Below are 288358 nucleotides of genomic sequence, written 5' to 3'. Positions count from 1 at the left end.
CCTTGAAAAATGCTCGAGTCTCCCATTGACTTCAATGGGGCTCGTTATTCGAACCAATTTTGTCATACAAAGCTTCTTTATATGTCAAAAATAAAAATTCTATAAAATTACATAGTTCAATTAATCTTTGGACACTGTAAATTGTTTAAAATAAAAGAGTTATAATAATAAATCATGGGGCACATATAGAAATAGAAAAAACAATATAGTGTAATAACGTTGTCTTAACTCCACGAAGATATTCTATATAACAGTGTATACCTTGTGCTACTTCCTATGCATAGCACCATAAGATTTGAGTTTTTATTAGGTCATCTACTTTTTTTTACTCTTTTTGAAACAACACTTTAGACAGCTAATTGTAATAAATAGATAATTCACCAGCAGTACTGCATTATTTAAGAAGTCACAGTTAACAGTGTTACTAAGCATACGTTTTTTTCTGTTACAATCCAAACAAGTCAGCGAAGACATGGGTCCTCAAGCTATGAAAGGAATGAATTATTCAACCTGTTTCTTTTTCTCTGCTGGCAAGGTTTATAAATAGTTCAATAACAGATTTCCAAATATGATAAAAGCTGTTCAGAATGTTACCAGCGCTATAGTTTGATGTAATTCTGCAGATACTGTATGACAAGTTGGAGTCCATTAAAGGCAATTATATTAACTATATGTGTTCTATATACTTTAGAATACAATGGGGGATATGTATCTTTATTTCTGCTGGTTTCTTTCTATAAATGTTAAGTCTTTTTGTTTTGTGACTTTTCATTGAAACTTTTGCTGTCCTTTTCCAAGTACATCTTGGTTTGAACTTTTTTTATCCTGATGTTCCGTGTGACATTTGCCTTATGTATAATTTTTTTTCTTTATTTTTGCAACTTTTCAGGCCCAAATCTCCACCTGGTCCAGGGCAGATGCAGAGAAAGGATTGTGTCCACTATTGCAATACAGCTACACAGCTACTTGCCACGCAGGGGCATTATACTGCGTATGGAAGGATATGGATATGGATGGTAGCTGTGTCCTGGTAGGAAGCTTCAGCTTGTCCTGTAGGGCTTCAGGTATCACCTTTAAAGGTAAGATGATACCCCTTTCCTCACTATACTAACTCTAGTCTAGTACTCCACTCTTCAGAGGCAGGGACTAGGCTCTTCCTGCCCTGGTATGGGCTAGACTGAGATTACTCACTCACTCACTGATCTCTAGGATTCTCCTACACTGGAATCTCTCTGAGTGTTCTGAGACCTAGAATCCCCCAGAACATTCCTGGCCAGGGGGTTTTATTACCTTCCTTAGGTCAGGTGGTGGCTGCTCCTCCAATTACATCTCAGCTTACAAAGGGACAGGATGTAACACAAGACATTGGACAATAGCATCTTGCATCATACAAAACACTTAACTCCTGCCTTGCCAGGCAGGATTCACCACTGCAATACCCCTATGTCCTATCAGGACCATGTAGTGTAATGTGATTACATGCAGGTGGGACATATTCGCAAACACTCCCTCGCCATTGCATCGGCGAGGGTGTTGCACATGTATATTGCAATATTCTTGTGCTTTAAATGTTTAAAATTTTTCACATAAACCTGCCGGGCAAAGAACATTTGGGCTATACCTTTATTAATTTTTTTGCATTCAGTTTACTGAAATTTATTGGATACTTCTAAATTCAGCTTGTTTCAAGCAACAAGCATAGTGGGGTTCCGCGGCCGCACTTTTGTTGGGCTTCCCGACTTTTTACGTTTGCGCCGAATTCGGTGTAATCACCACGGCTTTCACGCGACAGAAACCGGAGGGCGTGGCCATCAGAAAACCCTCCAGATTCGGAAAAACCGTGGAATTTAAAAAACAAAGTGTGTCGCAAAATCAAGCACTTACATGCACCGGGGAGAAGATGGTGAACTCTGGCAGACCTCGACGCAGCATTGACACCTGCAGGAAGTTGGACACACGACCTTTGTGAATCACTGGAAGACCCGAATCCGCTGGATCGCGACAGGACCGGGTAAGTAAATGTGTCCCATTGAGTTTTGTGGCCCAACTACATGGGTTTATGTAAATTGTAATTTCCAAGCTTCTAATCACATTGCAGAAACTCATGGGTTTTACATGTTAAGCAGCTGTTGCACCAGAACAAGAAAAACTAAACATGTAACACAAGAAAAAATACATGAACATACACAGGGCACAAAAAAGACCTACCAAAAGTCTCAATTATACCACACAAAAAAACTAACTACAATAGATTTTCCAATAGCCACCGTTATTGATGGGGTTAATATCCAGACTTTTGCAAATGATTGTAATTTCTAAAAGAAGCGCTATAGATCATCATCACAAATATAGTGTTGATTACTTTTCAGCTCTGTTTAATTAACATGGTATCACTTACGTCAAGTGAGAGAATTCAAGCTTCACATACCATCTTAAAATAGTACGACCCATTAATGCTATGGGAAAGTACTTTGCCTTTAGGCAACTTGTCACCCCACACTGGGTGAGAGTTACGTACGCTGATCAAATGTGCTGCTTATTGAATTTGGTTTCCAAATAATGTATATCACATGCAATTTTTTTCCTAAAATGGTGAAAGCCATAAGGTATTTCACCCTTCGATTGGTCTGCAAAAATTTAGTTTAGATAAATATAACTAAGGGAGACAAATAAAAATGTTGTCCTGGTTAATTAATCATTATAATTTCTTTATTTATATAGCACACACAGATTATGCAGCGCTACAGAGAGCGTGCCAGATCGGTTGCTGGAGTTTTCATCATGATTCTGGGTATTTTTGAGCTGCTGGTTTCGAAAATATGTTCCATTTCTCTCTAGCTGCTCTAGTTTATTAGATCAATTTCCATAAAGAAATAAATACAATGGAAGAATGGAATACACATATGATGGTTGATTACTGTTAGAGCATCCAGCGTGAATGTCCAAGAACACTTTCAAGGGTAAATTAGGACTAGTTGAATATAATATTTCATCCACACATCAAACATTGCATATAGTATAGAAAACAAAAGAGATGTGTATCGGAGACAACTAAATTTTATTGAATAATGCTACATTTAAAAACAGTTTTAAAAGCCAGAAAGATTGGACACAATGACACAAAATCCACTCTCAGGATGCAATCAGTGTATATCCGTACAGCAGTGTACAGCAGAGTATAATTTTGAGCAAAAATGTATTACAGACGCTTATTTGACAAATGGCACAATATAATGTGATAACAGCAAGTATTGGGTTACATTACTGTATTAGTGTTAGTCTCAGCCAAACTGAGAGGGACTGAAAAGACCCCACTGATATCGCCTGGTGTGCAGGCTTCCTAAGGGGATCACCTGAGTCTACTAGTGACTAATTTGAGCAGCGTATAATTCATAAGGGGTAATGCCAGATCTCAGTGTAATTTCCAGAATCAGGGACCTAAACATAATTAAAGACAGCTCCAACTTTTAAGGCACCTAAATGATTGTATCCTGCATGTATGCCTGTATCTGTCTTCTTGTAATCTCCAAAAGCAGAAGCATAAGTTACCACCAGACATGGCTGCCCGTGTCCTGGTGGCACACTTTACATATGCAGTGCCCGGGTTAGGGGCAGCCCCAAAAGTAAGCTGGGTCCACCAGGCACCGTCGAGGTGTCACCATGTGTTGCTGGAAGGGATGGTAAGGCGTGCTGCACCCCAATGCTAAATAAATCCAAGGAGTCAGGGTCAATGGCGGATTAAGTGTCCCATGGGGCCCAGCCTGTTCACATGGCTAGGGCCCCCAGCGTCCAAACGAACAAGTGTCCAGTTGTTAGGACTTAAGTGCTACTCTATATCCTTCATCATGTACTGTTCAGATAGAATATATATATATTATTAAATAGAAATTTAATAATGAACTTCAAATGTGCTCTTATAAACCATCTATTTAGGAAAGCCAATCACATTTCGTAACTGCATGAAACTCTCCCCACCCAACTACTGTCCAGACCAGATCTACCAGACAGTGTAGGAGATGTGGAAGTTGCCCCTGACCCGGCAGCTGAACTTCCCCTCATACCGTAAATACTAGCATATAAGCTGAGGCTCCTAATTTTTACGACAAAAACAAACAAACGTTATTGACTGGAGTATAAGCCCTAGGGGAAGGTTCTTCTCCCCGACCCCGCGGTTCTGTCTTCTTCATCTTCTCCTTCCGCCCCACGTGCAGCACTATGACGCGGCGGTGTCACGGCTGAATGACGTCTTAGTGTAAGGGCCAGCACAACGCTCAGCATGATGTCACCCAGCCACAACACTGCCTCTTCATTATGATGCACCCAGGCCGGAAGAGCAGAAGGCGCAGCTGTGGTGCTGGGAGAAGAAGCCATAAGGTGACTATGGATTTTATTTTATTTTTAAGACTGATGGCAGGTGGTCGGTGGGTGTTTTCGGTTCAATGGTCAGCAGCAGTCAGGAGACGGCCACCAGACAAATTATTATTTGTTAATGATGTGCCCCTGGGCCAGACCCACTACCTCCCCTGACGTGTAGGCCGCAGCATATGAGGCGGTGGGATGGGACACTCTGGCTTCAGGGTTCTGGTTTCCTGGCAGATGTCCGTCCGTCATGGGCCCCCCATGCTCCCAGGCCCCGTAGCAGCCACTACGGCTGCAACGGCGATTGTTATGCCACTGGTGCCCAGGGCTAGGAACTGAACTGCATTGTGAATGCATGTGCAATATTTGGACCACCAAAAGAGAGGAGGAGAAACAAAGAGCTGAGCTGAGGTAATACAATAGTAGATATAATGACATGATGACTTATGAAACACCCACATGACTCTTTAATGCTACTCGTCTACACTGCTACTCATTTTTCAGAGACAGATACTGCTTAGGCCCCATGTGTGCTGTTTCCCTTTATTATATATGTTTACTTTTGTTATATGTGTTGTTATACTGCATTCTGTTCTGCCTCCATTCTTGTTATATGTGACATATATTGGTGCTATGCTACTATCTGCTGGTCAGGATGTACATGCGCTCCCTCTGCTTGTTTTGATAAAGTTGTTTTCTAAGTGGGTGTGGTTTTGGAGCCCTGTTCCCTGGTTATTTCCCTCGACAGCCATTTTAGGTATTCTGTAACTGGGAACACACATATTTTGGGCTTCTGAAGCATCAATTTCTTACCAGCAGCAACAGGTGTCAGTAGTTTCATAATCTATAAGTGTCAAAACCTTCATCAAGAGCATCAACTACAGCATCAACAATCTCAGAGCAAGCATCAGTATCAGTGACTATAGATGTATCTGAGGTAAATAAACCAGGTCTTGCTTCACATCACTGAGTTCCTGCATCTTATCTACTGCATCTGAGCTCTGGTCCTCTCTGCTCCACATTCTGGATACAAAGATAGGAAAGTTTCCCAGTTACTATCTACCAGCCAGTTACACCTTCAATTGCATTTTGTGGAGACAGAACACCATGCACGCGACTGTTTTGGGGCCGTGACTATGCTTTAAATGTCTGAAATTAAATTTCTGCTCTATGTGCGGAGATCTTTTAGTGAAATAAATTCCATCTTTGACTTCCAACCCAAGGAACTAAATTACATTGGTCTACAAATGCATTTGGTCAAGAAATGTACAAAAATTGTAAGACAGAACAGATTCGGTAAAGTATAGGAAAAATAAACTAAGTGTCAGCACCCGTCCAGCAAACGCGCAACCACAACCAGACTTGGTGCTAGCTGTCAGACTACGTAAGTGATGGCGAACTCACCCTGCGACGTCCCTGCGGGCTAAGGCCCTGCCTAAAGCAGATAAACCGCCCTGATAAGGGCGAACCCACTATCAAGAACCTAACTGACGGTCCCTGAGTGACCCTACAACAGGACAGGGGACACTTACTTTGTCTGGCAGCTGCTGGATGGTGAAGCGGACAGGTAAAGGAAATACAGGTAAAGGCCAGTGAACATACTGGTACACAGAATACAAACGCAGGACTGAACAGGAAACCTGAATACAGGAATAGACCAGTGTTCACACTGGTGCACAAAATACAAACACAGGACTGAGACAGGGACAGATAAATACAGGACTTCAGGCAGATAATCACAGGTCAGATCCAGGTACAGGTACAGGCAGGATATACACAGGTCAGGTCAAGCAGATATTCACAGGTCAGATCCAGGTACAGGTACAGGCAGGATATACACAGGTCAGGTCAAGATCAAACGGGTAATATACAGGTCAGGTCAAGCAGATATACACGGGTCAGGTACAGATACAGGTACAGGCAGGATATACACAGGTCAGGTCAAGATCAAACGGGTAATATACAGGTCAGGTCAAGATCAAGCAGATATACACAGGTCAGGTACAGACAGGGTCGGTCTGGCCCGCCGGGGGGCCGGTGAATCCCCCGGAGGGTCCCGACTCCTGTCACTGTAGCATGGGCCTTTAATCGAGGCTGCTCCTCTACTACTAACAATAGTATTTGCATCATTCAGATGCAAGTACTATTTCTTACAGCACCGCGCAGGACCTCCTGTGCGGCGCTGCTGTGACACAGGAAGCACTTGCTAGCGCTTCCTGTGTCACTACCACAGAAGCAGCCAGAGGAGCGAACAGGAGGAGGAGCGAGGGGGAGGAAGCGCTGGAGCAGCACATTCAAATCTGTGGCTGGTCTCCCTGGAGGTGCAGCCCGGGCAGAGCTGACAGGAGAAGCCCCGCCCACCAGCCCAGGCCTGCTGCACAGAGGAGACAGCTCCATCCACTGCCTGACCTGGACCTGCTGCTGGATATGAGGTAAGTGTAATGTGTATATGTGTGTGTCTTCCCTGTGTATGTGTGTTTTGTCATGTGTATATATGTATGTACAACATGTCCTGTGCTTGTATATAGACTGATAACATGTAATAGCTGTATATATAGGTGTAATGTGTTCTATATGTGTGTGTATATAATGGTATAACATGTATTAGGTGTGTATATATAGGTGTCATGTATGTGTATATACAGGTTTTACATGTGATATATGTGTGTATATGCAGGTATACCATGTAAAGGGTGAAGATATAGGTGTAATGTGTGTGTATATACAGGTATAACATGAAATAGGTTTATATATAGGTGTAATATGTAATGTGTGTGTATATTTATATATAGTGATTGCTGGGGGAGCTGTATATAGTGATTGCTGGGGGAGCTGTATATAGTGATTGCTGGGGGAGCTGTATATAGTGATTGCTGGGGGAGCTGTATACAGTGATTGCTGGGGGAGCTGTATACAGTGATTGCTGGGGGAGCTGTATACAGTGATTGCTGGGGGAGCTGTATACAGTGATTGCTGGGGGAGCTGTATACAGTGATTGCTGGGGGAGCTGTATACAGTGATTGCTGGGGGAGCTGTATATAGTGGTTGCTGGGGGAGCTTTATTTAGTGATTGCTGGGGGAGCTGTATACAGTGATTGCTGGGGGCTGTATATAGTGATTGCTGGGGGAGCTGTATACAGTGATTGCTGGTGGAGCCGTATACAGTGATTGCTGGGGGAGCCGTATACAGTGATTGCTGGGGGAGCTGTATATAGTGATTACTGTACGTTGTATATATTTTGTACTACATGGCGGTACGCTGTAATTATTTTGTACTACATATTACATATATGGGGGGGTGGTATCTCTATGGCTCGCCTCGGGCAGCATAAAGGCTTAAATTCTTCACCCCTGTATTGGAGGCCCCTGCCAATGGCTGCAGTAGTACTCAATGCGGCCGGAAGCGGACGCTTGGGTACTGTCACTGAGTGCGTGCACCGCACTCAAACCTTAGATGCTGGAGTGAATGGCAGCATGTATGGGGCGGGGCCTTAATAAAATATGGAGGGGGGATAGCAGTTTGCATGGGGGGCATTAATAAAATATGGAGGGGGGGGGGTGGCAGTGTGTCCGATCAGTATTGTAGTCCCTGACTTACTTTCTAGTGTGAGACTGCTCTCAGCTTATATACTGTTATATCTATAGGGTCAGAGAGCCAGGTATAACTTGTCTATGTGGTGCGGGCACCAGAGTAGGGTTATTGTCATCAGTTCTTATAAAGGTTTTCAGCATTTCCTTATTGGAAGGTTGGTGCAGTGCGAACACTTACATCCCTAACCACAGCCCAGCCACCAGGAGAAGCCCAGGAAACCAGGGGTAACTCTTATACTATCCCTAACCACAGCCCAGCCACCAGCAGAAAGCCCTGGAAACCAGGGGTAACTCTTATACTATCCCTAACCACAGCCCAGTCACCAGCAGAAAGCCCTGGAAACCAGGGGTAACTCTTATACTATCCCTAACCACAGCCCAGCCACCAGCAGAAGCCCAGGACACCAGGGGTAACTCTTATACTATCCCTAACCACAGCCCAGCCACCAGCAGAAAGCCCGGGAAACCAGGGGTAACTCTTATACTATCCCTAACCACAGCCCAGCGACCAGCAGAAAGCCCGGGACACCAGGGGTAACTCTTATACTATCCCTAACCACAGCCCAGCGACCAGCAGAAAGCCCGGGACACCAGGGGTAACTCTTATACTATCCCTAACCACAGCCCAGCCACCAGCAGAAGCCCGGGACACCAGGGGTAACTCTTATACTATCCCTAGCATTAATGCCCTGAGGTGATATCACCACTGCAGCCCCTGTACACAAAGCAAGAGCCGAGCACTAGCAGAAAAGGTGGGAGAAAGGGCTTAGCTTATCCTCTGCATCACTGCCCCCGCTAGTGCTTACAAATTCCCTCATCCCAGAATATTTATATGCAGTAGTAGGTGGCCCCCAAAATCAATTTCACTGGTGGGCCCCAAGCACCCCAGTCCGACCCTGGGTACAGATACAGGCAGACAAACAGAGACAAGTAAAACGGAACTAGAAACACAAGGAAGACAAGACTCAAAATAACCAGCAACGTATGATGGGAATGGGCAGGTATTTAAAGCCGATCCCGGACACGCCTCCAGCAGCACACTGGAGGAACTGTCCATCAGGTTAGTAACTCTTGCTGGGCAGGACAGAAATGCAAGGAGCAGGGTGTGGCACAGTTAATCCAAACACAAGAATTAAGCCACAGTTCACACACAAATACGCCATGTATTCCGCCAACTGCGGATAGAGGGACATTCAGGCACGGACGTTACAGTACCCCCCTTTTATGAGGAGCCACCGGACCCTCACTATTCCTATAGAGGTTGGGAGGAGGACTTCCACGAAGAAGTGACATGATGCCTACCCTCTGGGCATCATTACCAGAAGACTGGGACCTAAGGCGGAAATACAGCTTGCAACTCTCCCTGAAGGGAAAAATGTCTCCAGCAAAGAGATAAGAAAGCTGTACCTTAGGCTCATACACAGGCTGACCAGAAATCAAAGGGAGGCGCTGTTCATGCTGCTGCACACATTCAGACAGATTCTGCACCATGTGAGCCAGACTCTGTACCTGAGCAACAACAGCTTCCATGGCCTCCATAGTGTAGGTAAGGCTGGTTATTATGTCAGCACCCGTCCAGCAAACGCGCAACCACAACCAGACTTGGCGCTAGCTGTCAGACTACGTAAGTGATGGCGAACTCACCCTGCGACGTCCCTGCAGGCTAAGGCCCTGCCTAAAACAGATAAACCGCCCTGATAAGGGCGAACCCACTATCAGGAACCTAACTGACGGTCCCTGAGTGACCCTACAACAGGACAGGGGACACTTACTTCGTCTGGCAGCTGCTGGATGGTGAAGCGGACAGGTAACGGAAATACAGGTAAAGGCCAGTGAACATACTGGTACACAGAATACAAACGCAGGACTGAACAGGAAACCGGAATACAGGAATAGACCAGTGTTCACACTGGTGCACAAAATACAAACACAGGACTGAGACAGGGACAGATAAATACAGGACTTCAGGCAGATAATCACAGGTCAGATCCAGGTACAGGTACAGGCAGGATATACACAGGTCAGGTCAAGATCAAACGGGTAATATACAGGTCAGGTCAAGCAGATATACACAGGTCAGGTACAGATACAGGTACAGGCAGGATATACACAGGTCAGGTCAAGATCAAACGGGTAATATACAGGTCAGGTCAAGATCAAGCAGATATACACAGGTCAGGTACAGATACAGGCAGACAAACAGAACTGAACTAGAAACACAGGGAAGACAAGACTAAAAATAACCAGCAACGTATAATGGGAAATATAATGGGAAGAAGTGACATGATGCCTACCCTCTGGGCATCATTACCAGAAGACTGGGACCTAAGGCGGAAATACAGCTTGCAACTCTCCCTGAAGGGAAAAATGTCTCCAGCAAAGAGATAAGAAAGCTGTACCTTAGGCTCATACACAGGCTGACCAGAAATCAAAGGGAGGCGCTGTTCATGCTGCTGCACACATTCAGACAGATTCTGCACCATGTGAGCCAGACTCTGTACCTGAGCAACAACAGCTTCCATGGCCTCCATAGTGTAGGTAAGGCTGGTTATTATGTCAGCACCCGTCCAGCAAACGCGCAACCACAACCAGACTTGGCGCTAGCTGTCAGACTACGTAAGTGATGGCGAACTCACCCTGCGACGTCCCTGCAGGCTAAGGCCCTGCCTAAAACAGATAAACCGCCCTGATAAGGGCGAACCCACTATCAGGAACCTAACTGACGGTCCCTGAGTGACCCTACAACAGGACAGGGGACACTTACTTCGTCTGGCAGCTGCTGGATGGTGAAGCGGACAGGTAACGGAAATACAGGTAAAGGCCAGTGAACATACTGGTACACAGAATACAAACGCAGGACTGAACAGGAAACCGGAATACAGGAATAGACCAGTGTTCACACTGGTGCACAAAATACAAACACAGGACTGAGACAGGGACAGATAAATACAGGACTTCAGGCAGATAATCACAGGTCAGATCCAGGTACAGGTACAGGCAGGATATACACAGGTCAGGTCAAGATCAAACGGGTAATATACAGGTCAGGTCAAGCAGATATACACAGGTCAGGTACAGATACAGGTACAGGCAGGATATACACAGGTCAGGTCAAGATCAAACGGGTAATATACAGGTCAGGTCAAGATCAAGCAGATATACACAGGTCAGGTACAGATACAGGCAGACAAACAGAACTGAACTAGAAACACAGGGAAGACAAGACTAAAAATAACCAGCAACGTATAATGGGAATGGGCAGGTATTTAAAGCCGATCCCGGACACGCCTCCAGCAGCACACTGGAGGAACTGTCCATCAGGCTAGTAACCCTTGCTGGGCAGGACAGAAATGCAAGGAGCAGGGTGTGGCACAGTTAATCCAAACACAAGAGTGTAGTGCAGTCAATGTAATGTGCTAGGCTATAATGGTATAGGGCCCACTCCGCCTCAAGGGCCCTCTCCTCTCACCCTGGTTGTCCATTATGAACTGGCATTTGTAAAAATTGCTAACTTTATCAAAGTTGCATCTAACTGGATCCAAGTTTTTGGAAACTTGTACAGACAGACATACGGACTGTACAACTCCATATCAACATCTTCATATGTTACACTACTGCCCAATTATCTAAATGGTCAGCAGTTTTCCCTACTCATAACAGTTGATAATCAATAGGTTTTGTCAAATTAGTGAATTCATTATATATGTTTCTAGTTTTCAAAAACTAATGCAACACATATTTTTTTAAAAAACCCACATATATATACCTTTTCCACTGAGATATATATCTTGCTTCTGCAGGAAAACCAGCAAAAATATCTCTGGAAATGGAAGAGATTAAATATCACAGCCTGCTGCCTCAGTTTTCATCATCATGAAATTGCCTTGCGGTCTAGAGGATTATTTAAAAACCGCTCACACAGTCAGTAACCTAGGACTAGATATGTTCTGTGTATTTATTATATCTTCCAGCTGTTTACCTAGGGGAATCCCACAAATATGATCTTGCTACTGAAAAGGTTGTAGAGTTGAACACTAACTGAAACTGACTAAATAGATGTAATATACACAAAGCAATGGTAAAATATAAAAAATCTGCAGTATTATTATCTACAATCTTTTAGGTTTAACAGCCAATATAATTTTGTGACATTCCAATCATTTTTATTTATTATCTTATACTTGGTTGCATGTTCACACAATTTCATACACATATAATACTAAAACTGCAAAAAATTAGCTTTAAAGATTTCCCAACAGTAATATTTTGCTTGGACATGTCTGTTACAAAAAAGCACCATGAAAGTAAATCAGGAAAGAAGGAGATGTAAGAGATAGAATTGTAGATATCTGAATAAAGATGTTATAGCGAAAAAGTGCATGTTTAAAGAAAATCTACTATCAAAATCAAGCATGATAAACAAGGGGCACTTACTCTAAAATGAACTTTACCCCTTAAGGACGCAGCCATTTTATAGCTTAAGGTTCAGCCCCATTTTTTTCTATTCTGACATGCGTCACTTTATATGGTTATAACTTTTGAACACTGTTACTTATCAATGCGATAATGAGATTGTTTTTTCCCCACATGTTGTACTTCATTTTAGTGGTAAATGTTGGCTGTTGGCTGTTGGCAAAAGTTTTGCATTTATTTACATAAAAAAGAAAAAAATATGAATTTTTTGAAAAATGTGCCATTTTCTAAATTCGAAATCATCGCATTTTCAGGTAGATAGATTTACCACCTAAATAAGTTGCTGAATAACATTTCCCATATGTCTACTTTATATTTTCATAATTTTTGAAATGTCTGTTTTGAATGATATTTTTTATATTTAACTTAAAAAAAAACCTATATAATCAACCCATTTTCAAATCTGCAACCCCAAACTATCAGAAACTGCTTTTAGGAAGATTGTTAAACCTTTGAGATCTTCATAGTAATAGAAACAAAATGGAGGTGAAATTTTGAATGGTCAAATTTTGTCAGTTATAAGTTCATTTAGCCCTAAAGTTTACACATTTCCAAAAGATAAAAAGAGAAAACCCACCTTACAATTTGTTATGCAATTTCCCCCGAGTACAGAGACCTGCCACATGTGGCCGCTACTTGTTTAATGGGTGCACAACGAGGCGCAGAAGGGAAGGAGCGCCCTGCAGCTGCCAGGATTTTAGTTTCCTCATTGGCCCCTTTTGCACGCTATAAAATTTTAGCTTTTTCGTTATTGGGGCCATGTGATGGCATTTTTTTCGGTGGAAGAGATTATTTTTCCAGTGTTACCATTTTGGGGTTGGTATCCCCTATTGTTGAAAATTTAGGGGTTTTTTTTCAGGGCAGGAGTAGAAATGCATCAATTCTGTACTGGATTTTTTACTTTTTTAATCATGTTATTTTTATTCTATGATTCGATACGATTACGGGGATACCAGACTTGAATATATTTTCTTAGGTTTTACTGAATTTGGCAACTAAAACCCTAATGTGGGGAAAAAAAAAATCGATCAATTTTGCTTCGCCGTCTTCTGAGTCGCATAACATTTTAACTTTTTTGGCTATGGAGCTGGTTGATGGCTTGTTTTTTTGTGGGACTTGTTGGACTTTGCAACAGTTTCATTCTGGAGTACACATGCTTTTTTTCACTTTTTATAGCATTTTTTTTGTGGGATTCAATAGGTAAAAATCATAATTTTTGACAGTTTTTTATACGGACGCGGTGATACTATATATTTGGGGTGTGTGTTATGATTTAGACTTTTTTGTGTTATATGTCTCTTTATATGTTATAGGGTTTATGGGCATTTATATATTATTTACTGTTTCCACCATGGGACATGAACAAGCAATCATCCTATTGCTTGTTCATGATAATATCCTGCAATACTGAAACACCCCCCAAAGGCAGGTTAAATGCAGCGATTGCGCTGCCCGCAGCATTTAACGGATTAAAAACCCATAATTGGAGCCCACTCCGACCGCGGATGTTACACTGGGGTGTCAGCTATTAGTTCCAGATGGCACCCCGTGTATCCCGATGCCGGTTCAGCTCAGATCTTGAACTGAACCGGCATCAGCTCTGCATCCGATATATCAGACGCTGAAGTCACCACATTCAGTGTCTGATATATTGGACACAGAGCACTAAGGGGTTAAAAGAATGCTAATTAGATTTACATGCTGTTACAGTCTGCAGGAGTACTTCCCCTCTCCCACTGTGTTGGGAATTAGGCAGAGGGAGGGAGGAAGTGCTGGAGGAGGATTTTAGCTGGAAACATAGCCTATTCTATGGTGAATTTAACCCCTTACTGAACACTGAAAACCGTAAAATCCAAGCCCACAAGAAAATGGCGCAAATGCGGCATTTTCACTGCATTCGGAATTATTTCCCGCTTTCCAGTACATGGCATGGAATGTTAAATACTGTCACTATGAAGTGCAATTTGTTACACAGAAAACAAGCCCTTATACAGCTCTTTAAAATGTAAAAATAAAAAAGTAATAGATTTTTAAAGATGGGGAGGAAAAAATGGAAACGCAAAAAATGAAAAAGGGCCTCAAGAATTAAGGGGTTAAAATATCTTTATCATCATTCTGAATCATTTCATCAATTTATAACAGTTTATTTTACATTACCTTGCTCTCTGCTAGCAGCGTGTGGTGAGTCCTGGGGAAAGGGGCAGCTGTAGCCTGTAAGCGCCTGTGTCTCCTCATACATTCTTTTTCTACACCATCTCCCTCCCTTCCCAGCCTGCTCAATGCACATGACTGGAAGTGGGGTGGAACCTGAGTGAAGAAGAGAGGAGACCGACACAGGCACACACTTGCTGCAGTTGATCCTCCCCAGGGACTCATCACATAATGCTGGCAGGAAATCAGGTAATGTAGAATATACTATTATAAACTATTAAAATTATTCAGAATGCTAACAAAGGCATTTTTAAAATCAGCATGGCATAAGCTTATGGAACCTGTCACCATTGACATTCCTAGGGACAGTTTTGCTATAAGACCAAGTTGTTGAGACTTACATCTCCATTCTCCCTTTACTATAGAGTGTAAATATAAACTGACATAACCAATAAGTTGCAATGAGAAATTCAGCTGATAAGTAAATTAGTACATTTTTTACTAATTAGTAAAAATCTAATTAAAGAGAAAGTTGGGAAGGTGGTAAAACATAGAAACACTTTGCTCTGAAACCGTGTTACAGGTCTCTTCCCAGAATGTGTAGCCCACCCCCACAGCAGCACAGTTAGAATTCATGTGAAACACTAAATTAATATTTATTACGGTCTATATTATTAGTGTGCAAAATATAGTAATTTAAAAATGTATGTATGTAATAAAAATTTTTGTTTTGGCACCCAATATTGTAACTTTACTATGAGATGGGACAGTCCTGGGCTGGATAAGACATCCACATGATACAAGATAGTCCAATTAGCATATTGGGTACAGAATCTAACCTTACTGGTGTCCAGGAATGGCGGTAGGTGGATTATTCGTCAATTGGGTGGTGGACGGGTCAAGAGAATGAGTTGGAAGAGGAAGTAAAATGTCCTCTTTATCTATAGATGAACGCTGCAAGGAAACCCATAACAATACTCTTGTTTTATGTTCCCCTAAAAGGTTAAGAAGTAAAATAATTTTGTTGCAAATAATAGTAACATCGATAAGAAGCCTGACAATTGGTATTAGCATAGAAGTAAACATGCCATAATTTACCTGTCACTTAACATTATGTCATCTAACCTATAGAAGTATTCAAGATTGTTACCATGCTGTGTAATGTACCCTTATACGTTTAATTTCTTTCCATTATGTTTTAATGGCACATCCTGCAGTGTGTTCTAAGTGTATCTTAAATACTCTCCCGAACACTCAGAACCCCTTATAATTACTAGTTCATTCAAACCCTGGAAAAACAACAATGTCTTATATAAACCTTGTATGAACAACAATGTCGCAAAATAAGTGCGCTTTTAGAAAAAGACATTTTGTTAGAGTAATATTTGGCAACTGAATAGTTGGAAATGAAAGTATTCAGCCAAGTAATATTGTTAGAAAATGACTACTTTCATGGCATTCTCATTAATTCAGGCTTTAAGATTTTGACAGTGCACTCAATGCAGCTTTTCTCAACTGTAAATGTATGCATGGAAGTTTGCTCTTAAGGTGTGATGATTAACTTAAGAAAAGTTTTTAAGGATCAGTATAGGATTTCTACTCATTTTCCAATTCATTATTGTTATTAGAATTAAAAGCAGTGGTAACGCAAGGGCCCAAAGCTACCATGTGCCATTTATAATACTGCTGTCTTCTAACGTGACCTCTTCAAGCTTGAGGGGTTCTATACAGGACTAATGTATATATAGTATATATATACACAAGCATGGAAGACAGTGGGGGTCATTTACTAAGGGCCCGATACGCATTTTTCCCGACGTGTTACCCGCATATTTCCGATTTGCACCGATTGTACCTGAATTGCCCCGGGTTTTTGGCGCATGCGATCGAATTGTGGCGCATCGGCGCCGGCATGCGCGCGACAGAAATCGGGGGGCGTGGCCGAACGAAAACCCGACGGATTCGGACAAACCACCGCATTTAAAAAAAAAATTGTGTCGCGAAAATTTCACTCACCTTCATCCTGGATAGGCCGGTGTATTTCGAGGCATTCCAGCGGATTTCAGCGCAGCAGCGCCACCTGGTGGACGGCGGAGGAACTGCTTTGATGAATCCCGGCAGGACCCGAATCCAGTGCAGAGAACGCGCCGCTGGATCGCGAACGGACCGGGTAAGTAAATCTGCCCCAGTATCTCCCATACCAGCATCAGATGTGAAGAAAAGTGGTAAATATGGCTTATTTTGTTATCTTAGACTAGTCCCTGTGTTTGAGTATTTTTTAAATGCTATATTCAACCCCTTTAAACATATCCAAATAATCTATTAACCACAAAAGAGCAAAGCAGTGTTTATGAGAGTGCCTGCTTTGTTTGTATACTGTGCGTAGTAATAATCTTTATTTATGTAGCGCCATCATATTCCATAGAACTTTGCAAATTATGGGGGCCACATACAAATAAAATAAGACATTGCAGTTTGAAAACATAGTCATATGGAACAATGGGAGTGAGGGCCCTGCTCATAAGAGCTTACAGTCTAAGAGGAAGAAGGGGTGACTCAAGAGGTATAAGAGCTTGTATATTGGCCTAGTTATTCTTTATAAGGGAACAGAATAAATATAATAGTAAATAATGCTGCTGCTTGAACCAGTCATCAGCCGCCATCATATATATATAAAGTCTAAAGTCAATGGGACTACAGAGAAGCCTGGAGCTTGGTATTTTGTGTCTACAAGTTAAAAGGTGGGAGAAGTACACAGGGTGTGTTAGTTAAAAGAGAGTTAGAGTTTCATGCAGTTAAGGAATGTGATATGTTTACTTAACGATATGGGTTATAACAGCACTTTTGAAGCTTTAAGGGTTGGGTATTAGTCTGGGGTTGGGTATTCAAGAGAATTGGTGCAGCTCATGAGAAGTCCTGGAGGCGTGAGTGGGAAGTAAGGAATTAAGGAAGACAATAATCTAAGATTGATGGCAGATTGAAGAGCAGAGGTAGAGGTAAGCAGGTGCAGCATTGTGCAGAGCTTTGTGGATGAGGGTGATTATTTTAAACTACATTTGGAAGGAGATTGAAGTGGCTGACACAGACTGAAGGCATCCATGTAACGCTTGGTCTGAAAGACAAGAGGAAGAGTTTAGTGAGTGGAAGATTGATTACTAGGGAATTACAGTAGTCTAGACGAAAGTGAATCAATGTGACATGGCATCTTAGAGGTAAGAAATAGGGAGATTCTAAAGATGTTTTAAGGAGCATGTGGAAAGTGCGTACAGTGAGCAGGAAGATACCTGCAGGGTGAAACGTACAAAAGCATCAGGGGTAGATTTTTTTTATTATGTTTCATACTGGTTAGAACTTGGCCACAGAACAATAAATACATCAGTCAGATTTGCTGTAATTCTTGCGATACAATTGGAAAAGTGTGCTTAAATCAATTAACTGGCCCAGATTTGTTATTGTCTCTGCACCTTTTTTCAGGTGCAGTTTGCACAAAAATGCGTGTGCAAACTGCTTGCGCATGTATTTATGAATCTTTTGTGCCAATTTCGTGTCGCGGCTGCACTGTGTGTGCCACAAAACAGAATTGTGCACCTAAAGGGGCGTCACATTTATGTCACATTTATGTTGGAAGGCCAAACATAATTGTAGCACATACCTGTTAAACTGAGTGCACCAGAAAAAAATGATGCATTCAGTTTAAGCGCGTTTGATGCATGCAGGGTGCACCAGTTTGCCTCATTAAGATAAACCTGGGCCACTCCTTGGGCATGGATGAATAGATCTCCATGCTGGAAGGTTTTGTACAGTCCTCATCAACCAAACCAGTTACTATATATGTGATAAACCCTCTGGTGCGTCCTATACACAAATCTTATAAACTCTACTAATCTATGAAGGCTAAACACGTCACAGTTTGGGGAGAACCTGGCAAGGTTTCATATGTATTGCCATATTGAATATAGCAGGAGTTTGTGCAATTACTACAGTTCTAATTTTTTTTTTAACAAGGACTTACTTATTTTATTATTAAAAGACAAATTTTAATTTCTAATCACATACTGTACAATAAAGGGGTTGTCCCATGAATGCAAGATCTCACTTAAAAATTAGTTACAGTTAATAATTTTTCTAAGTAGTAGCTTTTAAAAATCATGCTGCAATCTCCAGAAACAGCAAGTACAAGCTGTGTTTGGCACCCCTGCTGTCACCACACACTGGGTCTTAGCATGTCACTACAGAGCATGATCTCCCCTGACATAGTGGAACACATTGGGGCACATTTACTTACCTGTCCGAGGAGGTCACCTGAAGTGCATTGTTCTGACGATAATGCACTCTGGCGCGAATCACTAAGATTGTGGGCCCGATATCCTGCATGTGTCGCTTCTCCTCCCAGGTCCGCTGGAGTTCACCTTCTTCTTCCCGGTGTATGTAAGTGCATGTCTTGCATGTAATCCCATGCTGAGTATGAATCCATCGGATCGTCTGATGTCCTGCCCCCTGGTTTCTGTTGCATCAAAGCCGGCGTCAAAATCCAATCACGTGCGACACAATCACCTTCTAAATACCTGTCCCAGCCATGCAATCCCTGAAAACGCCGGGAAGTCCGACGGAAATGCGATCCGCGGACCCTTAGTAAATAAGCTGCATTGTTGTGAAATGGTCTGTTCTAATAGGTTTTGCAACTGACCAGTTAACATTTTCCAATACTTTTTCCTTTTATGAAGCTAGAAGAAGCTGAGAGTGCTGTCCTGACAGAAAACAGCCAAATATTTCATTCACCAGGGCAGGTAGGACATTCCTATTAGTATCTAACCCCTGTGGAGCATTCACATAGAGATACCAAAGCCATACAACTCCAAAAGGAAAGGGGGAGCATCACTGTGCTATACAGGCTGTGAGGAGGCCAAGACTGATTTTAGACAAAATGATTTGACACGCGAAATGCGCGTTGGGGTTCAGTGGTCCATCACCATTTTATCTGAAGAGGATGGTCGTTATATATGAATTTCTTTGCACTATGCACTTTATGCCTTGGTCCTTGATCTGAAGTTGACCTCCTACCAGGATCCATGTTATACTGCCAGGATATGTATTGGGTACTAATGTCAACATCATTTATGAAATTGTACTTTGTTTTATTCTAAATATATGTTTATTGGCATTTTGCCTTGTGGCTTTAAAAATGCTAATAATATGCCCATTTTAATTTGCTTGTATGTATTGTTGTTTGTAGTACCCTCTCGGCTACTTATCCATCATTATATGTGTTACTACTGTTTCAGGAATGGTTTTGCACCTTTATGTCCACCACAGACTGTTCTTATGGGTTGGTTTTAGTCGTGGTGATTATACATTTGTCACTTTTTTGTATCATTAATAAAATTTATTGGCTTTGCATAACTTGTTGTCTAATGTTTTTTGGATAGTTTTCATGAGGTCTGTATATAGGTATTTATATCTTCTTAGTAGCAGACTTTATTTTTTGTAATCCGCCTGGATAATTGGTATTTATGGATTGTCATAAGACCCAGCCAAGTAATAGCTTCTTGCAGGTGATCTATTTGGACCAGGTTCTGAGAAAGCGCTGTCTCTCAACCAGTCTCCAGTGCACCAACTCCTCTAATCTATAAATCTTATGGACCTTGGCTCTCCACTGAGCCACCATTGGAGGAGAATTCTGTCCCCAGGACCTGATAAGCAATTTAGCTGCCATCAACAAGTGTGTAGGTAGGTCATACTTCCTAGGTTGAAATGTATCAGTTGGGGCGCCATAGCAGAATTAACCCCGGGTCTCTCGGAATATATACACCACAAATCTTATCTATTTCTGCCAACACCCCAGACCAGAATGACTTAATACCCGAGAATGCCCACCATATATGAAGTAAGAACCCCTCTTCTCCATTACATTGCCAGCACAGGGGTGAGAGCTCAGGGTTAATCAAGTGCAAGAACAGGAGTTTTATACCAGCGTAATAGCAATTTAAATTCTCCTGTGTTCTTATGCATCTGGAGAAATCCAGCAAATTTTGCAAACCCTGTCCCATGGCCTTCTCAGGATTACAGTATTCACCATGATATTATTCCTAAACTGACTGCTATGTTGAATAGGGCAGAATAAAAGGGATGGAAAAAAGAAAAACATATTCCTAGAAGAAAAAGACAATCACTTGTTATATCTAGTTCAGGACCTAACAAGAGTGCGGGAGACTCCTAGACCTAATGCTAACCAACAGACCGGAGAGGATATCAAAACAAGCTGCGGTTCACCTAGGTAATAGTGCCTTCAAAATCATAAATTTCAACCTGATCCCCTGGTAAAAAAAAACATCATTGGATGTGAGGCCCAAGTGTGCAGCAACATCTTTCTTAGTTAATGCTAAGAAAATAGAATTTACCAGAAAGGTACCATCTTACATAGGTGGGCTGGGTATTCTACACTCACCGGCCACTTTATTAGGTACACCAAGCTAGTAACGGGTTGGACCCCCTTTTGCCTTCAGAACTGCCTCAATTATTCGTGGCATAGATTCAACAAGGTGCTGGAAGCATTCCTCAGAGATTTTGCTCCATATTGACATGATGGCATCACACAGTTGCTGCAGATTTGTCGGCTGCACATCCATGATGCGAATCTCCCGTTCCACCACATCCCATAGATGCTCTATTGGATTGAGATCTGGTGACTGTGCAGGCCATTTGAGTACAGTGACCTCATTGTCATGTTCAAGAAACCAGTCTGAGATGATTCCAGCTTTATGACATGGCACATTATCCTGCTGAAAGTAGCCATCAGATGTTGGGTACATTGTGGTCATAAAGGGATGGACATGGTCAGCAACAATAATCAGGTAGGCTGTGGCGTTGCAACGATGCTCAATTGGTACCAAGGGGCCCAAAGAGTGCCAAGAAAATATTCCCCACACCATGACACCACCACCACCAGCCTGAACCGTTGATACAAGGCAGGATGGATCCATGCTTTCATGTTGTTGACGCCAAATTCTGACCCTACCATCCGAATGTCACAGCAGAAATCGAGACTCATCAGACCAGGCAACGTTTTTCCAATCTTCTACTGTCCAATTTCGATGAGCTTGTGCAAATTGTAGCCTCAGTTTCCTGTTCTTAGCTGAAAGGAGTGGCACCCGGTGTGGTCTTCTGCTGCTGTAGCCCATCTACCTGAAAGTTCGACGTACTGTGCGTTCAGAGATGCTCTTCTGCCTACCTTGGTTGTAACGGGTGGCGATTTGAGTCACTGTTGCCTTTCTATCAGCTCGAACCAGTCTGCCCATTCTCCTCTGACCTCTGGCATCAACAAGGCATTTCCGCCCACCGAACTGCCGCTCACTGGATGTTTTTTCTTTTTCGGACCATTCTCTGTAAACCCTAGAGATGGTTGTGCGTGAAAATCCCAGTAGATCAGCAGTTTCTGAAATACTCAGACCAGCCCTTCTGACACCAACAACCATGCCACGTTCAAAGGCCTCAAATCACCTTTCTTCCCCATACTGATGCTCGGTTTGAACTGCAGGAGATTGTCTTGACCATGTCTACATGCCTAAATGCACTGAGTTGCCGCCATGTGATTGGCTGATTAGAAATTAAGTGTTAACGAGCAATTGGACAGGTGTACCTAATAAAGTGGCCGGTGAGTGTATTTTAAATTGCAAGGTTCTCTAGCGGAAGTGCACCCTATGGTGACACCTGAGAATAGAGGTTTGTCACAAGTCCTTTAACATTTTTTATTTGTAGCTATCTGTATGTTTTGTGAAAAATAGTGGTACAAGCATTGCACAAAAAAATTATAGCCATCAGACCAAGTATGAAAATTCCCTAAAATTGCTCTGGTCATTTAAAACTTTTAAGACATATCTGAAAAGGGTTAAACTTTTATAACATGTTTAGTAGAGGAGCTACAAAAACTTCTGTAGGGCATATTTTCAGAAGGATCCAGTGTCGACTGGGGTACCCTAGGCCCATCAGAGACATAGATTCATAGGCCCCACCATTTCCCTTGTGATCCTTTTATATTTCATTTTCATCAAACGAGGAGCTAACTTAGTAACCAGTCAAAGTCTTGTCCTCTGGTGGGCTTTGAAAATATATCTTTAATATGACACCAAAAACATGTTTCTAGGCACTATAGAACTGAAGATAGAGGTATCTGAAGTGACGCTCCCCTGCTGCCTCTAAACTTGATTTATCTCAAGGAAAATTAACTGTTTTTCACAGGACTTTGGAGGAGATCTTTTTTAAAAAAAGACATTTCATACCCTACCTGAGGAAGCTAGTAGATTAATTGGGTGAAGTCAGTGTCCTTTAAAGATTATATATCATCAGACGAGTACTCAATCTCTAATCAGCTCACTTCTTTCCACTGAAATGTCTGTAGGTTATTCTCCTCCCTGCTGTAAGCACAGTGACAAGATAGTAGGGGATAGGGATAGGAGATGTGAAGGGTAAGGGTGTGGTGGAAAGTGAATAAGGGGACCATTGGTTAAATGTAAGAGCAATATATAGAGGGATGTCGGTGGAGAAATGCAGGGGGAAGGATTTTGGAGAGATGCACAAGCATATGTGGAGAGATGCAAGGGAGTGTGTGGAGAAATGCATAGAGGGTCCAAAGAAGAGATAGGGGACAAGGAAGACAAAATTGTACCCAGCATTAGGAAGCAGCTGTTTAATAATACATACACTCTCCCTTGACTCTGGGCGACTCCTGTAGGAGGCTTCACATCAGAAGGGAGATGCACAAACGTATGTCTCAAGGAATCAAGTCCGGCTACAATCCTCCTGCTACAATTAACAAATGAAAGTATAATTACACAGATCTCCAGCGCTGCTACCTGTCTGCAGTTCTGTGTGGTTAAAACAGCTGATCAATACCCTTCGAGTTAATGTAAATGCTCCAACTTTGATGGGCAAAAAGAGTCTTAGCAGCAGAAAAAAAATCTCATTTCATTGTGATCATTGGGTTTTTCAGCTAGAGATTTTGTTGCAAAGAAAGGAGCAACTTATTTACCACATAAACCTTAAAAAACTAAACAGAAAAGTGAGTGTGGGGGTGTTTGCGAGTGTGCATTGATCCAAGTGTGAATGTGTGCAGTGTCCAAAGTGAGACCTAGGAATATGGATTTAAATTGTCGGATTTAAGGAGATAACAGCTTTATTTTGCGGTACTGTTTCTGTGGATTTGTACTTTCCTAAATCTTTTTTTTTCTTGTAATCCCCATTAGTGCAATGGACTTCATAAGTGCCAATGCTACACAGTGTACATGTATGCCATCCAATACCATTTATGTTTCTTTGAGCATCTGTACAGAGGGGCATACTGCTGTGTGGGATGGGGAACACTGCTCATCTGGAAGCCCAGATTCTGGATCTAAATGAGCAAGTTTCAAGGCTGCGGGCAATTAACAATATGAAGTGGAGTTTGCTGCTCCTTGAGCAGGGGGTTTGGGGCTGGAATTAGGGAGGTTCAGAGTGAGGGGTTAACATGTAGAAGACAAGATAGAGGGAAGAGTTGCAAGAAGCATGGTCTTGATCTGGTGCAGCCCAATAATTTTGCCAAGCTGGTGGATAAGGGGAATATCAGCACATGGAAATCAACCTGGCAACGAGGGGACGGTCTACTACAGTAAGAAGGCAAATTGGAGCACAGGAAAGTTCACACAGGTGCTTGTAGTGGGAGATTTTTTATTAGGGGAACGGACAGGGCAATCTGTCGTAATGACCATGCATACCATACATGTATTGTCCAATTGCAACCATGGCTAGTAGCTAGGGGAGTAAGTTTGCCAGATTGTCTGGCAATATGCAATATGCCCTGGTCGCGCAGGGTGCACCTGAACATTTTATAAATCTCTTTTACATCATTGATGGGTTATAGTCCATATGTTTTGTATAGATTGACAATTGGCCCTGTGCCTCAATTCCGGTTGTGGTCCAGTACAATACATGCAAACCCAGATTAATATAAGAAAACAAATTCCAGAATGTTTTTAAACTGAAATAACCCAGAGCCCATAAAACCATGTTAGATATACAAGACATTAAAAAGGCTAGTGTGAACACTGGTCTACCTCAGTATTCTTGTTACCTGTCTACTCCACCATCCAGCAGCTGCCAGACAAAGTCTTCCCTGTCACCTTGTAAGGTCACTCAGGGACCGTTCGTTAGGTTCCTGATTGCGGTTTCGCCCTTGTCAGGGTGGTCTTATCTGCTGAAGGCAGGACCATAGCTCGCAGTGACGTCACAGGGTGAGTTCCCCACCACTTACCCACCACCACCACTCTAGACGCTGGAAAGGTTTGTTTCCTGGGGTTGTAATAAAAAAGAATGACCTAGTGACACGATTTGCCAAGCTTAGTGCCAGCATTCTGATCTCTGAGTACATATTTATACCTCTGTTGAAATTTTGAACATAATTGGGGTGCAGGTCAAATAGAACTGGATATAGCTCAATATCTTTTAATTGATCTTTTATCTTTTGTAATGGATCTTTTAATATTTAGATGTGCAACTGAAGCTGAAGATCAACGCCAATGTGAAAGAGCCCTTAACCCGCATTAAGATTGTGATTGGTGATTGTGTGATTGGTCGTAAAAGCCCCATGACCTTTGACACCTTCAGCCCAGCTGGGAGTGTTAACCAACTCTTTTGGGATTGGTGAGGTGGAACAAAGAGCAACCTGTTTTTTATTACCCCTACATTACATTACCTACAAGTTTTTTTCCAAATGGATTACCACTGGAACTTGGCTAATAACTAAGCTATGGTACCAGAAGTAAAGTTACTGCATAAAAACTGTTAGCACTGGGAGGTGCATTCTCTCAGCAGCTTTCAGTCAGCCAGCCATTATTTGCAAGGCCACTGTATTTTATACAGATATGGTACATACGGTCATGTGCATGAGGCTTTAGAGTGCATTCACACTAACATGTAACACACTGCTCATCCCTCCCCTCTCTATAGGAAATAGCGCTGCACAGTCGTCTTTACGGCCAAAGATAGAGCAAGTTCAAACTTTTTTTGCTGCAGCGACACCGTACTGCGTGTATCTGGCTGCAAACTTGCAGACATATATACGTACCCACATGGACCGTGTGAATGGGGCCTTATAATTTATTTGTTACCTGCAGTGGTATCCTACTACACAATCATGCAGGTGTCATATGAATAACACTTATCCATCAGTGATTTCACTAGTTTTTATTATTCACCCTTCAGACATGGTGATGTTATGTTTGTTTACAGGTCACCGCTAAGCCATGAGCTGTAACTCTCTGGAATGAGGATGCCATTGCTGGAGCAGGGAACATGTGAAAGGTGAGATTTTGCATGTTCATTTATAGGAAGGTTACTTCCCACCCATAGTAGCCACTACTGACCCACTTCTACCACCTCAGGCCAGTCTCTGGCATGAATTGAGCTCTGCGCAAGCGCAGCAGCTAGCCGGTGGCAGACGAATGGGAGCTACTGTGCATGACGCATGTCCGGCAGAAAGCTACTGCACTTGTGCCGGAGACAGGCCCTAGCAGGTAGTGGCGGGTCATTAGTGGCTACTTGGGGCGTGGGGTAGCCTTTGCCCCCGGAGCTGTCTTAGGCTACTCCATGCCGCCAGTAGCCTTAGAAGTTAATTTGCATATTTAAGCATTAAACGTTATTTCTGCAGCAGCATGAGTTAATTAAAAAATGGGATGCAGCTGCTGCCTTGACGTGGACTCTATAATGGGAAATCTCTCCAAATACTTAATATACATTATTGAAGGTTTTGAGAGCGCATCTATGTTGTAGATGTATTGTAGATTGGACATGAACTATTCTGAGAACCATAGAACAGAACAGAATTTTGAATTGCAGAAATGAATTGGCAACATACTGCGGTTCTTTTACCCTGTACTCTTTAAAACTTTTATTCAGGTTGATCCAGAAAATCTGTGACAAGCATGTCCTACTGACCACCTTCTGTAAATTAGACATAACATAAGGCTGATGGTACAATACTCATGTGTATACCCTTAATGGCCTTTTTTAACATAATTTGTTTCACATGATTAAACCTTGATGCTCACCAAGCACTTTGCACCAAGTGAACTACAACTCCCAGCAGACAAGAATAATATGATAAAAAATGTAATCTATCAATTGCTAAGCAGCCCCAATTCGCCACTGCAAGCATACGGGATGGGGGCATTCCATGCAGATAGAGAGCACTTCCATTTCATGGTGTTTTACTAATGACTACATATTAAGAAAATGTTAAGCCAAAATGAATCCTTTGGGCTTTCTCCGTCTAAGCTATCGACCAGATCATCTTAGTTTTTTTAATTACAACAATCTTTACAACATCATTAGTGTTTCCCTGAAATTGCACTGCTCATTTCCCTCATTTGGTACATCATGGAGAGTTTATAATGAGAAATCTGAGCAGATACTGGCAGACTTGCAAGTCATTTTTATTACACTCTCAGAATAACTTTATAGTTTTAACCCTTTTGCTACTGGATACTTGTTTCTTCTGTGAAAATATTTCTATATATTATAATATTGTATAAGCCACAGTTTGGTTGCATAGCGGTTAACATTGCCTAAATTTGTTTTATCACATGCCATACAGGTTCTGTTAATGCCACATTGTAAAATACAATACATTGCTCCATATAATTGTGCACCATGAAGAAATTAGGCCATCTGCCATCAATGCTTTATATATTTATTTTTTTTTTTTGCAATTTTAAATAATCTTTACTTATACTTTTTTATTGCAGTTTTTTTTAAACATAACTTTGCTTTTTCCCATGAATAAATACCAAACACAATAAAAGTGTCCAAATTGTCTTGCTTGGAGTGCATGCAGTTAACATAAGTGCTGTGACCTACTCTTGGGTGGATGGGGATTTCCAAGGCTTGAGTTTACAAATTAGGTCAAAACACCTTGCTTTACTGAGTATGCAGTGTTTGAAAAGCCTATGCACATTGTAGAGAGCATTCCTGACTCTAGCTTACCAGGTGTCATACACATGCACTGAAGGACTGAAACAACTCTAGAATGTAGATTCCCAGCAGCTTTCATGTCGCATTTGTATTATGTTTTAAAACACAAGGCAAACCCCCATGGACAGCGCTCAGCCCAATCACATATGCGTTTAAATAATAATAATTCCTTTATTTATATAGAGCACACAGATTACGCAGCGCTGCACAGAACTTGCCAGATCAGTCCCTGTTCCTATGGGGATCACAATCTAATCAACCTACCAGTATGTTTTTGGAATGTGGGAGGAAACCGGAGGAAACCCACGCAAACACGGAGAGAATATACATACTCTTTGCAGTTTCTATAGAAATGCATGCAATTGGGAATCAGCACCCGTAGTTTGCATTTAATCAAAGTTGTGGATAACCGTTTCCTATAATTTCTTAGCTAGGGGAAGGGCAACTAGGTGTTGTGTGCTCCAGGGGCTACCATGCATCACTTCTATTGTGAATTAAGGTAGGGGAAGCAAACTAAACTTATGCCACAAGTGAAGCTGGTGACACAAGTGGCGGCTAGGTGGCGTTCTTGAACACATGCGTTGTATAAAGGAAACCTACCATTTGTTTTCATGCATTATGAACCAAACATACCTTGAGAATAATGTAGCTACACTGATGCAGGCACGTATCTTGTTTAATCGCTGAGCTGAGTGGTTTTTCTGGAAAAATAATTATTCAGTACCTTGGGAAAGCTGGATTGCTTCAACCTGCTATTGATAAACAAATTACACGGAACTTTCTGAACATTCAAGACAGGAATAATCAACCTGAGCTGGATCACTCATAAACAGCAGCTGGAGGATGATGCAACGATTGGTTACTTCTGCCTGTCAGGCACAACACAGTGATTACATCATTCTCACTGTCTATGTGTGAGGGAAGTCATCAAGCAGTAGGTGGCCCCGTGGGAGGAGTTAACATGTACTTCATTTCAGCTTCTGACTGTACTCACCCTCTTTCTATGAATTTTTGTATATAATATTGTCTGGCGGTCCTTTTATAGGGCTTGTGACTTACCTGCCCTTTAATTTGGCAGGCATACATGTGCCCATCGTTGTATATTAAAATTCTGAAGTTACTGCTCTGTCAGTAGAAGTTAAGGTTAAAAGTAAATTTAATAAAGCTGTAGCTGACTCCCATATTGTCATACCACAGAGGTAAAATTATTATATATTGTGTATTATTGTGGGCAGTTAAAGGGGAGGTTTTGAGTTAAGCAGATGGTGGTATGCCGTTTAAGTATGTGGGCAGCCTAAATATTCTTATTCAAATGTGCATTGCAAAGGGTGAGCCCCACCCCTCTGAAAGCTGTTGGAAATTACATATAGCCCTACAGGCAATAGGCCAAAGGGCATATCCACATGAAGTGTCTGGAGGGAGTGCAGTTCCGTAACACTTGTAGACAATGGAGTAAAGCTGAAACACTAGGAAGAATAGGCATACATAGACATCATCCAATGGCTAGGACCAGATTTCAGCAACCTGGGAGCAGGGAAATTGTAGGAAGAAGGGATAAAACTACAGATTGCCCAGCAAACAATCCCATGTCAACAATAACAGTTAAAGGGATATTCCCATCTGGGCATTCACATTTAATTAAATTCATTTACCATATGTAAACATTTCTTCAATTGGATGTTATTAAAAAAATGTTCCTGTGTGAAGATAATTATTTGTCAGATAAATTTTGTCATGTTGTCCCTTAGAAACAAGATAGCTTCCTCGGATACGACCACCTAACATTTTGGCAGCGGTGGCACTGTTGAGCCCTGTCTGACCACCATCAGGATGGCTGTGTGAACTGCAGTAACTCCCGGACATTTCATAGACAAAAACCTTTCGCTTCTTTATGTAATCCCTCCAGCAGAGGTGGCCGTATCCAAGGACACAGTCTTGTTTCTAAGGGACCATATGACTACATTTATGAGAAATTATCTTCACACAGGAACATATTTTTAAGAACATCTAATTGAAGAAATGTTTATATATGGCAGATTAATGAAACTGAATGTGAATACCCCTTTAACCATGACAGAATAAAGAGCACTGGGCAGTGTTGGAGATGGCATGAGTAAATAAATGCACTGGATAAAATAAATTTAAAAAAAACTTTTAAAAATGATTTAAATCTAGACACAATATAAGGACCATATTATTTATTAATATATTAAATGTATTCAATGCTCTGTCAGTGATTTCATTAGTTGGGTGTCTTCAGTTTTGTCCCTCAGTTCTGGGCTTGCATTTGTGCTAGGAAATTATAGTGATCAGGATGGCATCTTAATTACAGCCTACAGCTGAGGGAAGCAATTGCTTAGTCATTTGATTACTTTGGGTTTTTTGGTAATTATTAATTAAGTCAATTATTGTTATTTACTTTATCTGCTTATTTGAGTGTCTTTCTACATGCAGGTTTTTGGATACAGATTTTGAATGCCAAAACCAAGAATACATAAGTCATTTAGAACAGAACATAAAAGAGGACACTTTAACACAACCACATAGCGTATTTAAAGCGGAATTTCCATGTGGAAAATCTGCAGTGTAACACAGTAGCAGTATCCAAACCCCATACATACATTTCAGAAAAACCCACAGCAGAAGAGGTGCTACAATATGTCACCTAACTGTTGCTGATATCAGTACAGAATCCAACCCTTGCCAAATTTTCAACATAAAAATGCGGAATGGGTGTAAAATTACTGCTAGGTACCTATAAAAAAGCAACCACTAAAGATCCTCAGAGGCAGGGCCAACTTTCTTAGACTGGTGACCTTCTATAGGGATCGGTCATCAAAATGAAAGAAACTTATGAATTGGTACTAATAAATAAATAAAAAGAAAATAAAGACAACAAGAGGATGGCACTTTGTGTAATATTATTAGGGCAGATAAATAGTGAAGAAGGGGTAATAATGGGGTCGGTAACACTTCCCCTAAAGAAAAATGTATTAGAACCGTATGGCAAATATAAGGAGATAGAAGCGGCCCTTCAGCTTTCTATTGTCGTCCTCATAATAGAATCCGACATTGGTGAAAATAGTTGTGGGTGTGGTTAAAAACCTTAAAAATAGCTGTAACGGCACTACTAGGACATCACTCCATGGGTTAAAGAACAATGCTTTAATTTCCAAAATGGTAAACGCGTTTCAGGCTAGAACAGCCCTTCTTCAACGACAATTGGAATGAAGGTAAGGAAACAGGACGTCTGCTTCTCACGTACAAAGATAATGGACGCCATGCCGAAATATCTTTGAGCAGTATGTGAGAACCAAATCTCCTGTTTCCTTATCGTCATAACAATTGTACTTGAAGAAGGTATGTTCTAGCATGAAGCAAGTTTACTCTTTTGGAAATTAAAGCATTCTTCCTTAACCTGTGGAGTGATGTCCTAGTAGCGCTGTACAAGCTATTTTTAAGGTTTTTAACTGCACCCACAACAGCAGCTTATGAATGTAAATGTTACAAATCATTTTACAATGCAAGTTTAATAGAAAATTGGGACAGATACATTGAGCTTGTATGAGAGCATGTGCAAGAGACCTAACATGGGATAACGGCATTTAGATGCAGCAGAAATGGATAACGGCATGCAGAGGCAGCAGAAACTTAACCCGGAATGGCTGGCTGTATGGTGACTAGGCCACAGGTGTCACAGAAGTCTGGGTTCCTCATTCATTCCTGTCTGTGCACCAGGTCAGAAAATTGGTGACAAGATTTCCCCAGGGGCACTCCTGATGTATGTGACAAGTCCCCTGTAGATGTTATGATGGAGGCCCATGATGGTAGGCCAGGGACACACAGAGCGAAGAAGGGATTCTTAAACTACTTGCTCCTTTATTTGCAGGCTTACAACAGCAGACTGCTAGTAAACTCCTTCCTTTGGAGGGCTAGCAAGACTGTAGATTGGCTTGCTACAACAGTAGGAATAATCTTTGGCTAGCAGGAACCCCAGCCTGGACCAGTAGTCAACTGGGCTGGTAAGTGTCTCCTATGAGTTGGGCTCGCTCAGCAGCACTAAATAACAGCATGGAGTCTCAAGACAGAGACAAATCTAAAAGGACCTAGAGCTCTAGACAACGAGGGTAAATGTATAGCCTTGTTCTGTCTTGACTGGAATATTTCGAGTTTGTCATCCAATTATAGCTTTGCCTACTCCAGGAGAAGCCACAAAATTACATTACTTCATACATAAGAAAAACAAACTGTTAACCTATGCTCTTTTTGGTCAGAAGATGACAGTAATGTATTAACATGAAATAGCTGGGCAGGGCATCAATGAGAGAATGGGAGGGTGACCCAGCCTCAAAGGTGCTATCAGCCCGAAGGTGGCATGGGTGAGGTTGCCAAACTCGCTCCAGTCAGCACCAGGAAGCTAACTGGGTTCAACTTTAGTAAAGGCCCGTCCAAAGGGACATTACACATGGAAGCTGAACAACTCCTTACACCCCAATGTAAATGTTGACAGCTTTGTCAGGATATATACAGTACCAGAGGCCTCAAGCTCCAATATGGTAGCTTCATCTATGTAAAAAGACAGGGTCATAATATAGCCTCTGAGAGACTCAAGTATATTTCAACATCTTTGTAAAACATTGCTTTATTTGAGAAAAATCTTCCCTGAAATTACTACATTTTTGCATTTCATCACATAAAGAAGAGCAATTGAATAGCATTTTATAGCTTGTTTTACTAAATAAGCGGTGTATTGCTGCCTTACACTTTATCTTATAAAAACTTTAAATAGTGTAGTAATTCAGCAGTTGTCATGGTGATAGCAAGAATGTCATTAGAACTTCTTACATGTAAACTGAACTTTATCACAGTCACAAAGGTAAAGCATTTGAAAGCAGCTCAACTATTCCAGAGAACAAATGGATAAAATATGTTTCTATGTGAATCCATGTACGAGTGTTATTCCAGGGTCATTAATAAAACCTTTTAGAAATATTGTCACTAAATATTCAAATGTGTCAGAAACAGGCAGAGGAACAGTTATAAGCATGAGGAGGAATCAGAAGTTCTTCAGAAGTTTGGGATAGGGTCCAGCTCAACCAATTGCCAGTAATGCTGGTAACATAATAGCACGAGCGCAGCCATTAACTGTTTGAATGCCGCTGGCAAAACAATTTGTTGTTTTGGGTGCTGGAACCTATACCACGAATGGAGGCAGAAGCAGTAAACTCTGTCTATCTCAGCTCCTATGACCTTAAACGGGAGTTTCACTTCTCTGAGCTGGCTCTGTCAACTGTGTGGTGACCAGTGACCGATTAAGGCTATCATGAAATTCAAAGTATAGAAACCCACTGGTCTTATGTTTTACATACATAGATACCACCCTAATCTCCTGTTATATCGTGTCCATGAAATTTAACATGCAAATCTTAAAAAGTGTTCCTTCCCCAATGTGAAGATTCTGCCTTACTTACAATTGATGACATCCCCACACAGCACCGTGACTGACTCTACACATGCTGAGAGCTGTCTTACACACTAGAAGGTTAGTCACTTGATCAGACACAGACATCTGTAACATCTAGTAACTCACAAGTTATAATCTGCTACATCTTCATTAAGATATCTTCCGGCTATGACATATCTCTGAAGACTTTGCTGCTAAGATGTCTTCATTTCTTTGCAGCATATGTCGACACTGTGATTACAGTCAGCCCAGGTTCTGCATGAACTATGTACCGTGATAGACAGACCATTATTTTTAATATTTGAAGATTCCTGGTTCTTTTCCACGGTACTGGTGCAAAGCAAATGTGGTGCCAATATACAAAATGGGTCAGAAAGCAATCATGGAGACTACAGACCTGTGAGTCTAACTTCTGTTGTGGGGAAAATATTTTGTTGGGGTCAGGGCCGTAACTACTGTGGTAGCAGCCATAGCAGCTGCTATGGGGTCCACAGTGTCAGGGGGCCCCATCCTCCGACCTGACCCTAAAGAATGGAGGATGTGCACCATTATATACATATCATTCTGCACATGGTACAGTATATGTATATAACATATATATGTGTGTGTATATATGCTGTATATGTCCATGATGTAAGGTGTGTATATACTGTATGTGAGTATATATGCTGTAGGTCTGTATAAAGCACTGTATGTGAGTATATATGCTGTATGTCTGTATAAAGCACTGTATGTGAGTATATATGCTGTATGTCTGTATAAAGCACTGTAAGTGTGTATATATGCTGTACGTCTGTATATAGCACTGTATGTGTGTATATGTGATGTTCGTATGCTCTATATGTGTGTAAGAGTGAAGAACTGTATGTTTCTGTATATAGGTATATCAATGTGTGTCTATCTATGAGTGCAATATGCATATTTTAAAGCAGGAAGGGGACCCCATTCAGAAGTCTGCTATGGGGCCCTGCTTCTCCTAGTTACGCTTCTGGTTGGGGTTTTGTTAGAGATGCTATCCTCACTGTACATAATCTAAGCATCAGCATGGGTTTATGAGAGATTGGACCTATCAGACTAATCTGATTGGCTTCTATGAGTAGGTGAGGTCCAGACTGGACCTGGGGGAGGCTGTGGATGTTGTATATCTGAACCAAAGCATTTGATACAGTGCCACATAAAAGGTTGTTACATAAAATAAGACTGCTGGGAATAGGTTTAAATCTGTGTACTTGGGTTAGCAATTGGCTTAGTGATAGAAAACAGAGGGTTGTCATTAATAGCACATTCTCAAATTGGGTTGACGTTACAGTGAAGTGCCACAGGGGTCAGTATTGGGGACACTTCTTTTTAATATTTTTATTAATGACCTTGTAGTGGGTTTTCCATAGACATAGATTCTTTGCTGTAAAAGCAGTGAGACTATGGAACTCTCTGCCGCAGGAGGCTGTTATGGTCGACTCTGTGTACATGTTCAAGAAAAAAAAACATTTGTTTAATTCTTAAAGGTTGGACTTGATGGACTTGCATCTTTTTCCAGCCTTATATACTATGATACTTACAGTATAGCATTCTCTGATAAAAATACACACCACTGACACTGGTAGCCTAGCCCCATTGCACCTTTTACTTTTGGTGTTGCCTTCCTACATGATTTGGGGTTAGGGCTCTTGCACATGAACATGTGCAGCCCGTGTAATCATGCCATGTGATGACACAATCCCACAGGCTTCACACATAGAAATATGGCCCGTTTATATGGGCTGTACTCGTTCATGCGCAAGAGCCCTTAGGCTTGTGCACAATTTTTTTACCCTGTTCCATGCATGCTGCTTCCATAGTCCAAATAGGGATTGGTGAACTGGGTAGCAATGGATTCATCCCAGGATCACTAATAGCCTAAATCTTATGCTACCTTTTAACACTTTTTAGGCTCTGGCACAATAAATAGGATCTGAATGGCAGAAAAGTGTTAGGAACCAGGTACAGGCAGTTCCCCCGGGTTACATACAAGATAGGTTCCATAGTTTTGTTCTTAAGTTCAATTTGTATTTAAGTCTGTATATTTTATAATTGTTGATCCAGACAAAAAAATTTTTTTGCCCCAGTGACAATTGGAGTTTTCAAAATTTTTTGCTGTAATGGGACCAAGGGTTATCAATAAAACTTCATTACAGAGAGCTTCACCAAAGGTCACAGTAAGCAGAGGGGTCTGTCTTTAACTAGGGTCCGTCTATAAGTTGGGTGTTATTAAGTAGGGGAGCACCTGTAATGTCATACACACTGCTCCAAAATATAAAGGGAACACTTAAACAACACAATATGACTCCAAGTGAATTAAACTTCCACTTAGGAAGCCACACTTATTAACAATCCATTTCACAGGCAATTAGCAAGACACACCTGGTTGTGCACGTGGGGACCACAGACTAATTTTCAGTACCAATGCTTTCTGGCTGATGTTTTGGTCAATTTTGAATGTTGGTGGTGCTTTCACTCATGGTAGCATGAGACAGGTAGTGCAGCTCATCCAGGATGGCACATTAATGTGAGGAGACAGGCCAGTACACAATGAGACATGGAGGGGTCCTTAGGAGGACAACAACCAAGCAGCAGGACTGCTACCTCTGCCTTTGTGGAAGGAGGAACAGGAGGAGTACTACCAGAGCCCTGCAAAATGATCTCCAGCAGACCACAAATATACATGTGTCTGCTCAAACGGTTAGAAACCAAATCCATGAGGATGGTACGAGGGGATTGTTCTCACAGACCATCATGTGCATGACGCTTTGCATTTGCCAGAGAACACCAGGATTGGCAAATTTACCACTGGTACCCTGTGCTCTTCACAGATGAAAGTAGGTGCACACTGAGTGCATGTGACAGACATGACAGAGTCTGTAGACATTGTGGGGTCTGTAGACATTGTGGAGATCAATCTGCTGCCATCAACATACTTCAGCGTGACTGGTTTGGCAGTGCGTCAGTAATGGTATGGGGTGGCATTTTGTTGGAGGGCTGCACTGCCCGGCATGCACCCACCAAAGAAAGCCTGCCATTAGGTACCGAGATGAGATCCTCAGACCCCTTGTGTGACCATATACTGGTGCGGTTGGCCCTAGGTTCCTCCCAATGCAGGACAATGCTAGATCTCATGTGGTTGGTGTGTGTCAGCAGTTCCTGCAAGATGAAGGGATTGAGGCTATGGATTGATTCCAGACCTGAATCCGATTGAGCACATCCAACAACGTCACGTTGCACCACAAACTGTCGAGGTGTTTACAGATGCTTTAGTCCAGGTCTGGGAGGAGATCCATCAGCAGACCATCCGCAATCATCAGGAGCATGCCAAGGCGTTGTACTGAGCCTCATTTTGACTTGTTTTAAGGACATTACAACAAAGTTTAATCAGCCCGTAGTCCAAATCCAGGCCCCAGTTGGTTAATAAATTTCATTTCCATTGATGATTTTTTGTGATTTTTTTTTTCAGTACATTCAACTTTGTACAGAACAAAGTATTCAATGACAATATTTCATTAATTCAGATGTAGAATGTGTTATTTGAGTGTTCCCTTTAATATTTTTAAGCGGTGTAATTATCGTGTGCAGACAAAACATGTTGACATACAAGAAACAAGAATCAATAATATGGATACATTAAAAGTAGCATGAAGTTAAAGGAAACCTACCATTTCAAATGGTAGGTTTAAGCTGTAAACACCGAGCACCAGCTCAGGGTGAGCTGGTGCCGGTGCTTAGTTTCGTTAGTGTTAAAACCGCGGTATCGCGGTTTTAACACTTTTTAAACTTTATAGCATAAACTGCTTCGGCGCTGCGTGCGCACGATCATGCGCGCGCCTACATAGGAAATGCCGCAGGCGTTGCGCGCGCGATACCGCGGTTTTAACACTAACGAAACTAAGCACCGGCACCAGCTCACCCTGAGCTGGTGCTCGGTGTTTACAGCTTAAACCTACCATTTGAAATGGTAGGTTTCCTTTAAGCTATTTTTTGGAAAGTCTGCCTGGTTCCATTAAACACTAATGCTACTCAACAGCTAATCTTCTTATAAGATTTGCATCAAATGTGAAAGGCAGTGAAAAAAATCACATATTATATTATGGTACAGTATAAATACTTTGGAAGAGATTATCATAAATGCTGAAACTATATAAAATTATATAATGTGGATTGAGTTAATGCATCCGTTCATTAGCTGTCTGAGTAGAGGCTTGGTGTATAGAATATTACATTTTTATTACTGGATCTTGGCCACATAAACTGATGAAATATAAGCCTTCAGAAAATAGAAGTTTTAAATTTGGGATATTAGAAAATTTCCAGGAATTAATGTAGCATTTTTAACAGCCCTGGAGCATCCCTCACTTGCATTATCATCATAGCAAGGTCAGTCCAGGCCCATGGATATTTCAAGAAAATACTGCATCTCATTTACTTGCTGCAGTGCACCATGTGTCGTTCCAGAAATACAGGGTAATCCTATTAGCCAAATGTTCACAGTGAGACACAATTATTATCCAGATTTTCTTCTTCTTATACTATATGCACACTGCCGTGTGCCCGCCGCACCATAGCACGGCGGGCACACGGCAGCGCGGGGAGAGGAGGAGGAGGTGAGCGCCGCTCACCCCCGCCCCTCTCCGTAGAAACATATGGGGCACGGCGCCGTAATACAGGAAAAGATAGGACATGTCCTATCTTTTCCCGGGCTACGGAGCGGTACGGTGCCGCACGTGTGCTGCGCTGTACCGCTCCCGTACCATGCCGTGAGCCCATACATCGGCCGTACATACGTCCCCCATACATGTGTGTGAATGTAGCCTTGTGCTGGAGAGGAGGAGGAAGTGACCCCTCCTCCCTCCATAGAGAATAGCGGCGCACGGCCGCACACACGCCAAAAGATAGAGCATGCTCTATCTTTTTGCGGTGTGCGGCCCTGATCGGTGCCACACATGTGTGGCACCGTATCTGCGCCGCGCCGCTGTTGCCATCTATGGGAGCCGCATGTACATCCCCGCAGACGGCCATGTGAATAAACCCTTAGTTGTATGTCAGCTCAAAGAGTGCGGACGATTTTTTAAGATTCATGTTTTTGTTGAACTAATCTTAATCATTGGAAGAAATGGTAGGAGATGCAGTAATAAGAGGCAGGTGCAATATTTTACTGTAAAACATGCTAGTCAAAAGATAACATATTATAAGGATAAAATTTAAAAAAAATTGTATAAGGTTAAAATGGACGCTGTCCCCAGCAGCTGATTGGGTTGACCATCCATCACTAAAGCCACAGCTGAACACAAAGGCAGCTGTCAATCAAAAGCAGTCCTCGGTGTGGTTTTCAAGCATAGAAACCTGAACTCAGATCTAATTCAGAGGGTTTAGACTACTATTAGATTACTATTATTTTCTTTGTGCTAGGGTAGGATGATTTATTTTGGATCTACACTGAACTCCCACTGCAGAGGGAGAGAGAAAGAGTGAGTATCACAGGTCATGACAACATTCTGTAATATTTATTTAGATTAATGGCATCAGAAGAAGTGGTGTGGTTAAATCTTTAGTGCACCCAATGGTGTAACTAGGAGAGGCTGGGCTTCATTGCAGGCTTGCGCATGGGGCCTTCCTTCCCACTTGAAAAATATACATATTTGTATGCTCACACATGCAAGTTACAAACACATTTATACACTCATGTGCACACATATAGAGCATATACACACAAACACAACCATACATCATATATACACACATGCAGTATGTATAGACATCATACACCATATACACATACTGCATATACATCTCACAGACACAGCACATATGCATCACATGTATGTTATATACTTATTATGTTGTAGAATGTGCAGCATTTTATGTATACAATGGTGCACATCATCCATCCATTCTTTAGTGTGTCAGGTTGGATGACAGGGCCCCCTGGCATTGTGGGCCCCATCAAGGCTGCTATGGCTGCTACCACTGTAGTTGCGTCCCTGGGTGCACCTGTCTTATTTCTATGATCCCCATGCTCTGCACATCCCCCTTACACAATGATTGAAATCCCCTATATAGAGTCATAGAAAATAGAAATGATAGAAAAGGGGAGCATCAGCAGTTGTACATATGCCTCTGGTGTACCAACAGTGACAGATCACACGAAAACTGAAAATTTATGTAAGCAACGCTTATGAAATTCTTTACATAATGGAGTTTTATCCATAGACCGACTTGGGAGTTGAAAGACTCCCTCTAAACTATGTATATGTGTAAAGATAGATTGCTCAGATGGATCACTATGATACATTTGATCCGTACCATATATTGGAGAATGTTGCTCAGACACTTCTACAATACCACTGATTATGTGCATTGGCAAGAGTTCTCCTTTAATTAAAGCTGTGAGTGTTGGTAAATTCCAAAATCAATAAAATGTTATCTTATCATCTGTGCTTCAGCTGTGGCAGCCTTTTATTATTTACTGCAGTCATATACAATCCCAGCCATTCTGTACATGCTATTGAATATGAACAGCTGCATGGAAGAAAGTGTACAAATCCATCAGCCATGATTCATATCACCTGGGGCAATCCTGTTCAAACTGGAACCCGGACCAACATTGTTCATTTAGTATTCTTAGTACGCTGAATACTTACAAACAGAAAAATAATAAATGGAGAACAAAATGAGATTTTCATTATTGATGTGGCTGATATGCGTTTCTAAACCATTGAAATATTTCAGTTTGATAAGTCATAATACAGGGAGAGACAATATTTAAGAACTTCATACTTTATGCATTTCCTTTTCTAATATATATAAACATAATTTAAGCCATATAATATACCAGAATTGGTATTTAATGCAATGTTTAACCCCATAGTGATGCGGCCTGAAAAGGTTCTAGTGACAGGGCATTTTTAGTGAATTATTGTAAGCGCAGGTTTAAGGGACATAACTTTTCTTTTTGGTGCGCTACCTTAAAATTTTTTGTGGCGTTTTTTTCGGGACACATAGAGCTAGATAAAAAGGTCATAAAAGTTGAAACATTTTTTTGCCTTTATTCAGTGAAAATCATAGGACACGGAGGAATTGCGAGGCATAACCGCAGGTGACGAATGCTAAAACTAGATTTGTCACAAGAAGTCATGAGTGGCTTATCTTAAACGTTGACATCAACTACAATAGCGGTGATAAATGAATAATACAAACAATTGTAGTACCGTAATTATAATTGTTATATTATATTGCAGTTATGATAACAGACAAAATCTTGAGATAGATTGCAGTAGATGCATTGGTGATTAGTAGAGATGAGCGAACACTAAAATGCTCGGGTACTCGTTATTCGAGACGAACTTTTCCCGATGCTCGAGTGCTCGTCTCGAATAACGAACCCCATTGAAGTCAATGGGAGACTCGAGCATTTTTCAAGGGGACCAAGGCTCTGCACAGGGAAGCTTGGCCAAACACCTGGGAACCTCAGAAAAGGATGGAAACACCACGGAAATGGACAGGAAACAGCAGGGGCAGCATGCATGGATGCCTCTGAGGCTGCATAATCGCACCATTATGCCAAAATTATGGGCAACAGCATGGCCATGACAGAGTGACAGAATGAAGCTAGATAGCATCTAAAACATCCAATAATTGACCCTGACACTATAGGGGACGGCATGCAGAGGCAGCGGCAGCAGGCTAGAGAGTGTCATGGCGACATACCCTAAATGGACTCAGGATTCAAACCAATGGGTGGCAGAGAGGAACCAAAGGAGGTGAGCAAGAAGCGCTCAAATAATATCGGTACATGATAAAAGTTTGCCAGTATATTTTGTGGATTACACAGCAGGGTGGCGACAAAGTTAACATGGAAGCCATGAAAACAACCCAAAATTCTGCCTGACACAGCTCGTTTGATAAGGGGACCATGTATGGAGGCAGTGAACTAGTAGTAGATTAAAGGTGCTGCAGTTAAAACTATGTTAGTTGGATCTTGGCATGGAGCTGGCGCTCCGCTGCCAGGCGAGCTTTCGCCAATCCAAGCCCCTGTCTCTAGGCTACTCCCCAAACAGCACTTCTAAGAACCTTTTGTATAAGATCAAGTGTAGTAGCGTTCTTATAAGTTTAGGATATGCCGGGTGAGGGGAATGTAAACAGATGCGCAAGAAGCGCTGAAATAATATCCCTAAATGGTAAAAGTTTGCAAGTATATTTTGGGGATTACACAGCAGGGTGGCGACAAAGTTAACAACTTTGATGTGGAATGCCCTGTAATAGCTCTTGGGCGGTGTGCCTTTTATCGCCTAGGCTCAGCAGTTTCAGCACCGCCTGCTGTCGCTTAGCGACGGCACTGCTGCTGTGCCTAGAGCTACCGACTGATGGCGCCATGCCCACGGATGGTAATTCGGAGGAGGAGGAGGTGGAGGAGGGGTGGGAGGAGGTATAGTAGGCCTTTGAGACCTGGACCGAGGTAGGCCCCGCAATTCTCTGCGTCGGCAGTATATGACCAGCCCCAGGGTCAGACTCGGTCCCAGCCTGCACCAAGTTAAGTGTAGTAGCGTTCTCATAAGTTTGGGATATGGCGGGTGAGGGGAATGTAAACAGATGCGCAAGAAGCGCATGATGCGCATGGAGCTGGCGTTCCGCTGCCAGGCGAGCTTTCGCCAATCCAAGCCCCTGTCTCTAGGCTACTCCCCAAACAGCACTTCTAAGAACCTTTTGTATAAGATCAAGTGTAGTAGCGTTCTTATAAGTTTAGGATATGCCGGGTGAGGGGAATGTAAACAGATGCGCAAGAAGCGCTGAAATAATATCCCTAAATGGTAAAAGTTTGCCAGTATATTTTGTGGATAACACAGCAGGGTGGCGACAAAGTTAACAACTTTGATGTGGAATCCATGAAAACAACCCAAATTTCTGCCTGACACACCTCGTTTGATAAAGGGACGATGTATGGAGGCAGCTATATGGACGACTTTTGGAGGTAGCAATGGAGACAACGTGTGGAGGCTGCTATGGAGACAATTTAATTTGGATAGTGCCTGTATGTGGCAGTCCCAAACATTTTTCAAACCAGAGGAGCAGGTAGGTGGCCCTCCAGTAAAATGGGATAGATTGAGTGCCTGTATGTGGCAGTCCCAAAAATGTTTCAAACCAGAGGAGCAGGTAGGTGGCCCTGCAGTAAAATGGAATAGATTGAGTGCCTGTATGTGGCAGTCCCAAAAATGTTTCAAACCAGAGGAGCAGGTAGGTGGCCCTGCAGTAAAATGGAATAGATTGAGTGCCTGTATGTGGCAGTCCCAAAAATTGTTCAAACCAGAGGAGCAGGTAGGTGGCCCTGCAGTAAAATGGAATAGATTGAGTGCCTGTATGTGGCAGTCCCAAAAATTGTTCAAACCAGAGGAGCAGGTAGGTGGCCCTGCAGTAAAATGGAATAGATTGAGTGCCTGTATGTGGCAGTCCCAAAAATGTTTCAAACCAGAGGAGCAGGTAGGTGGCCCTCCAGTAAAATGGAATAGATTGAGTGCCTGTATGTGGCAGTCCCAAAAATTGTTCAAACCAGAGGAGCAGGTAGGTGGCCCTCCAGTAAAATGGAATAGATTGAGTGCCTGTATGTGGCAGTCCCAAAAATTGTTCAAACCAGAGGAGCAGGTAGGTGGCCCTCCAGTAAAATGGAATAGATTGAGTGCCTGTATGTGGCAGTCCCAAAAATTGTTCAAACCAGAGGAGCAGGTAGGTGGCCCTGCAGTAAAATGGAATAGATTGAGTGCCTGTATGTGGCAGTCCCAAAAATTGTTCAAACCAGAGGAGCAGGTAGGTGGCCCTGCAGTAAAATGGAATAGATTGAGTGCCTGTATGTGGCAGTCCCAAAAATTGTTCAAACCAGAGGAGCAGGTAGGTGGCCCTGCAGTAAAATGGAATAGATTGAGTGCCTGTATGTGGCAGTCCCAAAAATGTTTCAAACCAGAGGAGCAGGTAGGTGGCCCTCCAGTAAAATGGAATAGATTGAGTGCCTGTATGTGGCAGTCCCAAAAATTGTTCAAACCAGAGGAGCAGGTAGGTGGCCCTCCAGTAAAATGGAATAGATTGAGTGCCTGTATGTGGCAGTCCCAAAAATTGTTCAAACCAGAGGAGCAGGTAGGTGGCCCTGCAGTAAAATGGAATAGATTGAGTGCCTGTATGTGGCAGTCCCAAAAATGTTTCAAACCAGAGGAGCAGGTAGGTGGCCCTCCAGTAAAATGGAATAGATTGAGTGCCTGTATGTGGCAGTCCCAAAAATTGTTCAAACCAGAGGAGCAGGTAGGTGGCCCTGCAGTAAAATGGAATAGATTGAGTGCCTGTATGTGGCACTCACAAAAATTGTTTCAAACAGAGGACCGGGTAGGTGGCCCTCCAGAAAAATTAAATGCATGAAGTACTATAGCAAGAGCCAGTGGGCCCTGTCAAAAAATAGCCAGTTTCCTCTGCTTTACTGTACAAAGAGGAGGAGAAGGAGGAAAATGAGGAGGAGGAGGAGGAGTGGATCAATTATTCAGGTTGAGCTTCCTTCACCTGGTGGAGATTGGAAATTCTGAGAAATCCAGCCTTTATTCATTTTAATAAGCGTCAGCCTGTCAGCGCTGTCAGTCGACAGGCGTGTACGCTTATCGGTGATGATGCCACCAGCTGCACTGAAAACCCGCTCGGACAAGACGCTAGCGGCAGGGCAGGCAAGAACCTCCAAGGCGTACAGCGCCAGTTCGTGCCACATGTCCAGCTTTGAAACCCAGTAGTTGTAGGGAGCTGTGTGATCATTTAGGACGATGGTATGGTCAGCTACGTACTCCCTCACCATCTTTCTGTAAAGATCAGCCCTACTCTGCCGAGACTGGGGACAGGTGACAGTGTCTTGCTGGGGTGACATAAAGCTGGCAAAAGCCTTGTAAAGCGTACCCTTGCCAGTGCTGGACAAGCTGCCTGCTCGCCTACTCTCCCTCGCTACTTGTCCCGCAGAACTACGCACTCTGCCGCTAGCGCTGTCAGAAGGGAAATACTGTTTCAGCTTGTGCACCAGGGCCTGCTGGTATTCATGCATTCTCACACTCCTTTCCTCTCCAGGGATGAGAGTGGGAAGATTTTGCTTGTACCGTGGGTCCAGGAGAGTGAACACCCAGTAATCGGTGCTGGAATAAATTCTTTGAACGCGAGGGTCACGGGATAGGCAGCCTAGCATGAAATCTGCCATATGCGCCAGAGTACCAACGCGTAAGAATTCACTCCCCTCACTGGCCTGACTGTCCATTTCCTCCTCCTCCAACTCCTCCAACTCCTCTTCTTCTGCCCATACACGCTGAACAGTGAAGGACTCAACAATGGTCCCCTCTTGTGTCTCGCCAACATTCTCCTCCTCTTCCTCCTCATCCTCCTCCACCTCCACCTCCTCCGATATGCGCTGAGAAACAGACCTCAGGGTGCTTTGGCTATCAACAAGGGAATATTCTTCCCCCGTCTCTTGTGACGAGCGCAAAGCTTCCGACTTCATGCTGACCAGAGAGTTTTTCAACAGGCCAAGCAGCGGGATGGTGAGGCTGATGATGGCGGCATCGCCACTGACCATCTGTGTTGACTCCTCAAAGTTACTCAGCACCTGACAGATATCAGACATCCACGTCCACTCCTCATTGTAGACTTGAGGAAGCTGACTGACCTGACTACCAGTTCTGGTGGAAGTTGACATCTGGCAGTCTACAATCGCTCTGCGCTGCTGGTAAACTCTGGATAACATGGTCAGTGTTGAATTCCACCTCGTGGGCACGTCGCACAACAGTCGGTGAGCGGGCAGTTGGAGGCGGCGCTGCGCTGCCCTGAGAGTGGCAGCATCTGGGCTGGACTTCCTGAAATGCGCACAGATGCGGCGCACCTTCGTGAGCAAATCAGACAGATTGGGGTATGTCTTGAGGAAACGCTGCACTATCAGATTTAACACATGGGCCAGGCATGGCACATGTGTCAGTCTGCCGAGTTGCAGAGCCGCCACCAGGTTACGGCCGTTGTCACACACAACCATTCCCGGCTTGAGGTTCAGCGGTGCCAGCCACAGATCAATCTGCGCCGTGATGCCCTGTAATAGCTCTTGGGCGGTGTGCCTTTTGTCGCCTAGGCTCAGCAGTTTGAGCACCGCCTGCTGTCGCTTAGCGACGGCACTGCTGCTGTGCCTAGAGCTACCGACTGATGGCGCCGTGCCCACCGATGGTAGTTCGGAGGAGGAGGTGGAGGAGGGGTGGGAGGAGGAGGAGGCATAGTAGGCCTGAAACACCTGGACCGAGGTAGGCCCCGCAATCCTCGGCGTCGGCAGTATATGAGCAGCCCCAGGGTCAGACTCGGTCCCAGCCTCCACCAAGTTAACCCAATGTGCCGTCAGCGATATATAGTGGCCCTGCCCGGCAGCACTCGTCCACGTGTCCGTGGTCAGGTGGACCTTGTCAGAAACGGCGTTGGTCAGGGCACGGATGATGTTGTCTGACACGTGCTGGTGCAGGGCTGGGACGGCACATCGGGAAAAGTAGTGGCGGCTGGGGACCGAATACCGAGGGGCGGCCGCCGCCATGAGGTTGCGAAAGGCCTCGGTCTCTACTAGCCTATAGGGCAGCATCTCCAGGCTAAGCAATCTGGAGATGTGCACATTAAGGGCTTGGGCGTGCGGGTGGGTTGCACTATATTTGCGTTTCCGCTCCAGCGTCTGGGGTATGGAGAGCTGAACGCTGGTGGATGCTGTGGAGGATCGTGGAGGCGACGATGGGGTTTTTGTGGCAGGGTCCTGGGCAGGGGGCTGACTAGCAGCTGACACAGGGGAAGGAGCAGTGGTGTGCACGGCCGGAGGTGAACGGGCTTGTTGCCACTGAGTGGGGTGCTTAGCATTCATATGCCTGCGCATACTGGTGGTAGTTAAGCTAGTAGTGGTGGAACCCCTGCTGAGCCTGGTTTGGCAAATGTGGCACACCACAGTCCGTCGGTCATCCGGTGTTTCCTTAAAGAACCTCCACACTTCTGAAGATCTAGCCCTCGCCGCAAGAGCCCTCACCACGGGAGCTTCACTAGTTGACAGTGGCGCTGATGCACCAGCTCTGGCCCTGCCTCTCCGTCTGGCCCCACCACTGCCTCTTCCAACCTGTTCTGGTCGAGGACTCTCCTCCGTCTCAGAAGCACTGTGTTCACCCGGCCTCTCAACCCAGCTTGGGTCTGTCACCTCATCATCCTCCGATCCCTCAGTCTGCTCCCCCCTCGGACTTCCTGCCCTGACAACAACTTCCCCACTGTCTGACAACCGTGTCTCCTCATCGTCGGACACCTCTTTACACACTTCCACTACGTCAAGAAGGTCATCATCACCCACAGACTGTGACTGGTGGAAAACCTGGGCATCGGAAAATTGCTCAGCAGCAACCGGACAAGTGGTTTGTGACTGTGGGAAGGGTCCAGAAAACAGTTCCTCAGAGTATGCCGGTTCAAATGCCAAATTTTCCTGGGAGGGGGCAGACTGGGGGGGAGGAGGCTGAGGTGCAGGAGCTGGAGGAGTGGCGATTTCGGTGACATGGGTGGACTGCGTGGAAGACTGACTGGTGGTGGACAAATTGCTCGAAGCATTGTCAGCAATCCACGACATCACCTGTTCGCACTGTTCTGGCCTCAACAGTGCTCTACCACGAGTCCCAGTAACTTCAGACATGAACCTAGGGAGTGTAGCTCTGCGGCGTTCCCCTGCTCCCTCATCAGCAGGTGGTGTCTCACCCCGCCCAGGACCACGGCCTCTGACCCCTGCAGTAGTTGGACGCCCACGTCCCCGCCCTCGTCCTCTACCCCTAGCCCTCGGGTTAAACATTTTTAAAATGAGAGTTATAACTTTATTTTTTTTTTTACTTTTTTTTGTGTTTTTTTTTTTTTTTGTGTTTTTTGTTTTTTTTTGAGTTTTTAAAACCAAACAATGCTATCCTATTGCTATGGCTATTTTCTAGCCAAGTATCAAAGGAAGCACAGTACTATGCCAGATGAGATGACACTGAGTTATTGCCTAATAGAAATCCAACCCCTACTGAATTTTGCCACTTCGGCCTTTGCTATGGATATGTGCGCCACTAAGCGCAGAACACAGCGGTCGCAAGTCCCACTACAAATTGCTCAGAATTGGCAAGTACATGCACTGCAGAAACTACAGCCACCAGCAGATCAACCAGAAATCAAATATATAGAACGCTACTGTAGGCTTCAAGATCAAGAAGCTGTTTGTATTCTCCTATGGCTATTTTCTAGCCAAGTATCAAAGGAAGCACAGTACTATGCCGGATGAGATGACACTGAGTTATTGCCTAATAGAAATCCAACCCCTACTGAATTTTGCCACTTCGGCCTTTGCTATGGATATGTGCGCCACTAAGCGCAGAACACAGCGGTCGCAAGTCCCACTACAAATTGCTCAGAATTGGCAAGTACATGCACTGCAGAAACTACAGCCACCAGCAGATCAACCAGAAATCAAATATATAGAACGCTACTGTAGGCTTCAAGAAGCTGTTTGTATTCTCCTATGGCTATTTTCTAGCCAAGTATCAAAGGAAGCACAGTACTATGCCAGATGAGATGACACTGAGTTATTGCCTAATAGAAATCCAACCCCTACTGAATTTTGCCACTTCGGCCTTTGCTATGGATATGTGCGCCACTAAGCGCAGAACACAGCGGTCGCAAGTCTCACTACAAATTGCTCAGAATTGGCAAGTACATGCACTGCAGAAACTACAGCCACCAGCAGATCAACCAGAAATCAAATATATAGAACGCTACTGTAGGCTTCAAGAAGCTGTTTGTATTCTCCTATGGCTATTTTCTAGCCAAGTATCAAAGGAAGCACAGTACTATGCCAGATGAGATGACACTGAGTTATTGCCTAATAGAAATCCAACCCCTACTGAATTTTGCCACTTCAGCCTTTGCTATGGATATGTGCGCCACTAAGCGCAGAACACAGCGGTCGCAAGTCTCACTACAAATTGCTCAGAATTGGCAAGTACATGCACTGCAGAAACTACAGCCACCAGCAGATCAACCAGAAATCAAATATATAGAACGCTACTGTAGGCTTCAAGAAGCTGTTTGTATTCTCCTATGGCTATTTTCTAGCCAAGTATCAAAGGAAGCACACTACTATGCCAGATGAGATGACACTGAGTTATTGCCTAATAGAAATCCAACCCCTACTGAATTTTCCCACTTCGGTCTTTGCTATGGATATGTGTGCCACTAAGAGCTAAACACAACGGTAGCAAGTCCCCCTGCTAATTCCTCACAAAATGGTAAAAGATGCAAATTAAAATAAAAAAAGTAGAACGTTATTGTAGCCCTAAGAAGGGCTGTTGGGTTCTTTGAGAATCACTCCTGCCTAACAGTAAGCTAATAGAACACCCTAACGCTTTCCCTGAGCAGCAGCAGCTCTCTCCCTAGCGGCATCCAGAGACAGAATGATCCGAGCAGCGCGGCCAGCGGCTAGTCTATCCCAGGGTCACCTGATCTGGCCAGCCAACCACTGCTATCGACGTGTAAGGGTACCACGTCATGCTGGGTGGAGTGCAGAGTCTCCTGGCTTGTGATTGGCTCTGTTTCTGGCCGCCAAAAAGCAAAACGGCGGGAGCTGCCATTTTCTCGAGCGGGCGAAGTATTCGTCCGAGTAACGAGCAGTTTCGAGTACCCTAATGCTCGACCGAGCATCAAGCTCGGACGAGCATGTTCGCTCATCTCTAGTGATTAGCCTTTTCACATTGCACTATTGTACTATTTCCAATCAAATTGTAGACTGTGGGAATAAATACATTTCATTTTGTGGCCTCTTTTATTACTGCATGTCATGAAAGATATTTGTGCTATAAAATACATCCCTTCAGCTTGAGGGAAGCTGCTAAGAAGTTTTAAGAACTCAGTAAATCAGAATAATTCTGTCTAAAATATAACTATCCTCTTGGGGGGATGCGATTTCTGCTCAAAATATTCTTTGTAACTTTTTGTTCTTTGCTCTACAGATTTTATAACTGTAAAAACCCTTAAGGAATTACAGCTAAAAGTAATATTGTAAATCTCTTCTTTACCTCAGAAAATTGACAATGTCATGCTGTTTATAGGAATTAAAATTTAAGTTTTTATCTACTTCATGACAGTGTTTTAACTCTCGGTGTCATAGAAGATATACAGTATAGACTATTTTTAAAGGATTATACTGCGATACAATGATTATATCTATAATACTGCATATAATATCTAGAATCTGTTTATATATAAGTGATACTGTAGCCAAAAACGTAACAATGTTATGCCACTTGGAAGACGGCGATGCAAAAATGATAGATTTTTCTCCACATTAGGGTTTTATTTGGCAAATTTAGTAAAACATAAGAAAAAATATTCATGTCTGGTATCCCCGTAATCGCATCGACCCATAGAATAAAGATAACAGGATTATTAGGATATATGGTGAACACGAAAAAAAAAAAAAGTAAAAAATCCAGTACAGAATTGATGCTTTTCTACTCATGACCTCAAAAAAAGTTTTCAACAATAGGTGATACCAACCCCAAAATGGTAACACTGGAAAAAGCATCTCATCGCGCAAAAAAAATGCCTTCTTTTTCGTCCGTTTGGCAGCACACATATGGGATTTATCCCCTAGGTACAACTCAGAAGAGAACAGGTTAACAAGCAGTAGTAGACAATTAACAATTAGTGTCTTGGCTGACTCCACCTATATAAGGCCGGAGCACACACACAACCCTTGTATTTCTTTTTCTCTTAGGTATAACAGAAAAGTTCAGGTCCTGTGTGTCTACACAGAAAGATAAAAAAAAAAAAACTATCCAGATAGTAAGTTTTCTAGGTCCTCTGTGTCTTTACACAGAACACTTGGATGGACCGGCCCGGGCTGTATACGCTGCATGCGGTCCCTCGTCCTGGAGGAGCCTGTACAGCTATCCTGTCTTTACACGGGCAATAGCTGAGGCTGTGGTGTGTATCTACCACCATGTACCCGGCACATGAGATCACTCCTGCATCTCCTACCTGCTAGGTCTTGTGGTTCATCACCCTGCGTGCCTCACCAGCAGACGCCTGGATCCCCTCCTGCATAGGCCGCAGCCCAGGCTGTATACCATACCACAGCTGGTCTCTTATCCTCCTGTGATATATGTTATACAGTTTTTTTAACCTGTTTTCTCCTGCTGGAGATCTCTGAATATTGTACAGTATTTACACGGTTACCACATGTTGTACAGATATTTCCGCATGTCCTGATATCACTTGCAGTACAGGGAGCATTACATGTCAGCTCCTGGGATATAGATTGTCCTGTCCTGGACATTCTGGTGTTTCTTGTGCACATGTGTCAGCCATTGCTATGTATTGGTGCATTTTCAATTTGCATTCACCTGTTGCAGTCATATCATGCAACCTCACAGCAGGTCTCAGCTGCCAGATAACCACTGCCCTCTGCAAGACAAGGTAAGAGGAATGCTCCTATGTATTGCTGCTGAATGCATTGGCTCAGGTCTCCTATGTATCCCTGCTAAATGCATTGGTATAATGTCTACCTGCTCAATGCTCAGGTCTAATGTCTCCTATGTATCCCTGCTAAATGCATTGGTATAATGTCTACCTGCTCAATGCTCAGGTCTAATGTCTCCTATGTATCCCTGCTAAATGCATTGGTATAATATCTACCTGCTCAATGCTCAGGTCTAATGTCTCCTATGTATCCCTGCTAAATGCATTGGTATAATATCTACCTGCTCAATGCTCAGGTCTAATGTCTCCTATGCTACCTTGCTAAATGCATACATCTTTATTGCATTTCTAGTCACTCCTGCGCCCTGACTCCAGGGTTTATATGCAGAGTCTGTGAGCTCTGCTTGACTTAGAATTATCTTACCGGTATTTCATGTGTATAATCTGTGATCTTTACACTGAATGTACTAACCATTTTCTCTGGACTAGACCTCCAGTATGTAATGAGCCTCTGGTATGTGATGAGCATGTACTCGGCCTCCGGTAAGTAATGAGCATGTACTCGGCCTCTGGTATGTGATGAGTATGTACTCGGCCTCTGGTATGTGATGAGCATGTACTCGGCCTCTGGTATGTGATGAGCGTGTACTCGGCCTCTGGTATGTGATGAGCATGGCCTGTGTGTTATACACTGTACCCACATCCTCCGTCTGGTGAGATGTGCAGGTATCTATGATCTGTATACATAGTGACATACTGTAATAATGATACACAGCAGACTGATACCAGAATCTCTAAGTTCTGCTTCTATGTATGTTCTCCATAGTCTGCTCTACATGAATGGCATTGGAGAGTGATCGTCTCATATCCCGGCAGCAGAACTCCTCATACAGTGATGTCGGCTGCATATAGCTTGTCTGTACACATCTTTACCTCATACTAATGTGTCCTTTGTGTTTTCACTAGACGTCCTCTCCTGAGCGGCTGTCACAGACCCTTATGAGAGGTGGAAAGAGGAGGAAAACTAGGCAGAGGTTATGTCCTAACCCATTGCCTATTGAGAATGAGTCTTGTATCTATTCTCCTGTGTTACCACAGGATACAGATCCAGAGATCCACAGATCCACAGATCCCAGGCCCAAGCCTTCTTATCATGGATCATCTCCTTTTCTTCTGGATCTCCAGACATCATTCTCTATTGCAGATTCTTGTTTATAGGAATATTAAATCTCAGAGATGAAATCTGATGCCCCAGACCAGATCTTCCTTCTGAGGAAGGAGTATGTAACCACCAGATGAATCCACTAAAGATCCTGAAGGGAAACGACAGGGAAAGGATGATTCTACTCTCCAGTCACTGATGATGACGTCTTCCCTACTCACCCAGTCCTATCTATATATCTCCAGCGTGGATGGACCACACCTGATAACGGCATTAGAGGTTCAGTGACCAAGGGATGAAATCCTACTCTGTGCCACCACTGGCCATGTGACCTGTCACAATAGCTATCTGATGCTTCTATTACCAGCATTAAGCATTCCTCTGAAGTCCTGGTTGCTTTGGTCGTGGCAAGAAGAGCTGTATGGACAAAGCTCTGGAGTAAGGACGCTCCACCAAAAGGATTATTTGAATTTTCAGGATCTAAAGACTCAAAAATCCAGGAAGAGCAGGATGAGTTTATCATTCCATCACATCGACTTGTTACACAGGGTCGGTTCAGACACAGGCAACACCTTCCATGAGTAGGTAAAAAGCCACTTAACTCAAAACCATGGTAGTTAGTGCATCTGGCCTGGTGGAATATTAACAATAAGAAGGCCAAAGTCTTTATCAGACGCCTAGTGTCTTCTACAATACATCAAGTATAGACTCTGTAACCTTCCCACCTGACAGATCCTGACCAGCAATCTGCTAGTTGTATATCTCTGCCTCAGAGGTATCACTGCGCGGCTCATCTGTCCTATCAGATCTTCATATTCCCATCCAGCCTCCACATTGGGAGAACATCGGGATAGCGCTTTAGACTCCTGCCCACTGCATTGCCAGTCACGTCCTTAAAGGTTCCATACCTGGAGGACTGGTTATTTCCATGGAACTTCTGAATCTTCAACTTCAAATTTGAAGAAGAGTAATGCAAGTCTAGAAATGTATTTTTGGAAATATTTCCCCTGATATCAGCTAACAAAAGTTAGTGAGTGACAAGAGCACTGGCCAAATGCCTGGCACCATAGATGTAGTGCAATGAGCAAAGCCCATATCTGAAGTGAAGGAACCAGTCGCAATAATTTATGGCAAGAAAATTCTGGATTCTTCATCCTCGCACATTAGCCAGAGGGATACGTCTTTCTGGGGTCCCATGTAGGAGATGATGAGGATCATAAGTCATGGAACACTCAAGAGAAGATATTGCCCTCTATTCATCGGGAGCTGTGAACCAATCAGACCAGCGTTACAATACTTCTATGTTATTATTCTAACCCATCTATCACAATGTGCTGCTGCCTACATAAGTCATTACTATAAAAAGGTTCCTGAAGTCTCCAACTTGCAAGAGAATGCAAAACCCTGCACTAAGCAGAGGCAAATCTTCAGCTGTTGACACTTGATATCCTTAGTCATATTATTGATATCCAGAATACTCGCTATCAGTGGTGTTACTATCGCTGTACCAACCGTAGCAGGGATGCTAATGGCCAGCCCAGGACACACGACCGAATTATAAATTATGCATGTCGTGTACCTAGGTGGGCCTGGCCCTATTGCCCATAGCTGCTGCAGCCGCAATGCTGAGAGGGCTGCCCGTCCCTAAGCCTGTGGCTCCCGGCTCCACCTGTGTGTCCAGGCAGCGGGCTGTCCTATCTTCTTCCTGCATGAAGACATGTGACGTCACATGACACATCCCGGCCGGTGCTGGGTGGAGGTCCAGGGCGCCTACTCACAAAGGATGTATCTTCTGGCTGCACTAAAAGCCTAAGGCCAGAAGAATCCTCAAAAGCCGCCGATCATGATCATGTTTGATGGCCAAGACATCGTCCAGGAGGACTGCAGAACTCCAAGCAATGTCCTTCAAGGATTCCTTCCAGAAAGCATCATGTTACTTTCCTGCTCAGCCTTCATCCAACCATTTCTACAGTCTTCAGAACAATTCTTTTAAACAATACATTTTCAAAGAACTTTTATAAGGGGGCAAATTGTCCACATGGATCATGGACTCCATGAGATGCTCTCTGGTCATGAAGCTCCAGACCAGCTGAGAGCCGACTCTACATCAGCTTCTGTAGCTGAGCTCTGCCACGTCTATCAGTCCTACAGAGCAGCCACGTGGTCCTCTCCATCCTCGTCTATAGATCTCTGCAGGATGGACTTCTCTGCCTCCTAAGGTTTCAGCCTTACACAAGGCGGTGCTTCAGCAGGCGACTAAGATCCCTCCCCATAAGTACTGCTTGCTACGTCCCATATGTGTGCTGCCGAACGGACGAAAAAGAAGGGGGAAATTTGCTTACCGAAATTTCCATTTCTTTTAGTCCGTGAGGCAGCACAGCTTTCCCGCCCTTAAATGATGAAACGTTATTGCTATATACCATACAAGGGTTGTGTGTGTGCTCCGGCCTTATATAGGTGGAGTCAGCCAAGACACTAATTGTTAATTGTCTACTACTGCTTGTTAACCTGTTCTCTTCTGAGTTGTACCTAGGGGATAAATCCCATATGTGTGCTGCCTCACGGACTAAAAGAAATGGAAATTTCGGTAAGCAAATTTCCCCCATAACATGGCCCAAATAACGGAAAAGCGAAAATTTTATAGCCTTCAAAAGGGGGCAACGAGAAAACTAAAATCCTGGCAGCTACAGGGTGCTCCTTCCCTTCTGCGCCTCGCTGTGCCCCCATAACACAAGTAATGTCCACATGTGGGGGGTCGCTGCACTCATGAGAAATCGTAGAACAAATTTTAAGGTGGGTTTTCTCTTTTTATCTTTTGGAAATGTGTAAATTTTAGGGCTAAATGAACGTATAACCGACAAAATTTGACCATTCTAAATCTCACCGCCATTTTGATTCAATTACTATGAAGATCTCAAGGGGTTAACAATCTTTGTAAATGCTGTTTCTGATAGTTTGTGGGGTGCAGATTTGAAAATGGGTTGGTTATATAGGGGGTTTTTGATGCTAAATATGTAAAATTTAATTTCAAACAGTATTTATCCCCAAAATAGTCAATTCTGAAAATACGTAAAATCGCTATTCGATTTGTAGGCCGCGTGACATCAAAATAAATTATCCAAACATTTCAAAAATTATGAAAATGTAAAGTAGACAAATGGGAAATGTTATTCGGCAAGTTATTTAGGTGGTAAATCGATCTGCCTGAAAACGCGGTGATTTTTTCATTTCGAAAATGGCAAATTTTTCTAAAAATTCAACATTTTTTTTCTTTTTTTTGTAAATGAATGCAAAACTTATCAGCCAAAATTTACCACTAAAATGAAGTACATAATGTGGGGAAAAAACAATCTCAGAATCGCTTTGATAAGTAAAATTGTTCAAAAGTTATAACCATATAAAGAGACGCAGGTCAGAATCCAAAAAAATGGGACTGAGCCTTAAGCTGTAAAATGGCTGCGTCCTTAAGGGGTTAATAATAGTAAAAATAATAATAATCATCTCAATAATAATAATAATAATAATCTCCATAATAATAATAATCTCAATAATTACAATAATCTCTGAGAAGATCCCTCCCTATATACCAAGGCATTAAATCTGTGTCACAGTGTAACAGTAGTCATAGGTTTCCTCTCAAAAATTTGTACCATTTCTACAAACTTTAGTTTAATGTGTTCCTCGTGTAGTTAGGTAAAATCTATTTATGAACTTTTGGTGGCTCGTTGGATACTGGAGTGAAAAAAAAAAAGTAACAATGAAGCCACTTTTTAATTACCATATCTGTGTAAAAGTGAGAGGTTCTCTTTCGCTTTATTATGGAAATTTTCTCTTAACAATAATCCCCTAAAGTAATCCATCATATCAAGGGATTTAAAAGGACAGAATGAGCACCTTACAAGGAACACAATTGGTTCCCGTTTGCTGGGTTTAGGTGATGAGACATTGTTGACACAGTTTTTGTATACTGATATTGTGTTCAATGTCCTCCAAGTCAATAAAAGTGATGCCTTATGATGTGATACATTATGCCTATGGTTACTGAATATTGTATACAAAGTGCAGACAGTCCCTTAGTTAAGGACCCCCGACTTACAGACAACCCCTTGTTAAAGATGGACCCCTCTGCCCACTGTGACCTCTGGTGAAGCTCTCTGGATGCTTTACTATAGTCCCAGGCTGCAATGGTCAACTGTAAGGTGTCTGTAATGAAGTTTTATTGATGATCCTTGGTCCCATTATTGCAAAAAATTTTGAATCTCCAATTCTCACAGGGACAAATATATTATGTCTGGAACTACAATTATAAAATATATAATTTCTACTTACATACAGATTTAACTTAAGAACAAACCTATGGAACCTATCTTGTACATAACTTGGGGGCTGCCTGTAGTGGTAAACCACAGTGATTGTCTCTTACCTTCTGCTGTAAATGTGTTTTTTGCTCATTACATGGATCCTACTCATTAACTAATACTACAATAGTCCAATAGTATAAAAGACCAGAATACATAAGACCTCTTAAATTTAGTAACTATATCTTTTGATAGATTAAACGTTTTTAAGCGTACAATTTAATTGAATACCAAAAAAATAAGAAATAATAGCCTATCACCAAAAATAAAATAATCATAAGCAATTATCTTTATAACTGTATACATAAAAACAAAAATCCTTAAATAAGGGGCCTTATTCTGAGGGATGGTGTCATCCCTAAACAACCAGCTATTTAACCAACAACCCAGCAACCATGCCAGTCAATTACCACCAAGGGTCTCCTTACAAGATAGTAGCTCATGAATATTTGTGGTACATCATATTATTGAAACCCCAAGATGTTAAAGCTGCTCCACTGTAGTTTTTAGGCAATAGGTTATGAGAGGAGACCTCACCACATAATGCCGCTAAGGTGCATCACTAAAAACAAGTGTCAAATGACTGTGGGCCTAGTCATTACAAAACAGATGTCACATGACATAATGAAGCATCAAATGGAATAATGTGCATGTAAAAATGGTAAACCTCATCAGTAAAAAAAACATGCATAACTATCCAATCAGTAGGTTATGTCACAGGGTAAAAGTATACCACAATTTAGCTTATCAGCAAGCTTTATTTCAGCCAACACATAGTTGAAGGCAAATGAGGACAACAAACAAATAAATTGAATTCTTTTAAATAACTGGCAGTCGCGTTGTGCAGTATGTGGCCGAGCTAAGTCTTGTTACAGGTATCATAGAATATGAAACACATGCCCAGATACAGTATATGAGCTTTTGATCCCAACACAGGGAAGAATTAAAAAAACACACATGGTTTTAAAAAAAACACATGGATTAACATGGGTAAAAAGCTGATGTGTAACATAGAATGGACACATTTTACGTCTTTAATAATATCCTCAAATATTTTAGAGAGTATTCTCTGCACTAAATTTTAATTAGTGTAACCATTATCCAGACTTGATTTCCCAGATGTCACCTGATAGTTATCTGCAAATGTTGGCTAGGATGTACTCATATGTGTCACTTCTAGATTACTTCCCTGTATGAATAAACATTGTAAGGACATCATGACTTAATTTGAACACACAGCACAAAAGTAAGTAGAAATTGCTTCTACTAATGAAGGTTATGCGCTTTAAAGTTTAAATAAACTTTCTTTAAAGTTTAAATAAACTTTACACAAAATTATATAACAATAGTGCAGATGATAATAGTAAACTTTATAATATACTGGGACACATTTACTAAGGGTCCGCGGACCGCGATTCTGTTGGGCTTCCCAACTATTTCCGATTTGCACTGAATTGCCCCAGATTTTTAATGCATCGGCGCCGGCTTTCATGCGACACAAATCGGGGGTGCGTGGCCGTCGGACAACCCAACTGATTCGGACAAACCGCGGAATTTAAAATTCAAATTGTGTCTCAAGATCAGCACTCATATGCACCGGGAAGAAGAAGGTGAACTCCGGCGGACCTCAGCGGGGAAGCAACACATGCAGGAAATTGGACGCACTATCTTACAATCTTAGTGGATCACGGTAGCTCCGAATTCTCGTGGGACATTACAGAACGGCGTTGTCAACGGGACAAGTAAGTAAATGTGCCCCACTGTGTTAAAAAAATATGTTCCCTGGTCCTTCTTCTTCCCTGCCATTCTTTCATGCTAAAGCAGTCTGTGTATAAAAGCTTTCTCTTTTGGACCTTACATCGCATAATAAGGAACTTGATAAAATTTCAATAAATTAACATTCTACAGAAAGTCTGAATCATCATGGGGAATCTTCAGATATGTAAGAAGGAGAAAAAAGAGCAGAAAATAAGGCACAGAGAGGCTTATTTAAATTTTATTACAAAGTTTATTACTGCTACCTACACTGTTTCTACAATAAATATATTATTTTCAGTGTCTTAAGTTTATTTAAAAAGGCTAATGGTTGCTTTCCTAACCCATCTAGGATAAGAAAACAAAGCATTATGAATGATAAATGTGTCCCTCAAAACAGAGCATCCATGTATATTGTATGTCATGGAGGCTCTGAAGGGAGATATATGGCTTGTTCCTGTGGAATATGAAGGAGAACGCAATTGTTATTTTTTTTCAATGTATTAGTATGGAATTCAGCTTAAGAACCATCTATATTTCTCCGCCAAGGTATAGTCAAGACTTTGTTTTTATTTTTGAGGGGCTAGACAAAATGCGTATATTAACCCTGCATTAACCACAAAAAAATTTATAAAAATGAGTCTACACTCATCTATACATAAAATGCAAACTTGATAACAAGTCATAGGATTCCATACATAAAAACATATATACATAGAAGATTCCTCAACAATTTAGTATATCACTGAAAAGCCACAGATATTCACATAATCCCCAACAGGTATACATTTAAATTACACAAATGCAAGGCCCAAATATTTCGAATTATGTTTTTTAAATACTAAAAATCAGGATGGTAAAATAGTGTTTTCATTATTTTTAACTTTAAATATATTTCACAACTAAATTAAAATGAAATGCTAACATATCTGTAACTGAAAATGTGCAACAGGTCCGGTAATAAACTAGATATAAAATGTATAGTTTCCAGAAATATAGTTAAAGGGATTATCTGAGATTAATAAATAATTTAGGGGCGGGCTTTTTAAAAATAATAAATGTGTACTCACCTCCTCAGGCGCTGCTGATGTCCCGCCCCTTGGTCCATCTTATCCATGCCCCTGCTTGTACAGGGGCACAGAAGCCACACACAGGGAGCTTCCGGTTGGCCACTCCCATTTCACAGCATTGTAGGGCACTGGGAGATGGGTGGGAGACGGGTGGGAGCTCCTGGCAGGCCGGAAGCTCCCTGTGTGCGGCTTCCATGCACCTGTAAAAGTGAGTACACATTTATTATTTTTAAAAAGCCCACTACAGCCTGGCCCTAATTTTATTATTAATCTTGGATATCCCCTTTAAGGATTAACTAATCTCTACCCTATGACATACATCTAGTACCACTATAAGTACCATTATCAAAAAAGATACATCTTAATATACAATCAAACTATGTCCATCTGACCATAACTACTAGAGGATCTGAGCCATTTGACCCCCATAACACTTGCATGTCTGAAGTCTAAATTGTATTCATATTTTTCATAATTGTTCTGTTTTTCTTGATGAAATGTGAGAAATTATGCAAGTTTTACCACAATGTTATTAAACTGCACTGTTCTGCTCCAAAAAAAGATTTCATGAAATATTAATTTTAAACTGGAATTATTCTTCAAGTACATTACCTAATATAAATTGTAAAAGATGAAATTTGTGAATAAAATGTTATATAACCTCCTTTTGTAGCATTTCCATGAATTCAGCTGCTTATGGATTTGTTTTAGAAATGGCTGATTAGATTTTTATGCTTTAGCTTTGTGATTGAGATTAGCAGATAGAAATATTATACGTGTTGTTGAAAAGCTAATGGATGAATCATTGTCAAAGCAGATTAGCAGACTTCCAGTGTCCTTCACGCAGTTTTAGAAACAAAGTATTTTCCTGTACACGCACTTCTCTGGCTGCATGATTTACTTTTCATGGCTATAAAAAAGATTTATTAAGTATCTGTCTTAGCTGCTAACATGGGGAAGAACAGGAAAAATGGCATCAACTTCTTAAGGCTGTTAAAACACCTGCTACCTGTAAAACAGATTAGTGTATTTGCAGTGTGTGTGCTGTTCATATATACACTCACCGGCCACTTTATTAGGTACACCTGTCCAACTGCTCGTTAACATTTAATTTCTAATCAGCCAATCACATGGCGGCAACTCAGTGCATTAAGGCATGTAGACATGGTCAAGACAATCTCCTGCAGTTCAAACCGAGCATCAGTATGGGGAAGAAAGGTGATTTGAGTGCCTTTGAACGTGGCATGGTTGTTGGTGCCAGAAGGGCTGGTCTGAGTATTTCAGAAACTGCTGATCTACTGGGATTTTAACGCACAACCATCTCTAGGGTTTACAGAGAATGGTCCGAAAAAGAAAAAACATCCAGTGAGCGGCATTTCTTTGGGTGGAAATGCCTTGTTGATGCCAGAGGACAGAGGAGAATGGGCAGACTGGTTTGAGCTGATAGAAAGGCAACAGTGACTCAAATCGCCACCCATTACAACTAAGGTAGGCAGAAGAGCATCTCTGAACGCACAGTACGTCGAACTTTGAGGCAGATGGGCTACAGCAGCAGAAGACCACACCGGGTGCCACTCCTTTCAGCTAAGAACAGGAAACTGAGGCTATAATTTGCACAAGCTCATTGAAATTGGACAGTAGAAGATTGGAAAAAACGTTGCCTGGTCTGATGAGTCTCAATTTCTGCTGCGACATTCGGATGGTAGGGTCAGAATTTGGCGTCAACAACATGAAAGAATGGATCCATCCTGCCTTGTGTCAACGGTTCAGGCTGGTGGTGGTGGTGTCATGGTGTGGGGAATATTTTCTTGGCACTCTTTGGGCCCCTTGGTACCAATTAAGCATTGTTGCAACGCCACAGCCTACCTGAGTATTGTTGTTGACCATGTCCATCCCTTTATGACCACAATGTACCCAACATCTGATGGCTACTTTCAGCAGGATAATGCGCCATGTCATAAAGCTGGAATCATCTCAGACTGGTTTCTTGAACATGACAATGAGTTCACTGTACTCAAATGGCCTCCACAGTCACCAGATCTCAATCCAATAGAGCATCTTTGGGATGTGGTGGAACGGGAGATTCGCATCATGGATGTGCAGCCGACAAATCTGCGGCAACTGTGTGATGCCATCATGTCAATATGGACCAAAATCTCTGAGGAATGCTTCCAGCACCTTGTTGAATCTATGCCACGAAAAATTGAGGCAGTTCTGAAGGCAAAAGTGGGTCCAACCTGTTACTAGCATGGTGTACCTAATAAAGTGGCCGGTGAGTGTATATATATATATATATATATATATATATATATATATTACATGAAAAAGGAAACCTGCACAACTCAATGCATACAAATACTATCCATGATGTAAAGAGGCCCACACACAAAATTAACTACTGATCCATTCGAAAGAAGACAAAAGAAAGTGTGTATAAGGGCCAAAACTATGTACAAAGTATATCTTTATTTATTTCATGATATAGTGCCAAACAAAAAAAATTTAAAAACATCTAAAAAGTACACCAGTACATATCACAAAGACCACTGTATCAAACCCTGATATCTGATACATAACATTGCATGTTTTTACATTTTTGTTTGGTACTATATTATGAAATAAAGATATACTTTGTACATAGTTTTGGCCCTTATACACACTTTCTTTTGTCTTCTTTCTAATGGATATATATATATATATATATATATATATATATATATATATATATACACTCACCGGCCACTTTATTAGGTACACCATGCTAGTAACGGGTTGGACCCACTTTTGCCTTCTGAACTGCCTCAATTCTTCGTGGCATAGATTCAACAAGGAAGCATGGCTGCACATCCATGATGCGAATCTCCCGTTCCACCACATCCCAAAGATGCTCTATTGGATTGAGATCTGGTGTCTGTGGAGGCCATTTGAGTACAGTGAACTCATTGTCATGTTCAAGAAACCAGTCTGAGATGATTCCAGCTTTATGACATGGCGCATTATCCTGCTGAAAGTAGCCATCAGATGTTGGGTACATTGTGGTCATAAAGGGATGGACATGGTCAGCAACAATACTCAGGTAGGCTGTGGTGTTGCAATGATGCTCAATTGGTACAAAGGGGCCCAAAGAGTGCCAAGAAAATATTCCCCACACCATGACACCACCACCACCAGCCTGAACCGTTGATACAATCCGAATGTCGCAGCAGAAATTGAGACTCATCAGACCAGGCAACGTTTTTCCAATCTTCTACTGTCCAATTTCGATGAGCTTGTGCAAATTGTAGCCTCAGTTTCCTGTTCTTAGCTGAAAGGAGTGGCACCCGGTGTGGTCTTCTGCTGCTGTAGCCCATCTGCCTCAAAGTTCGACGTACTGTGCGTTCAGAGATGCTCTTCTGCCTACCTTGGTTGTAACGGGTGGCGATTTGAGTCACTGTTGCCTTTCTATCAGCTCGAACCAGTCTGCCCATTCTCCTCTGACCTCTGTCATCAACAACACTGGATGTTTTTTCTTTTTCGGACCATTCTCTGTAAACCCTAGAGATGGTTGTGCAAGAAAATCCCAGTAGATCAGCAGTTTCTGAAATACTCAGACCAGCCCTTCTGGCACCAACAACCATGCCACGTTCAAAGGCACTCAAATCACCTTTCTTCCCCATACTGATGCTCGGTTTGAACTGCAGGAGATTGTCTTGACCATGTCTACATGCCTAAATGCACTGAGTTGCCGCCTTTTGATTGGCTGATTAGTGTTAACGAGCAGTTGGACAGGTGTACCTAATAAAGTGGCCGGTGAGTGTATATATATATATATATATATATATGTATATATATATATATATATATATATATCATATGCGTGTTAGATGTAAGTTATGTCTATATCAAACAGTAGGATGTGGAAGAGTTTTACTTATTACTAATCCCAAGGATGTTATCCAAGTGACCCTTTTCTTTTTCACAATTTGCAACCTGGACTCAGCAACCTCTCTGATTGGTCCTGGTAGAGGTGGCAGCATCGCCCAGGCAAGTCACAGGACGCCAGAGGATAGCCCCAGGAAAACAGAAAGAAAACAACAGAAAGAAGACAGGTCAGGTTGAGAAAAGGCAGCACACACCAAGGCTGCTTTAGGCGTAGTGTCCGACACTCCATTAAATCCCAACTGTGTCCTTATTCCCTGCCTGTAATTGTCTATCTTGGCTCACCTACGTACATTCTTCTATAATACTTCTGATAATGCTGATATTTTCTTGTACCTTTGGCCATTCTTTTGCCTCTTGATTTTGTACTTTGCCACCCTCTATGTTTTGACCTGATTTGTTCTGACCTGGTTTAGGTGTAGCTTGTCATTCATCCCTTTTATTTAGTGTTGAGATTGTCACCCAGTTGTCACTAGCAAGTAGAGAGTTCAGGGCCCTGTCTTCACCTCTGATGTGACAACAATGCATTTCTATTATAAAATCTGCAGGGAGTTTTTAAAAAGTATTTTTTGATGGAGAGAAAGAAAAAAATCCATTATGAATTAATCTATCAATATATATTCTTTAAAAAAGACAGTAATGTCAACATTTAATAATCCATAAGACACAGAACTAAAACGTGAAAATGTGTTGTTTGTGACTGGTAGTCCACATTAGAATATAAAAAGTGATTTTTGGTATTTACTTCCCTCACAAACACAGATGACAAATGTTATTATAGGATGGCATCAAATTAGTATTCTAATTGAATGCACAACAGCTCTGATATTTACTGAATGCATCACACACCTACTGTTACAATGAATTATTCATTATACACAAAAGAAACTGCCAAAACACAATCAAAGGAATCTGAAGAAACAATGAGTAACCTTTGAGTGAGTGGTAGGAGATTTTAATCACTCTAAATGGTTCCTTTTAGGAAAACAAGCATTTTACCCCTGGAAATCGCTATGAACCCTGCAGAATCATTGGCTTAAAATGTTAAAGCAGCTTGAGTGCCTATAATTTGCTTGTACAATTGACATGTAGGCTGCTTTGTGTTACAGCCCTTGCTTTATTTCCTGACTACTGTTGAATGTTTTTCTTACATGATGTGTGATTGTGATGTGATGTGATTGGTCAAACCAAGCTAAAATTAAATTAATTAGAAGCTTTATATTGTATTAATACGTTGGTATACAGTATATAAGACATTCACCACAACACTTGAAGCTTATCTTTTTAGAAACTGTTACAATTTTAGCAGTTAGTCAGCACAATAGGGGTGATCTATCACCACTTGGGCTTCATTTACTACTTTTTGCAACTTATTTGTCTCAGTTAAGACTGGAACAAATAAGACTCATCTCGGATAAACAGGCCTCAACTAGGACAAATACATCTTAACTGGGACAAATAAGTCTCAACTAAGACTAATCAGTCTCAAAATTTAGTAAAAAAACTGACAATGGATACATAGGGGCTCATTTACTAAGGGCCTTGCGGACCGCACTTTCGTCGGACATCCCGACAATTTCTACTTTGCGCCACTGGGACAGGGATTTAAAAGGGGTTTTTGGTGCACACGATTGAATTTTGGCGCAATCACGTCGGCTTTCATGCAACACAAATCGAGGGGGGGGGCGAACCGTTGGATAATCAGACGGATTCGGACAAACCACAGGATTTAACTTAAAAATTGTGTCGCAAGCCCAAAGAACTTACATGCACCGGGTAGAAGAAGGTGAACCCTGGCGGACCTGAGTAGGGAAGTGACACGTGAAGGATATCGGGCACATGATCTTAGTGAATTGCGGCAGAGTTCATCCTCATTGTATCTTCTGGATCGGGGATCGCGCAGGGACTGGGAAAGTAAATGTACCCCATATACTTTTATTCCGCATCTTTTTTTGCACCTTTTTTTTCACCAACCCCAGGGTATTAAATAGTAATATTATGCAACACCAAAAATCCTTTTTATGGAGAGGAAATAGTAATTTTAGTAAAGAATTGGGTAGCATTATTATAATCAAGAAGATTAGAAACACATTAGGGGTCATTTACTAAGGGCCCGATTCGCGTTTTTGCGACGTGTTCCCCAAATATTTCCGATTTGCGTCGGTTTTCCCTGTATTGCGACGCACGTGATCGGATTGTGGCGCATCGGCGACGGAAATGGGGGTGCGTGGCCGTAAAAAAACCCGACAGATTCGGAAAAACCGCCGCATTTAAAAAAAAAAAGTGTCGGAGGAACTACCTTAGTGAATCCCGGCCGTTCCCGAATCCACCGCAGAGAACGCGCCGCTGGATCGGGAATGGACCGGGTAAGTAAATCTGCCCCACTCTCTTTCACAAGTATTGGGAAGAAAAACACTTATGCCAGGGTATTAAGAATTACACCAGTGTGTGCGTCTGTTGCAGTGTTCCTAATTTATCTTTGCAAGACAGATGTTTTCCGAGATTTATGCCTTCTCCAACCTCTATTTTTGAGAAAATTAGAGACTTTTTAGGCACAAATCAAAATACAAAAAGATTTTTATACTTATTTCGATACATGCAGCTAAAAAGTCACAAAAATTTTTTAAAAATGTGCAAACTCACACCACCAAAAAAAACCCACATGTTTTTATTTATATCAGACTGACATATATAAGAACACAAAAGTGTGTCGACAGGAGACAACTTTGAAAAAAGGCAGCAGAAATATGATGATACATGTGCCCCAATGTGGTGATAAGTCCCTACATAACTTGTAATAAAATGTATAATGAGCTGTGTTTTTCTACATAGAAGTTGAAGGTGCATCCTAGTGTATCATACATGGGCTCAGATGTGAAGCTGAAACCAGCAGTAACCAAAAAATATCTAACTTTAACATTACACCTAAGTTGTAGGTCCGAATATTAAAAAATATTTCAAGAGGATTAATAAAGATTTTACATGTATACTGTTTAATAAATACCTATATGAGAAATTACAATTGTACGCATATAACTGTATGTTATTCAAGGTTATGAAATGAAGGATAGTATGAAGCAATAATCCCGCCTAGTAAAAAATTAGTTTCCTTAGACAGTATGTGGCCATCTGTCAAACCAGATGTTATGATAGCAACTCTGAAGTACCACACATGTTGGTATATTTTATGCTCTAGAAACAGAACCTTCAACAAGCTGATATATTTTTACAAATGGTGTACAGTAAGTTTGGATTCTGAAGCTTGATCACAGGCCGATTTTGCAAGTTTTCCCACCTAATTTTTATTGTAGGTACACTTTATCTGTGGGAGAAAAAAAATCCACATTGTATGATTTTTAAATTATTAATTGGAAGTGAAATAAGTATTTGATATTATAGAAAAACAGAACGTAATATTTGACACAGAAGTCAGACATTTCCTGTATTCCTTGACAAAGTTTACACATGTTGCAGCAGATTTTGGCCCAGATCTTCTCCAGATTCTTCAGGTTTAGAGGCGGTGGCTTGGTTACATTAAGTTTAAGCTTCTACCAAAGATTTTCGATTGGGTTCAGGTCTGGAGACTGGCTAGACTCCAGGATCTTGAACTGCTTCATACAGAGCTGCTCCTTAGTTGCCCTGGCTTTGTGTTTTGGGTCATTGTCATAGTGGAAGACCCAACCAATCTTCAATGCTCTTACTGAGAGAAGGAGTTTTTTTTCCAAAATCTTGCAATACATGGTCCCATCCATCCTCCTTTCAGTATGTTGCAGTTGTCATGTCTGTTTAGCAAAAAACCACCCCCATAGTATTTTATTTCCACCCCCATGATTCACATTAGGGACAGTGTTCTTAGGGTTGTACTCAACCTTCTACTTCCAAACCCATCAAGTGGAATTAATAATGAAAAGTTCTATCTTGGTCTCTTCTGGGCAAATTATCTTCTCCCATACCTCCTCTAGATCATCCAGATGGTTAGAAGGTAACTTCAAACATGCCTGGATATGTGCTTGCATGAGCAGGGGTCCCTTGAAAGCCCTGCATGATTTTTATTCATGACAGAGTAGTGTATTACCAACAATAAATCTTTAAGGCTGGGTTCCCAGGTGGCTTCAGGTTATTGACAAAGTCCTTCTGTGAAGTTATGGCTGATTCACAACCTTTCTCAGAATCATCCTTACCCCACAAGTCGAGGTCTTACATGGAGCCCCAGACCAAGGAAGATTGATGCTCATTTGGTGTTTCTTCCATTTTTTAATAATTGTGCCAACAGTTGTTTTCTTCTCACTAAGCTTCTTGCCTATTGTCCTGTAGCCCATTCAAGCCTTGTGCTGGTCTACAATTTTGTCCCTGGTGTCCTTAGGCAGCTCTTTGGTCTTGATCCAAATATTACTCCTACCATATGTAGATACAAAATCCTTTTTATATATATACATTCAAAAAACATAAGGCATGAGCTATAGCCTGCCGTAGTCTATAAATAAAAGTGCACACTTAGACCTCCATGGCTTCCACTGAGACGTCTAACACCCAGTTTGTCTTGTGACGTTTGTGTCTGAGAAAGGAAGAACCTCCTCCGAAACATCACAAGACAAACCGGCGTTTGGCGTCTCAGTGGAAGCCATGGAGGTCTAAGTGTGGACTTTTATATATGGACTATGGCATGCTATACCCAAAGATTGGTGAAGTACTCATGCCTTATGTCTTTTTGAATGTATATATATAAAAAGGATTTTGTATCTACGTGTAGTCTGAGTAATATTTAGATTGCCATTTTGTTAAGGGCTTGAAATGCTCTGAATACTAGACCAGTGTTCACACTTAATATATATTACGGAGCGTCTCTTAATATATTTCTGGACAGCTCTTTGGTCTTGCCCATGGTGGAGAGGTTCGAGTGTGATTACTCGAGTCTGTGGAAAGATAATTTTTACACAGGAAAGGAAACAGGACATTTCAAACTGGTGCAATTTATACATGTAATTACTGCAGAGTAGGAGGAGCTTCTTAAATAAAAACTAACAGCACTGAAAGAGCCAGAATTCTTGCTTGTTGGCAGGGGGTCAAGTACTCATTTCATATAATTACTTGCTAATTAATTATGTAAAAATCATACAAATGATTTTCTGGATTTTTTTTTTAGATTTTCTCTTTCACATTTGAAGTGTACCTACAATAAAAATGTCAGACCTACACTGATTTCTTGATATGTAAAGTGAGCCTTCTGTCTTTTACCTCATCAGCCAGACATTCCTGTCCATAAAATGTCCACATATGGAGGATCATGTGATCTCTAACTGTCCATGAACAATCTCGATGCCAGGTCTTTAATCTTATATTCACGAATACTATCGTAAGGTCCAGGTCTTTGGCTTTGGTTATGGACAGTTAGAGATCACATGATCCTCAATCTGAAGCCATTTTATGGTCAGGAATGTCTGGCTGATGAAGTAAATGATAGAAGGTTTCATTTTACATATCAAGAAAGTAGTGCATAGCTTTAAATAGATGTATATGTAAATTACCTATACACACATTACAAAAAACATGAGTTAAAGTGGCCAACCCCCTTAATAATTAGAATGTCTAGCACATGATAGGGTAAACTGTCTGGAGCTGTAAATGGAAGCTGCTGGTATGTGGCAATATTTGAAGAGGTAACTTTTCTGGTACTTATTTTTAGTGAAGGCCACGTGGCATAATTTATTGAGCACCCATCACCAATCTTTAGATGAATCTTGTACATAAGTTAATTGCTGCTGCACTGAATACAAAATCCCTCTCAAGAATATTAAGTCCATTTTCTAATAAGATAATATATAAATATATATGCAAAAAAAATTTACAGATGTGTCTACCATCACGAGCATCAAAGAGTGAAAAAGAACAAGCGACACTCACTGTTCTTAATAAATAAAGTTTATTGTTCCACCATTTAAAGCAGATAAGTAGACGGAGAGATGCCTGTAAAATTGAACTTCAGCACCATGACTAGGATTTTGTGCTTAGATTTCATTCTGTTAAACTTTGGTCTGGGTTACTGACATTTACGCTAGCTGTGTTGGACAAATGCCTTCTCCACTTACATTTCTCCCCTGCTAGTCTGGTTTGTCTGCATGTCAGGGGACCAATCACCTTTTGGACCAGGACTCTGGAATCTAATAAGAGGGTTGTTTGCTCACTTTCCAGTGGTTGCTATTGGTTTTCTATGGACCGTTCTATCATTTTCTGGACTTCCTTATTCTTTGGTCTTTTTACTCTTGCTTGTCTTCAGACCATTCTCTACAGGACAAAGTGTTAATGAGAGGGAGAGTCCAAGAATATTCAAACAGTATCTCTGTTTCCAGGTCAGGAGGCAGGGATGGAGGCAGGTGTAGAGAAGAGGTGACCAAATGTCTTTTGAAGTCATGACAGAACATTCTTCAGGTCAAAGTTTATCAGGCTGTAAAGATCTCCAGGATGTTGTAAAAGCTTCCTGGATGCTTCAATAGATGCCAATTGTCATGTAGTTCAACAAAGTTAGTAATTGCCCTATAGTTAGACAAATCTTACACATTCAAGATTTATATTTCCTTGACAGTTGTATAAGGTCAAGGAGGTGGAGACTTTGACACTGAAGTCAAAGTGGGGGGCTCAGAACGCCTTCTCCTCTGTGATTGACATCATGCATCAGACTTCAGGAGATCTGGTTAGTGCTGTCTCTGGATGCAGAACCATCAATTACAGTGAAGGGGGTTTACTGAAAAAGGGAGAGCTTGACTTCAAGGTTAAAATCTCTGCCTCATTGACTTTATGCAACCAGTTTATATCTCACTATGAAATTAGATTTTCTTGATGATGCCAACACACTGGGTCAAAGAAAGAAACACAAGATGTTCCAATAGTTGGCAACATATTGGTAGTGGTTTATGAGGTAATTTTCTGCTGGCAGGTTGCCTTTAAGGGGCTGTATGCATTAGTTGCCACTTTAACCTGAACTCTGAATCCTTTTCTTTTTTCTGGAAAGGACCACTGCCATAAGAGACCATTTCTCTGTTTGTATTTAGCTGGTCAACTCAAAGAGTGTTCACTGTATGTATATACACATATCTAATTGTTTGTTATAAACACGCCATGCAAACACATTAAGCCCAGCATTCATTACTAACCAAAGCTTGCATTCAATAGAATTGACATTTATGCAATCCACGCAATATGGTGGATTCTTTCCTTTGTTATTCCTGCAGTGTGGAGGGAAAACAAACAGTACACCCATTATGCTTTGAAACAAATTTGAGTTTAATAGGATGTCTGCAGTCGGCTCATTTTTCCTGACTGCCAGTGAAAGAGATAGCAGAGACCTGAAAGGTAATCCTGGGCCAGACGCACATTATTTTTTCTTTGCTGATGATGAATCCAAGCATAGAAAATAGAATGAGTCACAGACTTTCCTGCCCACAGTATTATCTCTATGGAAACCACTGTTGCCAGGTGAGGAATTTTATCATAGTTCATTTCAATCACGTTGTCCAATTTAAGCCGTTAAATTGAAAAATGTATATTGATGAACTAAAGATTACTATTGTATTACTAAATTATTTATAGTCTGGCTTTATATGACTTAGGGAGTTGTAAGTTGTATTTTGACCTAGCATAATGTTGCCTATAAAAAAAAATAATCTTTTTAAAATCATCAATGGTCACAGCTATGGGTGTAATTACCCAGATACCAAATGCTCTAGGACGCAATTGCCCAATTGTAAAATTCACTAAAGAACCTCAAGGTTTTTGCCATCTGCATTGTCACTTCTTTGCATCATTACATAGCATTAATCATGTCAATGCTATCATTGTGTTATGTGCTAGGGTGGCTAGAGCATTGATCCCACCAAATTTTTGTTCTGGATTTTAGTTTACGGGTGCTGTGATTAATAAGGGGGTGATGATGATTGAATACCCCGGCACATTACCAGTTTATTTGTAGTAGATAATCTCCTGCCATGGAGGTGATGAATTGGGGTACCATTGATGCTAAGAAATAAAGACCTAGAGAAGCAGGAGGATCAATCCAAAGGCAAGACAAAGGAGGATTAATCCAAAGGCAAGACGCATATGAAGTATATTGTAAATTCAGTTTACTAAAAGCTTGAAGGTTGCATATGTATACAATTGGGACACTTGTCTAGTCCAGTCTCTTTGCATATGGTGTCATAGTTGTCATGCTGTCAAAGTTAGCGCACCCCTCCAAGTTTCCTGTTATAGTAGGCTTCAAGCCCTTCTCTATGATCAAAATTAATATTTGTGTCTGATGCTAGATGATTAATCTGGTGCAGTATAAGATGGGGCAGTCGTACTTTGTGCCTCCTATTAGTTGTTCCAGTTTGCTGTGCCAGAATACTGATTTTTCTGGTTGAGCAGACTGAGTTTTCAGATTGAAAACCTGCCTAAAATGGTGTAAAACTAGGTAAGAGCTAAGAGCACCAATCATTAAGTTCAGGTCCGGAGTTCAGGTGCAACCCATGTGACCTGACCAGGATACCCATGGCCAATCACACCAATGGCTAGTAGCTAGGGGCGTCGATTTGCAAGATTGGTTGCACACCTGCAAATCTGGTAATATGTCCAGGTGGCATAGGGCACATCTGAACTCCGCTCCTCTCTGCTAACCTTTATACATGCATATTACTCAAATATTCTGGCGCAGACCAACTGATACATCACCTCCAATGTTGTGGAAACATCTGTATGGGTGATGATCAGCTGGATGGCTGTTTGATTACTCTGAGCTTTATCTTCAACTTCCAACTCTCACACCAGGGTCTCTTGTACAACTTTTTCCCTACTCACTACCAGAACCCTCTGCACAACCAATGCATGTAGAGGTGCCATGGGAATTATACCCTTTCTTTTACCATATACATTTATGAACCTTGTGGACCCTTAAACACAACAATATAAGCAGTTACTTTTTGTCAACTTTTTGCTCCCTGCTCTGCTACATCATTCAACAGTTTCAGTGTCCTCTAACAGAAGGGTGGAAATTCAAATTATCATTGTAGCTTCCCTCTGGGGCTCAGGAAACAGGAAACTATACTGGACCCAAAGCAGGATCTCCAATGATAAGCCAATCCTGTTCCTACATTCCAATGCAGTTTGATTACAGGAGGAAAGCATTGATAAAATGCAAAAGTGTCTAATACAACAGCCAAAAAGGATGAGAACAAAGAAAATTTTGTGTGGTCACCACCTACAGAATAACTCCTTTACAGGGGTATCTTGTTAATTTCCTATCATTTCTACCTGTTATGTGTTCCATTTGTCAGCATTGATCCATAACCTGACAGGTTAATTTAATAGAACTGTGATTGACTTGGAGTCACATTGTGTCAATTAAGTGTATCCCCTTCATTTTTTGAGCAGTGTATGTATGCGTAGATTATGTAACAAAATTCCCAGGTTATTTTTTCAAACTGTAGATGACTGAGATGACACCTAGATGCAATATTTAGCCGGTGAACATCTTGACTTTTGGATATGGGATGGACCCTCACTTCGTCATAACAGCTCAAAAGAAAAGGGGAACACTGTGTCGGGTATAAATAAACACAAAACACTTCATTGTATGGTGTCAAATAGGCCACAGCTTTATTTAAATCACAAGACTAAAACAGTTAAAGGAGGAGTTGGGTGAATTGCTAGGAATGGGATTCACCTATACTGTGAGATCCCCAGCTGCCTGACATACAGCCCACCGGCCAGGCAGCAATAAAGGGGCGGCACGCTCTGGCTTGCCATTCTAGCAGAGCCAGTTCACTTTAAGGGCACCAATGACCCTTGTGAAGATCCTCACTCCTGTGCTTCACCACCGTGCCCGCCCCTGGATGACATTACCATTAAGACATCCTTCAGGCTGGCCACTTCCAAAGCTTAGCCTGTTCACCACCATGAGGTTTAACATCCTCTATGAGTTAAAATTAAGTCCACCTGCAACTTCCACCCAACTCCTCCACCGCCATTTTCAAAGCTGTGACAGATAGCAAAACCTGCTAATCTTTATTACTTAAAATTGACTCCTATTTTTTTTTTTTTTTTATAAATATGTTTCCATTTGTATGTTTCTTTTTTAAACTAAAGCCATGAACATATACATTAAGAATTAATGTCCAGGCAACCATAAAAACTGGCTAACCTCCGACTCACAAAGAGTCATCCCACAGCACTCAGGAGAGGAAAAACCCCCTGTGGAGGAAACCTCTAGGGAACCCATGGCTGAAGGATCGCCCTTCCTCTGGGCTTAGAAGGATAAAACCAACTTTATCTCATCATTATGCAGTACAAAGCAATATTACATGGTACAAAATACACAATGTCACGATCCAGCAAATAATGTACAATAAAGTTTTCTTAATTACACATAAAGTAGGTAAACAGTTGTAGAGTAGTAATGGTACAGGGCGGGTGGGAGGGACATGTTTCTCCATGGTCTTCTGGTGAGAGAAAGAGGAAGAGAGACCCAGGACAGGAAGTGATATCTACTGCTGGGTCCCACCCCTCTCATAGTACCACCCTACCCTACACTCTGCCCTCTCAAAGCAGAACCCACCTATATTAAATGAATACAACTACATAAAAACTTCCAGCGTTCTAGGTCCCCCCATGCCAAAGTCATGTCCCCCTTTGCTTATGGCTCCGGGGGTTTCTTTCCACACATTGTTTTATGGGCACTTATAACTGGCTCATAGCTGAGTTTAAATTCAAGGCAAGAGCCATTCAGCAGGTTCTGACAGGATTCCTGGGAATTTGAAAGTCTAAAACAAAAAATGATGGATTTGTAATATAATCATATACACTCACCGGCCACTTTATCAGGTACACCTGTCCAACTGCTCGTTAACCCTTAATTTCTAATCAGCCAATCACATGGCGGCAACTCAGTGCATTTAGGCATGTAGACATGGTCAAGACAATCTCCTGCAGTTCAAACCGAGCATCAGTATGGGGAAGAAAGGTGATCTGAGTGCCTTTGAACGTGGCATGGTTGTTGGTGCCAGAAGGGTTGGTCTGAGTATTTCAGAAACTGCTGATGTACTGGGATTTTCAGGTGGTGGCTGATCCTCCACTTACATCTCAGCTTACATTAGACAGAATGCAATACAAGTGATTGGACGACAGATCTTGAATCATACAAAACACTTAACTCCTGCCTTGCCAGGCAGGAACTACCACTGCAATGTCCCCTGTGTGATGTGATGACATGCTGTGGGGCGTATTCGCAAGCACTCCTTCGCCATTGCATCAGCGAGGGTGTTGCACATGGTTGTTGGTGCCAGAAGGGCTGGTCTGAGTATTTCAGAAACTGCTGATCTACTGGGATTTTAACGCATAACCATCTCTAGGGTTTACAGAGAATGGTCCGAAAAAGAAAAAACATCCAGTGAGCGGCAGTTCTGTGGGCAGAAATGCCTTGTTGATGCCAGAGGTCAGAGGAGAATGGGCAGACTGGTTCGAGCTGATAGAAAGGCAACAGTGACTCAAATCGCCACCCGTTACAACCAAGGTAGGCAGAAAAGCATCTCTGAACGCACAGTACGTCGAACTTTGAGGCAGATGGGCTACAGCAGCAGAAGACCACACCGGGTGCCACTCCTTTCAGCTAAGAACAGGAAACTGGGGCTAAAATTTGCACAAGCTCATCGAAATTGGACAGTAGAAGATTGGAAAAACGTTGCCTGGTCTGATGAGTCTCGATTTCTGCTGTGGCATTGGGATGGTAGGGTCAGAATTTGGCATCAACAACATGAAAGCATGGATCCATCCTGCCTTGTATTAATGGTTCAGGCTGGTGGTGATGGTGTCATGGTGTGGGGAATATTTTCTTGGCACTCTTTGGGGCCCTTGGTACCAATTGAGCATCTTTGCAATGCCACAGCCTACCTGAGTATTGTTGCTGACCATGTCCATCCCTTTATGACCACAATGTACCCAACATCTGATGGCTACTTTCAGCAGGATAATGCGCCATGTCATAAAGCTGGAATCATCTCAGACTGGTTTCTTGAACATGGCAATGAGTTCACTGTACTCAAATGGCCTCCACAGTCACCAGATCTCAATCCAATAGAGCATCTTTGGGATGTGGTGGAACGGGAGATTCACATCATGGATGTGCAGCCGACAAATCTGTGGCAACTGTGTGATGCCATCATGTCAATATGGACCAAAATCTCTGAGGAATGCTTCCAGCACCTTGTTGAATCTATGCCACGAAGAATTGAGGCAGTTCTGAAGGCAAAAGGGGGTCCAACCCGTTACTAGCATGGTGTACCTAATAAAGTGGCCGGTGAGTGTACATATAATAGTATTTCACATTTTAGGGTTTAATTTCATCAATATGTTAAACAAAGGAAAATATTATATAAATATTATATATTTATATTTCAATATAAATACAATGTCTGTGGTAAATTAGCATTTGATCCATGATTTTATTGACATACAGGGGGGGACTGTGAAGAATAGGGCCCACCAGTGAAAATGATTCTGGGGGCCAACCTACAGCTACATGGAAAGGCACTGCAAATGCATCAGGCAAAATACATCAGTATTTAGATGTATTTCGAGTTGCATTCTTCCTGTAGTTTGGTACCCCGACCATGGCTGCGTTCACAATATGTAATTGAATTGCAATTTAAAATACATTTCAAGCAAAAATGGAGTATCTCCTCCCTAAATGCAGATGTATCTAGAACTAGCCACTTGCATTTGATAAGTAACAACATGTTTTTGCCATTAAAAAAATATATATATTGTGGCCCACTCTCATCTTCCTCTTATATTATGGCCCCCTCATCTCCCCTTCACATTGCCTGTCACCTCCCACTCATCCTGTGGGACTCTTACTATCTCTCCCTCATATCATTGCCCTCTCTCACCTCCTCCTCATATTGTGGTCCTTTATATCCCTGGTCCCTCTCATATTGTGTCACCCTCACAACCCCCTACCTATATTGTGTCTCCCTCTCATCTCTTTCTTCATATTGTGGCCCACCTTATATTGTGTCTCCCTCTCATCTCTTTCTTCATATTGTGGTCCACCTTATATTGTGGCTCCATCTCATCTCTTCCATTATACTGTGGCCCACTCTCACCTCCCCAACATATTGAGGCCCTCATCTTTCCCTCATGAGCCCTCCTCATCTTGTGGGCCGCTTGTCCTCCTACTTTCCTTGTTTAAACTTAATTTAAAATGATAAATGCCACGTATTCACCTGTCCCTCAGCAGTTCTCATTTCCCTCTGCTGCTATTTGCTGTGATGCCAGAAGACGGGATGACATCATCACATGGCATCTGCTGGTGTCTGCTGCACAGCTGCTGCTGGGGAACAGTGATGATGCAGAGAGCTGATGTGTCTGGAGGACGAAGATAGAGTTGAATTCATATTCTGTCTCTGATGGTTCTCTACATTGCTGTTTATTGCACAATGCACTTCAGATTAATTTTCTGTCACCCCATTACCTACCTGGTATGTCATAACCTAATTTTTGCCATATATCTATCTGAATAAGTTTTCATCTACCCATGTGTAACCAGGTTTATCTTAGACTACATGCACACAAACCTGCTTTTAGAACATGTCCATGTGAGTAAATGTTCCCATTTCTTTCTATGAGCCTGTAGTTTCTGAGGCCCTGCATGTGAGCCAATGGACTGAGTCACAAATTATGAAACATGTCCTATTCATGCCTATGTTTGTGGCTCAGGCAATCTTTTTCTCTTGTCATCGGCGGGTGAGCGAAACGGCAAACATCAGACCAAGGGATCAGTGTTTCAGCCTGTGAAAAGCCAATGTTCATGTGAAAGGTACAATAGGCTTACCCAGATCTTCTGCCTGCTTAACTACACTAATGTCTTCAGATTCTAAATTCCTGTCAGCTGTGGTTGTTGGGAGCTGCTTTATTCTGAAATTTTGGCATTCACTCTACAAAAATTCAAAACATTATGATACGGTTAAGTTAAATACCTGTGCAAGCAGTTTGCACTAAAAAGAATGTGCAAAGTCCGACAGACAACGGGCGCAAAACCCTTAGTAAATGTGCCCCATAAGGTTTTTAGACTAAAATCCTTTTCTGTACACTGGAGTGGGAACCACGCTGAAAATTAGATTATTTTCTCTATTTTTACATGCACACTGTATGAAATGTAAATAGCTTCAATTTTAAGAATATTCTCGAAAACAGTTCTTCATACATAAAACTTTATTTCCTTATGATTCTTTATATTCATAACAGCACTGGAAACATAGAAACATGTAGGCACAGATGAATTCTCTATCTGTATATTGAGTAAAGTAGATGAAGATTTAACAATAAATACAGCCTGAATGCTACACTGTGTAATATAATAAATATCATGCCGCTGTGTTCAAATAAGCCATTCATCTTACATGTTCAATATATCCAATGGATTATGTACATATCAAAGAATTTGTGTCCATTTGCATACATTCAAAAGAAACCAAACTTATTAAAGCTGTATATTGTTTTATATTTCTACAAATGTATTTATTTTTTTACTACCAAAATAAGCATTTCGTACCAATTATAGCATAACAATCATTTTAACCAGCATACTCTATCCAAAAGTTACTGGAAAACTACAATAACCATACAAGGGTAAATAAAAATCAGAAAGGAACTACTGGTTTGTATATAATATTGCTTACTGGCCTTGCCTAAATACATGCAAGACTCTGACATACATCATGGCTTTACTATTTGGAGAATGTAAATGAATAGTATTCCAAGCAGCTTTAACAGCGACTTTGAAAGGTATAAGAATTATAAAACAATAAATAAAATGTATAAAAATATATAGAACAGTTTCTTTTTGCTAAAATGCTTTGATGATTTTTTTTTTTGCTTTTGAAGTTCCGCTCCTCATCCTTCATTTACATACTCAGTGCTTTATGCTGATAATACATACAGTAGCTCATGTAAACACTGGATTTGCTAAAGAGAAACAATACTAGCAATAAACAAACAGCAAATGTTAATAGCTTTCCATCAAAACACAAAAATACTACAGCAAATAGAAAATATATTTCCATGCCAATCTAGAATAAAAGAACGTCAAGATAAATATAGTGTAACCATTGTGTAACATTTATGTGTCCTGGGTACAGTGCTTCAAAACCTTATAAGTATAAAAGAGAAGTGGCAACAAGTATTTACAGATGAAAAGTGCCATATAGATATTGATATGTGAACATGGACCTATTATTCTTTGCTAGGGGTGTCAGGCTGGTGACATGAACACAGGTGTAGCCATTCAAAGCCGTCTCACTCTTTGGAGGCCTCAAAGGTTTAGAATTGTGGGGCCTCAAGAACATATCTAAACTATAAATATGGCCTGCATGCAGATTTTAGCAGCATATTTGTAGTTTTTTCCATATGTGTTCAATATTTTTTACTGTTGATGCAAAAAATGTAGTACAGGCAGTCCCCAGATAACATACAAGATAGATTCTGTAAGTTTGTACTTAAGTTGAATTTATATGCAAGTTAGAACTGTATATTTTATTATTGTAACCCCAGACAAGTGTTTTTTGGTCTCTGTGACAATTGAATTTTAATAATGTTGAATTATCATAAGAACCAGGATTAACACTAAAGCTTAATTGCAGACAACTTTGGTAACTGTTATAGCTGTTTATTGTAACCTAGGGCTAAAGCACAGTAAATTATCAAAACCCAGAGGTCCGTTTGTAACAAGGGGTCGTCTGTAAGTCGGGTGTTCTTAAGTAGGGGACCACTTGCATATAAGTAAGACTATGTTCACATCTGTGTTGGAGGCTTCATCACAGTCTATTAAAACTTACAACTAACAAAAATTATGGAAAGTTGCTTGACCATGTTATAGTCAATGGGTCGATTAGGACATATGTGTTAGCCACATGACAAATCTTTCCCCGTCTCGTTTGCTGATTTTCCGTTCCTATAAGAGAAGAGAAATGAGGAAAGCCCAATAGACATGTGAGTCTGACATAAATAATACTATGTTTAATCCACAATGCAGTTTTTGTGCTTTAAAAGAGTGCCCTATTTGCTTTCCAGTTAGGTTTGCTGACTATATTATTAAGTACAGTGTCTAGTGTTACACGGAATCCAGTAAATGTGTCTGACATGCTGATATTAAATGTCCCACTTGTGCTTAGATATATTAGCATACATTTGTTTCGTATTTGTTATATATTGTGCCTAATGTAACACCTTAACTTAAAGAATTGTGGTTAGGGTTAGACTTATCGTAAAGCAAGGCATAGACTTCTTATCATAAAGTAATATATACAAAACCTTGTGTGCTATATTACATATAGAGATTATTAGCTCAGTGAACAACTATTACTTCAGAGGGGATGGCTCTGCTTCCAAATAAGTATGTCTATTGAAACCTGGGCCGAGCAGTGTTCCCTCTGGATAAGCCCAATAATGCCTCTAACCACTACAGGACTCGGGAATTTTAATTATTATTTCCAGAGAGCACAGATTTCTTAGTCAATAGGGACAACGTCTGAAACTGGGATGTAGTGTGGATGTCCCACAAGACCCTCTCTCCCTGCTCACAGTTTTGTTTGGGAGGTTTTCCAGGGTGGGCATAATAAAACTATGCATCTAGTGTTGCTGGATGGATGCTCAGATCCACACACTACTCACTACACACAGGCCTTTCAAGCCCAATTGAAACATAGTTATTTATATACCGTACATTTCACTTCTGGCTGTATTATGATATGCGTAATAAAGCATTGCCACAACCTATTACTGCATTGGATATGTTGGGAATGTGCACTCCATGGATATCTGGTGTCTTTTGTGGGTATGTTACCTAATAACAGCCATAACCCTATCATTCTTGACGGGTATCTGCCACTTTAGTATATCATGTCATTATCTGGAATAAATTTGTAATGCCACTTTACCATGTGGAATATCAATACTTGTTGGTACAACTGCCTAGCTATTTAAAGACAGCAGGGGAGATTTATCAGAAGTGTTTGAGGCAACTAGAACAGTTTTGCTCTCAGACACATCTGTTAAATCTCCGCCATCAAGTGAATATTGATGCCTTTCATGATGCTGTATATGCTCTATATAACAAAGTTGGTTCTCCCGATTGAAGAACACATTTTAGAGAAAAGAAACACAATGGTGAAGACGATTGCTAAGTTAGGTAGTTACTTAAAAGGAAGGTGAAGAGCAGACATGTTGACCTAATATGCTTACTGTATGTGTGGGCTGCTTTTATGCTATAAAGATGAAAGAATAAAGTTAATATAGTCATACTGGGGACAAAGCCTATCAATCGTGTAGGCACAGGGCCAATTTCTAGTGACCACTTGATTACAATGATGTGGAGCTGAAGGGCATATGATATAATCATAATATGATCATTTTATTATATAGGCCCCATAAATTTAGGAGTATGCTGTAAATGATACCATGATGAATGTATTTATTTGACATTAGGATGTAAAATTGCATATTTGGCATGTAGGGCCATGTTAGGGGTAGGCCTACTTATCGAAGCCATAAATACATAATGTCAAGATTTGTTCTGCAACTATAACACGCAGATCTCCATGTCATAAAGTCAACTGGTAATGGGACCAACAGATTGAATTCTTAGCAACAACCTTACTTTGGGTGATGTAGAGTCTGAAAATGCAATATGTTGAGTACATGCTTGTCCTTTCCTACAAGAGTTGAAGGGTGAACAAATCAGTGAGACCTGTATTAGTGTGGACAGTTATATGAATTGTCAAAAAAGGTGGTAAAGCTAATGTTACTTTAGGCTTTGGACTTTAAATTTGTTGTTGTTGTTAAAGGGAACTTGTCACTTGTCATCAGGCATTGTGTTATAAATAAGGGGCTGATAATAGACTGTGTGAAAATATATCAGACTGTGTCATTTATTAATTGGAACCTCCACTCATTCTGAACTCAGGAGTCCAGTGGATGGTGTTTTCAGTGCGTGACAGGTGTGATATAGAATTAGCTTAAAGTAATAGAACTATAGGACAAGAGAATTTGATTGGTCACAAGGTATACTGAATGTTATCAGATAAAGCTTTGGCCCACATTTATCACAAAGGTACAAACTGCACTACTTCTGACTACCATGGTCCGACTCTGCGGCAGAATGCCCCTTTATGTGCAGCAGCCGGCATAGTGCAGTAGCAATTCAAATGTGTTGCGAACACTTCTTAATCACACATGCAAGAAGTTTGCATGCTCTTTCTAGTGCAAAGTCCATTAAAGTGGTGGAAAGTCTTTAATAAATGTGGACCTATGTTTCAATCCTAGCAAATTCTGCCTCACAACGTCTTGGCTGCAGATCAGACTGGATTTTTATGGAGACTGAAGTGCATTTGCTGAGGTGTATTGCTAATGAAAGATTGCATGTGACAAGATGCAAGATGTATTCAATGGGGAAATTGAATGTACATTGTTTGTTTTATTCACTAAAACTTAATGCAAAAGAATAGCATACTGTCTGTCTATCTACAGTTGCTTCTATATTTGCTTCTTATGCTGTGTACTGTAAACCTGTCATACAATAAACTGTATAAAGAAATGTGTTATATGGAAATATAAATATAAAAGTCTTCTTATTTTATTGTCTTAGATCTTTCTTTAATGGCTTTGTATCCTGCAATATTGCAAATGCGATGGGGGAGGTTCTTATATTGCAGAATTTGCAACAATCTAATGTCTGGTACTATGATATCATCTTACTATTAAAATAGTACAGGGAGAGGATTGCTGATGGCCTCTGTGTGCAGTAAAAGGCAGTATTCTGGAAAGCAGCCATCTACTTAGCTGAAATATATAATTTGGCCCATCTAGGTTCTCTTCACACTTGAGTTTCCAAATTAAACGAGATCCCAGAATTGATCTGACTGGGTGGGCACCATGTAAACCGTCGCGTACCACCAAATGGTTACTTAAACATGTCTTGCTAATATTAAGGTTCACCTTGGAAAAACATTTGACATTTTCCTTTACGTAAAATCTACATGTAATATTCAATCAATATATACCTATTTTGCTATACTTATTTTAATGATCTTGATGATAGGCATAAATCATTTCCATTTGGCCCACTGCTGCATGGAAAATTTGGATGGATTGGTCTTTTAACATGGACTAAACTGACAACTTAGTCAAGGATCTGCTAAGTGCTCAACAGTCCACCAAAGTTAATGGTGGAGACATAACGGATAGGACATATAGAACTCATTCACTGCTGAAGTTGTCTGGCAACTGCTTACTCCATTCTCCCCAATCAAAACACCAATAGGTTTCAGCTTAGCTAATAGGAAAGTGGTAGGTTCAAGAAAACAACTCAACCCAAGATCATTACAAAGAAGTAAAGCAAAATAGATAAACAGTGACATGATGTTCCCAGGTGAACACACGCTTAGAACATATGGCCGTGGAATACATAGGTGTGAAGGCTGGCTTAACATTAGCAAAGAGTCCAATCCCCATAAAAAATGTAATTGAAAAGAGTATGATTTTTTTTCTGTTAAGGCAACAAACATTAAGAAAAAATACACAATTAAAACATGTCTGGCTATGTGTAATATATTCTTTATAAAAGATGCTCTAAATGAATACAGCTGTATTAAGGACATGTCCTATCATGCATGAAAGGAACATAGTCATTTGCGCTTAATATTTTCTCGGGTAACAAACCCCAAATATACGAGTTGTAAAAGCTGAGGTCCTGCGCTATAGCAATACACAGGAATTTCTACCATTACCTTATTATTAATTGTATATGCATGGTAATCACATGCAATTTCATATTTTCAGTCTCTATGTAGAAATACATTTAAAAAAAATTGAAATTTTCCTTGAAAGCATTTCTAGCGAGTTGCATGCTGGAAATGACTATTTAGTCCTATTCAATGAGATTGAACAATATGACATTGACACTAAATGATTTTTCAAGTCTAGTTATTTCTACCTCAAACATTTCTTGAGGTAAAACAGGTAACTTATGTGCCATTTATTTCCGGATGATAAAATAGTGCATTGCCAAGTGTTGTGCATGCAGTTTCCCTATCATCTCCAGCGCTGCAAGGTTAGAGGAGCACAAAATAGACTTTTACATGACAACACATTTGCCTTTCAGTTTTTCTTTTCTTTTCTGCTGCTTGCTCTTCTTTCCATCTATCTGAAGGCTCACAGTCCTGCGCTTCTCAAGGTTCAGAAGCTCTTGAAACAGCTCCTTCACATTGTGGTTCATCTTGGCAGATGTCTCCATGAAGGCACATTTCCATTTTTTTGCTATTGCTTCTCCATCCGAGCTATCCACTTCTCGATTTTGGCTTTCATCGCTTTTATTTCCAACCAACATAATAGGAATGCTCTCTACATCCCCTTTAATCTGGCAAATCTGTTCATAAATAGGCTTCAGCTCTTCCAGGGATTGCTTGCTGGTGACGGAGTAAACCAAAATGAAGGCATGTCCTTTTGATATAGACAGGCGCTGCATAGCAGGAAATTGGTGGCTTCCGGTGGTGTCAGTAATTTGCAAAGTACATATACTTTTGTCACAACTGATCACTTGCCTGTAGGTGTCTTCAATAGTTGGTATGTAGCTTTCTCGAAATGTACCTTTTACAAAGCGTAGAACAAGGGAGCTTTTACCCACACCTCCAGCTCCAAATACTACAACTCTGTAATCATTACTTTGCTCAGGCATTTTCACAGATGGATCAGATGCTTTTCTTGAATAAACACCTAATGAAGATACATATAAAACATATTATTTTTAAAATTATTATCTTAATTGCCACACACTTATTATTATACTAAACATACTGTATATACAAAATATAAACAGAACTTTACAATGTAATATATCATTTACAAGCATCAAGTGGAGGTTCTCTATAAAAAGGATCATAAATTAGAAAAACAAAGACATGCACACGTGTTTTTTAAAATATTTTTCTCAGCTTCAAATCTGCTGTTCATCTATAAACTCATAGGGGCACATGTTTCCTAGTTTTTCGGCTGCCACTTTTTCAAGTTTCCTGACCTACTTAATCATTGCAATGTATCTTAAGTTTTTACCCTTGTGATACATGGGATGAGTTGCCTGTTTAGTCTAACTTTTGGGACTTTTTGTGGTGTAAGTCTGGGTCTAGCATGCTCTGCTTTATTAGGCACAAGAATTGGACAATTCCAAGACCAAAAGTTGCACAAGTTATACAAACATCTCTGCTTACACGTGTTTTAGTAATTAAACATTTCCTATAATTCTGGAAATGTATGCCTTTCCACTGTCAATCCTACTGGAAATGTCTGAAAACAGAGTGTTACAAGTTAGTGATGTGCTTGAGGTTGCCCTGTCATTGCTGCCCATGTCAGACTGTATAGTAACATATTCCAAGACAATACAGTAGGGTATTTATTCATACATTTCTAGAAGTTATTCTCCTATTGGTCATAAATTGTAAACATGACATATTAGAGCTCATTTACTAAGGGTCCGAATGCCACACTTTCACCGGGTTTCCCGAAAATTTCCCTTTTGCCCTGAATTGCCCCGGGTTTTTGGCGCACGCGATCGGATTGTGGCAGACTTACATGCGACACAAATCAGGGGGCGTGGCCGTCGAAGAAGCCCGACAGATTCGGACAAACCGCGGAATTTAAAAAAGGAAATGTGTCACAAGATCAAGCACTCACATGCACCAGGAAGAAGCAGGTGAACGCAGGAACTTGGACACACGATATTAGTGAATCGCACCAGACCCGAATTCTCATCGGACAACGCTCCACGGGATCGCGACGGGACCGGGTAAGTAAATCTGCCCCATTGTGTAGTGAAAGGCTACCTGCACATGAACATGGCCAAATTGGTTGTAAAATTATATATTGCATGGAACTTTTAATGGTGACACTAGGAAGAACAATTTGTCCTCCAGATAAAAAAAAAACCCTTACATGGCTCTGAAAACAGAAAAATTAAAAAGTGAGACAAGTGAAAACAGCAATGCAATGCAATAATCAAAATGGGCCTGGCCCATAAGGAGTTAAAGACAGCAGCCAGACAATGTAGTGTGGCTTTAATAATGTAATAGTATGCTGGTCACAGACCACAGTTTATATAAAAAGCATTCTGTACAATAAATGTTGTGATTGCAAGAAAAGTCTCACTATCCGACTGGAATTATTGCAATTCTCTGCAATCAAAGTAAAACGAAGCTGCTATGATTGAAATGTCACTTAAATTTTGTTGCAGAAAATAACATGACTGTGTTACTGGCAAAATTACAGCCAATGTTAAAAGTACTGGAGACAGGAGAACATTAGGAATCAAATATCCACTTTGAAAATGTACTAAGTATGAAAGTAAAGTATAAAAATAATACAATCCTATAGGTAACATGTACCTGTTATAGCACAATATGTAACGAATGTATAAGTACTCACATAGGTAATAGAATTTTTTTAAATTTTTATATTTTTTTTAATAAAAAAATATGTGTCCGATGTGGCGCATGAGTGCTCCCCGTGCAATACTTCAATGAAGTCGGAGCTGAACACCCCGGCTTTATTGCGCAAGCAAAGTAAACAAAGCCAGGATGTAATACACTGGCTTCACTGCTCGACTGCACAGGCGCACCAAAACCACGTAAGGGTCTGTGGGCAGTTTAGTGTCCCAAATAGTCCTGACAACTCCTCTTTAAATGATTTGGCAGAGAATAATTTGCAGTATCATTTAACGGGTATAGTAATAACATTACTGCAATTCTGATACCTACAGAGTGTGGAAAAGCTTGGGTAATGTTGGTAACAACACAATGGGGCACATTTACTGAGGGCCGTGCACCGGTTCTCTGTCGGATTTTGTATGTTCTTTTTAGTGCAAACTACTTGCACATGTATCTAAGAAAAGCCTGTGCCATATTTGCGTTGCCCGCGACCCTGTGGCACAGCTGCGCACATGCAACACAAATAAGGGGGCGTTCTGATGCTCAGTCGGACCTGCACACTACACAGGCAAACTGCATTTAGTGCAGTTTGCACTGTTGTTAGTAAATGTGCCCCATTATGTGAATAGATAGGAAACATTTGGTATTATTTCCCTGTTAAATGCAAAAGCTGAGTACAAAAGCTGAGTACCACACAACGCAGCCCTCAAGAATTTAACACTGCCATATGTTAAAAACTTCCTAATTATAAGAAAATGTACCCGTCTGGATTCATCACTTAAAGAGCATCTGTCACCTAAATGCATGTTTATAATCATTTTTTAGAACAATACATTATATATATATATCTTCCAATAGTACTTGGAAATTGTTTCTTAATCATAAATTATATATAGATTCAGCTAGGTTTCCTCAATGGGGGTCATTTATCTTTCTTCCTGTTTTTTCTGTCTTCTTTTATCCTGAGTGCATAAATTGCGAGGCTATAAAAAAAATCATATAGCTGTTACTAGTCTTAAATGGTCAAGAATATATAATTGTAGCATCCTAGCAGCAGATGGATACTGGGTGTACATGGATCCTTCATTATTTTAATGAAATTAAATTATGAAAGTTGAGCTGTGTTTCTAGGGCTGAGTTTACAGCAGATGCCTATACCTTAATGCCAAGTCACAGGCGCTGGTATCTTTTTATAGCTATATACATGCCAGTGTGTCAGGAAGCGGGCTGTAAATATACTGTTGTCACAAAACAAGTGCAACATATGTTCCACATTTATAGCCAGGAGCTCATTTGCACTGTAACTAAGCAGCGAGAATGTAATTGACCACAACTGCGTGTCATGTACTTTGTGTGGGTACATGACATTATTGAATATGTAGCTTTTACTAAATAAACAATGCTTCTTTATTGATATGTGGCTGGCAGAAGGTACAGCAGGTTTAAGAGGGAATAAACCATGACACACAATGCAGTCTGCATACTATCAACAATGTCATAACCTGAGCACTTCTGCTTCTGCCCTTATTAGTACTCAGCAGATGACAGTACTTAATAGAAAATAGGAAAGCTTTTCATACACAAAATATCCATTACAACATAGAGTATGTGATATTACATATAATGACAGTAATACTTGATCCAAAAGTGTTATTAAACACTTAGGGGTTTGCCTAAGAAAGAAAATTCTCAAATTTCAATCCCCTAGTGATGTTAACACAATAAAGATTTTAACCCTTTACTTTTACAATTTTACTCAGTTTTATTGCTTTTTTAGCTCTTATCACTCAGTGATGGTCAGTGTAAAATCCCAGAGTGGGGACGGGTACTCTCTAAACAGACACATTATCCATCTAGTTCTGTGTGCTTAAAATGTGGTTAGATTATCAGGGCACAAGGTTTATATACACTTTCATTTACCTTCAGAACATTGTACTGGTATCTGACACATGGAAAGAGAGATGAGGCTGATCAGAGATGATGAGATCCATGAGATGCTTATTACACACAATGATACTCTCCAGAACTGCTACATGTCAGCTACACACACACTTAGATTTGATGTGCCTCCCTTCCCCTAGATACAGAACTTATCTGTCTGTAGCCTGTAGCTCACAATGTGATGTGTTGTTATTTGCTGGCAGAAAGTCAGTGTGTGTTAGGTCGTCCTGGAATGCAGGAGGTGTGGCTAGAGGCAGAGAATAGTTCAGTTCCACAGACAGAAAAGCATTGATATGTGGCTGGCAGAAGGTACAGCAGGTTTAAGAGGGAATAAACCATGACACACAATGCAGTCTGCATACTATCAACAATGTCATAACCTGAGCACTTCTGCTTCTGCCCTTATTAGTACTCAGCAGATGATAGTACTTAATAGAAAATAGGAAAGCTTTTCATACACAAAATATCCATTACAACATAGAGTATGTGATATTACATATAATGACAGTAATACTTGATCCAAAAGTGTTATTAAACACTTAGGGGTTTGCCTAAGAAAGAAAATTCTCAAATTTCAATCCCCTAGTGATGTTAACACAATAAAGATTTTAACCCTTTACTTTTACAATTTTACTCAGTTTTATTGCTTTTTTAGCTCTTATCACTCAGTGATGGTCAGTGTAAAATCCCAGAGTGGGGACGGGTACTCTCTAAACAGACACATTATCCATCTAGTTCTGTGTGCTTAAAATGTGGTTAGATTATCAGGGCACAAGGTTTATATACACTTTCATTTACCTTCAGAACATTGTACTGGTATCTGACACATGGAAAGAGAGATGAGGCTGATCAGAGATGATGAGATCCATGAGATGCTTATTACACACAATGATACTCTCCAGAACTGCTACATGTCAGCTACACACACACTTAGATTTGATGTGCCTCCCTTCCCCTAGATACAGAACTTATCTGTCTGTAGCCTGTAGCTCACAATGTGATGTGTTGTTATTTGCTGGCAGAAAGTCAGTGTGTGTTAGGTCGTCCTGGAATGCAGGAGGTGTGGCTAGAGGCAGAGAATAGTTCAGTTCCACAGACAGAAAAGCAAGATGGCTGCTGACCCTAAAGTCAGAAGATACAGGGTCAGGAAACCATGGGCAACTAAAATTGTATACATCAGGTCTGATAGAGACAGGTTGGAATTATATGTGTAAAATGCTGTATTTTTCTTAATAACAGTGAAATTGGAGAATGTGCTATTTTGTTATCCTGAGTGAATATAAGAAACTTGTCTTATTGGGAATACTGCTTCAAGGTGTGTCTTTAAAAATTAATGGAAACTGAATTCTATAGCTATTACACAGTCTAGGAATACTAACTCTGAAAATCTTTGTAATATATGTAATATATCTTATCAGAGCAGAGTGTCTTCTCAGCTCTCTTTGAATGTTTCCTCTTTCCATTCAAATCTGTCTTTCACTCTAAAATGTCTGCTGAATTATGGTAAGATGGACATATTTTCACTGAGAAGCTGGTAAATCCCTTTAACCGCTTTTAAAACTTAGCCCTTTTTCATCTTTGTGTTTCTGTTTTTTTGCTCCCACTCCTCAAAAATACATAATTTTTAAAATTTTTCCATGTACAGAGCTGTATGAGGGCTTATTTTCCACATAACAAATTGTACTTTCCAGTGACAATATGTAATATCCCATGCTGTTTACCAGGAAGTGGAAAAAAATGTGGTGAAATTGGTGAAAAAAAATTGCATTTACGCCATTTTATTTTGGGCTGTGTATTTACGCCTTTCACTTTTCAATCCAAATGACACCTCCTCTTTCTTTCTTGGGTTGGTATGATTACAGGGATACCAAATTTATATAGGTATTAATATGTTTTAACATAATTTAAAAAATAAAACCTTTTATACGAAAAAAAAATGTCTTCATTTCGCCATGTTCTGAATTTGGAATGGAGAAATGGAGAAAAAAGGTGGTTCAGACATTTGGGTGCTATTTTCAGTTACATGGATCACTGCTCAGAATAGCTGTTTTTATATTTTGATCAATAAGGACTTTTGGGACATGGTGATACCTAACATGTATCGGGCAGATGCTTAACATGCATAGGGCAGATGCTTAGAAATCAGGCTGAATGCCATTCTAGCTGCCATAGCATCTGATTGCCGACCTGTAATGACCAATATGATTTAAATGCCTCCAGCAGCCTTGCCGGGTGCAATTAAATGTTTAACATCAGTGATCGGTGCCAGCACCGACTGCGGGTGTTACCAGTGTGTCCAGGGTGTCACCCTATATAGAGAGGTCTCTTCCCGTAAGCCCTCTTCATACATGAGCAACAATAGGACCTGCTCTATCTTTTGTGTCTCGGGCAGTAGACTCATGCACAGGGCTGTGGAATCCATGGACTTGTGTATGAGCCTATAGAGGACATATCAGTAGCTATCAAAAATAAGGGTAACACAAGTCAAAAATTCCTAGTCATATGCAAGAGACTTTATTGTTTTGCTTTTAGGCTTGTACCGTCTCTTACTTTAAGCACAGATCCCCTATTGGGTTGCTTTTAGTGAAAAAAAAGCCTTAAATTTTCAAGTATATATCAACACATGTCAAAAAATATTTGAAGTATTGATTTTTAGTACTGAAGTCACCTTCATTAGCGTGTAGCTATCTATAGAATTAGTATGCATATTAAACTTTATACAAAGGACGTGGTGTTAACTTTAACAGCATTACATATTAAAGATGATCTGTTATCATTCCTTACATGTCAGTTTCAAAAAACAATTGTGAATTTAATTTTAAAAATTCCAAAAATAATTGTATAGCAATTTACTACAGCAGAAATAGACCCATGTTTAATTTCCCTTTGAATTACACTGATCCTGGATAATCCCACTAGTGGATACTGAGTAACCAGGTTATTGTTGGGAAGGAGAGTCTAACAATAAAGGGTTGTAGAAAACATAAAATTCTTTACAGATAACTTGCACTCACAATGTGTTATAGATTTTGTATTGCTTGTTTCCATCACTCTACTCCTCTATATGTTAAATATATTAAATGTGTCAGCATTGGTTATGATGCTCTGCCTCTATCTCCTCAGGGGATGATAGAATAAACATATTTCAATTATGATATAAGATTTTATTTTTATATAGTCATGCAATGTGATACTAGCCCTTACCTGAAATTCAAGACTGTTTCCTTCTCTGGCAGGGAAATATGTTGGCGCAGAAGCTTATAATTTCCTTCCCCCCATAAATCCAGGACATAGACTAATCTGTTTTTTTACTTTTAAGTAGACAAAGTCTAATTGTGTTAGAGACACCAGCTGCTATTTTGTCTTGTGTGCAAATCAGATCCATTACCTCATGGTGGCTGCTATGCTGCATACCTGACAACCGTGCTGTTATTTGCAACCATTGTTAATGTGAATTTACATGGAAATTGCCTAGAATCTTTTTAATCATAAAACAGACATAAGAGTTTCAAAAAGTATCACACCAGAAGATGTAATAATGCTCTCTCTATAAAAATATGATTAGATCTGCTGTGCCTTCAATAAAAAACAGTCAAAGGATAATAGAATGGCACATACCATGCGTCTAAGAGAACGAAAGGTCAAACTACTTTTAGAAAGATCATCTAAGTCGCAATGAGTTTTCACTCACCGCTGTGTAGCATTATAATCAACCAAGACCACCGATGGGCCCTGGTAAATAGTTACACGTATCTGGGAAATAGGAAAATATAAGAGTTATATTAACCTTTCCAACCCATCATTTTTGTTTTCTCTTGTTCGTCAACATGAGATTTTGACTTTGTGAAAATGGGGCCTGTTCTTAAATTTCAGTTTTAAACTGCTTACAAAATTATGGCATTATTATTCTTATTGCAGCTCGTTACCTCTTATGTGAAACCTATTTTTGGCATCATTAGCAAAAACACCACCTGAGTGGATACCAAGCATGTATAGTATCTGTAATATGTAAAGTAAACATAAACATAAACATTCACCACACATGTGATCATTTTGACACAAATTAAAGGGAACCTGTTGCCAGGGACATCATTTTCACTAAAGACAGGTTACAGAAGCCCATCAGACCTGCAGTGCAAACAGGCTCGGACTGGCCCGCCAGAGTACTGGTGAATCCTCCGGTGGGCCCCCGATACCTCGGCTACAGCAGGGACCTCCATCCCCATAGGAGGCCCCTGCCAGTGACATCATTGGTACTCGATGCGGCCATAAGCGGCCGCTCGAGTCCTATTGCTGATGTTACACAGCGGTCTGCCATTGACCCTGTGCGTGCGACGCGGCCGGGAACTTTCTCCAGCGCGCGTCGCACTGTATCATAGTATATAAGGCTGGAAGGAGACGCAAGTCCAACCTTCAAGAATTAAATAAATGTTTTATCCCCATAACCCGTGATATTTTTTCTCTCCAGAAAGTCATCCAGGCCTCTCTTGAACATGTACATAGAGTCCGCCATAACAACCTCCTGCGGCATAGAGTTCCATAGTCTCACTGCTCTTACAGTAAAGAACCTTTGTCTATGGTGATGGTAGAATCGCCTCTCCTCTAGGCGTAGAGGATGCCCCCTTGTCCTGGTCACAGGCCTAGGTATAAAAAGATCTTTGGAGAGATCCTTGTACTGTCCGTTCAGGTATTTGTACATTGTAATGAGGTCTCCCCTCAGTCGTCTTTTTTCTAAACTGAATAATCCCAAATTTTGTAATCTGTCATTGTATTCTAGTCCCCCCATTCCCCTAATAATCCTGGTTGCTCTCCTCTGCACCCGTTCCAGCTCTACTATATCCTTTTTATACACTGGTGCCCAAAACTGTACACAATATTCCATGTGTGGTCTGACCAGGGATTTGTATAAGGGCAGCACTATGTCTTTATCATGAGAATCTATTCCTCTCTTGATACATCCCATTAACGTGCTTAGTAAAGCGTAATACAAAATCAATGATATTATGATCACTATTCCCCAGGTTCCCCCCAACCTGTAGTTTTGATACCCTATCAGGTCTGTTGGTAAGGATAAGGTCCAGCAGTGCCCCCCCTCTTGTTGGCTCCAGGACTAGTTGCGACAGGTAATTGTCTTTTGTTGTTGACAAGAACCTGCTACCTTTGAAGGACCTGCAGGTTTCTGCACCCCAGTCAATATCTGGGTAATTGAAGTCCCCCATGATAAGTACTTCACCATGCTTTGAAGCCGCATCCATTTCACTTATCAGCATTTCCTCTGCTGCCTCCATTATATTTGGAGCCTTATAACAAACCCCTAGTAATATTTTATTATTCTTTTTCCCTCCTCTTATCTCCACCCTTAGGGACTCCACATTTGCGTTACTGATGTCATCTCGCAAGACGGGCTTGAGGCAAGAATTCACATATAAACAAACCCCTCCCCCTTTTTTATTTATACGATCCTTTCTAAAAAGACTATAACCATCTATAGTAACAGCCCAGTCATAGCTACTGTCCAGCCATGTCTCGCTGATACCCACTATATCATATTTCCGTTCCAACATCAAGAGTTCCAGTTCCTCCATTTTGTTTGTGAGGCTTCTGGCATTTGTGTACATACACTTTATATGGTTTTCCGTATTCCTTTTGTCCTTATTCCCCAATCTCATTCCAGCCCCCCTTCCTACCCCATGGACTATGACTCTTCCCAGCTCTCTATGTACACCGTCTATTTGCCCTGCACAAGTGTAGTTGCCCTCCCCCCAGGTCTCTAGTTTAAACACTCCTCCAACCTTCTAGCCATTTTTTCCCCTAAAACAGCGGCCCCCTCCCCATTGAGGTGCAGCCCATCCCTACTGTAGAGCCTGTAGCCGACAGAAAAGTCAGCCCAGTTCTCCATGAACCCAAACCCCTCCTTCCTACACCAACTTTTGAGCCACTTATTTACCTCCTTGATCTCCCGCTGCCTTTCTGGTGTGGCACGTGGTACAGGCAGTATTTCGGAGAAAATTACCTTTGAGGTCCTTGCCCTGAGCTTATGGCCTAAATCTCTGAAATCATTTTTAAGGATTCCTCACCAGCCCCTCCCAGTAATCCGTCAACCCGATCCGCAACATGCCGAACCCGAGCACCCGGCAAACAACACACTGTTCGGTATGCACGGTCTTTGTGACAGATTGCCCTGTGTGTTCCCCTAATAATGGAATCTCCCACTACCAGCACCTGTCTGACCTTGCCTGTGCTCCCATTACCCTTCTTACTGGAGCAGACAGTCCCCTGGTTACTAGCGGCCACGTCTTGCTGCAGCATTGCTACCCCAGAGCTGATATCCCCCTCATCCGCCAGCCTGGCAAACTTATTGGGGTGCACCAGATCAGGACTAGACTCTCTACAACTCTTCCCTCTACCCCGCCTTCTACATGTTACCCAACTAGCTGCCCCCTCATTCTGCACCTCCATACTTCCCTCCCCACAACCATCTTCCCCAGAGAGTTTGTGCTCCAGGAGCAGCAAACTTCGTTCCATATTATCAATTGCCCGCAGCCTTGAAACTTGCTCATTTAGATCCAGAATCTGGGCTTCCAGATGAGCAATTTTCACACACCCCACACAGCAGTATTCCCCCTCGAACGGCTGTTCAAGGAAAGCATACATGGCACAGGATGTACACTGTGTAGCAATGCCACTTATGGAGTCCATTATTCTAATGGGGATTACAATAGAAATATGCACAGAAAGAAGAATTTACAGTCAAAGTAACACAAAACACAGAAGTTACCTGCTAAAGCCCCTCAAACTTAAGTCCCTTAAACCTAAGTCACACTTAAGACACTGCACACACTTAAGTTCAATGCACACTCGCCGCCAAGCTCACACACTCGCTTTGCTAATGCTTTTTTTAAAGTTATCTGCCACAAAAATCTGCAGAGCTCACTGCACAAGATCTGGCTGCAAACCACCCAAACCACTGTAACCCCTGATGCACGGCAGCGTGATGATGTGCTCACGCTGCCGTGCGTCTTGTTCCTGTGCAGTCCCAGCGTAGCGGGGAGAAGAGAGACGGAGGACGCGGGAGCACTGCTATAGGTAAGTGAGTTTTATTTTATTTTTTTGACTAGTCACAGTCCGGTACAAAAATAAGTATTATGGTTGAGGGGCTTTTGTAAATGTACAAATATGTGGGGCCATTGTATGAGGACTACAAATTTAAATATGGGTGCAATATATAATATTGTATATAGAGTAGTAAAGGGTCAGAGGAGTTCCTTATGTAATGAGGGTGGTCATTACAGGACTACCACAATAGTCCATATATAAAGTACTGGGTCCATATATGCAGGATAGGCGTAGTAGTACTGTGTCCATATATACGTGATAGGAGTAATAGTACTGTAACCATATATACAGGATTGGAGTAGTAGTACTGTGCTGTGCCCATACATACAGGATAGGAGTAGTAGTACTGTGCCCATATATACAGGATAGGAGTAGTAGTGCTGTGTCCATATATACAGGATAGGTGTAGTAGTACTGTGCCCATATATACAGGATAGGAGTAGTAGCACTGTGTCCATATATACATGAAAGGAGTAGTAGTACTGTACCCATATATACAGGATAGGATTAGTAGTACTGTGCTGTGCCCATATATACAGGATAGGAGTACTGTGCTGTGCCCATATATACAGGAAAGGGGTAGTAGTACTGTACTGTGCCCATACATACAGGATAGGAGTAGTAGTACTCTGCTGTTTGCATATTTACAGGATAGAAGTAGTAGTACTGTGCTGTGCCCATATATACAGGATAGGAGTAGTAGTACTATGCTGTGCCCATACATACAGGATAGGAGTTGTAGTACTGTTATGTGCCCTATATATACAGGATAGGAGAAGTAGTACTGTACTGTGCCCATATATATACAGGATAGGATAAGTAGTACTGTGCCATGCCCATATATACAAGATAGGAGTAGTAGTACTGTTCCCATATATACAGGATAGGAGTAGTAGTACTGTGATCATATATTCAGGATAGGAGTAGTAGTACTGTGCCCATATATACAGGATAGGAGTAGTAGTACTGTAATCATATATTCGGGATAGTAGTGGTAGTGCTGTGCTGTCTCTATATACAAGATAATAGGAGTAGTACTGTGCTGAGCCCATACATACAGGATAGGAGTAGTAGTACTGTGCCCATATATACAGGATGGGAATAGTAGTAATGTGCCGTGACCATATATACAGGATAGGGGTAGTAGGACTGTGCTGTGACCATATATACAGGATAGGAGTAGTAGTAGTGTACTGTAGCAATATATACAGGATGGGAGTAGTAGTACTGTGATGTGACCATATATACAGGATAGGAGTAGTAGTACTGTAATCATATATTCGGGATAGTAGTGGTAGTGCTGTGCTGTCTCTATATACAAGATAATAGGAGTAGTACTGTGCTGAGCCCATACATACAGGATAGGAGTAGTAGTACTGTGCCCATATATACAGGATGGGAATAGTAGTAATGTGCCGTGACCATATATACAGGATAGGGGTAGTAGGACTGTGCTGTGACCATATATACAGGATGGGAGTAGTAGTAGTGTACTGTAGCAATATATACAGGATGGGAGTAGTAGTACTGTGATGTGACCATATATACAGGATAGGAGTAGTAGTAGTGTACTGTAGCAATATACACTCACCGGCCACTTTATTAGGTACACCATGCTAGTAACGGGTTGGACCCCCTTTTGCCTTCAGAACCGCCTCAATTCTTCGTGGCATAGATTCAACAAGGTGCTGGAAGCATTCCTCAGAGACTTTGGTCCATATTGACATGATGGCATCACACAGTTGCCGCAGATTTGTCGGCTGCACATCCATGATGCGAATCTCCCGTTCCACCACATCCCAAAGATGCTCTATTGGATTGAGATCTGGTGACTGTGGAGGCCATTTGAGTACAGTGAACTCATTGTCATGTTCAAGAAACCAGTCTGTGATGATTCCAGCTTTATGACATGGCGCATTATCCTGCTGAAAGTAGCCATCAGATGTTGGGTACATTGTGGTCATAAAGGGATGGACATGGTCAGCAACAATACTCAGGTAGGCTGTGGCGTTGCAACGATGCTCAATTGGTACCAAGGGGCCCAAAGAGTGCCAAGAAAATATTCCCCACACCATGACACCACCACCACCAGCCTGAACTGTTGATACAAGGCAGGATGGATCCATGCTTTCATGTTGTGGACGCCAAATTCTGACCCTACCATCCGAATGTCGCAGCAGAAATCGAGACTCATCAGACCAGGAAACTTTTTCCAATTTTCTACTGTCCAATTTCGATGAGCTTGTGCAAATTGTAGCCTCAGTTTCCTGTTCTTAGCTGATAGGAGTGGCACCCGGTGTGGTCTTCTTCTGCTGTAGCCCATCTGCCTCAAAGTTCGACGTACTGTGCGTTCAGAGATGCTCTTCTGCCTACCTTGGTTGTAACGGGTGGCGATTTGAGTCACTGTTGCCTTTCTATCAGCTCAAACCAGTCTGCCCATTCTCCTCTGACCTCTGGCATCAACAAGGCATTTCCGCCCACAGAACTGCCGCTCACTGGATGTTTTTTCTTTTTCGGACCATTCTCTGTAAACCCTAGAGATGGTTGTGCGTTAAAATCCCAGTAGATCAGCAGTTTCTGAAATACTCAGACCAGCCCTTTTGGCAGCAACAACCATGCCACGTTCAAAGGCACTCATACCAGTTTTATGGAGTACAAGCACTGATTTAATTGCAATTTCTTGCGCAATGCAGGAAATTGTGATTATTACTGCAACTACTTCACCTTCACGCCATGGGTGGATTGAAGAGGTGCAGCCGCCGTAGTTGTTTCCGCCATCCAGAACAGCTAGTGGATACATCATGAGGTCTAACCCCCATACTGTGGATAGGAAATTTATTTTACAAGTGTGTTGTGATTTCAGGTTTTCTATTCTGTCAAAATATTAGAAAACCAGAAAAAATGGATCAGTTATAACAGCTATTGATTTCACATGTGTGTTCACATGTGGAGTTTTTGGATGCGTTTTTACTTGTTACCTTGCGTTTTTCTGCTTTGAAAGCATGTTACTTCATTGCTGGAAGAGTATGCAGCTGTGTTAAAGGAAATCAACCACTGGAAAAACATTTAAAAAACTATAAATACTCTCCTCCGCTTCTCTTCATCTAGATCCTGGCACTGTCTGTCGCTAGTCTTGACACATCATAATCACCTAGAAAAGAAAGTTATACTTAGCAGCACGGTGCGCAGGGACAAGATGTCCTCCACTCAAGGCTGCTAATTATGCATGCTCTGGCACCTCCCTCTGCAGTACCAAAAATGCTAATTAGATACTCTAGTTGGTTCTTCAATTGACCAGGCAGTCTGGCTCTACCCATCTTACAGTACAGTTACAGTATTACTCGGCATTGGTCGAGACTAGAAAGAAAATCCCCACTATGCCAGAACCACTTGAGTATCATCTATTAAATGACTTATATACCATGTTTCGCTGAAAATAAGGGTCTTATATTAATTTTTGCTCCTATAGAGCCACTGGGTCTTATTTTAGAGGATGTCATATTTTTCCATGAGCAATGTTACGGGTGCTTCCACGATCCCTGTCTCGGATCGCGGGCGCACCCGTGCCCCTCAGCGTCCCTCCAGAGCTCCGCTCATCTTACCTCCCCTGGCTCCAGCGATGTCCTCTCCTGCTCCCGCGGCTTGGCGCGCGCGTTCCCGTCTCCTAGGGTGCATGCACGCCAGCTCGATCAGATTTAAAGGGGAAGCACGCCAGTAATTGGCACTGGCCGTCTATAAGTTTCTGCCTCTTCCTGTGACCCTTGCCGGATCTTCAAGTCTTCCCCATGAAGTGAATGCTTTCCTGTGTTTCCTGTGATTCCTGCGTTCCTGTGATTCCTGTGCTCCTGTGATTCCTGCATTCCTGTGATTCCATCGTTCCTTTGATTTCTGTTTGCCAGTCCGTTCCTGTTATCCTGCGTTCCTGTGTTCCAGTCCGTTCCTGTGTGCCAGTCCGTTCTTGTGATCCTGCTTTCCTGTGTTCCAGTCTGTTCCTGTGTGCCAGCTCCTGCGATTCCTGACGTGAGTCCTAGTGTGTCTTCCACTGCTATTCTCCTGCCGCCACTCCGGGTACAGACTGTCTCCTGTGTTACTTCCTTGGCAGCCATTGCGGGCTAGTCGCACCTGTGGAACGACCTGGTGGTATCCCGCTGCAGCAAGTCCATCCTGCTTTGCGGCGGGCTCTGGTGAAAAGTCTAAGTGCCACTTAGACTCTGGTCCCAGGTCGGCTAGTACCATCTCCCGCGGTGGTCCAGAGGGTTCACAGACTCCCAGCCCTGACAAGCAAGAATTCACATTCATTGTTAAACAAAAAATCTACTTCTCTTCCATCTCCTATAACTCTACAAACTCTGAATGCTGCTAGGTCTTATTTTTAGGGGAGGCCTTATATTTCTAAGCTTGAACAAAATTGGACTAGGTCTTATTTTCGGAGGGTGTCCTATTTTGGGGGGAAAAGGGTAGCTTGATTTGATGGAGGTAGTAAAAGGCTCCCTTTTACCCCTTACCACACTAATACATCTAAAGAGTCCTACTCATACACACTGGGTGATTGCGGCATAATGCAGCAAATATCGACAACCCGCCATTGTTGCTAGCAGTGATCTGGGGTCTGTGGCGAGTACATCTTCTGTTTGGTATGGTATCTTTTCAATCCAATTTAGGCTCTCCATTTGGCAGTGCGAGTATGGTCTTCTTGCCTTCATCTCCCCTTTAAGCCTTATAATTACTCCTATTAGGGATTGTTTTACCTACCCCCTTTGGGTCTCTCAGGGATCATATATCTCCTCCTGGCCATCACTAATTTTGTACCGCCACTTTTATTCATTTTTGTGGTCTATCTATTATTGCCTGTAATTGTATTTATTATTCTTTGTAACTAATAAAATCTCAACTTTTTTGTTATACTAATCCTTTGCATGTTTTTTGGTTCAAATTTTTGGTGTTTATATATTGTGCCAGTGGTATGTGGTCCCCCACTGGCCTTCTCGCTTTTTGTGTATAGCAGTGATCACTGGTGTTAACTATTTAAATGCCGCCGGAAAATATGTGAGATATTAAGTATATGTGAGACTTCCATGCTTGTCACTTAACCAAATCTATAACACACACAGATAAGTAGGAAATCAATATGAAACTTTAATAAAAACCTAAAAGCTTTCCCCCTTTCCTTATAACTAATAAATAAATACTAACAAATAAAATCATAAACATGTTAGGTAACATCACATCCCATAAAGATGGATCTATTAAAATATAAAAACAGTTATTCACAGGTGAGCCTTGTAACGGAAAATAGCGCTCAATTGTCTGCATTGCCACATTTTACCATTTTACCACACATAAAATGTTTATAAATAGTCATCAAAAGGTTGTATATTTCACAAATGGGTAGCAATGAAAACATCCCACAAAAAATGGTGTCTTACACAGCTATGTGCATTGAAGCATGAAGTTATTGGCTTCAGAATATTGCAAAATTAAGATTTTTTTTGTTGTACAAAATATTGAATTGTTTAAATCTACCAAAACATAATAAAACCTATTTAAATTTGGTATCTTCATGATAGTACTGACCCACAGAATAAAGTGGAGGTGTAAATTGGAATGACAGAATTAAAGAATGAAAGAATTGAAAAGAATTAAAGAATAAAAGAATTAAAAACAGGGCCCAAAGCAAATGTGCAAATGTGTCTTTTTGTTAATTTCACATTACATTTGTAATTATTTTCAGTTTTCTGGTATCATGGAATATTAAATACCATCCTGCCTTGTATCAACGATTCAGGCTGGTGGTGTCATGGTGTGGGGAATATTTTCTTGGCACTCTTTGGGCCCCTTGGTACCAATTGAGCATCGTTGCAACGCCACAGCCTACCTGAGTATTGTTGCTGACCATGTCCATCCCTTTATGACCACAATGTACCCAACATCTGATGGCTACTTTCAGCAGGATAATGCACCATGTCATAAAGCTGGAATCATCTCAGACTGGTTTCTTGTACATGACAATGAGTTCACTGTACTCAAATGGCCTCCACAGTCACCAGATCTCAATCCAATAGAGCATCTTTGGGATGTGGTGGAATGGGAGATTCGCATCATGGATGTGCAGCCGACAAATCTGCGGCAACTGTGTGATGCCATCATGTCAATATGGACCAAAATCTCTGAGGAATGCTTCCAGCACCTTGTTGAATCTATGCCACAAAGAATTGAGGCATTTCTGAGGGCAAAAGGGGGTCCAACCCGTTACTAGCATGGTGTACCTAATAAAGTGGCCGGTGAGTGTATCTTTGTACATGAAAAAAAATATTATGGAATATTGAAAGTGGGGAGTGGAAAATAAAAAAAAATAAATAAAAAGCGCTGTTTTCTTAAGGGGTTAAAAAGGAACTGTAATAAGGCATTTAACATAATGAACATTTAACAAAACATTAATGCAGACAAAAAAATAAGCCTGGACAATTATTTAATTTTTTGCTCACTCCACACGCAGATACTGGATACTGATGGCTGTTTCCAGTTGTCACTGGAACTTTAAAGTACTATGCATTTTTCAGTAGTTCATCATTGTGAGTTGCTCTCTGCAGAATATTCATTTGTAAACCGCAGAGATCAACATGCTGCGTCACTGAAATACTCCTAACATTAGTTTTATACAGTAGACAGTGCAATTATGAGAAACAGAATAGGAATATAAATAGAATATGCATACATTAATGAGTATTGTGTCAAAACATATAACATACAATATTAGATCATAAAAAAGAAATTTGGAAGTTTATGATGGTTAAAAAAACATCCTCATCTGAAAAACTGGTATGTTTGCTCAGAATTCTTATTGGAGCATGGCTAACCAAAATTTTTCAATGACTTCAAATAACTTTACCTTTGTCATGGGGCTGTATTCAACATAAACGGTGCTGGGTGGCTCACAGAAGGGGGAATAGAGCCTGATGCTTATTATGTAATAATTAATATTAACATTTATTTCTGACATCACCAGAGCCATTCCGATCTCTGGATTCCTGGAACATAGAGATTAGGGCTCACAACGGGTGGGGGGGGGAGCGCACAGGGAGCATGGAGGCGAGTGAGAAATGCTCCAGGGGAAGTGTAAGAGCTGAGGCACTAAGCATTGAAGTAAACTAAATAAATACAAGTATGGGATGAAATCAGATAATAAATATAGAAAAGTTGATGTTACCCAGCAGCATTCATGGTGAATACAGGCCTATCCTGGTAGATTCTATTACGTTTAGATGTTTTTGATGTTTTAATAATTTTATACTTTGATTGGGTTGCTTATAATTTTTCTATACTATTTTTTCACCCTGCCTCCAGAAAGCTGTAATACACTTTGTTGAATCACAACCATTGGAGAGGCTCCTGGTTGTCATAGCCACCAATCAACACCCCAAATAATTGGGTGGTAATCATATCCAATATGGCATCAAACGTCCACCACCAATATTTCAGTTGCATATTTGACCACAGTACCTGAAAGGTGCCAAACACTAATCAGGGATATTAACAGCGGGTAAAAGCTGTATAAAATAGCCATAAACCACACTGTGAGTATAATACAGCAGACCTCCATCCAATATATATAATAAAGAAGACAATCGACCTGTATGTATAATAAAAAAGACAACTACCCTGTATGTATAATACTGGGGCATTCCCCAGTATGTGCAATACAGCAGACAACCACCCTGTATGATGAGGACTCAGAAAATGAGTTCTCTCCTTACAACCCTAACAACGCTTGGCCTACTTGTACAGCGTTTACCTTTCACATGTTAAATCACATTTCCAATCAAGTCACTGCCTCTCCTAAAGATAATGATTCTGATACCATAAATAGGTTATTGCTGCAACACCCACAATTACAGGTGCAAGTTCACCTAAGGTGAATCATATAAAGCTTCATTTTAATTGATGAAACCCTACCTACCAGCTTCACATCAGAGACAACTTCTTAGCATTTAACATTTCGAATTCATCAGGAGGGAGAAAAATAAAGTGTGTATAGAGCCGTCTCAGTGTGTGAAAGTGATGATTTGTAATATTAATCAGATTTCCCTTATTCCTAACAGCAGCTAAGTAACGGAGTATTTCTACCCTGAGTACAAGTAGGACAGATGGGATTGAATAAATTACCAAGAGCCTCCTGACCCTATAAAGGGATGTCTAGCACGTCCCACCATGTGTTTATTAAAAAGAAAAGAAATTACTAACAGAAAGAGAATTCTCCTTACATCCAAACACTTATAAATGATCCCAGCACCAAAAATGCTAATGAAAATATGATCAAGTGAGGTGTAATGATATATGGAAAGGTCTCACTGGCTGAGACGGTGGGTTTCAGTTGTATTAACAAACCGTGGTACCTAACAGCACTGATTATGGATACTGCTACCTTTAAATGCCAATCAAAACAACACCCCCATCCTGTGAGGTCTTTGAAGGGCAATGACAGCCTGGAACCTGTTAGAGGTTCCTATAGCTGTCATTAAGAAATATGTAGTTGTACTGCTGTAACACAAATAATAGTTTCAGATGCCTCCTCTGGATTTGGATTATGGGCGCTGTTGGATATATATAACTGTAGGAGTAATCCAAACACATCAATTTACCTGAATGCAGCTTTATAGCGACAGATTCACACTTGAAATTTTGATGTTTTGACTGTCCTATGGTCTTTATCAAAAACAGTGGCCACTGGAATGGAGAAGAAGGTAGATGTATTGCACACCATTCCAACGACAACAATATTTGATAAAGCCCTATGTAAATTTCATGTTTGAAACTTCCGCAATGTTCCCCCTTCAAGTAAATTGTTGTGCTTGGATTACTCCTAACAGAATTATTGCAGTATGGAACACATATAAAAAATACGGCAAAAAAAATCATAAACATATTAGTTATCCTTGTGTCCCAAAATGTCCTATCAAAATATAAAAATAATTTATACACGACCCAATAAGTGTCCAAAAGCATCCAAATGTTCGAATTTTCTACTTTTCGACCTTTTTCCAAACAACTAAAAAAATGAAATAATTAAAAGCTTTTACGGTTGTCATAATGGTATCAATGAAGACATCCTGCAAACAATGACAACTGACAAAATCTTGCATTTCATATTATGTTGACATAATATGGTTTTTTGTATATTTTTGAAGGTATAGGACAACACCAAATTATATAAATGTGGCATCTCTGCAATCATACGGACCCAAAAAAAGTGAAAGCCATAAGAAAAGAAACCATCAGAATATGGCTCAATTCCATTTTGTGGCCATTTTGGCATGGCACAGAATATTAAACGGTGCCACTAGAAAGTACAATTTTGTCTCATGGATAAGGAACCCTCATATAGCTTTGTAAATGGAAAAATCTAAAAGGTTCTTCAAAAGGTTAAGCAAATCTAATAGTTTCATTAGATTTGCCTAGCCCCTTGAAGTCCACGTTTTACTGTTTTTTCCGTTTCCATTTTAGATAACCAAACATGTTTTTTTCTGTTTCCATTTTAGATAACCAAACATTAATAAAAGTAGAATGCATATGAAAAGGGGTAGGTTGCACCAACTTTAGGCACTAAAATAATTTCCAATTCTGAATAAAGTTTAAAAATGGATGTATTACTCTACAACTACATTAAAATAGAAAATGCACACTGAACGTTTATTGATAGTGCTCACTTTTACTTTTTCTCTCTTTGACTTCCTTATTGATTTACAAAGAGTATGCCAAGATTTGGAGTGAAATGCAATACTATTAAACACTGCGGCAACTGTAGGAAGAGCACGATCAGCAGCCACCTTAAGTACAGTTGAAATAAAAAAAAACACAACGAAGGCTTTTCAAGAGGGCACATCAATTAAGTTTTACGAAGTCCAATAAAGTTCAAAGAAAGCTTATTGACACTCTATAATATTTCATTTAGGCCATACATATGTACTCTGCAAACCTAGGAGCCAGTGGTTTCTCGCACCTTTGGATTCTGCTTGTAATAGGAAGCTTTCTCAACTTACTGTTTCTCCCCTGCACTGATCATAGACATTATCGCAGGTTAGAGAAAACTGTGCAGTTGTTCCTGTATTGCTGCACAGTTTTCTTATGCTTGTGTATAGTGACTTAAAGGGGTTTTCCCATGAACAAATGCATGCATGGGATAGGGCCTAACTTGCTGATCAGTGGGGATCTCAGTGCTGAAACCCCGATCACTAAAACAAAGGGGTCCCACGTAGCTCTGCAGACCCTCGTCGTTCCATAAGACTAATGGAGCAGACGGCCATGCATGACCGTCCTGCTCCATTAATTTCTATGAAGCTGACGGAGATTGCCGAGCGCCTGGAGCTTATGGAGCCTGCAGGAAAGCTCAAGTAACAGAAGCTCCTGTAAAGACAGAGAGACATATGAGTGTCTCATTTGGCCTTTTTCAACTTACAGGCAGTCCCCGGATTACATACAAGATAGGGTCTGCAGGTTTTTTCTTAAGTTGAGTTTGTATGTAAGTCGGAACTGTATATTTTATCATTGTAATCCCAACCAGAACTTTTTTGGTCTCTGTGACAATTGGATTTTAAAAATGTTGGGTTGTCATAAGAATCAGTATTAACACTAAAGCTTCATTACAGACACATTTGATAACTGTTACAGCTGATCATTGTAGCCTAGGACTAAAGTACAATAAATTACCAATATCCAGAGGTCCGTTTGTAACTAGGGGTCGTATGTAAGTTGAGTGTTCTTAAGTAGGGGACCGCCTGTATTTGTATAGCTTTTTTCCTGCATAATAGGCTATGCTAAACAAAAAAAGTTTAACCGGCAGTATAGATTCTGTTGCAGGCTAAAGACAACTTAGGGGAGGATATACAGCATTTGCCCTACCTCAACTGCATTATGCTTTGCATGATATGTATCTATCTAATGTCTGTGGCATGTATCCCATGTGTGTGGCATGCAGTGTCTGATGTTTGTGCCTATAACTGTGCCCTCTGTCCACTATGTGTGAATGAGTTTTTGCAATGTTTATGATGTAAACAATTTGTATGTCTGCGTGGTGTGGTGGATGTCCTTACGTGTACTGCACCTGTGTGATATGTCTTATGCACGTGTCTTCTGTCTCCATCTCCCCTCCCATAAAGATTGTGAGCCCTCACGGGCAGGGTCCTCCTTTGGCTCGTCTCCTGATCACTGTGGTTTTATATTTGAATTTTCATTTGTTCTTGTCTTAATGTAATGTATGTGACCCCCTTACTTATTGTACAGCACCATGGAATTAATGTTGCTCTATAAATAATATTAATAATATATACTGAATGCAACTGATATGTGTATAACATATGCCACAAGGGCCCATATACAATTATACACTGGAAGTCAATGCAACTTTCCATTCCATGTTACAAATATTTCCTGGCATATACATGAAATGGCAACTGAACATGTCTTAACCTATAGCTCTACCGTCATTTTACCTTGTCTACGGAGTGATTTATGACCTGAACATCAATACATTTTCTCTTCTGACTCAGGTTGAATAGTGACAGACATATTCTGCCCATAAAACAATACAATTAACCATTGATTGGGATACAATATCTTCTTGGTTTCATCTACTTGATAAATAACTTTGACATTGCTATGCTCCATAAAAATCCCTTATAACAGGGCAACAAGTGCAAAATATCAGAACTTCAGCATGAATAACAAGTCTGTGGCATTTCCTAGTGATTCATGTTATCACTCCCTTAAACCTGCTGCTTGCCTGATACATTTATATGTATATTGTTTTGTTCATAAAGTCACATTTCTCTCTAATGTCAGAGCTCAGTCTGAATTAAATAGAACTGCAGAAGGCAATAGACATTCACTCTGCTTTTTCTTGAGAACTTTGAAATTATTAACACTTTATTAAAATATCCATTAAATAAGTAGACTTTATCCACAGAAACACGTCTGATTCAATGGTTTCTTCATTTTCCACAGACGTCATTGTAGTCCATTCACTGTTTAGGTTGGCAAGTTAACCCAAGTGCAGAATGGAGATGCAGTAGGATACATGTGCTTATGCCCTCAATGCCTATATTGAAAAACTCATGTATATGCAATCATAAAATATGGGTCACGTAATTTGTTTTATTTTAATAATCAGTCTTTCCATGTAAGTTGTGTTTTTCTGTTTCAGTTTTATATTTCGATATGTACTCTGTTAATTTCCCATTACTACCTGCATCATCTATCAATTTAATCTATGCTGAACTTTTCCACAAATGCTTTCTTTGCAGGGCTAGAAAGCTGAGCATGATATAATGTAATATATCATTACATAAGTCTTTAAGCTGGTAAATATGACATTTTTGGTGTTTCTGCGGCTTGCCTCTGCTGAATGTATTGCAAATAAGAGAATTATGGTCCACTATACTGTCTGTAACTTCTTCACATAAAACTTTAACTATTAAGTTATACATATTATTATAACTATATAAATATGTATATTACTTGTATATTTATAGCAACATTTGTTTGTATTACATGATTGGCTATTATACATAAGGGTATCATCTATTGAGCGTTACTGTACAGGAATTGTATATCAGCCTTGTCTTTACTTTGCAATTTCTTCAGTTCAGACATATCTACTTCAAAGGACATCTACCACCAGGATGAAAGACTGTATGCAAATAATCCTGAAGGGCTCCAGGCTCTATTAAAACCTCTGTATCCTGGAGTCCCTCAGGCTCATTTGCATACAGTCCTTCATCCTGGTAGTAGATGCCTTTTAAGGCCAACTTTATAACAATTTTAACTTTATGATCCCAATATATATGAAATAAGGGACTTGGCACCTACATTTTGTATGCATATAGAAAAGAGTCATAGCTGCATTCTGCAGTCTTGACATGCCTACATGATTTACAATAAGTACATTGTCTAAAGTATTGGAAGTGAATGGAAAATAAGAATTTGTAGGCTGCTGTATACATTTATCAGGTGGCCTAACTTCCCTGGAATTAGAAACAGTGGGGACATTTACGTACCCCGATCCGGACTCTCTGACGATGATGCACTCTGCCGCGATACTCGTAGATCCTGTGTGCAATATCCTGCATGTGTCACTTCCCGCTCAGGTCCGGCGAGGTTCACATTCTTCTTCCCAGTGCATGTAAGTCCTTGGTGTGCGACGCAAATTTAAATGTTAAATCCCGCGCTTAGTCCAAATCCGTTGGATCATCCAATGGCCCGCCTTCCAATTTGTGTCACGTAAAAAAGTCTGTCGTGATTGCAACACAATCCGATTGTGTGCGACACAACCGCAACAACCACAACAATTGGGGCGCGATCCCCAAAAAGTTGGGAAACCCGAACAAAATGCGGCCACGGTACCCTTAGAAAATAAGTGAAAGGTGCATTTCCCTGGTGCCAAACTAGTTCTATTTGAATGAAGAAAATTGTAGAGTAATTAAACCAGTCCTTTCCTGTAATGGTCGCATTACAGTGACATCATGCTGTAGGATGTGATTAACCAACTATACATATAAATATATTGGTTAATCATTTAAGTCATAGTAATTTATGGTGAATAAAGCATGGTCATTTCTTCACTTTAAATCCTGGATTGCTGCCTTTTTTGTACTCTTTCAATTCATGGACTGCTGTGTCTAGGTCCTGGGTTGGCACCTGTGTGATGCTATTATTGCTGTCATTTCTTTTTGCTATATATATAGATAGATAGATAGATAGATAGATAGATAGATAGATAGATAGATAGATAGATAGATAGATAGATAGGGTTTCCAGAAAACTATACAAAATGACACAGCTGTTTTAAAAACAAAGAATCTGTACTCACCTCGGGGATCCCAGCTGCTGCTTAGTGATGATGTCCCGATACAGGGGCTTGTCATCACTGCAGCCAATCACTGACTGTTGCAGGTCATAGGAACAATGCAGTGGTGGATATGTGAGGTCAGAATGAAAAAAAATCTATTTAAATTGGCTCCAACCAGCTAGGTAACAATAGAAAATTTCAATGAATAACCCTTTTAACCAGTCCGAGTTTATGGATTATAGGTTGACAACATGTATAGCAGTTTAACACCAGGGTACAATATAGAAAATTAAATGGTGTTGGGTCACGTGAGAGAACAACTTGGAGACATATACTAAAACATTTGTTCGGCACTAAACAATTCCTTATGTCAATACTTCAAAGCAAAATTGCTAAGCCTGAACAAATTATACATTCTGGCCTAAATTTTAGGCTGTGTGTCATGACACATAACATGTATTTACTCTTTCCATAATCACATTATTTCTGTGCTACAATATTAGATATCTTTATAGTTAGTTTTTCTTACTAAAAATGTATCATAATTTCATTTCCAACATGCTATTACCCTTGAGTTACATAATCTAATGCCTGCGGAAGCTGCCTGATTGACTGTGCATTACAGTATATACGTACCAGATGATCTGATTATCTAACTTTAGATGGCAGCCAAAGCACCATCATGTGGGGGAGGGTTAAAATCTGTGTGGGGTATACTGACTGCAAATCAGCTACAAAAAAGGGTAAAAAAAATAGATGAACATTTATTTGTTTGTTAGCAGTGTTTTTCCAGAAATAATGCTAAAAAATGACATACTGAACATGCCATGTAACAAACTCAATTCTGCAATGCTTCTTGGCACACCATGAAGAATAAAGATGTCATTAATGATTTTACCAGTTGTTTTAAAATGTGATGTTCTGTAAAGATAATTTTGGGGATTTTTTTTATTATGTAAAAAGGGAGTAATTAACTAAAAGAAAGATTTTCATATCTTTACATTTAATAGAGATGTCACTACTATAAAACTATATATATATATATATATATATATATATATATATATATATATATATATATATTTCTGTTTGCAATAAATGAATGTGTTGTAATGTTATATAAATTGAGGCAGAAAACCCAGTTGACCCTGGCATTTAATCTGTGTTTTTTCTGTAACCATTCACTGCCTTTTGCTGAGATTGAGGAAGCTAAGCTGATTTAAAGGCTGTGCTGTTCCAGTATCTCTTTTCCAAAACATTGGGGGTAAGAAAATCAATGGTAATGTTTACCTAGAGTCCTATAATCAAAGGCCAGATTTTCTCCCCTTAACATCCCGCAGCATCTAAGCTGCTACTCTTTAAAGTTGGGAAAACAGAACAGGGATGTCTAATTGCTTCCCTTGTGCAAAGTATTGATTCTAAATCAGGATTACAGTACATTAACTGAAAATACCCTCCACACAACTGAGATGGATTTGCCTTTTAATGCTGCTGCCCCGCTGAGCATATACATAGTATCAGCAAAGCTCCATAGCACAGATATGCCAGGAAAATCTATATTATCCCACCCTTTGTAGACATCTACAAGCATCAGGAGACCATTGTCTCTGTAGAATCGGTAAAGGCTGGACATTAAGAAGGCTTAGAACATCTGCACTATCATACATGTCATTCTAATACTATATTACCTTATGGTATGAGCAGCGGCTTGTTCAGGTGAAGTAGGTGCTGCTGACCTGGATTCTAGCATCCAGCAATGCACAATCTGGCATCAGCAGCAGTGTAGCAGAATCCTTAGACATTGTACATAGGTAAATGTTAAAATAAATACCTGATAATGAAGAAATCGATGGGGAAGATCTTCAGAGTTTTGCTGTCATAATATAAGCAGAGCTGGTGGGAAAGAAGGAGCTGTCCCTTCTGGAAGTGCTTAATCTGCTGCACTGTGATTGTTGCCTTGTGCTGCCTGGATTTGCTGCCTGCTCCTTGCTCTACTCCCTGCTTGTGTCTCCCTCCCCCCTTTTGTCTCTTTCTGCCTTGGCCTGAGCTGTTGCTTTTGCCTCAGTACCTTGGCTACAGTGCCTGGTGCTCAGGGATGGACAGGCTCCAGCCTCTGCTCCTACTCCTGCTTTTCTAATGGCGACGGCAAATTCAAAGAAGCCTTTTAAGTGCCACCTACTGAATGTGAACACTCCTTTTTCTCATCCATTACATATTTCTAGTTATCAGCCTCGGACAAATCAAACTCAACTGAGAAATGTGCTCAGTGTTTAATGCATGTAATGGAATGAATAGATAAACCTTTGTATCAATATATTATTATTGTAGAAATAACAAAAATACATAATACCTGCAACACGGATTATTACAAGGTATTGTGGTACAAATAAAGAGCCACGAGATGTAAGAAATAAGGTACTTGGTGTTTATAAACTTATTGCACTATATATATATATATATATATATATGTATATATATATATATATATATATACAGGCAGTCCCCGGGTTAATTTGTCCTTAAGTTGAATTTGTATGTAACTCGGAACTGTATATTTTATAATTGTAACCCCAGTCAAAAATGTTTCTGGTCTCTATGACAATTGGATTTTAAAAATGTTGGGTTGTCATAAGAATCAGAATTAACAATAATCTTATATATACATATGCAATTATTTGCTTATTATTATAGCATGCATCAAGTGCATTTACCATATATTTTTAGGAAATAGATTAGTTTGTTATACTTATTCTGTCAGTAAAGCACTTACCTTTCATTTTGTAATAGGCTACTTCTATGGTGTTAACATGACTGTTTCACTTTACAATAGTGGAAGTAACTAACTAACTAACCAGTGAAATAACGAGTTAAAAAAAAATTACTCCTTGGACTCAAAGCTGATGGATAGGTAAGGCACTGTATATTCCACTTAATGATTAATATAACAGCATGATGCCATGGATAGGTACGTAACAATCTTGGTTGCAGGGGGTGCAAACTGACCCGTTGATGGAGGGGCCAGCAGACTGCAAATCAATTGTATGCTTCTAAGACACACATATAATTTACAATAAGACCACCGCAGGCAGTGCGATGTCCGTGTTCTCTGTCTGCGCCTGTGCATCAGGTGGCGCCATCAACGCATCTGTCTTTTTCCTGAGCCTTAACCCACAATCCCCTTCTCAGCCAATCAATCCCATCCTCTGCAATTTGTGTGACAGTGGCATAGTGCAGCGTAGTACTGAGAAATGTTGTCCATTCCACTCCTGGGCAATACGTGCTAGTGACGGCAGGTTATATCTATTGCCTACAAGTAACTTCATTGTCCATTATATATATTTTATTCTCCCAGCAGGGGCTATGGTAAAATGTTAGTTCTTTCTTAAAAAATAATCTTCAGACGGATTCCGTTGTTGGTAAGGTTTCTTGAAGCTTTGCTTCTCCAAAAGCTCATCTATTCCACTTAAACAATATACCAATGTGAGTAGGGCAGTAAATTTATGGAGGAGGAGAAAGGTAACCAAAATAGTTCAGTGTCCTCCAAGTACTACAAAGATGGACCCAGAGGAAAAGACTAACTACATCCCATGAAGCATGCAAGTACCTGGTATAAATATAAAACATACCTATGTCAAACAGTCCAATTATTGTTACCATCAATTCCACACTGACAGCTATATCAAATATTATATGAGAAAAAAAAACAACTCCATAGATATCCCAAATATTACGAGTCACTCACCCCTCTAACACAACCATCATGCTAAGTTATATAAATGAGTGCTATTTATAGTTCCAATACTGCATTGGATATACTTAATTTACAGCAATTATAGGATTGATAAGATTGAAGACTGTAGTTTTTTTGGATTCCCTTAATTGAATTGTTACATAATATAAGTGAACAATAATCTCTATTTGAGTGATACATAATCTAAACGATTCTTACAAAGTCCTGAATTTAATCTAAAATGTGAAGTGTTGGAAATTTCTCTATTACCCATTTTATTTAGCTGAGGTTACCGGCAGCATATTTGGGACATCTAGAGCATTGTTTTTATTTCTCACATATTGCATATTTTTTATATGTGGACATCAGAGTCTCTTACCATACACTAAAGTTTTCCCTCATGATTGGTCAGATGTCGATATGCAGATAAGAAGTCTCATATTTGCCTTAAAGGGGAATTCCAGGAATATGAACATCTGCTACAAAAACCCATAATGCTATAAATAAATGAATACAACAAAACTCAATGTGATTAATCACAAAATGGAGCTTAAACAGTTTGCTTTGATGAGTCACAAAATGTTATGGGATTTCTAAAGTAGGCAGAGCTATCTCCAAGATGGCCGCCATCTTCAACTACAACTCCAAAGATCCTTAATTTCTCTGTAGCAGCTCAGTCATACTCTGCTCCCAGTGATGATATAGTAGATTGTCTTGCTCTGTTACCATAGTAATGATGTGTGTAACTGCCATCACTGTACATCACCTCACTGGATGCACTGCAACCAACCAACTACAGCCAAACTTAGTGGTAATCACATGACCTGTCCAGGCAGGTGGGGAACATGTGATCTATTCATGTGACCAGCGGCCATCTTCTGTCTTGTGTCTCCTCCACAGGGACAAAGTCACATGACTGATTAAAGGGCCAGTAAAATTTTAATTCTCCATTATAGTGTATGTCCACAGCATTTTACTGCTAAGGGGAGAAACATTTTAAACAACAACTAATTACATTTTGGCTTATATTTTAATGACCCATTTGTATATGAATTATGCTAATTCCTGGAAAACCCCTTTAATGTATATTATATATTGATAAGCAGGCTGCTAATATTTAGGGTCTAAAACAACAGGTTTTTCTATTTTCCAGCACATTAGTAACTGGACAGAACACTTTCTACCTATATAATTATCTAGATCCTACCCAAATTCTATCCTTGTCTATGTTAAAACATAACAAAAAGGTTGTGACTGTGAAAGCTGTGCTTCTTCACGAGGTTTGTCCTTCTACTTTGTTCTGCATGAAACAACTAAACAAAAATGTATTTTCTTTCAGTTGTTGTTACAAGAAAAACAGAAATTGCAGAGGAGGTCTTTGGACAACTATCTGGAAAATTAATTAGGATAATTGGATCTGGAGCTGGATCGGTGGTAAAATCTATAGAAGGTTTCTGCGTGGTAATTTGTTTGTTCTTAGATTTTTACTCATTTGCAGTTGATTTCAGACTTTCATAACAAGATTAAGTCAACGCACTGCATTCTGGATCATACAATATACTTTGTGATGGCAAGAATACTAAATTATTTATATGTATACTGTGAGGAAAAAAGTATTTAGTAAATCATATCGTCTGATTTATTTGAAAATTATGATGGTTTGTTACATATTCTTTTTTTCAACTGCCAGAGGTCAAACATTTTCTGTAAGTCTTCACAAGGTTGGCACACACTGTTGCTGGTATGTCGGCCCATTTCTCCATGCAGATCTCTTCTAGAGCAGTGATGTTTTGGGGCTGTTGCTGGGCTGTTGCTGTTGCGGACTTTCATCTCCCTCCAAAGGTTTTCTATGGGGTTGAGATCTGGAGACTGGCTAGGACTCTCAATGACCTCAGCATTCACTCTCCTCTAAATAGGATGAGTTGTGTTTTGATCAAACAGTTCTACTTTGGTTTCATCTGACCATATGACGTTCTTCCAATACTCTTCTGGAACATCAAAATTCTCTCTAGCAAACTTCAGACGGGCCCGGATATGAACTGGCTTAAGCAGGGAGAAATGTCCTGGCAGTGCAGGATCTGAGTCCCTGGCAGTGTATTATGTTACTGACAGTAGCTTTTTATACGTTGATCCCAGTTTTCTGCAGGTCATTCACTAGGTTTCCCGTGTGGTTCTGTCTGATCAGAATGAAGACATCCTGTCAGCAGGGACCTGCCACCTTCCCTGAGCAGCCTGATCTCTCTGGCTACTCGGATTTGACATCCACTTTTCTGAACGCTGAGTAGCAGCGTGCTGAACAGACACAAGACAGAGTCCAATGTCTATTCTGCTTGGCTCCGGTTTTTCAATGTCTGCCTCTATCATCCTCTGTGTCTGCTGCTGAGAAACCCATGCAGGTGGATAGAGCTTGGCTGACCTCCCAAGAGAGGACAAGGTGATGACTGAAGAACCTCTGCCTCTATTGTGCCTGCTCGGAAAACTTTCTTCAGACTCTTCCAGTCTCTCCTCAGCGTCCAGGTAATGCATGCACCTAGGGTTCATGGGAGGAGCGTCCCTAGGTGAGAATAAAGCTTCTCCACGCCTTAACCTACCTGTCTTACTCAGCTCTGGGACAGGTAGACAATTTCAAGTTTCGGCCTTCCTTGATTCCAGCTCAGCAGGGAACTTTGTGGATGCTGCCCTGGTCTCCCAGGCTGTCCGCCTTGACAAACCGCTGGTCATTTCATCTGTAAGTTGACAGATCCTCTGTGATCAAGTCCATTACCCCACCAAGCTTCTGTCCCTGCAAGTGGGGGCTATGCACAATGAGAGACTATCATTTTATGTGGTTCCCCGAGCCACGTCTTCTGTGCTTTTGGGTCTGCTGTGGTTGCAGCAACATGCCGCCCTCCAGTAGCCACACTGCCCTCTGCCCTACATAGCCACATGCCACCCCTACCCCCTTTAACTACACTGCCCACCCTCCCCCTGTAGAGACAATGACCCCCTCCCCCTGTAGACACACTGTAACCCCCCTCCACCTGTAGACACATTGCCCCCTCCAGCCACATTCCCCCTCCCCATGTAGACAACACTGTATCCCCCCTCCAGCTACACTGTATCCCCCTTCCTCCTGTAGACACACAGTATGCCTCCCTCCCCTCCATTGCTCCCCCTCTGGGAAAGAAAAAAAAATCACCTTTCCTCGTTCCTCCGGAGTAGCGCAGGAATAGCTGCCCAGCTGCCTTCTTCCTTCGGCATGTGCCTGCTCTACACGCCAGCTCTGAAGCTGGCACATGTGATTCAATGACATCAGCGGCGCTTCAGGGGAACAAGGAAAGGTGAGTTTTGGATTCTGGCTCCATGCTGCGCTCCCGCCGAGTGGGCCCCCTCCAGCACCCTGGGGCCCCGGAACTTACCCGGGTTAGCCAGGTGCTGGCGCCAGGCCTGCATTCGCAAATCTTCATCTCCTGCCGGTGCTGGATTCTTTTGTTGTGGCCAAGAAAGACATTTCTCTCCATCCTTGCATTGACTATCGTTGTCTGAATAAAGTTACGGTGAAGAACCGCTACCCACTACCCTTGATCACGAAACTCTTTGACCGCCTCCGTAGGGCCAAGGTCTTCAACAAATTGGACCTTTGGAGAGCTTATGATCTTATTCGCTGCCTTTAACACTCAGGATGGTCACTTTGGTACCTGGTTATACCTTTTGGACTGTGCAATGCACCAGCAGTGTTCCAGGAATTTTCAGAGACTAACTGTATACCTGTGCTGTGGTTTATCTTGACGATATCCTGGTGTTCTTCACAGACATTGGGGGTCATTTACTAATGGCCCGATTCGCGGTTTCCCAATGTGTTACCCGAATATTTCCGATTTGCGCCTATTTTCCCTGAATTACCCCGGGATTTTGGCGCACGCGATCGGATTGTGGCACATCGGCGCTGGCATGCACGTGATGGAAATCGGGGGGCGTGGCCGAACGAAAACCCGACGGATTCGGAAAAACCGCTGCATTTTAAAAAAAAGTGTTGCGGAACTTGCACTTACCTTCACTAGGAATAGGCCGTTGAACTTGAGTGCATTTCGGCAGGCCTCGGAGAACTTTAGCGTAGCAGCGCCACCTGGTGGATGTCTGAGGAACTACCTTAGTGAATCCCGGCCGGACCCGAATCCACCGCAGAGAACGCGCCGTTGGATCGCGAATGGACCGGGTAAGTAAATCTGCCTCATTGAGTCCTATCAGGTCCATGTACGACAAGTACTTAGGTGTCAATCACCTATATGGCAAGCTCGAAAAGTGACAATTTCACCAGAACAGTGTTCCGTTCCTAGGATACATTGGGGCAGATTTATCAAGCTGTCTGAAAGTCAGGCTGCCTGGCCCACTCTGTTGCATTGGACAGAATTCTCCTACAATTCCTTGAAATTTACGTCATCTTCCGCGGTGGTACAGTGGGTCCACTACCCCTGAATCCTGACAATTACTATAGTTACAGATAACAAGTTCACATGTGACATTTCCTACAGTTACTTTCATAACTATAGGAAAAGTGGAGGACAAAGGAGCCTCTTAACCCCTTAACGCCAAAGCCACTTTTCACCTTCCTGACACGGCCCATTTTTTCAAATCTGCCTTGTGTCAAGTATAAGTAGTTATAACTTTGGAACGCTTTAACATATCCAAGTGATTTTGAAATAGTTTTCTCTTGACACATTGAACTTCATGTTAGTTAAAAAAATTTGGTGGTATGTTTTGCATTTATGAGAAAATCAGATATTTGGTGAAAATTTGGAAAAATTCTCAATTTTAGAAATTCTAAATGTTCTACTTTTTCCACACATGAGTCATAACAGCAAAAAACGTAATAACTAACATTCACCGAATGTCTACTGTATGCCTCCATGGTTTTTTACACATACTTTCATTTTTATAGGATGTTATGGGGCTTAGAACATCAGGTGCAATTTTTCACATTTTCATAAAAAACGCAAAATCCTGCTATTGAGGGATCTGCTCAGGTTTGAAGTCACTTTGAGAGGCCTAAATAAAAGTTAAAGCCCATAATTTACCCCATTATAGAAACTACACCCCTAAACGTACGTGAAACAACTTTTATGAAGTTTGTTAACCCTTTAATTGGTTTACAGGGGTTAAAACAAAATTGGATGCAATTTCAAATTTAAATTTTTTTTTGGCTAAATGAATGCGTTTTTCATAAAATGTACAAATTCTCAGTGGATAAAATACCAAAACGTATAACAATACCCCATATGTGTGGTAACCTGCTGTATGGGCACACACCAGGGCATCGAAGGGAAGCTGCACCATTCAGAGCAGATTATTAATTGTCACTTTTTATTGGCTATACAATCTTTATTTGTTTGGCAATTTGGACATATAAGGGCTTATTTTTTGCGACATAAAATGCACTTTACAAATACTTTACAAAAATGGGTCATTAACTCATTGATGAGATTTTATTAACTCTTTAATGTATGGTGTAAAAGAAAATGGTCAATTTTGGGGTCATACACCATACACTAAAAATACTATAATATCTTTATTCTATAGATCACTATGATCATGGTGATCCCTCATTTATATAGTTTTCTTTATATTTTTACAATTTTACTGGAAAAAAAACGAATCTCATTTTTTCGGAGATATAACTTTAATATTTTTTGGTTGACAGTGCTGGTTTATTACTTATTTTTTACGTGTTGAGTTGTCCTTTTCAGTGGTACCATTTTGGTACACATAACTTTTTTGATCACTTTTTGGAATATTTTTGTGAAGGGATTTTATAAAAAATTTACATTTTTGTCGAGTTTTTCAGGTTTTGTTTTTTTCGGCATTCACCATACGGGTCCAATAATGTTTCTGACTTATTGTACAGATTGTTACGGATGCGGCGATACCAAATATGTAAGGGGTTTTGGTGATTTTCAGTTTTTTTTTACTTTATTAGATGTGTATAGGGAATGTTTGTGTTTAGGGGACTTTAACTTTATTTAATTACTGGAGTATAAGCCGACCCGAGTATAAGCTGAGGTACCTAGTTTTACCACCAAAATCTGGAAAAACCTATTGACTCAAGTATAAGCCAAGGGTGCGAAATGCATTGGTCACAACCTCCCAGTATATAGCTGCCAGACCCCTTAAGTATATAGCCTGCCACCCCCTTAAGTATATAGCCTGCGACCCCCTTTCAGTATATAGCCTGCCACCCCTTTTAAGTATATAGCCTGCCAGCCCCTAAGTATATAGCCTGCCAGCCCCTTTTAGTATATAGGCTGCCAGCCCCTTTCAGTATATAGCCTGTCAGCCCCTTTTCAGTATGTATATAGCCTGCCAGCCCCTTTAAGTATATAGGCTGCCAGCCCCTTGTTACAGGTAAAAAAAAAATAAACTTACCACTCACCATTCCGACGGCCCGGACAGCTCCTCTTCATCTTCATGCCGCAGGTCCATGGCCACGCCTCTTCTGTCTTCATGCCGGCTGCAGGGCCGTGACAGCTCCATGCGCACAGAGCTGTCACTTCCCTGCAGCCGCGGACCTGCGGCATGAAGATGAAGATGAAGAGGAGCTGTCTATTCCTGCTCTCCTCTACACATCACACTGCACAATGAAGTTAGCATAAATAACCATCCATTGTTAAGCAAAGCAATATATTTCTCCAGTTGTTGTAGAACATCCTTCTAGGTCAGATCAATGCATCCAGAAATAAAATATAAAATGTATGTCTACACCTGCCTAGTTACATCCCTGCCCTGAGGAAGAGGAGATGAGAAAAATCCAGAGAAAAAGACACTAAACCTGCAGTCAGAGAAATCGGAAGAAAGCCAAGAGAGCACAGTGGCCTTCAGTCCTATGGAGTGAAGAACCCTAGAGAGACGATGATGGTCCACATTATTAAATGCTGCAGAGAGATCCAGAAAGGGGAGAGAATAGTCATCTTTGGATTTTGCAGTGGGGAGATTTAAGAAAGAGCAATTTCAGTGGAGTCCATAGTGCGGAAACCAGATTGTAGGGGGTCATGGAGGGAGTTAGCAGAGAGAGAATGAGTAAGCATTCATACACCCCCGGGTTCTGCATGAATTATGTACGGTGATAGACAGACCGTTATTTTTAATATTTGAAGATTCACTGAGGACTGGTTATGTTCCACAGGAATGGCGCATAGCAAATGTGGTACCAATATACAAAAAAGGATCAAATAGCGATCCTGGAAACTACAGACCCGTGAGTCTAACTGCTGTGGTGGGGAAAATATTTGAGGGGTTTATTAGAGATGCTATCCTGGAGTATCTCACTGTGCACAACCTTATAACCCAGCGTCAGCATGGGTTTATGAGAGATCGGTCCTGTCAGACTAATCTGATTGGTTTCTACAAGGAGGTAAGTTCAAGACTGGATCTGGGGGACGCTGTGGATGTTGTATATCTGGACTTCTCAAAGGTATTTGACACCGTGCCACATAAAAGGTTGGTATATAAAATGAGACTGCTGTGAATAGGAGAAAATCTGTGTATTTGGGTAAGTAATTGGCTTAGTGATAGAAAACAGAGGGTGGTCATTAATGGCACATTCTCAGATTGGGTTGATGTTACCAGTGGAGTGCCACAGGGGTCAGTATTGGGGCCACTTCTTTTTAATATTTTTATTAATGACCTTGTAGTGGGTTTACACAGTCAAGTTTCAATATTTGCAGATGATACTAAGCTGTGTAAAGTAATAAATACTGAGGTCGATAGTTTAGCATTACAGAGGGATTTGTGGAAGCTTGAGGGATGGGCAGAGAAATGGTTGATGAGGTTTAATGTAGATAAATGTAAAGTTATGCACTTGGGCCATGGAAACAAAAAGTATAATTATGTTCTAAACGGTCAATTACTTAGTAAAACTGAAGCTGAAAAGGACTTGGGGGTATTGGTGGATGGTAAACTTAATTTTAATGCCCAGAGCCAGGCGGCTGCTGCTAAAGCAAATAAAATAATGGGATGTATCAAGAGAGGAATAGATTCACATGATAAAGACATAGTTTTGCCCTTATACACATCCCTGGTCAGACCACACATGGAATATTGTGTACAGTTTTGGGCACCAGTGTATAAAAAGGATATAGTAGAGCTGGAACGGGTGCAGAGGAGAGCAACCAGGATTATTAGGGGAATGGGGGAACTAGAATACACTGACAGATTAAAAAATTTGGGATTATTCAGTTTAGAAAAAAGACGACTGAGGGGAGACCTCATTACAATGTACAAATACCTGAACGGACTATACAAGGATCTCTCCAAAGATCTTTTTATACCTCGGCCTGTGACCAGGACAAGGGGGCATCCTCTACGCCTAGAGGAGAGGCGATTCTACCATCAACATAGACAAAGGTACTTTACTGTAAGAGCAGTGAGACTGTGGAACTCTCTGCCGCAGGAGGTTGTTATGGCGGACTCTATGTACATGTTCAAGAGAGGCCTGGATGACTTTCTGGAGAGAAAAAATATCACGGGTTATGGGGATAAAACATTTATTTAATTCTTAAAGGTTGGACTTGATGGACTTGCGTCTCCTTCCAGCCTTATATACTATGAAAACAAGCATTCCAGGAAGTAAGAGGAGATTTTGTCTGGTAGTTAACAGCACTGAACAGGTACAGCAATGTTTTTTAGTAATGGTTTTACAACTGTTGTAAGGAGGAGGGAAAGAAACCAAAAAAAGATAGAACAATTAAAAATTTCAGTGAGGTGAGAAGTGACTGCTGGGGAAAGGGAATTTAGAGGGGATAGGGTGACCGATGCAGGCAATGGGGTAAGCAGAGAAAAGGAGCCTGGACAGTTCTTCCTCTGTGACTGGCTCAAGGGAAGAGAGCGAACAGAGTGAGGTACAGGAGGTGATGGGATCCATGAAGCTTGTACATTGGGAAATTGCTCTTGGATACAGTAAATTTTAAATAGGGTCTATAACTAATAGCTGCTGTTTTGGAGCTAGGCTACATTCACACCGGGAAAGGAGGAGGGGATGTCGCTCGGCGCAATATTAGGGGGAAAGATCGGATGTCGGTAGGGTGCCGCACATGCTCCTATTGCTGTCTATAGGGGACATATATATGGCGTATATACGTTGGGCGTGTATACGTCCTCCATACGGCAGTGTAAATATAGGATAAAGGCATGAAGATAATATTAATTGCGAGAAACGTTTCATATTACCCCCTACACACACACACACACATACACAAACTGAAAAAAAACACTAATATAGTGCATTTGATTTGTGTGACTTGTATTGTACAAACCTATTTATACCAGATTACAGTTAAGCTGGAGAACTGTAGAGAACTGGATCATTACATTTACTCCTGTTTGTATATCCATCCATCTCATATCTATTTGTCTAACTTACATAATGTATATAGCTGGAGTGTACATCATGTTAAGTACTGTATTTTGCAAAGGAAAGTTGCCCCTGGGCTGCTGAAACAGTAGAAGCCAGATAAGCAGTGAATAAGTGTTTGTAGAGTTGCAGTGTCACATAGGAAAGCTACAGTACATATCTATCTGCAGGCATCCCTGAGGAATGTTCCTCCGCATTTGGAAATGTCAAGATTCTGGCATTGGAACACATTAATTAATTACCCTTTATTGAATATTTGTAGTGTTGGTGTATTTTGCTTCATTATTCCATGATTTCATAGAGCCACTCATATATTCTCAGGTGTGGGCTTTCCTCTAATAGAGGTGGTTACTTATTTAGTGATTGTTATATTTAGTATCTGCAGCGAGGTAAATTCTACAATTTCTGCAATCACTTTGTAAAATACTGTATAATAAAACCAATAAATACCTTGTTAGAAACATCTACAAACACATAAATCCAGAAGAATTTCTAGAATTGTGCTGAATGATTGGACATGGACAATCACATTTGATTCCTATTTTGGCAATTTTGCAGGACACGGTACTGCAATGTGAACTCATTCATTTAAATGGGTGGTGCTGCACCTCATTTTATTTTTCAATATGCATAATTGTATGAAGGCTTGTTTTCTGCATAACGCAATGTACTTTCTAGTAGCATTTTGCCAGTGTGATGGGAAATTTAAAAAAAAAAAAATACAAATGCAGTAAAATACTAAAAACAAAGAGATGCGCCATTTCCTTTTGAGTTTTTTTATACCTTTTACTGTGGGGTCCAAACAACACAATTTTTAAAGGTATGTTTTGTTTAAGTATCCTTAAAACATTTTATACTTCAGAAAAAAAATTACAGTGTTGTAATTTTCTGATACATCTAACTAGTTCCATACTTCCAGAGCTGTGTAAGGAGTAATATTTTGCTGGTGAGCTGACATTTCAATTATATGACCTATTGATCACCTTTTATTTGTGTGGGTGGCAAAATGGTGAAAACCACAATTTTTATATTTTTACGCCCCCCAATAGGGCTTTTTATATATACTATATATACTCAAGGCCACATCTACCATGAGGCGGGATGAAGATTCCACCTCAGGCAGCAGATGGGGAGCCCTAAAAAGAGCTACAGAACAACGGCGGGTGATTCGGGCACGCACCCAAATCACCGACCAGCATGGCGAACCTGCTACTGACAGTCCGTGCTGCCCGTTTACCATTACTTTCGGCAAACGGTACAGCATAGCAGCGCAGACAGGGTGGAGCAGGGTCCGGTAAGGTACTAGACACCAATGTCTGTGTCACTGACTGACTACTAGTGTGTGAGACAGTGTCAGTATATGTAGTGTCCATGATCAAAAAGGCGAGAAATCACCCTGTATATACTAGAGTATTAGCCTAGCTGAGTATACGCTAAGACAGTGATTTTCAACCTGTGTGCCACATGGTTGAGTGTGCCGCGGGGAAAGTTCCCCGAAGCATGGTGCCCCCTTGTTTCTGCGCCCATACTTACCTACAAGCCCCGCGTCGGTGATCCGCTCATCTTCTGTAGCTCCTGCACCACGCGGCCCATGTCACGTGACTGACGCGACCTGACGTCAGGTCGCGTAAGTCACGTGACCAGAGGCGCGCGGTGCAGGAGCTACAGAAGGTGGGCGGATCGCCATTAGGAGTGAAGGTACGCGGAAGAAGACATCAAGGGTAAGTATATAAGGTTATTATTTGTATAAGGAAGGAAGCTAGGGTCTTTTTTTTTAATTAGTAAAGGGAGGCTGGGGCTTTTTATTAGTTAAGGGAGGCCTCTAGGGCCTTTTAATTAGTAAAGGGAGGCCTCTAGGGCCTTTTAATTAGTAAAGGGGGGCCTCTAGGGCCTTTTAATTAGTAAAGGGAGGCCTCTGGGGCCTTTTAATTAGTAAAGGGAGGCCTCTAGGGCCTTTTAATTAGTAAAGGGAGGCCGCTAGGGCCTTTTAATTAGTAAAGGGAGGCCTCTAGGGCCTTTTAATTAGTAAAGGGAGGCCGCTAGGGCCTCTTAATTAGTAAAGGGAGGCCTCTAGGGCCTCTTAATTAGTAAAGGGGGGCCTCTAGGGCCTTTTAATTAGTAAAGGGAGGCCTCTGGGGCCTTTTAATTAGTAAAGGGGGGCCTCTAGGGCTTTTTAATTAGTAAAGGGGGGCCTCCAGGGCTTTTTAATTAGTAAAGGGGGGCCTCTAGGGCCTTTTAATTAGTAAAGGGAGGCCGCTAGGGTCTTTTAATTAGTAAAGGGAGGCCGCTAGGGTCTTTTAATTAGTAAAGGGAGGCCGCTAGGGTCTTTTAATTAGTAAAGGGAGGCCGCTAGGGTCTTTTAATTAGTAAAGGGGGGCCTCTAGGGGCTCTTAATTAGTAAAGGGAGGCCGCTAGGGTCTTTTAAATAGTAAAGGGAGGCCGCTAGGGGCTCTTAATTAGTAAAGGGAGGCTGCTAGGGGCTCTTAATTAGTAAAGGGAGGCCGCTAGGGGCTCTTAATTAGTAAAGGGAGGCCGCTAGGGGTTTTTATTAGTAAAGGGAGGCCGCTAGGGGTTTTTTATTAGTAAAGGGAGGCCGCTAGGGGTTTTTTATTAGTAAAGGGAGGCCTTTTATGACTGTTTTAGTGTCATTTTGTGCTATTTTGGTTGGTGGTGTGCCCCAGGATTTTCTAAGTATAAAAAGTGTGCCGCGACTCAAAAAAGGTTGAAAATCACTGCACTAAGACACCTAATTCTACCCTGAAAAACTAGGAAAACTTATGGAGTCAAGTATAAGCCTAGGGTGGAAAATTCATTGGTCATAGCTTCCCCCAGTAATGAAATGCCCATCAGCCTCCACCAACTTATGAAATGTCCCATGCAGACTTAATAATTGTTAAATATTAAGGATTTACAATATTCTAATGTGGGTGTGAATATGTACAAGCACAACATGGTCAATGAGATACAAATGTGAGAGTAAGTGTGTAATACTAATAAGTGTAATCAGGAGCATATATGGCAAGTACTTGTATGTACATTTTTGACATATACCAAAAACAATGGAAGAAAACAACCCCCTACCACATCTAGATTGCAAGAGCTAACCTTTACCATATAAGTGTCTCTTTGGGTTAGCAGGCCATAAAGGAATTTTCCAAAGGATGCTTCCGTATATGGTTGTGAACACGCCTAATGGATGAATTTGGCTTACAATGTAACTCTATATGAGTGAAGTTTTTAAAAGTGATCCTCTTCAAGGGGGGAAAAAGTTGCTTTGCACACACCAAGCTCACACTCACAGGCCAACACATATGGAGGATACTTAAGGACACTCGAGATGTGGATAAGGACATGAAAGAAGGAAGATCAACAGAATCCTCCTTACCTTCACCATAACATAATTTCAACAAGGACTGACTGACTCTAACACATGGCTAATAATCTGTACAAGTATTCTATATTCGGCAACCTGGACAACAACAATACACTTCACTTTTTATAATAATTACCCTTTGGAAAGAATATATTAAAGAACACGGAAAATAATTAATATTCGTGAAAGATATCTAACAATAATGAAATGCCCCATGCAGTCTCCTGTCACTAATGAAATGCCCCATGCAGCCTCCCGTCACTAATTAATTGAAGGCATGCTCCTTTCTGACAACTTCTGCATGCTTGGCAAGACCACCTGCCCACTACTGGGCAGAATAAGTTAAAATTTTTAGCAAGTGAGGCAGCATGGGACAGGTTGGCGTGCCAGGAGTGGAGTGTGCCAGCCTCTATAAGCAAACATAGGCATGGCACCGACAGGTGGTGCAGGACAATGGGACCACCAGAGAAGGCATGTCAAGATTAAAGAAGAACACAACTGGGATCGGGGTAGTTTGCTTTTAAACTTACTATTGTTAAACTTACTATTAAATTTACTTTAATTAGCATGTTACAATGGCAGTCATATGGAGAGTCCCAGGTTTTTCAGCATTACATAATATCTAGAATTATATTTGCCATATTTCTGGGATACATCAATAAATGGTATCCTTAATTCTTGTAGGAATTACATTTTTTATCTAATGTCTTATAAATTAGATGGGTTATCCTAGGTACAACAAAAGACTGGGTTACAGTTAAAAGACATGTGAGAAAGGCTTTGGATCCACAATTTGATGGACCTTTCCAGGTTCAGTTAACCACTACTACTTCAGCAAAATTGGAGGGAAACCCCACCTGGATACACGCCTCCCACTGCAAGACGTTGCATAAATCATGAATTTAGGAAAGTATATTGTATTTAGTAACCACTGCTACGGTTATATCTGTCTAATTGTTGGATCTGTAGTCACTCACCTGTTTCTGCAAATTCTATGCCATATGCAGCCAACCCTCTACCAGTAAAAAATAATTATTTGTCATGATTTAGTTCCACTACGGTTAGAATCCCCGCAGCAGGATACTGCCATAGCATTACCTATAATTTGTTGGGTAAAGGAACCTTGGTACCTGGTACAAGTATGACCATAGAGAAGATGGTTCGAAAGCAGCTTCCATAGAGGTTGGAGAGGTTCCTGGTGGAAATCTTAAGATAAGTTTTGCGGGTGAGGAAAATGACTATGCGGGAACCCAAAAATATTATTTGACCGGGGTACTACATGACCCATAATGGAACTATACAGCATTAATCCCATTCGGTAACAAGACCCAGTGTCACAAATTAGAAGCTTTCTTTTGACCAAACTTCCCAGGTGAGAATCTAGAAGAGAAAGGCATTAAGGGGGATGGAGCAGCAGATATGAGCATTGATCCTAGAAAATGAGCGCCCTGTCCTCCAATATATGGTCCCCTCTTATATTACAAACTTGTTACTAAGGATGAAAACCCTGGGTCATGGTGTTTGTATCAAGATACCACTATGCTTATTTCAATAGTGGATGTATTAGTCAGGGGGTGGCAGTTTCAATTACCTAATGATGTATATATAGTTTGTGAAAATAAGGCATTCAAGTGGCTTTACAAGGGAGCCGAAGGGACCTGTACTTTAGCCATATTAGAAGCAGCCACTTGGATCTGGATTTCTCAAGATACTCCATTTACCAGCACATACGTTGTCAAAAAAGAAGTTCCTTCTTACCTAGTATACCTGAAAAAAACCCAATTTAAACATCCCACCAAATTAATACATGCCAGGCCTGGTTGGTCTGAGAGAGTTGGTATATATTTTCCAGTAATAAATAGCTACTTCCTTTCAGAAGGGATTGTCAGAAATTCAAACGAAATTGAGGATTTGGGAGAACTATTTGATAATATTACAGATTACCTTTTTGATGCAGTAGCTGTCACTTCAGTATATTTAAAACAGCTATTTATAGTGACTAATCAGCATGAAGTGGTATCAGACTACCTTACTGCAGCTCAAGGAGTGTTATCCCAGATAGTAGGGTCTGCATTAGAGATGAGCGAACATACTCGTCCGAGCTTGATGCTCGATCGAGCATTAGCGTACTCGTAACTGCTCGTTGCTCGGACGAGTATTTCGCCCGCTCGAGAAAATGGCAGCTCCCGCCGTTTTGCTTTTTGGCGGCCAGAAACAGAGCCAATCACAAGCCAGGAGACTCTGCACTCCACCCAGCATGACGTGGTACCCTTACACGTAGATAGCAGTGGTTGGCTGGCCAGATCAGGTGACCCTGGGATAGACTAGCCGCTGCCCGCGCTGCTCGGATCATTCTCTGTCTGGATGCCTCTAGGGAGAGAGCTGCTGCTGCTCAGGGAAAGCGTTAGGGTGTTCTATTAGCTTACTGTTAGGCAGGAGTGATTCTAAAAGAACCCAACAGCCCTTCTTAGGGCTACAATAACGTTATATTTTTTTTTTTTTTTTATTTGCAGCTAGTACCATATTGTGAGGAATTAGCAGGGGGACTTGCTACCGTTGTGTTTAGCTCTTAGTGACACACATATCCACCTCAAACACCAAAGTGGGAAAATTTATTAGGGGTTTGAGTAGAATTAGGCACAGTCTGCCAGTTTCTTTTTATTTTACGTTTATTTTTTTCATAACTCAGCGTCATCTCATCTGGCATAGTAGTGTGCTGTAATACTTGGCTAGAAAATAGCCATAGGAGAATACAAACGTCTTAATTACGCCTACAGTAGCGTTATATATATTTGATTTCTGGTTGATCTGCTGGTGGCTGTACTTGCTGCAGTGCATCTACTATCAAATTGGGAGCAATTTGGAGTCAGACTTGCGACCACTGTGTTTTAGTGACGCACATATCCATCGCAAAGACCGAAGTGGGAAAATTTATTAGGGCCCGGGGTTGTATTTCAATTAGGCACAGTCTGCCAGTTTCTTTTTATTTTACGTTTATTTTTTTCATAACTCAGCGTCATCTCATCTGGCATAGTAGTGTGCTGTAATACTTGGCTAGAAAATAGCCATAGGAGAATACAAACGGCTTACTTACGCCTACAGTAGCGTTATATATATTTGATTTCTGGTTGATCTGCTGGTGGCTGTACTTGCTGCAGTGCATCTACTATCAAATTGGGAGCAATTTGGAGTCAGACTTGCGACCACTGTGTTTTAGTGACGCACATATCCATCGCAAAGACCGAAGTGGGAAAATTTATTAGGGCCCGGGGTTGTATTTCAATTAGGCACAGTCTGCCAGTTTCTTTTTATTTTACGTTTATTTTTTTCATAACTCAGCGTCATCTCATCTGGCATAGTAGTGTGCTGTAATACTTGGCTAGAAAATAGCCATAGGAGAATACAAACGGCTTACTTACGCCTACAGTAGCGTTATATATATTTGATTTCTGGTTGATCTGCTGGTGGCTGTACTTGCTGCAGTGCATCTACTATCAAATTGGGAGCAATTTGGAGTCAGACTTGCGACCACTGTGTTTTAGTGACGCACATATCCATCGCAAAGACCGAAGTGGGAAAATTTATTAGGGCCCGGGGTTGTATTTCAATTAGGCACAGTCTGCCAGTTTCTTTTTATTTTACGTTTATTTTTTTCATAACTCAGCGTCATCTCATCTGGCATAGTAGTGTGCTGTAATACTTGGCTAGAAAATAGCCATAGGAGAATACAAACGTCTTAATTACGCCTACAGTAGCGTTATATATATTTGATTTCTGGTTGATCTGCTGGTGGCTGTACTTGCTGCAGTGCATCTACTATCAAATTGGGAGCAATTTGGAGTCAGACTTGCGACCACTGTGTTTTAGTGACGCACATATCCATCGCAAAGACCGAAGTGGGAAAATTTATTAGGGCCCGGGGTTGTATTTCAATTAGGCACAGTCTGCCAGTTTCTTTTTATTTTACGTTTATTTTTTTCATAACTCAGCGTCATCTCATCTGGCATAGTAGTGTGCTGTAATACTTGGCTAGAAAATAGCCATAGGAGAATACAAACGGCTTACTTACGCCTACAGTAGCGTTATATATATTTGATTTCTGGTTGATCTGCTGGTGGCTGTACTTGCTGCAGTGCATCTACTATCAAATTGGGAGCAATTTGGAGTCAGACTTGCGACCACTGTGTTTTAGTGACGCACATATCCATCGCAAAGACCGAAGTGGGAAAATTTATTAGGGCCCGGGGTTGTATTTCAATTAGGCACAGTCTGCCAGTTTCTTTTTATTTTACGTTTATTTTTTTCATAACTCAGCGTCATCTCATCTGGCATAGTAGTGTGCTGTAATACTTGGCTAGAAAATAGCCATAGGAGAATACAAACGGCTTACTTACGCCTACAGTAGCGTTATATATATTTGATTTCTGGTTGATCTGCTGGTGGCTGTACTTGCTGCAGTGCATCTACTATCAAATTGGGAGCAATTTGGAGTCAGACTTGCGACCACTGTGTTTTAGTGACGCACATATCCATCGCAAAGACCGAAGTGGGAAAATTTATTAGGGCCCGGGGTTGTATTTCAATTAGGCACAGTCTGCCATTTCCTTTTTTATTTTACGTTTATTTTTTTCATAACTCAGCGTCATCTCATCTGGCATAGTAGTGTGCTGTAATACTTGGCTAGAAAATAGCCATAGCAATAGGATAGCATCTTTTGGTTTTAAAAACTAAAAAACACAAAAAAAAAACAAAAAAAAAAAAAAAAGTTAAAAAAAAAATACAAGTTATAACTCTCATTTTCAAAATGTTTAACCCGAGGGCTAGGGGTAGAGGACGAGGGCGGGGACGTGGGCGTCCAACTACTGCAGGGGTCAGAGGCCGTGGTCCTGGGCGGGGTGAGACACCACCTGCTTATGAGGGAGCAGGGGAACGCCGCAGAGCTACACTCCCTAGGTTCATGTCTGAAGTTACTGGGAATCGTGGTAGAGCACTGTTGAGGCCAGAACAGTGCGAACAGGTGATGTCGTGGATTGCCGACAATGCTTCGAGCAATTTGTCCACCAGTCAGTCTTCCACGCAGTCCACCCATGTCACCGAAATCGGCACTCCTCCAGCTCCTGCACCTCAGCCTCCTCCCCCCCAGTCTGCCCCCTCCCAGCAAAATTTGCCATTTGAACCGGCATACTCTGAGGAACTGTTTTCTGGACCCTTCCCACAGTCACAAACCACTTGTCCGGTTGCTGATGAGCAATTTTCCGATGCCCAGGTTTTCCACCAGTCGCAGTCTGTGGGTGATGATGACCTTGTTGACGTAGTGGAAGAAGTGTGTAAAGAGGTGTCCGACGATGAGGAGACACGGTTGTCAGACAGTGGGGAAGTTGTTGTCAGGGCAGGAAGTCCGAGGGGGGAGCAGACTGAGGGATCGGAGGATGATGAGGTGACAGACCCAAGCTGGGTTGAGAGGCCGGGTGAACACAGTGCTTCTGAGACGGAGGAGAGTCCTCGACCAGAACAGGTTGGAAGAGGCAGTGGTGGGGCCAGACGGAGAGGCAGGGCCAGAGCTGGTGCATCAGCGCCAAATGTGTCAACTAGTGAAGCTCCCGTGGCGAGGGCTCCTGCGGCGAGGGCTAGATTTTCAGAAGTCTGGAGGTTCTTTAAGGAAACACCGGATGACCGACGGACTGTGGTGTGCCACATTTGCCAAACCAGGATCAGCAGGGGTTCCACCACTACTAGCTTAACTACCACCAGTATGCGCAGGCATATGAATGCTAAACACCCCACTCAGTGGCAACAAGCGCGTTCACCTCCGGCCGTGCACACCACTGCTCCTTCCCCTGTGTCAGCTGATAGTCAGCCCCCTGCCCAGGACCCTGCCACAAAAACCCCATCGTCACCTCCACGATCCTCCACAGCATCCACCAGCGTTCAGCTCTCCATACCCCAGACGCTGGAGCGGAAACGCAAATATAGTGCAACCCACCCGCACGCCCAAGCCCTTAATGTGCACATCTCCAGATTGCTAAGCCTGGAGATGCTGCCCTATAGGCTAGTAGAGACCGAGGCCTTTCGCAGCCTCATGGCGGCGGCCGCCCCTCGGTATTCGGTCCCCAGCCGCCACTACTTTTCCCGATGTGCCGTCCCAGCCCTGCACCAGCACGTGTCAGACAACATAATCCGTGCCCTGACCAACGCCGTTTCTGACAAGGTCCACCTGACCACGGACACGTGGACGAGTGCTGCCGGGCAGGGCCACTATATATCTCTGACGGCACATTGGGTTAACTTGGTGGAGGCTGGGACCGAGTGTGACCCTGCGGCTGGTCATATACTGCCGACGCCGAGGATTGCGGGGCCTACCTCGGTCCAGGTCTTTCAGGCCTACTATGCCTCCTCCTCCTCCCACCCCTCCTCCACCTCCTCCTCCGAACGACCATCCGTGGGCATGGCGCCATCAGTCGGTAGCTCTAGGCACAGCAGCAGTGCCGTCGCTAAGCGACAGCAGGCGGTGCTCAAACTGCTGAGCCTAGGCGATAAAAGGCACACCGCCCAAGAACTATTACAGGGCATCACGGCGCAGACTGATCTGTGGCTGGCACCGCTGAACCTGAAGCCAGGCATGGTTGTGTGTGACAACGGCCGTAACCTGGTGGCGGCTCTGCAACTCGGCAGACTGACACATGTGCCATGCCTGGCCCATGTGTTAAATCTGATAGTTCAGCGTTTCCTCAAGACATACCCCAATCTGTCTGATTTGCTCACGAAGGTGCGCCGCATCTGTGCGCATTTCAGGAAGTCCAGCACAGATGCTGCCACTCTCAGGGCAGCGCAGCGCCGCCTCCAACTGCCCGCTCACCGACTGTTGTGCGACGTGCCCACGAGGTGGAATTCAACACTGACCATGTTATCCAGAGTTTACCAGCAGCGCCGAGCGATTGTAGACTGCCAGATGTCAACTTCCACCAGAACTGGTAGTCAGGTCAGTCAGCTTCCTCAAGTCTACAATGAGGAGTGGACGTGGATGTCTGATATCTGTCAGGTGCTGAGTAACTTTGAGGAGTCAACACAGATGGTCAGTGGCGATGCCGCCATCATCAGCCTCACCATCCCGCTGCTTGGCCTGTTGAAAAACTCTCTGGTCAGCATGAAGTCGGAAGCTTTGCGCTCCTCACAAGAGACAGGGGAAGAAGATTCCCTTGTTGATAGCCAAAGCACCCTTAGGTCTGTTTCTCAGCGCATATCGGAGGAGGTGGAGGTGGAGGAGGATGAGGAGGAAGAGGAGGAGAATGTTGGCGAGACACAAGAGGGGACCATTGTTGAGTCCTACACTGTTGAGCGTGTATGGGCAGAAGAAGAGGAGTTGGAGGAGTTGGAGGAGGAGGAAATGGACAGTCAGGCCAGTGAGGGGAGTGAATTCTTACGCGTTGGTACTCTGGCGCATATGGCAGATTTCATGCTAGGCTGCCTATCCCGTGACCCTCGCGTTCAAAGAATTTATTCCAGCACCGATTACTGGGTGTTCACTCTCCTGGACCCACGGTACAAGCAAAATCTTTCCACTCTCATCCCTGGAGAGGAAAGGAGTGTGAGAATGCATGAATACCAGCAGGCCCTGGTGCACAAGCTGAAACAGTATTTCCCTTCTGACAGCGCTAGCGGCAGAGTGCGTAGTTCTGCGGGACAAGTAGCGAGGGAGAGTAGGCGAGCAGGCAGCTTGTCCAGCACTGGCAAGGGTACGCTTTACAAGGCTTTTGCCAGCTTTATGTCACCCCAGCAAGACACTGTCCCCTGTCCCCAGTCTCGGCAGAGTAGGGCTGATCTTTACAGAAAGATGGTGAGGGAGTACGTAGCTGACCATACCATCGTCCTAAATGATCACACAGCTCCCTACAACTACTGGGTTTCAAAGCTGGACATGTGGCACGAACTGGCGCTCTACGCCTTGGAGGTTCTTGCCTGCCCTGCCGCTAGCGTCTTGTCAGAGCGGGTTTTCAGTGCAGCTGGTGGCATCATCACCGATAAGCGTACACGCCTGTCGACTGACAGCGCTGACAGGCTGACGCTTATCAAGATGAATAAAGCATGGATTTCTCCTCATTTCAAATCTCCAGCAGGTGAAGGAAGCTCAACCTGAATAATTTATCCACTCCTCCTCCTCCTCATTTTCCTCCTTCTCCTCCTCTTTCTACAGTAAAGCAGAGGAAACTGGCTGTTTTTTGACAGGGCCCACTGGCTCTAGGTATAGTACTTTATGCATTTAATTTTTCTGGAGGGCCACCGACACGGTCCTCTGTTTTAAACAATTTTTGGGAGTGCCACATACAGGCACTCAATCTATTCAATTTTTCTGGAGGGCCACCTTTCCGGTCCTCTGTTTTAAACAATTTTTTGGGACTGCCACATACAGGCACTCAATCTATTCCATTTTTCTGGAGGGCCACCTACCTGCTCCTCTGGTTTGAAAAATTTTTTGGACTGCCACATACAGGCACTCAATCTATTCCATTTTTCTGGAGGGCCACCTACCTGCTCCTCTGGTTTAAAAACTTTTTTGGACTGCCACATACAGGCACTCAATCTATTCCATTTTTCTGGAGGGCCACCTACCTGCTCCTCTGGTTTGAAAAATTTTTTGGACTGCCACATACAGGCACTATCCAAATTGAATTGTCTCCATAGCAGCCTCCACACGTTGTCTCCATTGCTACCTCCAAAAGTCGTCCATATAGCTGCCTCCATACACCGTCCCTTTATCAAACGAGGTTTGTCAGACCGAAATTTGGGTTGTTTTCATGGATTCCACATCAAAGTTGTTAACTTTGTCGCCACCCTGCTGTGTTATCCACAAAATACACTGGCAAACTTTTACCATTTACGGATATTATTTCAGCGCTTCTTGCGCATCTGTTTACATTCCCCTCACCCGCCATATCCTAAACTTATAAGAACGCTACTACACTTGATCTTATACAAAAGGTTCTTAGAAGTGCTGTTTGGGGAGTAGCCTAGAGACAGGGGCTTGGATTGGCGAAAGCTCGCCTAGCAGCGGAGCGCCAGCTCCATGCGCATCATGCGCTTCTTGCGCATCTGTTTACATTCCCCTCACCCGCCATATCCTAAACTTATAAGAACGCTACTACACTTGATCTTATACAAAAGGTTCTTAGAAGTGCTGTTTGGGGAGTAGCCTAGAGACAGGGGCTTGGATTGGCGAAAGCTCGCCTAGCAGCGGAGCGCCAGCTCCATGCGCATCATGCGCTTCTTGCGCATCTGTTTACATTCCTCTCACCCGCCATATCCCAAACTTATAAGAACGCTACTACACTTAACTTGGTGCAGGCTGGGACCGAGTCTGACCCTGGGGCTGGTCATATACTGCCGACGCAGAGGATTGCGGGGCCTACCTCGGTCCAGGTCTCAAAGGCCTACTATACCTCCAAATCCTCCCACCCCTCCTCCACCTCCTCCTCCTCCGAATTACCATCCGTGGGCATGGCGCCATCAGTCGGTAGCTCTAGGCACAGCAGCAGTGCCGTTGCTAAGCGACAGCAGGCGGTGCTCAAACTGCTGAGCCTAGGTGATAAAAGGCACACCGCCCAAGAGCTATTGCAGGGCATTCCACATCAAACTTGTTAACTTTGTCGCCACCCTGCTGTGTAAGCCACAAAATATACTGGAAAACTTTTTTCATTTACGGATATTATTTCAGCGCTTCTTGCGCAGATGTTTACATTCCCCTCACCCACCATATCCCAAACTTATAAGAACGCTACTACACTTGATCTTATCCGAAAGGTTCTTAGAAGTGCTGTTTGGGGAGTAGCCTAGAGACAGGGGCTTGGATTGGCGAAAGCTCGCCTGGCAGCGGAGCGCCAGCTCCATGCCAAGAACCAACTAACATAGTTTTAACTGCAGTACCTTTAATCTACTACTAGTTCACTGCCTCCATACATCGTCCCCTTATCAAACGAGCTGTGTCAGGCAGAATTTTGGATTGTTTTCATGGCTTCCATGTTAACTTTGTCGCCACCCTGCTGTGTAATCCACAAAATATACTGGCAAACTTTTATCATGTACCAATATTATTTGAGCGCTTCTTGCTCACCTTCTTTGGTTCCTCTCTGCTACCCATTGGTTTGAAGCCTGAGTCCATTTAGGGTATGTCGCCATGCCACTCTCTAGCCTTCCGCTGCTGCCGCTGCCTCTGCATGCCGTCCCCTATAGTGTCAGGGTCAATTATTGGATGTTTTAGATGCTATCTAGCTTCATTCTGTCACTCTGTCATGGCCATGCTGTTGCCCATAATTTTGGCATAATGGTGCGATTAAGCAGCCTCAGAGGCATCCATGCATGCTGCCCCTGCTGTTTCCTGTCCATTTCCGTGGTGTTTCCATCCTTTTCTGAGGTTCCCAGGTGTTTGGCCAAGCTTCCCTGTGCAGAGCCTTGGTCCCCTTGAAAAATGCTCGAGTCTCCCATTGACTTCAATGGGGCTCGTTACTCGAAACGAGCACTCGAGCATCGGGAAAAGTTCGTCTCGAATAACGAGTACCCGAGCATTTTAGTGCTCGCTCATCTCTAGTCTGCATGTTGTCATTTTATTGATCCTAATGGCATGTTCCAGCTTACTCATGATTTAAACCGAGCCAATCAGTTAAAAGAAGGGTTTAGGAGCACCCATTTGGCACCACCAGAATTTACTTTTCTTAATCCATTAAACTGGTTTAAGGGAATTGGAGGGTTGATATCAGGAACTTTTCACATGTTTTTGCAAGGATGTTTTCTAATTCTGCTTATATTTATCCTGGTAAAAAAGGTTCTTTTATTCTTGAAAAAGATTCTAAAATCAAATTGTTTTGCAGGAAAATCAAAATCTGCCAATCTGACCATTATTAAAGATTCGGCATCAGAAGTTATGATGATGACAATACCTTCTCCTTTGCCACAGACAGAAGTAAACACTTCAGACACAACAGCCTCAAATCTATCAGGCTCCCAGTACAACTGCACTTACTGTGAACGACAAGCCGTGGAGAATCTCACTAATTGCATCTATTGTGGAGTTATGTTATAAAAGACTCTGTTAAAAACTCATTTAATGGTCTTATAAAGGACTTTTTTAGTGAAATGTTTTTTTTTGGAATAACATCCCATTAATCTTTGGTAGTTTATATGGACGGAGAAAATTGAGAGAGATAGGAGAAGCAGTGAGATCTTCTGGATGGATGCTGGACATCACACAATTTGTGAGAATTATTCCCACATTTCGTGTAGGTAGGATGATCTTATACATTGTTTCCCAAGGATTCTGAGGATAAGGAGAGAGGAGCAGTCAATGTAACTAGTGAAGAATTGATAGAAAGAGGGGAATGTTAAAGTAACTTATTTTACTTAGTTAATCAAGTATAAGTTAAGTTAATTCACTTATCAGCTTCTTCACTATATATGAGAATGAACTTTATGCAGACTAACAGCCTAAGGCCCATTCCACACTTGCGAGTGCAATGAACTCGCACTCGCACTCGCAACGCGTGCTGCTCGGATCTCAGGGCCCCAGTGTTTCAATCCGGGACTGAACTCAGCATTATATATCTGAGTGAAAGGATCTAAAATATATAGAGGAGTATCATTTGATGGAAAATAACAATGTGATGACCCCCATACTCTTCCTCATGTGGAACGTTTGGTTGTCAGTTGTATTATTTATGAGACGTTCTAATGCTTTTGCAATACTTCTGGTTATTCTTACTTGAGTAACTTACACAAAATCAATAAGCTTTCCTACACTAAAAGGGTATAAAATAAAGATACTCAAAGGTCTTAGCAGATCTCCGTGGATACAACTACATCTGTTTGTGTCTACGTTATTTGGCCAATACATTTAATTAATTAATTACTTTCTGCCTGGTTGAAATTGGACTACTCTGACATTGTCATATACGATGGGGCACAGCTTCCCTTCACAGCTTGAATCCAACTGTGAACGTTTCAGCTTTTTTAAAACGGAACTTATTGTCTTTCCACTGTCTACCGAGCTTACCCTTATCTCCCCATTTCCTTCTGTATTGTCACCATAACCCCCAAGGAAAAAGGCCCGCTGTCTTGGGGTTGTGCTCGACTCCGACCTTTTCTGTCCGCAGTATATTCAATCTGTTCCTCGCTCTTGCCAAATGCACCTTAAAAACATTCCAAGAATGCCCGTCTCCTTCAGAATAAAGTTTAAATGAATCACTCTCATCGACAAATCTCTGTATAATACTACACCTCCCTACCTCTCCTCTCTTATCGCAGTCTATCGCCCACTATGTGCTCTATTCAATCTACTAGTGTTCTTAGATTATTCTCTTCCGTAATCTGAATTTCCCCACGCACGTCTCCAGGACTTCACCTGAGCTGCACCAATTCTCTAGAATGCCCCACCCTGGTCTATCAGACTAATACCCAAACTCCAAAGCTTCAAACCTGCTCTATTTCCTTCAGAATAAAGTTTAAATGAATCACTCTCATCGACAAATCTCTGTATAATACTACACCTCCCTACCTCTCCTCTCTTATCGCAGTCTATCGCCCACTATGTGCTCTATTCAATCTACTAGTGTTCTTAGATTATTCTCTTCCGTAATCTGAATTTCCCCACGCACGTCTCCAGGACTTCACCTGAGCTGCACCAATTCTCTAGAATGCCCCACCCTGGTCTATCAGACTAATACCCAAACTCCAAAGCTTCAAACCTGCTCTTAAAACCCATTTATTGAGGCAGGCCTATCACACTTGCTAACTGCATGCAACTTTAACTCTCTATGAACCATTTTTGGGTACACCCGCATCTGTTATCCAGGTACCAAGCTACAGGCTACTCTGCAATCCCATTGAATTTGGACTTTGTATATAAGATGGCAGCTAATGGTTGGTTCCAGCAGCAACATTTTTGTCTGCCTATGACTGTGACTTTCACTGACTGTCTTAGTCTCGGACTGTCACAGAGACTAAGACATGACTTTGTCTATGGGGAGATTTATCAGAAATGTCTGCGAGCAGAACTACTCTAATTGCCAATGGCAACCAATCAGAGCCCAAGTTTCATGTTCCCAAAGCTGTTTATAAAATTACAGCTGATCTCTGAACAGTTTTACCTCAGACATTTTTGATAAATCTTACCCAATCTTTGTATACCTATCCATATCAGCTCACACTTAAGCTGTCTCATACTCATTGCCTATAGTAACCAATCAAAGCTTAGAGCTCATATTTATGACCTCTGGCAAAATAGCAACCAATCACAGTGCAGTTCCTAACTGCCGCAGCAGCAAACAATAGCTCCTGTATATGGTGCAGGCCCGGCGCCAGCACCTGGCCAACCCGGGCAAGTGCCGGGGCCCTGGGGTACTGGAGGGGCCCACTCGGGCCCCCGGATCAATTGTACCAGTGTCGCTATTGATCACCATCCGGATCGATCGCTTTTCTGCCTCTATGCTGCGCTGGTCGGGAGCGCAGCATAGAGGCAGAATCTAAAACTTACCTGTCCCGGTTCCCACAATGCAGCGCTCCGCAGGGTATGCGACGGCTTTGAAGCCGGCGCACATGATGACGTCATCGGATCACATGTGCCGGCTTCAGAGCCGGCGCGTACGGGAGGTCCAGGCCGAAGACAGCTGCAGGCACTGCTCCGGGGGAACCAGGAAAGGTGAATTTTTTTCCTTTTTCTTTTCCGGAGGGGAGTCAGGGTGTCCGCGGGGGGGGGGGGGGGTCAGTGTGTATACAGGGGGAGGGGGGGTTTCAATGTGTCTGGAGGGGGTCATTGTGTCAGCAGGGGGGGGGTTCAGTGTGTCCGGGTTCATTGTGTCCGCAGGGGAGCGGGGGCGCAGTGTGGCCACTGGAGGGCGGTCCAAGGAGGGGCCCACTAAGGCTCTGTTGCCCAGGGGCCCACTAAAACCTGGAGCCGGCCCTGATATGGTGGTTAATGTAAAGTGTATTTTGGAAAGTGCACCGTGAAAATTTTAGCTCAAAAACTAGTCAATGACGAGTCAAAGAGAGTGGCTGTGCAAAATTTGGTAATAGTAAATGTAACGGTGTAGATTCCTTAAGTAAACACACGCACACACATACCCTCAGCTGTATTTGTCAATTATTGTATATAAGGGAAAGGATTCAGTTTAGCATACACTCCCCTAAAGAAAGCACCATAGCGAAACACGTGTCAGGGTATGCAGTGTGTGTACCAGATGTCTTCTAATTTTGTCTTTTAACATTTGATTATGTTTGTTATTTATATAAAACACTGTATTTAATTGTATAGAGATATGTAACCTACCCTAAGGCATTAATTGACAATATTTTGGACATATACTTTTTAACTTGTTGTTTTTTTACCCATATACTAATAAAGATTGATTTTGATTTAAATCTGATGATTTACATTCTCTTTTTTGATCAGGTTTTTGAAGTAATAGCACTAAATAGTAGCAAGTCAAATTTACACTTGAAATAGCCAAGATGATTGTCTATAAAATGACGGGAGCCTGAAAGTCAAAAGTTCCAAAACATTGGTACCCTTTAGCTGACCAGTGTATGTATCTGACACAACAGACTCTGGGAGTTGAGGATAGGATAAAATAATTAAAATATTGTACAATCTACATAAACTTTTGGTTTACACAGAGATGAAATTTGACGCTGTTTGACTCCAGTACAGAATCTCCCCAATAGTATTTAAATTTTAACATGTACTGTAGATCATGTGTCCTACACCAGATCCAAAGCCAAGTTTAGCCTCTCCATTTTATTTTTCTCCATTTCACTTTATTTTTAGATTGCTCTCGTTGTTCGGTATACATGCGTGTATATAAAAGTTGAGACCACAGAAATGCACAGTACAATGTGTGCTTTGTGCTTGTCCAAGGGATTAAGTCATTCATTCAATGACCGGAGGGGACAGTGGACGCTTAACTGAATACATATTGTTTCGAGCCAGCCACATACAAGTACTGTCAGCATCAAGATACTGCATAGACATAGACATTTTAGTGTACAACAGATGGTTTATGTTCTTTTTTCCCGCTACTAAGAATAAAAGTGCCCTCTATTTATGTGTTTATTCTTGCAAGTTAAAAGGCTTCTGGCAGCAAGCTGCTCAAGCCTTCTCCATTATTGCAGCCATCACATGCAGAGCTTCCTATACGTTGACTGCATCAGTTTACATTTCTTCTGAAAGGTCATCACTTATTCTTACTGGTAAGTTAAGTATAAAACTATATCTGGTCTTTTCCCAGCTATTTTAAGCAGTTTTGGCTGTGGAGCTTTGTCAGCAAATTCTTGACTCTTCAAATTGCAGAACTTTCTAGCTAATAGCTTTGACTTACTGTTACTGCTTAGGCAATGTGTAGCTTGACTGTAAATTATTAAGGTAAAGCACAATGTGACTGAAACCTCAGGAATTGTGAAACAAGAACAGAAAGCAGGTCATATGGTTATCAAAATGTTGATTTTCAGTGTTATGTCCTTATTCACTTGACCTTGATGACTCATTGGAACTTTCTATTTAATCTATGATGATTCTATTTATATTCATAGGAACACAAACTAAAATCTTTTTCCATGGCAGAATCATGGATTCCTAGCTCTAAAAGAGGCAATCTGAGGAAACAAACATATCAATCATCCCTGCCAATATAATCTTACAATGATAACTAGATGTATACCTTCGGCCAAGAAAAGCTTTCTTCTAAATTAATTAACACAAAATAGCCATCCTCAAATCTATTTGGTAAAATTTTTAAAATCTGTTCTTAACCTGTTAAGGAAACAGTCCTTTACTATTTCTGTATTTACACTTTCCAAAAGCATAATTTTAATGCTTTTCCATTAACCCCTTAACGTCGCCTGGCGATGTACATTTCATTACAATGTGCAATTTGGTAGGATAAATCAGATCAATCAATCAAATAACCTAGGGTTAAAGTACATCTGCATCCCAAAATGTCCAATCTATCCAAATATAATAACGATTTTTCCCAACATTTAATCGCGTAACAGAAAATAGTGCCCAATTTCGAAAATGCCACTTTTTGCCATTTTGAAAAATATAAAAAAATTCTATAAAAAGTTATCAAAAGGCAGTGTAGAACTTAAAATGGTACATTGAAAACGTCATCATAAGTTGCAAAAAATTACACCACCCACAGCTTACACCAGAAATGTCAAAATGAAAAACATTTTTTAATGTACAGGAGGTTTTTGATTCTTGTAAATGTATGAACATTTTCTAAAACCTATATAAATTTGGTATACCCATGATCACACCAACCCAAAGAATAAAGTAGATGGTGAAAGCCGTAAAATCCAAGCCCACAAAAAAATGGCACAAATGCATTTTTCCCAGTACATGGCATGGAATATTAAATATTGTTATTTGTTATGCAGAAAACAAGCCCTCACACAGCTCTATTCATGAAAAAATAAAAAAAGTTTTAGATTTGTGAAAGTGGTGAGTGATAAATGGAAATTCAAAAACAAAAAAGGGCTAGCTCCTTAAAGGGGTTCTCCGGTCACTATATGTACTTTTTTTTAACTAACCAGTTCTTTTGCATATATTATAGTTGCACACCCTTACCTCACCACCCTGGGCTGTATACTTTCTTTTCCTTCACTTGTCACTTCACAGCTCACTGCTGCAGATGCATAACTCCAAGATGGCTGCCCCCATTCTGCTAAAGGACTACATCTCCCATAATCCCACTGGTCAGCACAGCTTCTTCATAAAGACGACCGTGCAGCCACACCCCACAGCAGGGAACAAGGACGGACTGCACATGTCAGACCAGAGAGCAGAGACAGCATACAGGTCGTTTCTATGGAAACTGTAAGTGTAGCAGGAGCTGGCAGTGCACAGGAATGACTTTGATTTCATGAAAAGGGGGCAGAAGATTTAATGACACTGAATTAGTAAAGTGATAACTGTGGGGAGATAAGGTATAGTGAGGTCAATCTTTGTCCCCGAAGAACCCCTTTAAGGGAGATAATAGTTCTGTTTGATGGCATGGTGTTAACAACCATGCACCCTCCATGTATTGCGAACCACATTAGAAGGTTGAATTAAAGAAAACTAGAAAAACAAAAATTGGGTAGATACCCAGATCAACAAATTAATACATTTCATTATTTATTTAAACAACACTAGGCCAAAATTTAGACGCAGTACGTGAAATACTAAGTACGATCTCACAAATCTTCAATAGTTCCTAAGTAACAGCCAAGTGCTGTAAATCAAATACCTTCAATCAGTTAATTATCACTAAGTGTGACCAACTATAAAAGCTGATGTTTTTGTAGTTTGCTGGTGTAGAGCATTCAAGCATGTGGTAACACAATGCTAAGCATAAAATACATAAGCAATGTTCTCGGAGAAGTAATTGGTGTTGTTCATCAGTATGGGAAGGGTTATAAAGTCTTTTCCAAAACATTGAAGACTGATAGTTGAAAGTCTTCCTAAAAATGGACATAAGAACAATTTCACCCCAACATCAAACATTGAAATGCCCTGAAGCCTGCATCTTTTTTGACACTAAAGTTTTGAGACTGGTCCAACTGGTAGGACAACCAGTTTGCAATGTTACACATGAACATACTTTAGGACAATATCCTTCAGGCAGATTAAACCAATGTGGAGATACAGTATTTGGCCATAATAGACAGAGCAAAATTTGGAAAATACAACACATATATCTTATACACTTACACCAACATCCAATACCAACCGTCAAGCTTTAATTACACAATTAATGAGTTGACCCTCACTTCACCTGTATATCAAAGTCAAATGTGACGCCATTTACAGAAGCAAACAAATACAGCTATGCTAAAACTGGGTCAAAGAACCCAAGCACAACAATAAATCCACAACAGAATGGCTGAAAATATAAAGAATCTAGACTTTGGAATCTAAGTGCACACCTCAACATAAAGCTGTATATAAATGTATGTCCACATATCCCATTGAACTAAAACAATGGGGCTCATTTACTAGGGGTCCGAATCGCGCACTTTCGTCGGGTTTCCCCATCGATTTCCAATTTGCGCCGAATTGCCCCAGGATTTTTGGCGCACACGATTGGATTTGCGCCGGCTTTCACGTGACAGAAATCGGGGGCGTGGCTGCTGGACAACCCGACAGATTCGGAAAAACCAAGGAATTTAAAAAAGAATTTGTGTCACAAGATCACACTTACATGCATCGGGACGAAGAAGGCAAACTATGGCGGACCTCGGCGCAGCAGTGACACCTGATGGATATTGGGCGCATGGACCTTAGTGAATCCCGGAAGAAGCGAATCGCCGTGGGATCGCGACTGGACCGGGTAAGTAAATGAGCCTCACAGTTGTAAAGAAGATTGTTCCCAAATCCCTCCATGGCGGATTAAGTCATACAAAAAACAATTGCTTTACACTGTAAAAAGAAAACACAGGCTCGAAAAGCAAAAACATTGAATTTTAAAAAGGCAAATTTCCCCTAATTTAGGGCTTTATCCTCATAGTTCATGTGACATTATCTAACATAACCATCTTGATAATCACCATATTAATCCAATGATATCCAACGATCTCACATTTGAAGTTGAACGAATCCTAATAAAAACTGTGAAAACAAAGAACATTGATGTCATTAGGAATATTCATAGCATCATAAAGATTCACAGTCTTTAGCAATTAACATATTATGGAAAGGGAATTATCGTATAAGAAAAAGATGCAGTTACAGAGCTATAGGAAGACATAATCAATACTGTCAGCTAGTTTCCTAGAGCTAGCCAAAAAAGGATTATTTTTGTAATTATATTTGACTCTGCTAATGAATGCACAGCAAGCAGAACGTGTGCCAAATTGTGATAAAAAAAGAATAAAATGTGTGCTAGCTGAAAAAGCACAGTTCATTGTAAGCCTCTTAAATTATACTGCTCCTGATAATAGCTACTGCATATCAATGAACATGTGAAGGAAGCTGGCTTCAAGCATGCAAAAGCACTTGGGAAAATCGGTCTTTTGATATGAAAATTGTAACTAGCAGACGGCAGATGATGAAAACTGGCAGTAATTCATTGAAACCACTTCTTAAAGGGAACCTGTCACCAGGAGACCCATTTTTAGCACTCCCCCAGTCCCCACAGAGCATAGTACTTACACTGCCAAAGTGTTTTTGTATAAAAAATAGGTTTTATAGAAAAAAAGATAATTATATTGTATCTTTCATTAGCATCTGCTGTGTGACTAGGCACTCGTCCCCTGGGAGTGGCTGGAAAGGAGCAGTTTCACCCCCTACCCACCCTTGGGAAACCCCTCCTCCATGTGTCCTTTTCAAATATATGAAAACACCCATCACTTGGCTTAGCGATTCCCCCTGCTCCTCTACAGCCAATCCCAAGTGGCTGGAAAGGAGAAGTTTCCCCCCCCCCATCCTTGGGAAACTGCTCCTCCGTGTGTCCTTTTCAAACTCCCCTCACTCGGGATTGGCTGTAGAGGAGCAGGGGGTGTCATAAGCCAAGTGATGGGTGTTTTCATATATTTGAAAAGGACACATGGAGGAACAGTTTCCCAAGGGTGGGGGGAAACTGCTCCTTTACAGCCTCTCCCAGGGGACGAGTGCCTAGTCACACAGCAGATGCTAATGAAAGGTACAATATAAAATATCTTTATTCTGTAAAACCTATTTTTTATACAAAAACACTTTGGTAGCGTATGTACTATGCTCTGTGGGGACTGGGGGAGTGCTGAAAATGGGTCTCCTGGTGATAGGTTCCCTTTTAATCATATAATGAGGGTCACTTCTGAACAGGTCCTCAGCAAACTCTAAGCCACCATATTCCATGTTCCTGTTGAGCACACCTATGGTTCATGTGTTTGTTATGCATAAACAATTTAGAAAAAAAAACTTCAGTGTAACAATTTTATTGCATGACTATAATGTCATGTGTGTTATACAGATCTTTTAGAACGACCATTCACCTCTTCCACCAACAAAAATATTTTGCATCAATAGTTGCTGAACTTCTGGTTCTGATGCACTTTGAATGTTTTCTGTAGTCCCCAATGTTCCTTAGCAATTAAATGGGTGCTGCCAGGATTATGGGTGGTGGGATCAGTGGAGCAATCCCAATAAAAAGATGCAATAAGTTGGAGCTGCTGAAGGTGGTGGAGCTCCCAGGACATCCGCACATGTCACCAGTGTCATGGGAGTGGTGTTGAGAGAGGAGGTATGCATATTTCAGCTCTGACTCAGTAATACATATCAGCCATTAGCCAGAGAAAGAATCTTTTCCTCTGGCTCTATTCTCTGTGTTCAATATGTCAGCTGATCTGTGGGGGTTCCTTGTGTTGGATCCCCAACAATATGATATTGCCAATATTACTAAATTGCCAAAATAACTATAATTCAATTAACACTGTAAGTAAATGTTATGCCTCAAGTGAAACTAAACCAGAATACTGGAAAGGATTATACACTTACCTTCTCTTACATGAGTATTTCCACAAAATGCATTTCTATGACTTTTATTACAGAACACCACAGCATATTTGAATTTTTCCTAAACTATTGCACTTTTTTAGATAACTTAAAGAAAAACTTAATCAATAACCTTTATTAATAAAATGTAAATGAATTAAAAGAGAACAGTTTTCTGCCAAAAATGGCTTCTAGGGCAGTGTAAAGCTTGCCTCTCAGGCGTATGGGGCTTATTGTATAAAAACTAACCTACCTGTTACATTCCAATACATTATTAGCCTGTCAGCTTTTATTGATATAGCTCCTTTCCCCTCTGCCATCCTGGCACCTAATATTTCACTGTGGGGAAGGGAAACAGTGATAGCCTGTCTCTGGTCTTCATGTCGTTACTACTCTCCATCATGGGGGTAAACTATATGGGGCTTATTTACTAAGGGTCCGCGGATCAAATTTTCGCCTGACTTTCCGACGTTTTTGGGATTTGCGCTTTCATTCAAAATCAGGTGGCGTGCTGTCAGATGTACTGAGTGATTCGGACTGAGCGCGGAATTAGAATTCAATTTGTGTCGCAAGACAATGCACTTACATACACCAGAAAGAAGAAGGTGAACTCCAGCGGACCTGAGCAGGGAAGAGACACATGCAAGACACAATCTTAGTGAATCGCAGCAGAGTGCATGATCGTCACACAATGCATTTTCGAGGATCGTGCGGGACAGGTAAGTAAATGTGTCCCCATTTGTTGCTCTAGCTGCCCAACAGTAGTGGACTATAATATAGGCAGTTTGGGCATTAGCCAGGGACCCAACCATTCTAGGGGGCCCATGTCCACCCAAACCACCCAACAAATTTTATACTGAGAAGGACCTTAAAGGAAACCTACCACTTAAAAATGGTAGTTCTAACCCACAAGTACATCGCACCAGCTCAGGGTGCATATTATCATTAATTAACCCCTTAAGGACGCAGGGTTTTTTCGCTCATTTCTCGCTCTCCACCTTCAATAATCCATAACTTTTTCATTTTTACGTGTACAGACCTGTGTGAGGGCTTATTTTGTGCGTAACAAATTTTACTTTCCCGTAATGTTATTTATTTTAACATGCCGTGTACTGCGAAGCTGAAAAAAAATTCCAAATGTGGAAAAATTGAAAAAAAAAACGTCACGTTCCTGTGGGCTTAGTTTTTACGACTTTGACTGTGCACTCAAAATAACACCTCAACTTTATTCTTTGGTTCGGTGCAAATTTATACAGGTTTTATTGTGTTTTAATACATTTTCAAAAATTAAATGAATGTGTACAAAAAGAAATGTGTGAGGTGTCATTTTTTGCGAAATGAGCCGAAGTTTGCATTGCTACCATTTTGAGGTGTTTGCGACATTGTGATCATTTTTTATTCCATTTTTTTATGTGATGTAAAAAGGTGTAAAAGTCGTATTTCGGACATTTGGGCGCCATTTCCCGTCTCCGAGGTCACCGCCGGCCATAACCGTTTTTTTTGGGACGCGGCGATACCTAACATGTTTGTGATTTTTACTGTTTATTATGTTTTATATCAGTTCTAGGGAAAGGGGGGTGATTTGAATTTTTAAGATTTTATTAATTTTTTTTCTTTTTTAAACTTTTTTTTTTCTTTTTTTTTCACTAATTCTTAGACCATCTAGGGTACATTAACCCTAGATGGTCAGATCGTTCCTACCATATACTGCAATACTTCTATATTGCAATATATGGCATTTTTGAAGCTCATTCATTACAATGAGCCACTGGCTCATTGTAACGCATCTGCAGAAGCAAGATAGCCTTGGGTCAAACGAAGACCTGAGGCTACCATGGCAACCGATCGCCGCGCCACCGTCTTTTAAATGCTGCTGGCGACTTTGCCTGCGGTAAAGCACCGACCGCGGTTATTAGCGGTGGGGGTTTGCTGCAATATGCAACAAATGAGGCATGTCACTAGCGGCAGGGGGGAGTACAAGTACAAAGGATGCACTTGTGGCGAGACAACTGCCATCTGAGGCAGGAGGCAAAAATGCTGCTTGATGGCTTTACTTCAGGTTTCCCTATCCCCTTTGTTCCACTGTCTGGTTTGGTTTTAGTGGATAATTTGAAATCAGTCAGGGAGAATGCAGAGATTTTTGCTGAAAAACTGTTGAAGGAAGTTGAACTAGGCAGGATGGCGGGCCCCTTTGCTGACCTGCCTTTTGAAAATCTTTGCGTGTCCCCCTTGGGTTTAGTGCCAAAGAAAGAATTGGGTAAGTTCAGGTTGATACATCATCTCTCTCATCCACCGGGTGACTCGGTTAACGATGGCATTCCTGGGGAGCAGATGGCTGTATCTTACACGTCTTTTGACAGGGTGATACTGTCACCGGTCCCAGGGCCCTTATGGCAAAGTCGGACATTGAAGCGGCCTTCCGCCTCCTCCCGATGCATCCATCGTGTTTTCATTTGTTGGGTTGCAAACTTGACGATTCTTTGTGGACATGTGCCTGCCAATGGGCTGTTCGATTTCTTGAAGATATTTAGTTGGGTTCCGATTGGGTTATCCATTACCTTTTTTGTTTGTAGGTAAAAAAGATTTGGCGGAATGCTTGAGACGGTTAAATGCTTTTCTTCACTTTACAGATTATTTTGGCATTCCTTTATCAGCTGAGAAATCTGAGGGCCTCGCCCAGCGCATGTCTTTTTTGGGCATTTTGATCGACTCAAAGAGCATGACCCTCAGGCTTTCTGGCTTATAAATTGTCTTGCCACTCTAGTGATATTGATTTCTGCCTTTTGTCAGAAAAAGTGATGTTACAGCATTTACAGTCGGTTCTGTGCCAACTGGCGTTTTCATGTAGAGTTTTCCCCATGGGCAGGGTGTTTTCTAGAAGACTATGCCTTGCTACGGCTGTAACATCCAAACCGTATCACCATATTCCTTTGACAGCTGTTTTGAAGGACAATTTTAAGGTTTGGAAGTCCTTCTTAACAAATTATAGTGGGGCTTTGGCTTTCCTGGAGCCAGAAATCAATAATTCAGACTTGCAATTGTATACGAGCATGATGGGATCAGTGGGCTATAGTGCCATATTTGGCATGATGTGGTCAGCAGAACGCTGGCCACCACATTGGTCTCTATAGGGGTTGACAAAAAATGTGACTTTGTTGGAGTTATTCCCTATAGTTGTTGCAGTTGAGCTTTGGGGCCGTGATATGCAGAATAAGAGGATTCGTTTTTGGTCTAATAACGAAAGCATGGTCCAGGCTCTAAACAGCCTCATGTCCAGTTCGTTACAGGTCTTGGCACTGCTGAGGCATCTGTTCCTGCGTTGCCTGTAACTCAACATAGTTTTCAGGGCCAAGCATGTGCCGGGGAAACTTAACTGTAGCTGATGTGTTTTCAGCTCCAGTGTTTCAGGGAATTCCAGGAGAGGGGCCCTTGCCCCCCTTTCCTGTGGGAACTGGTGATGTGCAGCTAGCACCATTGATACAGTTTTCATTGGCAGCAGGTACCTGGAGCAGTCACGGTAAGGTGCGGGGCGAGTGGTATAGCTTGCTGGTAGTGGATCTTGGGGACCGTGTAGTGACAACAAAGGATACCACTTTCCGGTACCTTGCTCTTTTGTGCTTGCAGGGCCTGTCCTTAACGGTGGTTAAGAAACGAAAAGCAGGAGTAGCCTTTGTGCTTAAGTTATAGGGGATACAAGACATTACCAAGGATTTTCAGGTTCTCTCCTTGTTAAGGGGATGGGGAAGGAACCGGCCTATAGGGACTCCCGGTGGCCTATTTCTTTTTTGTTACTGCAGCATTTATGCCTGGCCCCAGTAGATGTGTGCTCCTTGCCTTTTGAGTCGTTGCTGCTTTAGTGTAGTTTTGCGCTGGTTTTATTTGGTTGGTAGCGGCATCCAGTTGGGCCACAGCGAGCTTGGAGGCAAGGATGTTCTCTTGGTGGCTGACTCAAATAAAGTCCACATAAGAAAATCCAAGACTGATATTTATGGTTCAAGGGTTTGGTTGACGGTGGGAAGACTGGATGGCCCCTTCTGCCTGGTCCTTTTGCTAAGCGCTTACATCTCTCAGCGTCCTCAAGCCCCCTCCTTTTTGTGCCATTCCAATGGGGCGCCTTTCTTAAGGTTTCAGTTTGTTTCATTGTTTAAAGGGGCTTTGGCTTTTGCAGGGCTCCTCACTTCTGATTTCGGCACTCTTTCCGTATAGGCGCGGCAATGACTGCCGATGCAGTGGGGCTTTCTGATACTGAAGTCATGCGTATTGGCAGGTGGAAGTCGGATTGTTTTAAACTTTATGTTCATCCTAATTTATTGCTGGACTAATTTTGGTTTTCTTTTCAGGTTGCCCACGGTCTAAGGTTTGGCTGGTGGGCCATTTGTACATTTACTGGGCTGCTCACCGAGCAGTGGTGCGATCCGGGGGTTTGAATTTGGATTTTACAACGGCTCACCTTTCATGGACGAGTATTAAGGGCCTAAAATGGCTGCAAGTTGTTCAGGAGGTGGGGGCGATTGATGTCTCCTTGTCCTACAGTCCTCGTTATACACGCTGGAGGAAATGATATGTGCTCGACTCGTCTGGCTGAACTGATATCCGTCATGAAGTCCGATTAAGAGAGTTTTTCTGCTTTATTTTTGGACTTGGTGGTGGAATGGTCGGAAATTGGGCCCAGGATTATATGGAATGGTGCACGGAATCCTGATTGCATGGAGTGCGCACGTAGAATGCTCAACATGTTAGTCGCAAGAGTTGTCCGATCATGATGTGGCGTGGTTATTCGCAACAGGCAGCTGGAAGGCGACAACACGGGACTCATGCGTGACGATGGTGTTCATCTTAACGAGATTGGCCTTCACATTTTTCTTTCGGGGCTTTAGGATGCCATCGAGAGGGTCTTCTTCCTTTTGTGTGGGGGTTTTTATTATCTTTATTATGAACCTCTCTCTCTCTGCTTGTATGGAAATATGAGAAAAAGACTAAAACCACCACAATCCTCCTCCCTCTCTCTCCAGCATTATGTTCCTCCTAAGATAGCTAGTGCAGATGACAGCTTGTTGGAAGGAGCAAGCAGCTCTTACTCCTAGCATAGGGGAAAGGCTGTGGAGCAGCGCAGTGCAGAGAGCGGAAAGCTCTTCAGGCCAATAGACCCACCACAGGCTTAAGAAGAACAGCAAACATGGATAAGTTCACTTTTCACAGTCCTGTCACTACTAACAATATACACAAAGGTATAACTACACAGCTCCCCAGTTCTACTATCTACTATTCTCTGCTGCTTTATATACAGCTGAAAGATAAACCACTGAGGGTGGGATCAAAGGCTTTTATAACCAGGGGTCAGGAGGTGTGGAAAAACCCATATCTGTGCCAACATGCTAAGTGCTGTCACATCCCTTTGTATTCACTAGATTGAGTCCAGATATGATTCCTGATTGAAAAAAGATGTGTTTTTTTAATAGAAACATGAAGAGTCAATCCTATACAACCAAAAGAGACAGGTAAGGACACACATTGGGGATTTATCACCACATTGTCTGGTTCCTTGTACTCCTTTTTGAGACCTTTTTTAGCTCAATTGTCTGTGTAGTTATTTGTTTTGTGTAATAGAGGGCAGCAATGTGTGTCTTTCACATACATACAAGATAGGTCCCATGGGTTTGTTCTTAAGTTGAATTTGTAAGTGGGTATGAACTGTATATTTTATAATTGTAACTTCAGGCAAAAAAATTTTTCACCCAAGTGACAATTGGAGTTTCAAAATTTTTAGCTGTAAAGGGACCAATGATTATCAATAAATACCTTACAGCTTATCACTGCTGCCACAGTAATGTAAAGCTACAAGAAAGCTTCACAAGAAGTCACAGTGGGCAGAGGGGTCTGTCTGTAACTAGCGTTCGGGTGTTCTTAAATAGGGGACCTCCTGTATTGGCTTGGAGATCCTTAAATCCATGTACAGTATAAACTGCAAAGCTATTGCATTGAATAAAGTGAAATCTTACAATATTTTCTTCAACTCCAACATAATGCCCCCAAAGTCTCACTAATTATTTTCAACCACAAATGGAAAACCCTTTCTGATTTCCGTTATGTATGTTTTGAATCTAAACTAAAAACTGACAATTCTGCTGAATGTTAACTTTATTTCATATTATTCATTGGTTTATGACAACGGAACAAAGTTGTTAATTTCAGATAATACATGACAATAATTCCATTATGTTAAATCAGATGTTTTCAATAGGTAATAATAACAAATACACCTCTGCTACATCTAATTCTAGGATGTTTAGTACTGAAAGCTGAGTGATGTGCTCTTTTCTGCCATCTAGTGGTTTGCATGTAAAGTTATCCTGAAAGGACCTTTGCTTTACTGATCTGTAAATCCTCCTAGTGTTCCGGGACAGGAACTGACACAACAAATTTGCACAGATACTTTGAATAAAACTGCAACAGTCTTTCTCCACCATTAAAGATTGCAAACATTTATGTCATGAAGCAGAACTGTGGTCAAAAGGATCCTGTGCAGAATGAGGTGCAGGCTTTAGTGAAGCAGTTTTAGGGTATCCAGACGAATCAAGGGTGAGGAAACAGCACTCCATTAGAGCACTAAGAAGATTTATTTCAGGATACACTGTGCCTAAATAGAACTTGAGCAGTCCACAACTGTAAATGATGGACCCTTTATAATTTGCCCCCCTAATTGGGTATGGTAGCACTATAATACAACGCCTTAAGGCATGCAATTCAACAGGCATCAACCAAACAGTATATATCCAAATGGGTTGCCGTAGATACACCACAAAGGACATGTGGGCCATATTGGCTATATTGACTAGTGATACTGCAGGTTCAAGGCAGCCACAACTATAGTATCACTCTTAAATACCTCTCACAATCAGATACCCAAAAACCTAAACCCAAAAACTGGGACTGTCCCACCGAATCCAGGGCAGTTGGAAAATATGCTTTTGACACATAGAAATGTTTTCAATGTCTTCTTCTGACCCCTTTGTGATGGGTTGCTAAGCCATGCTCAGAGGATCTTCCGGAGCAGTGCAGGGTGCTCGAGATTCAAGAAGAATGTCCTCCACTTTTAAAGAATCTGGCACACCCTGCACACTTCTCAGGCATTTTGATAAATGTGGACCAATGCCAGAATACTTGAGTAATTTCCACCTGAAATGCTGTGTGGTACATTTAATGAGGTTTTAGACCATTTTTAGGCCATTTCCCGACTTGTGCAAAACAGTTCAAAGGTTTACCGAACTTGGTAAAATAAGACGTGGCCTCGTATGAAATAGCTTGTGCACCATTCTGTGAACCAGAAAATGTATCTACACTTTTATTTACCTTCTGAACATTCTACTAATATCTGGCACATAGAAAAAGAGAGTTGAGACAGATCAGAAATGAGAGATGATGAGATCTATGAGATACATATAACAGACAATGGCACTCTCCAGCTCTGCTGCCACTGGGAAGGGATTGGATTAGAAAGCAATTATAGGGAAACAAATCTATATAATTACATTTTTTACATAATTACCGTTTTTGAAGCTCTCTGCTGTTCCTACCGTGACCAGCTCCTGAGGTAGGCTATTGCAGGGATTTACAGTTCTCACAATAAAAAAGCACTGCCGCTTTTCTGTACAATCCCATGAGTTACAGTCTTGTTATACAGAGGTTCTATTCCCAGCTGCCCCTACTGTATGCTCTATTGGTTGTATGGGGCTTCACACACAGAGGATGTATCCAGTGGCACAGAGGAGCAGGGAATTTATCATACGCCTGTGCATGAGCACTGATGTATGGTAAATGTCCCCCTATGTCTATGTGCACGAGGGCTGGTGCTATTATGACTAAATGGACAATGAGAGCTATGTAGCCTAAATTGTAATATCCAGGTGATGGTAAGATGGCAATATCCAGGTGTCAGTGTATTCATATATAGGCGTTCCCTTACTTAAGAACACCCGGCTTACAGATGACCCTTAGTTACAAACGCACCTCTGGATGCTGGTAATTTACTGTACTTTAACCTTAGGCTACGCTGATCAGCTGTAACAGTTACCAAAGGTGTCTGCAATGAAGCTTTTTTGTTAATCCTGGTGACAATCCAACATTTTTAAAATCCAATTGTCACAGAGAACAAAAAAATTTGGCTGGGGTTATAATTATAAAATATACAGTTCCGACTTACATACAAATTCAACTTCAAGCACAAATCTACAGAACCAATCTTGTACGTAAGCTGGGGACTTCTTGTATGTGTATTCAACATCCCAACAGAAATATCTAAAACCAGATATTTTCGTATTTGTTTAATATAGGGAATGCAAATATTTACTAAAATAGACAGATTATAGATCATCATATAGTACTGAACAATGGAGTGAATGGAACAGCTGGTCACAAATGCACAGCCACTCCATTCACTTCTATGGGATTGGAGGGGATAGTGAAGTACAGTGTATGACTATCTCTGTTAGTCTCATAACTTACAAATGTTATGGAGTGAACCCAGACCGCAAAGTTTGAGTTTGTACTGAACTTTACAGATTCGGGTCCCTCAGACCTTACTCCCTGGTGAGCACCGACCCTCCCTAAAATGGCAGCGCTCAGATGATGGGCATTTCTGGCGAGAGTATGGTACCTGGACCCAATCAGTACCTATAACTTTCAATTATCTTACCCACAGGATAATCATTGAATCATTATGGAGGAGCCACACTGCTGGCAATTCCCCATGGTCAAGTTTTTCAGCCAATCAAGCGCACTGATACTGTTTTATTAAGCAAGGTACTTTTGGCAGTGTGCACAGGTACCAAATCCTGCTGGAAAATTCTATCTCCAAATGCCAACGGTTAGGATGAGGGGAATCCATACAGCACACTACCTGATAAAGTAAAGAAGTCTATGTCTCATTTTTTCATGAAGCCCGAACTATTGATCTGACCTATTGCTTTGGGGTTAGTGGAAATAGAAAAGGTACGTCAGGGAAGCTTACAATGCTGTTTTATTTTTTGCTTTTGTTATCGGTATGTGAGCTGTGCTTACAGGCACCATGGGATGACCCAAGGAAATGCACTCATATTGTGCAGGGAGCCTTGTAAAACCCTGGAATGCAGATACATATAAATGGAATCTTCAAGAAAATGTCTAATTGTAAAAAATTAATTAAGCACATTTTGTGGACACAGTAACATTTGATAAATGATCACGATGGGAATAAATCCCTGAACAGAACAGAAGGACTTTGCTTATGCCGAAACTTATCATTGTCCATCATTAACTTGTTCTCTCTGCTTTCGTGATGTGTTATACCTGTTGGAAGATTTTTAGCAGTTTTTAAGAGCACATTAATTACAATAAATCTGCATATAAAGATGTCTGGAAATTTCACAAATTTAATGCTAATGTTTAAATTTAGACCCAGGAACAGTAAAGGATGGCCAGAACAGATGGATGTACTTCAGCAGATTGAGCTTTCTTGCTAGATTGGATCTGAATAAAAGAGATATCAGTTTCTGAAGGCTAATTGAAAATGTATCTGTAGCAGATCTAAATTAATTCAGCATTAGTATCCTGATGTCTTAAAATGGGTTCTCTTCTTAAGACAGATGTACCCTTCAACCTTAAACAGTTGTTGTGACCCAGGGTCAGGTCCCTACTAAATCATTCTGGGTAAACACTATGGTGTTAGGGTGTTGGGACTGGTCATCCCTGTGTCCCACATTTGCTAAAAACAGTGCAAACAGCACTATGTGCCGTTTGCCTGTTTATAATCCAGAGGGCACCAGATTCAGGATTTCTGGCACCTGTTCTTCATTAATCTGGTGCACTCTGGACATCTCTGACAACAGCAACTTTTTTTGGTGCACCTTTAACATGTGGTTTGCGACACACTTTTGTCGGACTTTGCATGTTAAGTGTCTGCCACTGTCCTGCTGTGCACTGGAACTCCAAGTGATGACATTTGTGTCATGTGAAGAATAGTGCAGCCGCGACACAAAAGGGTCACGAGTGGCCCATCTGTCGTGCGGGCACTTCTTAAATACATGTGCAAGCAGTTTGCACATGAAAGAACCTACAACAACGGACAGAAAACTGATGCAAGGTCCTAAGTAAATGTGCCCCTTTGTGTTCTACTCATAACAGTGTAAAGCCCAAGATATTCATGTACTAATCAAACAGGATAGGGCCACTATGACCACCCAGATAGGCCTTAGACTAACGCCACTCCACTCCTGGGCTATAACTCTCCTAATCTCTGTTGGGCCCTGGCAGGCTTATGTATTGTACATCGCCTTCTTGTTGTAATATTATTAATCAACTGAAAACTAGCAGAAAATGTTAAATTCCTTTTCAGCACCACCACAGGGGACATTAAGCATTACATATTGGGGCACATTTGATAAGTATATATGAAACTGCACTCAAAGTAATCTGCCCGGGTTTAATGCAGTGTTCATTAAGAACCTGCATGGAAATCATGCATCTGTCGCTTCTCTGCGCTAGCCCTACAGAGTTCAACTTTTTTGTGGTACTCCTTTAACATAGGGAGCGCAACAAACTTTGCATGTTTAAACTGGCACACGGTCCGACTGAATGCCGGAATGCCCCCTAATTTGTGTTGCATGGTGGCTAGCACGGGTGCCATGGCCCTCCATCCGGTGCCTGACATGTTGTCTCCGGACTCCTCCAAGCAGCTGCAGGTCTTCCTACTTCTTATAAGGACTTTGTGGATGTTTTGTCTGAGAAGCAAGTAGAGATTCTTCCACCGCACCGTTCGTACTACTGCTCCATTGACCTGCTGCCGGGTACATCTCCTCCATGAGGTTGGGTATACCCATTATCTGTGCCTGAAACCACAGCTATGTCGACCTACATCAAGGAGAATTTGCAGAAGGAATTCATCCACAAGTTGTCTTCCCCTGCCGGTGCTGGATTCTTCTTTGTGGCTAAGAAGGATGGTTCCCTCCGTCCGTGCATTGAGTACCGCGGCCTCATTAAAGTCACTGTGAAAAACCGTTACCCTTTGTCTCTCATGACTGAACTTTGTGATCGAATTCTGGGTGCCAAGGTTTTCACCAAGCTAGATCTGCGGGGTGCATATAACCTCATCCGCATACATGAAGGCAATGAATGGAAGACAGCCATAAATACTCGTGACGGACATTTTGAGTATCTTGTAATGAACCCAGCAATGTTCCAGGAATTTGTCAGCAATATCTTCTGAGATTTACTCTACACGTGTGTCGTTGTCTACTTGGTTGATATTCTGGTGTTTTCTCCTGATCTGCTGTCTCATCAGGTTCATGTCCGCGAAGTTCTCAGGCACCCTGTTCTCGAGAAATGCCAGTTTCATCAGAGTAGCCTCCCATTACTGTGATACATTATTTCTGGCAAAGGACTACAGATGGATCCTGCCAAGCTGTCTGTCGTGCTTCAGTGGCCTAGCCCAGTGGGACTACATGCCATACAGAGATTTTTGGGTTTTGCCAATTATTACTGGCAATTTTTTCCACATTTCTACTCTCTTGTATATTCTATTGTGGCGCTGACCAAGAAGAACGCCAATTGTAGACTCTGGCCTCTGGCAGATGAAGAAGCTTTCTCTAAGCTGAAGGCCTGATACTGAGAAACCATTCCTGCTAGAGGTCAATGCCTCATCCATTGGTGCTGGAGTTATTCTCATCCAGAAAGGGCCCAAAGGTCAAACACTTATCTGGGGCTTCTTCTCTAAAACCTTCTCAGCCGCAGAGAGGAAGTATTCCATTTGGAACTTCTAGCCATAAAGCTTGCTTTGGAGGAATGGTGCTTTCTTCTGGAAGGAGCTCATCATCCGGCCTATATCTGCACTGAAGAAGAATCTCCTGTACCTCCAGACCGCTCAGTGTCTGAACTTGCTGGTCCCTCTTCTTTTCCCGGTTGAACTTCTTGATTCACTTACGCCCAGCCGAGAAGAACATCAAAGCTTATGCCCTCTCTTGTGCCTCTGATATTGTTGGGGAAGAACCGGCTCCTCATCATATCATTCCTCCGGAACGTCTGGTTGCTGCTGCTCCTGTGGACCTACGGCAGCTTCCTCCTGGCAGGATCTATGTCCGACCAGCTCTTTGGAAGAGGATACTAACTTGGGGACACTGGTTTTGTGTGGCTAGGCACCCTGGGGTGCAGAGGTCTATGACTCTCATAACTCTCTACTACTGGTGGCCAGATCTGGTCAAGGACATTCAAGAATTTGTGAGTTCCTGTGCTTCCTGTGCCTGCAACAATTGGTAATTTCTCAAGCCAGCAGGTCTGCTCCTGCCATTGCCGATACCCAGTTGCCCATGGACTCACATAAATATGGACTTTCTTACGGGTCTTCCATCTTCTAGTACCTTATAGATGACAATCTCTTCCTTCAGGAGGACTTTAATCCGGGTTCTCTGACGTATCATGGCTGAATTCACAGCCAGATCTTCAGCTCGGTGCAGCACATCTCCACCTGGTGTCCCTAGAAATACCACAGTCATTTACAGTACGAAGTCTCCTGGTTAACAACACTGTGCTCCTAAATAATATATACCCTTCACAACACAACTGACCACACTCTCCCCTACATATAAAACATCCCTTCATTATTATATATATTCTACTGGAATTATAGCATGCACAGCACTCCAATCAATATACAACACACTAATTTATTAATACAGACCCCCCCAACATATGTTTTACATGATGCAAAGTAATCTATTGTATCCTATAACTAACATATCCTACCCTGTTATTATGTTACATATGATTTTACATAAAGTGCTCCCCTGACCAATGTAAATATATAGCACCCCCTAATAAATATATACTGTATATATACATATATATATATACACTCACCAGCCACTTTACTAGGTACACCATGCTAGTAACGGGTTGGACCCCCTTTTGCCTTCAGAACTGCCTCAATTCTTCGTGGCAGAGATTCAACAAGGTGCTGGAAGCATTCCTCAGGGATTTTGGTCCATATTGACATGATGGCATCACACAGTTGCCACAGATTTGTCGGCTGCACATCCATGATGCGAATCTCCCGTTCCACCACATCCCAAAGATGCTCTAATGGATTGAGATCTGGTGACTGTGGAGGCCATTTGAGTACAGTTAACTCATTGTCATGTTCAAGAAACTAGTCTGAGATGATTCCAGCTTTATGACATGGCGCATTATCCTGCTAAAAGTACCCATCAGATGTTAGGTACATTGTGGTCATAAAGGGATGGACATGGTCAGCAACAATACTCAGGTAGGATGTGGCATTGCAATGATGCTCAATTGGTACCAAGGGGCCCAAAGAGTGCCAAGAAAATATTCCCCACACCATGACACCACCACCACCCGCCTGAACCGTTGATACAGGGCAGGATGGATCCATGCTTTCATGTTGTTGACGCCAAATTCTGACCCTACCATCCGAATGTCACAGCAGAAATCGAGACTCATCAGACCAGGCAACGTTTTTCCAATCTTCTACTGTCCAATTTCGATGAGCTTGTGCAAATTGTAGCCTCAGTTTCCTGTTCTTAGCTGAAAGGAGTGGCACCCGGTGTGGTCTTCTTCTGCTGTAGCCCATCTGCCTCAAAGTTCGACGTACTGTGCATTCAGAGATGCTCTTCTGCCTACCTTGGTTGTAACGGGTGGCGATTTGAGTCACTGTTGCCTTTCTATCGAACCAGTCTGCCCATTCTCCTCTGACCTCTGGCATCAACAAGGCATTTCTGCCCACAGAACTGCCACTCACTGGATGTTTTTCTTTTTCGGACCATTCTCTGTAAACCCTAGAGATGGTTGTGCATGAAAATCCAAGTAGATCAGCAGTTTCTGAAATACTCAGACCAGCCCTTCTGGCACCAACAACCATGCCATGTTCAAAGGCACTCAAATCACCTTTCTTCCCCATACTGATGCTCGGTTTGAACTGCAGGAGATTGTCTTGACCATGTCTACATGCCTAAATGCACTGAGTTGCCGCCATGTGATTGGCTGATTAGAAATTAAGTGTTAACGAGCAGTTGGACAGGTGTAACTAATAAAGTGGCCGGTGAGTGTATATATATATATATATATATATATATATATATATAGATATATATATATATTTTTTTTAATATAGCCCTGCCCTCATATATTTAAAGGCCTCGTTATTCACCCCCCCCCACACACACACACACACACACACCCCAATTAAATTATATACAGCTCCCATATACAGCTTAAAATAAATCTGGCCCCACAAATACAGCACCCTCCCAGCTTAGTAATCTACCGTATCCCATCAGGGCCGGCTCCAGGTTTCAGTGGGCCCTTGGCGACAGAGCCTCAGTGGGCCCCTTTGCAGTCAACTCGCGTAACGGCATGGATTCATTATATACAGCCCAGCCCCATCCTCGGCCCCAATACATTATATGCAGCCCCCTCCTCGCCCCCAATACATTATATGCAGCCCCTTTATCGCCCCCAATACATTAAATGCAGCCCCATCCTGACCCCCAATACATTATATGCAGCCCCCTCCTCGCCCCCAATACATTATATGCAGCCCCCAATACATTATATGCAGCCCCCTCCTTGCCTCCAATACATTATATGCAGCCCCCTCCTGACCCCCAATACATTATATGCAGCCCCCAATTCATTATATGCAGCCCCCTTCTGAGCCCCAATACATTATATGCAGCCCCATCCTGACCCCCAATATATAATATGCAGCCCCCTCCTGACCCCCAATACATTATATGCAGCCCCCTCCTGACCCCCAATACATTATATGCATCCCCCAATACATTATATGCAGCCCCCAGATTTCACATTATAATCAAGCCCCCTTCCCCACATGGATTACATACATCCCCCTCCTCATGTCCCATTCATTACTAACAGCCCCTACACTAGTAAATAGGACCATTCAAAATAAAAGAATAATACTTACCTCAGGCTTCTGCTCAGGTCCGGAGCTTCCCCCACTCCGTCTTCCTTCTCCTTCCGGCAGCCTCACAGCGCTTCATCCCGCGGTCACAGGTTCCTCTAGCGTCGCGTTCATAACGTGACGCTAGCGCATAGGGGGCGGCCCTTGGCCACGAGTGGGCCCTCCCAGCAGCGGGGGGCGGCACTTGCCCGGGTTTGCCGGGTGCTGGCGCCGGCCCTGTTTCCCATAAACAGCCTCCCAGCTTAGTAATATACTGTATCCCATATACACTCCTCCCAGCTTAGTAATATAATGTATCCCATATACAGCCCTCCCCAGCTTAGTAATATATTGTATCCCATATACAGCCCTCCCCAGCTTAGTAATATACTGCACCCCATATACAGCCTCCCAGCTTAGTAATATACTGTATCCCATATACAGCCCTCCCCAGCTTAGTAATATACTGTACCCCATATACAGCTCTCCCCAGCTTAGTAATATACTGTATCCCATATAAAGTCCCCCCCAACTTAGTAATATACTGTATCCCATAGACAGCCTCCCTCCAGCTTAGTGATATACTGTATCCCATAGACAGCCCCCCTCCAGCTTAGTAATATACTGTATACCACCAGCTGAAATCTGGCCCCATATAATATATACAGCCCCCCACAGTATAAAACGATTCTGACCCCATATAAAATACACAGCACCCCACCACCCACAATATAAAACGATTCTGGACCCTTATAAAATACACAGCACCCCCCGCCACAGAATAAAGTGATTCTGGCCACCTATAAATAATCTAAATATATACAGGAGCATCCCAACCCCTACCACGTTATATTAGTATTTGCCCCTTATTGACCAAATTTAATTAAGAGGTGTACATGAGAAATAATAAAAATAATACTCACCTCAAGGCATGTTGCTCCCACTGTGCGGCTCCCGTCTCCTCGCGGCTCTTCTGTGAGCCGCAGCTCCTCACAGTGACACAGGCATTGTGACGTCATCATCCACCGCCTGTGTCCCTGTATAGAACGGAGCGACGCCAGCATCCAGATAGGCCAGCGCCACTCCACATATAAATCGCGTCTGTCTTTTAAAGAGACAGGCGCAATTTATTTAGCTGGTGGGCGATTCGGGTGTCAATGGGCACCCAAATCGTCCACATTAGAGCGGCAAATTTCGCTGCTGTTGAAAGGGCCCTGTATAAGCACCTCACTACAATAATAATAATCTTTATTTATTTAGCACAATCAAATTCCATAGCACTTTACAAATCATAAAGCCACTTTAATGAATCTGATGGGCAGAGGAGCTCCAAAAATAAACAAATAACTGTCCAAAGGAGCTTGTCTAATGATAAATAATGATAAATAACCCCATAAGTGATTGATTCCGGATGATAAATCTGGTCTATTTTGATACTGTTTATTCTAACTTTGCAGCTCCTATTAGTTGACTTAGTTTATGGCACACAATTTGGTGGAGAGGAAAAAACTGGTAAAAAAATTGTTTTAATCCTCTTGCACAAATAATATTAATCTATATAACATTTGTTGATATGTTAGGTATACTGTAAACTACTATAGATACAAAAAAAACGTTCTTGTTCTTGCTATTCATTCAGCCTATTTATAATAAACCTTTTCTTGGCATCTCATTTACTTTGAGTCACCAGGCAATCTAGTAGGAGTGGTTTGATATAAACATGTTTCCTTCCTGCTTGGGAATAAAAGAAAAAAAAAATGGAGTCAAACTGGTTTAACACCAGGAGGTGGATGTGCTTGGCATGTGGAAAAGACGCTGCTGTGGAGTGAAATAAGGAAGGTATGATATATTTGCAGTGTGAAACTATGTTACTGAAGGTAAGACGTGTCCCGTAGGCTTCTGGTTTCAACAGAGGCCACCCTATTTTCTTAAAATTTGTTTACCAGCATAGTGCCAGTGAACCATGTCCTGGCCTCTTTCACAGTAACACACCTGCTATTTAGGATATCTTAGTGTAACAATCAGCTTCCTTTTCTACCTTACCTTGTCTGCTTTGTTTAAATTACACAGATATAGTACTTGTTACCATGATCTAAGGTAGGTTAGCATGTTTGTTTAAGAAAAGAGGTTGCCCTTTGGAAGCAAACACTGAAGCTTCCAATAGAATGACAGCAAGCAGAGATCTAGAAAACCATGAGGAATTAATACATACTGCACACTGTTGCAATTTACACAAGTTGGTCCTTGAATGTCTCAAAAATTATTATCAAGGGGTGTCCACACATCAAAACAATTAACCCCTTCAGGACAGCCTATTTTGTCTTCTAGGACACAGACCCATTTTTCAAATCTGCCCTGTGTCACTATAAGTGGTTATAGCTTTGGAACACCATAACATATCCAGGGGGTTTTGAGATTGTTTTCTCGTGACACATTGTACTTCAAATTAGTGTAAAAAGTTGGATGATATATTTTGCGTATGAGGCTTAGAATTTAGGTGCCATTTTTCACATTTTTATGAAAATCAACAAAACCCATATTTAGATGGACCTGCTCAACTTTCAATTGATTGTGAGACGCCTAATTAATAGCAAGACTAGTAAATTACCCCATTATGCAATCTACACACTTGTTAAACATTTAGGTGTTTTATAGGGGTTAAAACAAAATGGAGGTGTGGTCTACAAATTGTAACATTTTTGGACAATACATTCATTTTGGGTGGAAAATTAAACAATGGATTAAATGACAAAAAGTTATTATACGCAATTTATCCTGAGTACACCCCATATGTGGTGGTAGCCTGCTGTAAGGGCACAGGGTCGGGCTAAGAATGGAAGGAGGCGCCATCCAGAGTAGATTTGCATTGTCAAATTGTACAGGTTACAATTTTTTTTTCTTTTTTTTTAACATGGACCTGGGCTTATTTTTTGCCACATGAGATGTACTTTTTTGGTACATAATTTTTGGGCATCTATAGCTAATTGATAAGATTTTATTAACTCCTTGTTGGTAAAGGAAATGAAAATCATAAATTTTTGGTAAGAATTTTTTTGTTTTGTTTTTCTGGCCGTTCACCATACCTTAAAAATATGTTATTTTTATTCTATGGGTCACCACGATTATGAAAATACCAAATTTTTACATTTTTTCCCAATTTTACTGAATAAAAACTAATTTGGAGAAAATGTTGTAGATTTTAGCATCACTGTATTTTCCAATACATAACTTTTTTCATTTTTGGCCAACAAATCTGTTTAAGGGCTTATTTTTCACGATAAGCTTCCTTTTTAGTGGTCTTTTATAGGATGCAACATTTTTTTAAATGATAATAATTAAAAACGATCTTTTTTCAAATTTTTTGGTTTTTCTTTATGGCGGTCACCATGTGGGTCCAATAATGATTTTTGTTTTATTATACTCTTTGTTACGGACGCAGCCATATCAGATATGTGGCGGGGGGTGTTGTATTCTATTCAATTTACTGAATAAAAATTTTGAGAAAATCTTGTTCATTTTAGCATCACCATCTTTTCAGATGCATAACTTTTATATTTTTCAGCTGACAAATCTGGTCAAAGGCTTTCTTTTTGCTAAAGGAGTTGTTCTTTTTAGTGGTTTTATTTTGAGGCACATAACTTTTTTAAAATCACTTTTTAGAGCATTTTTTTACGGGTATTAATTTAAAATTATCTTTTTTGGGAGGGTGGGGGGGTTGCAACATTCACCTCGTGGGTCCAATAATGATTCTTTTTAATTATAAAGATTGTTATGGATGCATCCATACTAAATATGTGTGGGTGTACTTTATTGAGTGTTTATATGGGATTGTGTTATATTAGGGGAATTTATTTATTTTTATTTATTTTAATGTTTTAAACTTTTTTTTTTTTGCTTTTTTTACTTTATACAAATGTCGCTGGTTCAAGTTCAATACACTGCACTACAATACTAATATATTATAGTGCAGTGTAAACTGTCTGGCATGCGCAGACAGTTAGCAGTTAAAACCAGAAGGGGTCTGACTGCCGGGAACATGAACAGCCCCGGTGCACTTGGCTGACCTCAGGGCTGGCCAGAAGACGATCAGATTCCCCAGTAAGGAGCACAGGGGATACATTCACTTGTGGGAAGACCCTTGCACGCGGCGGTCAGGGGTTAACACTCACGTTTGGAACCGGCTCTGGTCGCGGGTGTGAGAGCACTGTGTCATCTGTGTTACACAGCTGACACCCCCTGCACCTGATGCCAGCTCCATTCAGGATTCACTGCCAGAAAAGGGACGTAATAGAACGTCCCAGTGTGGGAAGTAGCTGTGTAAATTGACAAAGATATTTTATTCAAAAATCACATAATAAAAACAATTAAAATGTCCCAGAAATCACCCGGAGTAAATACTAACCTCTCCCATTGCCGGGATAAAGTTCAACATGTGGCAATAAAAAGAAGATTATAGAATTTAATTACCCTCAGCAGAAGAAGTAAAAGCACAATGGTACAAAGTATAAAGAAATGTATACCTTATTAGAGATGAGCGAACATGCTCGTCCGAGCTTGATGCTCGGTCGAGCATTAGGGTACTCGAAACTGCTCGTTACTCGGACGAATACTTCGCCCGCTCGAGAAAATGGCAGCTCCCGCCGTTTTGCTTTTTGGCGGCCAGAAACAGAGCCAATCACAAGCCAGGAGACTCTGCACTCCACCCAGCATGACGTGGTACCCTTACACGTCGATAGCAGTGGTTGGCTGGCCAGATCAGGTGACCCTGGGATAGACTAGCCGCTGGCCGCGCTGCTCGGATCATTCTGTCTCTGGATGCCGCTAGGGAGAGAGCTGCTGCTGCTCAGGGAAAGCGTTAGGGTGTTCTATTAGCTTACTGTTAGGCAGGAGTGATTCTCAAAGAACCCAACAGCCCTTCTTAGGGCTACAATAACGTTCTACTTTTTTTATTTTAATTTGCATATTTTACCATTTTGTGAGGAATTAGCAGGGGGACTTGCTACCGTTGTGTTTAGCTCTTAGTGGCACACATATCCATAGCAAAGACCGAAGTGGGAAAATTCAGTAGGGGTTGGATTTCTATTAGGCAATAACTCAGTGTCATCTCATCTGGCATAGTACTGTGCTTCCTTTGATACTTGGCTAGAAAATAGCCATAGGAGAATACAAACAGCTTCTTGAAGCCTACAGTAGCGTTCTATATATTTGATTTCTGGTTGATCTGCTGGTGGCTGTAGTTTCTGCAGTGCATGTACTTGCCAATTCTGAGCAATTTGTAGTGAGACTTGCGACCGCTGTGTTCTGCGCTTAGTGGCGCACATATCCATAGCAAAGGCTGAAGTGGCAAAATTCAGTAGGGGTTGGATTTCTATTAGGCAATAACTCAGTGTCATCTCATCTGGCATAGTACTGTGCTTCCTTTGATACTTGGCTAGAAAATAGCCATAGGAGAATACAAACAGCTTCTTGAAGCCTACAGTAGCGTTCTATATATTTGATTTCTGGTTGATCTGCTGGTGGCTGTAGTTTCTGCAGTGCATGTACTTGCCAATTCTGAGCAATTTGTAGTGAGACTTGCGACCGCTGTGTTCTGCGCTTAGTGGCGCACATATCCATAGCAAAGGCTGAAGTGGCAAAATTCAGTAGGGGTTGGATTTCTATTAGGCAATAACTCAGTGTCATCTCATCCGGCATAGTACTGTGCTTCCTTTGATACTTGGCTAGAAAATAGCCATAGGAGAATACAAACAGCTTCTTGATCTTGAAGCCTACAGTAGCGTTATATATATTTGATTTCTGGTTGATCTGCTGGTGGCTGTAGTTTCTGCAGTGCATGTACTTGCCAATTCTGAGCAATTTGTAGTGGGACTTGCGACCGCTGTGTTCTGCGCTTAGTGGCGCACATATCCATAGCAAAGGCCGAAGTGGCAAAATTCAGTAGGGGTTGGATTTCTATTAGGCAATAACTCAGTGTCATCTCATCCGGCATAGTACTGTGCTTCCTTTGATACTTGGCTAGAAAATAGCCATAGGAGAATACAAACAGCTTCTTGATCTTGAAGCCTACAGTAGCGTTCTATATATTTGATTTCTGGTTGATCTGCTGGTGGCTGTAGTTTCTGCAGTGCATGTACTTGCCAATTCTGAGCAATTTGTAGTGGGACTTGCGACCGCTGTGTTCTGCGCTTAGTGGCGCACATATCCATAGCAAAGGCCGAAGTGGCAAAATTCAGTAGGGGTTGGATTTCTATTAGGCAATAACTCAGTGTCATCTCATCTGGCATAGTACTGTGCTTCCTTTGATACTTGGCTAGAAAATAGCCATAGCAATAGGATAGCATTGTTTGGTTTTAAAAACTCAAAAAAAAACAAAAAACACAAAAAAAAAAAAAAAAACACAAAAAAACCCAAAAAAAAGTAAAAAAAAAAATAAAGTTATAACTCTCATTTTAAAAATGTTTAACCCGAGGGCTAGGGGTAGAGGACGAGGGCGGGGACGTGGGCGTCCAACTACTGCAGGGGTCAGAGGCCGTGGTCCTGGGCGGGGTGAGACACCACCTGCTGATGAGGGAGCAGGGGAACGCCGCAGAGCTACACTCCCTAGGTTCATGTCTGAAGTTACTGGGACTCGTGGTAGAGCACTGTTGAGGCCAGAACAGTGCGAACAGGTGATGTCGTGGATTGCTGACAATGCTTCGAGCAATTTGTCCACCACCAGTCAGTCTTCCACGCAGTCCACCCATGTCACCGAAATTGCCACTCCTCCAGCTCCTGCACCTCAGCCTCCTCCCCCCCAGTCTGCCCCCTCCCAGGAAAATTTGGCATTTGAACCGGCATACTCTGAGGAACTGTTTTCTGGACCCTTCCCACAGTCACAAACCACTTGTCCGGTTGCTGCTGAGCAATTTTCCGATGCCCAGGTTTTCCACCAGTCACAGTCTGTGGGTGATGATGACCTTCTTGACGTAGTGGAAGTGTGTAAAGAGGTGTCCGACGATGAGGAGACACGGTTGTCAGACAGTGGGGAAGTTGTTGTCAGGGCAGGAAGTCCGAGGGGGGAGCAGACTGAGGGATCGGAGGATGATGAGGTGACAGACCCAAGCTGGGTTGAGAGGCCGGGTGAACACAGTGCTTCTGAGACGGAGGAGAGTCCTCGACCTGAACAGGTTGGAAGAGGCAGTGGTGGGGCCAGACGGAGAGGCAGGGCCAGAGCTGGTGCATCAGCGCCACTGTCAACTAGTGAAGCTCCCGTGGTGAGGGCTCTTGCGGCGAGGGCTAGATCTTCAGAAGTGTGGAGGTTCTTTAAGGAAACACCGGATGACCGACGGACTGTGGTGTGCAACATTTGCCAAACCAGGCTCAGCAGGGGTTCCACCACTACTAGCTTAACTACCACCAGTATGCGCAGGCATATGAATGCTAAGCACCCCACTCAGTGGCAACAAGCCCGTTCACCTCCGGCCGTGCACACCACTGCTCCTTCCCCTGTGTCAGCTGCTAGTCAGCCCCCTGCCCAGGACCCTGGCACAAAAACCCCATCGTCGCCTCCACGATCCTCCACAGCATCCACCAGCGTTCAGCTCTCCATACCCCAGACGCTGGAGCGGAAACGCAAATATAGTGCAACCCACCCGCACGCCCAAGCCCTTAATGTGCACATCTCCAGATTGCTTAGCCTGGAGATGCTGCCCTATAGGCTAGTAGAGACCGAGGCCTTTCGCAACCTCATGGCGGCGGCCGCCCCTCGGTATTCGGTCCCCAGCCGCCACTACTTTTCCCGATGTGCCGTCCCAGCCCTGCACCAGCACGTGTCAGACAACATCATCCGTGCCCTGACCAACGCCGTTTCTGACAAGGTCCACCTGACCACGGACACGTGGACGAGTGCTGCCGGGCAGGGCCACTATATATCGCTGACGGCACATTGGGTTAACTTGGTGGAGGCTGGGACCGAGTCTGACCCTGGGGCTGCTCATATACTGCCGACGCCGAGGATTGCGGGGCCTACCTCGGTCCAGGTGTTTCAGGCCTACTATGCCTCCTCCTCCTCCCACCCCTCCTCCACCTCCTCCTCCGAACTACCATCCGTGGGCACGGCGCCATCAGTCGGTAGCTCTAGGCACAGCAGCAGTGCCGTCGCTAAGCGACAGCAGGCGGTGCTCAAACTGCTGAGCCTAGGCGACAAAAGGCACACCGCCCAAGAGCTATTACAGGGCATCACGGCGCAGACTGTTCTGTGGCTGGCACCGCTGAACCTCAAGCCGGGAATGGTTGTGTGTGACAACGGCCGTAACCTGGTGGCGGCTCTGCAACTCGGCAGACTGACACATGTGCCATGCCTGGCCCATGTGTTAAATCTGATAGTGCAGCGTTTCCTCAAGACATACCCCAATCTGTCTGATTTGCTCACGAAGGTGCGCCGCATCTGTGCGCATTTCAGGAAGTCCAGCCCAGATGTTGCCACTCTCAGGGCAGCGCAGCGCCGCCTCCAACTGCCCGCTCACCGACTGTTGTGCGACGTGCCCACGAGGTGGAATTCAACACTGACCATGTTATCCAGAGTTTACCAGCAGCGCAGAGCGATTGTAGACTGCCAGATGTCAACTTCCACCAGAACTGGTAGTCAGGTCAGTCAGCTTCCTCAAGTCTACAATGAGGAGTGGACGTGGATGTCTGATATCTGTCAGGTGCTGAGTAACTTTGAGGAGTCAACACAGATGGTCAGTGGCGATGCCGCCATCATCAGCCTCACCATCCCGCTGCTTGGCCTGTTGAAAAACTCTCTGGTCAGCATGAAGTCGGAAGCTTTGCGCTCGTCACAAGAGACGGGGGAAGAATATTCCCTTGTTGATAGCCAAAGCACCCTGAGGTCTGTTTCTCAGCGCATATCGGAGGAGGTGGAGGTGGAGGAGGATGAGGAGGAAGAGGAGGAGAATGTTGGCGAGACACAAGAGGGGACCATTGTTGAGTCCTTCACTGTTCAGCGTGTATGGGCAGAAGAAGAGGAGTTGGAGGAGTTGGAGGAGGAGGAAATGGACAGTCAGGCCAGTGAGGGGAGTGAATTCTTACGCGTTGGTACTCTGGCGCATATGGCAGATTTCATGCTAGGCTGCCTATCCCGTGACCCTCGCGTTCAAAGAATTTATTCCAGCACCGATTACTGGGTGTTCACTCTCCTGGACCCACGGTACAAGCAAAATCTTCCCACTCTCATCCCTGGAGAGGAAAGGAGTGTGAGAATGCATGAATACCAGCAGGCCCTGGTGCACAAGCTGAAACAGTATTTCCCTTCTGACAGCGCTAGCGGCAGAGTGCGTAGTTCTGCGGGACAAGTAGCGAGGGAGAGTAGGCGAGCAGGCAGCTTTTCCAGCACTGGCAAGGGTACGCTTTACAAGGCTTTTGCCAGCTTTATGTCACCCCAGCAAGACACTGTCACCTGTCCCCAGTCTCGGCAGAGTAGGGCTGATCTTTACAGAAAGATGGTGAGGGAGTACGTAGCTGACCATACCATCGTCCTAAATGATCACACAGCTCCCTACAACTACTGGGTTTCAAAGCTGGACATGTGGCACGAACTGGCGCTGTACGCCTTGGAGGTTCTTGCCTGCCCTGCCGCTAGCGTCTTGTCCGAGCGGGTTTTCAGTGCAGCTGGTGGCATCATCACCGATAAGCGTACACGCCTGTCGACTGACAGCGCTGACAGGCTGACGCTTATTAAAATGAATAAAGGCTGGATTTCTCAGAATTTCCAATCTCCACCAGGTGAAGGAAGCTCAACCTGAATAATTGATCCACTCCTCCTCCTCATTTTCCTCCTTCTCCTCCTCTTTGTACAGTAAAGCAGAGGAAAATGGCTATTTTTTGACAGGGCCCACTGGCTCTTGCTATAGTACTTCATGCATTTAATTTTTCTGGAGGGCCACCTACCCGGTCCTCTGTTTGAAACAATTTTTGTGAGTGCCACATACAGGCACTCAATCTATTCCATTTTTCTGGAGGGCCACCTACCCGGTCCTCTGTTTTAAAAAATTTTTGGGACTGCCACATACAGGCACTCAATCTATTCCATTTTACTGCAGGGCCACCTACCTGCTCCTCTGGTTTGAACAATTTTTGGGACTGCCACATACAGGCACTCAATCTATTCCATTTTACTGGAGGGCCACCTACCTGCTCCTCTGGTTTGAACAATTTTTGGGACTGCCACATACAGGCACTCAATCTATTCCATTTTACTGCAGGGCCACCTACCTGCTCCTCTGGTTTGAACAATTTTTGGGACTGCCACATACAGGCACTCAATCTATTCCATTTTACTGGAGGGCCACCTACCTGCTCCTCTGGTTTGAAACATTTTTGGGACTGCCACATACAGGCACTCAATCTATTCCATTTTACTGCAGGGCCACCTACCTGCTCCTCTGGTTTGAACAATTTTTGGGACTGCCACATACAGGCACTCAATCTATTCCATTTTACTGCAGGGCCACCTACCTGCTCCTCTGGTTTGAACAATTTTTGGGACTGCCACATACAGGCACTCAATCTATTCCATTTTACTGCAGGGCCACCTACCTGCTCCTCTGGTTTGAACAATTTTTGGGACTGCCACATACAGGCACTCAATCTATTCCATTTTACTGCAGGGCCACCTACCTGCTCCTCTGGTTTGAACAATTTTTGGGACTGCCACATACAGGCACTCAATCTATTCCATTTTACTGGAGGGCCACCTACCTGCTCCTCTGGTTTGAACAATTTTTGGGACTGCCACATACAGGCACTCAATCTATTCCATTTTACTGCAGGGCCACCTACCTGCTCCTCTGGTTTGAACAATTTTTGGGACTGCCACATACAGGCACTCAATCTATTCCATTTTACTGCAGGGCCACCTACCTGCTCCTCTGGTTTGAACAATTTTTGGGACTGCCACATACAGGCACTCAATCTATTCCATTTTACTGCAGGGCCACCTACCTGCTCCTCTGGTTTGAACAATTTTTGGGACTGCCACATACAGGCACTCAATCTATTCCATTTTACTGCAGGGCCACCTACCTGCTCCTCTGGTTTGAACAATTTTTGGGACTGCCACATACAGGCACTCAATCTATTCCATTTTACTGGAGGGCCACCTACCTGCTCCTCTGGTTTGAAACATTTTTGGGACTGCCACATACAGGCACTCAATCTATCCCATTTTACTGGAGGGCCACCTACCTGCTCCTCTGGTTTGAAAAATGTTTGGGACTGCCACATACAGGCACTATCCAAATTAAATTGTCTCCATAGCAGCCTCCACACGTTGTCTCCATTGCTACCTCCAAAAGTCGTCCATATAGCTGCCTCCATACATCGTCCCTTTATCAAACGAGGTGTGTCAGGCAGAAATTTGGGTTGTTTTCATGGATTCCACATCAAAGTTGTTAACTTTGTCGCCACCCTGCTGTGTAATCCCCAAAATATACTGGCAAACTTTTACCATTTAGGGATATTATTTCAGCGCTTCTTGCGCATCTGTTTACATTCCCCTCACCCGGCATATCCTAAACTTATAAGAACGCTACTACACTTGATCTTATACAAAAGGTTCTTAGAAGTGCTGTTTGGGGAGTAGCCTAGAGACAGGGGCTTGGATTGGCGAAAGCTCGCCTGGCAGCGGAACGCCAGCTCCATGCGCATCATGCGCTTCTTGCGCATCTGTTTACATTCCCCTCACCCGCCATATCCCAAACTTATAAGAACGCTACTACACTTAACTTGGTGCAGGCTGGGACCGAGTCTGACCCTGGGGCTGGTCATATACTGCCGACGCAGAGAATTGCGGGGCCTACCTCGGTCCAGGTCTCAAAGGCCTACTATACCTCCTCCCACCCCTCCTCCACCTCCTCCTCCTCCGAATTACCATCCGTGGGCATGGCGCCATCAGTCGGTAGCTCTAGGCACAGCAGCAGTGCCGTCGCTAAGCGACAGCAGGCGGTGCTGAAACTGCTGAGCCTAGGCGATAAAAGGCACACCGCCCAAGAGCTATTACAGGGCATTCCACATCAAAGTTGTTAACTTTGTCGCCACCCTGCTGTGTAATCCCCAAAATATACTTGCAAACTTTTACCATTTAGGGATATTATTTCAGCGCTTCTTGCGCATCTGTTTACATTCCCCTCACCCGGCATATCCTAAACTTATAAGAACGCTACTACACTTGATCTTATACAAAAGGTTCTTAGAAGTGCTGTTTGGGGAGTAGCCTAGAGACAGGGGCTTGGATTGGCGAAAGCTCGCCTGGCAGCGGAGCGCCAGCTCCATGCCAAGATCCAACTAACATAGTTTTAACTGCAGCACCTTTAATCTACTACTAGTTCACTGCCTCCATACATGGTCCCCTTATCAAACGAGCTGTGTCAGGCAGAATTTTGGGTTGTTTTCATGGCTTCCATGTTAACTTTGTCGCCACCCTGCTGTGTAATCCACAAAATATACTGGCAAACTTTTATCATGTACCGATATTATTTGAGCGCTTCTTGCTCACCTCCTTTGGTTCCTCTCTGCCACCCATTGGTTTGAAGCCTGAGTCCATTTAGGGTATGTCGCCATGCCACTCTCTAGCCTGCCGCTGCTGCCGCTGCCTCTGCATGAAGTCCCCTATAGTGTCAGGGTCAATTATTGGATGTTTTAGATGCTATCTAGCTTCATTCTGTCACTCTGTCATGGCCATGCTGTTGCCCATAATTTTGGCATAATGGTGCGATTATGCAGCCTCAGAGGCATCCATGCATGCTGCCCCTGCTGTTTCCTGTCCATTTCCGTGGTGTTTCCATCCTTTTCTGAGGTTCCCAGGTGTTTGGCCAAGCTTCCCTGTGCAGAGCCTTGGTCCCCTTGAAAAATGCTCGAGTCTCCCATTGACTTCAATGGGGTTCGTTATTCGAGACGAGCACTCGAGCATCGGGAAAAGTTCGTCTCGAATAACGAGTACCCGAGCATTTTAGTGTTCGCTCATCTCTATACCTTATATATTAATGTATAAGTAACCTTTAAAAGAAGGAAAAATGTATCCAACCAAAAGTCGCAATCAGATTACTAGATAAATCCATATACCTCTGCTGTATATCATGGACACGCAATACAATACAAAACTAAGCAATGAGATGTGTTACATTACTGTAGATACATGAGCCGTGTACCTTGGTGGGCTCCCCAGAATACAGTGAAGTCACAGACGAGTAAGGCAACTAAAACTCAGATTACAAAAAGTCAGATTTTACTTAAATTCTTAATGCTTGTGAAAGGAAATACACCAAACATATAGTCAAGGGTTTCAGGTAAGAGGGCCTGCAAGTGAGGACAGGAAGGGTCTTCCAGGTAAGGACCCACTGCAGGGCCCATTACCAACCAGACTGTCTCAGTACGGGGTTGGTCTGTCAGTCTTGGCGACTGGGTCAGGAGCAGAGAGGAAGTGGTCTCTGCGATAGACCATTGCCGCTGTTACACACCGTCAGAGCGCTGTAGCCCCTTGGGTGCTTTTTGCCACGTCCAGTCAGGGGTTTCAGGCAGCATTAGATGGTGATGCTAGTCTGAAAGTTTAGGAGGTCCCCCGACCCACAGGTAATGGTACCCTGTCCGGTTTGGGAAGAGGAATCCATGGAAATCTAAATGGCTTGCCAATAGCTCCGGGCGGACCAAAGGTCCCAGCTGTGGGCAACCCTTCACCCCTTCAGGGAGTTGCTCAGCAACCAACCCATGAGTAACCAGTTGGCAGTCCATCACATGGACCCCCAAGACCAAACCCCAACCCAGTTTTCAGCATACTGGGTCCCCCCTGAGGGGCAACAGCATCAGATCTAGGGGGCTGACAATATGCTGAAGAAGGGTATCATTTAGGAATAAAAGTCATCAGTGTTGGTACAAATTCCCTATTCCTTTCAGCCACATCTTGATTAGCCTAATTGAGCTAGAGTGTTATCAAATCACTAAAGTAGGTTGATCTTCAAAGGAATTCCTCAGCTGCAGCGACTCTAGGATCTTTCAGACGCTTCCCTCCATTTTGTTTGATCAGAGACAAAGGGTCATGAAAAATTCCAGGTCAATATGTTGGTTATGGACAGTTATGTAGTTATGGTCCTTCTCAGCCCAAGACATTTTTGAAATTGCTATAGCTAGGGGATCGCATAGATATGACTTAGCAGGTTCTAGCATTCTTGGACACAGAAATATAAATATTTCTGAATGGAACCATAGCGAATGGGCTGGGTTTGGTATCAATGTGATCCAGAGATTCACCCGTATCCAATAAGACCAGAATCCTGACCCTATGACTTCCAATTGAAAAGCTAAAACTTCTCCAAGGTTCTCAACTTAATAACAAGCAGGAGGGTCGCTAGAGAACACCTGTGGGTGTGCAGGGTTGTGTCTGCACCTAATATAATCAGAGCACCCTGTGTCGTTGCCTGGGGAAACAATTCACGATCACAAGAGCAGGAAGAATCTTGAAGTGTGGCCTATCTGTTTCCATTAGACCCACACAAGGTAACTAACATACTGCATACTGATACTTGTGTCCCATCCATGTACTTTGTACACTGCTTAACTATAGTACTGTCTAGTGGGCACCTAAGGCAATTTAATCTGTGTTGCTCTTTTAGCTCAAATCCCCACATCCATGCCTCGGTTTAGTACATGCTTCTGGTTTAGTTCCTCACCCTATACAATCCCTTTATAGACCAGGCGTATATTAAAGGAGAGCTGGTGGTGGCTTATTTGGGTTGATAAGGTCCTGTTTTTCTAAGGATAGTGAAAGGGGTCTTTCAGCCATTCAAGGTTGTGATTTATTGCTGTGCAATATCCGAAGGTTGTGTAGACAACTCTAAATCACTTCCTGTGCCTTCCAGAACCTGTGCATTCTGGGAGTATCTATAAAAGGATAATTAACTGACCTTGTGTATCCCACATGGGTCCAAAATGTCACATTTTCGTCACACATATGTACATACACTCAGCCAGGAAGCTAAGCTTAACTAAGCTGCTTGTACCTTTTAATACCCTAATCGACTCGAAATATTCTGTGAGTGTGATATAGATGCACCAGCGGTATAACACAAAAGCTTACAAACTTAACAAATTAACATAAATCCCCCAGAAAGAGTATATCAGATTATGTACACAAGTACACTAGCTTCTGTAGCAAGGTGGCCTGTAACTTACACAACACCTAGCTAGTCTTACTACTACTTGTATTAACTTAGCGCCAATAGTGTAGTGCGGTGCGGGCACTGTTACCAACTGTGTCTGTACAGTGGGCCTTAGTCCTCTCACTGACACAGGTCTGTTGGGTACCTTAACCTTCAGAAATAGCTGAAAGAGTATCTCATCCGGCAAACACGCAGTCTCACTGACACTTGTCCTCTCAGCATGGTTCTTGATGGGAATCTTCTCTTTCAGATCTGGAATACTGCCACACCACAACAGTCTTTGATCTTGTTCTCCCTGCAGTGCCTTTGTCCCTTTTGGGAATGCTCTCACTCATGGATGACACTGGAACACTCAGTCAGAAGTCCTTCTCCTTCCAGGTCCTCCCACACACCTAAGATAGCGGTCATACACTCCTTGTGCCAGGGTTTCTACATCACAACATCACGTCACTGGACATAAGTCTTTGTTTTTGGCATCCCTTGGTAAACAGTAACCCAGTCATACACATAAACCTGTTTACAGAAGCAGGTGCATCCACAAAATGATGGATGTTTCACAATCTTACAGATAGACGAATCAAAATTGCCCGGGAGGAAACGGGAAATGTTACCCCTCCCTCTCAGGCCGTCTTGATTTGTCTATCCACGGTAACACATCTTGTGACTTAATTTTGTATACAGCAGAGGTATGTGGATATATCTAGTAATCTGATCTTTGGTTGGATAAATTCCTCCTTCTGTTAAGGTTACATAGTCATTAATATATACACATTTCTTTATATTTTGTAGCATTGTACTTGCACTGTTTCTGCTGAGGGAAATAATGTGTTTTGCACTGCCACATGTTGAACTATATCCCGGCAATGGGAGAGATTGGTATTTATGCTGGATGATTTCAGGGACTTTTTAATTGTTGTTGACCCTTTATTATGTGATTTTTGAATAAAGTTTCTTTGTCCATTTATACATCTTCTGCTTTAGTTCTTTACATACTGCAGACTGTAATATAGAATGCTGAATGACATCTATGAGAGCTTACAATCATCAGAGGACACCTACAGCACCTAACAGGTCAACGGCAGCTGACATATTCTGTTAGCCCTCTCCATACACCTTTGACAATCACCAGCCAATTAATTGGAGTAAATGTGTGAAAACCATCATTCTGGATAAAATTTAGACTAGTGAAAGGGTCAAATAAAAGCCCTCTGAACTTCACTGTATTAATACTGTGGACACCCTTATGATGTTTATTAGGCTAATAGTTCAGCCCAAAGTTCTAAAATAAAGCCACAACCTTGGGTTTCCAAGTATGAGTTAGTATAGTGAATTGTTATTATACTATTATGCTACTATATGACAGGCGTACTTGTGTCAGAGGCAAGAGTGTGTGGCTACAGGGTCATCACAGACCAATTGGGTGTCATGTCTCTTTGCTCTACCTTGGTAAAATACTTACTGACCTCTGATGAATAAGTTAATTAAATACATAGTGTAGAAATGCATCAAGTCATGTGTGAGAATAGGGGCTGCTACATAATCCGCAGTATTAATTAGCACATAACTGCAAGGATGTAAGGTAGCTAGAGTAGCAGCCATTGTCAAATCTTGGGCTGAACTCTAATCATAAGGATGCCACACTACTAATATAGTGAAGTGTGGAGAAGAAGTCATATTTATTGTCAGGCACCATTGGTAGTGGATGATGACGTAAGCTGACACCTGATACCGGAGTCTAAGTGGTACCCGGGTTTCAACAGAGCCCACCGCAAAGCACGTTGGACTTGCTGCAGGGTGGTACCACCAGGTCATTCCACAAGTGCGATGTCCGCAGTAGCAGCCAAGGCGAGGTACATAGACGTCAAGCAGAATTGTAGTTGGGGAGAGACAGCAGGTCGAGACAGGAAGCACAGCATCAGAGTCGGGACATAGCAGAAGGTCAGGACAGGCAGCACGGGATCGAAGTCAATAACGGAACTGAGGTCACAACAGGAAATCACAATAACAGGACAGGCCATAGGAACAAAGCTTTCTCTAAGACACAAGGCACAAAGATCCATCAGGGGACACCGGAAGGGCCCGGAATTTATCTTGGCAGGCGGCCAGCCAGCGCCAATTATCAGTGTGCTGGCCCTTTAAACCTTTCAGAACCGGCGCGCATGCCCTAGAATAGGGGGGCGCGCATGCCAGACAGCAGAGAGCAAGGATACCTCTCCTGGAGCCGGGAGAGGTGAGTGAACGTGTGGGCAGCCTCTGGGGGCAGAGTAAGGCACACGGGTGCACATGCGACCCGGGATATGGGGCACCAGGAGCACCACCCATGACATTTGTCACTGTGCATGAATTTTGTCCACACTGATCACATGTGGTTTTCACATTTAAGATCATTTTAACATTTGTTTTTTTTTACGTTGTTTGTATTGGCATAAGCTTGAACAACTGTTTTAAGATATACCCAATAAAAGTTTTTTCAGCAGTGTCTTAAGGTTAATATTTGAGACACGTACAAATAATAAATTTGTTTGAATAATCTTTAATATCTAGAAATAACACACATTTTAGGCATAGCATGGTCATTTACACTACACTGGTGGTAAAATGCATAGGCTAAAATGTGGAACTAAAAAGGTAACCACTAAGATGTGACCTCTTTATACCCCTCAAAGTACCTCATATTGGGTATAGATATAATTAAACTTCAGTATATGCTTTTCAAAAAGTAAAAACAAAGTTTTCCCCTCAAGAATATGTTGTTTCAGTGCCCAATGTGTTGTCAATGGGAAAATATATTAAGACAATAAGTATTTTAACTCCTTAGTGCCCAAGCTCATTTGTGCCTTGATGATCAAGGCCTATTTTTTTAAAACCAGCATGTGTCACTCTATCCGGTTATAACTTTAGATGGCTTTGACTTACCGAAGGGTTATTGATTTTGTTTTTCCGTGACATTTAGTACTTCAAGTTAGTGGGGAATTTTGGTTGGTATATTTAACATTTATTTATGAAAAAAGGTGAATTTGTTAAACATTTTGAAAAAATTTGCTATTTTCAAACTTCAAAATGTGTTGTTTTTCAAACTGATAATCTTAGTACGCAAATTAGTTACTAACATTTACCATATCTCAGCTTTGTGTTGGCATCATTTTAGAAGTGTCCTTTTGTTTTATAACATCGCTAAAAAGATCACAAATCAAACACCATCCTCTCAAATTTTTAAGAAAATTTTGGAATCAATTATTTTAAGGACCATTGGGTTTGGAAGTTCTGTTAGTAGAAACCCACTACATATCACCCCGTTCTGTTAACTTCACCCCTCAAACTACTCAAAACAGCAGGAAGGAAGCTTGTTAAACCTTTAGTTATTTTACAGAAATTCAAACAAAATGAAGGTTTCATTTGGAATCCATTAATATTTATCATTAAAGAGAACCCGTCATGCAGAATAACCCCCCTAAACTAAATATATTTTCATAAACTGCCATTAGAGAGCATTGCCTCTATCCCTTCATTGTCCCTCTACATGCCTGTAAACCTAAGCAATGAGGTCCTAAAGCTGTATGCAAATGAACTGTGAAATGTCCAATGAAGCATTAGCATATTCAAGCTGTCCACTCTATTCATGAGTGGGAGGCACAGCCACACCCCCAGTGCATGACTGACAGCCTGTATAATGATGTGAGTCTGTATAATGATGTGCTTCCTGGTGCTGGTAGCCACACCCCCTGCAGCCTGTGTGTGCATGTGTGTGTATGGGAGAGATACAGCAGCTCCAGGCAGCCATGTTACAGCAGAACATGTCAGATTCATGTGCAGCTGATGTCTGTGTCTCTGTATATTAGGAGGATGCAGCATGTCAGCAGATGCAGCACACACACTAGCCATGCTTTATGCTTTACTATACAATACACACAGACATGAGCAGGGGGAGGAGAGGGGAGGGGTAACAGGGGTGACATCACTGCCTCTGACCATGTGACCAGCCTCATTTACATGATAAAGAATAGATGATTTTACAATGAATAATGTATGAAATAACTAGATAATGGCTGGGATGGGATCCTTGTGAGCTGCTCCAACAGGTAGAGGTGACAGGACTAGAGACAGAGACCTGATGACAGGTGTCCTTTAATACCCACATTAACCTTGGAAAACTGTTAAAAGCAGAAAATGCATCTAGGAATATATTGGTCAGTTTTCCCGAGTAAGAGGACACCACATATGTGGATGTAACCCACTGTCAGGGTACATTGCGGGGCGTGGAGGGGAAGGAGCGCCATTGAGCTTTTGTAGGGCAGGATAGTTTTCAGGTCCCATGACGTGTTTGTTATGCCCCTGGGGCCACGTTCACACATGGCATTTTGGTTGCTCTTTGAAACACAATCGAAAGGCTCCACCTGCGATTACATGTTGAGGTAAGATTGCTTTCCCTATGCGTTCAGTTAAGGTGTTGGTAACACAATGTTACCAAAATATGTGATCACTAGTAGAGCCTTTGGATTGCATTTCCAAATGCAACCAAAATACCACGTGTGAATGTTATCTCGTGTGCCACAAACCTTTATCCCAGAGAATTTGTAAACTTTTTATCATGTGGTATAGGGGGGATTGTAAACCCTTGCCACTTTTTCCATTTTATTTTCTGATTATCAATCCCTACTTTCAATCAATATAGTTTTTGTTTTTCTGTGTACAGAGCTATGTGAGGGCTTGTTTTCTGCGTAACAAATTGCACCTCCTAATATTCTATGCTGTGTACTGGAAAGTGGAAATACAATTCAAAATGCAGTAAAATTTACAGAAACCGCATTTGCACCATTTTCTTGTAGTCTCTGTTTTTATGTCTTTCACTGCACACTCCAACTAGCATCTCTACTAAATTCTAAATTGTTATCTCTACTAAATTAGTTTGTTACGATCACAGTGATACCAAATTTATATGGGTTTGACCTAAAATGAAAACTTTTTGTAGCCAAAAATAATGATTACATTTACCATATTCTGCCTCCAATAACTTTTTCATACTTAGGAGTATGGAGTTGGCTAAGGTGTAATTTTTTCTGAAACAAGCTAACGTTTTTATTGCTACCATTTTTGGCACTGTGCAACCTTTAGATCAGTATTTAATTTTTTTTTATGTACTGCGAAGGGCAAGTGTCGATTCGGACATTTGAGCGCATTTTTCCGTTACAGGGTCCGTCTTTTATAGATTGGGAATTTTAGGATGTGGTGATACATAATGGGGCTCATTTACTAAGGGTCCGCGGAGCGCATTTTCGTTGGGTTTCCCAGTGATTTCCGTTTTGCGCCGCATTTAACGGGATTTTGGCACACATGATCAGATTTTGGTGCAACGGCGCCGGCTTGCATGCGACACAAATTGTGGGACTGGCTGTCGGACAACCCAACGGATTCGGACTACACGCGGGATTTAACTTTTCGAATTGTGTGGCAAGACACGCACTTACAAGCACCGGGAAGAAGGAGGTGAACTCCGGCGGACCTCGGCGGGGAAGTGATAGATGCAGGAACTAGGGCGCACGAGCTTCGTGAATCGCGCCGGACTTCATCTTCCTCAGACCGTCCAAATTGGGGATCGTGACAGGACCAGGTAAGTAAATTTGCCCCAATGTGTTATGTTTTTTAACTTTTTTTAACTTTTTTTTATTATTTATGGCTTAATATGTATGAGGGGCTTTTGGAACATTTTAATGAATTTTAATTTTATTTATTTTAAATTTTTTGTGTTTTTTTGGTTTTTACAATACTACCATATGAACTAGTTGATACTACTGCACTGCGATAACCATGTATTGCAGTGCGTTAGAAGTGTCAGCCTATGCATCTGCAGCAGGCATGTGCCAAAGGCAGACATGGGGACCTTCATTAGGTCCCTGATTGCCCGGATATGAAGACAACACCCCATGATCACATTGCAGGCTGCCAGGAGGAGAGGGAGGTAGTACCCTCCCTCTGCAGTTATGTAGATCCCATGGTCACTACTTTGACCGCAGGATCTTAAGGGTTAACAGCGATCCGAACTGTTAAAGCAGGGTTCAGGCTGTCTTGTATCCCGGCACTGCTCCTCCCTGCATGGGGGGCCCTTGCAGACCTTAGGTTAGGCCGACGGAGAAACCCGTTGGCCTAGCTTTGTGCCCCTTAGTGACCGATGGACAAATCCGTATGGGTGTTAAACTGGGACGATAAATGGTCCAGGGAAGGATCTAACCAGCAGTAATGTCAGACAGTCCTAGTACTTTTCCCTTGAAAGAAAATTCTCAAATATCAATCCCCTACACAATAAAGATCATTTTTAACCCTTTACTTTAGAATTTTACTCAGTTTTATTTCTGTATTAGCTTCTATCACTTAGTGATGGTCAGTTTAAGATTCCAGAGTGTGAGCGGGGACTCTCTAAGCAGACGCATTATGATCCATCTTGTTCTCTGTGCTGTGGTTAGATTATCAGAGCTCAGGTTTATATACACTTTCATTTACCTTCTGAACATTGTGCTAGTACCTGACACATAGAAAGAGAAATGAGACAGATCACAGATCAGAGATGATGAGATCCATGAGATACATATTAGACACAACCGGTGGGCGCACAACAAGACCAGGTGTATTCTCTCCAAAGGTTTTATTAGTATTAAAAAAGTAGGTAACAAATCATCACAATGCATTTCGGGGAGCCAGGGTCCCCTTTTTCAAGTGAATAAAAAGTGAATAAAAAGTTTCGGACCCACTCTCCTTCAGCGTCCAGAAACCAAAACTTTTATTCGCTTGAAAAAGGGGACCCTGGCTCCCTGAAACGCATTGTGTTGATTTGTTACCTACTTTTTAATACTAATAAAAAACCTTTGGAGAGAATACACCCAGACTTGTTGTGCGCCCACCGTTTCTGACCATCCTGAATCTACTCCCTGACTCCAACCGGCATAGCTCCCTGTGTTTGGAGAACACTAGAGTTGTGCCTAGTTGAGCACAACTTGACCAGGTGAGCAATCACTAAACCATACCAAACATCTGAAACCAAACAATATGACACTATGACCGCTGTCTTGCATTGTTTCTGCTATTTTTCCATATTAGACACAATACCACTCTGTCAGCACTTCTGCATATCTGCTCTCACACTATCAGATCTGCTGTATCCCCCCCCCCCCTCGGATAAAGAACTTATATGCCTGTAGCCTGCACCTTTTCTCTCCTCATGATTTGATGTGTTCTTTTCTGGCAGGAAGTCAGTGTCTGTGAGGGAATTGTGGAATGCGGGGGTGGGGGGCCCCTTCCTGGAGCAGCTTAGCTAAGTGCAGCGTCAGACAGAAAAGCAAGATGGCTTCCTTGACCCTAAGTCAGAAGTTCCAGGGTTGTGTCTAGGGGCAACTGAAATTCTGTACACCTGGACTGATAGAGACTGCCTGGAATTATATCTGTGAAATGCTGTATTTCTGTTAATAACAGTGAATTAGAGAATGTGTTATTTTGTTACCCTGAGTATATTTAAGAAACTTGTCTTTGTGGGAATATCCCTTTGATTGGACCGCAGGGATGCCATAGCAACAACTGGAAACCCAAGTAGAGCACCGGTGATCAGAAGGTGGGGCCCAGGATAGAAAAGCCACTTTCATGCCCCATGGTGTGTAAGGGGCTAACTTCCACAATTGGTGTTATCTTTAAGTATGGTGCTAGAATCACTTGTATGTTAGTGCCATACCACGTGCCATAAAAGTATTGAGCGGCTCAGGAAGTCACCTCTGCATTTTACCTTAAACTTGTTTGACAGAATTTTATTTTTAATTGGGTCGTGATTAGAGATGAGCGAGCACTAAAATGCTCGGGTACTCGTTATTCGAGACGAACTTTTCCCGATGCTCGAGTGCTCGTTTCGAGTAACGAGCCCCATTGAAGTCAATGGGAGACTCGAGCATTTTTCAAGGGGACCAAGGCTCTGCACAGGGAAGCTTGGCCAAACACCTGGGAACCTCAGAAAAGGATGGAAACACCACGGAAATGGACAGGAAACAGCAGGGGCAGCATGCATGGATGCCTCTGAGGCTGCTTAATCGCACCATTATGCCAAAATTATGGGCAACAGCATGGCCATGACAGAGTGACAGAATGAAGCTAGATAGCATCTAAAACATCCAATAATTGACCCTGACACTATAGGGGACGGCATGCAGAGGCAGCGGCAGCAGCGGAAGGCTAGAGAGTGGCATGGCGACATACCCTAAATGGACTCAGGCTTCAAACCAATGGGTAGCAGAGAGGAACCAAATAAGGTGAGCAAGAAGCGCTCAAATAATATTGGTACATGATAAAAGTTTGCCAGTATATTTTGTGGATTACACAGCAGGGTGGCGACAAAGTTAACATGGAAGCCATGAAAACAATCCAAAATTCTGCCTGACACAGCTCGTTTGATAAGGGGACGATGTATGGAGGCAGTGAACTAGTAGTAGATTAAAGGTACTGCAGTTAAAACTATGTTAGTTGGTTCTTGGCATGGAGCTGGCGCTCCGCTGCCAGGCGAGCTTTCGCCAATCCAAGCCCCTGTCTCTAGGCTACTCCCCAAACAGCACTTCTAAGAACCTTTCGGATAAGATCAAGTGTAGTAGCGTTCTTATAAGTTTGGGATATGGCGGGTGAGGGGAATGTAAACATCTGCGCAAGAAGCGCTGAAATAATATCCGTAAATGAAAAAAGTTTTCCAGTATATTTTGTGGCTTACACAGCAGGGTGGCGACAAAGTTAACAAGTTTGATGTGGAATGCCCTGCAATAGCTCTTGGGCGGTGTGCCTTTTATCACCTAGGCTCAGCAGTTTGAGCACCGCCTGCTGTCGCTTAGCAACGGCACTGCTGCTGTGCCTAGAGCTACCGACTGATGGCGCCATGCCCACGGATGGTAATTCGGAGGAGGAGGAGGTGGAGGAGGGGTGGGAGGATTTGGAGGTATAGTAGGCCTTTGAGACCTGGACCGAGGTAGGCCCCGCAATCCTCTGCGTCGGCAGTATATGACCAGCCCCAGGGTCAGACTCGGTCCCAGCCTGCACCAAGTTAAGTGTAGTAGCGTTCTTATAAGTTTGGGATATGGCGGGTGAGGGGAATGTAAACAGATGCGCAAGAAGCGCATGATGCGCATGGAGCTGGCGCTCCGCTGCTAGGCGAGCTTTCGCCAATCCAAGCCCCTGTCTCTAGGCTACTCCCCAAACAGCACTTCTAAGAACCTTTTGTATAAGATCAAGTGTAGTAGCGTTCTTATAAGTTTAGGATATGGCGGGTGAGGGGAATGTAAACAGATGCGCAAGAAGCGCTGAAATAATATCCGTAAATGGTAAAAGTTTGCCAGTGTATTTTGTGGATAACACAGCAGGGTGGCGACAAAGTTAACAACTTTGATGTGGAATCCATGAAAACAACCCAAATTTCGGCCTGACAAACCTCGTTTGATAAAGGGACGATGTATGGAGGCAGCTATATGGACGACTTTTGGAGGTAGCAATGGAGACAACGTGTGGAGGCTGCTATGGAGACAATTCAATTTGGATAGTGCCTGTATGTGGCAGTCCAAAAAATTTTTCAAACCAGAGGAGCAGGTAGGTGGCCCTCCAGAAAAATGGAATAGATTGAGTGCCTGTATGTGGCAGTCCAAAAAATTTTTCAAACCAGAGGAGCAGGTAGGTGGCCCTCCAGAAAAATGGAATAGATTGAGTGCCTGTATGTGGCAGTCCAAAAAAGTTTTTAAACCAGAGGAGCAGGTAGGTGGCCCTCCAGAAAAATGGAATAGATTGAGTGCCTGTATGTGGCAGTCCAAAAAAATTTTCAAACCAGAGGAGCAGGTAGGTGGCCCTCCAGAAAAATGGAATAGATTGAGTGCCTGTATGTGGCAGTCCCAAAAAATTGTTTAAAACAGAGGACCGGAAAGGTGGCCCTCCAGAAAAATTGAATAGATTGAGTGCCTGTATGTGGCACTCCCAAAAATTGTTTAAAACAGAGGACCGTGTCGGTGGCCCTCCAGAAAAATTAAATGCATAAAGTACTATACCTAGAGCCAGTGGGCCCTGTCAAAAAACAGCCAGTTTCCTCTGCTTTACTGTAGAAAGAGGAGGAGAAGGAGGAAAATGAGGAGGAGGAGGAGTGGATAAATTATTCAGGTTGAGCTTCCTTCACCTGCTGGAGATTTGAAATTAGGAGAAATCCATGCTTTATTCATCTTGATAAGCGTCAGCCTGTCAGCGCTGTCAGTCGACAGGCGTGTACGCTTATCGGTGATGATGCCACCAGCTGCACTGAAAACCCGCTCTGACAAGACGCTAGCGGCAGGGCAGGCAAGAACCTCCAAGGCGTAGAGCGCCAGTTCGTGCCACATGTCCAGCTTTGAAACCCAGTAGTTGTAGGGAGCTGTGTGATCATTTAGGACGATGGTATGGTCAGCTACGTACTCCCTCACCATCTTTCTGTAAAGATCAGCCCTACTCTGCCGAGACTGGGGACAGGTGACAGTGTCTTGCTGGGGTGACATAAAGCTGGCAAAAGCCTTGTAAAGCGTACCCTTGCCAGTGCTGGACAAGCTGCCTGCTCGCCTACTCTCCCTCGCTACTTGTCCCGCAGAACTACGCACTCTGCCGCTAGCGCTGTCAGAAGGGAAATACTGTTTCAGCTTGTGCACCAGGGCCTGCTGGTATTCATGCATTCTCACACTCCTTTCCTCTCCAGGGATGAGAGTGGAAAGATTTTGCTTGTACCGTGGGTCCAGGAGAGTGAACACCCAGTAATCGGTGCTGGAATAAATTCTTTGAACGCGAGGGTCACGGGATAGGCAGCCTAGCATGAAATCTGCCATATGCGCCAGAGTACCAACGCGTAAGAATTCACTCCCCTCACTGGCCTGACTGTCCATTTCCTCCTCCTCCAACTCCTCCAACTCCTCTTCTTCTGCCCATACACGCTCAACAGTGTAGGACTCAACAATGGTCCCCTCTTGTGTCTCGCCAACATTCTCCTCCTCTTCCTCCTCATCCTCCTCCACCTCCACCTCCTCCGATATGCGCTGAAAAACAGACCTAAGGGTGCTTTGGCTATCAACAAGGGAATCTTCTTCCCCTGTCTCTTGTGAGGAGCGCAAAGCTTCCGACTTCATGCTGACCAGAGAGTTTTTCAACAGGCCAAGCAGCGGGATGGTGAGGCTGATGATGGCGGCATCGCCACTGACCATCTGTGTTGACTCCTCAAAGTTACTCAGCACCTGACAGATATCAGACATCCACGTCCACTCCTCATTGTAGACTTGAGGAAGCTGACTGACCTGACTACCAGTTCTGGTGGAAGTTGACATCTGGCAGTCTACAATCGCTCGGCGCTGCTGGTAAACTCTGGATAACATGGTCAGTGTTGAATTCCACCTCGTGGGCACGTCGCACAACAGTCGGTGAGCGGGCAGTTGGAGGCGGCGCTGCGCTGCCCTGAGAGTGGCAGCATCTGTGCTGGACTTCCTGAAATGCGCACAGATGCGGCGCACCTTCGTGAGCAAATCAGACAGATTGGGGTATGTATTGAGGAAACGCTGAACTATCAGATTTAACACATGGGCCAGGCATGGCACATGTGTCAGTCTGCCGAGTTGCAGAGCCGCCACCAGGTTACGGCCGTTGTCACACACAACCATGCCTGGCTTCAGGTTCAGCGGTGCCAGCCACAGATCAGTCTGCGCCGTGATGCCCTGTAATAGTTCTTGGGCGGTGTGCCTTTTATCGCCTAGGCTCAGCAGTTTGAGCACCGCCTGCTGTCGCTTAGCGACGGCACTGCTGCTGTGCCTAGAGCTACCGACTGATGGCGCCATGCCCACGGATGGTCGTTCGGAGGAGGAGGTGGAGGAGGGGTGGGAGGAGGAGGAGGCATAGTAGGCCTCAAACACCTGGACCGAGGTAGGCCCCGCAATCCTCGGCGTCGGCAGTATATGACCAGCCGCAGGGTCACACTCGGTCCCAGCCTCCACCAAGTTAACCCAATGTGCCGTCAGAGATATATAGTGGCCCTGCCCGGCAGCACTCGTCCACGTGTCCGTGGTCAGGTGGACCTTGTCAGAAACGGCGTTGGTCAGGGCACGGATTATGTTGTCTGACACGTGCTGGTGCAGGGCTGGGACGGCACATCGGGAAAAGTAGTGGCGGCTGGGGACCGAATACCGAGGGGCGGCCGCCGCCACGAGGCTGCGAAAGGCCTCGGTCTCTACTAGCCTATAGGGCAGCATCTCCAGGCTTAGCAATCTGGAGATGTGCACATTAAGGGCTTGGGCGTGCGGGTGGGTTGCACTATATTTGCGTTTCCGCTCCAGCGTCTGGGGTATGGAGAGCTGAACGCTGGTGGATGCTGTGGAGGATCATGGAGGTGACGATGGGGTTTTTGTGGCAGGGTCCTGGGCAGGGGGCTGACTATCAGCTGACACAGGGGAAGGAGCAGTGGTGTGCACGGCCGGAGGTGAACGCGCTTGTTGCCACTGAGTGGGGTGTTTAGCATTCATATGCCTGCGCATACTGGTGGTAGTTAAGCTAGTAGTGGTGGAACCCCTGCTGATCCTGGTTTGGCAAATGTGGCACACCACAGTCCGTCGGTCATCCGGTGTTTCCTTAAAGAACCTCCAGACTTCTGAAAATCTAGCCCTCGCCGCAGGAGCCCTCGCCACGGGAGCTTCACTAGTTGACACATTTGGCGCTGATGCACCAGCTCTGGCCCTGCCTCTCCGTCTGGCCCCACCACTGCCTCTTCCAACCTGTTCTGGTCGAGGACTCTCCTCCGTCTCAGAAGCACTGTGTTCACCCGGCCTCTCAACCCAGCTTGGGTCTGTCACCTCATCATCCTCCGATCCCTCAGTCTGCTCCCCCCTCGGACTTCCTGCCCTGACAACAACTTCCCCACTGTCTGACAACCGTGTCTCCTCATCGTCGGACACCTCTTTACACACTTCTTCCACTACGTCAACAAGGTCATCATCACCCACAGACTGCGACTGGTGGAAAACCTGGGCATCGGAAAATTGCTCATCAGCAACCGGACAAGTGGTTTGTGACTGTGGGAAGGGTCCAGAAAACAGTTCCTCAGAGTATGCCGGTTCAAATGGCAAATTTTGCTGGGAGGGGGCAGACTGGGGGGGAGGAGGCTGAGGTGCAGGAGCTGGAGGAGTGCCGATTTCGGTGACATGGGTGGACTGCGTGGAAGACTGACTGGTGGACAAATTGCTCGAAGCATTGTCGGCAATCCACGACATCACCTGTTCGCACTGTTCTGGCCTCAACAGTGCTCTACCACGATTCCCAGTAACTTCAGACATGAACCTAGGGAGTGTAGCTCTGCGGCGTTCCCCTGCTCCCTCATAAGCAGGTGGTGTCTCACCCCGCCCAGGACCACGGCCTCTGACCCCTGCAGTAGTTGGACGCCCACGTCCCCGCCCTCGTCCTCTACCCCTAGCCCTCGGGTTAAACATTTTGAAAATGAGAGTTATAACTTGTATTTTTTTTTTAACTTTTTTTTTTGTTTTGTTTTTTTTTGTGTTTTTTAGTTTTTAAAACCAAACGATGCTATCCTATTGCTATGGCTATTTTCTAGCCAAGTATTACAGCACACTACTATGCCAGATGAGATGACGCTGAGTTATGAAAAAAATAAACGTAAAATAAAAAGAAACTGGCAGACTGTGCCTAATTGAAATACAACCCCGGGCCCTAATAAATTTTCCCACTTCGGTCTTTGCGATGGATATGTGCGTCACTAAAACACAGTGGTCGCAAGTCTGACTCCAAATTGCTCCCAATTTGATAGTAGATGCACTGCAGCAAGTACAGCCACCAGCAGATCAACCAGAAATCAAATATATATAACACTACTGTAGGCGTAAGTAAGCCGTTTGTATTCTCCTATGGCTATTTTCTAGCCAAGTATTACAGCACACTACTATGCCAGATGAGATGACGCTGAGTTATGAAAAAAATAAACGTAAAATAAAAAGAAACTGGCAGACTGTGCCTAATTGAAATACAACCCCGGGCCCTAATAAATTTTCCCACTTCGGTCTTTGCGATGGATATGTGCGTCACTAAAACACAGTGGTCGCAAGTCTGACTCCAAATTGCTCCCAATTTGATAGTAGATGCACTGCAGCAAGTACAGCCACCAGCAGATCAACCAGAAATCAAATATATATAACGCTACTGTAGGCGTAATTAAGACGTTTGTATTCTCCTATGGCTATTTTCTAGCCAAGTATTACAGCACACTACTATGCCAGATGAGATGACGCTGAGTTATGAAAAAAATAAACGTAAAATAAAAAGAAACTGGCAGACTGTGCCTAATTCTACTCAAACCCCTAATAAATTTTCCCACTTTGGTGTTTGAGGTGGATATGTGTGTCACTAAGAGCTAAACACAACGGTAGCAAGTCCCCCTGCTAATTCCTCACAATATGGTACTAGCTGCAAATAAAAAAAAAAAAAATATATAACGTTATTGTAGCCCTAAGAAGGGCTGTTGGGTTCTTTTAGAATCACTCCTGCCTAACAGTAAGCTAATAGAACACCCTAACGCTTTCCCTGAGCAGCAGCAGCTCTCTCCCTAGCGGCATCCAGACAGAGAATGATCCGAGCAGCGCGGGCAGCGGCTAGTCTATCCCAGGGTCACCTGATCTGGCCAGCCAACCACTGCTATCTACGTGTAAGGGTACCACGTCATGCTGGGTGGAGTGCAGAGTCTCCTGGCTTGTGATTGGCTCTGTTTCTGGCCGCCAAAAAGCAAAACGGCGGGAGCTGCCATTTTCTCGAGCGGGCGAAATACTCGTCCGAGCAACGAGCAGTTACGAGTACGCTAATGCTCGATCGAGCATCAAGCTCGGACGAGTATGTTCGCTCATCTCTAGTCGTGATTATATATGATAAATTTTTCCACATGTGTCCCAAACTAAGACTTATACTACGGCAGATACAGGCACAAGGGGATATTTCCCAGGGTTTCTGCGCCACATCTGTAAGCACTTACAGCTAGCACTCGTGATTTTATTCGCCAATCCACCACCTTCATGCCAGTGTAACATCTCGATGTGTCCAGCTGTGCAAGAACAGCAGGTGGCTATGATATGCCGTGTACTCATGTGCTAGGATAAAAAAAAAACAGTGTGAAGAGAATACAATTAACCATGTTATATGTTATCATTTGACATGTTTGTATTTATTATCTCTCTTGTGAACATATATGACTGTGTCTTTTTATAATGTGTCATTGTAAAATAGAGCAAGTGGCTGTGTTCTTTATTGATTTCCTTATACAAATGTATTCAATAAAACATAGATAATTCCAGTATTTAGACAAAAACATAAAAGCTATTATATCATTATGATTTAATGTGATGAGAAAGCAAACATAATCAGTTTTGTGCTGTCTATATTTATTTATAGACAGAAAAATATTGAAATACATTGCCATTTGTTGGTACAATAAACATTCATCATTGTTGCATCTAGCTTGGACTTTCTGGAAATAAAAGAGTAAATTAGTACATATTTAAATATACTGGTAACGTTATGGGGACCGTGTTCAACTCCATGCTGAGATGTTGTTATAATATGATACAGCAATAATAGTCCTCACAGCAGACAATGGGGCACATTGACTAAGATCCTTGCGCCAGTTTTCTGTTGGACTTTGCACGTTCTTTTAGGTTCAAACTGCTTGCACGGGTGCTTAAGAAGTGTCTGCACCAGATTTGTGTCGCATGCAACCGTTTTGTCTTGCGGCTGCTCTATTCTTCATGCAACACAAATTGCTGCACTGAAGGGGGCGTTCCAGTGCTCAGTCGGACAGTGCACCACATTTATCATGCAATGTCTGACAGAAATGTGGTGCATGCGCCATGTTAAAGGTGCACCAAGAATAAAGTTGTACACTCTGTCATGGCAGTGCAGGGAGCGCCAGATTCATGAAGAACGTGCACCAGAAATCCTGAATCTGGCGCCCTCTACACTACACAAGCAAACTGCACATGGTGTAGTTTTCACTGCTTTTAGTAAATGTGGGCCATTGTTTTATATAAAGGATGATATAGCCCAGAAGAAGGGTTAGTCCATAGATAATGCGAATTGTTATTATTCATCCCTTAGATTCCAATTAGAGTTATTAACTTCTAATGCCAAACATGATCACACTACAATATATTTGGTGCAATACAACTCAAACGTTGTTGTTACATCCACCAGATGAATTTCTGATTTCAACCCTCTGCGGCAGGCTCACTCCCCTGTCCACTGTCTCCCGTGATCTGGCATGTGCCTCCCGGCGACCTAGGGCAACCGGCTTCTCAAGATATAAAGGACCAGCGAGCCAGTAATTGGCGCTGGCCATCTAGCAAGCCAGTAAATAGCCAGTCTCTTCCCTTACGCCCTTCCGGATCGTCGTGCCTTGTGCCTTTGAGAAAGCTTGCTCCTGATGTCCCTTGTGTTTATATTGATTTCCTGTTGTGACCTTCACTCCGTTCCTGACTTTGCTCTGCACTTCGCGCTGGCTGCCACCGCAGAAAAAGTCGCGCCATGGAAGAAACTTGGTGATACCATGCTGCAGCAAGTCCAACTCGCTTTGCGGCTGGCTCTGGGGAAAACCGGGTACCACTTTGACTCCACTCCCAGGTGTCGGCTTATCATCATCTGCAGTGGTACGGTGGGTTCACTACCCCTGAATCCTGACAATGGGGGGAATTTCTTAAGATTGTGACAGCGTCATTCTTAATAACTCCTGCATCAGCTAGCGACTCACTGGATTAAAAATCTGGCCTCCTATTAACTCCAACAGCGTCAGTATTAAATTTATGCCAGGTCCTGTCTGTATGTTTTGAAACACAATGCATGTAATTTTTGTGAAACTCTATTTTCTGATCTGGCAGCTTTAGTGTATACTACAAATATAGCTGTATCCTTGGAAATTTAAGATGAAAAAGAACTAAAAGTGATTCATACTCTGGTAGGAAGTTGATAGTTTTTTGTACAGAATGTTTCTTGCTCCCACCATGAGCAGTTGGACTTTGCTCCTACGAAACAGACTGAATGTGGCAGCTGTCATGTTTTAGTGGACAGGCAGGAAATTACCCTGAGTCAAGAAATTCTCCTTTTGCCACAGCTAAAAATATAAGAAATAGCAAGGCGCCTTTTCTGATCACATGCTAGCTCCTAACCACATGCTTTGTAAAGAAGATTTAGAAAAGAAAACCTTTAACTTATTTTGTTCTTTTTGTTTTATATCTCTGTTTTGCTATTCAGTGAGAATACAGATTGTGTGACATATTATGGAAGATATATATACAGATTATGAGATGTTAAATAGATATAAAAGATGGACTATAGGAACTTTACTATAGATGCTTTAGGAACAGGCTCATTTGCAATTTTGTGTTTCCATTTTTCACTTCCCACATTCTGAAAGTAATTTTTTTCCAATAATTTTTATATGTTTATTCTTTTGGTGCCAGGGACAAACAGGTGGGACAAATTGGGGGAAATGGCACTGAGCGCTCAGTCTGTTTTTTGACGCATGACTTTACCCTTTTCATGGCCCTAACATAGGTTGAAGGGGAGGAGGAAACCTGATTTAGAAAGTGGATGTGTATATACTGTATTTTACAGCTGCTCAGAACACATTTATTTCAACATGCCTTTCTGTCGACATGGGTTCACTGACATGCTTGGTTATTATGCAATGCAATCCCTCTGTGATAACACAGTATACAGAGAATGTAAAAGGAAGTAATGTGGCAAACAGCCGTTAAGGAAGTCAGTGCAAACAGAATGAGATGAGAAAATGAGGAAGCAGCCACTCAGTTCCAGTTGATAGGTTTTACTGTAGGTTGCTGAATTATACACAGCGCCTTGCCCTTATCCTATAAGACTAAGTCTCATCATTGGTTCTTGTTTTCATTTTAATTTATTCAATAGACAATTTAGTGGTGTGGATAAATATGGATATTCATAAAGTTCTAACTCAATACTTGCGTTAGGAGCCAGGATCCCATACCAGAAGGCGAGAAAATACCTACTGGGTAGCAATTATTCCAAGCAACAGGTGAGTGTGCACCATGAAATTGAAATGTGGAGCGGAGGGGGCATTGAATGTGTGATGTTTGGGGGATTTGCTTGTGATGTGGATTCAAGCCAGTTAGCTACGTGTCTGCCTTTCAGTAGGGCAAGAAGCTGATCCAATGTAACATGACTGTGCACTGTATCACACGATTACACAAGGCATAGTGAACTGTATTCTGTTCTGAATGTGTTCTTAGCCTTAGATAAAGTAGTAAGTGAAAAAGGACTGGAATTAACGTAATTTACTAAAATAAATCAAATGCACAATGTATTCTATAAGTAACTGACTATGATTACAAGGTAAAGAAATTGTTTGAAAATTATTCTATAGAAACTACCCATCATAATGTGTATCATTGTTCCCTACTCCACTCCCAAAGAGTATTTCCTCTTACATCTAAAAATGTCGTCTACTTTTCTGAAGTTTCCTATTCAGTCAGAGTTAAAAATCCTTAGAGGCTATATATATATACATTTGTCGTACTGAATGAAATTAACTATGGCCATTATTACAACTAACAAAGGGATTGTCAACCAGCTTTTCAAAGGGCCTAAAAAAGCTATTTTGCCTGGTTAGGCAATATTAAATTTCCTGCTCTTCTTAGACCTCAACTTCAAAATCCATCCGCCAAAGGAAGGCCCCGCCTATTGGCAGTGATCATAGGGGTTGTTAGAGTGTTTAAAAAAATATATCAGTGGCATGAGGGGACTGTAAAAAAACTAAACGTTTACTTATCTTTTCCGGCGTTCCCGTTGTCCCACGCCATACCCTTGTTTGTTTGCATTAGTTTCAATGTGTATCTGGTGTCGGCACAAAAGATGGGCATGCAATGTTGACGGAGCATAGTGTACCAGCCTCTGCAAACAAACCTGGGTACAGCACCGATGCGCAGCGGTGCGGGACAACTGGAGCACCAGAAAGGGTTTTTTTACAGCCCCTCCCCCCGACCACCTATATTTTTTTTTTACTCTCGAGCGCTTCCTTTAAAAGAAATATACAGAGCTATTGGCCCACTCTTTTATGGTTTGACACACTGACACTAAACTAGCAGCACGGTCAATAACATTTTTAAAATACCACATCCTATTTAAAAGAGCTATGGTGCAAAAGGACTTGAATTTTCAACTTTAAGAGTGTAAATTTATGCACTAGGTTTCTAGTGTACAGTATCAGTACTAGAAATTTCCACCAAAAAACAGTCCTTCTGCTATGGGCATTTCCAAAGGGGAAAAAGTTAAAGGACATCTACCACCAGGATGAAGGAATGTAAACCACCCACACTCATATGTGTGTGCTCCCTCTGGCAGCATTTGCTCTTCTTTTAACGACCAGGACAGCTTAAAGAAGAGCAGATCCTGCCAGAGGGAGCACATACTGGCATATGGTTTACAATTCTTCATCCTGGTGGTAGATGTCTTTTAATTTTATTTTTGTCACCTAAAATAGTTTTCCTAAGGGCCACACTAAAGTACTTTTCCTTCAAACTATGAGACCAATTGACCAATGAGAACATAGCAACATTTTGGAATTTGTGGGATTAAATTCACAGCATAAGGGTTTCTCTGGGTGATGGTTCCTCCACTCCTCACTCAGATGAAAAGCAGTAAAATGTATAAAAAAATGTTTGTCATAAATCACTGCGCTTGGCAATCTCCATCAGCTCCATAGAGATTAATGAAGCAGAACAGTCATGCATGGCCGTCTGCTCCATTAGTCTGAGGGGTCTCATTTATCTGAACTGAGACCCCCACTGATAAGCAAGGGGTAGGGCCTGGGATAGGGCCTAACTTTTCTTTGTGGGAAAACCCCTTTAAGACCACATGGATGTATATTGTCTTTGGGGATCATGGAAAAGGTTAGATTATGGAAAAATGTTAAAACATTATCCTGCTTAACATAAATAATATGTTTCTTATTAATGCACTATTAATTACAATCCCTTTTTATAAAAGATCCCATAATCACAAGGCAAACAACAAAAAGCATAGTGTGAATAGGTTTGTAGATCAACATCCAATAAAACAATTACATTTAATCAATATTTTCACCGTAGACTGCAATAAAATTCCTTTACACAAATTACTTATGCAGTAGAATTGGAGAAGAAATGCAGCACAGCATTGCAAAATATATTATTTAGTAGTCTGATAGTGCTAACTGCCATATTTGGACTTTTCTGGTTTTAGCATATGCCAGCAGGACTTTCCAACATAAGAATTTGAAGGATTCTAAAAAGGATGCCACTGTTTAAACATACAATGGTAAACAGTGACCGAAACTGGTGACCAAATATACGTATGCGTATTGTATTTTTAATGCAATCTCTGGAATAGCACAAAGGACTGCAGTATTCTACATAATATAAAATGTGTACACATATGCAAACCTAGAATTGACCAATGATACCCTGTTTCCCATGAATCATGCCACGTGGCATGTAAAAATTGCAATTCCTATCGTACTGCACAGAATTTGCAAGTTTTTGTACCTTTTGCATACAAGCTTCCACTTTCTATAAAAATTGTCTTTGGCAAAGAACATGGAGGGCCAGGGTGTCCCCCTATAAGCTACACCAAAAAAACTGCCACATGTCATAACTGAAAGCTTTGCCAGATATGCTGATCATTAATGCATCGCTCCCACTAAGAAGGAATAAGAAGGAATAACTTCACCATACATAGGCTCTGTCCCTGAAACCATCACAAATTTTGTGCGTGGTTGACAGTAACTTGGATATCAATCCATAGTAAAACTTGCTTCGACAAGTAGAATTTGATATAGAGGATTAATGGTAATTAGTATTAAATTTGTGTTTACAAAACATTTTTTTCAGCCAAAGGCCACCAATGTTTGTTCCAGAACATGGCATTGTATATTGTATTAAAAGGAACCTGTCACCAGGGACTTCATTTTCACGAAAGACAGGTTATAGAGGCCCATTACAGCTGACATCAGTGGAGGAGGGAGGAGCTGTACAGGAGCACAAAGGTGGGGTCTGAGAGCTGAGCAGTCTGCAGCACAGACAAGTCATGTATTGTTTTTTTAAATGCATCCAAACCAAAGCACAACCCCTGGGGCTTCACAGAGGATTCTGTCAGGAAGCTGGGTAAGTTAACACACACAATTATATTGTTATGCAAATGCTTAGAAAAGGTAGAGAGGCATATTTGCACTGCAGGTGTGATGGGCATCTGCAACCTGTCTTTAGTGAAAATAAAGTCCCTGGTGATAGGTTCCCTTTAAGGCCGTTGGACAATGTGTGGTGGGAAACATTTTTTTATTTGTGGTGGCATCTGGTTCCTCTTTTCTCTTGTCTTACCTGGATGACTAATCCATGCATTGTCCTACCTTCACAGACATATTGGGGGGGGGAGATAAATCAAACGCTGGCTTATCATGTGCCAGTTCTTAATGTTCTCTCTGCCCCTTGGCTCCCTCCAGATATATCAAGAGGCACACCCGAGCGGTCATACAATTTTATGCCAGGCCCTGAATAGGGCCCACTACACGCCCACTTGGCATGGAGGTGGCATACATGGAATTAGTCAAAATGCTTGTCTGAAAGCTAGTACAAGCATGATAAATCTCCCACACACACACATATTAGATCTAGGATTTTTTTGTGGTTGGAGATTTTCATTTTACTGCATGCTTGAAAACCATTTTTAATAGGTGTTCTAATTTTCTATCCTATAAATATTGATAAATGTTTATTTTGATTATTTTTTCTAGATCATGTATTATCATCTAGTAAAACTAAGACTGACCTTTGTCCTTCTAGTGGAATGTATGAGTTAAAATGATTTCTCCTTTGTGGATCAATAAACCAAATACTGGTCACACAAATGATTTACCAGGCATAGGGCTAGCTTTATTTATAGCATAGTTTCATCTTTCCCACTTAATGGAGTCTGAGTTTATTACTGCTATGTACAAAAGGTACAAAAGTTTTCAGTTCCTGTTTTTATGCTAGTTCTATAGTGGTAAGATCAAAAAACAACAAAAAACCTGTGTATATTCAGCAACATTTACCCTTAACATCCACACCCTAATTTATTTAATCTGCACGTCCACTCAGCTATGTACATAAAGGGACTCTTAACCGTTTATCACCGACGCTTGTTTTCACATTAGTGACCAGACTCGATTTTTAGTATCTGACATTTGTCACAATAACTGGTTATAACTTTGGAACTTTTAATATATCCAGATGATTTTCAGATTGTTTTCCTAGTGAGACATTGGGGGATATTTATCATACGCTGGCGCTTGTGCCCCGCTGCTGCAAATTCGCAGCCCGATACATGAAGAGGCTTCCGCCTCTTCATGTATCGGGCTGCCAGCAGCGCAGCGTTTATCCTACGCCAGGCAGCAGCGAGTGCGCAGGCGCGGGGACAGTAACGACCCGCGCCGGCCCACTCCCGTCCGGCCGAGCCCTCCGCTCGGCCACCCGCGCCCCCCCCCTCCTTCACGCCCCTTCACGCCCCACTGGCGTGAAGGTGGCGGATTGGGGAAAATAATCGCAAAAGCTAGCAATAAGCTAGCATTCACGATTATTTCAGAGCCTCTGCGCCACTGGTGGTGCGCAGAGGTCCTGATAAATATCCCCCATTGTTCTTCATGTTAGTTTTAAAATTTAAGAGATAAGTGTTACTGAAGAAATATGAAAATTTGACAGAAGTTCGGAAACATTCTTAGTTTTCAAAGTTTGTGCAAATTTTCTGCTTTTCAGGCAGATAGTTAAACTTGTTAAATAACATTTCTGGAATGTCCGCATTATGATGACATGGTTTTTAAGTGTCCTCTCATTTTTCTAGGATTTTATGAGGCTTAGTACTTTAGGTGCAATTTTTCTCATTTTCATGAAAATTTCGGAATCTCACATTTTGAAGGACAACTCAGCTTTCTAGTGACTTTAAAAGGTATAAATAATAGTAAAACCCCATAAATTACCCACTATAGAAACTGCACACCTGTATGTATGTAAACAACTTCTATTAAGTCTATTAACCCTTTAAGTGTTTCACATGGGTTAAAACAAAATGGAAGTGTAATTTAGAAACTTTAGAATTTTAAAATTTAGAATTGGAAAATACATTCATTTAGGCCAAAAATGCCAGTTTTACAATTAATTAAATTATGAAATGCTCTTTAACCCCTTAAGGACCAGGCCCTTTTTCGTTCTTGCATTTTTATTTTTCACTCCCCACCTTCAAAAATCTATAACTTTTTTATTTTTCCGTGTACAGAGCTATGTGATGGCTTATTTTCTGCGTAACAAATTGCACTTCGTAGTGATGGTATTATATATTCCATACCGTGTACTGGGAAGCGGGGAAAAAAATTCTAAATGCAGTGAAAACAATGAAAAAACACATTTGCGCCATTTCTTGTGGGCTTGGTTTTTACAGCTTTCACAGTGCGCCCCAAATGACAGGTCTATTTCATTCATTGGGTCAATACAATCACGAGGATACCAAATTTGGATAGGTTTTATAATGTTTTCATACATTTACAAAAATTAAAACCTCCTGTACAGAAAAAAAATTCTTCATTTTGCCGTGTTCTTGCGCTAATAACTTTTTCATACTTTAGTGTACAGAGCTGTGGGTGGTGTCATTTTTTGCGACTTCTGATGACGTTTTCAATGCTTTTATTTTTAGGACTGTGCAACCTTTTGATCACTTTTTATAGAATTTTTTCTATTTTTCAAAATGGCAAAAAAATGCCATTTGCGACTTCGGGCGCTATTTTCCGCTACGGGGTTAAACGCAGTGAATAACGGTTATTATATTTTGATAGATCGGGCATTTTCGGACGCGGCGATACCTAATGTGTTTATGATTTTTACGGTTTATTTATATTTATATCAGTTCTAGGGAAAGGGGGGTGATTTGAATTTTTATGTTTTTTTAATATAATTTTTTTTTTTTTACTTTTTTTTATTTTTTTTTTTTACTATTTTTCAGACTCCCTAGGGTACTTTAACCCTAGGTTGTCTGATTGATCCTACCATATACTGCCATACTACAGTATGGCAGTATATGGAGATTTTGCATACCATCTATTACAATGTGCAGATCGCACATTGTAATAGATAGCCTCGATCATGACAGCCTCGGATCTTTGTGTGATCCCAGGCTGTCATGGCAATGGATCGCCGCTCCCCGGTGACGTCACGGGGAGTGACGATCGGAGCCAAGATGGCGGCGCCCACGCGATCAAAGGGTTAACACCTGCGATCGGTGCAAGCACCGATCGCGGGTGTTAGCGACGGGCGTTTGCTTCATTATGAAGCAAATGCCCGGTGAGTATGAAGAGGGCTCAGCCCGTGAGCCCTCTTCATACTCCCCCATGCGCAGAAAGAAGTAAGGGAACGTCTTATTGCGCTATGGGGTTAAAGTTTTATGCGCAATTTCTCCTGAGCGTACCGATGCACCATATGTGGTGGTAAACTGCTGTCTGGACACATGGCTGGGCATGGAATGAAAGCAGCGCTATTCAGTGCAGATTTAAATTGTCACATTATACAGGCTAAAAAATTTAAAATTTTTGGGGCAATGCAAACATATGAGGGTTTATTGTTTTCAGAATAACATACACTGTATAGATAAGTCAATAGCTTATTCACAAGATTTTATTAACTATTTCAAGGTATACACAAACAAAATCATCAATTTTTGGGGGGATTTTTATCACTTTTTATTTTATATTTATTCTCTGGTTCACTACCATTATGGTGATACCTCATTTATATAGTTTTTCTTATCTTTCCTCAATTTTACTGAGCAAAACCAATATTGGAGAAAATCAATTTACAACTTTATTTCTCTCTTGACAGATCTGGTTGAGGGCTTATTTTTTGTGAAAAGAGTTGTTCTCTTGTATCATACTAGGGCGTGTAACCTTTTTTAATCACTTTTTAGAACAATTTTTGTGAAGAAAAATTGTATATTAAATTAAGTTTTTCATGTTTTTTTCACGTTCACTGCACAGGTTCAATATTGATTTAGATCTATTGTACACATTTTATATGTAACTGTGGTGATTAGGGGACTTTTATTTATTTAATCATTATTATAAAATTATTTTTACTATTTTATTTTCATTTTTAATTTTTCCAGTCTTGGGTTTAAACAAGTGTTTATCCTATCACTGCAAAACACCTGTATTGCAGTGCATAATGTAAGTAGTATAAGCTCAGAATGCTCAGTTAGTTACAGCCAAGTCCTGCCAGGAGGCAGAACCCAGCGTTAAGAGAACCCGGCATCCTCGGGGCACATGCCAGACCTTGAGGCTGCTGCAGGATCCTCCGGTAAGCTCACCAGAGGGATAAATTCAATGGGGCTTTAAGTGGTTAAACAAAGATTTTCTCATCCTGGGTGTTAATAACCGGTCTGGGCTGTGACACAGCCCGGCACCGGTACTTACACCCAATGACCCAATGTCCCGCAATCTTCTTTTGACGTGCTGGAATAGAAAGGTGGCGCATCAAAATAATGGCAGTCATTAAAGGGTTAATAAAAGTTAATGTTTACAAACATTATTCAGTTGTTTTGTTGGATCAGCTTTCAACTTAATATTGATGCACATATACTCATGAAAGCTGTTTGAAGCATTTACTGATATGTACATTATAATACCAGTCTGGACTTAACATTTAGTGAATCTCATATTACTAGGTTTCTAGAAAATCAAGAAGAGACTTCTAAGGCTACAATAGAAGACTTTCTAATGTTTCCATGGCAGCATTTCCTTTGGTGTGTCCAAAGGAAGCTATGCTTAACAACCCATGCCCAAATTTAACATTAGTTTTACCCCTTTGCTCCCGGTGTTCTCTGCAGAAGATGCCCTCTGCCCCAGAGCCTTTGACTTAAGGAGCTTTTCAGGTGGTACCTAGGAGTTAGAACATTCAGATGCTCTCTACCCATTAGTCTAAAATGTCATATGAGGGTAGCTGGTACTGCCATATCAAGAGGATACCGGAGTTCTTTCTTGGGATCAAAGGCGCCCAGTTGCAGCTACTACGTTGCTTAAATTTTTCAAAAAAGGAAAATCTTCCACAGGACATGTAATAGAAATATTTAGTTGTTTGACAAAATTTGTCATATAAATTGACTGCATAAACAATCTTGCTTCTGCAAAATCCAAAATCCAAAAAATCCAACGCAATAGTGCCGCAGACACTTCTTAATTAACTGTACATGCCGTTTTAGTCTAGAAGACTGTGCAAAGTCCGACAAAAAAGGGGCGCAAAGTCATTAGTAAATGTGCCCCATTATGTCGCAGGAATAAAAATAAATAAAAAATTGTGGTAAACACCTATGTGGAATACAAAGTTACATATTTAAGATTTCCACACATTAATAATCAGATTTATATACTTGCAACCATCCAGATTTATAAGCAGGAAGCTATATTTTATTTCGAAACAATATCAAAGCCAAAAACCGTGGATGGCAGTACCTTTCCCCAATTTTTGATTCTTTCTACAATATCAATGACACTAGGGCCCTTCAATGTCAGTGAAGCTATAAGCCTAGCCTGTGATATTTTATTCAATTTTAATTTATCTTTAGTAGTGCCTACAAACTTTAAAAGGTTTATGTATGTTATTTTTTATATTGTCTAAAGTCGGTACCCATAAGGTCCTACGTTGGCATTATATGGTATTATATGTTGTTAAGGAGATCGCACTGGTTTCAGATGCCATTTTAAGTATTAGCCAGGGGTCACGCCAGGTGTCAAGCACTGTCCAGTTAATTTCTTGATTCAAACTTCATTTTAATTAACCTGTTTGCCAGCTTATTCCCTTTGACATTTAATGAGAATCCAGTCTGTCCTTCATCTTTAGTTCTATATATCTTGTTCTCTAGCATTGCTTATCTCTTGTTTTGGTTGGTAAGAAGCTTTTGGAGTCGCAGTACTTTTTGTAGCTTTGATAATATAAACAATACCATTTATCTGTGAACAAGGTCCCTGAGATCTGAGCTCAATTTATTAACCCTTTGTTAGAATGTTGTAGAGGGGCGGTTGTAGTACATTTAAACTAAGCCTATAGCGTCTAAGCACCTTATCTCCTTGTCACACCCACCAATGCTGATTTTTCTGTCTTTTATATATGCGCTTGTGTGTGAAATAAACAGGGAGAAGATCTTTACATGCACTAAGAGACTGACGTGTGTCTTGGTTTGTGTTCAAGCCCCGAGGCAGTCACGAAAGAGTTAATTTGAAAGTCACCTGTACAACTGAAGTAAGGGCAGTTAAGCCCTAGATAAAAATCTCTAACAATGTATAGGCACCTGCAACATCCTTTTTTTTTAAAAAGTATTTATTTTTGCAGTTTTTTGAAATTTTATACAATTATAATAAACAAAACCGAAGAACAAGATTATCTGTCACATATTTCCTTCCCCCCATTACAGGATTATTATACAACAGCCATGGTAACAGTCAGGTTCTTGCTGCGTTTCAAAACTAACTGAGGGATATTACACAGTAAATGACAGCAGATACTGCAGCCAGACATCTTGATACAACACAAATAACTATTGACACATAGACAATCAGTCACACACACACACATACCAGCACGCTCAGTCTCCTTCATCATGGAGAGGAGTATATACCACACGTGATTATAGGGCAGTATGGGGAGTCGCGCACCATCTGGACCAGATGCGGTCAAACTTCTGGGGACACTTCCTGTTGGTATACAGGGACCGGTAGTGGGGAATGACACTGTTAATGAGTAGTATCCATCTTTTTAATGGGGGGGGCTCCTGGTCCTTCCAGGTCATCACCACCACTTTTCGGGCGTAGTATAAGACAAACCTAAAGAAAATTTTGTCATAGTGGCCATTGACAACTTCGTTTATGATGCCGAGGAGACACACAGAGGGAGACAGTAAGCGTGGGAAATCAAAGTGTAGATTTAGGAACTCCAGCACTTCGGACCAGAAGACATGAACCCTAGGGCAGGACCAGACACAGTGCAGGAAGGATCCGACATCAGCCTGACAGCGAAAGCAAAGGTCATTGGGCATTGCTCCCATGCGGAATAATCTAGCAGGGGTGAAATATACTCGATGGAGGAATTTAGATTGGATCAGGAAGTCCCTCGCGCTCACTACAGATGTGAAGTAGGACAGTTCGACCTCCCTCCAGTCATCATCTGACAGGTCAGGGATATCCTGTCTCCAGCGTTCACGGGCTCTATCAAACGGTCTGGACTTTTGCTCTTGTAGGAGAGCATAGCACTGAGTGAGTGGCTTAGGGAGGTCCGGGGTACTCATCAGAGTCTCTAGTTTGGAGAATTTCACTGTCAGGCTGAAGGAGCCGAATTGGGCTTTAAATGCGTGTCGCAGTTGCGTGTAATGGAAGCTAGCCGTATTGGGTACCGTATGTCTCTCCCTTATCTCGTTGAAGCTGAGTAATTCTGCCTCTGGGGATAAGAGCTGGCCTACAAATTTCACCCCCGCCGCCCCCCACATTGTCCAGCCCGGGAGGGAGAGGAAGTGAGAGAGCCACGGATTGAGCCACAATGGAGTCCTGGGCGAGAGAGGGGGAGGGCTGCCTGTTTCTACCAGGGATTGCGCCCTACGCCAGCACACCGCTACCGTACATAGGGGAAGTGGGGTATCAGATGGGGACTTGTATCTGTACAGCAGGTTTGTAAGGGCCTCGTAGGAACCCACCAGGGCACCAGCCAGTGCAGTAGCTGCATTACCCATGTCTATATCTATCCACCACTGGGCATATACTAGCTGGGAAGCCAGGTAATAAAGATACAGATCCGGGGCAGCCAGTCCACCCCTAGACTTGGGAGCTTGAAGCAGCGCTAAACTGAATCGTGGGGCACTACTCTGCCAGTAGAAGGACCTGAGAATGACGTCTATGCGTTTAAACAGACTCTTAGGAAGTAGTATAGGACAAGCATGAAAAAGGTATAGAAATTTTGGGAGAAAAATCATTTTAAATATGTTAATACGCCCGTACAAAGACAGGGGGAGAGTGGACCAGGCTTTTAGACGCGATTCCGTTGCAGCTATCAGGGGTGTAATGTTTAACTCCGTAAATGCCTGGACCTTGCGTGACACCTGGACTCCCAGATATTTAAAGGTGGACACCACCCGGACTGGGACGGGGAGGGAGTGTACCCCTACATCAGATAAGGGAAAGAGGACCGATTTGTCCCAGTTAACCCGAAGGCCTGAGAACCCCCCATAACGTTCTATCAGGGACAGAAGGGATTCCAGAGAGGGGCCCACATCTCCAAGGTATACAAGTGTATCATCAGCATAGAGAGATACCTTTTCAATAATAGTACCTCTAGTTATGCCCTTAATACCCTCAGAGTGGCGGATCGCCACAGCAAGGGGCTCAATGGCAAGTGCAAAGAGAAGGGGAGATAGTGGGCAACCCTGCCTAGTGCCCCTGGCCATAGGGAGAGTAGGTGAGATGTTAAGATTAGTCCGTACCCTAGCCTTGGGATCGTTATACAGTAGCTTAACCAATGCTGTAAATCGAGGGCCAAAACCCATTCTAGGCAAAAGGGTCCACAAATAGGGCCACTCCACAGAATCAAATGCCTTACAATTGTCTAAGGATAATATAAACCCAGGGTCTGGAGACCGCTCTGCCTCTGCTATGTTCAGGTGTAGTCTTTGTATATTTATGTCAGTTCCCCTCCCAGGCATAAAGCCTGTCTGGTCCGGGTGAACCAAGGATAATATTACTTTGTTAAGCCTTGTTGCCAGAATTTTTGCTAGTATTTTAACATCTGAGTTTAGGAGGGAAATTGGGCGGTACGAGTCAGGAAGCAGAGGGTCCTTGCCAGGCTTGGGAAGAACTACGATAAGGGCCTCTCGCATGGAGTCAGGAAGGGAACCGCTGTCAAGCGCATCGGAGTACAGGCTAAGGAGAAGGGGGACCAGAGTCTCACAGTTATCCCTATACCACTCACCTCCCAGCCCATCAAGTCCAGGTGTCTTACCGGGGGGCAACGATTGGATGGCCAGTTCCACCTCCTCCGCCGAGAGCGGAGCATCAAGCTCCGATGACTGTGCCTGTGTGAGCCTCCAAAGTGGAAGACTATCAAGGAATCCGGAGATCTCGACGGAAGAGGCGGACAATCTGGAGCTGTAAAGAGATGAATAGTATTCATGAAATACCATGTTAATGGCCTGGGGTTCTGTGATCAATGCTCCGTCACCATTGATAATAGAGGGAACGGAAGCACAAGGACGTTCAGCCCGCGATAAATACGCAAGCAGCTTCCCGTTTTTATCTCCGAATTCAAAGATGGACGCTTCCCTGGCTAGCAGGCGCTTACTGGTGCGCTCCTTTACTACAGCTAGATGGTTCCTCTGCGCCTGAGCCCAAGTCTTTTTATTCCCCGGAGTAGGTTTCTCTAGATAATCCTTTTCTGCAGTCACCAGTACAGCCGTCAGCCTTTCCTCCTGGGCATTTAAGGACTTCCTATGGCCAGCTACCCCGGACATGAATGCTCCCCGCACCGAGGACTTGTACGAGTCCCAGACTAGAAGAGGATCAGGATGGGTTGAGTGTACATCCCAGAACTCGCTATGCGCTGCCCTAACAGTACTCTGGACCGCTGGGGATAGGAGCCAGGCCGGGTGCAGGCGCCATAAGCGGGAGTCGCTGGGGGGGCCTATAAGGAGACTGATGAGCAAGGCGGAGTGGTCTGACGCACTGCGCGGGCAATAGGATACCTGATCAACGTGCTGCATCATATCAGGGGAGACAAAGGCCAGGTCAATCCGAGAGAAGCTCTTATGAACAGAGGAATAGAATGAATATTCTCTCTCCTGAGGGTGCTTACAACGCCAAACATCGGCGAGGTCTAGAGAAGTGAGCCACTCATTCAGACGGACCGAGCCTGTGTCCAGGCTGCTTGTGCGATCCAAGGAGGGATTAGGGACTGCATTGAAGTCACCAATGCAGAGTATCGGACTGGGAGGCATAGCAGCCAGTTTACTGGAGATTAAGTGCAATACAGCTGGATCAAAGGGAGGGGGGACATAAATAGACGCAATAGTAAAAGTAAAGCCCCACAAGGCGCAATGTACGATCACATAACGGCCAAAGTGATCCGGTGCTACCTGTATGACTTCTATGGGAAGCGCTTTGGATATGAGTATGGATACTCCCCTGGCGTAAACAGAGTAGGAGGAATGATAACCTCTAGCCACCCAGGCCCGCTTCAGAGAGAGGACCTTCTGACCTGTAAGGTGTGTCTCTTGGATACATACAATATGGGGGGCCTGACGCTTAATGACATCTAACATCAGGGCCCTCTTGAATTTGGAGTTAAGTCCCCTCACATTCCAACTCATTACCTTAAGTGAAGACATATTAGCGGAAGGGAAAGGGGTGTGGGGAAGGAGACGTGAGCAACCAAGCATTCATCCTTTCATACCACAGAGACATAGACAGACAGACAACAGTGAGCATAATAAATATAACAGAACTGAACTAACAATCCCAAGAATATAAACCCCCTGTCTAGCACCCTAACAGCAGTAGTGTAGACCTATACCCACTAACAGTCAAATAGTAGAACAGTGGTCCCTAACTCAAGACAAACCTTAATGAATAGATGATCAGGAGGTTATTAGGCAGCCATATTTAGAGAGAACCAAGAGGAAATAGGGGAGGGGGGGGAGGAGGGAGACACAGGGAGGTAATGGTAAGGGGGAGGGGGGAGGGGGGGGAGGGAGAAGGAGGGGAGGAGGGAGAGAATGGAGTGCCATATGTGGCGCACTGGTCGATATGACCAAACAGAGAACACAAATCAATCACAGGGTACATTTGTGAGGCACGTAATGTGTAAACAAATATTAGAAAACTGTAACAGTGATTTGGGACCCCTAGATAACTATTCAGGACTAAGTCCAGCATTGTCATAGCACATCAGATAAAAGGATATGTGAGTCCAGTCACTCAGGAGGTGCGGGCCTTCCAGCGGGAGCCCGAGGGGCTGCATCAGCCCAGTGAAGTGCTTCGGTTGGGCAGGTGAAGAACCGAGTCTTCTGGCCGTCCACAATTCGGAGCTTGGAAGGATACATCATGGAGTATTTATACCCCTTGTCACGGAGACGGGCACGGACCTCGGTGAATTGTGCTCGCTGTTTCCTGATGGATGCAGAGAAATCAGGGTAGAAGGACACTCTGCTGTTGGCATAGAGAATTTCTCCCTTGGTGCGGACAGCCCTGAGGATAGAGTCCCTGTCCCTAAAGTGCAGCAGCCGGGCCAGGAAGGGTCTTGGGTTGCCCCCTGGGGGGCCAGGGCGGGATGGCACACGATGGGCCCTTTCCACTGTGAAGAACGGGGAGAAGGTATCTGCAGGCAGCATATTTTTGAGCCAATTTTCAAAAAAGGATACAGGGTCAGACCCTTCCACTTTTTCGGGGAGGCCAACCACTCTGACGTTGTTCCGCCGCAGGCGGTTTTCGAGGTCATCAGCTCTGTCGATGGATGCAGACATTTGGCGCTGAAGCTCTCTGATCTGTGTCGGCATAGGCCTCTGGACATCCTCCACCTCAGATATTCTGCGTTCAGTTTCAGTAATTCGCTCTTTAGCTTTGTGGACATCGTGTCTTAAAAGAACAAAGTCCTGTCGCAGCTCATCCACCTTGGTGACCAGTTTGGTTTGGCATCCGTTAATGGCCGCCAGCACCTCTGCAAATTTCCGATCCAACTCCATGGCCGCGTCAGACGGATCAGCACCCTCTTCATAGCTTACAAGCTGCGGCGGGCTCTGGGAGCCTTCAAAGAGGGAGGGAGAGGAGTTTGGGGACCCCTGAGGAGAGCAGGGCTGTGTGCGGGAGAATCTCCCTAACTTTTTGGCAGCGTTCGACTGTATCTGTGCAAGAACGGCTTGGGATGTGGAGCATTCCTGCGCGTCCAGGGGTTCCAGGGACTGGAATGGAGGATCTTCATGGACGGATTCATCATCCGATGGAGGCGCAGACACCGGACGCTGCTTTGAGCATTTTAGCCGTCTTCCTCCGGTTACCCATGGCGTCTGGGCAGGGGGGCCAGTGATAAACAATCAAGGAGCTTCGCGTCCAGTAGTTAGCAGAGATACAGTCCAAACCCACGTGGAGTATTGCAGCGGCACTGCAAGGGTTAATATAAAACAGAACCCAGGAGCAGGGGATCACTGGGAGTATGGAGGACTCAGTGCTGGGCTGTACAAACTGGGGACCCCAGGGCAGAGGTGGGCAGCAGCAGGGGAATTACTTCCCTACCTGGTCCTGGATCAGTCCAGCAGTGTCAGGGTTAACCCTGCGCGCCTAGGCCTCAGGCAGCGCAGGGGAGTCCCACAGGATGGCGCCTCCAGCAGGATGAAGGGCTGGCTGGAGCGCTGTCACGGTGCCTCCGGTGGTGGGAACGGCGTCTCAGGCTGCAGGAGAGGAGGATGATTTCCCGGGATCGTTACAGCTGCACCGGGCGGCTAGGAGCGGGCCGCCGCGCGGGTCACGTGGTCGGCCGCGGCGAAGTACGGAGGAGCGGCGCGGAGTCTGCAGCCGCCTCCAAATCGGGACCGGAGGACAGCGGCAAGCGTGTGGGGCACCCCGGAGCTGAAGGGAACAGGTACAGGTGAGGGATGGCTGCCTTAGGAGGGAGATGGGGTGTCGGGTCCCGGGAGCTCCGCGGGGCACGTCTCCTCAGTCCGGCATCAGGCCACGCCCCCCGCACCTGCAACATCCTTGATATATCTTTGATACTATAGGAAATTTTGGAGTATTAATATTGTTTTTATATTTTTAATTCTCCAATTTCTATAAACAACTGGTTATAATAAACTAACATCTCTGTTAATTTATGTATATATGAAACTTGTCATATTAAAAACCATCCTTCAAATGTTGATGTAACAATTAACCACAACAGTATAGTATGTGGTGGTGTGGTAGGGACTGTATGGAGAAGGCTATCTCCATGCAGGGCTTTTGTCAGTTATAATACACAGAACTTTATTAGGAAAAACCTCACGTATAAGTGAAAGGTGAAAGCTTGAGCATTTGAAAATAAGGCTTTTTGGATTTATGCATATTTCTGGTATATTAGTTTTGAAGAGTGACATGTGAAAGGGATTATATCATGACCCGTGCTTGTCCATACTGATTACATGGTTTGTGCTTGGCTTTATACCCCATTTTTTAAATGGCTGATACTGAAACACAATCGGAAAATTTGTGAGCAGTGTCCATATGGTTTTAAAAAAATAAATAGTACAATTTATGGCAAATTTTACACTATACAGTTATCTGTAGATTATATACAGAGTACATATTAAATCTATTTCCTCAGGAAATAGCAAAACTCCTCATGTGGCTTGGTCATTTCTAGCTTTAAGCAGATGATCTATGTATTATAAGTAAAAACTGATAAAGGTAAGAATTTTGGCCATTTATGGAGGTAAATTGGAGCAAAAGGAACTTTTATTTCTTAAGTTTGGGCAATGTTAATATAAAAGAATTATTATTTTAGCTCTTAAATTCTTGACCTCACAGATATCTTGTTCTAATACAATTTGTCAGGTAATGGAAGCAATGATTTTTAAATGTGTTAGAGAAATCAAAGCTAAGTGTTACTACATATTACATAATTAATTTCAGTGGAGGAGCAGTTTCACTTTCTTTCCCCTAAAATAGTCAACATTAAAATGCTTTACTGCTGCATTATGTCATAGTGGTTTCAGACGCACAATCTTAGTGAATCGCGGCAGCTGCGAATCCTCGTCGTACAACGCACGACAGGGATCGCGACGGGACGGGTCAGTAAATGTGCCCCATTATCTACAGCTCCCATTGGAAGTGAAGAGAAGATTCATTCCCTGTGTTTACACAGTGAATAGTTGTATTGTGCAGGGGCCTCAGCATCTCCACAATCAACTTTTGATGGCCCAGCTATTGATGAGGATATAAATTCCATCATCTTCTTGCAAGCTGACAGTTTATTCTGTAAATTAGGCATTTCCCCCCAGTACCCCACTTGAACTCCACTCCTTAGTCAGCCAAATTCTTACACCCTTCTATTTCAACTTCTTTATTATATTTTCTCATAAAGAACCATATTGAATAATACACATTCAGCACCATACTTATCCTCATCCTTACTCTCTAACAAGCTCACATATTTTATATGCAGCATATGGATTTGGTTTGTTTAAATCCCATGTTCTTTGCTGCAATTGTGAATTTACCTGTCCACAGTCTTAATGCTCCATGTGGATAACATAATTTTATTTATTTTTATTTAATCTAAATATTTTACAGGGTCACAAATGTTTGAACACACGTTAATCATAAAATAAATATATGGATAGTCACTTAAACACCTCATGTGCACCCTGTGGATGCAGGCGTTATACCTCTGGCAGAAAAAGAGAGTATGTATGCTAGGCATACTGCCTGTTGTTGGTACGGCCCTCTACAAAGGCCTTTTTTTATCCGTATCCTTTATTTTTATTCATGAGAGGTATTAGCATAGTGTTTTTCTTGTTTCACAAAACAGTTGTTCCTCCTCCCTTCTGGACTAACTATTTGGTGGTCATGGCCAACACAGTAAAAAAGAACCAACACAGTCTACAAGCAGGGCCGGCTCTAGGTTTCAGTAGGCCCCTGGGGGGGAGAGCTTCAGTGGGCAACTTTGCAGTGAACTCAAGTGGTAGAATTAAAAAGTCAGAAACTAAAACATATCTCCTAGTTTATAATGCCAAACAGCCCCCTCGTGGTTATTTTATATACAATCACCTAATGCTTATTTTATATAAGCTGCCCTGACCCCCTACAGATTCATTAGATACAGTTCTCCTCACCCCCAATGATTCCTTATGTACAACCTTATGTGGGCTCCCCAGCAGCTGTGGGCCCCGGCATTTGCCCAGATATGCCCAGTGTTGGTGCCGGCCCGGTCTACAAGGGAAGAGACCGAAGGAATGACAGAAGCTGCATTTATAGCTATGTGTAGCTCTAGTAGATTGTGGATATCAATGTGCAAAGTACACAAGGGGGAGCAATGGAAAAATCTTGGAAAGTATGATGTGTTTATCCAAAAAGAGAAATCATGGGTATCCCTCACTTTACAAGCGTCTTAGTCGCTTTTACTGTGCACCACATTCTACCCCAACCATCTACCTGGGGTTGCCAATTTAGTTTTGCCTGGAGCTGTACCAGTTTATGCAGTATTCCTTGTAGTTAATATATACCGTACTGTATAGGGATATAGGGATATGTATAGGGATCACCAGAAAGTATGCATTTAAAATGAACCAAGGTAACACCCACCAAAGCCCTTATAGATTATTAGCTTCATTTTAAAAGTTGATTTTAGAAGGTAGGAATCTTTTTTTTTATTTTATTTATAAATAAGATTATGAGATGCCTAGATGTATGATTAAGGGTCTCTGTTTTATCATGCTTGATTTTCATGGTAGATTTCCTTTAATGTCTACTTAAAAGCACACATGGAGAACCATCATACAAATTAAATGCACTTTATCATGTAAATAAAAAACTGCTACGATTTAAAAATCTGCTTTTGATTTTATAGGTCCCAGATTGCACCTTTGGCTGTGGATATTAAATCTTAAGTGTTTTCTTGGGAAATGGCAGAAGGAACAAACCAGTTGCCATATTTTTTTGGCAATATAACACGAGAAGAAGCTGAGAACTATCTTAAACAAGGAGGTTTGAGTGATGGCCTTTATTTGTTGCGGCAGAGCAGAAGTTACCTTGGAGGCTATGCACTATCAGTATCTCACGGTCGAAAATATTACCACTATACCATAGAAAGGGAATTGAGTGGAACATATGCAATAACTGGTGGAATATCACATAACTCTCCAGCTGAGCTTTGCAATTACCATGCTCATGAAAGCAGCGGACTTGTCTGTTTGCTAAAGAAACCCTGCAATCGCCCATCTGGTGTTCAACCAAAAATAGGACCTTTTGAAGACCTAAAGGAAAATCTTATCAGAGAGTATGTACAGCAAACATGGAATTTACAGGTAACATTGTCTTCAATGGAGCATGAATTGAGACACAATTCAGCCTCCTCATATTTTCTGCCTGTAAGGTTGATGTTATCATATATCTTTAATAAAAAAATAATTTGAATTTTACAATAAAAGCTTTTTGTTAACTGACCATTAACCAGTATTATAACTATATCAGACAGATATTCTGATACTGTCAGAAGTCCGCATACAGGGTACAGTAGTATTGCAGTATAGAGTAGGAGTTATCAGACCCTCCAAGGTTAAATTACCCTAGGAGGCCTGAAATAATAGTAAATAAAATTAAACTATAGTAAAAAAAAAAAATAAATAAACAAAGTCATAATTTATATAAATTAAAAAATCAGAGCGTGGCATAAAAAATGAAACATTAAATATGCCAGTAAACCCTAGTATAGAAAAGTTACTAGCTTCAGAATCTGGCAAAATGTCAAAGTATTAACCTCTTCCTGACGTGCGCCGTGATAGTATGGCACGCGTCGGGTCCCGGTGCATGGAGAGGGCTCACGGGCTGAGCCCTCTCCATAGCCGGTAAGTCTTACCGGTAACACTCGGTGTAAGCACCGACCGCAGGTGTTACCCCATCGATCGCCGTCGGCAAAGCTGCCGGTGACTTTTAAAAAATGGCGGTGCGTAGGCATCTTGGTGCAATTTCTCGCTCCCCATGACATCATCGGGGAGGGGCAATCAGTTTCCATGACAGCCTCAGTCTTCCAAAGACCTGAGGCTGTCTTGTTTTAACCCCATATACTGCCATACTGTATATGGTAGGATCCATAAGACAACCTAGGGTTAAAGTAAAAGTTTAAGTTAAAGTGGAAAAATAGCAAAAGTAAAAATAAAAAAAGGAATAAAAAAATTATAATGAAAAATCTAAAAATTCAAATCATCCCCCTTTCCCTAGAATTGGAAAAATAGAAATAAACAGTAAAAAGCATAAACACATTAGGTACGTGTCTGAAAAACAGTTATTATATTTTGATAGATCTGGCATTTTCACTGTGTTTAACTCGGTAATGGAAAATAACACCCAAAGTTGAAAATGGCGCTTTTTTGCCATTTCAAAAAATATAAAAAATAATTTTAAAGTTTTCAAAAGGTTGTACAGTCTTAATAGTGGTAGCATTGAAAACATCATCAAAAGTCGCACAAAATAACATCACCCACAGCTCCGTACACCAAAGTACCATATATACTTAAGTATAAGCAGAGTTTTTCAGCACAAAATTTGTGGTCAAAAACCCTAACTCGGCTTATACTCAAGTCAAGAAAAAAAAATAAGGCAAAACTCACCTTTCCGACATCACCCATAGGTCCTGTTCTTGTTTTGATGCTCCGGTGCCACCTCGGGTCCTTCGGATCCTCTTCTGGTTCTTCAGCTCCTCTTTGGCTCCTTTTTGGGAAGTTCTGCTCCTCTTCTGGTCCCCTTTGCGATGCCGATGGCTCACAAACAATGACGTCGGCGAGCAGCTGACGTCATTCTGTCTGCCGGCTGAGCGTGAAGACCCGAAGAGGAGTGGAACGTCCCGAAGAGGAGCTGAAGAGGACCGAAGGACCCAAGGTGGCACCGGAGCATAGGAGACAGAAGAGGACCTACGGGGGACGTTGGAAAGGTGTATAGTGTTATTTTTTTTTCCTACTGCAGGGCCTGGCAGGCTTTATACAACAGGGGCTGGGCAGACTGTATACTACAGGGGCTGGGCAGACTATATACTACAGGGGCTGGGCAGGCTGTATACTACAGGGGCTGGGCAGGCTGTTTACTACAGGGGCTGGGCCGGCTGTATACTACAGGGGCTGGCAGACTATATACTACAGTGGGCTGGAAGACTATATACTACAGTGGGCTGGCCTGCTATATACTGGGAGGCTGTGATCAATGCATTTCCCACCCTTGACTTATACTCAAGTCAATAGTTTTTCCCAGTTTTTTGTGTTGAAATTAGGGGTCTCGGCTTACACTCGGGTCGACTTATACTCAAGTATATATGGTATGAAAAAGTTATTAGCGCCAGAAGATGGAAAAATCAATTGACAACATTTTTTTGTACAGGAGGTTTTAATTATTGTTAATGTATGAAAATATTATGAAACCTATACAAATGTGGTATCCCCGTAATCGTACACACTCAAAGAATAAAGAAAACATGTCCTTTGGGGCACATAGTCAAAGCCATAAAATCAAAGCCCACAAGAAAATGGCGCAAATGCATTTTTTCATACTTTCACTGTGTTTGGAATTTTTTTCCCGCTTCCCAGTACAAGGCATGGAATATTCAATACCATCACTATTTGTTACACAGAAAACAAGCCAACACACAGCTCTTAAACTTATCAAAATATAAAAAGATTCCTCCCATCCGTGAACATCATAATAGAAAATAATGCCCAACTGTCTGAATCGCCACTTTTTCGCCTCTTCTTCATTCATAAATTTGAATTAAAAACGGTTATATAGGTCCCAAATTTATATAAATTAGAACATCAGAGCATAGCATAATTTACATAGCACAAAAGATTTACATTGTTTAAAATCTACTAAACCTAATAAAACCTATATAAATTTGGTATCCCTGTAATCATACCTACCCAAAGAATAAAGAGGAGGTGTCAAATTGATTGCCATAAGAAACGACACAAAGGTGTAATCAACCTGGGAAAGTGCCAGGGCCACAAGGTGCTGGAGGGGCACACTCGGGCCCCCAGATCAATTGTACCAGTGTCACTTTAAGACACTGGTACAAATGATCACCATCCAGCTTGATTACTTTTCTGCCTCTATGCTGGGCTCCTGACGAGCACACACAAACCAAAAAAGAAAGAGGCAGCCCAATTTGGTACAGCAGTATATCACCGCAACTCCCAAAAAAACTATGCAATACACAACCCAAAAGAGAGCCGAAGAAAACCTCAATAAATGAATAAAATAAACAATGTACTTTATTAAAGTGACAATGCACACATTACAAAAACATGTATTAGGACAGAAATGGGGGGGGGAACAATTTGGCCCCTGATGGAAATTGGGGCAACCATCGAAAACATAAGCGCCCTAAAAGAAACCCCTGAACCTAATGTAGGAAAACTAGTGCTACAGACTGCACGGTCTGATAGATAATAGTAAATGGTGCAAACGGGAGTGTAAGAAAGAGGAGGTCTCCTCAATGCAGTCCTATGTGCAGTGGGGACCGGGGGTACCAACCGGCTCCCACTAAACACACAATCATTTATTGCTTACCCGTGAGCATGATGATAGGTTCTATGGGGGATCCTAGGAGGCCAGTAGACATACACCCCGACGCGCGTTTCGCTGATGCTTCGTCAGGACGCGCGTCGGGGTGTATGTCTACTGGCCTCCTAGGATCCCCCATAGAACCTATCATCATGCTCACGGGTAAGCAATAAATGATTGTGTGTTTAGTGGGAGCCGGTTGGTACCCCCGGTCCCCACTGCACATAGGACTGCATTGAGGAGACCTCCTCTTTCTTACACTCCCGTTTGCACCATTTACTATTATCTATCAGACCGTGCAGTCTGTAGCACTAGTTTTCCTACATTAGGTTCAGGGGTTTCTTTTAGGGCGCTTATGTTTTCGATGGTTGCCCCAATTTCCATCAGGGGCCAAATTGTTCCCCCCCCCCCATTTCTGTCCTAATACATGTTTTTGTAATGTGTGCATTGTCACTTTAATAAAGTACATTGTTTATTTTATTCATTTATTGAGGTTTTCTTCGGCTCTCTTTTGGGTTGTGTCCTGACGAGCACAGCCTAGAGGCAAAAAAGTAATCAAGCAGAATCCATAACTCACCCTTCCTTGTTCCCCCGAAGCGGCGCCCCGCACTGCAGTGGCTCTGAAGCTGGTGCACATCATGACGTCATCAGATCACATGTGCCAGCTCCAGAGCCGGCGCATATGGAAGGCGGCTGCAGGCGCTGCTCAGGGAGAACGAGGAAAGGTGAGTTATTTTTCTTTCCCGGAGTGGGGGCAGTGTAGCTGGAGTGGGAAGGAGAGAGGGAGCAGTGTAACTGGAAGGGGAAAAGCGTGTCTATAGAGGGGTGGCAGTGTGTCTATAGGGGGGGCAGTGCGTCTACAGGGAGGGGGGCAGTGTGTCCACAGGGGGAGGGGGCAGTGTGTCCACAGGGGGAGGTGGGCAGTGTGTCCACAGGGGGAGGAGGTAGTGTGTCTATAGGAGGAGGGGGGCAGTGTGGCTATGCTGGGTAGGGGAGGGCGAACCTCGACGGGGCCCACTAAGGCTCTGTTGCCCAGGGGCTCTGGGTGTGATCTTACAAATCAATTAATGTTGGAAAAATGAGGGTCAGAGCAGACAGCAATCACAAAAAACAATCAATAAGCACCTTCATAACTGAACAAGAACTAGAGAACCTTGAACTCAGACAAGTTGTTCTAAGCTGGATGAGCATCAACCAATACTGTATGCTTCAGAGCATATGAGATGTTTCAGATGTTGCAGGGCACGTAAGATGTTGTAGAGATGTTGCACACATTGCTGAGGACAGCCTAATGGCAGAATCGAGGCAAACTGAAAGGAAATCGGCTGCACAGAAATGAGCAGTGGACAGTGTCCATTATTAATTTTAACGCTTTTTTGTCATTTATAGGGTGAAGCCCTTGAACAAGCAATTATCAGCCAAAAGCCCCAGTTAGAGAAGTTGATTGCTACCACTGCCCATGAAAGAATGCCTTGGTTCCATGGCAGCATTTCAAGAGAGGAATCTGAACATTTACTACTGAATGGTATAAAGACCAATGGGACTTTTCTGTAAGTAAACATCATGTATGATAATTTGCACACCTATTTGTATAACTATAGTGCTTGGTGTGGTCACAGGGGAGCACGTAAGCCACTGTATAAAACTTTCACAATTTAAGCATTGTAAATCCTTCAATTTTATCTGTGCACTGACAGAAAACTGTCACACTTCCCTCTCTCCCTTTAGTAGATGTTAGAACTTTTAATGTCAGAAGAAGTGGTAGGTCAATATATGTAAGTAACAAATCTGTAGAGAAATGAAGGACTGCAGGAGTAATAATATTTTCCTTGTCTTCAATTTATACCATATGGGTGATGCTACACCCCATATAGTTGATCACATATAGTGGTTTAGCTGATCCTTTAAATAATAAAGCCTACAAAAATTGAAGTGAACTAACATCTATTTTTAATTGTAAAAATATAGCTTTATTCAATTAATATAAAACAAATATTAAAATGACACACCAAGGTGAATACCACCTTTGAAGACCACAAACTAAATAGACTACATATCCTGAGGATATAAGTAAAGGAATATATAAACGTAATAACTAATAATAACTTAATTTATGAACAAATATGGTTTAGTAGCACCTTGAGAAATATATTTTTAAAATAAAATCTATGCACTTAAAAGCAAAAAAAGATTCATTTTCTTTATCCTCATATGAGCATTTTTCTATACAATATACATAACTGCAGGGTCCAGTGCATTCTCTATTACCCAGTGCCACTCACTATTGCCTTTCGCAGAGCCTTCATTGACAGTGAGCAAGCGGACAAGAGAGGGTGCACTTCATTTAGAGGCAACGTCCCTGAAGCAGCAAAATGCTACTTTGCATTTAAATAAAAATGAAGAATACTTGTTACCAGAAGCTGTACAGACTTCTGAGTTTGTTTGTGGTTTCTGATCTGTTGCAGTTTTTTTTGTTACATCCTGTACTGACCAGTGGTTAGTAAAAAGTAGCTTATCTAAGAGTGAAACAGGCTCTTTTCACAAAGTGTCTCATACTAGCAAAACACAACCTGGTGCAGCGTCAGCCAAGAAGTTGCTTTCTGCATTCTGGAATGTGTAGTCTTTACAAAAGTATTGCAATGTATTGTATTGTGTCATCTGAAGGGAAATAAAAACATCACCTTTGCAATAAATGCCGCAACTCACATCTATTATACCATAAATTCAATGCAATGCAGTGTAATGTAATGTATTCGTTTTAAAGGCTTTCACTTTTCACTCAGAGAATAAAGGGTGTGTGTCATTTACTGCCAAATAACACATTGGGGCACATTTACTTACATTCCCCCTGTAGTTCACAGAAAGTGCATTGTCCGACAATCAGGTACTCTGCCACGTTTCACTAAGATTGTTCACTCAATATCCTGCATGTGTCGCTTCCCCGCTCAGGTCTGCTGGAGTTCATCTTCTTCTGCCTGGTGCATGTAAGTGCTTGGTCTTGTGGCACAATTTGAAAGTTATATCCCGCACTCAGTTCGAATCAGTTGGATCGTCCGATGGCACGCCTCCCAGCACAGACACTTGTTAAATACCTGTGAAAGCTGTGCAAATCCTGGTGCAAAGTCTGACAAAAGTGCGATCCGCGACCCTTAGTAAATAAGCCCCGTTGCCTTTGAGTTAGAACAAGCACAGATATACCAAATTACACCATTAATTTTTATGCATGAAGCATATGTATAGTATATTATTGTTTCACGACAAACTGAAGTTTTCATGTACCGGTATACCATTTTGGGAAATATACTTAATTTCAATATTCACCATATGGAATTATGGTTTTCATATTTTAACAGTAATGGAATTTTTTTTATACGATATCTAATGTGTTTAAGGTTTTTTGTTTATTTGTTTTTATAGGTGCTAAACAAAAAGGGGGTAAAACTTTTACAATTTTTTTTACTATTTACTTGTATTAGGAGACTTAAAGGACATGTGTCCTAATCAGAAGTTCCTCAGAAGTTCCTCATAACTATGTTCCTTGGTACTTCTTTTATTATAACTGTATACGCTGCAATTGCAGTTAGTATTATTACTAGCCTGGGGAGCTCTGGCTACGTCAGTGAAGCACCTTAGAGCTCATCACCCTATAATTTATTCACTTCCCCTGATGCACTAGCAGTCCTGCCCGTCACCTGCTCTATGCACGGTGAACAGACGGGACTGGGCAGAACTGCTAGGGCAACAGGGGGAGTTGCACTGAGGCGCTCAGGTGACGTAGAAACCCTAGGCTAGAATAAATTTTACGACTTTTTACGACACGGGTGCCAGAGGTTGCACTCAGAGCCCTCTATTTGGGCACCTTGCCATCACCCCTGGGCAGGGTTTGCCAGACAGGACTCAAGGCCTCTTACAATCACAGGCAGCCCAGGACCCTATAAGGAAGCTACAATGATGATTCAAGCTTCTTTTCCTTCTTTCTACTGTATTGGTGTCCTCAGGTGCCTATACATTTTAAACCTGTGACAGAGAAGGGAGTAATAAGTAACTGCTTAAATTGTGGCTTTGGCACTTTTCGAAAAATATGTGGGTTTTGGTTGTAGTTTGGGCACTCCGTGTCTAAAAGGTTTGCCGTCACTGATGTAGGTGATGAAGATTTATATTAGTTAATTCTGCTTTTAGATTTCCTTTTAATGTGAATGAATTCTTGAAAAAGTATAATTTTGATACCTTATTGTACACCTTTATTATTGTATTTTCTGCTTCAGAATAAGAGAACGGGACAACAATGGATCATATGCTTTGTGTTTGATTCATGATCGAAAGGTTTCACATTATCGCATTGATCGAGATAAAACTGGGAAACTGTCAATACCAGAAGGAAAGAAATTTGATACTTTGTGGCAGGTATGACTGCTCTTTCAAAAGTTAAAAAATATAAGAAAACTATTTCATCCTAAATAAAGCCGGTTGTTGCTAGGATGTTCTATGGTCAGAGCACAAGCCTTAATGTATCTGATTTGCCTACACCCCAAAATCATATTATCAATACTGTATGATTGTAAACTCTACCTAGCTAAAGCCCCTCAGCAATAAGGTAGCACAAACAATAAAAAATGTTTGGTACATAAGTAATTGCAAGTGTTGCTATTTGTTTTTCTGTTCTCCGAACACTGCTAAGCCCCCCTGACACTCCAGTATAACCTCTTCATAAACCCTAGGTTGAGAACCACTGTTCTAGCTAATGTTATATCCATTTTTTTATTTATATATATTATATTGCAATTAGTTGGTGGAACATTATTCCTACAAACCTGATGGACTTTTGAGAGTGCTGACAAATTCATGTCAACGATCAGCTACTAACAGCGGTGCTACAGGTATGTTCATCTGTAAGACTGTAAAAAAAAGTAAAGTATGTAAGGCTTCGCTAATATGATAAGATAGTAATAGAAACACTTATATGTCCATAATCAAAGTTTGATAATTATTAAAATGTCTATTACTTATCTCATGGCTGTTAATGTCAGGTGGTCAGGTCACTATTTGGATAAAAAGACAAACATGTGACTGTGAGATTTATGCTCACTCATGTTTGAGAGCCACAATTTAAAAATAGCTCCCTTCTTGTGTTATGGGGTTTCATTGACAGAGACAATGAAATTGTATTTGACAAAATATAAAGTTAAATATATAGTATAATGATAATTTTTTCACATTTTGTAATATTGCAGCTTTTCAAACCCTTTGCTATGACACTTAAAATTAAAATCCTTCCATTTCTTTTAATCAACCGTAGCATCTGTGCCTGCATCATCCTCTCTCCGTAGAACAGGGCTGATAATGCAGTGATCAGGTTACTATGTTTCACTCAAATATTGCTAGTGTGAATTGCACCATACCCATCACTTCCTTGTAGCTCTGCTCCAGTTCATCATCAGTTAACTGGCCGTTACTGAAAGACTCTACATCTGCTGCCTTCCTGTTTTGTCTGGATGTCAGAGTTGTGCTTTTTTAGGACCAGGGCTCTGGCATCACATAAGAGGCCTGGTCTCCTCCCTTAGGTGTTTTCTGCTACAGACCCAATTTGTAGTAAGCTCCTGGTATCTAGGTAATGTGATATCTCTGATCTCTGTATTCTGTTATCTTGATCTTTTGCCTATACTTAGACTTTCCTCCTGCAATTTTGTGATTTTGTTCTGCATTTGCCCTCTTAGCTGTGACCCAGCTCTGGAGACTATTCTTCTGTGTTTGTTTTGTCTTCTAATCATCTCGTAGTGGCTGGGCTAAATTTAGGCAAGTAGGCAGGGACAGCTGGAAAGGGGATTAGTCTCAGGGCCCACTTTCTGTCTGTTTCTTGTGTCTGTTCCCAGATCATGCATTACATCATCTTCCAAAATGTTTCTACACCTTGATTGACATCCACCTGTACTTAATTCAGATGACTGGACATGATTTAGAAACATCCCTTCCTCAGAGCAGACAATGTCTATGAGAGAAAAAAGCAAGAAATGAGAAGGAAAGAACTCAATGTAGTGCTCAGAGACAAGATCATGTGGAGGCATAGATCTGAAAAAGTTTACAATATAATTCTACTGTTCATGCTGCTCATAAAGTCTTAATGAGCATACTAGCCTTCATACTTTGTAAATTGAAGATGATTGGGGAGGAACCAGAACATTTCCTATATCTGGCTATCCCACAGGGCCTTAGAGAGGTGACCGAGAGTCCAATAGATACCAGATCCAATACACCATCCTATCAATGAAGGATGTTTTTCATCAGCTAGAACAGGTTTTGGGAAGAATTTGAATGGAACAAAGTACAGAAATATTTTTGCCTTATAACTTTGAGTAACCTCAGCGCACAGCCAAAATAACCAAAAGTGGCTTAGAAACAACCTCTTGAACCCAGTCTTACATTCCTGGAGAGAACTGAAAATCATGGTACAGCGTCTAGAGTAAAGGGTATAAACACTTATGTTAATATCATATTTTTAATAATTTAACAAAAATGTCTAAATTCTAGATATGCCTATTATTGTTTCATTTGATCATTTAATGGATGCACCAAGCAGTAGTAATATGATTGCACATTGGAAATTCTTTACTCTCATTAATTCTTTTTAAGGATTTAATTTCCATGAACAGCAAGGACTTCCTAGACTGCCTTCAAGGGTAAGTCACATTAAAAAGTATGTACTAAAAGTTCATAGAAACTGAACACATACCCGAATGTGATATTATTATATTATAATATATTATTATATTATAACACAATATGTTCTTGCATGGTTCAGCCACTTGCTGATATCATAGTGTGTGTGCAGCCATCAGCACACACTATTATGTCAGCAAGCGGCTGACGTCATGGTGCGTACAAGGGAACTACACAGGAACGGAAGAGGACCTGTGGGGGGCCCCAGAAAGGTGATTACAGTGTTTGCCTAGCCTTTTAAAAAAAAACACTGTACTCACCTTCTGATGCCCTCACAGCTTCAGCTCTGTGTCTATGCATGTTTCTGTCACATGCACCACGACATCAGCCGCTGGCTGACATCATAGTGTATGTGCTTCAATCAGCACACACTATAATGTCAGCAAGTGGCTGACTTCAAGGTGCGCACAATGGAACTGCGCAGGGACAGTAGAGGACCTGCAGGGGGTTGGAAAGGTGAGTTCAGTGTTGTTTTTAAAGGCTGGGCATACTCGGAGAAGGGTCTGGCTGGCTTTATACTGGGGCCAAGGAGTTGCCAGGCTATATACTGGGGGCAGGGGGCTGCCAGTCTATATACAGTGGACAGGGGACTGCCAGGCTTTATACTGGGGCCAGGGGACTGCCAGGCTATGTACTGGGGGCAGGGGGCTGCCAAGCTATATACTGGGGACAGGGGGCTGCTGGCTATATACTCAGGGCAGGGCCTGGATAGCTTTATACTATGGGGGAAGGGGACTGACTAGCTATATACTGGATGTGACCAATACATTTCCCACCCTAGGTTTGTACTCGAGTCAATAGGTTTTCACAATTTTTTGTGTTAAAATTAGGTATCTCGGCTTCTACTAGGGTTGGCTTATACTCGAGTAAATACGTTAGCTAAATTTATAGCAGATTTTTTTTTTCAATATTGTTGTACAAACCACACCCTTCTTGATCAGCCACACACTTTATCACACAAAAAAGTGTTTGAATATAATAAAATTAAGTTTGGGGAACCAAACAAAACAAAGCAGTGAATTTCCAAAATAAAGCTAAATAACTCCTATAGTTTTGAGATGCAAATTAAGCCTAGCTTAGAAAATTTGCCCCATTTATAGTAATGTAAGGATTTATGACTTCCTATATTGTACTGAATTACATGAGGAACTCTTCTTCCGATGCTACAATACATCTTCATTCACTAGAGTCCTAGAGTCATATGCTTATGCAAGACACCAAAATAAAAGTACAGAAGTGAAGATGTTAATTCAGTAATGCTGCAGTGTAAAATGACAAATACGACTTTGCTACATCATGTACAATATGTTTATCTGTCTTTATATTTATATTCACTTGTCTATTCATAGTAATCACTACATGACAGTCACCTTTGCTCATTATTTCCACTGATCGAAGTCAAGGAGACATTTTAAGTGATGTCTAATAAGTGATGCAAATATGCATTTTGCATTTTTCAAGTTTAATAACTGAACACTCACTTTCACTCAGCTCTTGCTAATTCTTTCCCTGTGGATGAATGGAAAAGAAGTATTTTTCTCTAACATACAAAACCTACAAAGTTTCTTATAATAATAGTACAGCATTGATTTATGCAACATTTGTTGAAATGTCATAGACCATTTGAAGCTCTCCTTGAATTTGTCTCTGGAATATTCTTGCATTAGCACCAGATGTGTCTTTGTCAGATAAAATCAGGCTCCACTTCTCTTCTGAAATAACTACATTGCCTTGGTGAAACAGTAAGGTTCACTGAAAGCCAATAAAAGAAAAAATGATTATAAAAAACCATAGTATCCAGGACCATGTGGACACAGATATGTGTCTCAATAAAATAATGATATAGCACTTTGTAAAAGGGTTTTCATAGGACGCTTACTTTTCCTCTCTGACATTATGGTTTCTAGACTTGGTCAGCAGGTGGAATAATCTCAAGATTCAAATCCTACTCCTTTCCCAAGGCTGGCAGCAAAAAGGTGCAGAGTTCATGCTCTTTCAAGGCTTTATTTTGCTTTAAGATCTGGCCGCTTTGCTTCTACAGCTTATATTAAAGCAGCATTGCAGGATTCATGTCACTGTTCTATAAAAAAAATATATTTTGTTAAATAAAATAAATATTTATTATAATATTTAAAATATTGGACACATTTTATGTGTCTATCTTTTCACTAAAAATGCATTCTATCACTGCTTTTCTGAGTGGGCTATTTTCCATCACATGGATAAAGGAATAGTCTATGGACACTTTATAATGTACCTCTCATTAGACAAGCAACCATAAAGCAATATTTTCATGCAATTTAGAAAGAAATATGTATTTAATATGGTTTAATTCCAACCACATAGGAAATAAAAAATATACTGCAACTTCCTGTAGTTGAGGCTACTACTGGTGTAAAAGTGTTAGAGAGCAGTTGGCATCTGGGCAATGTCAGTATAGAGATGGTGAGGGTCAGCTTTGAGTACAAGCTATATTATATATTTTTTTTAAAATCTGCCTTTCTTTTTTTAATCTAACTGGAAACCCCTTTAGCTACTTCTAAAGTTATAATCCTTGTGCAACCTATTGTTGGCAACACATCCCCCGCTTACATGGTTTAATGCCCATGTAAAAGATGCAATCATCTTTGTTAGCAGATCATTGTCTTGTTCACACATGGGAAAGATCATGAAATATTATTTGCTGTGAACACAAGAAACTTGTGAAATGAATATTAGCACTAAAAAGTTTATTTCTACTATTACATAGCCGTTAATTATACCTTCTTCCTTCCACATAATAGCTGCTGCATTTCATATTGCTGTCAAGATGGACAGCAGTTCAATGAAGTGTCAAATTACATAAAAGGGTGCTAATGTAAGTCACAGCAACTAGATCTCCACCCACTATCTTTAAAAGGAAATCCCAGATAGAGACTTAAAGGAAATCTACCACTCATCTACGCCTATATTAGGTTCTATCACTGCCAGAGACAGGGATTCTTTGCTGCAAGAGCAGTGAGACTGTGGAACTCTTTGCCACTATATGTTGTAATGGCTGATAATTTGAACATGTTGGAGAGAGACCTGGGCCTTTCTGGATTGCAATAATATCGCATCGTATGGGAATAACACTTTTTGTAAGGAGTTTATTTTGATTATGGAGAAGGATTTTTCCCCTACTTTAGGTCAATTGACATCAGTCTTGCAGAGGTTTTGCCTTCCTTTGTATGAACACAGTATAATTTAATAGGTTGGACTGAAGCAGCATCGGATTAGGCAGAAGGCGGGGTAGAAGTATGTGCCTACATGTTATGTTCCTGGAGGTATGTCTACATGTTCACCTCTACAAAGCAGCGGTGGAGCTTTGTAGAGATGAAAGTAAGTGGTAGATTTCCTTTAAGAGAGGAGAACTACTAAAATATTGGACTACTGATGTATTCAAAGTTTTTTGAAGGCTGAGGTACACTTTTAGCCCGTGCAGTTAGCAAAAAAAAGATGTACAACACATGCTCCTGTTTAAAATAAGTAATTTTCTGCAGGTCTTCTACAGGATGTTAGCACTGCGAGTCTTCCAGATGATTTTAAAGGCTGTAGTGTACCTTTCCTTATTCTAGACTCTTGGAGCATCCAAAGCAATCCTCAAGTGAGCATTGTGTAATCTGAGAACCAGCAGTGCTGCTTTAATCCTACTAACTGTGTGAATAAATACTAAATCCTCTTGGTTTGAAGTTTTTAACCTCCTAACCACTTGCTAGAATTTTTTTAGACCATATTCACATGTGTTGGATTTGTTGTGGTAGAATCGTTCATAAAGATTTGTGGCAAAAATGTTTGCAACTGTTCCATAATATATATATATATATATATATATATATATATATATATATATATATATATATATATACAGCATATATGCAGTATATAAATGATATTCCTATTGGAAGTTGATTAACATAGCTTTTTTACAGGAACTTTGCAGAAGAAAATCCACGACATGCAGCGTTGAATCACAATATATAGTTGGGTCTTGTACCAAAAGCACAGAAAATTTCTGTAAAAATTTACCTAACATCCAGCTTTTATATATGATATATAAGAAATATTCATCAGCTTGCCTCTTTCCATGTTTTATTGAGTAACAACACGGAATCAAATAATTTGTTTTTGAGGTATCTTATAAAAAGGATAAAAGCTTAAGCATAGCACTTTCAGAAAAACATAGCATTTTTAAAATAATTTCGAGTCCACTTTTTGTCAAATAAAGCAGTCAAATGTATACTGTAAGTCACCAAAGAGTTATGAAAACAGACTATCATCCATGCTCCAGCTATGCACTTTCTTTCATATGCAAGATTAAATCCATTTAAAATTATGAAACAAGATTTTTTTTTACATATGCCAAAGATTGCCATATTAATTGTACCGTGAAAGCACAAAATATCTAAACGGAGAACAACCGACCCATTTTTTAAATATAGCTGTCAATCTACTTTTTCAGCCATCAACAATTTTAGCTGATTCCCATACCTAGCTTATCCCCTAATTTTTTCTATTGAAATCCCACTGCCCCATCCCTATCCCCTCTGACATTTTTTGTTTTAAAGAGAACCTGTCACCACTGTTTGAAAAAATTACGTTGTGGGCAGGTTCCCATAGAGCCCTTATAGCATAAGGCCAACATAATAAAATCTCTGCTCAGAAAAGGAAAAAATGAACATTGATTCTCTGCCTGGTATCCAGGCAGAGAATGTAGCGAGTTGACGTGGGCAAGTCTGGCGGCTTGCTCTCACCTCTGTAGAAAATCCACATCTCCTTTCCCTACGTCATCCGGCTGTATCTCAGCAGTAACTAGTCTTGATGGGAGTGAAGGAGAGAGCTACGTCAAGTATACATTCTTTTTACAGCAGCCCCTGCCATTGATTAAAAAAACATTTTTTAAGGAAGAAAAGTCACTTAACAGTGTGTATAACATAGTTTTACATAGTCCTATCAATCAGTGTTAAAGACATTGGGATTCCGTTTTGTTATACAATAAAATATGAAATAACTTCAGGGGATGTGAATGCCATGTAGAGTCCCTGCAAATTAACAAATTATTGTGTCACTATGGTATTACTACGATAATAGGACTAAATAACCAGGTATGTAAATATATAACAGCAAATGTATGCAGTTTGGAGAGTTTATTCAAATATAAGGATGTATGTTCGCATTTACAATGTTATCCTAAAGTTATATATGGTATTCCATAAATACAGTATATGCACTAATTCTGCAAGGCTCATATTACATACAGGAATTTCAGCTTATGCTCAGTACTGTTTACATTAAGGACAGCTTTTTGAGTAGTTTCCTTAGAAACTGTTTTGCAGAATCAAACTCAATATGGAATTTTTAACACAAACTTTATATAGAATCATCATATTCTGTTGCACAGTACACAGCTTAGATACATACTGTTTATATTACCTGTGTATTCTCATTATGTATCATGTAGTAGAAAGAAAACGCGGCACTCACCAGCTTCTTTATGGGATGAAACTTTATTTCATTTAGGGCGACAGGTACAGGGAGGGTGAAGATGGATCCTTAGTGAGACATAAGTTGGCCGTATAATTTAGATACTATAGGTGTCAGCTGTACGCTCCTATGTAAAACAGTTGTCTCCGACCGCGAGGTAAGTATTGGAGACAAATAACTCACTTATTAAGGACATTGGGAACAGGCATACTGGAATCCAACATATCCAATTCTTCTTTCTCCTGACATTGATAGAAATCTTTGGAAACTCCCATACATATCAGTTGGTTGAAATCAGCAGTCTAATGTGTATGTTGTTTAATGTAAATAAATTGTCTTGTTTCATTTATACAACCCCTTTTAAAATGACCTATTCAGTCCTGCGGGAACAAGCCATTTGAGGTGTCAACTAAAACACTTAAGTGTATAAGCTTTTCATATGTTATCATAATTTTTATTTATTCAATTTACATTTTGTATGGAATTATTTCTGGCTTTAACTGGTGTCCTCATGTCACTTTCATGCAAAGTGGTAGGGGAGGGGTGCAGACTCAGTTGGGGTATGGAATAGGCTGGGCCAGGGAAGCTCCAGTTCTGCGTATTAGGTATAGGCTTTACCAGTTGCTACATCGGTTATAGCACAATTGTACGCCAGGCAGGATCCAGCTCATGATAAATTGTCCCATGACTATATAAGTTATTTTTCTTAACACTATTGCATATTCACTATTACTTACTGATTATTCCAGAATGCGACAGTTGCAAGAACTGGAAGCATTTCATCAAATCCATATGTGTCCAGACAGCTATTGGACAGAGGTAGGTTACCATTATTACATAACAATATCATATCAATGTATGATAAAATGGTTTTCTGTTGGAAGAAAGTCTTCAAATGATAGCTCAGTAAATAAATAATCAACTCGAATAATAGTAATCTTACACAAGTATTTCAGCCTTCCCTTAGACTGGATGCTTATCTCTGACACAGGGGACAATGTTTCCCCTCCCTTTTGTTGCAAGGGAAAGTCTCCTCTCAGCACTCACACTGCTGCTGAAATGCTAATAAAAATCAGCAAGTTTTATAACATGTCGCAGATAGGATTTGAACTACAGCAATATAGTCTGCCACAAGCTCACCTGATATAAGAAGGAGAATGGCTTGTTACAAGCTTGCTACAAATATTGAATACTTTGCAAATTATTTTTTTGTAAAAAGCCGTCAAAGGATTTAACTAATGGCAGGATATGTTTTGGGACACAAAAACAAAGCTGTTATCTACGTGCAAACCTGGCATCACATAAGCAAATAATTTGCAAATAACTTTATCACAGGTACAGATTCATCTATGTATTCAATGCCAATGGACACTGATGTATATCGTGGTATATATGAAGATCCCGATGAGCTGAAGGCACAAACAGTGGAGATAAAAAGAGAACAACTTTCTTTGGATGAAGTTGAACTGGGGTCTGGAAACTTTGGAACTGTGAAAAAAGGGACATTGAAATTGACAAGGTAGATATTTAAAATGCAATATACCTTGTCAAAAATATTTTCAAAACACCAGTAGCATTTATTTATCTATTTACATTTATTTAAAAGGGGCAAAATAATGAAAATGGCATTTACCAGCACTTAACCATTTATAGACCTGGACCTTTTTTTTTTTTCATTTCTATTTTTCACTCCCAACAATCAAAAATCTATAACTTTTTTTTTACACACGAAGAGCTGTGTGGCAAGTTGTTTTCTGCGTAACCAACTGCACTTCATAGTGATGGTATGTAATATTCCATGCGTGTACTGGGAAGCGGGAAAAAAATTAAAAATAGATTTTACAGCTTTCACTGTGTGGCCCAAATTACATGTCTACTTTATTCTTTGGGTCGGTGCAATCACAGGGATACCAAATTTGTATAGGTTTTATAATGTTTTCATACATTTACAAAAATGAGAACCTCCTGTACAAAAACTTTTTTTCAGATTTTGCTATCTTTTGGCGCTAATAACTTTTTTATACTTTGGTGTAAGAGCTGTGGGTGGTGCCATTTTTTGCGATGTCTGATGAAGTTTCAATGCTAGCAATTTTAGGGCTGTACGACCTTTTGATCACTTTTTATAGAATTTGTAAAATCTTTCAAAATGGCAAAAAAGTGCCATTTTCAAATTCGGGCGCTATTTTCCGTTACAGGCTTAAAAGGAGTGAAAAAACGTTATTATATTTTGATAGATCGGACATTTTTGGACGTGGCGATACCTAATGTGTTTATGATTTTTACTGTTTATTTATATTTATATCAGTTCTGGGGAAAGGTGGGTGATTTGAATTTTTAGTTTTTTTATTTTTAGTTTTTTTACTTTTAATATTTTTCAGACTTCCTAGGGTATTTTAACCCTAGGTTGTCTGATTTATTCTTTCAAATACTGACATACTACAGTATGGCAGTATATGAAGAGTTTCATCCTCATTCATTACAATGTGCAATTAGCACATAGTAATAAATGGGTTAAATCCAGACAGCCTCGGGTCTTCACGGGGAGTGACATTCTCCAACAAGATGGCGGCGCCTACATGCTGCCATCTATTTTAAGCTGCTGGCAGCTTTGCCGGCAGCGATGTGCGGGTTACGTCACAGGTCGTGAAAGGGTTAAGGGACATCTATCACCAGATCAAGGATTGTAAACCAAGCACACTGGCATACTGGTGTGTGCCCCCTCTGGCAGGATCTGCTCTTCTTTTGCCCTGGTATTTAAGAAAAAAAATGCTTTTTAAATTATGGAAATGAGCCTGAGGAGCTCTATGCTCCATAGGAGCCCCTCAGGCTCATGTGCATACTTTTTAAAGCCCTTTTTTGTTAAAAACCAAGGCATAAGAAACTAACAGAGCAGTAGAACCTGCCAGTGGGGACACACACAAGTATGTCAGTGTGTTTGGTTTCCAATTCTTGATCTGGTGATAGTTGTCCTTTTAAAAAACTATATAGTGCATGTATATCCATTTTTACTAATCACCAATATTTAAAATGTGAATAATTCAACCAACATTTGGACATCTTTTCAGATCTGAAAGAAAAGTTGCAGTAAAGATTCTAAAAAATGAAAGCAATGATCCTTCTATCCAAAAGGAACTGCTGAGAGAAGCTACAGTGATGCAGCAACTGGATAACCCATACATTGTCAGAATGATAGGCATCTGTGAAGCTGAGAATTGGATGTTGGTTATGGAGCTGGCAGAGCTTGGACCCCTGAATAAATATTTGGTTAAAAACAGGTAAAATGAGAGAAGAATCATTCTACTATTTGCAGTTTCTTAAACCACTCCACAGATCTTTATGTATCCCTATCATTTATTTATACACTTAAAAAACCTGGCCTTTACCATTTTTGTGTTTTCATTTTTCACTCCCAACCTTCAAAAATCTATCTTTCCATGAACAAAGCTGTAATAGGGCTTGTTTTCTGCCTAACCAATTGTAAGAGAACCCCTAAAATGAAATACATTTTCATAAACATTAGAAAACATTGCCTCTATACCTACCTCTTTTGAATATCTATACCTACATTGTCTCTCTACATGCCTGTTAACTAAAATGATCAGGTATTAAAGCTGAATGCAATTGAACTGAGAGAGGTCCAATGAATCATTATCATATTCAAGAGTCCAGCTTATGTATGAGTGGGAGGTACAGCCACATCCCTAGTGTTTTACTGACACCCTGTATTATGATATGACACTCCTGGTGCTGACTCCTCCATGCGCTTCCTGGTGCTAGCCCACGCTCCCTGCACCCTCTGTGTGTATGAGATACTCCTAAACACATGACTGACACTCTGTATAATGATGTCACTCTCCTAGTGCTATTGGACACACCCCCTGCAGCCTGTGTGTGTATGAGATACTCCTATACACATGACTGACAGCCTGTAGAATGATGTCACACTCCTGCAGCTGGTGCCCCCTGCAGCCTGTGTGTGTATGAGATACTCCTATACACATGAGTTACATCCTGTTTAATGATGTGACACTCCTGGTGCTGGCTCCTCTATGTACTTCTTGTTGCCTGCGGCCACACCCCCTGCAGCCTGTGTGTATGAGATGCTCCTATACACATGGCTGCCTCTATGTACTTCCTGGTGCTGAAAGCCATACCCCCTGCAGCCCGTGTGTGTATGAGATACTCCTATACACATGACTTACATCCTGTATAATGATGTCACACTCCTGCAGCTGGTGCCCCCTGCAGCCTGTGTGTGTATGAGATACTCCTATACACATGAGTTACATCCTGTTTAATGATGTGACACTCCTGGTGCTGGCTCCTCTATGTACTTCTTGTTGCCTGCGGCCACACCCCCTGCAGCCTGTGTGTACGAGATGCTCCTATACACATGGCTGCCTCTTTGTACTTCCTGGTGCTGAAAGCCACACCCCCCGCAGCCCGTGTGTGCCCTATACACATGACTTACATCCTGTATAATGATGTGACACTCCTGGTTCTGGCTCCTCTATGTACTTCTTGTTGCCTGCGGCCACACCCCCTGCAGCCTGTGTGTATGAGATGCTCCTATACACATGGCTGCCTCTATGTACTTCCTGGTGCTGAAAGCCACACCCCCCGCAGCCCGTGTGTGTATGAGATACTCCTATACACATGACTTACATCCTGTTTAATGATGTGACACTCCTGGTGCTGGCTCCTCTATGTACTTCTTGTTGCCTGCGGCCACACCCCCTGCAGCCTGTGTGTACGAGATGCTCCTATACACATGGCTGCCTCTTTGTACTTCCTGGTGCTGAAAGCCACACCCCCCGCAGCCCGTGTGTGCCCTATACACATGACTTACATCCTGTATAATGATGTGACACTCCTGGTGCTGGCTCCTCTATGTACTTCTTGTTGCCTGCGGCCACACCCCCTGCAGCCTGTGTGTATGAGATGCTCCTATACACATGGCTGCCTCTATGTACTTCCTGGTGCTGAAGGCCACACCACCTGAAGCCTGTGTGTAAGAGAGATACATCTGCTCCAGGTTGTACCCATGTGTGGGTGTCCTTTTCAGGAAATAAACCATAAAAATCAAGCATTATAAACCAAGGACAATTTCTTTTAGATCCTAACTCTATGACTATGGTAATCTTTTTATATTTGTTATCCATGGTCTTTTTCCTTCTTAAAAACAACTTTTTAAATTGTTGTTATACTGCAGCAACATGTTTCAGTTTTCCCTTCCCCCTGCACTTCCTGTAATCTCTGAAGCAGTGGGCACACAGCAGTGGAATCTGCAGCACAGAGGGGCTCTGATAACACACCCTAGCCCAGTGGTGGCGAACCTATGGCACGGGTGCCAGAGGTGGCACTCTGAGCCCTCTCTGTGGGCACCCAGGCTATCACCCAGCACAAAGGTCACCATACAGGACTCCTCCTCCTGCAGTCACAGGGAGCCCAGAATGTGCCATGTTCAGCACTATTTTAAAGTGACTTGAAGTACAGGAGGAGTGGGCAGAGCTGGATTATCATTGAAGCCCCTTCTCAGGGCCTGTGATTCATCCTGTTAGAGGGACCTTAGGGGGAAGCTACAATAATATTCTGCATTGCTTCATCTTTTTACTGTATTGGTGTCTTCAGGACGCCAATACGTTCAAATCTTTGACAGAGCTGGGACCAATAAGTTACTTTAAATTGGCATTTGGCACTTTGTGAAAAATATGTCGCTTTTGGTTGTAGTTTGGGCACTCTCTAAAAGGTTCGCCATCACTGCCCTAGCCTATCTGGCTAATTAGCATATTTTTTAAAGTTGATTTTAGAAGGAAGGAAAACATCCCAAAATTTCCAATCTATCAACATCTAAAACTGGTTATTCACAGAAATAAAATCTTTAACCGAAAATAATGCCCAAATGTCCGAAACACCACTTTTTCACCATTTTGCAACATAAAAAATTTTTTATAAAAAGTTGTACAGTCCCCAAATGGTAGCAATGAAAACTTCATCAAATCCCACAAAAAATACCACAGTAAACAGGTCTGTATGCTGCAATATGAAATTATTAGTATCAGAAAAAGTTATTAGTATCAGCAAAATTAAGAATTTTTTTTTGTACAAAAGGTTTTAATTTTTTAATCTGTTAAAACATAATAAAATCATATAACTTCTTATATATATTCCTATGATTGTACTAAAATAGATGTGTCATTTGGAGCATACAGTAAAAGCAGTGAAAACAGTGTCCACAAGAATATGGTGCAAATGTGTTTTTCATACAATTTCATGGCATTTCGAAGGGGAGGGAAAAATGAAAACTCAAAAAACGAAAATGGCCTAGTCTTCCGATGAAAGAAAGTTCCCAAATTTGAATCCCTTAGTGATGTTTACAAAATAAAGATAATTCTTAACCCTCTTTATTTGACAAATTTTTTATTGCTGTTGTATCTCCTATTGCTCAGTGATGGTCATTGTAAAATTCCAGATTGTGGGCGGAGACTTTCTAGGTACAGGTTTATTTATAGTTTTATTTAGCTTCTGAACATTCTACTAGATCTGACACAGAGATAAAGGGATATGAGGCAGATTAGAGATTAAAGATGATGAGATCCATGAGATTCATATAACAAACAACGACACACTTCAGTTCATGCTACATCTGAGAGATAACAAACACAGTCAGCTCTGCTACATCTGACCTATAACACACACACAGTGCACCCCTCCCCCAGACAAAGACCTTATCTTATCTGTAGCTTCTAGAGCAGTGGTGGCGAAGCTATGGCACGGGTGCCAGAGGTGGCACTCAGAACCATTTCTGTGGGCACTCAGGTCATCGCCCCAGGACAGAGTTCAGCAGACAGAAACAAATCAACAAAATCTTCCTGCAGTCCCAGGCAACTTAAGAGATGCTGCTCTCAGCGCTGTTTTAAAGCGACACTTCATTGGCTGTTTGGAACTGCGGGAACAGTGAGAAGGTGTGGACAGGGCTGCAGTATCTTTGAAGCTCATCTTGCTTGACCCTTCATTCTTACTGTACAGAGAGATACTGGTGAGAAGCTACAATGAGAGTCTGAATTTGCCCTCCTTCTTTCAACTGTATTGGTGGCCTCAGGCAGCTGATGCGATTGATAGATGTGGAAGAACAGGTAGCAATAAGTTAATGCTTAAAATGCCATGTTGGCACTTCACAGTAAATAAGGGTATTTTAGTTGTAGCTTGGTCTGTAAAAGGTTCACCATCACTGTTCTAGAGTAAGTCTCTGCATTATGCAGCTTGCTAGCAGGGAGTGTCTGTGTGTAAGCTCATCTGAAATGGAGGGGGGAGGGGCTGGAGGCAGAGAGGAGAAAGACTCAGGAGAAGCTATTCATGAGAAGAATCTGCCCTGCCCGACCATAATCATAAGATTTACGGTCGGTTCCAGAGTAAAACGAAATTGAGTATACCAGGACTGGTTGGAATTATATCTGTGAAATGCTGTATTTTTGTTAATAACATTGAATTAGAGAATGTGTTATTTTGTTATCCTGAGTATTTAAGAGAATTTTTTTTTGTTTTTAAAGATTATATTTACAGGTAAAGGCTTATAAATTGAATATACAAACTGCATATTATATTATAAAAATGGATACATTTTGTGTATTCTGTTTCCCTGGACGGTTCTATTTGTCATGATAATGGCGGATGACTTTGCCATTAGTTTTAATTTTGCATAATTAACTGTTATGTCTTTTGTATTCAAACATGAATGCTACAAATAAGTATCATTTTAGCTATTTATGTAATATATGTAATTGGAAATAAGATATATATATATATATATATATATATATATATATATATATATATATATAATTTTTTTAAATTTTTGCTCTAATCTTTCATAATCAAGTTAATGCTGTTTATTAATAAAAATCAGCATCCTACTTATCATTCAAATATTTGTTTTCTTATGGTACTTAGGGATGTTTCAGAAAAAAATCTAACAGAACTTGTCCATCAAGTTTCCATGGGGATGAAGTATTTGGAAGAAAAAAATTTTGTCCACAGGGATTTGGCAGCAAGAAATGTGCTTTTGGTGACACAACATTATGCCAAAATCAGTGATTTTGGACTTTCTAAAGCAATCGGTGCTGATGAAAATTACTATAAAGTGAGTTGCAAATGCAAATAAATTGTATATTAATCAGTATAATATTTACAACTGACATCAAATAAAGCCTAGAAGGAAATATAATGGGGGATTTTTATCAGGGCCTGAATTAATCGCAAATGCTAGCTTATTACTAGTACTTGCGATTATTTTCCCCAAACCGCCACCTTCAAGCCAGGGGGGGCCAGGGTAGGGTGCAGATGGCTGGGAGTGGGCCGGCGCCAAGAGTTACTGTCCCCACACTTGCGCACTCGCTGCAGCCGGCAAATTTTTACATGTGAAAATCCGCCGGCTGCGTTTATTAGAGATAAGCGTTGCGCAGGACCCTGTCAGATACATCAAGAGGCCGCAGCAAGAGCAGCAGCCTGTGTCAACGTATGATAAATAACCCCCAATGCCTTTATTAGAAAGTTGACAGCTACAAATGATATATAGGGGCATATTTATCAGGACCTCTGCGTACCGCTAGTGGCGCAGAGGCCCTGAAATAATCACAAATGCTAGCTTATTGCTAGCTTTTGCGATTATTTTCCCCAATCCGCCACCTTCACGCCAGGAGGGCGTGGCCGGACGGGAGTGGGCCGGCGTGGGGCGTTACTGTCCCCGCGCCTGCACACTCGCTGCTGCCGGTGACTTTTCATACGTGAAAAGTCGCTGGCTGCGGTTTTTTCTACGCCAGGCCCTGCCTGGCGTAGGATAAACGCTGCGCTACTGGCAGCCCAATACATGAAGAGGCAGAAGCCTCTTTATGCATCAGGCTGCGAATTTGCAGCGGCGGGGCTATCATACGTATGATAAATATCCCCCATAGTGTTGGATATAGCAGTTCACATAAATAGTGTCTACATCTTATGTTGATGGAGTACATTCAGTAAATACCTAGTAAATGAGGTTTGCCCTTTGTTTGTTTAAAATAATTCAAAAAAACCTTTTTATTTCATTGCTCACACTTACTTTGCTGACCATTAGGCCCCCATAGAGTGTCAGTTACCCTGTGGCCTCGCCCCCAATACCCAGGTTCAGCATTTATCTCTACAAAATATTATATTCATGGACTTCCCCCCAATGTTGATCCTTGGTTGTCCAACTGAAATCCCCTCCAGTTCCAGCAACAGACTTAAAGGACTTTCAGCATATAATTGATATTGCTTGTGTAATTAAAAGTTGTACAATTTTCTCATATACTTTATGTATCAATCCCTCATGGATTTCTAGATCTCTGCTTGCTGTCATTCTATAGAAAGCTTCTATATTTACTTCTAATATGTAGAAATCTGTCCGTGGTGTTGTGCTGTCACACAGGTGCATGGCTCTTTATGTCACACAGCTCTCTGGGATACTAATGGTTTGTGCATCTATGTGTCCATCACTTGACCACGGACAGATTTTTATCTATTGGAAGTAAACAAAGAAGCTTTCCATAGAATGACAGCAAGCAGAGGTCTATAAAATCAAGCTTAGTGGACAACCCGTTTAAGTAGCAGGAAATGCCACATTTCAATTACCTGTAAAACACATCCAATATATGTGCTTCCATTGAAGTAATCCTCTTTTAGGCAGACATGTGACTTTCCTGTGCCAGCAGAACAGTGCTTTGCATTACAATATAGGTTTACATCTTTTGCTTTCATTGAGTTTGTGTTGTTTTAAAGGCAAAGACTTGTGGAAAATGGCCAGTCAAGTGGTATGCCCCAGAATGTATCAACTACTATAAATTTTCAAGTAAAAGTGATGTATGGAGTTTTGGTGTTCTTATGTGGGAGGCTTATTCATATGGACAAAAACCATACAAAGTAAGTTTTATTTATACTTACTATACTATATATTTGTTTCAAACCATTTACACAGCTCATAATTACAATAACACACCAGCAAGGTAGAGTTGGTTGAAAAAAGTGCAGGTCGACTATGTAAACCCTATATGAGCTCCTTTGTTCAAATATTTAAAAGTAGTAAACTTAAAACTGACCCCTCCAGTATCCCATTGGCAACTGCTATCCAGCCTGAGAATGTACCATAAATGATGACCCACTATTTTCTGCATCATGTGCCAAGGATCCTAGTAGGAGCAATTTAACAGTTCAATAGTTGCCATTAGGACCCTTGCCACTTACCCCCTTGGCGATGGGATGTTATTAATATTCAGCCCAACAGGTTGCCCTCTAATATTTAGTATTATCTGGTTGCCCTCTGTTAGCATCAGCCTTGCACATTGCATATTGTTTACATTGTTAGACATTACTTCTAGTATATTTTTAGTATTTGCTTTATTACAGCAGCATTTATTACCTATTTTTGGGGTGTACATTACAGTATTTAGCTTTTATTTACACTAATGCATTAGCTAAGGCATTGGGGTTCTTTTTTTAATTAATTATTAACTATAGAGCATGGTGTTGGGTGAACAATTCCTTACCCAATACAACTATGTTCTGACTTGTGTGTCGTATTTTTCGGACTATAAAGCACACAAAATTTCATTAGATTTTCTCAGAAATCAAAGCTGCGCCTCATAGTCCAGTGCGCCTTATATATATAAAACGTACTTACAGATAACACGTATCTTATAACTTTTAAGAGTGTTTAAGAGCTCCGCGCCAGCAATATCCTGCACCAGCCCACACTGTACAGCGGGCACAATACCTCACACTGCCAGGGCCGGCAGTACCACCAGCGCCATAGTGCTGACCACGCAGCAATCCTCAGCGGTCTGAGTAAGCAATTTTACCCCTATACCTGCCACCACTGTAACAGGGGAAAGAGAGGGAGCCACAGGGAACCCCACAGGACTAATACCCTGCCTGAAGAGGGAAAGAGAAAGGGCAGAGGGAGACAACTTAACCCCTGAAGCATATTGCAACATTAACCCCTAACAGCACATTCCTCTGAGATACGAGCTCTGTGCACTGGAGACACGTTTACCTGGAACTGTAGCTACCTTCAACTGTGCACAGGTCTGCCACCTGCGGGTCCTTCATTTTTATAATCAGATGCGCCTTATCTATGGACCTAGGTGTCTTAGTAGGCATTTATTGATGGTGCGCCTTGCAATCCGGTGCGCCTTATAGTCTGAAAAATATGGTACTTGTGTGTTGTGTATGTCTGTTTTTTGTACCCAATAAAGGTTTACATGTTTATCTTAATAGCTGTTGTATGGCACAAACTTTTCCATGGAATTATACGCTGCTATTTAGTGTGTCTGCTATTGAGGTATAAGCTGTTCCTGTATTGTGACCCTCTCTTATCTATTACTGAGCTAACTATTAACACAATTTATCGTATCTCACCCTAGGGACAACTTTATGGGGGGCCACAGGAAGGTAAAATTATACAGTGTGGGTAAAGCATAGAAAGGGGGCATTGTATATGGTGAGCTGTGAGGAGGCATTATACTAAGTGGGTGCCATGATGAGGGACAATGAAGGGATATTATGTACTGTAGGAATGCCAGGAGTGAGGTAAGGGCTGGGAAAGGGATTGGTTTATATCTCTCTCAATAAAAAGTTTGATGTACGACTAATTTGTATTGTACTGTTATTAAATGCATTTGAAAAGTCCTGATAAACAAAGCCCCCAATCTTTCACATCATCATTTGTAGGAAATTTTGAAAAACCATTGTAGTTTTTTTTTCCAGAAACAGTGCTACACTAGAGGCTGTGTTTGGAGTGCAGCTCAGATCTGTCCAATTTAATATTTATTTTAAAATACATTTCTATAGGGAATGAAAGGTGGAGAAGTGTCCATGATGATTGAGAGTGGGAAACGTATGGAGTGCCCCCCCAAGTGTTCACCAGAAATTTATGAAATTATGAAATTATGCTGGACTTACAAGTAAGTATGCACTCAATACTCACTACTACCCATAAGAGGCATGACTTTGGGACATAAAACCTTACTGCTGTGAGCTCCACACTAGTTTCAGTGAAAGGCCTTCGCGGCCTGTATTCATTATTCCATTAAAACTGCAATATGGTATATATTTGTAGCAAGATACATTTTACAATAGGCTCAGAAGGGGATCTCAGAGGCAATCTCAAATCACTGTAATTGAACATGTAAATATCTAACCATCACTCTTGCGTCTCGCTTTCCCTCATCTGTATTTGCTCCTGACCCGAGGACACCCTCATTTGAGACGCTGACTCATCCTGGGATCCTTGTCCGCAGGAATTTTCCATCTCCAAGAAAACTTTGTGTCTGGACAATGACACCTTGCCAGATACCCCCTCTTGACATTTCTTTGCCCCCGAGAAACCCCTCTAAACACTGCCGCTGTGACAAAGGAACAATAAAAAACGTCCTACAGAAAAGGAGCAGATAGGATCACATTCCACACCACCCCTCCCAACTCTTAATTTTATTTGACCCCCTCCAATAGCTCTGCTTTTTTTCCAATGTCATGTGCCTCCTTCCACTACATTTCGTTGCATTCCAGGGCTACCTTTACATGAGTCAGAAACTTTTGTGGGAAGACCAGGGGTTTTTTAGTGGCATTTTAAGAAGCATACAACTTTGGTTGATTTTAATTACTTTTTTATGTTAAAAATGTTCAAAAAACATTTACTTTTTTTTAGCCAAACCCAGTAGTGGTAGTGGTCCAACAAAGAGAACTCTACTGTTGTGTAGTCTTCATGCCTGATTTTTGCTCACAATCACTAATGTAAATGCCTGCTATGATTATCTGATATCCAAATAAGTTTTCTAGGAAAAAGGGAAATTTTGCGTCATATGCTATAGTAAAGGGGTTGTCCAGTTTTAGCAGGTAAATGTAATTGTTTGTATGTTAAAAGATTATACAATTTTCCAATATTTTTTCTGTAGCAATTCTGCACAGTTACCTAGATCTCTGCTTCCTTCAATTCCAAAGGAAGCTTCTATTTTTACTTCCTGTGGATAAATACCAGTCCTTGGTCATGTGATGTCACACAGGTGCACGGCTCATTATAACACACAGCTGATGATACTAACAAGCTGTGCACCTGTCTGACATCACATGACTGAGGAAAGATTTCTTCCCCTCTGAAAGTAAATGATGAAGCTTCCTATAGAATGACAGCAAGGAATTGAATAATTAATTGTATATTAGAAAATTTCATATAAGAAAATAGTTAACATGAAGACTAAAGCGTAGTTTAAGCGTAATAGCAGGAGTCTAGTGTAAATAAATGGGCAAGCCAGATTATGGCCACCTTTAGATGATATAGTTATGGTAATTTTGTACAGTTATTTATATTTCTACAATTGCATCAATCTTCATCCACTGATATGAAACAATATGGGATAGTTGTACCAAAAACAAAGTACTCGTTAATATTTTGTTTACACTATACTCTGCTGTGTATAATAATTTGAAACTGTGCATTTTGATTTTTTTTAAATTTTCAAGAATATACTGTCATCATTGAGAGGTTTGATGAACACACGTTTAGTTTTCATGTGCATCTACCGTTTAGGAAAATCAGAGAAAAATATAATTTGCAAAACAATTTTGAACATGGCGTCTATGCTCTAGATCAGGGGTCTCAAACTCGCGGCCCGCGGGCCAACTGCGGCCCGCGGGACAATATTTTGTGGCCCCCACCTGGTCGCGCTGCATGGAGAGGGCTCAGCCGGTAAGTCTTTGCTGCATATTGCAGCAAAGGCTTACCGGCAGTGGCGTACCGATCGCGGTCGCAGGGGTCGCGACTGAGACCGGGCCCATGGTCAGTCAGAGGCCCGCACCTGACCCCTGCGCTGCGCTGATAACTCGGCGCAGCCCAGCGGGCAGATGTTTTAAATTGTGACAGCCGCGGGCCTTCCCGTTACAGCGCACGGACTGTTCTGTATCTGGTCCGTGCGCTGGATCAGGGAGGGCCCGGAGCTGTCCCAATTCAAAATAAGAACGGGCCCCCGATCCGCCCACCGTCCCACCCACCTCAGCGGCCGTTCCCACCCATCGCATCCATAGACGCCGACACGTCTGCCTGCGCCGGGTCTGCTGAGGTCCATGACCCGGCACCTGACCTGGCAGACGCGTCATCAGCCGTCGCCTGCGCCGATCTGCAGAAGAGAGAGCGCGAAGAGGAGCGGGATAACTAGGTAAGAGTTTTATTTTTAATCTTGCTTAAGTATATGGGGCCCTGTTTCTATTTGGGGGGGCATAGGTGAAAGTTAGGAAATTTGGGGGGATATTACCTATGGGGGACATTAATCACGGCTACTGCTGGGGGGATATTAATTATGGCTACTGGAGGGGGGGGGGCATTAATCATGGCTACTGCTGGGGGGGACATTAATTATGGCTACTGGAGGGGGGACATTAATTATAGATACTGCTGGGGGGGACATTAATTATGGCTACTGCTGGGGGGGACATTAATTATGGCTACTGGAGGGGGGGGGCATTAATCATGGCTACTGCTGGGGGGAACATTAATTATGGCTACTGGAGGGGGGACATTAATTATAGCTACTGCTGGGGGGGACATTAATTATGGCTACTGGTGAGGGGGGACATTAATTATGGCTACTGGTGAGGGGGGACATTAATTATGGCTACTGGAGGGGGGGGCATTAATCATGGCTACTGCTGGGGGGGACATTAATTATGGTTACTGGAGGGGGGACATTAATTATAGCTACTGCTGGGGGGGACATTAATTATGGCTACTGGTGTGGGGGACATTAATTATGGCTACTGGAGGGGGGGGGCATTAATCATGGCTACTGCTGGGGGGGACATTAATTATGGCTACTGGAGGGGGGACATTAATTATAGCTACTGCTGGGGGGGACATTAATTATGGCTACTGCTGGGGGGGACATTAATTATGGCTACTGCTGGGGGGGACATTAATTATGGCTACTGCTGGAGGGGGGGACATTAATTATAGCTACTGCTGGGGGGGACTTTAATTATGGCTACTGGTGGGGGGGACATTGATTATGGCTACTGGTGAGGGGGGACTTTAATTATGGCTTCTGGTGAGGCGGGACATTGATTATGGCTTCTGGTGGTGGGGGGGGACATTGATTACTGCTACTGGTGGATGGTGTTCAATGTTTTTATGCATAATGGGGGGGGGGCCCTGTTGGGAATTTTGCCCTGGGGCCCAGAGGACTCTAGTTACGCCACTGCTTACCGGTAACACCCGCGATCAGTGCTAGCACCGATCGCGGGTGCTTTCACAGCGATGGCTGCCGGCAAATAAAAAAAATTATTTTTGTACAGGAGTTTTTATGGAATGGAGTGTCCCTGACTGGGCTCAGTGCGGTAGGAGCTTGGGACCCCTCGGTACACAGGACGCGTTCATAGAGAAAACACGTCTCCCAGCTTGGGGCTTTCCTTGCACTGGGAGACGCCGTGACATTTGAATCTGAATAATGATATTTTGTAAGCGCATTTTGTGTGGAAAACTTGATGCGGCCCAGCCTTACCCAGAATCTACCTCCAACGGCCCCCAGGTAAATTGAGTTTGAGACCCCTGCTCTAGATGTTCCATGAAGTAGTTTATGGAGCACAGCTAAATGCGGAAGAAGCACCTGTATACCCCTCCCTATTGATGTTTATCCATATTGTGTTCACAGCCAAACAGAGACAGTAAATTTAAAATGATGTAAAGCATAAGCACGTTTTGATCAACAGAGTATTATCTAAGTCTAAGAACAGACTGAATTTGTGATGACTTCTGTCATATTTTACAGAGTTGAAGACCGTCCTTCTTTTGTCAGCGTTGAGCTCCAACTCCGAAATTACTACTATGAAATTGCCCAGTGAGCTATTGAAGCAATTTCCTGCCTCGATTTTGCCTCATATGTACTTATCTTAAAGAAATGTACACTCTGTTATTTCTAGAAACTGAGCATTTATATTTTAAACTCATGATGACGTTGTTTTTTTAAACTAAACAATAAAATGACCACATTTTTTTTTTGTGGATGGAATATCTGTATACTGATCAAACAATGTTCCTATTGGAGAGTATCAGATGCCCACTTTAGACAACCTTGTTGTCTCATTATTATTTGTATAATACTGCTTGGATAACATGTTGAGAATTGGATTTCAAATCCCAAAAAATAAAGCAAAAAGATTTTAACCACAAGCAGATCCTTAGCGTTTTTTTCTTATTGATACATGTGCTGTTTGGTCTTTAATGAGATTGCGACTTTTTAAAACAAAAGTCGTAAAAGGTCTCCAAAAGTCGCAATCAGTTCCAAGCTATTTTCTATGCTAGACTTGCGCTCAAAGGCGACTTTTTTGCAAGTTTTTTAAAAAGTTGCAGCTTTCACATCTGATTCCTGGTAATAACTCAGGGAACACTGCAGAAAACTAGATAATGATGAGGGGGGAACTGCTCCTTTTCAGACCCTCCCATTTGTCAACTGCCTAGTCACACAGTAGATGCTAATGAAAGGTACAATACAACATATCTTTTTTTCTGTAAAACCAATTTTTAATACAAAAACACTTTGGCAGTGTATGTACTATGCTCTGTGGGGACTGGGGGAGTGCTAAAAATGGGTCTCCTGGTGAGGGAACCTACCACCCCGATTCTACCTATAAAGGTAGAAGGGGTGGTAGGTGGATGGATGGGACGTGAGGAGAGCCCTTTTTTGGGCTAATCCTCACGTCCCGGGTGTCTTTTACAACTTTATTACATGTATATGCAAATTTTTTTATGCGGCTACGGGGGCGTGGAGTAGCAGGACATGAGGCCACTAGTCGCGGTTACTCCACGCCCCAGTAGCCGCGTTACTCCGCCTACCAGGTAATCCTGGTAGCTGCACGCCCTCGTCCGAGTCCCCTGCGTTCTGCGCATGCCTCATGTCCGGCTACTCCACGCCCCAGTAGCCGCATAAAAAAATTATAAAAAGCATAAAAAGCATATACATGTAATAAAGTTTTGTAAAAGACACCCGGGACGTGAGGATTAGCCCAAAAAAGGGCTTTTCTCACGTCCCATCCATCCACCTACCACCCCTTCTACCTTTATAGGTAGAATCGGGTGGTAGGTGTCCTTTAAGCATCATGAAAAGTCTCAAAAATGAAAGTAAAAAGGAAGTCAAAAGTTAGATACATGTGCCCCAGCGAGTGTATATATATATATATATATATATCCAGGGCTGGCTCCAGGTTTAAGCAGGCCCCTGGGCGACAGAGCCTTAGTGGGCCCCTTTTCAGAAGATGTGCCACACTGCCCCACCCCAACCAAAGCCGCACTGTCCCCTTATAAGCCACATTGTCATCCTCCCTGTAGCCACACTGTCCCCCCATAGGCCACACTGTACACCCCAAAAGCCACATTGTCCCTCCTTACGTAGCCACACTGTGCCCCTATGGGCAACACTGTCCCCCCACCCATAAGCCACACTGTCTCCCCACCCATAAGCCACACTGTCCCCCTACCCATAAGCCATACTTCCCCCTCCCCCCATAAGCCACACTGTCCCCCATAAGCATAGAAACTGAAAACAACAGGAGCTAGAATGTGATCATTTGTACCAGTGTCTTTAAGCAAATTTTTTTTCGGCACCCTTGGGCCCTGGCATTTGCCCTGGTAAGCCAGATTCTGGTGCCAGCCCTGAGAGTCTCAATGAGGCTTACTCTCATAGAAGAAATGAAAAAGCACATTACAGCACAGAAAAGATGTTTCAGTATTTGGAGCTTATTGTAAATCTGGTGAATCACAGATGATGTCTTTGATCAGAGGGGGTCATTTTCTTCTTCTACACAGAGTTTTATTTTAGAATCTTTCACTTGTCTGTATAGAATTAGCAACACATACATTTTTGATTTCTTGCATCATCATTTGTATTACCTACTTAATGCAAGCTTAATACTGTTCTCGTACTCCTCTGAAGATCAAAATTTTTCCCTACAGCAGCCAATTCGGTAACAGGGTCCTCACTGAAGCCAGTATAGCAACAATGCCCACAAAGTAGCCAATATTGGACCAGGAAGTTGACAATGTTCTTTTACCTAACAGCACTTTGGGTACTGTTTGCTATCACATGTAGGATTCTGTAAAAGATATGTCTACCTACAACATCACTGACACACTGCCAAACCCATAATGCTGTATGATGCTGCAGGCAGATTAATTTTCACACTTCATCTCCAGACTCTGCCTTTTGTACACAATATTAACCAACTATTAGATCTTAGAAGATAAAGGACACCAACAGGAACAGTTAATTCTGGTGTTCTCTGGTCAGTTCTAGTTTAGTTTATGAGTTGTGAGTGAAGACACTGCTATAGAATGTCATCCAGTTTGGTCAAAAACATGATAACTCCACCATTATTTTATTTTTTTTGCTAAGGTGATAGACTTGTGAGGCATGGCAATACACTGCAGTGGACAGCTAGATCATGCTATCAATCCTTTACTGATATGTTTCCTCTCTTCAAAACATGGTATATCTATATACTTTTAAACCATAGCAGCTTTCCCTTCTTGGACAGACCCAACCACACACTCTTCTGTGGCTGTCTGAAACTAAATGGTACATATCTATGGCATCATCTAAAGGCTTGATTTGAAGTACCACAAGAAGAGTTTCTCTGTATGGAGACTTTGCCAATAAAGGCCGTCTTGTATCTGTGTGGAGACTTATACCCATTGATACTACACTACAAGATTCTGGGTAATATGCCAATACATTTTCCAGGATGGCACAAGGAAAGCAATGCCTCTATTTGCTACCTTGAAAGGCAGTCCGCTTCACATCAAGCATGACTTTCAAGAAGTCTAATAACATGATGTGGGATTAAGCCAAACCAGTATATCTACTCCAGGAGGCACAGACTCCCAACTATAGACAGCACTTTTGACATGGTTGCATCTCTTCAGTACAGTGTAGGTAGGGGCACACCTGTGAGTTGAGAACTTCGCCTGAGGTGGTGCGCCTTCACTGGATGAGGGGGCGGCATGCTACAGCAGTGGCTGCTACAGGGCACGGGATGGAAGGATAAAACAAATTAATTCCCTCCTACCGGGCCCTTTGCTCCCTGATGAACAAGCACACACGCCCTCCCTGAACCCCTTCTGACAGCACAGTTAACTGCCCCGCCGCCCCCCCAGCAAAGAAGCAGCCGCCCCAGTAACTGTACAGCCAATCCATACACCCCAACTCCCCCAGATCAGATGTCCCGCCCCCACCTCCCAGCCCACCAAAACATCTGACACCTGGCCGCCCGCACGCCGGTGCCGACATCCGGCTGATGGCTTGCCGGTGGTGATGCCTGGCCGCCCACCCACCCACTGGTGATGACACCCGGCTGCCCAGCAGCGTAGCCACCCGGCCACCGGCACAACCACTTGGCCGTCCCTGTCGCTGCCAGCCAGCCAACCTGCTGCCGCTGACACTCGGCCAACTGCAGCCTCAGATGCCCACCAACGCTAACACCCGGCCGACCACAGCCTCAGCCGAACACCCATGCAGACCCCCGCCGGCTGCTCCCGGGCGCAGCCACCGAGCCACCCTCAGGCATACCTACATGACCTAGCCCAGCCTCAATCACCCGCAAGTGCTGCCACCCTGCTGCCGACTTCCAGACAGTACCGCTGCCCACCCTGACACCAAAAGAGCAAGTAACTTTATTTATTAACTTTATTATTTTTACTCTTTATATATGCATATATATGTATACTGTATGATTGTATATAGTGTGTATGTGTATGTATATGTTGAATGTTTGTGTGTATATGCTATATGTATATGCAGTATATGTGTTTATTTGTAAAGTGCTGACAAATTTGATGGTGCTATACAAATAAGGCTGCATTCACGCAAACATATGGGAGACATATGTATGGACATATTATATGGTGGCACACTGTATGTATTTTATTCTACATGGCGGTAAGGTGTAGGCATTTTAAATTACATGGTGGCTTGCTGTATGTATCTTATACTACATGGCGGCATACTGTATGCATTTCATACTATCAGGCGGCAAGCTTTGAGCATTTTATACTACATGGCGGTACGCTATATGTATTTAATACTACCAGGCGGCATGCTGTATGTATTTTATACTACATGGTGGCACACTCCATGCCTCTCATACTACATGGCGGCACGATGTATGTATTTTATACTACATGGCAGCACGCTGTATGCATTTTATACTACATGGAGGTACTCTGTATGCATTTTATACTACATGGCGGCATGCTGTATACTTTTTATACTACATGGCAGTACTCTGTATGTATTTTATACTACCTGATGGCAGGCTGTATGCATTTTATACTACATGGTGTAACGCAGTATGCATTTTATACTACATGGCAACACGCTGTATGTATTTTATACTACATGGCAGCATGCTGTGTGCATTTTATACTACATGGCGGCATGCTGTATGCATTTTGCGATGATTTATTTTCATACAAACCCATATGATGGATCTGGTCCTGACACATCTGGTCCCTGATATATTACATATATGGGGGGGGGGGGCGTATTACATATTACATAGGCAGTCGTACAGTGCCCTGTTTCTTGGACTGGACAGAATACCAGACAGAATACCAAGCTCTGGCGCTTGCAGCTGAAGTTTGTTTCTCTGCTCACCATCCAGGTATGTTGGGGGGGTCATTGTGCATATGTAAATTCATAAAGGGGGAGTGCATACTTCACATATGTAAATTAGGAGGAACTATGTATACGGGTATTATGAAATATTAAAAGGCGATGGCCTTCATATGTATAATTTCAAAAATTACAAAATATGCTTCCTGGTGTGTTTCATGATGCATTTTTGCTGCATCCAAATTGTTTTCTGCACCATGATCTGCAGCAATAAATATCATATCATTTAATTGCAGATCTGTTCAGGTTTTTTTCAGATGTATGAAATTGTCTTGAAACCCATACATTATACTGCTACTGTATGACACTGCGTATTTGCAGCAAGGAAATACTAGGCTGCAAATCCACATGTGATACACAAGGTGTGCAGATACCCTAATAGTTTTGTGCCTGTAAAAATACTTTGGAAGGAGTGGACAGGCTATATTGCCTGTCCTTTACTAGTTATACCGTGGAAATGACCCTAAATGCGATTTTGCTCCCTTTGGTTATTGCTACACCAACTTTACTGGTCTCACAGTTAATCTTTCCATTATACCTTATTACCAAGTAGGTTTTGGCTTACAATAAGTGATACGAACTGGCCCTGATAGTGATCCAGGAATAGCAAGATGTTATGGCTTTAGGTTCCACCTCAGTCCCAAGCTGACTTGTTTAACAGGAAAGTTGTCAGATCCTGCTTTTCTCCATGTTTCTTTAAAATTAAAGTAAGCAAACATCAGTTTTGATTTTAGTACCCAGTACAATACATTTTATACAAATACTAAAAGAGCAAATGTCACATGAAGACCTTTCTCAAGCCTGCACGAAAAGATATATTTTTAGAAGCCACTTAATAAACATAGATAGATGATTTTGGCTACAGTAAATTAACCTCTATTATGTTTACCAGAAAATAGTGTCTTATATTTATGTCTTACTTTTCCATGAACTAGAATTTACATTTTTTGTTGAACAAAAATAAATCAATATTTATTAACGACCTGGCCCTATATTGTTTTTTCATTTCTATTTTTCAATCCTCACCATTAAAAATCTATAATTTTCTTATTTTTCCATGTTCAGAGCTCTTTGAGGGCTTGTTTTTTGCATAGCAAATTGTACTTCATAGTGATGGTATTTAATATTCCATGCAGTGTACTGGGAAGCAGGAAAATATTCCAAATGCAGTGAAAATGGTGAAAAAATGAATTTGCACTGTTTTCTTGTGGGCTTGGATTTTACGGCTTTCACTATGCCCCCCAAATTATGTATCTACTTTACTCTTTGGGTTGGTACGATCATGGGGATACCAAATTTGTATAGGTTTTATAATGTTTTCATACAGTTACAGAAATTAAAACCTGTACATAAAAGTTTTTTTGACTTTGTCATCTTCTGGCGCTAATAACTTTTTCATGCTCAGACGCAGCGATACCTAATGTGTTTATGATTTTTACTGTTTATTTATATGTATATGACTTCTAGTGAAAGGGGTGTGATTTCAATTTTAAGGTTTTTTTTATATAATTCTTTTTTCTTTCAAACTTTTTTTTATTTTTACTATTTTTCAGACCCTCTAGGGTACTTTAACCCTAGGTTGTCTGATCGATCTTACTATATACTATCATACTACAGTATGGCAGTATAAGGGGATTTTCCTTCTCATTCATTACAATGTGCTCATCACACATTGTAATGAATGGGTTAAAACAGTACCCACGGGGATCTTCTTGTACCGCCATCTCAATGAAGCCGCCGGCAGCTTTGCTGCTGTCGATGGACGGGATAACACCTGCGATCAGTGCTAGCAATATGCAGCAAAGACTTACCGGCTATGGAGAGGGCTCAGCCCGTGAACCCTCTCCATGTACCTGCGCGCGACATGCTCCGTACTATTTCGTTAAGGGGTTAATATACTGTAGTTATATCATCACATACCTCAGCATAACCAGCCAAAATTCCATCAAGAAAGTCTTGTGACTCTGTTTCCTTATACAACAATCTATGGTACCTTTACCAATCCTTGTATATATGAACAGAAAGCAATATTTTTTATTTAAAGACCATTATGTCACAACTTCTCTAACTTTCTTATAACTCTTTAAACTCTAATTTTCATGTTGAATTTCTTGTGACTTCCTTTCAATTAGAATCATTAGCCCCAATCTCACATGTATAGCAATAACACTTTCCTTCTATGAGGACTTCTGGGTCAGATGCTTCTAGAGCATTTGCAGCAAAGCTGCAAATGCTCTAGATTTTATCCCATGATTTTATCCCAGTGATTTTATCCCATGGGTTCTTCATCCATGTCACAACCTAAATGATCTACTAATACTAATGAACCATATGGGGGGAAATTTAGAATATTATTATGTTGACTACTGCAGCAACACCACAATATTGGCTATATTAATTATGTGGGGGCACCATTACCATTTTGGCGACTCTAGGGGCACTTTTACTTTATTGAATACTGGGGGCACAATTACCATGTTGTCTACTATGTTAGCTACTGATGTTGCACTGTTACTGTGTTGTCTACTTATGGGGATTGTAGGCTACTGTGGCTACTGGCAGATTTAATATACTGGGAGCATCATTCATATATTGGGGCAGATTTACTTACCCGGTCCATTCGCAATCCAGCGGCGCGTTCTCTGCGCTGGATTCGGGTCCAGCCGGGATTCATTAAGGTAGTTCCTCCGCCGTCCACCAGGTGGCGCTGAAAAGCATCGGAACGTGCTGGAGTTCACCGAGCCGGGCTCCGTGCAAGTGCAAGCTCCGCAACAGATTTTTTTTTTAAATGCGCCGGTTTTTCCGAATCCGTCGGATTTGGTTCGGCCACGCCCCCCATTTCCGTCGCGTGCATGCCAGCGCCGATGCGCCACAATCCGTTCGCGTGCGCCAAAGTCCCGGGGCAATTCAGGGGAAATCGGCGCAAATCGGAAATATTCGGGTAACACGTCGGGAAAATGCGAATCGGGCCCTTAGTAAATGACCCCCATTGTCTACAACCAAGGGTCCCCATCCATCACCCAGGGACATATATTACAGACACTAAGGGGTTGCCCTAGGGCAGTGATGGCGAACCTTTTAGAGGCCGAGTGCCCAAACTACAACAAAGACCCGCTTATTTATCGCAAAGTGCCAACACAGAAATTTAATTTGTGATTTATACTCCCTTCTCTGTCACATATTTCATTGATACCAGCCCCCTGAGCACACCAATAAAGCAGAAAATAGTCCCAGGTAGAGCTGTCACTTTAAAATAGCTCTGTGCACAGCAAGTCCTGGGCCGTCTGGGACTGCAGGAAGATACCTGGAGTCATCTCTGGTGATGGCCTGAGTGCCCACTGAAAGGGCTCCGTGTGCCACCTCTGGCACCAGTGCCATAGGTTAGCCATCACTGCCCTAGGGAGATTCAGTACATTAGCCTCTCCCTCCATATTTCTTGCACACACCACCTGCTGGAGACCTGCCAGGCTGTAGGACAGCCCTCTGGTCCCCATACCAAGCAGCGTGACCACAGTGTGCCTCAGGCCGCAATCGCCAGCCACCCCAGGCCCCAAAAAAAGGCTAGGTCTCGGTGGGGGATGTTGCACATGTATATCCATACATGGAGTTCCTTGTTAATCATAGTATTATGACTAATACTTATGACGCCACTATGACTAAGGAGTAACTTCCGAAACGTGTCAATGGCTTTTCCCCTCTCCATGTGCACATGGCTTTTTAATCGAAAGGTTAAAAGTTAGGTTTTAATATGTCTTTCCCAAACATTTTTTGATATTTCCATTTTTCACCCTCGCTGGAGTGCCTGCTTACTTTTCCTATATTGACTCGGAGCAGCCCAACTTCCCTACTCCGCGCAACTGGTGTGAGACGGCAGCTTCTTCAATGTTTGGTAAGCTGAAAAAATCGTTTTTCTTTTATCGCCTAGATAATAGCACTGGCTCAAAAAGTGTAACATACAGCTGTCACCCTGATATAGTATCTGGGATTTTAATGTTTTAAATCTTAGATACCATAGTCAATAGCATCTATAGATTCTGTTAGTGTTTGCGACAATCCCTGTTGGCACCAACAAATACAATGCTGTTGCTTTGTTAGGGTAAAATTTAAAGTAAAGGATTTGCCATGTGCTCTGGTAACAAGGACCAGAGAAAAATAGCCAGCAGATAAGGTTTCCCATCCCACCACTGGGTCATGAAGAAAGACTCCACTGCAGTATGAAGCAGTATGTTTTTATATGTAGCAAAATCTTTAGAAAAGTTTAATAAAACATGGTAGACCCATGTTTGTTGCCCCATGCAGTATTACATAGCCTCCAAAGTGACTTATGTACCAAATCTGAAGTAGCGGCCCAACCTCAACATATATCCCACAAACATGATCTTGTGAAAAAACAGTACTTATCATTTACAGCTACATAAAAAAAAAAACGGGAGAAATCCATAACCAGTACAATTTGTAGCTTCTGTTACTCCTAATACTGTGCCCCCAAAATACTGTCACAATGCTATACAGAAACCCTCCCTACCATACAAAAAGTGTGCTTTGGCATAACATACTGTAAAATGACCCCCACTCTGGCCTTCATGCTGTAAAATACCCTTATAGCTATCCGTAAGCAATGTCCACCCACCGGGGCCTGAGTGGGGGCAGCTGGATTTGCTGGAATCTTTGTGGCAGGCTTATAGTGCAGCCTATCACTACTGTTATGTCATTTGTGGCTTGGTCCAGGCTGCCATCAAACTATCCCACAAGGGAAAACTGAGAAGAAAAATCTCTGCTTTTATTTTCCCACAGCTGTTTATAAAATTGAAGCTGAGCTCTGATTCCACTCTCAGACACTTCTGATAAATCTCCCCCATAATGTTAATTTATTAACAATAAGTTGAGACACTGGGGACAATCCAGACAGTGGCCCACATTTACTAAAACAGCACTATGTGCAGTCTGCCTGCGTAGTGCGCAGAGGGTGCCAGATTCATGGTTTGTGGTGCACGTTTGTCTGGTGTCCATGCGCTCTACCCACCGGCGCACAGTATAATCCCATGGTGTGTGTGCTGCTGACATTATAGTGTGCTACGGTGGGCAGAGTGCATGGAATGCATCTCTGCCCGCTTTGTAACAGATAAAGAGATGAAGGAAGATGAACCACAAGGAGAATTGGGCAGCGCTGGAATGTGAGTATAGTAGTTTATATTTTTATACACCCAAGGGCTGCAGGGCATTCCTCGATAGGCTGTCTGAAGGATATTTCATTAGTGGGGGAGCTCACTGCAGGGCATTTCATCGGTGGGGGGAGGGGGTTCGCTGCATGGCATTTCATAGGTGGGGGGGCTCACTTCAGGACATTTCATAGGTGGGGGGGGGGGGGCTGGCTGCAGTACATTCTATCAATGGGGGTCTGGCTGCAGGACATTCCATCAATGGGGGTTTGGCTGCAGGACATTTCATCAATGGGGGTTTGGCAGCATGACATTTCATTACCAGGGGCTCTGATGCAGTGTATTTCATTACTAAGGGCTCTGCTGAAGGGCATTTTATTACTAGGGGTTTTACTGCCAGGCATTTCTATACTGGAGGAATATGTTAAATCATATAAAACCAAATAAAAACAACAGACGTCGCTGAATGTGAGCCAATACTTTCCATAAAACATCTGTAGTGCTAAATTGTTCAATATACCCCTTAGTAAATTAATAAAGAGGCGTTGTTTCTAAAATAGGGACATTTTTGAGGGAGTTCCACCATTTTCCCCCAAGAGGACGCAGTTAGGTTTGAGTTCAGGAAATTTCAACCAAGCACTAGAGTGTTCTGTGTGTCCCCACTGACCTGTGGACACAAGGGGCCCTAGACACAAGATCCAAGGAGTTTAGTAGTTTTGTAGTTTAAAAGGTGGTGACGGTGTCCCTATGAGGGGAATTTGATAAAAGGGCATCATCCTTAAACAACAAATTAGCCCCTGCCCCCTATGGTGCTCAAGAATAAATTTAATTTTTGCACAAAAGGATATATTTATATTGACAGACAGAGCAACAGAAAAGGCCTGGCAAGATCCTCACCTGCACTTCACCACCTACCTGCACTTCACCACATACTGTTGGGCACTAGTTGCCAGTGGCATTGGACTTCAGGAATGAGATTTGTTTCAGAGCATAATTTAAAAGTAAAAACTACAGTACAGCGGTTCCCTACTTTAGAACACCGGACTTACAAATGACCCCTAGTTACAAACGGACCTCTGGTAATTGGTGACTTACTGTACTTTAGCCCTATACCAGTTATGAAAGGTGTCTGCAGTTAAGCTTTATTATTTTAAATCCAATTGTCATAGAGACCAAAAAAATGTGCCTGGAGTTGCAATTATAAAATATACAGTTCCAACTTACATACAAATTAAAATTAAGAACAAACCTATAGAACCTATCTAGTACATAACCCAGGGACTGACTGTACCTGGATGACTTCTCAGCAAAATATTATAAATATGACAATCCTGTACGGAGCATATACACATATTTACGGTAGGTTCAATGATGAAAACTACAAACAAACTACAAACATCTCCATAATTCGTGGCTATTGGCTTGAAATAGAATGTACATAGTTAGATTACATACATACGCAGCTTTCAGTGATGATTTTGGTGTCTTTATTATTACATCATTTGCCAGCAGCTGTTAGAGCATTTACATATGAAGAGGATCTTTATGTTCCATGCTGCTATATCTCAGTGATTATTCTGGAAAACATTTGAGTCAGAAGTTTGACTTTAATAACTGCGGCAATTAACATTTATACAGGAAACATCACAGAACCTTCCCAGTGAAATTGTCTGATTGCAATTAAGCCTGGATTTCCTGCAGAATTAGCACAGATTTGCTATTCCACTAACTATAATCTTTGGTAAAATCCACAGTGAACATTGATACATTTGTGCAGTGTTTTTTTACAAATATATTTACTATGTGACAGTTTGTCTACTATGAACAACACCATTGTGTATAGTGTTTCCTCCTTAATCTTGAGCAAGTTTGAGAGAGTTAATCAGTAGAAATGAGTTAGTGAAAATTCGATTCGACACGGTTCGCCAAATTTTCAGAAAAAATTTGATTCTAACCAAATCGAAACAAATCACGGCTGTGATGTACCGGGTGCAGTTGCACTTGGGCTGAGCCCTCGGGCTGAGCCCTCTCCATAGCCGGTAAGTCTTTGCTGCATATTGCAGCAATGGCGTGCTGGTAACACCCACGGTCGGTGATAGCACCGATCGCTGGTGTTGACCTGCAGAACGCCGCTGGCAAGCTTCCGTGCACCACCATCTTTCCAAGGATCGTCGCTCCCCGTGACGTCATCGGGGAGCGGCGATCCGTCTCCATGACAGCCTCGGGTCTTCGGAAGACCCGAGGCTGCCTCGGTTTAACCCATTCATTACAATGTGCGATCAACACATTGTAATGAATGAGGGAAATCCCCATATACTGCCATACTGTTGTATGGCAGTATATCATAGGATCGATCAGACAACCTAAGGTTAATGTACCCTAGGGAGTCTGAAAAATAGTAAAAATAAAAAAAGTTTAAATAAAAAAATTATAATTAAAAAACCTAAAAATTCAAATCACCCCCCTTTCCCTAGATTTTTTTTTTTTACATTCGAAATTAGTTCCCACGAATCACTGTAAACTTTGGATTTGCAACGAATCGAAGTTTTCCTGAAACTCTAAACAAATTTAGAATGGTTAGAATCGATTCACATCTCTACTAATCAGTAATAAATGTATTACTGATGTGTAATCGGCATCTTCCAGACCTCATAACTACATATATGACCCTTAACTTATTATACTTGTACCCTATACCTCCGATGTAATCAAATGGCTTTAAGCATATGGAGCATTTTTCTGGAACTGGATCTTTAGGGGGCTAGGCTTGCTCAATAAGCAACTCCTAAGGGGATAACCTAATCACCCCTTGCCCCCTTCATTGTACCCATTACATTGCCTGTCCAAGAAGGTGGCTGATCTGCCATGATAGGAGCATCTCTCAAGCGGTAGAACCTCCTGTATGATTTCTATATTCTTTAAAAGAACACTGGATATTGGTTAGCATCCCTGATGAAACTGATTTATCTGCTCAGTCTATATTTTGTGATGCTGAAACCATATGCATGTGTTACATATAATATAACAATATATACATATATTTTATCATATAATTTTCATTTTCCTTCCCTAAATAATTGGAGTTAAAAAGTACTAAATATTGAACCATCTAAATTAAAGACCTGTTATATACACTGTGGTCACTAGATGGCGCACAAGTTCTTTTGAGATTTTTAAATGCTTGCACTGCTCATGTATGTTAAATTTGCTATGGGGAACATATATCATAAAATTTTGGCTGTCACTTTTTCAAGTTTCCTGAAGTTGGGCTACTTCATTATTGCAATGTATCTTAAGTTTTTTCCCTTTGTGATACATGCGATGAGTTGCCTGTTTAGTCTCACTATTGGGATTTTATAGTCCCAAATAGTAGTTTACCAAAAGTAAGTCTGGGTCTAGCACGCTCTGTTTTGCGACTCAATGGGGCAGATGTATTATTGTATATATGCGCTAAAAAAGTGTCGGGAAGTCAAGGTTTTTGGCGCAAAAGTGTTGCAGATCATTTATAATGCGCTTGCGCCAGAAAGAACAGATGTTTCCGACTATCCCAACTAGTCTGTCTTTTTTTGGCTCAAGTGGGCGTGGAATATATTTTTCACATCAGCTGCTACATTTATGTGGAGTTTGTCGGCTTTTTTAGACGCAATTTTTGGCGCAGAACAGACCTGGAAAAAAATGGTCTGGAATCAAAAGAAAAACAGACGCAGTCCTTGTACGATTTTGGCGCACATCTCATTTGTGCCGCCATTTTTATGACTGAGTAGTTCCGTCTGCGTATTAATTACTTACAGCCTTGCGCTACTTTAATGCATCGGGCTATGCTTTCCGTAGTTGGATCTCAGATGCCGACTCTCGAGGTTGTGACACTATTAATAAATCCCCCCCATTAGGTGCAAGAATGGGACAATTTTAGAGCCCAAAAGTCTCACAAGTTGAACAAACATCTGAGCTACAAAGATAAATCCGGTCACTGTATTAAATCCTTGAGGCAGCTAACTTTGGTACGCTGCTAGATTCTGCGCCTACAAAGTCGCAAACTGTGAAAAGTCACACAAAAAGTCTCACAAAAAAAGAAAAAGGAAGCAATAGGACTTATTTTGGACTTATTAGGTGTAAGAATCGGACAATTTCAGAGACAAAAGTCTCACAAGTTGATCAAACATCTGGGCTACAAAGATAAATTTGGCACACTGCATTACATCCCTGAGACAGCTAAGGCCACTTTCACACTTGTGTTGCAGATCACATCAGAGTTCAATCAGTTTTCAGTCCGAGTTTGTTCAGTGTCTCAGTTTTTTACATGCGATTTCAATGCATTTTCAATGCAATCTCAATACGTTTTTCACACACAGATAACGTGCATGAAAAGGACTCAGGACTGAGCTCTATATTTTCTATGGCAATTGATGCATGAAAATCGCATTGCACTTGCATTGGACTTGCATGTGTGCAATGCGTTTTTGATGTATCTCCATAGACTTGTATGGTGAGTTTTTCAAGCGCGTGACTTACAAGAGTAGATTATACGCGTGTGTGCGTGAAAAAAAGTGCAAGTCTGAAAAAGCCTGTAGATTACAATGGGTCAGAGTGCAATGCAGGTTCTGCAAGTCAAAAGCACACGAGTGAAGAAGGGGCCTAAAACGCAAGTGTGAAAGGAGCCTAACTTTGGTACAGTGCTTGATTCTGCAACTAAAAAGTCTCAAACTATGAAAAGTCTCACAAAAAGTTGCACGAAAAAAGAAAAAGAAAGCAATAGGAGTGATTCATGTCCCCATATGTGTATTAATGAAAGTTTACATTCTCTATGTAAAATACAAATTCTTTAGTTTTTTTTTATAAAATGTAATTCCAACAAACAAGATACTCAAAAAATACCAGATAATTATTATTATGGATAAAATAAGTTATTTACCGGAACAAATACCCACATAGCAATTTACATATCGTATCCTAATAATCATATAAACACCGAAAAGGAGAAAAGAAAATTGTCAAAACCTTAAAAAAACGACATTGACCCTCTCCCAAACCTTTTCCAACAGTGTTAAAATAGGATACAAATCCTATATTTCTTATCTAAAGTGTAATCATCTCTATCACAATCAATAATATTTTGTCATTGCACTGCTGAAAAATATTAGGGATTAGGAAGAGCTAACCCTCCTCCATCAATAGGTGTATACAACTTTACCAAGCTGATGTATGCCCTCTTACCATCCCAAAGAAAATTCCTCATAAGTGACTCAAATGTAGAGTAAAAGTTTTTCTGGGAAGAACCAATGGACCAAATTGTTGGCATTAACTTTTTTAAGTCTTTAATAAAAATGTATTTGACCGAAAACAAAAAGTTCTGCAAGGTCATGGTAACTGGATTTGAAGGAAAACAAGAAGACTAACCCCAATTTATTCTAATACCTGACATTTTTAGGCATCAAGATATAAAAGACATTTTCCCTCATTTATAAAGACCAAGATAGGTAAATAAATAACAGACTCTCTCATTGACTATGGTAGCAAACCCTCAAACATTGAGCTATTAAAATCTTTCAACAGCAGAGGGAGTAATATATCCACATAGAGCAGTGCAGTGCAGTATAATTTCTTTTGGATTTCCCTATGTAGTCAGACTTTCTCTATGTTAAGCTTTTTAGGGCTTTACCCAATTCAACCAGTTCTAATCGACTGAATAGGTGGCGCTAATTTGTTTGTTTTCCTTTTGTGTGAACTGTGGCTTAGGTTTCTCTGTGTTTGGATATATTGAGCCACATCCTGCTCTCTGCAGTTCAGCCCTGTGGAGCAAGGATTACCAGACTGCTCCAGTCTGCTGTTGTAGATATGTCTGGGAAGTGCCTTATACACCTGCTTACTCCTATCAGACCTTGCTGGTTATCCAGTCTTCTGTGTTCACTAGTGCTATTGCTTTGTTTTGCCACTCTGTGTTATTTTACCCCTGCTATGTTTACCGACTATATTTACTATTCTATTGCTATACAATTCTGTCACTTTGCTGCAATCTTTTTTTTACATGGTTTTGTCCAAATATGCTGTTGTTTCTCCGCCAGTGTTGTGTATCTCCCAGTGTAACCCCGCTTACCCTGTCTCAGTCTTGTGTTGGTTTCATGAATACAAGTGTGGACACTTGTCTGTTACCTGTCCGCTCCACTATCCAGAAGCATCCAGACAAGGAAGTCCTCCCCGTCCCCTTGTGAGGGTCACTCAGGGACCGTTAGTTAGGTTGCTGATCGTGGGTTCGCCCTTGTCAGGGCAACTTATTTGCTGCAGGCAGAGTCATAGCTTGCAGGGACGTCACAGGGTGAGTTCCTCACCACTCACCCAGTCTAACAGCGTCAATGTGGTGAACCATAAAATAAAGAAAACAGTAAAGTATAGTGAATGGATGAAAAAAAAGCTACCCCCCCCCCCCAAAGAAATAATGATTTTCTTTACCTCCAACAAGAAAGAGTTAACAAAATCTCATCAATTAGCTTTTGAATCCCCCTAAATGATGTACCTAAGAGTGGATCTCATCCCGGAAAAATTGTATACACATTTTATAGTCAGTAAAATGTAACAATGCAAATCTGCTCTGAGTGGCGCTCCTTCAGTGGTATGCCCTGCCGTGTGCCCATACAGCAATTTACCAATACATATGGGGTATCGGCATACTCAGGAGAGGTTGGATAACAAACTTTGTGGAGCATTTCATCATTTAATCCAAAAAATATTAGTTTGTAAATTGCACCATCATTTTGTTTTAACCCCTGTGAAACACCAAAAGGGTTATTAACTTCTTAAAGTTGGTTTTTCATACATTGAGCAATATAGTTTTTAAAATGGGGCAATTTTCCATAATTTAAGCCTCAGAAAGCTGAGTAATATCTGAGTAAGGTCCCCATAAAAATAGGTTTTGGCTATTTTCATAAAAATTGCACCCAAAATTCGAAACCTAACATCGTAGAAAAATGAGAGGATGCATTAAAACCATGCCAACATAAATCAGACATTTGTGAAATGTTACTCATGTTAGAAAAGTTAGTTAGTTATTTGGGTAGTATAACTATCTGCCTGAAAAGGAGAGAATTTGAGAATATTTTGCCACATTTCAGATTTTTTCGTAACTAAACACAAAAGATACAATCCAAATTTTTCACCGAATTTGAGGCAATAATAATCTCAAATTTCCCTGGATATGTTAAAGTGTTGCAAAGTTATTAACTCTTATATTGATACATTGCAGATTTAAACAGGCTTGGTGCTGAAGCCCTAACGTGGCTTAGTCCTGGTGGGGTTAATTAAGTTTGCCAATTTTTTTATGGATCTATACTGTCCCAAAATCCATTTATGACTCTGCACACTTGAGTCCAGAGTAGCTTTGTCCAAACTGTGTCTCCTCAAACACTATTGAGCCTACAACCATAAACTCTTATTTTTACCTGTATAATTATGAAGTTTTTTTTCTAAATCTCTAACCTTATCATTAATTGATTGAAGAGCCTTTTTTATCTTTTTTATTTTTAATTATCTCATGAATTAACCCCTAAGGTATGCCTTTAGCACATCCTTAACCACTCTAAAATCTTGCAACACCAAGACTCTTTCTAACCAAGAAATGTTGAATACCCTCTTTCAGATCCCAGTTTTTCTTAATCAGTTTAAAACAATTGGCTTTATTTAAAAAATCCATAATCACATTCCTTTTATGGTAAGCCATGCCTGTGAGTGATCCATAAGAACATTTGTTCCAATAGCAATCCTTTCTACTATATCACCTCATACATATCTTTCTCTCTCTCCAGATAACCCTTAAGCCTAATACAAAAATTAATGTATCAAAGAAGGAGGTTGTTTTTTAGAAGGAAGTAGACAAACATATTTCCCCTTTCATCTATCTAATCCCTCCATCCAAAAAAATCCTTTCATATTTGCCCAATTGATTTGCAATATTTAAAAAACTTAAACAGGAGTGGCAGTAGGAAAATAAATACCTATTAAAACCACAAACAACCCACTGAAGGAGCAGTGTAGTATTAAATAAATACTGAATGGGTGCATTTTTACCACTAGCTCCTGAATAGCGTTTTTATTCATCATAATACTCACACCACAGGTGTATGAAGAAAAAGTAGAGTGCCACCCAGGAGATGTGTTTCATGAAGACAAATAACCTAAGGACGACACAAGTGGCATAGATCATTCAGGCCATGCACATTCCAAGATAGCACTTTAATCATTCAAAATATAAAAAGTTAAACAGTAGTGCTCCAACATTGTACCACAACTCAACCCCATAGCCCAACCCCCTAACATCTATCTAGGACATTAATTACCTAGACTCACCATAGAGCAATATTATAGCTGGAATAGATGGACCTTCCAGAGGCCTTTAGATTTTCAAAACCCTTTCTTTATAGGGTCATTATTATATTTTAATTGGTCTAGTACGCCTTTGCTGTCCCTTTCTCTCAGTGACAAGTCGCACCAGGAGATAACTGGGTGAAGCAGCAGAAACCCATGGAACTCTATCCGCTAAATCTACCAAAACCATCAGGTGTGAACTTCCTTCATGAAAGTGGCCTCCAACCAATCTAAAATAAATTTGGAAACATCATTTCCTTGTGACCAGGTACCCTAAAATTCTCAAGTATTTTCTCCCTGGATCTATGAGTAAGTTCTTTACTGAGCTTAGTATAATATAAAAGAATTTACATTTACTGTTATACATTATTTACGTCATTCATAAACATCTAAGAAGTAAGACCCCAATGATGTTTCCTGTGACACAACACTGTGACTTTTTTTAAGTGTGATCTTATCTTAACTTAAAATTGATTTGTACACTGAAGATCTCTCTGGGGTTGTGGTGGCGGGAGTGCAGGTACTGAGGAAAGTAGACTTGTCAAGTCCTCCTAAATAGAGATGAGCGAGCACTAAAATGCTCGGGTACTCGTTATTCGAGACGAACCTTTCCCGATGCTCGAGTGCTCGTCTCGAATAACGAGCCCCATTGAAGTCAATGGGAGACTCGAGCATTTTTCAAGGGGACCAAGGCTCTGCACAGGGAAGCTTGGCCAAACACCTGGGAACCTCAGAAAAGGATGGAAACACCACGGAAATGGACAGGAAGCAGCAGGGGCAGCATGCATGGATGCCTCTGAGGCTGCATAATCGCACCATTATGCCAAAATTATGGGCAACAGCATGGCCATGACAGAGTGACAGAATGAAGCAAGATAGCATCTAAAACATCCAATAATTGACCCTGACACTATAGGGGACGGCATGCAGAGGCAGCGGCAGCAGCAGCAGGCTAGAGAGTGGCATGGCGACATACCCTAAATGGACTCAGGCTTCAAACCAATGGGTGGCAGAGAGGAACCAAAGGAGGTGAGCAAGAAGCGCTCAAATAATATTGGTACATGATAAAAGTTTGCCAGTATATTTTGTGGATTACACAGCAGGGTGGCGACAAAGTTAACATGGAAGCCATGAAAACAACCCAAAATTCTGCCTGACACAGCTCGTTTGATAAGGGGACCATGTATGGAGGCAGTGAACTAGTAGTAGATTAAAGGTGCTGCAGTTAAAACTATGTTAGTTGGATCTTGGCATGGAGCTGGCGCTCCGCTGCCAGGCGAGCTTTCGCCAATCCAAGCCCCTGTCTCTAGGCTACTCCCCAAACAGCACTTCTAAGAACCTTTTGTATAAGATCAAGTGTCGTAGCGTTCTTATAAGTTTAGGATATGGCGGGTGAGGGGAATGTAAACAGATGCGCAAGAAGCGCTGAAATAATATTGGTAAATGATAAAAGTTTGCCAGTATATTTTGTGGATTACACAGCAGGGTGGCGACAAAGTTAACAAGTTTGATGTGGAAGCCATGAAAACAACCCAAAATTCTGCCTGACACAGCTCGTTTGATAAGGGGACCATGTATGGAGGCAGTGAACTAGTAGTAGATTAAAGGTGCTGCAGTTAAAACTATGTTAGTTGGATCTTGGGATGGAGCTGGCGCTCCGCTTCCAGGCGAGCTTTCGCCAATCCAAGCCCCCGTCTCTAGGCTACTCCCCAAACAGCACTTCTAAGAACCTTTTGTATAAGATCAAGTGTAGTAGCGTTCTTATAAGTTTGGGATATGGCGGGTGAGGGGAATGTAAGCAGATGCGCAAGAAGCGCTGAAATAATATCGGTAAATGATAAAAGTTTGCCAGTATATTTTGTGGATTACACAGCAGGGTGGCGACAAAGTTAACAAGTTTGATGTGGAATGCCCTGTAATAGCTCTTGGGCGGTGTGCCTTTTATCGCCTAGGCTCAGCAGTTTGAGCACCGCCTGCTGTCGCTTAGCGACGGCACTGCTGCTGTGCCTAGAGCTACCGACTGATGGCGCCATGCCCACGGATGGTAATTCGGAGGAGGGGTGGGAGGAGGAGGAGGTATACTAGGCCTTTGAGACCTGGACCGAGGTAGGCCCCGCAATCCTCTGCGTCGGCAGTATATGACCAGCCCCAGGGTCAGACTCGGTCCCAGCCTGCACCAAGTTAAGTGTAGTAGCGTTCTTATAAGTTTGGGATATGGCGGGTGAGGGGAATGTAAACAGCAGAAGCGCATGATGCGCATGGAGCTGGCGCTCCGCTGCCAGGCGAGCTTTCGCCAATCCAAGCCCCTGTCTCTAGGCTACTCCCCAAACAGCACTTCTAAGAGAACCTTTTGTATAAGATCAAGTGTAGTAGCGTTCTTATAAGTTTAGGATATGGCGGGTGAGGGGAATGTAAACAGATGCGCAAGAAGCGCTGAAATAATATTGGTAAATGATAAAAGTTTGCCAGTATATTTTGTGGATTACACAGCAGGGTGGCGACAAAGTTAACAAGTTTGATGTGGAAGCCATGAAAACAACCCAAAATTCTGCCTGACACAGCTCGTTTGATAAGGGGACCATGTATGGAGGCAGTGAACTAGTAGTAGATTAAAGGTGCTGCAGTTAAAACTATGTTAGTTGGATCTTGGGATGGAGCTGGCGCTCCGCTTCCAGGCGAGCTTTCGCCAATCCAAGCCCCCGTCTCTAGGCTACTCCCCAAACAGCACTTCTAAGAACCTTTTGTATAAGATCAAGTGTAGTAGCGTTCTTATAAGTTTGGGATATGGCGGGTGAGGGGAATGTAAGCAGATGCGCAAGAAGCGCTGAAATAATATCGGTAAATGATAAAAGTTTGCCAGTATATTTTGTGGATTACACAGCAGGGTGGCGACAAAGTTAACAAGTTTGATGTGGAATGCCCTGTAATAGCTCTTGGGCGGTGTGCCTTTTATCGCCTAGGCTCAGCAGTTTGAGCACCGCCTGCTGTCGCTTAGCGACGGCACTGCTGCTGTGCCTAGAGCTACCGACTGATGGCGCCATGCCCACGGATGGTAATTCGGAGGAGGGGTGGGAGGAGGAGGAGGTATACTAGGCCTTTGAGACCTGGACCGAGGTAGGCCCCGCAATCCTCTGCGTCGGCAGTATATGACCAGCCCCAGGGTCAGACTCGGTCCCAGCCTGCACCAAGTTAAGTGTAGTAGCGTTCTTATAAGTTTGGGATATGGCGGGTGAGGGGAATGTAAACAGCAGAAGCGCATGATGCGCATGGAGCTGGCGCTCCGCTGCCAGGCGAGCTTTCGCCAATCCAAGCCCCTGTCTCTAGGCTACTCCCCAAACAGCACTTCTAAGAGAACCTTTTGTATAAGATCAAGTGTAGTAGCGTTCTTATAAGTTTAGGATATGGCGGGTGAGGGGAATGTAAACAGATGCGCAAGAAGCGCTGAAATAATATTGGTAAATGATAAAAGTTTGCCAGTATATTTTGTGGATAACACAGCAGGGTGGCGACAAAGTTAACAACTTTGATGTGGAATCCATGAAAACAACCCAAATTTCTGCCTGACACACCTCGTTTGATAAGGGGACGACTTTTGGAGGTAGCAATGGAGACAACATGTGGAGGCTGCTATGGAGACAATTTAATTTGGATAGTGCCTGTATGTGGCAGTCCAAAAAAGTTTTCAAACCAGAGGAGCAGGTAGGTGGCCCTCCAGAAAAATGAAATAGATTGAGTGCCTGTATGTGGCAGTCCAAAAAAGTTTTCAAACCAGAGGAGCAGGTAGGTCGCCCTCCAGAAAAATGAAATAGATTGAGTGCCTGTATGTGGCAGTCCAAAAAAGTTTTCAAACCAGAGGAGCAGGTAGGTGGCCCTCCAGAAAAATGAAATAGATTGAGTGCCTGTATGTGGCAGTCCAAAAAAGTTTTCAAACCAGAGGAGCAGGTAGGTGGCCCTCCAGAAAAATGAAATAGATTGAGTGCCTGTATGTGGCAGTCCAAAAAAGTTTTCAAACCAGAGGAGCAGGTAGGTGGCCCTCCAGAAAAATGAAATAGATTGAGTGCCTGTATGTGGCAGTCCAAAAAAGTTTTCAAACCAGAGGAGCAGGTAGGTGGCCCTCCATAAAAATGAAATAGATTGAGTGCCTGTATGTGGCAGTCCAAAAAAGTTTTCAAACCAGAGGAGCAGGTAGGTGGCCCTCCAGAAAAATGAAATAAATTGAGTGCCTGTATGTGGCAGTCCAAAAAAGTTTTCAAACCAGAGGAGCAGGTAGGTGGCCCTCCAGAAACATTGAACAGATTGAGTGCCTGTATGTGGCACTCCCAAAAATTGTTTAAAACAGAGGACCGGGTAGGTGGCCCTCCAGAAAAATTAAATGCATAAAGTACTATAGCTAGAGCCAGTGGGCCCTGTCATAAAATAGCCAGTTTCCTCTGCTTTAGTGTACAAAGAGGAGGAGAAGGAGGAAAATGAGGAGGAGGAGGAGTGGATAAATTATTCAGGTTGAGCTTCCTTCACCTGGTGGAGATTGGAAATTATGAGAAATCCAGGCTTTATTCATCTTAATAAGCGTCAGCCTGTCAGCGCTGTCAGTCGACAGGCGTGTACGCTTATCGGTGATGATGCCACCAGCTGCACTGAAAACCCGCTCGGACAAGACGCTAGCGGCAGGGCAGGCAAGAACCTCCAAGGCGTACAGCGCCAGTTCGTGCCACATGTCCAGCTTTGAAACCCAGTAGTTGTAGGGAGCTGTGTGATCATTTAGGACGATGGTATGGTCAGCTACGTACTCCCTCACCATCTTTCTGTAAAGATCAGCCCTACTGTGCCGAGACTGGGGACAGGTGACAGTGTCTTGCTGGGGTGACATAAAGCTGGCAAAAGCCTTGTAAAGCGTACCCTTGCCAGTGCTGGACAAGCTGCCTGCTCGCCTACTCTCCCTCGCTACTTGTCCCGCAGAACTACGCACTCTGCCGCTAGCGCTGTCAGAAGGGAAATAGTGTTTCAGCTTGTGCACCAGGGCCTGCTGGTATTCATGCATTCTCACACTCCTTTCCTCTCCAGGGATGAGAGTGGAAAGATTTTGCTTGTACCGTGGGTCCAGGAGAGTGAATACCCAGTAATCGGTGCTGGAATAAATTCTTTGAACGCGAGGGTCACGGGATAGGCAGCCTAGCATGAAATCTGCCATATGCGCCAGAGTACCAACGCGTAAGAATTCACTCCCCTCACTGGCCTGACTGTCCATTTCCTCCTCCTCCAACTCCTCCAACTCCTCTTCTTCTGCCCATACACGCTGAACAGTGAAGGACTCAACAATGGTCCCCTCTTGTGTCTCGCCAACATTCTCCTCCTCTTCCTCCTCATCCTCCTCCACCTCCACCTCCTCCGATATGCGCTGAGAAACAGACCTAAGGGTGCTTTGGCTATCAACAAGGGAATCTTCTTCCCCCCGTCTCTTGTGACGAGCGCAAAGCTTCCGACCTCATGCTGATCAGAGAGTTTTTCAACAGGCCAAGCAGCGGGATGGTGAGGCTGATGATGGCGGCATCGCCACTGACCATCTGTGTTGACTCCTCGAAGTTACTCAGCACCTGACAGATATAAGACATCCACGTCCACTCCTCATTGTAGACTTGAGGAAGCTGACTGACCTGACTACCAGTTCTGGTGGAAGTTGACATCTGGCAGTCTACAATCGCTCTGCGCTGCTGGTAAACTCTGGATAACATGGTTAATGTTGAATTCCACCTCGTGGGCACGTCGCACAACAGTCGGTGAGCGGGCAGTTGGAGGCGGCGCTGCGCTGCCCTGAGAGTGGCAGCATCTGTGCTGGACTTCCTGAAATGCGCACAGATGCAGCGCACCTTCGTGAGCAAATCAGACAGATTGGGGTATGTCTTGAGGAAACGCTGAACTATCAGATTTAACACATGGGCCAGGCATGGCACATGTGTCAGTCTGCCGAGTTGCAGAGCCGCCACCAGGTTACGGCCGTTGTCACACACAACCATGCCTGGCTTCAGGTTCAGCGGTGCCAGCCACAGATCAGTCTGCGCCGTGATGCCCTGTAATAGCTCTTGGGCGAGGTGCCTTTTATCGCCTAGGCTCAGCAGTTTGAGCACCGCCTGCTGTCGCTTAGCGACGGCACTGCTGCTGTGCCTAGAGCTACCGACTGATGGCGGCATGCCCACGGATGGTAGTTCGGAGGAGGAGGTGGAGGAGGGGTGGGAGGAAGAGGAGGCATAGTAGGCCTGAAAGACCTGGACCGAGGTAGGCCCCGCAATCCTCGGCGTCGGCAGTATATGACCAGCCGCAGGGTCAGACTCGGTCCCAGCCTCCACCAAGTTAACCCAATGTGCTGTCAGCGATATATAGTGGCCCTGCCCGGCAGCACTCGTCCACGTGTCCGTGGTCAGGTGGACCTTGTCAGAAACGGCGTTGGTCAGGGCACGGATGATGTTGTCTGACACGTGCTGGTGCAGGGCTGGGACGGCACATCGGGAAAAGTAGTGGCGGCTGGGGACCGAATACCGAGGGGCGGCCGCCGCCATGAGGTTGCGAAAGGCCTCGGTCTCTACTAGCCTATAGGGCAGCATCTCCAGGCTAAGCAATCTGGAGATGTGGACATTAAGGGCTTGGGCGTGCGGGTGGGTTGCACTATATTTCCGTTTCCGCTCCAGCGTCTGGGGTATGGAGAGCTGAACGCTGGTGGATGCTGTGGAGGATCGTGGAGGCGACAATGGGGTTTTTGTGCCAGGGTCCTGGGCAGGGGGCTGACTATCAGCTGAAACAGGGGAAGGAGCAGTGGTGTGCACGGCCGGAGGTGAACGGGCTTGGTGCCACTGAGTGGGGTGTTTAGCATTCATATGCCTGCGCATACTGGTGGTAGTTAAGCTAGTAGTGGTGGAACCCCTGCTGATCCTGGTTTGGCAAAGGTTGCACACCACAGTCCGTCGGTCATCCGGTGTTTCCTTAAAGAACCTCCAGACTTCTGAAAATCTAGCCCTCGCCGCAGGAGCCCTCGCCACGGGAGCTTAACTACGTGACACATTTGGCGCTGATGCACCTGCTCTGGCCCTGCCTCTCCGTCTGGCCCCACCACTGCCTCTTCCAACCTGTTCTGGTCGAGGACTCTCCTCCGTCTCAGAAGCACTGTGTTCACCCGGCCTCTCAACCCAGCTTGGGTCTGTCACCTCATCATCCTCCGATCCCTCAGTCTGCTCCCCCCTCGGACTTCCTGCCCTGACAACAACTTCACCACTGTCTGACAACCGTGTCTCCTCATCGTCCGACACCTCTTCACACACTTCTTCCACTACGTCATCATCACCCACAGACTGCGACTGGTGGAAAACCTGGGCATCGGAAAATTGCTCAGCAGCAACCGGACAAGTGGTTTGTGACTGTGGGAAGGGTCCAGAAAACAGTTCCTCAGAGTATGCCAGTTCAAATGCCAAATTTTCCTGGGAGGGGGCAGACTGGGGGGGAGGAGGCTGAGGTGCAGGAGCTGGAGGAGTGCCGATTTCGGTGACATGGGTGGACTGCGTGGAAGACTGACTGGTGGACAAATTGCTCGAAGCATTGTCGGCAATCCACGACATCACCTGTTCGCACTGTTCTGGCCTCAACAGTGCTCTACCACGAGTCCCAGTAACTTCAGACATGAACCTAGGGAGTGTAGCTCTGCGGCGTTCCCCTGCTCCCTCATCAGCAGGTGGTGTCTCACCCCGCCCAGGACCACGGCCTCTGACCCCTGCAGTAGTTGGACGCCCACGTCCCCGCCCTCGTCCTCTACCCCTAGCCCTCGGGTTAAACATTTTGAAAATGAAAGTTATAACTTTAATTTTTTTTTTACTTTTTTTTGTGTTTTTTTGTGTTTTTTAGTTTTTTTTTGTGTTTTTTAGTTTTTAAAACCAAACAATGCTATCCTATTGCTATGGCTATTTTCTAGCCAAGTATGAAAGCACACTGCTATGCCAGATGAGATGACGCTGAGTTATGAAAAAATAAACGTAAAATAAAAAGGAAATGGCAGACTGTGCCTAATTGAAATCCAACCCCTAATAAATTTTCCCACTTCGGTCTTTGCGATGGATATGTGCGTCACTAAGCGCTAAACACAGCGGTCGCAAGTCTCACTCCAAATTCCTGACAATTGGCTAGTATATGCACTGCAGCAAGGACAGCCACCAGCAGATCAACCAGAAATAATAATATATATAACGCTATTGTAGGCGTAAGTAAGCCGTTTGGATTCTCATTTGGCTATTTTCTAGCCAAGTATGAAAGCACACTGATGAGATGACGCTGAGTTATGAAAAAATAAACGTAAAATAAAAAGGAAATGGCAGACTGTGCCTAATTGAAATCCAACCCCTAATAAATTTTCCCACTTCGGTCTTTGCGATGGATATGTGCGTCACTAAGCGCTAAACACAGCGGTCGCAAGTCTCACTACAAAATTCCTGACAATTGGCTAGTATATGCACTGCAGCAAAGACAGCCACCAGCAGATCAACCAGAAATTAAATATATATAACGCTATTGTAGGCGTAAGTAAGCCGTTTGGATTCTCCTTTGGCTATTTTCTAGCCAAGTATGAAAGCACACTGATGAGATGACGCTGAGTTATGAAAAAATAAACGTAAAATAAAAAGGAAATGGCAGACTGTGCCTAATTGAAATCCAACCCCTAATAAATTTTCCCACTTCGGTCTTTGCGATGGATATGTGCGTCACTAAGCGCTAAACACAGCGGTCGCAAGTCTCACTCCAAATTCCTGACAATTGGCTAGTATATGCAATGCAGCAAGGACAGCCACCAGCAGATCAACCAGAAATAAAATATATATAACGCTATTGTAGGTGTAAGTAAGCCGTTTGGATTCTCCTTTGGCTATTTTCTAGCCAAGTATGAAAGCACACTGATGAGATGACGCTGAGTTATGAAAAAATAAACGTAAAATAAAAAGGAAATGGCAGACTGTGCCTAATTGAAATCCAACCCCTAATAAATTTTCCCACTTCGGTCTTTGCGATGGATATGTGCGTCACTAAGCGCTAAACACAGCGGTCGCAAGTCTCACTCCAAATTCCTGACAATTGGCTAGTATATGCACTGCAGCAAGGACAGCCACCAGCAGATCAGCCAGAAATAAAATTTATATAACGCTATTGTAGGCGTAAGTAAGCCGTTTGGATTCTCCTTTGGCTATTTTCTAGCCAAGTATGAAAGCACACTGATGAGATGACGCTGAGTTATGAAAAAATAAACGTAAAATAAAAAGGAAATGGCAGACTGTGCCTAATTGAAATCCAACCCCTAATAAATTTTCCCACTTTGGTCTTTGCGATGGATATGTGCGTCACTAAGCACTAAACACAGCGGTCGCAAGTCTCACTCCAAATTCCTGACAATTGGCTAGTATATGCACTGCAGCAAGGACAGCCACCAGCAGATCAACCAGAAATAAAATATATATAATGCTATTGTAGGCGTAAGTAAGCCGTTTGGATTCTCCTTTGGCTATTTTCTAGCCAAGTATGAAAGCACACTGATGAGATGACGCTGAGTTATGAAAAAATAAACGTAAAATAAAAAGAAACTGCCAGACTGTGCCTAATTGAAATCCAACCCCTAATAAATTTTCCCACTTTGGTCTTTGCGATGGATATGTGCGTCACTAAGCGCTAAACACAGCGGTCGCAGGTCTCACTCCAAATTCCTGACAATTGGCTAGTATATGCACTGCAGCAAGGACAGCCACCAGCAGATCAACCAGAAATAAAATATATATAACGCTATTGTAGGCGTAAGTAAGCCGTTTGGATTCTCCTTTGGCTATTTCCTAGCCAAGTATGAAAGCACACTGATGAGATGACGCTGAGTTATGAAAAAATAAACGTAAAATAAAAAGAAACTTCCAGACTGTGCCTAATTGAAATCCAACCCCTAATAAATTTTCCCACTTCGGTCTTTGCGATGGATATGTGCGTCACTAAGCGCTAAACACAGCGGTCGCAAGTCTCACTGCAAATTCCTGACAATTGGCTAGTATATGCACTGCAGCAAGGACAGCCACCAGCAGATCAACCAGAAATAAAATATATATAACGCTATTGTAGGCGTAAGTAAGCCGTTTGGATTCTCCTTTGGCTATTTTCTAGCCAAGTATGAAAGCACACTGATGAGATGACGCTGAGTTATGAAAAAATAAACGTAAAATAAAAAGAAACTGCCAGACTGTGCCTAATTGAAATCAAGCCCCTAATAAATTTTCCCACTTTGGTGTTTGAGGTGGATATGTGTGTCACTAAGAGCTAAACACAACGGTAGCAAGTCCCCCTGCAAATTCCTCACAATATGGTACTAGCTGCACTACTAGTGCCAGCAAGCCCAGCCACAAGCAAACAAAAAAAAAAAAAGTATAACGTTATTGTAGCCCTAAGAAGGGCTGTTGGGTTCTTGTTGAATCACTCCTGCCTAACACTATTCTAATAGAACACCCTAACGCTTTCCCTGACCAGCAGCAGCTCTCTCCCTAGCGGCATCCAGACACAGAATGATCCGAGCAGCGCGGGCAGCGGCTAGTCTATCCCAGGGTCACCTGATCTGGCCAGCCAACCACTGCTATCGACGTGTAAGGGTACCACGTCATGCTGGGTGGAGTGCAGAGTCTCCTGGCTTGTGATTGGCTCTGTTTCTGGCCGCCAAAAAGCAAAACGGCGGGAGCTGCCATTTTCTCGAGCGGGCGAAGTATTCGTCCGAGCAGTTTCGAGTACGCTAATGCTCGAACGAGTATGTTCGCTCATCTCTACTCCTAAACTAGGATTCTGAGGCAGATGTGAGGTGTAGGAGTTTAGCAGAGTAAAGCAAAAAGTGTAATTTGCCATTGTGTTTTTTGAGTCCCACTGGGCATGGCACACAACTGGAGAGGATCAGCACCATGTAAAGGGGAGTCCAAATAAAGCTTGAGGAGGTTAAGGTAGAGGCTAGACATTGCCTGATTGTAGTGCTAAGGTGTGTATGTCTGCCACAAGATGGAAACAACCTGTGATGAAGAGGTATGATCCAGAAACCAGCAAAGGGTCTCATATGGCCTGAATCAGGAGCACAGAGAAGACACAACTTGATATTTGTCCTATTTGCACATGCCCCATACAGGTAGCATGTATATACACATGAAGACAGTGTTTCACTTTAAATGGCCATATCTCTAAATCATAGAATAGCAATCTTGTCATCCTATTAAAGGGGAAAATCTTCCCTAAAAGTGCTCCCAATAGAGTTTTCTGGCAGGGAGCCAGGTATACTTTTATAAATGTTTATAAGTGTGTGAACCACTAATGTTCATACTAAAAGTAGATTGGGAATTGGTATTAAAAATGCTATGGAAAAACTGTCTTTAGATGACAATGTGAAATCCTGATGACAGGTTCCCTTTAAAGTTTATATTGTGTTTATAGAGCAATTCATACTAGGTCTCAAAAGCTAGAACTCCAGAAACCCCTACAGCAACGACTGCAGAAGCCCGCTGAAGCTTTTGCTTAAACGTAAGAAAAAATATAGAAATTTGGTATCGCTGTAATCGTAACATGTTAATTAGGCAATATGCTGAACACCAAAAAATCAATTACAGAACTAACCTTTGTTCTACTCTACCCTGCAAAACATAGATTGATACATTTTTATCAATAGGATTTAACCACCACAATATAATATCGCAGAAAAATGCATCTCATCCTGCAAAAGACCACACATGGCCACATTAGAGAAAAAACTAATTCTTTACAGCACATAAAAGTATGCCACTGAAGAAAGTAAAAACCACTAAATCCTATAGGGTAAAACTGGCTGCTGTATGGCCATCCATCTCTTCTGTGCCTCACTGTGGCCATCCATCTCTTCTGTGCCTCACTGTGTGCCCATACTGGAAGTAAAATCTAAATTTCGCCTCCATTTTGTTTTAGTTACTATAAGGCTCTCAAAGGGTTAACAATATTCCTAAGAGCTGTTTCTAATAGTTTGAGGAGTAAACTTTTGAATTTCTCATTAAAAATAAAAATGATCCACAAAAAATTCTATTACAAAATCTACTTAAAAGTCCAATGTGGCAGCCGTTTCAAAATCATATTTAAATATGATGAAAATATTAAGACACACAAATGGGAAATCTTAGTTAGTGACTAATTATGGTGGTAAAAATAACGGTCTGAAAAGCAGAAAATGTAAAATTTTGAGAATAAACACAAAACATTTCAAGCTAAATTTACTGCTTACATGAAGTAAAAAATATCACGAAAAATCACCTTGGTAAGTTGAATTGTTCAAAAGTTTTAACCATTTATAGTGATATATGTCAGATTACAAAAAGAGGGGTTGAGCCTTAAAGAGTTAATATATGTTTCTTAGTTTAGAGAAACTCATGGTAATACAAATTACATTTCCATTTGGTGGCTTCTAGCGGGATACTGCCAATAACTACTCAGGCCCATTCAGATAAAACACAACAAATTAGTAGTTACATCAATCTTTTAATTACCTCTTCAGAAATATCTTTCTGATATTTCCCAAGTTATTCTATAATATACCATATGGCAAGGAAGAGAATTGGAGATCCCCATGGTACATTATGTTGAGAACTAATAAAGTATACAGAGGTTTACCATGGATGAAGGCAGAAATAGGCAACCTAACCATTTCTAGTAAGAGGACCAATGATACATTAAAACAAAAAGACCCCAATTGGAAAACTATTAATGAGGTTCTCTATGGGTAGCATGCTGTTGTGTTCACATGAGCAGATGGAAGCAAGAGGTCCTCTGATGACGTAGAAGCATATTGATAACATTAAGCCCTATTATCATACTTTTGTCTACATCAGAGCTAATGCACCCTCAAGAATCAGCCACGGATAAAGGAGCCCATTATGGTGACTATATACAATATCTCCCTACCTATCTTTTATGTTAGTCATTGAAGTTTGCTTTTAATGTTTATTTGTTTATGACCTTCAGCAGTATTCATTTGGTTATATGGTGCCGAAATTTATAGGATCAACATCTGCTTCAAAAGTCATCAACATTCTATATGGCTCTTTTGGCATTTTCACACATTAAAAAATTAACCACAAGACATCGATGCAGCTGCTGATCATGTAATTGCCCTTTTCAATGTTCTGATAAGACAAATTGTTGCAATTAATGCACATTACATAAAAACAAGCATTTGATTAAATATTGTAAACCAATCAGAATAAATAAGAATAAGCTGCTTTATTTCCATGCCACATCTTCATCTTGCTTCCCTAAAGTCTGCATTAATGAAGAAAATGTTGCCTGAATCATTCGGAGAAGAAAACCTAATCAAGCGCTATTAATAAACTCAACCAATTTGAAAGTCGATGACTTCATCCAATGAAAGAGCAAAATAGCATCTGTTCATCATTGAAGTTATTGTAAAAAAGACAAGGAATCATGGGATTCACGGTTTTATTAATCAAACCATAGGTTGTTACCTTTGTTTCCATATATTGATTGTGTCTATGTAACCATTCAATTGTCTGAAAATGTTTTTATAGTAGTCCTTCTCCATCTGAAATACATGTTTAAAGGGCTATCCTCATCTGGTCATTCACATTTAATTGAATTAATCTGCCATATATAAAAACATTTTTTCAATTGGATGTTATAAATAAAATGTACCTGTGTGAAGATAATTTCCCATAAATGTATTTAATTATTGTGGTACTTTACATTACTTTATAGTTTACATGACCCATTCTATTATTTTGACAAGAAATCATATTTTGTGTTAATATTAAAGTTGTTCGTTGTGTTCATGCCTGATGAACATTCGGATTAGAGAACTAGAAACTGGTAAGGGTTACTAAATATGTCAGCCTTGTCATAAATGATCATGAAATATATTTGAAGAAGTCAACATAGTAATATGGTTTGTGTCTTGTCAAAAAAATACATATATTTTACGCAACTTTTTTTTTTCTTTGTGGTAGGATCTCAAGGCCTGGTATCTGGGACATCTGCCGGAAACAGGTCCTTCTTTGTGGGAGTCAACTCACATCTCTGCTGTCCGCAGTCTACTGGTTGTTGAAGCCACAACCAAGGATGGCTCTTCAGGTCTGGTTAGAAATCTTTGCATGTTTTAGCTGATATCATCCCTTATGTTTCCATATTAGGTGGATATTGTACAAATTAGAGAACCTGAGGCTAGCCCTCCTATTTCTGTAACAACACAGAAGTGGGGGCCAGTCAGCATTCACTCTTGTGGTACGCAAGGGTTTGGGACTTCAACACCTGTTACTCCTAAATATAGGATATTTGGAGGACTTTAATATAAGTGATATATATTAAACGGCTCAACTGTCACTTGTCAACTATTGTTCCGCATACTGGGATAAAAATACAAAAATACCCAAAGTGACTGTTAGATTCTGTTTAATACAGAAACTGAATAAAAGTTTCAAGGACTAGAATTGATGGCCAATGTTTATTATAGTAAATAGAACCATGGCACTGCACACCTATAATAAAACTTACTAAAATTATGGGGCTTTATTGAGGGGTCTCAGACCAACTTTTAGAATCCAACAAACCATGGCACACACTTTAACTCTCATGAATACATGAATATTTTCATGATTGATGGAAACTTTGCCACAAGTACACTAAATAAAAGTGTCACATTCTCCTTTCAAGCTTATAGTTTATCCAACCAAATCTACATACAAGCCAAATCACAATATCAGTGACCCACCTACTGTATGCTGGCTCTCCACTCTCCCAGATCTGTTGTTATAAAAAAAAAGTCCTTATGGAATACTATGCAGGACCTACTTGTTTGATGTAAATTTCACAATACGTATCTTTAATAAATGTCATCCCCCATGTCATCTTTAATGTCAATGTCATCCCCATACTTACTATAGGTCATAAATAGCATAAATATCAATGATGGCAACTCCTGGAACTCCAGCATGTGCTAAGTATTTGTCATGAAATAGGAAAGCTTTCTTAAAGAGTGAAGCCCACAAAACACCACCAACCTGCAATTTAGGGTGGCAAAAGGTTCACTTTTATGTAGGAAAATAATTTGATATACTATATTATCTAAGCTCTTTGTGAAGCTTTCTATAATCCTTATGTGACCAATTCTAGATAAAACACTTTCACTGTAAAGAAGCCTTGTCCCTTCTGGAGATTATACTCTTTTTTCTACTGCTTTTTGAGACCCTTTTGTCTCAATCTCAGTCTCATCTATATTACTCGATGTGACTAGGTTTCAAATACACTGAGGGCCACTTCAGCCCAATGATTGCATTTAAAGGGTTAATTGTACCTATAACATTGTAAAAAGTAACATTCTTCTCCCAAATATTACTACATTACTAAATATTAGTAAACTCTGCTCTTCCACAATGCCTTCAAGCAACATTTCCCCACCATTGGCTGTAACATTTGGGGCCTGAAAAGAAGCCTAGGAGATGAATAAGGACATGAGATTTATGAGCTAGGACCATTGTGGGTTCTGGAGCAGGAATACCAATGCATATCTATCCATAGCTGTTGTGACACTGCATCTAAAAGCTGAATCAGTATTTTACATGTTTTACACCAACATGGGCCACATAAAATAATTTGGTCTGTTGATCTTGTGCACTAAGTACTTCTGTTTGTTCAGTAAAAAATAATAGAAAATATAAAAAAATAAATTTTGTTAGCTTTTACGAAGTGTAAATAAATTGGTAATAGAGTATGAATATACAGGTGGTCCCCTACTAAAGAACACCTCACTTACAGACAACACCTAGTTACAAACGGACGTCTGGATGTTAGTAACTTACTGTACTTTAGCCTAAGCTACAAAAAACAGTGATAAGAGTTATCAGAGGTGTCTGCCATTAAGCCTTATTGTTAATCCTGGTCCTGATGACAATCCAACATTGTAAAAATCCAATTGTAACAGAGACCAAAATAATTTGGCAAGGCTTACAATTGTAAAATATACAGTTTCAACTTACATACAATTCAACTTAAGAACACATCTACAGAGCTTATCTTGTACATAACCCTGGGGCTGTCTGTATGAGTAACCAGGGTCAAGCTAGAACTGTGAAAATCTTGTATATTCATTAGTGATCACCCATGTGTTATCAATAGGCATGATACATTACTACAGACGGTCCCTGATTTAAGGACGCCTAACTTACAGACGACCCCTAGTTACAAACAGACCTCTCTGCCCACTGTGACTTCTGGTAAAGTTCTGTGGTTACTTTACTTTATTCCCAGACTGCATTGATCATCTGTAAGGTGTCTGTAATGAAGTTTTATAAGTTGATAATCCTTGTTCCCATTACAACAGAAAACTTAGAAAATCCAATTGTCACTGGGACAAAAAAAAGTTACATTTGCAAAAATATATAGCTCCAACTTACATACAAATTCAACTTAAGAACAAACCTAAAGAACCTATCTTGTACATAAATCGGGGACTGCCTGTATACACAAAAATCATTCAGCTAACCATCATAGTTATGGTCCTGTGTGTAGACAGCAGTTCTCCATGATACAGTGTCATGGGGATATATGTGGTTCCTACAGTAGCAAACATGGCAAAAAGTGACATTGAATAAGGGACCAAGGATCTGTAAGATCAAGGGGCCAAGCAAGTGCAGTAATATACAATCTGACAACAAAAAAGCAAAAAGTGAAAAGTTCTTTTAAAGAGAAAGAAGGGAGCGGAAATAGGAAAGGGTGAAGGGGAGATAATGCAATAATCCTGTGTGGGTGTGGTGGGAATGGTAACTGCACCTATTGGAACCTAACTAAGAGTAAGTTCGCCCTGGTTCAAAAATGCATTACCTGTTTGGTTATTATGAGGCAACTGAATATTTTTTGGTTTCAACATAACTTTATTGATCAAGAAGCATAAAGACAGCTATAGAACCGGCGAAACAAATGCCCCTCGCAGGGGGAAGTATAACACAGTCTCATCAGATACATGGCCATCTACTATATCAATTGAGCAATAAAGTGTAAGGGGGAAGGGGCACACAGGGGGGGGGGGAGAAAAAAAAGGCTTTAACACAAGATTGGCGTAAGTGTAGTAAGTGAGTAGGTTTGCCGTGATAGAGGACTCACATGAGCCATGAAGTTACTGATAAATCTTTAGGGTGATAGTATCAATGCCCTCTCAAGATTAGGGGTGCCCTACGAAGCAATCCAAGGGTTCCATATCGCTTCACACAGCTGGAAGGTGTCAGTCCTGGGCGCCTCAATTCGTTTAAACAATATCAGTAGGTTAATTTTACTTTACCGCTGTAAAAAACAGATCAGGCGATTTCCATCTTTACATCTTCACTTTTCTGCATTGTGACAGTAGTCTCCCTGTATGAACCCCATGATACATTTTTGCCCACCTGGTCTCCATGGTGGCACTACACTCCCTCCTCCTACAGTGCATCCTCTCTGCTTATCATACCCAGCACACCCAGATGGATTATCTATTCTACCCTTTTTCCTTTCTTCTCTCCCTTCTTATTTTCATCAGCACTTTTCTTCCTTTTTTGTGATTGCTTTTGTTTCTTCCTCTACATACTTATGTATTGACTAGTTTTATGAGCTCCTTGGTCCCTTATTCACCATGTACCATGCTTACTTTTTACCATTTTATGTTATACCCATTGATTGCTTGGTGCTCAACAGAAACCTTCAAGTTTTATTTCTTATAAAGACTCTCTTTAAATATATTGGAGCAAATGTTTAAATCCAAATAGCAACTTGAGAAAGGAGACACCATTGCTAGTTGGTAATGTTTCTGTGGTGAAAAAGAAGATGATCTGTCATCATTCAGGAATAACTTTAGATCAGGGTGGAAGACTGCTCTAATCTCACATCTACTACACTGTTTTCCCACACAGGGCCCATTGTGGAAGAAGGAATTCAGGATGATTTGCCTAATAACAATACTGTTAAATGCAGCAATTACGACTCTTCTTTCTTCTGTGATACACATCTTTTAGGTCATATTTTCATAAATGTAAGCATTTGAAGGATGACAATAAAATGTTGACCTTACTCTGCATTAGAATTTTTGAACCTTTTAAACAGTTTTTTATGAATCTATGTGATACTGTTTCATAGCAACAGTACATTCTGTTCCATCCGTAGCAACACATTTCACTCCACGTGCAAAGAAGATGTGGTGATGCAGCAGTAGTATATGTCTTTTTACTATATACTGAATGTTTGAAAAAACTGCTGTGGTAACTTGACTACTATTCCACAGTAGTGATGAGTGGACCCGAACTGCATAGTGCGGGTCCATACCAAATTCCAGATTTGTTACAGACACAGAGAATCCACAGGCATGGGCAGAACGAGGAGAGCATGCCTCATAGCAGGCTTCTGAATGGGGTCCCCTTCACAGTTAAAAATATAAAAAAAATTTATACTCACAGATGCAGGTTACAATCACACATTTATACAGTCATGCGCTCACACCCACACAGTCCAATTAACAAACATACAGCATATGTACACTCATGCAGTATACACACACACCATACACTGTATACACTGTAGGCATGCCTGTGATTGGCTGGGCTGCATATTTCACTCTGCAGCATAAAAGCAAATTTACATGTCCATTACACACATCCAGGACTGGGACAAGGGTAGGCACCACCCTTGCCATATACTAATGGGCATAAACTAGGGGGCATATACTAGGGGACATGTGTTGTCCTGGGTTACCCTTATACTGATAGCATGCTGGGCTAGCGGTATAGTGTGGGCATGTGCTGGGCTACCTGTATATTGGAGGGCATGAGCTGGCCTGGGCTACCTATATATTGGGGGCATGTGCTGGCCTGGCTACCGTTATACTGGAGGCATGTGCTAGTGTTGATATGAATTCATGAGGGGGGAATTAAATGGTAATATATATTATAATATATTGAGGGATCATAGTATATTATCTGTACATACAGGGGGCATCTAGCTGTTATCTAGGGGACATTGTATTGACAGTGATTATTTTTTAGGGACAGAGTGTGGAGATGTTCTCAAGAGGCCACTTTTACTAGGGTAGCAAATTCTTCAGTGATAAATCAAGGTCAGGAGAAGTCACACTGCCTCCCTAGTCACAAGGTTACCTGTCTCCCTACTAAGGGAGGATGTGACGCCGCAGCCACCACCAAGCCTGTCCACACCATCTGTACAGCTTTCCAACCCCCAAATAATATAGAGAAACCAAAGTCTGGCCCATCGCACACACAAACTCAGGTCCCAAATATCATTTCCAAATTTCTGGCCTCTAAAATACTCCCATTCATGCTGGTGGAGAAGGACAGCTTCTCAAGGAAAGATCTCATGGCATCCCCACAGTATGAAGTTACCAGACACTACTACTTTTCCTGGCAGGCAGCCCCTGCCCTGGACCAACAGGTTGTGGACAAGATGAAATGTACACTGCTCAATACTATTAGTCCCGAGATGCACCTCGCAACTGACAAGTGGACAAGAAAACACATTATATCTCCTTAACTGCCCACTGGGTTAATAGAGTGGTGGCTGGTCATGATTGGTCATGAGGTCGCTCTGGCTCACATTCTGCCCCCACCCAGGATTGCCAGACATCACTCTTTCCCTTCAGTTGCCTCCTCCTCTTCCTACTCTGCTTCCTTCTCTCCTGCTTCCTCCTCCACTCAAAATGGCGGTCACAGCACAACTATTGGCCAAATCCCAGGAAAAAGGCTGTAGGCTGTGCTAAAACTGATTTGTCTGGACAGAAGAACACACACCACCCTGGAGCTAAGGACTAGGATCCAGGAGCAGACAGATGTGTGGTTGCTGGTGCTGCACTTCAAGCCCAGAAGGATGGTGTGTACAGTTCATGTCCATGGTAGAGCCATTCATCTGGTGATGAAAGGTACTGCCAAACAGAAAATGACAACAAAAAAGCAATAGTAATCAAAAAACTAAGTTGAAAATTGGGTGAAATTGTGATATTTGTGGCTTCTATATTGCAAGCATTGTGTACATGAAAAAATGGTGCTGTATGCCAAGACTATGCTGGATATAGCTGTATAAAGCCTCTACATTGGGGCTGCCAAGACAGGTGTATAGTGTCACTGTGATGTCTAGAAGCTTATCAATCACATCTTTAGTTTTTCTCAAGGAGATTACAAAGGGGCATAAAATCATTCAATCCTCCCTTTCTCATCGAGTATGCCCCCCTGTGGTAAGGTAAAAAAAAATAGCAAGGAATCTCTGAGGGGGTCCTACCCCCCCCCCCTCTCCCCATCCACACCACCTTATACCCTATCCTATTCATTGAAAGCGAGATAAGCTTCTCCCATTTCCACACCCTATACGTTATAACTAGAGATGAGCGAACACTAAAATGCTCGGGTACTCGTTATTCGAGACGAACTTTTCCCGATGCTCGAGTGCTCGTCTCGAATAACGAACCCCATTGAAGTCAATGGGAGACTCGAGCATTTTTCAAGGGGACCAAGGCTCTGCACAGGGAAGCTTGGCCAAACACCTGGGAACCTCAGAAAAGGATGGAAACACCACGGAAATGGACAGGAAACAGCAGGGGCAGCATGCATGGATGCCTCTGAGGCTGCATAATCGCACCATTATGCCAAAATTATGGGCAACAGCATGGCCATGACAGAGTGACAGAATGAAGCTAGATAGCATCTAAAACATCCAATAATTGACCCTGACACTATAGGGGACGGCATGCAGAGGCAGCGGCAGCAGGCTAGAGAGTGTCATGGCGACATACCCTAAATGGACTCAGGCTTCAAACCAATGGGTGGCAGAGAGGAACCAAAGGAGGTGAGCAAGAAGCGCTCAAATAATATCGGTACATGATAAAAGTTTGCCAGTATATTTTGTGGATTACACAGCAGGGTGGCGACAAAGTTAACATGGAAGCCATGAAAACAACCCAAAATTCTGCCTGACACAGCTCGTTTGATAAGGGGACCATGTATGGAGGCAGTGAACTAGTAGTAGATTAAAGGTGCTGCAGTTAAAACTATGTTAGTTGGATCTTGGCATGGAGCTGGCGCTCCGCTGCCAGGCGAGCTTTCGCCAATCCAAGCCCCTGTCTATAGGCTACTCCCCAAACAGCACTTCTAAGAACCTTTTGTATAAGATCAAGTGTAGTAGCGTTCTTATAAGTTTAGGATATGGCGGGTGAGGGGAATGTAAACAGATGCGCAAGAAGCGCTGAAATAATATCCCTAAATGGTAAAAGTTTGCAAGTATATTTTGGGGATTACACAGCAGGGTGGCGACAAAGTTAACAACTTTGATGTGGAATGCCCTGTAATAGCTCTTGGGCGGTGTGCCTTTTATCGCCTAGGCTCAGCAGTTTCAGCACCGCCTGCTGTCGCTTAGCGACGGCACTGCTGCTGTGCCTAGAGCTACCGACTGATGGCGCCATGCCCACGGATGGTAATTCGGAGGAGGAGGAGGTGGAGGAGGGGTGGGAGGAGGTATAGTAGGCCTTTGAGACCTGGACCGAGGTAGGCCCCGCAATTCTCTGCGTCGGCAGTATATGACCAGCCCCAGGGTCAGACTCGGTCCCAGCCTGCACCAAGTTAAGTGTAGTAGCGTTCTTATAAGTTTGGGATATGGCGGGTGAGGGGAATGTAAACAGATGCGCAAGAAGCGCATGATGCGCATGGAGCTGGCGTTCCGCTGCCAGGCGAGCTTTCGCCAATCCAAGCCCCTGTCTCTAGGCTACTCCCCAAACAGCACTTCTAAGAACCTTTTGTATAAGATCAAGTGTAGTAGCGTTCTTATAAGTTTAGGATATGCCGGGTGAGGGGAATGTAAACAGATGCGCAAGAAGCGCTGAAATAATATCCCTAAATGGTAAAAGTTTGCCAGTATATTTTGTGGATAACACAGCAGGGTGGCGACAAAGTTAACAACTTTGATGTGGAATCCATGAAAACAACCCAAATTTCTGCCTGACACACCTCGTTTGATAAAGGGACGATGTATGGAGGCAGCTATATGGACGACTTTTGGAGGTAGCAATGGAGACAACGTGTGGAGGCTGCTATGGAGACAATTTAATTTGGATAGTGCCTGTATGTGGCAGTCCCAAACATTTTTCAAACCAGAGGAGCAGGTAGGTGGCCCTCCAGTAAAATGGGATAGATTGAGTGCCTGTATGTGGCAGTCCCAAAAATGTTTCAAACCAGAGGAGCAGGTAGGTGGCCCTCCAGTAAAATGGAATAGATTGAGTGCCTGTATGTGGCAGTCCCAAAAATTGTTCAAACCAGAGGAGCAGGTAGGTGGCCCTGCAGTAAAATGGAATAGATTGAGTGCCTGTATGTGGCAGTCCCAAAAATTGTTCAAACCAGAGGAGCAGGTAGGTGGCCCTGCAGTAAAATGGAATAGATTGAGTGCCTGTATGTGGCAGTCCCAAAAATGTTTCAAACCAGAGGAGCAGGTAGGTGGCCCTCCAGTAAAATGGAATAGATTGAGTGCCTGTATGTGGCAGTCCCAAAAATTGTTCAAACCAGAGGAGCAGGTAGGTGGCCCTGCAGTAAAATGGAATAGATTGAGTGCCTGTATGTGGCAGTCCCAAAAATTTTTTAAAACAGAGGACCGGGTAGGTGGCCCTCCAGAAAAATGGAATAGATTGAGTGCCTGTATGTGGCACTCACAAAAATTGTTTCAAACAGAGGACCGGGTAGGTGGCCCTCCAGAAAAATTAAATGCATGAAGTACAATAGCAAGAGCCAGTGGGCCCTGTCAAAAAATAGCCATTTTCCTCTGCTTTACTGTACAAAGAGGAGGAGAAGGAGGAAAATGAGGAGGAGGAGGAGGAGTGGATCAATTATTCAGGTTGAGCTTCCTTCACCTGGTGGAGATTGGAAATTCTGAGAAATCCAGCCTTTATTCATTTTAATAAGCGTCAGCCTGTCAGCGCTGTCAGTCGACAGGCGTGTACGCTTATCGGTGATGATGCCACCAGCTGCACTGAAAACCCGCTCGGACAAGACGCTAGCGGCAGGGCAGGCAAGAACCTCCAAGGCGTACAGCGCCAGTTCGTGCCACATGTCCAGCTTTGAAACCCAGTAGTTGTAGGGAGCTGTGTGATCATTTAGGACGATGGTATGGTCAGCTACGTACTCCCTCACCATCTTTCTGTAAAGATCAGCCCTACTCTGCCGAGACTGGGGACAGGTGACAGTGTCTTGCTGGGGTGACATAAAGCTGGCAAAAGCCTTGTAAAGCGTACCCTTGCCAGTGCTGGACAAGCTGCCTGCTCGCCTACTCTCCCTCGCTACTTGTCCCGCAGAACTACGCACTCTGCCGCTAGCGCTGTCAGAAGGGAAATACTGTTTCAGCTTGTGCACCAGGGCCTGCTGGTATTCATGCATTCTCACACTCCTTTCCTCTCCAGGGATGAGAGTGGGAAGATTTTGCTTGTACCGTGGGTCCAGGAGAGTGAACACCCAGTAATCGGTGCTGGAATAAATTCTTTGAACGCGAGGGTCACGGGATAGGCAGCCTAGCATGAAATCTGCCATATGCGCCAGAGTACCAACGCGTAAGAATTCACTCCCCTCACTGGCCTGACTGTCCATTTCCTCCTCCTCCAACTCCTCCAACTCCTCTTCTTCTGCCCATACACGCTGAACAGTGAAGGACTCAACAATGGTCCCCTCTTGTGTCTCGCCAACATTCTCCTCCTCTTCCTCCTCATCCTCCTCCACCTCCACCTCCTCCGATATGCGCTGAGAAACAGACCTCAGGGTGCTTTGGCTATCAACAAGGGAATATTCTTCCCCCGTCTCTTGTGACGAGCGCAAAGCTTCCGACTTCATGCTGACCAGAGAGTTTTTCAACAGGCCAAGCAGCGGGATGGTGAGGCTGATGATGGCGGCATCGCCACTGACCATCTGTGTTGACTCCTCAAAGTTACTCAGCACCTGACAGATATCAGACATCCACGTCCACTCCTCATTGTAGACTTGAGGAAGCTGACTGACCTGACTACCAGTTCTGGTGGAAGTTGACATCTGGCAGTCTACAATCGCTCTGCGCTGCTGGTAAACTCTGGATAACATGGTCAGTGTTGAATTCCACCTCGTGGGCACGTCGCACAACAGTCGGTGAGCGGGCAGTTGGAGGCGGCGCTGCGCTGCCCTGAGAGTGGCAGCATCTGGGCTGGACTTCCTGAAATGCGCACAGATGCGGCGCACCTTCGTGAGCAAATCAGACAGATTGGGGTATGTCTTGAGGAAACGCTGCACTATCAGATTTAACACATGGGCCAGGCATGGCACATGTGTCAGTCTGCCGAGTTGCAGAGCCGCCACCAGGTTACGGCCGTTGTCACACACAACCATTCCCGGCTTGAGGTTCAGCGGTGCCAGCCACAGATCAGTCTGCGCCGTGATGCCCTGTAATAGCTCTTGGGCGGTGTGCCTTTTGTCGCCTAGGCTCAGCAGTTTGAGCACCGCCTGCTGTCGCTTAGCGACGGCACTGCTGCTGTGCCTAGAGCTACCGACTGATGGCGCCGTGCCCACGGATGGTAGTTCGGAGGAGGAGGTGGAGGAGGGGTGGGAGGAGGAGGAGGCATAGTAGGCCTGAAACACCTGGACCGAGGTAGGCCCCGCAATCCTCGGCGTCGGCAGTATATGAGCAGCCCCAGGGTCAGACTCGGTCCCAGCCTCCACCAAGTTAACCCAATGTGCCGTCAGCGATATATAGTGGCCCTGCCCGGCAGCACTCGTCCACGTGTCCGTGGTCAGGTGGACCTTGTCAGAAACGGCGTTGGTCAGGGCACGGATGATGTTGTCTGACACGTGCTGGTGCAGGGCTGGGACGGCACATCGGGAAAAGTAGTGGCGGCTGGGGACCGAATACCGAGGGGAGGCCGCCGCCATGAGGTTGCGAAAGGCCTCGGTCTCTACTAGCCTATAGGGCAGCATCTCCAGGCTAAGCAATCTGGAGATGTGCACATTAAGGGCTTGGGCGTGCGGGTGGGTTGCACTATATTTGCGTTTCCGCTCCAGCGTCTGGGGTATGGAGAGCTGAACGCTGGTGGATGCTGTGGAGGATCGTGGAGGCGACGATGGGGTTTTTGTGCCAGGGTCCTGGGCAGGGGGCTGACTAGCAGCTGACACAGGGGAAGGAGCAGTGGTGTGCACGGCCGGAGGTGAACGGGCTTGTTGCCACTGAGTGGGGTGCTTAGCATTCATATGCCTGCGCATACTGGTGGTAGTTAAGCTAGTAGTGGTGGAACCCCTGCTGAGCCTGGTTTGGCAAATGTTGCACACCACAGTCCGTCGGTCATCCGGTGTTTCCTTAAAGAACCTCCACACTTCTGAAGATCTAGCCCTCGCCGCAAGAGCCCTCACCACGGGAGCTTCACTAGTTGACAGTGGCGCTGATGCACCAGCTCTGGCCCTGCCTCTCCGTCTGGCCCCACCACTGCCTCTTCCAACCTGTTCAGGTCGAGGACTCTCCTCTGTCTCAGAAGCACTGTGTTCACCCGGCCTCTCAACCCAGCTTGGGTCTGTCACCTCATCATCCTCCGATCCCTCAGTCTGCTCCCCCCTCGGACTTCCTGCCCTGACAACAACTTCCCCACTGTCTGACAACCGTGTCTCCTCATCGTCGGACACCTCTTTACACACTTCCACTACGTCAAGAAGGTCATCATCACCCACAGACTGTGACTGGTGGAAAACCTGGGCATCGGAAAATTGCTCAGCAGCAACCGGACAAGTGGTTTGTGACTGTGGGAAGGGTCCAGAAAACAGTTCCTCAGAGTATGCCGGTTCAAATGCCAAATTTTCCTGGGAGGGGGCAGACTGGGGGGGAGGAGGCTGAGGTGCAGGAGCTGGAGGAGTGGGGATTTCGGTGACATGGGTGGACTGCGTGGAAGACTGACTGGTGGTGGACAAATTGCTCGAAGCATTGTCAGCAATCCACGACATCACCTGTTCGCACTGTTCTGGCCTCAACAGTGCTCTACCACGAGTCCCAGTAACTTCAGACATGAACCTAGGGAGTGTAGCTCTGCGGCGTTCCCCTGCTCCCTCATCAGCAGGTGGTGTCTCACCCCGCCCAGGACCACGGCCTCTGACCCCTGCAGTAGTTGGAC

General features: G+C 42.2%; 2 protein-coding genes and 1 long non-coding RNA gene across 11 annotated transcripts; 1 reads left to right on the top strand and 2 right to left on the bottom strand.

Annotated features, from left to right (window-relative positions):
- The first annotated feature begins 70140 nt into the window (after positions 1-70140).
- Positions 70141-244162, top strand: SYK (spleen associated tyrosine kinase). 8 transcript variants are annotated; one of them, XM_072150771.1, is made up of 15 exons: positions 70141-70299; positions 113289-113383; positions 212032-212488; positions 217119-217279; positions 219995-220133; positions 220516-220606; positions 222357-222403; positions 224351-224419; positions 228695-228764; positions 229281-229464; positions 231011-231220; positions 235896-236085; positions 237738-237878; positions 239805-239917; positions 243770-244162. In XM_072150771.1, the coding sequence occupies exons 3-15, from the start codon at positions 212087-212089 to the stop codon at positions 243840-243842; spliced, it is 1890 nt and encodes a 629-aa protein (XP_072006872.1). In that variant the 5' UTR covers positions 70141-70299; positions 113289-113383; positions 212032-212086; the 3' UTR covers positions 243843-244162. The 8 variants fall into 8 exon arrangements, with proteins under 8 accessions (XP_072006872.1, XP_072006873.1, XP_072006870.1 ...); XM_072150772.1 differs by having other exon boundaries at positions 113289-113410; XM_072150768.1 differs by lacking the exons at positions 70141-70299; positions 113289-113383 and adding exons at positions 161947-161984; positions 193363-193427.
- On the bottom strand, positions 77370-110377 carry DIRAS2 (DIRAS family GTPase 2). Of its 2 annotated transcripts, none has more exons than XM_072150763.1 (2): positions 110051-110377; positions 77370-83619 (listed from the first exon to the last, which is right to left on the bottom strand). In XM_072150763.1, exon 2 carries the CDS (start codon positions 83579-83581, stop codon positions 82982-82984), a length of 600 nt encoding a protein of 199 aa, XP_072006864.1. In that variant the 5' UTR covers positions 83582-83619; positions 110051-110377; the 3' UTR covers positions 77370-82981. The 2 variants fall into 2 exon arrangements, with proteins under 2 accessions (XP_072006864.1, XP_072006865.1); XM_072150764.1 differs by lacking the exon at positions 110051-110377 and adding an exon at positions 90468-90533.
- Positions 220844-228005, bottom strand: LOC140129899 (uncharacterized). The gene is made up of 5 exons (XR_011855571.1): positions 227946-228005; positions 227216-227335; positions 224323-224523; positions 223925-224195; positions 220844-221715 (listed from the first exon to the last, which is right to left on the bottom strand). It is a non-coding gene; the product is annotated as an uncharacterized lncRNA (long non-coding RNA).
- Positions 244163-288358: the final 44196 nt, after the last annotated feature.

Source organism: Engystomops pustulosus, chromosome 1 (assembly GCF_040894005.1).
Source record: "Engystomops pustulosus chromosome 1, aEngPut4.maternal, whole genome shotgun sequence".
NCBI classification, from domain to species: Eukaryota; Metazoa; Chordata; class Amphibia; order Anura; family Leptodactylidae; genus Engystomops; species Engystomops pustulosus.
Note: the sequence above shows the minus strand (reverse complement) of the source record. Positions and strands in the feature narration are given on the sequence as shown.

Bases quoted from the DNA above. Each gene is read 5' to 3' on its own strand.
- DIRAS2 (XM_072150763.1), bottom strand. From the start codon at position 83,581: ATGCCTGAGCAAAGTAATGATTACAGAGTTGTAGTATTTGGAGCTGGA.
- SYK (XM_072150771.1), top strand. From the start codon at position 212,087: ATGGCAGAAGGAACAAACCAGTTGCCATATTTTTTTGGCAATATAACA. The intron at 220,607-222,356 runs GTATGTTCATCT...ATTCTTTTTAAG, and splicing joins TACTAACAGCGGTGCTACAG to GATTTAATTTCCATGAACAG. The intron at 224,420-228,694 runs GTGCAGAGTTCA...TGATTATTCCAG, and splicing joins CCAAGGCTGGCAGCAAAAAG to AATGCGACAGTTGCAAGAAC.